Genomic DNA, 220574 nt, shown 5'->3' on the forward strand with positions numbered 1-220574 from the left:
ACCTTTTTGCCTCCTAGGGGAAACTAGCTGTGAGCACAGCTTTGGCATACCATCAACTTTTAACCTGATATGGCGAACATGGCAGAAAACAGCTCTTCATAGCTACAGTATGTATCCAGCTGATATGCATCAGCATTTATTTGGAGTCTAGTGGAATTAGGTCCAATATTCACTCACTTTTCTCTCCGTTTTTTTTTTTTTTATCTCTACCAACTCCCAAGGGAACTGTCTCTCTACTTGCTAAATGCTCCACTACGTTCTTAGCTAGTCACTAATTGTGTCTATCCACCATTTGATGCAGAGATAGTGGTTTTTAGAGCCTTTTCACCAAAAATGCCAAAAACGGCGCTACAGGCATTGTGGGTGTATCACAGCAGTAAATTTGCGGGACAGACTGCTAAACAATAAGCTAAACAGCTGAGCAGCACGTTTATGTCCTAATTCTGTTTGGTTGTGACCCCTTTCACATTATTACTTATATATTGTCTTTTGATATGTTGTTCATAAAATATAACAATAGTAACAATATCAAATAGCTGCTTTAAAAACAAAAAAAGGAATAAAAAACAAAACTTGGCTAACAAGCTACTGTTCCCATGTGATCCGCTCTACTCCAAAAAATCCTAAGGCTGTCATGTTTTATTCCAAATTCAAATATTTGAACATGTGAAAATGCTTAATTTTGATCAACTATAATCTGTCTGTAATCTATAATCTCAGAAATGCACTGTCCATCTAGTCCACAGCATCAGTGACAAAAAATGGCTAACACAAAAAACAAGCAGACATCATGACATCAAACATTTTGACAAGCAATGTGTGGAAGCAGTTTGGACACCACCGTAGATGGAATAGTTGTAGACAAAAGTACGGATGCTTACCTTCTGTAAAACACCGCTGCTTTACACTTGCCAGCAATAGAGGCAACGTGGATGAACAAAACATCAGTTTTACAGCGTAGATAGCAATAGTCTTAGTAAGTTATTCTGATCAATTCTGACAAATTACATGTTAGTTTGAATTTGTTCAATTTTTTAAAAAACTGCATCAGAGAAATTTCTCGGCTCAGATCAAGTTCTGTGCTAATTTGTCTATTAACTTGTCATGCAGTTTTAGCTGTAGGCTATTTATCAGCATCATTCAGCATGATATCCTCATGGATGAAACATGTATTCTGCTGCTGCTTTAAGAGAAACATTCACCTCTCCTCCATAGATCTATGTGCAGATATTGTCAATGACAAAAGAGTGAAAGACTAATCCCTCTGCTACACCTAATAAGCCGACCACTGCTTCTGCCAAAATTATTCAGCTAATGTCAATATTTCCCTCCTACCACACAGTCCACCATCCTGTTTATTATACTGTTTAGTGCCTGTAATTAGCATCTGTCTTTTCCTCTCAGAGGGAAGTCGAGTTAAAAGTTGAGGACTTACATTTTAATAAACATTTGACCTGATCAGTGATTGAGGTTTAAGCAGTATCCTTATCAATCAGCATCTTAATGGATGCTGCTGCACTGAAGTGTGCTGAAGAGTCGAGCTGTGTAAAGTGAATAAAACTGTATAAAATAAGGCAGTGTCTTCACAGATCTTTGGATAACTCAAGTGATTGTCAGCTTGTTATTTATTATCTGATATAATAATGTTTTTGGGCTTTTGAGATTAGGCCTATATGTAATTGTCATATTAAATTTACTTATTGCATAAAGGAATGAATTTGAAATTTGCATTGCGCTCTAATACTTTACAATAATTAACTTCATATCACTACTGAGACTGTTTATCATTAGTTTATTACTTATTATCCCAAGAAACTGAGAAAGTAACATGCTAACCTTCATTAATCTTTCATACTGTATGGTCTCTACACAGCATGGGTTCTTAAGAATATCCAGTCAATGGCCTGAAATGGAAATGATTTCACTCTGACTTTGAAATGGAAGTTAACTATGAACCTCTTTGAATTTCCAATCATATTTCCATGAACCCACATATCCAGCTGACATGTTCACAATCAAGCAAACATTGGTTATTACCCTGTATTATCACTTTTGACAGAAATGGGTTGGCTACGATACTATCAACGCTGTTGGATGTACTGAATGCATCACAGGGCATTTTCTGATTATTCCGTACAACATGCTTTGGTTGGCTTGTCAAGCTTTTGGTAAGCAGTGATGATAACAAAGAACCTCGCAAATGTGTGTGGGTGTCACTCTGAAAGCTTCAGAAGCAGACTCATGTCTCCAGGTTCAGATCCTGAGATGAGGCAAACAGATGCTGCTTTTCATGTTGCCTTCATTCTCTGCGTCTGAGAGAGAGTCTGATAACGGAGCCTGCAGTTTGTGTGCTGGACCTCAGCTGTACAGCTGCTCCAGAACAATCACACAGAATCACAACAGCATAAACACGTCTAAACCAATCCTCCAGAGATCTATGGAGAGGTTACAGGAACAGCCATCATGTCAAAAACCTCTTGTTTTCCAAACTCCTTTCAGGCACTGAGTGTTGAGATCAGCATTCTAATCACAAACCTGATTGGTCTGCAGCTTATGCTGTCTGCATGCATGCAATTATAATCTGAGATATTTTCCTGCTGTTAATTATCAGTCAGTCCCACAAGACCACCACTGATGACGTCATTGTTGTATCAGGTAACAACGCACCCGTGCATGCAGAGTACAGATGTGGCACGTTAATAATCACATTATATCCTGTCTCCCCTGCTGCCCACAGTGATTGGATAATTACTACGCTAAGTTCTGATCCACTGACAAACCACACAAACATTTCCTGATGGAATTACATCAGATTATATAATGACCAAATTGTTCATTAGTTTTGAAAGGGGAGACATAAAATGTAATATCATCCAGCAGCCAAGTAAACAATCACAGGTTAACAAATTTTCTTAGTAATGTGGAGCGTGTTCCACATTATGTACCTCATGTAAGCCTCACACGCTCCTCATGACTGCGTGATCATCTCTTGTTGGATATATACAATACACCCTATCTTTTTTTCTCTTTCTTTATCCACCAAAAAATAATTAAAACTGGTCTCTGGGGGTAGACCGTACCAAGAAAATGTACAGTTCTTCCACCATATATGCATATATCAACATCAGAGAAAGCTATTCTATCCTCCGAGGATATGGCAAAGACGGCATGTAAAAAAGCATGGCCTTTACTGTATTTTTCTTTTTTTTTTATAAAAGCACTGAGTATAAATAATGCATTCGGTCCTGCAGCCAGAGAACAAATTAAATGTCTGATGGGGAATCATTTTTGGAGAATCCTCTCACGAAATAAACAAGGGCCTCCTTCTCAAGCTGTCTTATCATTTGAAGTAGGAGCAGGGTGTGGGAGTGGATGGAGTGTGGTGGTGGTGTAACTGAATCTGCGGTGCTGTGCTGTCCCTCTGAGTGCTGACCTGTGACGACATGGGGAGTCAGGCATGTTTTATCGGTGGCTGGTAGGTGGGTAGTGGCTAGTGCTTTGTTGCCTTCAGAAACCAAGGAATCAGGTTGCAAGCTCTGTCAACTGACACAGCAGTGGATGTGTGTGTGTGTGTGTGTGTGTGTGTGTGTGTGTGTGTGTGTGTGTGTGGTAAGGGAAATATATGTATGTCTTGTTTGCTCAGAGGTAACAAAGCAGTGATTGAGAAATATGCATGGTCAGACATAAGTGAGACAGTATTCAGTGCAACAGCAAAATGAGGATCTCTGGCTGCGGAGCTCACCTGCTGCTGGCTTCAGGTCAGTTAATATATTTAGATATTTCTTCCTTATTTGACTCTAATTAAACTGCAATGAAATGTGGAACCAGGTCTGGGTGGTTTATTAGGAAATTTTGTGGTGCTACAAAATCTCATCAACATGTCACTGAAGGACATTTAACAACCAAATGAGCAGTGTTGGAATGTATCAGTACATTTACTCACGTACTGCAGTTAAAGCTCCTATAATCAATATTTGTGCAACAAAAATTGCTCAAATTACCTGTAATGTGAAAGGGATTGCTCATAGTGATGAACTCTCCTGTTCAACTATGTAGAGCGTTATAGCTTTTTTTTTTTAGCTCATTGCTTTTGTTTTCAAGCCTGGAACTTCACTGTTGTGGTTCACTCTCACTGGTCTCTAAGCACTGTTTTCTGCAGCAACAGGCTGCTTTTTCAGCGAAAAGGGTCTAAAAACCCTTTGTACCCTACCTTCCCTGGGTCAGACAACACCCAGATGAAGTTAGCGACTATATGGCTCAGTTAAAGAGCCAGATTTCCCTCAGTAGACCAGAACAGAGCAAACGGAGAGTGAATATTGGATTTAAATTAAAAAAGATGACCAGGAACATAACTCTGAATGAATACCAATGCTGTGCCATTCCCGCTGGATGTGTCACTTCATAGCTTGTTTCCACTGCCCTCAAGTTCCTTGAAAAAAGAGGAAGCTTCTTTATGTTTACTCCAATACAATTATTTGACAGTTACTTTAGATTTTGACAGACTTTAAGATTATACATAACAAAGTGGTAATTGGATCCAAGGGGATCCAAACCTTTTTGGCTTGTGACCTCTTACAAAAAACACAATGTCTGGTTGGGGTCTTTCGCCAAGGAGTATTTTTTTAATATGGCATCACACCTTTACTTAACTAAAGGATCTGAGTTAGTTAAGAGGGCTGAATAAACATCCCCCCAGACATGACTGTTTATTCAGATCCATTCATTTATGTTTCATATACGAGCCTTATAGAGACAGGTCCCTAAAGTGATTCTGGTAATGCTCACATCAGGTTTTCTGTGAAAAAGCCATCTCTGTAAAATACATTAAAGTCCAAATTGGCTCTACTTGAAATCATTAATGGGAGCATTTAGAGATTTAAGTAAACCCTTTGGTGTTGATGGATTTGCAAAATGTCACTTTTTTCACAACCACAGGAAAAACAGTCAGTTTCAAGGAGACATAAGTCACAAGCAAATGCAGAGGAAAAATTGAAGACGTGATGGAAATTAGATCTGAAAAAACTGCTCCGCGGTTTTGATTAATAATCTCCATTTCTCATCTGTCCCAAAGTCAAAAGACTGCATGCTCAGCAGTGCAACACATTTCCTTGACAAATGCAGGCCTGCCGTCAAGAGGGGTCAAAAGGTACAGATCACCCAAAGGTCATGCAAAGTTCTATGTTTGACCCTTAAATGAGATCAAGTACGACAATTTCCTTACTGACTTATATCACTGAAAATATAATTACATTTCGACTCGTCATCTGATATCCCCACTGTTATTGATAATGATGAGGTTGAAACACTTAGCCAGTCAAACACATGTGCTGAGAATTGACAAGTAAGTGAAAATGCTGAGTCACCAACAATCAGGAGCTCTTTGAAAAAAGCCAGAGTAAAGAGAGAACAAGAGTAGAGAAGCAGTGGCCAAATATCTGGCCAAAAACAAAATGTGAAAGAGCTGCAGGTAGGTGGGGAGCTTGGCAGATTAGCAAATAAAACTTTGGCTAGCCTAAACTTACATTACCTAAAGTAACATTAACATATTCACTTACCACAAAACACACTTCTGCACTGCCCTTATAAAGATATTGTAACCTGCTGCTATCAGCAATACTTGCAATTGTTAAGTGTCCAACTTGGAAGATTTTGTCCCCCTGTCCATAATTCCTAAATGGACATAGGGAGCTTGATATTATTATATTATTGATATTACAAGAGTGTTGTTTTCCATAAAGCTGTGAAGCGCATTTTATGTAAACTATAGATATTACAAAAAAGGAAATGTAATGAGTATTTCCATCAGGAGAAAGTGAATAATAGCTTCACTGAACATCAGAAACAAACACATCCATTTATCAAAGAGAATGTACTGAAGAACTCATTAGTAAGGTGTTGCTCTTTGTTGTCAGATAATGTTGGCCATGTTATTTGTGACTCATTCAGAGACAAATTAAAATCTACTGGGTAATATTTTAATGTGTCGACTAATAAACAAACATGATGGGCACCTGAGAAATGAGAGAGTGCAGGTCTGATATTTGTATGAGGTTGTGTTTCACAGAGACATCCTGATGTCTCTCTCTGAGACTTAACCTGGCAATTTTGAACAGAGATGGAAGCCTCTGTCAGCCAAGACTGACACAGTGTATGTGACAAATGAAGTGTTTCATTGTTGTACTCAGTGTATCATTTGTAGCCAAAACAAGGGAGAAGTCCTTTTCCATATGATTTTGCTTCAAGGAACTGGGAGGGAGGGTGGGAGCAGACAGCACAGGAGCTGTCTTCAAGCCAGTTGTTATGAAAGGACAGGAAGTGGAGCAGGTCACTCACTTCAAATACCTGAGAACAATTATTGACAATAAACTCACCTCTCGGATCAATCCTGACCACATTCATAAAAAAAGCGATGCAGCAACTCTCTCTCTCAGGGAAACTGAGCACCTTAAACACCAGCAAACGCACCTTCACCATGGTCCACAGGTCACTCGCTGAGAGTGTTCTCACCTTTAACATTGTTTCCTGGTATGCAAACTTCTCACTCAGGTATGAGAATGAACTGACTCAGGTGGTCAACCAGGCCAGAAAGATCACCAGGAATAAGCAACTGCAACTATACAATTGATCCATGACCAAAAAGGTCTATAATGACCCCACCCACCCCCTTCACTCATCATTCCAGCTGTTGCTATCTGGCAAGAGACTCAAATTCCCACTTGCCAGGAAAAATGGGTACCAAAAAATCATGTGTGCCCTCTGCTGTCACTATTGTGATGACCCCGCCTCTGCTGGCTGCTTGTCTTTGTCTGTGTGTTTGTGTTGCAGATGCCCGGTAGGTGTGGCCAGGTTATTGGTTATTGGGAACACCTGGGCCTGGTGTAGGAGTACACACGTTTACCTGTGCTGCTCCTGGTGTGTCACGCTCCTCGTGCTTGTTTTTGGTTTTCTTTTTTTCCCTTTTACCACCCAACACTTAACATCATATTGTTTCACTCATGCAGGCACTCCTACACCACTGATTTGCTGACTGTCACATCCCATAACATTTTTGACATTTCTATTCAAGTGTTGGTTAGATTTAAATCAATTGATGGTTTATGATTTAAATCCTTGTCAACTCCCATCAATTGTCATAGTCCTTGACACACACACACACACACACACACACACACACACACACACACACTGCTGCTGAAACTGTATTTGTGTGCATTTCGTGTATTTGTGTATTTTTCCAAAATTCCATTTGGACAATAAAGTTGTATCTTATCTTAACAAAGATATGTTGTCAATCGTTGCATGGCTCCTTTAAAAGCCATTAAATACTCATCAGCATGAAGGAGTGTCAGATTTTCAGTCAGTGGACTGCTCTTGCATAGTGTGGCACAAAAATTCAATCAGAAATACAGAGTATCTGCAGGCTCAGTGTTATTAAAAATCTCAGGACACCTTCACTCGAGGCCAGTTAATCATACCTGATGGTCTCAAGTTTCAGGAGCTACGCCATGACTGTAAGGCAGTTTTTGGGAAAACAGGAAACTGGATCTGCTTACAAAAATAAAATGCACACTATTGACAAGCACCATTAAAACAAATCCAATGAAAATACACAAGTATATAAAAAATAAACAGTATTCAGTATGTTCAGTATGTAGTATAGTGTATTCTGCTCAAGGGTAAGCTACACTAGTTACCAATGTTAACAGGGTTAGGGTCATTATTGGAATATTTTGACGCTTTGGGAATGCTAACTTAGCATGCCTGGTGAACCACTGACACTGAACTACCAACAGTAACCAAATGTTACCGCTAAGGCCCAGGAGCTCCTAACTAACTAAAGCTGGTTTGAAAGAAATGCTTTACAAGCTACCAACACTGGAAGAAGTGGAACTACAGCAAAGCTACCCTGGAGAGAAAACTAGTTTGGTTAATGAAAGCTACTTGGAAAAAGTTGTTCAAACTACCTTGTAAAAAAAAAAAAAAAATCACACTGACAATGAGATGTGAAATGATGAAGTGATATGATAGGAAATTATAACAAAATATAATACAAAAATCACATACCAGCAAAAAATGCCACTGGGTTTATTGCAAAAAGTGCCCAGTTGTTCACAGGTCAAAACATAAACCAAAAAAATAAAATACCCCACTATCAATGGTTAAGTACAAGGAATGTCAGCTTTGGCGTTGTACTGCTTAAGTATGGCCATGGTGACTCTTCCTCAGGCTGAAATTCGTGAGGTTTATCCATGATGATGGTGTAGCTGTGTGACCACTGTGAAACGCTCCTCCTTGGCTTTTGCACATGCACCACACAAAGGTCAAGTGTGTGGTGTGGACTGCCTGACAAATGCACTGCTTTGGCATGCCAGGCAAAAAAATAAAAAGTAAAATAACGTTGTTGACCAGCACATCCAATATGTAGTATTTCTCCAATGTGTGGCTAATTAGCTAGATTAGCTACGCTGTTTGAAATCTGTCAGTAAGAGTCGTCATGTCAGCATGCAATTCACTGAAGAATTTTGTGTGCTAAAACTGCCACACATCACCTGCATATACTGTGCAGAAACAGAAAGGTGTAGAAACAGTGACTAAGAGGGACACAGCTTAGCTAACAGTCACTTTTTGTTTCTCACTCACTGGATCATTAAACAGGCTGTGGCTCACGATACAAGATGATGAAAACTGAAACCTTAGTTGTGTAAACCAGTGTAAGACTAGGAAAGTCAATATACTTCACTGCTTTGAGGATGTCAAAACCTTTCTTTAGCCTAGAAAAAGCAAGACAGAGGTCCTCATTTACAGTCCCTCAGAGGTTTAACCAACCTTCCTGTGCTTCAAATGTCCACACACCCAAGAAAGCTGTAGGTGTCACTTTTGATTCTCCCTTAACATTTGACAAAGAAATAAAATGTGTTGCTTTTTGCTTTGACTTGTTTTTTTGGGAGTCAGTCAGTTTAGTCTTGTCTCATTCGCAGCTCATCCAAAATGCAGCAACATGGATCCTCACTGGTCCCAGGAACAAAGACCAGATCTGTACTGGCCTCCTTTCAAGAAGAGAATTGATTTTAACATCCTTTTGTTTTTAAAGCGTTGTACGGCTTAGAACCAGTTTATATCCTCAATCTCCACAGCCACTATTTCACCTCCAAATGTCTGAGGTACTCCATGTTTCCCTGCATCATTGCTTTGATTCCTTCTATTCAGTATTTTTTAATGTATCTTTACTTTAGTTGTCTGATATATTTTCAGATTCTCTTTACAGGATTTTGGTCAACATTTGCTCTTTTAATTGTGCTCTAAAAATAAATTGACTTGACAAATGGTCAAGCAGTTTTGTTTTTTTTTTTTACTCCTTGTTCTTCCTACATAAACATAAACTAGATTTTTCATCAACTGCCAATTACTAGCAGGGAAACTGAATTATCTAGTCAATCAAAATGCTATTTCCCATCTTCACCTGGATCATTATTGAACAATTACCCCCTCATGTCGAAGGTGAATCTTTTCCCACCTTTTCTCAAGTTTTCTCAAGGGCACATTATGCCTTTAGCTGACACCGAGGGTCTCAGTGTCTTGCTCAAGGACATTAGAGCTGGATGAAATATTGATGTAGGTGGGAGTGAACCTGTGATGTTGGTCCTCAGTTGTGTTTTTTTTTTTTTCCTCTCAAATATTTCACAGATGACATTAAAATTAGGCTAAAACAATATTAACATGCTGTAAGGATTAGGTCCCGTTGGCTCTGTTTTCCTTCTCTGCAGTGTTCCCCTTCCTCTTGTGTTTGTTTGTCCCCAGTCCATGATCTGAGTATGTCTGTGTGTACATATGTATGTATGTGCAGCTGGGTAATGCCTCTGAGTTTCCTGCTCCCATCAGTCTCCTTCCACACCTGATCTTCATCTTGCCATCAACACCACATGCTGCTGCAGTATGAAGAGATCGGTCTAGTCACCATTAGTTCAATCACCCACAGTGGTACTCCTCAAGGCCATACTCTTGTTTTTTTCGGATCTCATCTTGCTATTTTGGATTTTTTTTGGATAACTGTGACTTTTTACTCTGCCCCAGGTTCAGTATCCTGTTTCTCCATTGTTTACCACATCCAGCTCTGCTTCTTGTCAGACTGTGCAGTTCCGTGCTCATTCGTCTGTGGAATCAAGTGATCTCCGAACTTGTCTCACCAATCTGTTGGAAATTGCAGTCACCTGTGGCTCTCCACCTGTCTCCTTCACTCTGACAACAACATCATCCTTTGAGGAATCCCTTTTCCCCCTCACTGCCCGCAGACAGCTCAATCCCTTTCCTCTGCCCTTGCACACGTCCCCTTTCCATGATCCTGCCCAAAGCCCTGAGCCTTTTCTTTCCCCATCATCCTCCCCAGTACAACTTTACCTTTGCAATAAAGAACTTGCTTCACTTTCTATCCTTGGCTTGTGTTTTGCTTTGCAGGTTCTGAATTACAAAACCCTCACACATGCAGGTCTACTGTGATAATGGATGACACATTGGAAATAAATCATGAAACTTAATCGAGCCTAACTGGTTTTACCAATCATACTGTGTTCAACATTTTTTTTTCCAGATCACAAATCACCCGATTATGTAATTTTTCAATGACTTGCTGCAGGGTGTAGAAGTGATTCAATATCACAGTTAGGGAATGACCTTTACTTAGAGTTAGTTAAGAGGATCAGTGTTTCTCTCATTGCTGTATGCTGCATATGAAACTGAAGCCAGGAGCTGGTTAGCATAGCTTATTAGCATAAAGACTGGAAGCAGGGTTGAAACAGCTAACTTGCTGCGGGGTGTCACACATTAAATCGCCTTTCTTAATCTATAAAAAGTTGTTTTACTTTGGGTTATTTTTACTAGAGTAAGGACCTGTTCAGGACTGGCAATACAGTGATAGTTTTAAAATATCACTTTAACATGCATCCTGGGTGATCTGATCACAAGTGCACATCAGGTGTGAACGCACCTAAGATGCACTGAGGACACATTTGAGATCCGATCACTCACATCACATCACCACATTTGGAGATGGTCTGGGCAACATGTGGCCACATTCTTTTAGCAGTGTGAACGCAAATGCGTCCTGACCACAATGAAGGACCACCCACTCTACTGATGTTCTCTGCCAGTCTAATTAATCCCATCACACTTTCATAATGAACTGAAAACACGTGGGATAGACAACGGAATAGTCGGACTGGCTAAAAACAACAACACTGCATATAGAGCAGGGAAGTGAGGTCTGATCACAAGTGGTCACTTAAGCCGCATATGAAGACTAATGCATGTGTAAACAGTGACCGGACCACCTGAGACGCATGTTAATACCAGGTCTGCACAGGGTCTATTTCTTCTAGATTTGTGCATTGATTTCTTGGAGTCTCTTGCTATCTGAGGTTGCCAGGCAACCAGTGAAGATGTCATGGCTCCCGGCCAAGAAGTAGTCCAACTCTGGATCTCTCGTCAAGCTGCAACTTGTCGTTTTTACATTTTATTTTGGACAGTTTTTGTATGGATTCAAAAAGGAGATCTTACATGTTAATTAGTGAGCCTTAAAGGTTGGCAGATTTTTTTCTGACCTGTATTTCCAGGCTTTAGGCTAATCTAAGCAAACCAGATGCTGTCTCACTTTATATTTAATGTACAAGTGGACAGATACGAGGATAGTGTCAAGCTTCACATCTAACTCTCTGCAATAAAGGGAGGAGAGTAATAATCCTTTAAATCTGTTAAATATGTGAATATGTGTATGTAAATATGTTCAACAGGGTTAATATCACTGCTTTGTCTGGCTTGTTGACTCAAGTCTTTACAATTTCCTGCTCATATTCTGCACCTGCTTTCCAGCATTCATCTCTGAAACCTGCCTGAAACAAAAGCTGAGGCTCCAAGGTGAGTCTTTATGTTTATGTTCAAGATCAAGATCTTGTTGATCTGAGAAACAGAAGAGATTCTTTTGCCCGAGTGGTTTTAAAAACTTGAAATGTCTTTATGCTGCGAGTGGGAACGCTTCAATATCATGTTCAAGGACCTGCTTCCTCTCTGTCAGTTTGAGCTATTCTTGCTTTCCAATGATCTGTATATTTTCAGTTTGAATCCCTTTTGGTTTCTTTTATACCTTTTAGATTTGAACATTGATCCTCTTGTTTCTTCATGTCTCTGTAAGATTCTTTGAAAGGTGATGCTTTGATAATCTTTGTGCCTTTGATTCTTCCATTCCCTTCTGACTGCTTTCTCTCTGACCTTGTGCTTTCAGCTTTTGTTTGTTCTGAGCCCCTCCCCAATGCCAAACAATCTCTTGAGCTTTACCAGAGCTTTTGATACTCAGTGATTTTTTTCCACAAGTTGATATTACACCCAAACACAGGCCCAAAAACAAATCTACGCGTCAAAACAAATCTAATGTGGAAGTTCACATAACAATCAAGATCAACGGCTATTTCCCAACATACAAGCAGTTTATTAAACTAAATCAGACCTGTTGGTTGTTTTTTTTTAATTTTATTTTTTAAGTTTGTTTGGTGTTGATTGTGCTTCAGTGAAACCATTAAGAGAATATATGGCCTGTGCATCACCTGCTATGTAAACTGTAATTAGGGAAACTCCTGCCCTCTAGAGCAATCCCCAAGAGACACACCACAGCTGCACTATGACCTAACATGACACCATGCACTTGTGTCTGTGTGACTGTATGTGTGTTAACTTAAATTCGAGCATGAGGATGTGTGCACGGACCCAAGTGTGTATGTACTGTCTGAGTTAACACTTAACAGATCCTGTTTCAAGCAGCCTGTAATTAGATGAATACTGACCCACTGTACAACAGTGACTAATGTTCTCCAGAGCATCAGTGGTGACAGATGCATCAATTGCAAGGAGCCAGGTGTAAATTAAATGTATTTATAGTTTTACAAGAGTTACACCCAGTAAATAAAACACTAAGGAGCAGTGACTCCCTGGAGTTACACTACGCTACATAAAACCCACAATTTTTCATTTTTACTTACCTTTTGTTTAAAGGTTCTGTAAACAAGTTTTTAAACAATAAAATACAGCAAACAATTGTTTTCTATGTAAAAATAAAGTGGAGTAATGGTGTCCGGAGCAGAGAATGTCACAGCCTTCCTGAATGTGTTGTAATCTGATCCTCTGTTCTTTCTTTTGGTATCTGGGATGGTGGCACGTGCATGTTAGTGCATGTTCACTAAAGTGACCAGATCTCTGAAATGAAAACTGGGGACGTTTCCAGTTAGGTGGTCAATATATCATTAAAATAAATATAATGTTTTTAATTATGATATAAAAAAGTCAAATTTTCATGTATTTTGACTATGGTAACTGTTGTACTGTAATAAACTATGGTGAAGGCAGACTGATAAAATTGGTCGGGTACCCACTGTCGGACTTGAATCATCCTGTGATTGGAAACTAAAAACGTGTCCTGTATTCAACTGAGACATGCTTTGTCCTGTATTTTTAAAAACTCAATTCAGCGAACATCTATGGGTGATAAATATTACAGGGTAGATGTTTGAATCAGGGTGATTTATATGAGATGGAAGAAAACCCTCCTGTTCTCCCCAAGCCTGACTATAAAGTTATGTTCCACTACCTGAACATATAATGCGCTTCTCATTGTGGCCCTGACTCATGACCAGTGTATCTCAGCAAAAATTTTTGTTTTTTTTGCTATTTCTCTACACAAAACTTAAACATTGGGAGCAAAAAAAAATGCTAATCTAAGGCTAAGCCCTCTTAAAACCCACCTGATCACTGGTGGGCAGTTTAAAGCTTGTGCAAAGCAGCATAACAACATGGATGAAAATATAAATGTTTAAACTTTTGTCGACATCAACATGCTACACATTGTTAGCTTGGATAGATTCTCCACAACAATCTGTTCAGTTCATTTTACAAAAACCATGAGTACAAAAGTATAATTAATTCAGATTTATGAGCAATAGGAGCTGCGCTTTGCGACTCCCTACCTTTGAAGTGGTCATGAACTCTGATTGTCTGTCTATTCCCCGATTATTTATATTCCTTTAGTTCATAAGGGTGCACAGATCAAAAGCTTTCAAAGGGTTTTTCATAAAAGTATTCCAGGTTGTGAATAATGTCATGTGAAGTCCACCAATAATGGGGACTGTCCCTGGAAAACGTCTGGGACATCTGGTCACCATAATGTGCGCCTGCATATACATGTGCATGTTAGTAGGTGTAAGTCCTTCCCTGTTAAGTTGATGGCCCTCCCAACATTTATAAACACACTCACACATGAGATGGCACAGTGCAGTATGCAGCATTCAGGCGAAAGCGACCTTCTGCAATTTCCTCCACTGAAGAAACCATGTTTTAATGTTGTAAAAAGGCCTCAGACAAAGAAAGAGAAAACACCAGAGCAGAGGTGGACGGTCGTGGGGACAACTAACACAAATCCCAGCTGGTGGACCATCAAAACATCCAAAAAGGTTTTAAAGTTTATGCAGGCTCTGCCATTTGTGTGGCCAGTCCCAGTGCCCAGAGCTGCTGCTGGGCTCCAGCTTGACTCAGAACTGGTTATTCTTCTCCTCAATGTGTAAATAATTTTAAGGGAACATAATGTTACATGTCTGTTTTCATTAGTGACTGGTTACAGAATGTGTGATAACATTAACTGACTTGCTGTCACCTATATTATAAATTTGCTCAGCAAATGTTGCTACTGCTAGCGCTAATGTTACTGTCAGTATTGCCATGGAGCCTCATTTGGGCTGGATTGTTTTTTGTTGATCTCTTGTACATATTCAGTTATGCTTCTTGTGTGTTTAGTGGCCGCCTTTGCTGGGCTTCGTAACACCTTGCTGACTGAGAACATGAAGGAAGAGGGGAGTTGTGGCTAAAAGGAGGCCGAAGTTATGGCCGACAAACTATTTGTTTTGGTCTGTGATGTTTGTGGTCTAGTAGGACATCTAGGGGCAGTCACAATTGTTTACAGAACCTTTGAATTAAGATATCATCTTAGTTTGTAACATACTGTCTAGAAGTGCTTGTAGGTGTATTTTTTTTTTTTTTACTCTAGGTAGAGACAGGTTGGCTGTCGCCCTCTTCCAGGCTTTAAAGACTGGACTGGACTTCAAAGCCAAGCTAATTACCCACTGGCTCTAGCTTCATATTAAGTGTACAGACATTAAAGTGGTATCAAACTTCTCATCTGACTCTCAGCAAAGACTTGATTTTTGATTGTTGATGATATTGTAGTGGGGCATTTTATACACTTTAACTGTAATGTATTTTGTTGGTGAATGTGACTGATAACAAACGCAAACACAGAAGAACTTTCCAAAAGGAAACTAACTAGGAGAGCAAAAAAAGGGGGGTGTAGAGGCATTTGCCTAAAGATTTAAACAATCAACTAATCATTTTAGAGAAGGATGCTGATACAGTCATTGATTACAAGAGGGAGGAGGGTCATACATGGTAAAGATTTTGGGTTTACACTTAATCAATTTTTCATCACAGGTATAATGCAAAAAGTAGAGTGGGTGCTGTTTTTTAATTATACTCTAGCAGTTAATTACTCATAACAAAAAACTTCCACATATAATCAATAGTCTGAGTAATCACCTGGTATTCACCCACACAAATTGATAACTGCTGACATGATCCTTTGGCTCCTTTATGTTGTTTGACCTTTAGTGCATCACCACTATTAACCTAATGACCTTCAGCTGCCCAAAGCTCTCCACCTAACATGTCACTAAGCAAGGAAGGGCTGAGGTTCAGCCTGTTATGGTTGAGGGTTATTCACTTCTCTCCCACAGTTCTTTAAGTGCAGCATAGTTTGCTATTGGTTTACCGCTGACGGTGCTTTTCCTCCACTGTACTCTGTAATGTCCATTGTTTGCTGCTGCTTTGGTGAGGCAGGTATTTTGATGTGTGCCTGGTTCTGAACAGCAGAGTTTTGTAGAATATGATGATTCAGCAGCATTGCTCTTATAAGCACCTCGCAAATACTTTAATATCCAACCACTCTGCTCTACTACTTTATTGGGTTCTTTTTTTTTAAACAGAAGAAGAAGAAAATATGTACATATTTGATGGAAAAACTAATTAAAAATAGACAAAACATGCATCTTTTTAGAAGAATAGGTGCAATAAGAATAATGTACACCACACCAGAGAGTATAATTCTGGTGTGGGGAAATATTCAAATATTCAGCTGCTCACTGCTAACATCAACTTTGTCAAACATCGACAGCTCTCAATCACATTATGAATTAACAACTTGAGTCCTAAATGTTTTTTTTTTAAATTATTATTATTATTATTATTATTTTATTTATTTTTATTCATCACCATTTGTGATGTAACTGTTTGCAACAACCTGTTCGTCAGCTTTGAAGTTTCTCTCCCATGTCAAACTTGTGTAAATAAGCCATCCAAAGAGGCAGCGTCATTTTTTGTCTCACTGAAACTAGGCCACAGGTTCAAGGAGAGCAGGAATATCCTGAGTACTCTGTCTGCGGTTTTCATTTCATCACTGCATCCTTCAGTCTTACAGGGTTACTGGTGACTGGCTGAAGGGGACACTCCACTCGAATTACACTCGCAGATGCATATTACTTCCTGAATGTCCAACGTAAAGATCAGGTAGCGTCCAAGGCTACCCAGCAGCTCAAAAGTAACCCTGACCCACATAGCGGCCGAGGAGTGATAAGTGAACAATGAGGTTCTGCTGGACAAGACAATAAAGAAAGAGATAAGGAGCGCTCCCTTTGGCTCAAAGGATGGATCAATTCTCTGAGTTTAAAAGAATGACCAGGAAGCAGCAGAATGGATACCATGACTCAAAAGCAGGCCTGGATTTACAACATCACAGTGATTGTTGAGAAGCTTGCTGAAATCAGTGTGTGTGTGTGTGTGTGTGTGCGTGCGTGCGTGCGTGCGGTAGTCCAACCAAATCATTTTCTAGTGTGGCTGACACACAGCCTTTTCAAAACCCCATTATGTAGCTCTTCATTTGAGGGCTTTGTGTTGACAGAGAATAGGGCCTCTCATCAAATGGAGTGTCTGGAGGGTCAGTGAAGTGCCACATCAGTCAGAGGACGTCAGCGGGACATCTCACTCAAATACATCAGTGTCTCCAACCAAACACAGCGCCACATCAGGGGTGGAAAAATAACATCATCCATAAAACAAATGCAAACAGAGGAGCTCCCAAACAAGCAAGTTAGAAATGTGAGGTTTATTCTTTTCTGTCTTATTTTCATTTCTGCCTTATTTTCCTCTTTACAGTGCTTTTAATTGTAATTCATTGTTGTTCTGCACATTTTTAGAGTGAAAGGTTCATCTTAAAATACAAACTGATACTGATTACTGATTCATTTACAGTTTTTATTGAATGAAAATCCATGTTTTGTTGATGATATTGAATATTTAATGCAACAATGTAGAGGCAATTTCTCAGCTGTCCTCTCCGCAAGAAACTTTAAGTGAGTCAATACATGTGAGTCAATACATGTGTAGATGCAGTCTGGATGAAAATCACTGTACAGTTAATCCATGTAAACATTGAAAATGATGAGTCGTACTTTACAGAACACCACATTATTATCGCTGACTGTGTTTTTTTTCAGACTCACATTGCTGCTTTTATGAACTTAATCCTACTCAGTGTCTGGCTTGTAACATATCTGTGCCAACAATAGACCTTTGTCATCATAGTCACCCACATAGCTCCTGCTAATTATAACTCTGTGTCTTTACTTTATGCAGAAACACATTGACAAAAATGCCAGATGTGTAGAAATGTTTCATCAAAGCTTATCAATCATCCCATGGAGCTAAACTTCTGATTCTGAAACATTAATAAGGAAGATATCTGTCTGGGCTGTACAGCATGAACCCAGGCACTACAGCAAAAAGAAATACGCACATCAGCCAAGCAGAGCAGGTCACAAAAAAAAGAAACGAAAAGAGGAGAAGTTCACAAACATTTGACTGACTGCTGCAGCGTGTTTCAGATAGCTCTCTGCAGTGGTTGTCTTTGAGAATGTGAGAGAGTACTTCAGTTGTGCAACCTTCTTGGCAGCTCAGAGACACTTTGTGCTCAGTGTATTCTGAGAGGTACTTCCTGCTGCACTGCATGAAGGGTTGAGAGTGAGCTACAAATCACGCCTGTTTCTCTGTAGTTCAAAATTTAACCTGTATTTAAATGTGAATGTGAAGTGGCCATGTGCTCACCTTGACATTCATGTGATGCCTCTTGGCCTGTAATGGAATATTTATATTCTTCCTGTCTGGGAGAATTTGCAAACTATTGAATGGTGGGGAGAGCTGATTTATTTCTGTGCAATGAAAGGTTTATTATATCAGCGGCTTTCAATGGTGAAGCTCGATATGCAGGGGTTTCCATTAATTATACAAACAAATTGGAATTTTATCACTGCAGTTGGATTTAAGTGACATCTATTGACTATTACAGTGCTCCAAGTGGCTGGGGCGATGGCAACTATCGGTCAAGGAGCTGTGAAAAGCCAACCAAAGGCAAAATAAATGAGAGGAGTGTGAATACAATTTTAATCAGTTTAGTTGATTGTAGGTGTCCTTCACGGTCTTGCCACTGGATCCTGTGCTGGAAATTTGCATTGCAAATGCAGGTGTCCTTTTTTTTTTTTTTTTTTTTTTTCACTATGAGGTCACTTTTGTGTTTACTGTGCAGGGTCAAATCTGCTCTCAGGCACTTGGGTGCAGGATGGTGAGAAAGAAAGATGGATTTCAGGATGAGTTTAGCTCCAGGCTTTGGTTTTCTTCATATACAGTGAGCCGGTAGAATTACAGAGGGGGCGTACTATCTAATATATTAAAGTGTTGGTGTTCTTTTTCAGCTTATTGTTAATAAGAGTACAAAAGGCTTGTTCTTGTCTTTCTTTCACCAGTGCTTAATTTGCACATGGAAAATTGTTCCTGTGGATTCACTGTTTGATTGTGGATTATGTTTGATAAATCCTGTGTAAAGCAACATACAGGGGTTGGACAATGAAACTGAAACACCTGCCAATTTAGTGTTGGAGGTTTCATGGCTAAATTTGACCAGCCTGGTGGCCAATCTTCATTGATTGCACATTGCACCACTAAGAGCAGAGTGTGAAGGTTCAATTAGCAGAGTAATAGCACAGTTTTGCTCAAAATATTGCAATGTACACAACATTATGAGTTCAAAAGAGGACAAATTGTTGGTGCATGTCTTGCTGGCGCATCTGTGACCAAGACAGCAAGTCTTTGTGATGTATCAAAAGCCACGGTATCCAGGGTAATGTCAGCATACCACCAAGAAGGACGAACCACATCCAACAGGAGTAACTGTGGAGGCAAAAGGATGCTGTCTGAAAGGGATGTCCGGGTGCTAACCCGGATTGTATCCAAAAAACATAAAACCACAGCTGCCCAACTCACTGCAGAATTAAATGTGCACCTCAACTCTCCTGTTTCCACCAAAACTGTCCGTCGGGAGCTCCACAGGGTCAATATACACGGCCGGGCTACTATAGCCAAACCTTTGGTCACTCGTGCCAATGCTAAACGTCGGTTTCAGTGGTGCCAGCAGCGCAAATCTTGGGCTGTGGACAATGTGAAACATGTATTATTCTCTGATGAGTCCACCTTTACTGTCTTTTCCACATCCGGGAGAGTTACGGTGTGGAGAAGCCCCAAAGAAGCGTACCACCCAGACTGTTGCATGCCCAGAGTGAAGCATGGGGGTGGATCAGTGATGGTTTGGGCTGCAATATCATGGCATTCCCTTAGCCCAATACTTGTGCTAGATGGGCGCGTCACTGCCAAGGACTCCCGAACCATTCTGGAGGACCATGTGCACCCAATGGTTCAAACATTGTATCCTGAAGGTGGTGCCGTGTATCAGGATGATAATGCACCAATACACACAGCAAGACTGGTGACAGAGTGGTTTGATGAACATGAAAGTGAAGTTGAACATCTCCCATGGCTTGCACAGTCACCAGATCTAAATATTATTGAGCTTTGGGGTGTTTTGGAGAAGCGAGTCAGGATACGTTTTCCTCCACCAGCATCACATAGTGACCTGGCCACTATTCTGCAAGAAGAATGGCTCAAAATCCCTCTGACCACTGTGCAGGACTTGTATCTGTCATTCCCAAGACGAATTGATGCTGTATTGGCTGCAAAAGGAGGCCCTACACCATACTAATGAATTATTGTGGTCTAAAACCAGGCGTTTCAGTTTCATTGTCCAACCCCTGTAAGTCATTGTGTCTGTTGTTGGCCTTTGTTCTGGTGTATTGTGCCACCACATAATGTATTCTGCCGACATGAACACATAAATAAAGTGGCATAAAATTAGCATCTCTCACAAAGAGACTGTAAGTAGTCATAGGAGGAGTAAACCAAAGAAATGTACCAGGTAGAAGTCAAACCCCATGCTCATGCGTCCTCTGTTATTCTGTTGATAGTAAAAACTTAAACTTCTCTATTTTTTCTTATATTTTTTGTTTTTGTACAAGTCATTCTTAAACGCTGTAGGATTTAGTGTCAGTGAGATGGCCACCTCTTTAAAAATTCATGAATAAAATCCCATTTAATCAAAAAAAGAAACATAAACTCTTTGTGCCTCTTTAAACTTCCATCTCTATGTTGTGTTGCAATACTTTGCTGATGCGATTTCCCCAGAAGTTATGGGATAATGAGACAGCACAAGTGCCAAAAAGTAGTTTAGTTTTGCTTTTATCAGATTGTTTTGTGTTGATCACACAATTCTGCTGAGATACTTGTCTTAAATATATAATCAATACCAAACTCAATACTTAGAAAAGCAAAAAACATCTAATACACTTTGATTTAAATATTCAGCTATGCAGCTATAAAAAGTGTTACTTTCACATAAACTAAAAGATAGAGTTCACTGTGAATGAGTCTACATTTGCATTGTGTGCCAGGAATGAGACTGGCAGCGGTCCCATAATGAAGCAAATCCCTCCACATGCTGCCACACGGTCTCTTGATGGGCTCATTTAGCTCTGTCTCTTTAGAGGCCTAGAGGATTTTAATGGCTGGATCCTTAACTGTTCTAAGAGCTGCAGTTTGTCAGTGTGTTCTTCAAAAAGCGCCCTAGTCGGTGTTAATCCTGCATCTCCAAATAACTTTAAGAATTACTCCCAAAAATCAGATGGACATGTTTGAAACACTCAGCAGAAAGTGCCGGCTTATTATTTTGGGTAGAGTGGGTTATTTTGCTTTTTGGATTGACATGAAGTGAGAGAGAGAGAGAGGAGGAGGAGGACAGAGATTTCCTCTCCAGTCACATGAGCACTTATTTCTGTGCTAATATTTTAAATCACCCGACTGTGTTTTAGACAGACAGGTGGCTTTTAGGTATAACCTAGAAAACCATGGCCTAAATCCTTGGCTTATCATCTTTCAGAGATTCACAGATTCATGGACACACACACACACACACACGCACATACACATACACATACACAGAAAGCGCGAAAGAGAGAGGAAGCACACATAGCACCACAGGATCACAGCTCACAAGATCAAAAAGCTCTATATCTGATGCCTCTGGTGCAAGTTTCCACATTAAAAAAAACTCTCTGGTGATTACTTGCTCTTAAAAGGAACCCTTTACATTTTTTTCTCACTTCAGTGCCAGGAAACTGGAGAGGCCAGGGAATAATGTACCCTGAACATTTTGTCTGAGTGTACTGCATCAATGTGACAGCTCCTTGGGATGCTGGAGGCTAGTTTGTGTCCTCTTTCTTTCCACTGTAGGCCCTCGGCTGGGCGAGGTGGAATCTCTCCTCTTAATCGTTTGTTTTGAACAACTCACTTGATGCTCTGTCAGTCCAACCAACAAAATCCATGTTTCACACGGCGGAAGCAGCCATTAAATCATCCCCAGGGATCGTGCACCTGTACCTCCAAGGCCAAGCAGTGGGTTGGGAGTTAGAATTACATCCACTGTGCAGGAGTTGGTCCTTGAAGCTACAACAGTGCATTCAGAAAGTGTTCAGACCTTACTTGTCTTATTTTATAAGATTTGCTCTCTGGTATTTATTTATTTAACCTATCTGCTGCCACCTGCTCATTTACACTATTGTATGTTGTATATGTATGTTTTTGATGGTGTATGTATTTTAATTAAACTTTCCTTGGGGGAAGCCGAAGACAAATCTCCATTCAGGTGGACAATAAGGTCAGTCATCCAATCAATGAAGTGGAAGGAACTGCCTACAGAGCTCAGAGACAGGATTATTTTGAGGCACAGAAAATGATTATATTGAAAGGTCCTAAGAGCACAGTGACCTCCATAATTCTTAAATGGAAGAAGTTTGAAACAACCAGGACTCTTCCTAGAGCTGGCTGAACTGAGCAATTGGTAAGAGAGGTGACCAAGAACTTGAACGTCACTCTGGTTGAGCTCTAGAGATCCTGCGTGATTGGAGAATGTTGTCATTATGGGGCACTGAGTGAAGATACATAAGGCTGTAACATAACAAATTGTGAAAAAAGTGAAGGTGTCTTAGAAAAACTTTAGCAGCTCTGTCATGCTCCTTAATTAGTCAACACTCCAGCAAGCGGAGCCAAACTTTTTCTCTTAGATTCTCATTGCCAAACTTTGTTTTCTCTTGTAACATTATAGTAAAACATGCTGTTTGAAAATATGAACCATACAGCTGAACTATACTCTATCTGTTGAGGTTGTCCAAATTACCATCCAAACAAGTTTATGTAAGAATGAAGTCACAGTCTGATCTTACATTTTCCTTTTCATACTTACACCGGCTAACCAGCTCAATCTGCAGTACTCCTTTATTTCCATGTCCTCTACAAGGGCCATCAGCTAGTGAGTAGGTGTTTTAGCACAATGAAACCAGCTGAAGATGGTATTATCAACCATAAAATCTACTGATAGAATCTGATAATGACGGCTGTAACGTCAGCAAAGATGCAGTTGCCAGTTCAAAATGAGAAGTCTGTTGTTGTTATTTCCGAAATCAATGAGCCATGGTTTACAATAACACCAACAATTATTTAACTGCCCCTGCTATCATTGCAAACTACACATATGAGACTGGAGACCTCGACAGACATAGCGACAATAGTCAGGGGTCAACTGCTTGGGTTGACATATGAGGAAGGCGATATAATTCACATTATTGTCATACAAATCATTCAGCGAGGCCTAGTGCCCTACGCGTGTCCTATAAAGAGGTGTATGATTATTTTGTTTCTCAGTGTTTCTCAGTTTCCTTTAGTTTGTCACCTGACTGTGTATCCTCAGACACCAATGCAGAAGGGATGGTGTGAGTCAGAGTTTGCTTGCACAGTGCTGTTCTAGCTCTCTCTAAAACACCACAAGTGTTCTGTAATGGTCCCACAGTGGCCACAAATGACCATTTAACAACTCAGAACAGCCTGTGCAGCAAAACTTTAATGTACTGAAGCCAAATGACTGCCCAGTGTTTCCAACCAGGTACCCCATTAGTGCTCGCACAGGGTGGATATTATTTAGGTTTGGGTGATTACCTGGATAGAATAGGTGCTTGCAGACTTGAAGATCAGTAGATTAAACAAAGATTATTATATTATAATTATTATAGTAGATTATTATTGATTTAAAGGATTATAATATAAGAACATAACCAGGTATGTCAGTGAATATCCGGTCCCCAAATATGACTTTGTTAATACTATATAGTGTCAATATAGCTAGCCAGGCTAGCTGTTTCCTGCTGCTTTCAGTCTTTATGCTAAGCTAAGATAATCAGATCCTATCTCCAGTTCTGTGCTGAAGTACAGAGTATTAGAGTATTTTCCAAGTGCAGACCAATTCTGTCACACTTAACATTTATTTTTATTTCCCTTGATGCAATTGTTTGTTGTCCTGTCTGTCCACACTGAGCACCAAACTACCTGCAGCTTTTATTTTCTCGTGCCCTGCATAGACAGATCTCGTCACTGTCTGCCAGCTAAAAGCCTCCAAGCACTACGCACCAATCTCCTCCCATCGCCGCAAATTCTGCTCGACTGTAAAAAATTTTTCCCTCAGCACTCAGACAACTTAATCAAGGTCAAGGTGCACGACTTGTAAATGTAAAACATCAAACAGCTTCGATCTCCGGTCTCACTCTGTGCCTTGGGCCTGTACTAGATGAGCTCTCAGAGAGACTGAGGTAGACATGGGTAAGAAACTGGGCTCCACTCAGTCTGGGTTCCCTGTGGGAGGTAGACCTGTGTTCAACTGGTCTTAAATACCAGCTCTGTCTGGCTATTTATAGATGCCCTATTTATCCTCAGAGCTGGAAGACAATGAGAAACAGAAAACAAACCTCACGTGTTGCAGAAGGAGCTCTAAATCGACATTAATTATTGTTGGATACAGGATAAAAATCAGGTATTTACGCATAAACTGTCATAAAATAAGCATAAAATGTCAGAAGATGTACTGCTTTCGGCAAAGTTAAAATTATGCTGTCACAACCTGGAGCCTGAATCACATTTGAATTTGGGATTGCTTCATCTAAACCAATGACAAATGAAGAGAAAGGGGAATCAGCTGCTTTGTCAGTCTGCTGTCAATCTCACCTGAATCCCCTCACAGCAGAGCTCTTCTGTTATTTCCCTTTTGCTGATAGATGACAGGATTTATGCACTATAAAGAACCAATACATCACCACCTTCTGAAGAAAGTCAAAGGTTAATGACCCCCCACTTTCCATTCTCTACCACATCAATACATGCAGAGCTCTAACTGACTGTCAGTCATGCTTTGCCAAATATGAATTCTGCTGACCTCGTGCAATTTAAGCTGAGGGAGAGTGCTCGACCCCGGCAGGTTTAACAAGGCTCTGCTTTTTATTTCTGAAAGGGATGTTCCCTCCTTCTCTCACTGGAGGTTTTAAGTGAGGATCTGAAAGCACACTAGGCTTGTCATTCAAGTGGACTGACTGTACTGTCTTTTAAGTCTTCAAATTTTCATCCATATCTGGCCCCTGTACTGATTTCTAGGTTGATAGTTATATTTAGAGTCTTCTATTGTGGGAAATCCAACAGGCTCTTTTTTTATATGTATGTTTACACAGTGTCTCGCCTTTTGAGCTAATATTAGCACAGGTTTGGCTCCTCTCTGCCCTCCACTGCAAAGGCACGTGTAATTGCTGCTGTCTTTCCATCAGAACAAAGCCGGAAATGCAGCTAATCTATTATTCATCACTGCTATAGACTCTCCAGAGACCTTCCAGTAAAAGATTTCCTCGTGTGCATTTTAAAATCAACACTGTGCACCCTCAGAGCTCTGCCAGAGAGAACATAAAGACTTTTGTTTGCTTTTTACTGTCTGTACTTTTAATAAGAAAAATCCACTGCTTCTGCATTAAATGAGTCTCAAGAAAAGTTGGATTAAAGAGAGTTTTGCTAAAAAAGTTTTTTTTCAATAACTCTAAACTAGTTTTCTAAGTTTTCTAAAATTATTGCCAGGTTTTAAAGAACACTCATTTTGGAGCACAAACAATCCCAGGAAAGCTTAAGAGCTGCTTGTGTCAGCGTTTCTGTGGGGTTAAGTGAAGAGACACTTCTCATTATAGCTGTGCAGGGACCAGTGGGGCAGAATTAACTCAGCAAAAGTCTTCAAATAGGACATTTATCCTCCAGCGCAGTGCACAACACTAGCCATCAGCTTTGAATGCACAACATTGTATACAACATTTAGTACAACTGTGCTCCTGAGGCTGAGACCCACAAAGGTGCAAGTAAAACAGTTTTCCTTTAATCCCTCAGAAAGCCCAGCAACCGGCCCGAGCATTCAGAGAGGCACCAACATTTTGTTACAACAGAAGTGCTGATTGCAGGTTTCAACATTTGAGAAGAAATGGGCTCCAAAAGCTACTGCTGCACTCAACTGATCCCCGAGATGTTTTTTTATAAAGACTACCGCTTCATACTGTGGCAAGAAAAAGTAAGTGAACCATTTGGAATAATCTCCATTTGTGCATAAATATATCCTAAAATATGGTCACATCTTCATCCAAGATATGATTAACAACAAACACAATCTATTTTAACTAACAACACACAAATCATTATATTGTTCTTGTCCATATTGAAAACATAATCCATACATTCACAGTGTAGGTCAGAAAAAGTGTGTGAACCCCTCAGCTAATGGCATCAACAAAAGCTGAGTGGACTCAGGAGTTAGTAAACCTGGAGTCCAATCAATGAAACCAGATTGGAGATGTGGGTTAGAGTTACTTTTACTTATAATTAAACATCTCAACACTTTGTATTCACAAACATGCCTTGCAAAGAAGAGGTCTCAGAAGACTTAGGATCAAGAATTGTTGATTTGCATAAAGCAAGAAAGGGTTACAAAGTGGTTTAAAATAGTTTAAATATTCATCAGTGCAGAGTCAGACAAACTGTTATAAAATGAGATGATTTAGTTCTGTGGCTGCTCCTAGAAGTGGGCACCCAGCTGAGATAACTTCAAAAGTACAGCGCAGAATGATCAGTAATGTAACAGATCCTCAGAGTAACAGCTAAAGGCTTAAAATAATCATGGTGCCTGGCTGACATCTCTGTTCATGAATCAACTATATGCAGATCATGGTGCATGGTTGTATGGAGCATGGTGTCCATTACAGGACATTATGGAGGAAGGTGGCTGCTCAGAAGAGCACCTTGACACTCTACAATGCTAGTGGGAAAATGTTTTGTGGACTGATGAAACTAAGGTTGACTTGTTTGGGAAGAACATGCAGCAGTATGGTATAAAAACCACACTGCATACCAACAACAAAACATCCTAAAGGTGAAGTAGGGTGGAGGGTGTCATGTTAAGCAGAGCTGGGAACCAAAATGCAGATAACGAAAAAGGGGTAGTTGGAGTAAAAAGGCAATTTATTGAACCAAAAAGCAACTTACAGAATTGATAAAACGAAGAGAACTCAAAATCCAGGCAAAACTGAAAAGCAGGAAACAACTGGGGAAAACTGGAGTACAGGACACTGGGGATAGCACGGCAGAGCAGGCACAGAAGACACTGGAGCAAAACACAGGAGGTAGTACAGCAGAACAGAACAGATGACCTGGCAAAGACAACAGTGAGCACTGAGACTAAATACACATAAGGGAGGCAAGGGCAATAGAACACAGGTGAAACACATTAGGGTGAGGCAGACAATCACACTGGAGAGAAACAGGACAAAGGCAGGAACTAAACTGACATGAGACACAAGGAGGCAACTTCAAAATAAAACAGGAGATGAACCAAAAAGTCCAAACAGAATCAAAACTCAAACAAAATCCAACCTTAAGATGGGAGCATCATGATCTGTGGCTTTGCTGCTGGGCCTGAACAGCTCGACATCATTGAGGGGAAAATGAATCCCCAAGTTTATTAAGGTATCTTATCTTATGATAATGTTAGGCCGGCTGCTCACCTGCTGAAGCTCAGTAGAAGTTGGATGATACAGCAGGACAATGACCCTAAACATCCGCACTGTGAATGTTTAATGGCTGTGTTCAATAAAGACATGACAGATTATAACTGTGTGATATTATCTTAGGGAAAATGTGTTTGTCTACATTTGTGACTTAGATGAAGAGCAGATCACATTTTTATCACCAATCAATGCAGAAAACCAGGTCAGTCCAAAGGCTTCACATACATTTTCTTGCCACTGTAATTGGATATCACCAAGCACACATCCGTAACATGGCACACAAATCAATATTAGAATTGCATTTGACAATGTCCTCTTTACCTTTTGAATCCTGGATTAATGAAGAAATTTGTACCTGTATTACTAATTTGTACCTGTGCCAGCAACAGTGCTAATCTGAGTATAAAAATATTACCTGATTTATTCAAATTCACCTTTAAATGTGTGATGAACTATTTACCTGAACCTCTACTGTGTATCTCATTACAGGATGACGTTAAAGCTAAAAGTGCAACAGTAGTTTTAACATCAAGCAGAGAAGAATCATAAAGTTTAACTACTTTATGACTGTCTCTCAAAAGTTTGCTAATAATACCTAACCTCAATACTTGCCACACCAGACCAAGGTTGTAGCAGCAAAGTGCTTAGTGTGTTAAATGCAGTAATTGCATATTTTAATGTTTAGGAATTAAACTTTTAATTCGTATGAATGTGATATGCCCTCTTTTAAAATAGTGTGACTGTAAAATATATAATAAAGAGGTCAAATCTCTGTGGCAGCAGTTCAGGCTAATTACACTTCAATCAGGAGAGAGTTCATTTGTGTTAACAAAAAAAACAAAGCTTTTTTGTCATGTGCAAAGCAAGAGAGGAAAAGTGAGAGATGTGAGAGTCTTTGGCAATTAGAGCCCATCATGATGTCATCACATGTGATGTGAGGGTGAGGATGTGCTAAGTATAGAAAGTACCCCGGGGGTCTAGACACTGGTTGTGGTCCTGTTGATGAGAAGAAGAGAAGCAGAGCTCTGGATGTGATGAGGAGTGATGATGAGCTCGGCCTGCACTGGATATGAAGACTGGTGGTGTTGGGTCTGGAGGAGGGTCGCAGCAAAAGGCATTGAAATGAAAGCTGACAACAGGAGAGGAGAGAACAGATCTTAAAGTTTGACAGGGATAACGTGATTGGCTGGTTGAGATCGTGGTGAGATCTGATTGGTTGCCACACACCTGAAGTCGCTGATTTCAAGGAGTGAGGTGAAAGAGGGAGAAAACGAGAGAATTGTGAATGGAAGTGGAATAAAGATAATCTTTCCTGATTGAACTCGCACAGAGCTTCAACTTAAAGCCATGGAAACAGCTGAGGTCTTTGCACCGCCATCCTTCCTTTTTGTGTAAAATAAGAGGTGTTACACATATGGCATCAATGCCAATAACATTATGTTGTTGTTTACATTCATACTTACATTACACTGATTTTTGCTTAGGAATTTTTGTCCTTTTTATCTTTCTTTTTTTCACAGTCACTCATGTGTCGTGTCATTTCAGCCTATTGACCTATTGACACAGCAGAAGGAGATCATCTGATTGTTGATCGCCTGAAACTCCCCTTGTCGTTGGTTTGGGTAAATCCCTGCAGGTAAGCAGAGCATCGGCTCTCATGAAACACAATCAGAGAGAGGAGAAAAGCAATCTTGGTGATGTAGTCTCTGCCTTGAAAGGAACCCCTGCGGCGAATTGATAGAGAACTTGGGGCTGGATCCATTTTCAAAGATAACTCCTGTTATTCTTCTGGAGAAATTGTATTTAAGTAATATTCTACAGCGTTGGTGTGGGGGTAGGGTTTCCCATCATGCGCTGTGGCCCTTGAGAATCTTTCTCGAGATTACTAAACAAATAAAAACCATCAGTGAAATCATAATTAATGGACAAATTATTTCAAATGATTCTAGATTGAGTTAGGATTGATGTTTCAGTCAGTCAGTTTTGATTGCTGTGAAATTTAGGAACAGATATTCATGGTCCCCAGAGGATGTAATCTACAGACTTAAGTTTAATTTCCTTTGACTCTTACTGAGAGGCGGTTACATGACTACCATCTACATTGTAGCAACATCAAGACGTGGAAACACATTTATGTTGTTAAAACTACCAACATTTTGGGTTCAAAGGCTTTATTTTTTGAGAAAATGATAACCAACAACCTCCATAAGTGTGGAAGGTGGCATGCAGAGAAGAGTATCCTGCTGTTTAAAAAAGGCAGTACAGGGAGGAGAAATTCAGAGGAAAACATTCAAGAGCTGCTGGAGCTGCTCACTGCGCCTTTTCTAAGAAATATCAAAAGCCAATATTAAGTATGTATCTGAAGCTTAAAATCAGTGGTGTTATATTGACAAAGTGCTATGAAATGCTGTTAGATTGACTGTAAAGCTTTTATATTTATCATGCTGTCTAGACTACTATTTAAACTCTATTTTCTGTCAATAGGGTCATTCTAGGTCTGCTCGCTCACTCTTTGTGCTTTTATGTGTGTATAAACCTTGGCCTTAGGTTTAGAGAGGAGTTGTGCATTTGAAAAAAAGTGCCTTGAATTGTCAAAATTTATGTATAGGCTTTGCCAAAGAGCCTGCTGGATGAAAAGCGGACTACTGCACTGGAATTACTAATGTAAAAAGTTTTTGTTTTCCAAGGTTTAGGTTCTATGTTGTAATAATGGTGTTGCCTTGATGAAGCCAAGATAAAAATGTCTGGCGGGCTTTTTTTTTTTTTTTTTTTGACCAATGTCCCTATTTGCTGCCACATTGCTATTCCACCTGAGAGGCAAAAATCAATCCTCTGTTGCAATTCTGATTGGAAAGAGAATTGCATCAGATTAATATCCACGTTTATTCCCCGTCCTCCAGGCACATTTCCATGTCATCAGTCTCTCATTGTTGATACCTGGTGTTGATCTGCCAGTCACTGTTTACAAGTCCAGGGCATTAAGTCCTTGACCAGACAGTATTGTTGAAGGAAATAGCTTTTTTGAACACACATATAAGGTGCTGAAATAAGGAAATTTACACTTAAAATAAGGATCCGCTGAAATCTATTTATATCACATGAGTTCCTTTATGCCAATTTGAAGAATTTAATGCTGGACTCATACTATCAGATGTAAGCCCAACTCATAATTTGCTTCAAAAAACCAAGTGTTAAAGTGTACAGCAGCAATCTAATACAGCGGCCAGTCATTCCCTTTGCCTGTTCAGCATAAAATGGGCTTTTCTATTTCAAATCATCCTTCACCTTATTGAAATAGTGTTCCTACACAAAAATAACTACAGAGAAATTACAGAATTTTAAAGGCACCCTATGCAGTTTTTTTTTTTAAACACTGAACGCAGTATGGAGCAATGTGGTACCACAGCAACAAATATCCAGCATAGTGAGGGAAGAAGAAGAATACGACCTACCAAACGTGAACGTAGAGAATACAGATTCTAAGTATTTTTTTAAAATTGGCCAATGGCAAATTGGCAAATATTTTATCAGGAAAGAAATTAATTCAACACCTTTATTAGACTTCAAGCATACACTGGAGCTGTCAACTGTATCACACCGTCTTGCTCAGCAGAAGGAGATGCTGGTAAATTCTGTACAAAACCAGTTACTGAGAGAATTTGTATTTAACAGAATAATTGAAGCAAATAATTGTCATTTGGAGCACGTCACATGTTGCAGGGATTTAGTGTGTAGACAAAGGCTAATCCAGTGTGATTACTGTGAGCGCTACCAGCCACATGGTGCTCCAGCAGGCAAATAATACTCATCTGATACAATTACAGACCTTTGAATTAAGATCTTTTTGCTTTGGACACTTTGCGATCACTATAACTTTAAAACCAATAAAATCCCTCCACACAGCCTCCAGATAAAAGGCTTCTTGCACACAAGCACATCTTCTTGCAGGGATAATAATGATTAAGCATTAGGAGAATTCAGAGGGGAATGCGAGGGAAAGTCTCCCTGTGACTGAACACCAGCCAGTCTATTTGTGGACCTGGAAGGAAAGATGTGGCCCAGTTCCACATTAACCTTCTGTTTAGTAGGTTGCTGCAATCAGCAGCTGTACAGATGGTGTACTGGCACACTGTCATTTGAAACTTTTTCAAGAGATGCACAGTATTTTTCTCTCCCATTAGGCCAACGGACCCACGCACTGACCTACATGCATTTGTCTGACTCTAAATCAGTGTAGAATCATAATTAGTGAGTGTGTGCATCAGGATTATTTAAAGAGATGTTATTTAGGTGGTTGACATAAAAGTAAATATTGTTCAATTTTATTCTGTTATCAGAATACATCTTTTTAAGCATGAACGGATTTCATTATAGCAGCATCTGTAGAAACTGGTTCTTTATTGTATTCAGGATGCTAATCTTCAGGAATTTGTACACTGACACTGACTGCATGAAGTGTACTTTATTGGCATGAAGTGCTTGTTTGCATTATGTAGTGTTGTGCAAGTGATGGAAAATTAATCTTATTTTCTATCTACAAGCAAGAAGTTTTAAAAATAGTGGAACACAAGCACATTCGCCCTGCAAAACATTATCAGATGATGAGATCAGTAGATAGGTCAGACATACTAAACGTGCCACTGAAAGGCTGTCTCACTGACAGTTCGCTGGCTCACACAGTGCCTCGCTCAAATCGCTGATATGTTTGTGGAGCACTTTTGGCATGAAATATGTTTCTGCTCTAAAGGCACATGGCTTGTGGTGGCCCTGAAGAAAGTCAGACATAGCTCATGAGAAAAGAAGAGCTTTCATGATCACTCTTCCCTCAACACTGACATTGGGAAGACAAATGTACACAGGGCCAAGGTGACTTTGTACATTTCATGCCCACATTGTGCAAAATATAATCTTATGATAGAATGACACAAAAATACTTACTACATCTCCTCTAGCGGGGTGAAGCGCGGATGTACTGCAAATGAGGATGACAGCGAGGTCAAGCACAAATGCACACATAAACCATTTGACCAGCAGGACTCCTGGAAGCTTCCACTTATCCTTTCAACCTATTAAAGCTGATAGGCCCGTTCAGCTTTTCCTAATCAGTTAGGACTGTTTTAGGACAAAATGCATAATGTCCTTTATATTTCTTGATTGAGGTGGCTCACCTGGTAGAGTGCGTACCACAAAGACATAGTCCTGACAGCAGCAGCCCGTGTTCCAGTCAGACCCGTGGCCATTTGCTACATGTCGTCCCCCCTGACCTTCCTCTCTCTCTCTCTCTCTTTCACTGTAGCTGTCCAAATAAAGGCAAAAATATGTATTTTCTGTCCTGCGATAGCTATGAACCATATTACATAGCATTAATCAATATTTCTATCAGCAATGTGCACTGTATGCTACAAGGCAAACAACAAATGACAGACAGGAAAAGGTAGCGACTAGCTAGTAAATATAGTGGTGCATTTAACAGCTTAAGAGCCAGACATTTCCCAGAGGAGTCAGTGACGACCAAAGCAGAGCTAAAATGAGAGTGAACATTGGACTTACATGTATCAGGTTGATGCAAACACAACTCCAGATGAATGCAAGTGTTGCTCGCTGGATGTGTCCATAAGAAAGTGCTTGTTGACAAGTTAGCCACAAAAACTTTGCACTGCCCCCCAGAGGCCAAAAACATCATGTAATGTAGATTTTAATTCCAACCAAGTCTTTACTTTACTTGAGTTTAACTTTGCGACTTCTTTTTTCTTTTTTTCTTTCCTTTGAGACTTTCTTGTTGTCAAGCTTATGATTTCTCCCTCCATGGTGACATTTTTTAATTTTTTTTTTTTTAAATCACTGTCATTACATTGGGATTTGCTTGAATAGAGTAGTCCAGTGTGACAGTGATTTGCAGTGATACAGAAACTGGAATTAAGCATCTGCTCAGGTTTCTCACAGGAGATTAGTCCCAAAGGATTTTGTGCATTAGGTTTTTACATAAAGAAAATAAGCTCTGTAGCAAATTAACCTTATGTTATACATCCATTATTTAATCAATGTAATTATTTAATAATCATGATAATCTCTTCAAAAAATTTTCAAAACTAACATTGTGCCGCTTTAATTTATAATTTCACAGTTGAGATATTAATGGCTACACTTTATATCATAGTAAGCAGGTACAGTAAGTAGGATTATGTGAACTGAAAACCACGTTTTAAGCATAAATTGAAAATCCCAAGGGAAGGAAAATCAGGTGACAGTAGCCATGGCACAAATATTTCTGGGGTTTTAGTTCCACAAAGTGATGTTCTATTTCAGTGCACATCTGAGCCATGTCTGTGTAATCCTCCTCTTACTTACAGTATGTCAGCAGCTCCCGACTGCATGAACAGGCTTTTCCTGCAGCTACCATCAACATGCTCCACCTACTACTGCACAAACTCTGAAAGTACGACACAGAAATCACTTCACTTGACAAACATGGCTCACTCGTGCTGTCTGGCCTGCAGCTTTTATTTCTGACTCTACATAATTTAAATGGATCTAGTAAACAACATGTCATTTCCAGCTGTCGATCAGCAGCTTGTTGATACTTTTTGATGTTTTCCAGTGTAGTGACTTAGTGGAGTATTTCATGGCACAATAAATATGAACCAGGACAGCACAGTTTGACATGAGATCAAGTGACGATTAAAGGACAGTGGTATAATAATGTGATACCAGAAAAGTGGGTCATTTGGCTGTGCAAGAAAAATAACAGAGCAGGAACCATGACTTTTGGCTAAAAGGAAATACACAATACTGCACCTATATTTCCATGCCTACTGCATGAGGAATGGACAAGCTGTACAAAACACACTGTATGAGGAGTGGCGGTCTGCACATTAATAATTCTTTGTCGCTGGATGACAGTTTCTGTGGGTCTTCCAATGCAATTTAAAATTTTTTTTTTTTGCTACAAAATGTTTATGAACTGGCAAGGTTGGTTGGAATATTCACTGATTCATTTCAGTGTAAGATTTCCTGCTTGTATTATTGAAGCCACAGTGTGTAGGTTTTGAAGATTTCTGACTTTGGCAAGAACACGTGGTAGTAGTAAGAAATAAATGACAGAAATTCCTAAAGCAAAAAAAAGCATTAGCTAAGGAAAGGTGGCTTATCAATAAAAGTAACATATGACAAAGTGCAATGGAAACACACAAATAAATCATGCCCTACATGAAGCATGTGACCTAAATGTCACTGGAGCTTTGGAGACAATGGAGAGACAGAAAATTGCAGCAGACGAAAACTCACCCAGACCACAAACATACTGATATCTGTGGGGAGCGACGCAAGCAACTGTAATGTTCCTCAAATTAACACATGAAAACGCCAGATTTCCATCACATCTTCCACATTGTTTCTATTCAATTAGGCTAGCACGCCTTTAAGTACTTCACCTCTTTGTATCCTCTTCTCCAGCAGTCAATTAAAAGGCACTCAACTGGAGAATTGAGTTGGGTTTTTTTTTTTGATGTGCCCAACTCTTATTGCATAATAGTAGTGGATAGAAATATGCATTAATTATCATTTTCTTTTGCAAATTTTGGGGAATATTTGTTAAAACACTTTAAACACTTGATTTTGATAATCTCATCCTCAGTGGGAACCTGATAATCAGACAACTAATGTATTTATAAAGAAGAATCCAGCCCATTTGTTTAACAAAGAACATCACATTTGGCTTTTCTTGCTTTCTTTTCCTGCAGCTACTGTGGATGTTCCAACAGCACCCACTGCAGTGTCAGAGAACAACGACATCTCCTGCATGAATGAGTCTTTGGCTCCAGAGTATGTACACATTAATTGTTGTGGACAGCACGCACACACCAGCAGAAGAGACTGCGCATGGGTGGCTACATGGAGCATGCTGGAGCTCTTAGGGTACATCCCAAGTAATTTCAGCTGTGGTATTACAATGTATGTGTCCTATAATGTTGCCCTGCTTATGACACATGACATATGACCTTTTCCATATCACAGAAGCAATAGCACCACATACCCATCACACAATTACAGCCATGTGTTACATTTCCAACCTTTTTTTGCTGGCATTTGTGCTTTATAGAGACAGTAAAGAGGGACAGGAAATGCAGGGTGGAAGAGGAGGGGATGATATGCAGCAAAGTGTCCTGGCTAGATTCAAACGCCAATCCCTGCAGTCAGGACTCAGCTTTGTTTGTGGCACACACTCCACCAGTTCTGAGACCATCACATTGTGGTCAGGGGTATCTTTAATTCACACAGGACACCTACCAAGTACAATTTATCCTGCTTGCTAGCACTAAGACACATCTCGGACACATACGCTTCATCAATCAAAGCCTCAGTGACTGATCCACATGTTGTATGGCGGTTTTTTAAAGTCCCACACTGCCCATTTTTGTCCACTGCTCGTGTGCACCAGTGAAATGAACAAGGCATTTTTCAGCAGTCATTATACCTCAGTGACTTGTAAGCTGTGTCGATGAAAGAGAGTGAAACATAACAGTTTACAGTGAAGACAGAACAATAAATACATACTGACATACTGACATTTACTCTTGGTCATGTATAAATCTCAATTAATGACAAAACGCTCAAAGTAAATGCTTATTTTCATATACTAAACAATGTGCAAAGATAATTTATGTTTAACAGGTGATCATGCTTCTGAGAAATGAACTGCTATTGTCCCACAATTTAACCATGCCTACCTTATCACAGTCTCACAATAGGTCACAGAAATACACACACACCTAAGCTTTTACCACATCGCTCAAGCATTGAATCAATTCAGCCACCTGCATCGATTCGGTTTTCATTTAATGAGCTCCAACACTCTGGTCCTGTCAGCTCTGAGGCTTTGGGACAACACTGACTGATTGAGACGACACAGAAATGGAAATCAGATGTACTTACTGGGACTGGCAGATGGAATGGGAGGATGGCAGCAAAAAGGGAAAAACTATGTTAAATAATAAATGAAATGAGATCAGAGACATAAATGATGATGGTCCAATCCAGGGAGGACATTAGTAAACATGAAGGGTCCTAGTGATTACAAGAAATGTATTTCATGATGCTGCCATAATAATGTTTCTTATAAGGAGAAAACATCAGGAGTTATCCCAGCATGATAAATGATTATTCTGTGATCTTTACAGAACAAGCTGTCAAAACTATTTTTGTGAGTCAAGCATAAGTAAGTTATGATCACAGGACAAGTGACAAATAACTGCAGATATTTTCCGTCAACAAAGCTGTAATTTTTACAGCCTGATTTTACACTGCTAAATACAGTGATGTACAGATAGATTTTAAACTATATCACATTTAGTTGTTGGTAGGGAATTATAATATGTTACTAATCATTTATCTTCCTGCTTGCTTTGAAAACCAAGCAAAGATGGACAGTTCACATCAGCCAAAGTCCAAGTCAGTCACAAGTCATAACAGTAACATGGACATTTTTCACATTACTATCTTCCATCCCACATGTCAAGGCTGAGAACATCTTCAGTGAAGACTCTTAATCTTTTAGTTATTTGCAGAGAAATGTTGTTTATTGCTAGTTTCCTCATCATGATACTCCACTTTCATCTCTGTGTGTGTTGGTTCTGTGTTGGTTTGTGTAGCACGATTCTTCTGACATTTTGGCCAGGACTTTCTTGAAACGGAGATTTCAGCCCCGAGAGAACATTGCACTTAAATAAATCCTAAAATAAAATACACCTCAGTCCAGACATGGATTTACAGAGGCTTTTATTGTGAAGGTAATCACAATTGGAAAATAGACATATATGTCAGCTTTATCTAGCTGGTTGTGACTTTGATTGATGGTTGAATTTGAATCTATAGATTTATAGATATATCTGTCATCAGAATAGGTGATATGTTCACAGAAATATGTAGACTATATGGAAACAGATCATTTTTTGCTGTCTCAGACCAGGTTTGAGGCTTCTCTGTTACAGTATTACAGCAGAAACAACTTCTCTCTGTAACACTAAATTTCTGCAGTGACATGATAGAAACTCACACTTCCTAATCTCTGGAATGATTAATTCCTGCTGAATCAATGGAACTGTACAGTGTGTGCTATAGCTGGAAGATTTATGAAGTAAGGGAGCCTGAGTAACCTGAGTAACTTTGACTTTGAAGACGTCCATCCATCTGCTGATCCACCTGCAGAATGATTGCTTGATTTCTCCACACACTGTCAGAGGGAATTTATTGGAAAACTGAGACAACTGCTTGTGAGAGCATTTATGAGGGAGGCTGCTGCCTGTCTGTTTACATGTTGTCTTATCTTTTAATACTAATTTTTTTTCTCATTTTCTTGACAAATTGTCAGTGACACCATTAAGACATGAAATATACTTTACCTGTTAGTAACAGATATAAAAATGTATATATAATTAATTACATGGAAAACCTCCAGAAAATGAATATTTTTTTCCGAGTTGCTAGCTGACAGTAATTCAGAAAACTGACACCTCTGTTTGATTGACGAACAGCAGAGTCATTTCTGTTGACACTGTCTATTTCACTGTCCATTTCTGTCTATTTCACACAGGCTTGGCCCTCTAATGGACTTTATAAGCTTGACCTTGTGCTCAAAGTGGAAAAGGCTGGTTCTTTGCAGAAATGTGGCAGACCCAGAGAACATGCTTTCAGGGCTTCATTTGGGACTGTAATGCAGAGCAGATGGGCTGTCCAACGTGCTGGGCAAAAGGGGATTGACTGACTGTCTTGTTCAATCAGTCCTGTGCCTAAAAATTTCAGGTTTTCTTATAGGTGCAGGCCAGCTCAGCTAGCTGTGCAATTAAACCATACTATGGAGAGATGGGAGAAATTGCACCAGTACGTCTTGTTCATGCCCTGGCATACTAAGTGGAACCACACATGCTCTGTGAGATGCTCACAGCAGATGTTCATCTGTTTTAACAATGGGGCTCGTGGCAAGCTCCCTCCCACGCTGTCGTGTGCGAGTATTTCATATGTCTATTATGGTGAGACAGATTCTCCTGCAGTGCTACAAGTGCACTCTACAGTTTTCATCCTGTGTCCTTGATACATTACATGGCAGCTTTGCTTTCACCTGTTGTGTCTTATTACTTGTGGAATGTTTCTGGTTTCCCTTTCCAAGTCAAAGCTGAATCCTTGCACTGTAGATCTTCCCAACTCTTTGGTCAAGGCCCCTCCCCCACAAGCTGATGGGCAGGGGGTTAGGTGTAATGGTTAAGTCTGGATTTGATGAGACTGACCCATGTTTGTATTTCCTATATGTGGCTGTGGTTCTTTAACAGCCCTGTTGCCAGATAAGAAAGTCAATACTGGAAACTTTTGCACGACCCAAACTGCAATCAATGATACATTAATATTTTTTATGCCCCGCATTTTCACAAAAGTCTTGGTGGATGTTTAAAGTTTAGGGAAAGATAATGATGGCATGGCAGATAATAATAATAATGTTGGGCAACTTAAAAACTAAGAGCTAAAGTTCAACACTTTGGAAAATATGCTTTTTCTCTTTCTCTCGAGTGTTCGATGAGAGGATCTATACCAGTCTCATAATTGTATTTATGATTTTTGTGCCAGATAATTCCTTGGGTACCAGCTGAGACAGAAGTAGTTACTGGCCGCAGCCAAGAACTCATGCAGTGAATACTAAGGGCAAATTGTTGCTTTTACACATGGTTCATGTAAAGATAAAAAAAACTAACTTGACCTAACAGTGAGGTGCTGATGGTAGATTTTGTTGCCGTCAGACAGACCCAGGCTAGCTCTTCCCCCATCTCTCACTTTATGCTTAGTTTAACAACCTGACTGCTGGCTCTAGTTTTAGACAGATACAAGACTCGAATCAATCTTCTCATCTAACTCTCCACCAGAAAACACATTTCAAAAATTTCTAAAATGTTGAAAAATCCACTTCTGGCTAAAGTTACACAACTCAAACGCTTGGTTAAGATTTGGGAAAGACTGTGGTTATGCTTAGTAAAAAAAAGGTGAACAATAACAGCAGGACACAGATTCCGACACCACAACTTTCCTCCATATTACAACAGAGGACGCACTACTTCCTGCAGTGGCATTGAACTTTGGCATTAGACGTACATCATGAGGTGCTGAACTGTCACACATGGACATACTGCCCAAGGATACTGAGCTTACCTTCCCAGGCGGTTCCCTGTTTGTGGTAGAAGTTTGGTTATAGAGGATGGCAGTCTGTGTGTTCTGTACAGCAGGAGCTACAGACTTGGGTTTTGTTGCTGGCCAGAGGTCTTGAGATCTATGCATCTCAGAAGGCTCTACAATAAGAGCAGCAGTGTTGTCTGCCACGAGTATCATGCTCATTAGCATGACGACCCCCTCTTTCTACTACTGCAGTGGTGAGAGGTGCTGTATTGCTGCCTGACTGAGCTGACTTTCCCGTACTGTACAGGAGCGGTCAGGCATGAACAGGAGCAGTGGCCTCTGCTGTCCTGCCCCAGCTTGTTGAGTCCTAGAAAGGTGGCCTGTTGCCATGGTAACTAATGCATACAGTGGAGTCCGAAAGTCTGAGACTACTTTCCCATTCAAGTGAATAGAGGTATTATAAAGTACTTATTTTATAATGATTATATCTTATTTTATTATTTCAAGGAAAGTAAGGGCTGTAATAAGTACATCACAGAGAGCTTTTGAAAAATGTGCATCTTAAAGTAAAGTACTGAATGTTACAAAAATAAAATGGTCCCAAAAAGTGCAGCTTCATTTTCCCTTTTTTTTAAAACTCTATTTCACATCTTAGTCTCAACGATTTTATAATAAAATATTCCAACTCATCTTGACAACTGAACATCTTTATCACTCCCTTTATCTCACTCACTGACTGCAGTCACAACGATTGGCTTAGTAGCATCACGTTACAAATGCCGTCAAGGCTTGAAAAGCTGCGCTGTGGAAGCACTCCGTCAAACTTTAATAACTCTTATAGCTCTGGGTCTGGATAGGATGGCATCTGGGTCCAGCTCCAGACAGCAGTCTGCCTATTGAAACAGGTCAACGCTTATGTCAGTCTGTGCCCCATTAAGCCAACTACCAGACTTCCAAGCCCCCAACCTAGAGAGACTAAGATGACACCACCTATGACTTCTATGTGTTACAATGTGCAACCTCTATATTTGTAAATGCTTAGCCTGTCAATATTTCCACCATATCTGCCTTTGGTTTTGAATCTCGCAAAATGCAGCCATCCTCCATAAAGGGACTTGGATCCATCCACTAACAGCCAGCTAGAAAATCCATCTATGCTCCTCACAGAGACTTAGTATTAGAAACAATCTTCTTCACACCTTTTTATGGATTTGTGTGAGTTCACTACACACACAGAATCTTTCAATACTTTGCATGACTGCACTCTATAATCTTAAAAGACTGACTAATAGGGATAAAAGAGTGACATTAATTATATTTCTGAAACTTTTTCTGCTTTTTGTCCTGTTGTCTATGACTCATTTTCTAAGAAAGCAAATGTTTGCCATGGAGGAGGGAAAACCAATGTCTGGAGCTTGTCTGGAGTTTGCCTCTTGCCTTCACCTCCTCTGCACATCCCGCATGCTCCTGCAAGAGTGCTACGCTGCCCATTCTCTTCACATAGAAGCAGCAACAACTGCATCATTTATAGCTCCTTTCCTAACACAAGGCTAGGGGCAAAATCGTCATCATCTGCCTATGGATGTTCCCTCTGGCCCAATGCTCAAAAAAGCTATGAGTGCCATGGGATCTGCTGGCTCATACAATACAAGTGTTATGGTAAAAGTTCTTGGGCTGTCTTCATTAACACACTAGCTATGCTAACTCAAACTAGCAGGTCTGTCTCAATTCAATTGGCCTCAGTGATTGCCAATTGGCCATCCCTCCTAAGTTGCTAATTCCTCCTGCAGGCACTTCCATGTAAACGCATAGACGGCTATGGAGGTTTGCCTGTTATGGTCATTTTGTGGGTCTTTTGTGGATCGTTATTGCTGATAGCATTAACATTAAGACAGAAACTGGCAGACAGCTACATGTCCATGACCCCCCTGCTTTGCAAAGTGATGAGCTGTGGGAGGAATCTACCGTCAAGAACTGTTCAAGTCCAGAAGATGCTTTGTCACAGCACCAAATATTCTTCAGCCTTTCGATTTGATACTGGCACTGTTAAAGTCATAGTTTGTGTTATCTGATGTGGGGTTGTGCGAGGTAGTTATCTAACGTCAGCGTGTTACCTGCAGCTGATTTGGATCAGCGCGCTCACAGTTTAGAGACGCAGTCCACAGACCCGTAGCATAGCTCTGCCTGACTCACACAGCTGATCTGCATATACAAAAACTTTGTGGCCAGTTTTTTAAACTAGCTAAAACACATCTCTGTAGCTAATTTCCCCCTCATGACAACTGTGTGGGAGGTGAATATTTCTATAACTCACCCGTTTACATTTTATTAAAGCTTTAAGTTATGTACAGTTGAGAGTGCGGCCTCTTTGAATGACGGGTGGACGCCGTCACAAGTGGCTAGTCGCTAGGTGTCTGCTCAGGATCACCTCAGCTCATTCCAGAAACTAAATCTCTTGGCCGTGTTTGTGGTAACGATGCTAATGTATTCTTGCCATAGTTATAAAACCGTCATCATGCACCAGAGTCGGGCAACACAACACAGTACTCTGCTGCAGTCTACGTGCACTGCATACATTGTGCGTTAAACCTAGAAATTGTGCATCCACTAAGATCCCTGTCGTTTTCAACACACTGTACTGTTCAAGAAATTGTGAGCATCAGTACGGCCTCCCCAAAAGCAGTTACAGTGCTTACTGAGTAAAGTAGCTGCGAGTAACACCTCCAAAAGTTCTGATACCCGCTGTTCGCAGCATATGTGCCTTTCTACTGTTATTGAAAACTATGATGACGTATTTAATGACCTCGGTGAGCACAGAACAGACGGAGATACCAAATGCAGTTCCATAGCGTCCTCACTCACTCAAGCTATGGAGTTGTTTGAATTTGTCATCTGTTTAGTTATTACTCAGGAGCTGCTTCACCGTCTAACGCCACTGAGCAATGGCTTACAGAGCCTGTAGTGTGAATTATTGGTGGCTGATCAGATGGGAGACAGCATGCTCTCTGCCTGTGAGTGCTGCAACACTCCATCATTGCCTTACATAGGCATAATGTAAACCCAAAGCCCCAAAACACACAAAATCCACAAGACTACTGGAAAAGAAACATTTTGCTACCATTCATCGACCATCTCTTTACATGTCTTGTACCGCAACGAGTTAAAGGCCAGTAAATTCTACCTAACAAATTGCCACATGAAGAGTACGGTGCTTTGATGCCTAATTTGGACCTAGATTTGGAGCTTGAACTGTGGAGGCAGCACAATAGGCATACACCTGCCAGGTTTGACTGCAGACTTCTACCCAAACACTGTCGTGAAGATGTCACAAAGTGACTGGGAGATATTGATTTGGGGTCGTACTGTGTTTTTATGCCGAGGAAAGAGGCAAAGCAGGAGGGAAAGTAGGTGAAACTGAGGCTCCTGGCCGAGAGAAGATCCGTGGTTAGTTGGATGACATGGACAGACATGAGAGGCTAGAAGACTCTTTATGGACTTCTTTTTTATGACTGCTGTGGTGTCAGTGCTTCACCCCCAAGAAACGCTGTTTTAAAATGAAAATGATTTCCATCCAGATGAGCGTTTTAGCTTACTATCTGTGTCCATCCTACCACACCTGAAAATACAGACATACAGTACATGACCATTCTCGTACAAGGGGGCCGGTGTAAACAGGAAGCAGATTGTCTACCCTCAGTTGTACTCAGTTGATTAGTTGCAGGAATTACTACGAACTAGGAAAGCAAAGGCAGTGGTAGCGTTAACATGCTGAACTTCACTGCACAACAGCTGCTAGATAACAAGGTCAGTAACACTTGTAACTCATATTACTTTCACCACTGGTAGTGGAGACTGATAGGACCCAATCAGCAGGTGACCAGGTGTGACTGTATCATCATTTCCAAAGGTCTCCTCAAACTAAAAATGGGGTCAGCAGTACTTCCAAAACATTTTCTGGGATTGAAAACTCTGGAAGAGTGTGGACGTGAGGCTAAAACGTAGCAGCAGAGATGTGTTTTAAAAGGCCATGCCACCCTGCCCCTCTTCTTCCCCCTCCTCTCACAAACTTTGCCCATGTAACTGAGATGAAAAGAGGAGACTCAGAGTCCTGTGTAGACTTTAGTGGAATGACTCCAACCATGAATCAATCTTTCTCTCTCTCTCTTGCTCGCTCAATGAGTAGACATATGTGCGTTGGAAACCTAAAAGTAGCCCACAAGCGGGCAAGTGGTTCTTGGGTTTACCCTGAAATATAATCCTGCTGGCGCTACTGCAGAGCCATACTGTCAAAATATAACTATCTGCAATTTTGAAATGATTAGAAATCAGAATTTTCTTCGACTAAAGTGTTCCTGACTGAGATCATATTTTTTGTTCACTAGACATGTATTAGAGGATTAATTGTGTAAAATTAAGTAGTAAGTCCTGATTTCATTCCTCCTATAATAAATGGCTAGCGCTATTGCACAGTCTGTATACCAAGTCCATGCGCTGATTTTTCTTCACAAAGTACTCAAAGACTTTATCATATAATGTGTCCTCAGCCGTCACTTTGTGCAGCAGCTTTTGCTCTTTCGCCATTAGGCCCAGACCAGACAAATGCCCTTGACTGACAGTGTTTCAAGTGAAAGATTTAATCCTCTTTGGAGCAAAAAACATTCTCTCCACAGGGAACAGTAAGAAAAACACAACAAATCTTGTTGTCAACAAAGTCTGTCTTTTTCTATAATATAATATAATATAATATAATATAATATAATATAACATAACATAACATAACATAACATAACATAACATAACATAACATAACATAACATAACATAATATAATATAATATAATATAATATAATATACCTGGTTAGATCCACCCAAATCCATTGAGATTTTTACATTAGCTTTTGGATTATTGCATAAGATCTGTGACAAACATGGTACTTACACTTGATTTTTTAAGTCTAAATACAATTGCCTTAAGTAAAAAAAAAGCTAAGGTAAGGTTATAAACAAACTGAACCACTGTCACATGACTTCAATGTCACCGCTACAAATAGGTATTCCAAACCGTCTCATATAATATGGAATCATCTCGTAATTGGAAACTAAAAGACGTGATCCATGTCGAACATTACAAGCTTCATGCATAGCAGTGACACACAGCAACAACCAGTGAGTTATCTACATTTCTATATCTATGCTCCTCAATTCTCCAGCATAGTAGCCGTTGTCCACTGACTTCAAAACACTGAACAAGATATCAGTGTGCAAAAACATGTATGCCAGGAAGAAGTGGAAAAATGGTGCTGGAGCCACCTGCCAAAAGCACAGAATCATCATCCCATTTCTGAGGGTCGTTTCTGATCTCACCAAAATGCTCCATCAGTGAACTGTAGTGCTCTTTTGCCGTATTAACCAGTCTAGATGTGTAACTCCACTGTGTTTGTGCTCCCCTGGGAAATCTCTGCAATATTACGTCTAATGCCATTGTTTGTGGCGGATACACTGAAAAAGGTTGCAAGCCTGTTCAAGGTGGGAAAAAAAAATCTTGAAATGTTTACTTCTGCTGCAAGACTGGGAGAGGATTAACTTTATGTCTGCACAGTAGTGCACAAATGATGTGCACAGAAGCCTTTCCTTTAGCGTTTTCTTTACCGTTTTCTAATGCACTAGTACAGTTTTCAAATGCATGTGCACATTTGTACAGTAATGTGTGCAATATCAAAACTGATCTCCGAATAGTGGAAACTGAGTCAAGGGCAGTTTGACAAGCACACTAGTCTGTAGCTAGCTGTAGCTACTCACCTGTTAAAGATCTCAGGATTATCCACAGTGCGCAAATGCGTACATCAAAAAATGCTGCTCCCCACTCTGATTGACAGACACAAGCCTTTGTTAATGGGACACGGCCACACCCTTCAAAAACTATTGATACAATGGGTGGTAGTCAAGCTAGCTTCAAGAGACAATTGCCTGCTGCCACCAAAAGTGGGCAGTAAATTATGTGATTATAAGAGATTTTAGGTCATTGTTGTTACAGATGAGTGTACTCTGTGTCAGCTGCCTGTATTTCTGTCAGACATTTGATGAGAAAATTATGGCAAGGTTTAAGAATTTAATTGGGCTGATGCCCAGGTAGCAAAATTATTCTGGCAAACAGGCTACTTGAGCCATATTTGTTTCTTCTGGCTCATTATACGCCTGGTTCCTCGGCCCAAGTCCAACCCACATACAGCATGACTGTCACATTCTTCTTTCACATCTGGACCAATTTTGGCACACACACAGAAAATCTTCCTGGCTGTCCCCCAACACAGGAGGAAAATGGCCGGATTCAGCCCAGATGTAGAAGGATATGGGCAAGGCTTGGGCCAAGGACCCAAATGTATATTGAGCCCCAGTGAGTCGTTCATTCCCACTGTTTCACTCTGACTCTCAACCCACTGCTTAGTGTGAAGAGATAAAGGAGCATGAGAGTAAACACAGTGACACTGAAATGATCAAATATTAATCCAAAAGCACATGCCAGATGATCTTCTTTTGTTTTGATAGACACAGACATCTCAAGATGTGTTAAAGAAAGTTTTTCTTGCTATCACAGGTATCAATGAGGGGAAACTTTGTGTTTATATAACTTTTCTGTTTAGCCTAGTCAACTGTAATGAACCAGGGAGAGGAATTCACTGAAGCAAGGCCACCTTCTAGATGCTCACTTGCACTTAAACACACAGACAACCAAACTCCCAGACACATTTACTGTCTCAATATTTACCTGAAGCTGTCTAAAGTACTCAAGCTCACTTGTGGTAAACTAGCCCCACTGAGACTGCTTCAGGGCACAGCAGCTGTATAATGGAACTGTCAGTAGACGGGCCCTTTAGCCAAATCACTGATTTATTAAGTGCAAATGCCAACAAAGGTCTTGAAGCTACAGCCACCACAACAAAGTGGAAATTCACACAGTATTAAGAATACCTCAAACCCTCCTGCTGGATGACAGGGTTGAAATGATCCACTCTCCGGTCAGACTATAAACGAAGATCAAAAGATGAATATACCACACAAACAGAAAAGTGCCTGAAGACACAGGTGTAGGAGGCTGGGATGCAACAGGTTTCTGAAAGAGGAGTTGTGCCTGTAATATTAAAATGCAAGAAATGATTGCATCATGGTGAGGAAGTAAATCTGTCACTGAGTATGTTTACATGCACACTAGTATGCTGGTTATTATTAAGTTTTGGGGATTCACATAGATGTGTGCATGTAAATATCAGATCACAGATACCTGGATAAGCTATTATCCCAGATTTGAGAAACATGAATATACAAGCTGTTTTTCTCCAAAACACATTAGAATATGGCACACAAGTGCAATGTCCAGATGCTGAATCACTGTGCATCTGTGCAGACTGAAAGAAAAAAAACAAACATGAAGACAAATGAAAAAATTATGATTTACACGCCAAAGTTAAATTAGTGTTGTGACACTGGTAATTTGGAGGATAAACTGATTATTTCTTGTCACTTTCATATTCCATTACTGGTGATCAGATGGAGAAGCCAGAGTGAATTCAGTTGGCAGGCAGAAACCAAAGTGGGTTAATCCTCTGCTGCTGAGGTAATTCAGTCGTTGCAGAAATGACACAGCATGGCAGAGATGTTAAGGAGTCAAATACACGCCTGCACACACACAGATGATTAAAAATGTATAATGTTAAAAATGTGGATACAGGAAGAAGAATGTCCATTTTACTGTTTGTTCCATGTTCATATCCTGATGATAATTAAACCCTTGATAGGAGTCACAGCTCGAAATTCACAGTAGTTAACTGGCAGCAAAAGACAAGTAACAACAGACATGGTTTATGATTTAAGCCAGAGAAGACTGGGAACTGGCAGCTGCATTTTACAACAAGGCCCATTCAACAATGAAGTGACACACCTACAGAGTGAGGAGCCTAGCCTCCTGTCACTGCAAAGCATTAGGATACAGCACAAGCCTCCAGGAGATCACAGGCTTTGGCTGCAGTTCAAGCTTTGGCTGTGAAAAAGCCTGAACTGCAGGTCACATGATGCTGGGACTCAGACCAAATACAACCATTACAACAGCAATGTCTGTAAACTACAGGTTAGTAAGTTAGAGGCACTCAAGTATATGACATTTGTGTTTATGCACTGGCTGAACCACAGTATTTTGGCCTCTAATCCACTGAACACAGATAATACGAAACTGATGGTGTGTGGTGAGGAATTGAAAGACGGTATTTCCGTGGCCTACTTCACAGTCTGATGGACAGACCTTCTTTAGAGTATCCTCAGTGAAGGCACTACTGGAGACACTGGCCAAAAGCAGTGACTGTTCAGTGTTTCACCACATCAAAAGAGGGCTGCTGACCTCTTCTAAAATTAAATTAACACTTGCAGCATTGGTTTAGAATAAATATGAAAGAAAGAAAATCTGTTATGGATTGTGATTTTCATATTTTGCAAAGTTATTACAAGCAGAGAGCTGTTAAAAGGTGTCTCTTTCTTTTAACCCTTTGGATAACTTTTAACCGGGGAGAGTTGTTGATGATGCTTTTAAAAGGGTTAAAGGAATAGTTCACTGAAAATGAATACTCTATTCTTAATGCTAGATGAAAAATAGTTTGTACTCAAAACTAAATTCTAGTATATTTTGGTTGTGAATTCCCCTTTCCTTTATTTCCATTCCAAGTGAGCCTTCCTCAGAGCTAATGAAAGCAGAAGTAACAACACCCCCACCCTCACAACACACATAAACAATTCTTGCTTTGCATAAAAGGAATTTAATCTAACTTCCTGAGAGGATATTTAATAGGTTGGACAAACAGCAATTTATTAAACAGCATTAGCATAAAGTGCTTCCTATTAAATGTATGGTATTTATGCCTTTGCAGATATGAAGTAACATAATTATTTTCCCGCAAGCAACCATCAGCAAACCTCTCTGTCAATTACCCACTGACGCTGCTGAGAATATAACTCATCAAGAGAACCATGCTGGAGCAGAGCTATGAGAGACAACACTTCCGCTTATTATTCTCCTCACCTTCATGCCTGCGTGTCAGTTGGACAGATGTAGTATGCGGTGCTGAGTCACTGGATATGATCAGGAATTAAACTGAAAGTGATGATGCATAGAAATTTCTCTCTTCTACAATGCCATACGAGTACTTGGACATCCTTTAGAATAGCATGACACGCATACCTTTGTATCTGCGTCTGTGTGAGTCTCTTTGAGAGGGTGGGATGTTTGGCCCTCTAGGCAGTGGACTTTGAAATGTTGAGCACACCCCACTGTGGAGCAAACTGTGACTGCTAGCCAATGCCACGCTTGTCTGCCTCTGTTCAGATCACACTGGCTCCCGCCATCTGGTGGGAAGTAGCCTTGTCTCCTTTTCAGTTTTGGAGAGGCTCCAACAGACTGTCCCTTTCAGCTTTACCGTGCTGTCTGGGGTCCCTCTTTCTTGTAGTCTATATTAGGAAGTTAACCAAGACATCAGCGTCGGGGTTATAATCCTGCAAAATATGTCTCTCCTCAGACACACTTCTCCCCCTCTGATTATGAAGCTGCTCGAGAACAACAAAGATGAAATCTGACCATGATGAAGAGATGCTGCAACTGCTTGTGAGGTTCATGAAGTACTCTCAAGATCAACATGTTGGACAATGATCTCAAACCACTTCACCTCAGTGTACAAATGCTTTCAATAAGTACTGTCCTCTTTTTAAAGTAGCGATCTGATTGGTCGATTTAAAGCTGTGTTCTGATTGGTCGCTTATAAGAGGCAATGTGATTGGTCAATTTAAAGAAGCGAACTGATTGGTCGCTTATAAGAAGCGATCTGATTGGTCGATTTAAAGCTGCGTTCTGATTGGTCGATTTGAAGCTGCATTCTGATTGGTCGATTTAAAGATGCAATCTGATTGGTCGATTTAAAGCTTTGATCTGATTGGTCGATTTAAAGCTGCGTTCTGATTGGTTGATTTAAAGAAGCAATCTGATTGGTTGCTTATAAGAAGTGATCTGATTGGTCGATTTAAAGCTGCATTCTGATTGGTCGATTGAAAGAAGCAATCTGATTGGTCGCTGATAAGAAGCGATCTGATTGGTCAATTTAAAGAAGCGATCTGATTGGATGATTTAAAGCTGTAATCTGATTGGTTGATTTAAAGAAGCAATCTGATTGGTCGATTTAAAGCTGCGTTCTGATTGGTCAATTTAAAGAAGCGATCTGATTGGTCGAATTAAAGCTGCGTTCCGATTGGTTGATTTAAAGAAGCGATCTGATTGGTCGCTTTTAAGAAGCGATCTGATTGGTCGATTTAAAGCTGCGTTCTGATTGGTCGATTTAAAGAAGCGATCTGATTGATCGCTTACAAGAAGCGTTCTGATTGGTCGATTTAAAGCTGCGTTCTGATTGGTTGCTTATATGAATTGATCTGATTGGTCGATTGAAAGAAGCGATCTGATTGGTCGATTGAAAGAAGCGATCTGATTGGTCACTTATAAGAAGCGATCTGATTGGTCGCTTATAAGAAGCGTTCTGATTGGTCGATTTAATTGGTCGCTTATAAGAAGCGTTCTGATTGGTTGATTTAAAGCTGCGTTCTGATTGGTTGATTTAAAGCTGCGTTCTGATTGGTCGCTTATAAGAAGTGATCTGATTGGTCGATTTACAGCTGCGTTCTGATTGGTTGCTTATAAGAAGCATTCTGATTGGTCGATTTAAAGCTGCGATCTGATTGGTCACTTATAAGAAGCGATCTGATTGGTCGATTTAAAGCTGCGTTCTGATTGGTCGCTTTAAAGAAGCAATCTGATTGGTCAATTTAAAGCTGCGTTCTGATTGGTTCAACATCATTGAAAAAAGGAAAACTCAATGATTTTTGAGGCTCAAATAAATAAATAAGTATAAGTATAAAATAATCAGCTTCCATTTGCTCAAACACTCCTCTGTTTTGCCTTGAAATATTGGGAATTTGTTTCATTAAAGCTGCTTTGGACAACATTTTTATATAGAAAATTGATCAAATGAGCCTATGTAATGTGAAAGCTGTCACTTGAATCAATGAACCCACAAAGAATTATCACCTGAATCTGCAGTTCCCCTCAGCATTATGGAACATTTTATGTTCTTTCAGCTCATTGTCTTGAATTTCTGCCTTGCAACTTTACAGCAAATGCCAACTTATCAGTTCATGCAGGTTTAAGTTCAATAATGTAGAGAGAATCTCTCCCATTACATCAATATTTCATGCAAACCTCCCACAAACACCCTTTTTGTAACAACTGCATGACCCAAACATCCCAGGGTTTCTGCAATTTATGATTGTTTTATACTGTATATTGTCGAGACAACAGAACATGAAATCTTCTTGGTTTGTTTCATTTTAATAAGAGGCATACACAAATAATTGCTGTAAACTGAAATACTGCAATCTTCGGAAATATTCCAGTCATACAAAATATATACAAAATACCAAAATAAAAAGCATGGATTTTAATTCATAATCAAAGTGATTAAATAAATATGTACAAACAACAAATACTTAAAAGTTACATTTCTACCCTATATCTCTGCAGTTGGTGTGGTTTGCTCCGTTAGAAGGAACTCTCCATCTTAACAACATCTTGGACTTTTTCATACGTGTCAGGCTTAATGGACAGAACCAGCTCCATCTCATGGCCGGGGGAGGGTACAGGGATTTTGTTGATCTTGGCAAAGCTTTGGCTGATGTCTAGAAAAGTTTTACTTTTGGTTTCAGGGAGGACGACATAGAGGTAGATAGATCCTATGATGCAGACCACCACAAACACCAGGAAAGCAAAGGTCTGCAGCGCCTCCTACACAAAGAGAAAACAAACATGGAGGTGTTAGACAGATTTTATTTTGTCACACATTTTCTGAAGGCAAATGAGCATTTGTTAATCAACACTAAGCAAAGACATTACCTTAGGCCTAAAATCAACTGACAACATGCAGTTTCATTGTTTTCAAGATTACTGGGAAACACAATTCATCATTACTACATCAAACATGTTGCCTAATGTTAAGATTTATTTTTTTGATTTTCCTGTTTTAGAATTGAAGCCATTTGATTATTACTGCTCTCCCTCCCTCCACAGAGCTAAATCCTGCCATTTTTCAGCCAGCCTAAACTCCTGCCAACTCCAGAGAGATGTAGTCTGTGGCATCTGTTTTGTCATCTGCGTGTGCTGTGTTGAGGACGTTGCAACATCCCCATGACATTCCACTAAAAAGGTGTTGTGAGGGTATGTGCACATTTTCCAATTTGGACTTCTGAACAGTATTTGTGTGCTTGTGCAATGAACTATGTCGCAGCACCCAAAGTATGAAAGTTAACCTTGTCCAGTGTGTTATGCCAATAATAGAGATTAGTGACAGATTTAAAAATACACACTGACTGATTACCCAGAGGGAGATTTAGAGATGGAGAGAGGGTTTGTAGGCGTGTGTGTCTGTGTGTGTGTAAGAGAGAGAGAGAGCCAGAAGAGAGTAACAGGAAGAGTCTGAGAGGGATTTTGCGTGGGGCAGAGAAACTTGACTGACCCTAAGCAGTGTGTCACTGAGCTATAATCCCTCTCACATGAAGGGACAGAACTCAAATGCAGTGCTGTGTACCTGGTATTAGAAATGCAGTGTCCAAACAACCGTAACCTCAATGACGATCTACTTACTGCTTTGATTTCAGTGGTTATATCACCACTGCTGTTAGCCTGACACTGTTTTCCTCTGTTTAGTGTATTTCATAATAGCACTAAAAAAAAAAACAGAGCATCGTGCAAAGGGCCTGACCCAGTTTCCATGCTGCCTCTGTGATATAACGTTCATCTGCAAAGTTAGCAAGTTGCGCAGAAAACACTGCCTTTCTCTCCCAGTTGTCATAGGAGATGAGTCATTGTACAAACAGGACATTTTCGCATCTGCTCCGTCTGTCATTAATCGAATTTATGCAAGCGCTGTGGATTGAGGAAAATGAGAGAGTCCCCTATTTGACACGGGGATAAGCCTTTGATCTGCTGAGGTGGCTCAGCTGGGTTCAGTTTGGTGCACACACACGAACAATTAGACATGCACACAAAGACTCATCAGTGGGTGCAGACACACAAACATCTCATCATATTTTCACACATGTTGCACCGAGAATGAGAGAGGAGGTGCAGTTGTTGTGATGGGGAGACCTGTGCGGGGACCGAACAGTATGGGACGGCATAAGATGGGACAGGATAGGAGAGGATGGACCTGGGATGAGGTGGGACAAGCTAGTGCAGGATGGAACAAGACTGGACAGGAATTAACAAGATGGGTTAGAATGGGATAGCATAGGACAGTACAAGACAAGATAGTCTAAGACAAGAAGGGACAGTCTAGGATAGAACAATGCAAGACAAGATGGGATGGACCAGGCCAGCGCAGAATCAGACAAGACAGGACAGTAATGGAGGGGGTTGGATAGAATAGGACAGAACAGTGCAGGTTAGGACAGGACAGGACAGGACAATATTGGACAGAATAGAACAGGACAGACTAGGAAAGAATGGAACAAGACAGGGCAGGACAGGACAGGATGGAATAGGACAAGACAGAATGAGACAGTCTAGGAAAGAACAATGCAAGGCAAGCAGGGATAGGACAGGCCAGTGCAGGACAGCACAGAAAAGCACAGTACAGGACAGAACAGGGCAAGACGAGATAGCACTGAAAAAAGTGGAGGAAGGGAGAGTCTATGATAGAGGAGTGTGATACAGGGCAGAGTAGGACAGATCACTGTGGGACAGGACAGGTGAGGGCAGGACAAGACAGAGTGAATTGGAATAGAATAGAACAGTGCAGGACAGGACAGGAGGAGACAGAAAGGAAAAGACACTCTAGGACAAAACCATGCATGATGAGCTTGATAGGGCGACCATAGTGGGACAATATAGGAGATGACAAATGTAAAGGGATAGGACAGAACAGTGCAAGACAGGACTGAAGGGGACAAGCCACTGCAGGACTTTACAAGTCAAGACTGAATGGGACAGAGCAGGACCAGAAAGGGTAGGACAGAACAGTGTAAAATGGGACAGGATGGGATAGGACAAAACACAGGACAGGACAGGGTAAAGGAGAGAGGAAAGTTTAAACAACCACTGTGGATATTAATCTAATGGAGACATTAAAAAAATATACTGGTCCAGCGCTTATCTGTTGCTGGGAAATATACTGTCACGGTAATTTGGGTTCTGCAGCAACTCTGAGTCATCGTCGGTGTTTAGGGGCGTGAGCTGTGTGCTGTGGTGGTGGGGGATTTTTTGCGTGTGTGGGCTTTTAATCATTGTGTTGAATGTTTCTAGTGGGAGGCACACTCAGGGACAGTATCTGCAATGTACAAAGATTACACTGCAAATGCCCACACTGCACTGTTTAGAGGTTTTATTGATTACTGTGTATCAGTGCTGTCACACTCTGGGGCCACAGCAGCGGGAAGACAAACAATCGTTAAGCATCACAGTTATGGATCATAGCTCTGAAAATCCTCTCTCATTAGCAACACTTACAAACACATACAAACCCACAGCATACTAATGAATGTGGTCAGGTTTTATAGCTCATTAGCCTTGACAGATGTCATAATCTAATAGAGCCTGTTGTTATTGACCCATTGTAAATTCCATAGTGTCAATAAATCAAATGAGTGTCAACTGTATTTAATTCAGTGTTTGAAAGTAATTGGAAAAGCTCATTAAGTGCTAGCAAGTTATTAAATCACTAAATGGCAACAATGACTCTCCACACTGATTAATACAATGCTAGAGATAATTCATTACATACTGTATGTCCTGTAAAAACCCTGTATCTGTAAAAAATCATTTTCTTGATTAAATAAAATTTTCATTAATTTTTTTAAACATGTTTTTAAAAATGTTATTTATTTTAAGAAATGAGCAATTTCACACAACAGAAAACTATCCTAATTTGAAAATTACGGAATTTGGATATTCGTGGATTTCACATGACAGCATGCTATGTTGAATTAAAGTGGACTGTGATAAAGCAGCTATGCATTATGATGAAACGGCAACAAAACCATAAGAACCTATCTGAAATTGAGAGCTCATTCTTGACCTTTGACACAGTGGTTAACAAAGTCACCTCAGCATCTATTTAGTTGCTGCTCTGGAGCTTTCAAATGTATCGCACAATCTTTCTCAGCAATTGCCGAGGTGGATGTACTTCTTCAATTGTACATTTCTCTGAACATTTTTATGACTTTCCATCTGTGTTGTCTTTAAAGGTTGAGAATCATTCATTCATACATCTTAGGTTCCACTCAAATAATCCACTCAAAAGCTCAAGCACAGCAACTTAAGAGGAGCACATTATGAGACTGTTTTGTCAATCAATGCAATCTCCACCTCCACCGTAAGGACATCTCCCTCCAAAGGTTTACAGCCTGTGGATTCAGAGGTCACCTTTTTCATGGAAACAATGAAAGCTCAAACAGTCCCACTTACATATCTCAGTAATGTGTTTTTTTCAACTGTGCTACAAGATAGAAATTTAGATGATTCTGTCCTGCATCCTGTTAGTGTCCATGGTTGATATCTGTCTGGATTATGAAGTGGAGTGAACTCTAATCAGGCACATTTCTTTATAAAAAATAAAGTCCTGTCATACATCTTTTTTTAAACCCTATTAACTTCCAGTGATCTGCTATGACATGTGAAAGGTGTCATCAGTTCTCTGCCAGTATTCTTATTGTAATTCATAGACTGTGCACAACAATCCCCCTTTTTCTCTTATTTCCAACCACTCTCACCCAAATGTGGATTAGTGCCTGGAGAATAAAGCAAAGAGGAGCTAAAGGTAAGAAAAGGGCAGGCTCAATAAGAAATCTCTGTGGAAAGTTTAAATAAGACAATTGAGGTGGAAAACTGCAAGCGGCCGCAAGACAGTGTGTCAACTGAAAATGAACTGATGGTGCTTTTTAATCAGCACAGAGCGATGACATAATAATCTGCCTCAACAGTGGTTAAATTAGGTCAGTTAAATGAGGTCATGGGAGAAATATAAGAGGTTACTGTGCCAAGAAGCTATATTGTATTGTAGATATGACTGTTGCACCAGTGCTCCACTCTGAGAAAGAAAAAATGATTGAGGAATCTTAAATCCATTCCCTTATAGAGATTATTGTGTTTTTGCTTCACCTTTGATTTGCTTTAATTTATTTATGTAAATGGTTAAAACAGTTTTAAATATCTAAAATTGAGATGTTGGGATTTCCTTGTAACTTCAAAGCGTAACAATGCTCAGTCCTGTCTGGGTAGAATTCAAAGATAAAGGCATCATTTAAAGCTCTAAGGTGGGAAACAATACTAAATCAGTTTGTGTCAAACTCAAAATATTAATGCTCCCCTGGTGGTAAATTTGTGATACTGGCTTATGTATGAAATAAAACTGACTACAAGGGGACACAAAACAAACTCAAAGAGACACAAAATGGTGGTGATAGTGATGATTTTTGTCTTTTGTAGTTGTTTATGTCTTGTATCTTTTTACGTCTTCGTATCAGATATATCACTGCAATGTCTCACGATATATGAGTGGCTTTAAACAATTTGGAGTTATGAGTAGCAGCTAATAACTTATATTATTAAATATACTTTAAATTGTTTATGTGGCATTAATTTATTATACTGAGTAAAGAATATCTTGTAACTATTAATAATGTATAATTTATTATAGCCAAGAATCATGTCTTTAGATATAACAACCTTAAACCTTCTGTAAAACAGCAACCCAGTCAGTCTCTTACAGAAGCCCAAGTGACACCTACGCGGTGGCCTGTCGTGGAGGTAAAGGGATGAGACAGTGCAGCAGTGTGTTTTCTGAACCGGGGTCAGAGCTGGTTTCAGGTGCCAGTCAGTAACCAGTGAGTCACTGCTGTGATCTGGATGCCCTGTGTGGGCTTCAGAGTAAGCGAGTCCAGCACAACCTTTGCCAACAAATGTAACACTGCAATATTTGCAGCAATGGCTGTATATATATATATACAGCCATATAAAGCGACAATGGCTGTGTGTATATATACAGCCATTGTCGCTTTCTGTCTCTCACACTTGTTCGCTCTTTCCTCGCCTTGGTCAGCCTTCTCTTTGTCTCTCCAAAACCATTTCTGCAGGTCTCATGTGGCATCTCTACCTCTTTGCTGTAAGCCTCTATTATCACTCTAATTACATATTCAGCTCGACTTCTGTCTTTCTCCACTAACACTGAAGGAGCCATCTATTTTATCATCACATTACATCTCCTCTCTCTGTCATCCTGTCTGTGCACGACACAGCCAGACACGCCTGCTCATATCTTCATTCACAGGCCCACTAAGCTCAGTAGTTCATATCTCACATAGGAGAATGAGATAACTGTAGACAGACAATGTCGAGGCTTATAATTGGAGTCCCATGGATCTGCTTACATTCTCCAGATGAGGTTCCACATACCAATGTAGCTCTGACACTTTTCTGAAAACACAGCATCCCCCTCCTCTGATCATTAAAACTAATGAACACTGATATTTCTGCATGGTGAAATCAGTGCAGCTCAACACATTTCTGTAAGTGTTTCAAAATCACAATACTGCTTTGTAATCCTGCCGACAGATATCTCCTTCATCGCTATATCCTGAGCAATTAGGCTAAAAAGGGAAAATAAATGCTGTGAGAATGAAGACAGGAAAAAGTCTCATAACATTTTGACCCATTGACATGAAGAAACTGAATAAAACAGGGTCTTTATTTTTGAAAACAAGATGCTTCAATCACTAAAATTTTTATGCAGAAATAACCTGGAGGAGAGAATCATATTCTACAACAAGACTTTCCAGCAATTGTCAAATATTGGACAAAATGTTAATGTGAGATGAATGTAGAAATAGTTTAAAACTGAATCGGTGAATTGCCTGTTTTTACTACATAATAATTGTCTGGCTTTGGGACTCTTGTGTGTTTACACTGGAAGAGTGACCAAATTAAGAAAACTCGGGTGTTTGTGTGCATACTAGAATCTTTCTTATTTTAGCTTTTAGCCACAGTAGTGTCATAACTCTAGGAATGGCAAGGTCAGTTTGTCTGTCCATCACTTTGATGCAGACTGAAATATCTCAAAACCTATTGGATGGATTATCATGTAATTCAGCACAGACATCAATGTTTCCCTGAGGATGAAGCCCAATGACTAATCCGCTGCCTTTTTCTCCAACACAACCATGAGTTGATGTTTGTGGGTCAGGGTCAAATATCTCTCACCTGTTGGATGGATTGCTGTGAAAACTGCTGTAGATATTCAAGGTCCATTGAGGATAAATTGCAATTCAACCTTTTTCTTTTCATCAGCATCAATTTGTCCAAAACGTAGGACCAAATACCTGCAACACTACTGACATTCCCATTAGCCTCATCTGTAAACGTCAGCATGTTAGCATTGTCAGTGTCACATATTAACCTGCTGATGTTAGCATTTAGCTCAAAATGCTGCTGTGCTTAAGTGCAGACTCACAGAGCTGCTGGTGAGACTCAGAAAACATTTCTTTCTGTGTCAGGCCTCAGTTATGCTCCCTTGTGGATATGCACACGAACAGCTGCGGACACCACGGATGCATAGTTGTTGTTATTATACTTCTTTTTAGTCCGCTTGGAGGAGTGCATGTGCAGCTGCTGCCCTTGTAGTAGCGGCCATTGAAGGGTACACAGATATCTGCACAGAGCCTCATGTAAACCCTCTGATGGCGAGATTTACGACATGCGGACCGTGGCATGGCAAGTGTAGCACTAGCTTAACTGTGTCATTGTAGGAAATGTACATTTTTGTCACAGTTGTTAATCAAGAGTGTTTTCAATACTTAGACTTTTTTTTTTCTTACCAAAATTGAATTTGTTCATCCTAAAGTTCTAACAACCATGTTATATTACACCTCATTACACCTTCAAGTGTGTAGAAACCTGTATTCTTTACACTGGCTTCCTGTCTTTGTTCTTTATAGGTACATATCTAAAGTTACCGCCTCTGCATTCGGCAGAAAAGTTTATCATTACATCTCCATGCTTGTGGCAGAACAAGCAATATTGGACATGCTCATTAAAACATTTTTCTACAACACCACTTAGTGGTCAAAAACTCCACTGGGTACCTTTAAGGTGTATATACCCGCTGACTTTGAAAAAGTTGTTTTGAGCAATATGTGTATCTGGGCACAGTAATCAGGGTGAGCTGGACTACCAGTCTGTGTTTCTTTAAGTAATCTGATCTGTTCTCTTGTTTTATTTTTGTGCCCTGTTTATGTTTCCTCTTAAGAATCGATAAGAAAAATAAATAAATAAATAAAAAATCTTGGAAGAATAACAACTTAATCCTCCAAGAAACCACTCTCTGAGTGTTTGATGTGTCCTTCTCATCTATTTTAGTTCTCAGTTCAGTCTCTGCCCCGAACACATGACACACTGGTGCAGCTGACTGAAAAGACAAAATTAGGTTCATCTGCAGGGGCTGTAGAGAAAACATTTGACAGAAGGTCAACCCAACATCAATGTCCAGCATGCCGCGAGCAAAGTTTCACTCTGATCTCAAACTTCGGCACTGACTTTTGTCTAACTCTGTCTGTCCTTCAGGTTACAGTAACAGAAACTTAACCCCCCCCCCCCCCCCCCCCGCCCTCAAACTGGTGAAAGATCTTCTCTTTAGTCATTAATGGCACCTTTTAATGTTTTGTTTACCTTGACAGTGTCTTTATTAAACTGTATCTGTAGTTCGAGAAAGTGTAATTAATGTCATTTATGGGGGTTTAGCATTTTTATATGGCATACTGTATGTAGCACTCAGCTGCAGCAGTAGGAGTATGCCATTTAATGTCATGAGCTATACTGTGGAAACAATACGTGTGCACTTGTGCATGAACAGAAATAAGACATACTACTCACCCCATTAAGCCTCGCTGTAATAGAGATAGGTGCACCATATTTGCTATTGCCGTGTAGTTCCGCCACATTAGGTTTATTGTTTGGATACAGCAGAGTGATATGTTAATGAATTTATGAATCCCTGCGCCTGTTTTCAGAACCTAACAAGGTTAATCCTGAAACGTCCTGTGCTCATGTCGTCTCTGCTTATCCTCAGCGGAGTGAGACTATAACCAAATCCTGCTTGCAAAAGTCCTGATGAATGCCTGGGACTAAATGCCTGCATCTAACTGCATTGACTAGAGGTCAGACTCATTCCTGAGTTACACTGCTATAAAGCTTACACATGCACACTGCAGTACTTGTAGGCACAATGGAGTGTTGGAAAAATTCAATACAACAATAAAGATACAGATAAGGCACACAAAATGCTGACGGCCACTGGAACAAAGTCCCAGCAGTGTGATCCATTTAAATGTCAATATGGGCAATAGATTTATAGAATAATGCATAAATGGGCTTACTGTAACAGCACAGTCAGTCTATAATCCTGTGTGATTAAGACGATTGAACAGGTGAGTGCAACAGCAACAAATATCTATAAATCTATATGCAGCAAATTAAACACAGTTACAATACCATCTATTAAGCAGAGACATATACCTGTGTAGATTCATCAGTATTAACTGGCCCACCTCTCAGAGCTTTGAAGCAGTAACTTGGCTGTTTACCAGCATTCACTTTAAGTCAGCCAATGTTGTGAGGGGACAATACTTAGACAAAGCACTATACTCCAATTATGTTCCCAGAATTTGAATTATAATCAGGTATGTAAAATGGCATGGTTCAATTTGAAGTAAATTATGTGTGTTCTTTATGTATTCACTCAATCATAAATTTAATCTTATGAAAATGTTTCCTACCCCCTCCAGTGTAGTCCATTGTGCTATGCAAAACGATTATGACAGACTGTGAAATTACTACATTACTACAACACAGGACAAAATCTGTCATCGTTAAAATCTCCCTGACAGATGAAAGGCTTAAGCAAAGCTCCTCAACCTGCACCAGGTAATTCTATTAACAGCAAATTACTTTTTGTAGATAGCTGAACAAAAAGCCCCCAGATCTTCCTGCAAGTGAAGGCCAGAATGGACCAAAAAAAGGGTGTAACAAGTTGAGAAAACTGTAGATTTAAGAGGGCATGAACTTCAGCGTACATATCTTTGTTTTTTCAACTCACAAAGATTGAAATGTCAAATGTCATTAGGATCTAATGAGGGACAAGTGGGACATTATGGCTGAGGGCAAAGTTCTGTCTCTATAAAAAGCAGAGCTGAACTATGTCCTCGGCACAGAGGGCAATTATAAGGCAGACAGTTGGACTTTATTTTTCTCACAACAGCAAATAAAATATTGAATATGTAAAATTCAAACCGCTGTCAGGTAAGCACAAAGATAACGCTCACAGTTCAAATGCTAATTTTTGGGCTTTTTAAATGCTATTAGTTACCAAATTACACAGACAATGATAGAAAGGTAGTTTTTGTTAACACATTTATTGTAGTGGAATGTCCCTAAACGTGTTAAATAAGATTATTGGCTAATCTAGAATGACTGTCAATAAGCACTGAGCTGAAAATTTATGGAAATCAAGTTTGCAAAAATGAGTTGTTTTATATATTTATGTTTTCACCACATCAGATATTCTTTCTGAATGGAGAGGGTAGTAGTAGTAGCTGCAGGCGTGATGTTGTCAGGCGAGCAAGTATTTTCAAGTTCATACATAGTGAGTTTTGTGAGTTCCCGATGGCTTGCGTAAAGTGTTTTCCTGCCAGAGGAAATAAATTCATGACACGTGAAAACAAGTTGAAAGTGCTGCCTGACGTCTTTACTACAGAAACAGGCTGGAGACAGACAGCAATGAAGAGCTCAAGATCTCATCAGGGAAAATGATTTTGACCCTGACAGCAAAATGTGTGGTTACATGAGAGATAGACATGCTACACAAATGTGGGATTTATGTTATGCTTTGATGGAAATATTTATCATTTCAACTTCTCAAGAGAAAAGGCTTCAAAGCTGAAGACTGTCTTCTCTTTGGACGAATAGTATCTCAGGGAAGGACTAGATTCATAGTGTTTCCTATTCTCAAAAGGCTTTTGTGATCAACCTTTTACCAGGGTTGTCTTATAGTTGACAGTAACTCTCCCTGAAAGTGTTGTTCTTACTTTGCATATAGATAGAACAAGATAAACTGTTGATTAATGTGCTTTAGAGTTGTTTGTAGGAGTTTTTGGACAGAGCACAGCTAGCTGTATCAGCCAGTTTTCTGTCTTTAACTAAGTTAAATATTGTCTTCTGGCTATTGCTCCATCTTTACACATTAGAGTAGTTTTGATCTCCTCATCTAAGTCTCAGAAAAACAAGCATATTTTCCAAACTGTGTAAACATTCCTTAAAAGCCTTCACTCTGATATGAGAAACTATACCAACAAATTCACCAACACCCAAAGTCTAGGGAAGAGCACAGAGGAAAAAGTCTTTACAGAAACATGAATAACATGTTTGATTTAAAACACACACACACACACACACACACACACACACACACACAGCTCACACACCAAAGTACTTTTTATTTGTAACCTTAGGAGATTGATGTGCTAGAAAGAGAGTGAAAAAGCAAAAGACAAAGGGACAGTGACGGGTGAAGATTTTATGGTTGCTTGAATATGTAAAAGAGCTCAAGGGAGCAGCAGATGTAGTTACATCTACTCAGGGAATCACTTGGCTAAAGTCCTTGGGAGGAAGATGTGAGTGCACTGCAGAGGAACAGACAGGAAGAAGACATGACACTTTGAGAGAGAGGTGGCATAAGAGGAGCACTGGGCTGGTGCACGAGTACGTGGGCAGTAAAATGAAGAGCCAGCCTTCCTACATGTGAGCACTGCAAACTAAAATGTCACACTGATTTCTCCTCCCTGCAATTCAGTAACAACCTCTGTGCTTCTCTACAGCAGCATTCAGTTTATAAACACACAGAGCTGATACTGTAGGTCAAGATACACATAAAGATGGCACATTTAGAACATAGAGTGATGATTCATCTGAGGGTGCGGTCGTCGTATCATCGTCACAGGTACTGTTTATGACCCCTATTCATCGCCTGTCGGCCGAGATGAATGTGAAGATTTCGCACACAGAGATGGAACAGATCTGTGAGAGATGGTTAATGAAGCTTCAAAATACATTGCAGCCTATTGGAGCCAACTTGGTGCAGTTAGGATGAAGAATGTAATAATTTAGAACGTCTGCTGAGACATTAAAGAGTGCTAGGAAACATCAAAGAGAGAGGGAGAAGAAGTACAAGACAGACAGAAAGAGAGAGAGCAAACACGGAACACACATACGGTGGAGGCTACGGTATACTCTGTTTTCCAAACAAAAAAACTCCGGCCCAATAAAAACCTCCAGTAATGAGCAAATGCACATAATCAGGCTCATTATGTTCTCTGTTCGCTCTCACTGCAGATCAGATAAAGCCTGTTTGTTGCACGCAATTCCCTCACTTTGCATTTGTACAAAGTCACATCAAAGTCACAGCTGGCCTAATTAAGTTACAGCAACTCACTACAAGGTGCTGTTGTTTCAGTGTCTCTCATGAAGCAAAACATAAAGCTGGAGGGTGGGACTTTTACATATGAATGAACATGCGTTACATTCAAGCCTTTGCCAGATGACGTCATACAGTGCTGATTAAGCCTATCAGCACCCAGTAAATCTCTCTGGACTTCACAGTTTAGTGGAGTTTTAAATCTGGTGTTTGTGGTGACGCTCCCACGCTGAAGCAGTAGTAGCAATGCATTTTATATCAACCAGCAAGGTCGCCAGAGCTGAAGAGATGGAGTAGGATACAGCAACTAGGAGTAGTGCGGGGAAACCTTGGAAGCATCCAAGAAAAGGTCCTGATGCTTCACATAGAAAAGAAACTCATTCTCAGCATTCAGAGGAAAGATTACAGTCTAAAAAAGAAAGCAATGGACCACGAGGACAAACATGGATTACCATTTGTTTGGCTTTTGGCTTTGTGAATTTCCATTTTGAAGCCTCAACTTTGTAATTTGGCCGTCGCCATCTTGGTTTTTTTAAAACCAGGGGAAACCATATTTGGACGTGAAGGTGGAGCTGAGGAGGAGTGAGGGGCGGACCTGACCTGCTCTGTCCTCTGTTGCTGCAGGTCGCCATGTGTGGTACAGTCTGTCAATCACACGGTAGCCCCGCCTTAATGCATACCCTGCTTTATTGTCTATTTTCCTCTGAATGGGACCATAATTTAAAAAATGAACATCAACTTGTATTGAAGACGGCTTGAAACTAGTGATTGAGACCATAAACCCATTAGGAAAACATTTCTGAGGTATAAAACAAAAAGTGAGAAGTAGGGCCATTTTTCCATAGACTTCAATACAATCTGACTTCTTTTTGCCACCAGTGGAGTCGCCCCCTGATGGTCATTAGACAGAATGCAGGTTTAAGGCTCTTCCAGAATGGCTTCACTTCTTATTTTTCTATGCCCATTTTTATATACAGTCTATCGACTTGAGTCCTTCAATGCATCTTGGGAATAAGAGCATTAAAAAACAAAAAAAAAAACATGTACCATGGGGGCATGGGGCATTTAGTCATGTCAGTGACATGAACTTTAAGTGTCTCAATGATATTCTGATGTGTGATATTGAAATAAAGCATAAAGGGCTTGTAATGTAGGGAATTGTAATGAACAGTACAGCACATAAAAGGGACTGAAAAGGAGTTAGAAAATAAATCCCTCCTCACAAAACATTTGTCAGTTAAGAGACACACTGAGCCATCTCACCTCAAGCAAAGCAAAGCAAAACCGTTCTCAATTCCAATCCTTTGCATTCTGAAACAAAGGGGAGCTCTGCATCCAAATCTATGGCTTAACATCTTCTGAGAAAACCCAGCTCCAGTATGCTTGTGCTGCCTCTGTCATACACCAGACAACTGGTCACACAGTAGCTCACAATAGTTGACCAGATAGCTCTGAATCCTAACAGGTTTTCAGAATTGAATGCTATGGAAATGCTTTTTTTTCTTTTAATTTTTTCAGATTTACATTGAAAAATTAGATGATTTTTAAATTGACTTCCACTTGGTTTCTGTGGCTTTGCACATCTAAAAAATTGTTTCTTCTTTCTATTCTCATAATAATATAAATTTAAGAAAAAATAAGGAGAAAACACAAATGAGCTGCTGATTATGTACCAGAGAATTTGTTGGTGCTGTAAATTGCATGTCCCAGGAGGATTTTCACTTGATTGTCACACTTTAATTAATTAATAATACATATAAATTCCCAGATTAAGTCCTAACAGCTGGTTACATCACCCTGGTAGCTTATATCACCCACCTTGGCGGGCTGGCAGACAGGTTAAGAGTGAGGAGCCATGCACATCTGCTGTCACTGCACACCACTCAAGTCCCAGGAGCCACAAACATGGGGGCAGACCTCCTGTCCAGGGAAAATCCTCTGAACCCATCAGGCTGTCAGCCAGGTTTGCCAGAGATACAGTATTTGCAGGCATAAAAGAAGCTCAATTCCTGGTTTCCCCCGGCACTGACAGTTTATGATTGTGTTGGAGAAAGTCCAGCTCCTGTTGGGAAACCTGTGAAAGCTCCCGTTGCTCAGGATGTCTGTATTTAAGGCACAAAGAGGAAGTGAACATTCTCACTCAGAATGGTAAACCCTCTGGGACTGCCCAGGGAGAGGCTGAATCTGGATGCTGCCAGTCTGCACCTCAGCAGGACAGAAAACCACCATGCATGCTGTGCAAAGTGGCACGTGATTTTAATTGTTGTAATGGCAGGGAAATGATTGTTCTGATGTGTTATTCTTCTCAAACAACAAATAACAGCTGTATAAGTGTTGTATGAATTTTATCAGTTACAAATAGGAATGCAAAAAAAATACAATAAAATCTCACTGATCATTTCTTGTCAGTCAGTACCTCTCCCACTGGTATGTGGAGAATACTGGTTTGGCTTATTAGTGTAAAAGAGTGAGTGTCCTCATGAGCTACAGATGCTCACATAGCACAGGCTTTGTTACACAGCAGATTTCCTAGGGTAGTTGTCTGTCTGGTTGTCAGGTTGGCTTGAGAGAGCAGCCACAAGGGATATGTCACTATCTCCTACAGACACTGAATTAACTTAGATACAGAAATAATTTCAACAAGGCAGCAGATGCAATTTGACAACTTGGTACTTTCGGGTGTTTGGCAGGTGTACTGCCATGCTGTGGATCGTACTAACCAATAAGAAAGTGCTTTGGATAAAGCAGTTTTAGTCCTTATGTATTGTCACATCAGTGAAATGCAAACAGGCAGCAGGGGCCTGGGGACAATTAATGGGATAGGAAGACAGCAACAAAGGCCCAGTACATTTACCTTGAGGTTGGCTTGAGTCCTGTAGAGTAAGTGGAAAAACTGTAAACTACAGTAGACATGTCTCAGTATCAGTGATACAGCTACAGTACCCTACTACTCTAAAATAATGTCTTACCAACATATTTCCATCACACTTGATGACAGGAAGTGTCGTTGTGACCAACCACCAACACCAAACCACTCAAATATGGCTGGTATAAATACACAAGTCCACAAAAAACTATAGGAAATAGGCAAAGAGACCAGAAATGAAGTGACTGAATGCAGAAGATTGAGAAAATAAAAGGCCAACGTTTTAAGTCTGGTACTCCTCATCTGGCAGCATCACAATATACAAACCATCATATATATATTTATTTCATATAAATATATATTATATTTATATATATATTTTCATATATGGAAATGCAATATATGTACATATATTACATTTCCACAGGGGACCAGAGCTACAACTGCCCTGTTTTTATTATCTAACACTTTTCCCCCAGTGTATGGTGTTTAAGAATCAGTTTTGGGCATAACAGCACACAACCTGAAGACCTGATGTTGAGAAATAGTTCCTGAACAAAACACTGTGTGGTGTTTATTGGTGTTGGTGAAATGGAGTATTTACTACTGCAGAGCCCACTCATAAGGTTTTTGAAATACAACATAAAATCATACACCAAACTCAACTTGAACCTCAACGGACCACAACCAGTCTATCAAGTGGCCAAACAGGTACCAGGCAATATTGTCTAATACCACTAAACCCAATAGTAACATGCACAAACACAATTTAGTCCTAGGAGGGTGCTTCAGTACAGAGGCTGTAAAGTGAAAAACATTGAAGTTGAAGTAAAGAACAAAGGACTGAAGGTAAGAATAATAGAAAGAAAAAAGTTGTGAGGCCAGAGAAAGTGAGGGAGAGGCACAGAGGGAAAGAAACAGAGGTGGTAAAATGAGAGGAGGCAGCGATGCGGAGCCGCCTGGAGCAACAGGCAGGTTTTAGATATTGAAAGAGGACCCATGCAGTTTCCAGGAAAAACATTCCAATTTCAGACATTAATAGGATCCTCTGTCCAAAACTGTTGTATTCCACTATTATTAACCCTCCTTAAAGTGGAGGTCTTTCACGTCCCATATGACACATTTCAAAGATACTTAAGGATTAAGTGACTGCTCTGAACTTTTTTAGCAATTCAATACCAGAAAAAAAACATTAAGGGATTCTGCAGTGGAGACTTCCATGTTAGCCTCTGCACCACAAGTTTTCATTGCTCATATTGTAGAGGTGTTCTTTTATTAGGTCTTTTTGAAAAGCTAAATATATGTTCGTGGGGTTTTCTTTAGACAGGTACCTACTTCTTTACTGGCTCCTTATTTAAACAAAAATAAAACAACACACTATACTACACAATACTATATTATACTATACAATACTATACATACTATAACTACAACAGAAAGTGCTTCTGTGTCTTGCGCTCTATATTCAGCATTCCTGTCATGTCTCACATTTCACCCATTACAGGTTGTTTACAAGGGCCGTGCAGCAAAAGCAGCTCATCAGCAGCAGAACAGCAGCAGTCTGTCCACACTGAATGTGTTCAGCCACAGTACTGCTAGAGCTCACAGAGCCCAATACAAAATCATTATTCAAAGGCGTGGAGATGTGTGAGTGGGAAAGTGTGAGTGGTTCAAGACTTGATTTTTCATCGTTCCCGTGTTATACTTTCCTTCATTAGACCTCATAAATGCCCACTCTTGTCAAACTTCATAACTCCAGTATGTAGTGCTGACTTTTTTCCAATAAGCCAAGAAAAAATGAAATAAAAAAAACTTACATCATCAGGGTTTTTGTTTTTTATGACATTATACAACACAGGCTGAATTGTATTGCTCATGACAAGTAATCTCATAGTTATAAAGTTAAAATCTCATACAGACAAGGGAAATAAAAACTGTCTCATAATCGAGGTTGAGTAATAAAAGCAAAGGCCCTGTGGAACGCCCTTTGTGGCTTAACAGCTGTTCCTCACTGCTCTGCCAACCAAGGTGGTTTACAGTAAAAGCATCTCAAATTAAGCTGAGAAAACACCCAGGCAGGACGAAAGCTACCTTGCAGAAGTCGGTGGAGTGGCTGCGGATAATTGAGTTCTTCCATCATCATCTTTCCTATTTCCATTACAGTGAAAGAGAATGATTCAGTGAAGAAGATCTGTAACAACGTCTTTGCAGAATCCAGTACTGATGTTCAACTAACTACAAAGGAACAAAAAGTGCAGTGCACGTTCAGTCAGGTACTGTCTCACAAAGGATTTCAAACCGTTATTGTGAAAAGCTTGTAAATTGCAGGGATCACTGGCCCTTCCTAGAGTAACCATTAGCGCTCAGTGGTTGCATGCGAGTGGGATATGAAAAAGACAATGATATGTGATAGGACTACAGAAACATCACATTACAAGGATGCTGACTGATGAGTCCAGAGAGGAGGTGGAGGTGCTGGTGGAGAGCAGGCAGCACACCCACTTGACAGCGTGATGTGGCAGGCAGCCACTGCGGGGACTAAAGAGGAGCTGACAACTTTAATGTACTGCGAAGACTGAAGTGACAAACACAGTTGGTGTTGGTTTGGCTTAGCTGACAATCAGACAGCAACTTATTGTGTGTTTCTTTATTTTAGAAAAATGTCACTTGTTTATTTGAAGCATCTCTACAGAATCAGCCCCAAAAACTTGACTCCTAATAAAATGTGTGCATGTGTACACATTTAAATGATGTAACTCACCTGAATGAATGGGAACAGGAGGCCCACAGCAAAGTTGGACAGCCAGTTCACAATGCCGGCGATCATGAAGGCGGCAGGTCGGTAGGACTGTTCAAACAGTTCCCCAGTCAGGACGAAGGGGATCCCACCTGACAGAGAAGAAACGAGAGTCAGACACTGAGTTACTACACAACTACACACACTACACACAGCAAGTAACTGAAACACACAACTTCGATGTGAGCTTACAAACTGCATAAAGTGGAAACACTTGTTAGTTGTCTGCTCTCATTACAGGATGAACTTTTTGTTTAATTCAGGCACGATCACAGCAGAATCCTTTTAAGGTGTCGGCCCCCTTGTTGAAAGTCAGCAGTTCCTCAGGCTCAGTGTACCCAAGTGCAATGTGCAACTAATGTTCCCGAACCTGCAAGAGCAGATGTTGACATTTGGATGCTTTGGTGGTTTCAAACTAGGAGGCTGAAAGCTAACAGTTGGCACACGGACTTCAAATGTAACAGGCGGTAATCCACCCTGACAGATTATTGCAGTCACTAGAGAGAACTGATGCTGCTGCTACAGAATTTGTCTTGTTGGGCTGTCTAGTTAAAAACAAAAGTGGATTTATGTTCCATCTTCCCTCCTCCTCAGTAAATTTGCATATGGAAATTTACTTTTTACAATAACCTCATTATTTCAAAACATAGAAATACAGGAGTTCTTTCTCAACATAGGACCATAACAGTCTCTTACACAGTCCAGGTTAACAGACAAAAGACATCAACTTTGAGACAGCTTACTTCAACATTAGTGCGGAAGAAACAGCATTTTAAACCACTTCCAAAATGTCTTTTCAATCTCCAGCAACAGTAATGAGTTGGAAAGATTTTTTTTAGGTCTGAGAGGCATGTGGAAGAGAAAATTTTAAGACTTTTTGAAGTAATGTTTGAGATTTTGTGGCCCTGTTGCCCAACCACAAAATGTGGCTTCGGGATTAGTGAATGGGTGTTTCGTTTTAGCTCAGCGATATGTGTAATTTTCAACAAATTTTTCTTGGAGATTATAGATCAAAGCAATATGAGCAGCAGTTAAAAGACAAACTGAATGTCAAGTCATAGTCACCACTGACACTGTCTTCTTCTCTCCAAAAAGCATATTCACTATTTTTTCATTTATGATGTGGCATCTGTTTAATGATGAAGTTGACATTTGACATTTTCTCTGTCTGTAAGAAATTACACAAACAATTCAACCAAAAAGAAGCGAAAATCACAGAGAAACAACACAAAAGTCCACAACTCCCAACTTCCATACTGTAGTATGAAATATGGTAAATATCAAAACGATGTGGGCTGAAGTTACTGTGCAGCTCACATTTTGGTCTGCTGAAAAGAGAGAAAGAGTTTTTGTTCTAACGCCATCATTATCCAGAGAAAGAAAGATCAATCCCTGTAGCAGGAATAAGGCACGTTCTTGTCAGCCAACTTGAATGACCTCAGCTGAAAAAAAAAACCACACACACAGAATTAGACTTGTTGTTGTCTCATCCCATAATGACACAGCAACACAGGTCTGACTCTGTTTGCGCTGAAAGAAATGCAGTTACATTCTCTTTCCAAAACACACCATGTAGAGACCAATCGCAAAAGTCTCTGCACCTTTTTTAGTGAATGCAGGATGAATGCTACAGTTGAAAATGTAATGGACAGTGACATTTTCATCCATATTTCATCAGGTGTAAGCCAATAGGCATTCTTGCATGAACCCCCTTCTGCAGATAATATGCGAGAAAAAGCTGCTAACGTGATTGACCCACCCACCTTCTCCGGGGGGGAGTTGTGGGGACAGATGGAGGTTTCAGTGATTTGTGGAGGATGTGTGTACAGTACAGTACATTGTGCAGCCATGTAAAGAAAACATGATTACGCGTCTACGTTGTTCATTTTAAAGTCTGAATGCACACATGAACAGAGATATTTTAGAAACACAATCAAACAACAAGGTAAAGCGATGGAGAGACACGAAGAGAACCAAAGACACATTCACAGCCACACAATTTTGATAATATCATTATAAGTTATGTCTTATCTCAACTACGTGTTATCTGGCTGCTTTTGAATGAGCTGTGTACAGACAGAATATTGGTATAGGTGTGCAGATAGTGTTCAGTGTAGGGCAAGGCATGCTGTGAAATGATGTATGTAACTGCTCCTGGCATGAATGGAGTAACATTATGTACCGCAAATTGGGCTGTTAACCATCTGAAAGCGAGGTTACAGAATTGCATACTGCATTCTTCTAAATCTGTGGATGTTGCATTTTATCCCAACATTAGGCTTTTTTTTTTTTTTTTCCTCAGACAGTTAATGAGCTACAAACCATTTAGAGCTGAATAAAAGGAGGAATGGCTCACATTAGCCCTCAGCATCCACTTCGGTTTAATTGCCTCTGATAATAAACCATCCTATTATTTGAATAAGATGCCTTAAATGCGGTCAGCTGATTAAAAGCATGCACAGTGTTGGCCAGATTGCTCACAGCAATCATGTGCATATGAGAGACAAGTCATCAGCCCAAACCTCTAAATCAGATTAATGGTCATTGACAAGGAGTGCAGGTGCTCAGGTTCCCCTGAGAGTGCATCCTCACTAAGGAGAATAAATGTCAAAACGCTGTTAACATTTCTGAAAAGTTCTTCCACAGTGAAATGCCAAAGCAATGTGAAAATAGCCCGTCTCTTTTTTTCCACTTCTTTCGGTTTGCAAGCAACACTAAAGCTGAACTCAACATTCACATGTTCTCGACGTTTTTTTAACATCCATCATTCCCTTACCCCAGCGGTTCCCAACCTTTTCCAACGCACTTGAAGATCTCAAAAATGTTGGCAACCCATTGCCGACCCCATACCAATGAGGAGGCCAAAAAATACATCCTCAGAGCGCTTCATATTTTGATGATAACAATTTGGGAGTGAACTGAAAGCAGGCGTGTAGGGAGCTCAGTTTTTCACCTGTCGATTCACAATCTGTCTCTGACTCTCTTTCCTTTTACCTCTTGCTGTAGCTAACCAGCTCTCCATTCTGATACTCCAGTTTTTGCCATGGATGTAATCTTTTAGCAAGTGCAAACAAGTATATGATGTAGTTCGACAGCGACAACATGAAAGTTCCTATCATTGGCTTATTGCGGTGATAGGCCTTTGTATGAGATCTCCCTCATCCTTCCTAATGACACCCTACCCCATACACCCCTTTACCCCTCCTGCCACAAAAAACATGCATGTCATTTTGAAATAAAAAAATAAAGAGCATCAGACTGTTATGCAGGTTTGCATTACATACAACACATTTAACAGGAATAAAAATAAAAATAAATAAATGTAAAAATAAACCAATGTTTCAATTTATTTTATCAATGAATTGGTGGTAAAGGAAAACAAAAGTTTTATTTTTAAACCAACTGATTGAAGAGTTTCACATTTTATATTTCTTTTTTACACTTCATTTAGTTATATGTAAATATGTTAATTATATATTTTTGACTTGTCTGGTAAACGTTTTACTACATTTTGTCAGTTTTGTGGCTCAATAGATGTCCGGACATAACATAAATGTATTATTTTTTTTTTTTTCCATATTTCCTCTGATAACATACATTCAAGCTGCCTCGCTTAATGAATGCGGATTAAACACTATTTAAAAGGATCTTATTGCTCTGCAAAAAGAGGGGTTGCAGTATGCAGATATATATATATATATATATATATGTAAATTAGAAGGAAGAGAAATAATACTGTTAAACATATACAACCCACCATCAAGAACCAGGAGAAATGGTCAAAATGATGATTACGCTGATTACCTCAGAGGCAAAAAGGATAACAATAATTGGCAGAGATCTAAATCTGATTATGCAACCCTGTCCCCTAGAAATGATTAATCTCCAAATACCTTTTGTAGGAAAAATAATTGCAACCGGATTAAGTTTTCGATTAATGTAATGAAAAAAGTTGTGTGTTTTTCAGCAAGTGAAAGTGATACTGAACTTATTAGTAAAATTTTCACAGAGATTCTATTTGTTTTCCATCAAAATATCTAATCTTATCCAATCACAGCATTATTAATCTTCTTTATAGTTATGCATAGGCACTCCCAGCACTTGATTGACATTAGAGAAAGACTATGCTCTGGTTTAATAGAAAAAAAAAAGTTGACAGCAACTTCAGACCAAGTTCAGAAACAATGTGTTTATGGTTGTATGCAGGGTTTTGTCACAACCAGGCTAGGCCTCAGGACGCAGATGCAGGATAGTTTCTCAAAAAAGTCTTTATTACTAAATCAGACAAACCAAAATCACTCCTGAAAACTGGAGGAACTAAACTAAGAGACCATGGTCGTATACAGACACTGACATAGACGACACACTGGCACAAGACAAGGGGAGACGCAGACTCTTATACACATGGTAACGAGGACAGGTGGAAACACTCAAACAATCAAACCAAGACACACGAGGGAGGGCAAGTGACCTGAAACGAGAGGAGAGTTACTCTTTCAAAATAAAACAGGAAATGACAAGACAAGACATAGAGACAGGACAAAAACCCAACATGACCTCACCGCAGTGTGACAGGTTTTAGGAATACCAAGATCCAAAAACTGAGGTTGCTAGAGGGGTTCGGGGGCATGCTCCATGGAAAAACTATGGTTTACCTGATCTACATATGTGCATTTTAAGACATTTGGAGGGGAAAAAATGCATAACAATAGCTTTAAAACCCTGTCAGTGGAAATTATAGAAATGTGTCTCACACAGTACATTAACATAAGAAAATATGTTTTAAACAATAATATCATTATACAATAAAACTATATTATCAGACTATAATTATGTTTGGTTTGTGCTGTTGTTAAACTGAGCCTATAGCTTTCACTGTAATTGCCAAAGAACATATCGTATATCTCTGTGGTAATTATGCTAATTAATGTTAATACTATCCTGGGCACTGCAAAACTCAGCTCTTAAAATCAAGAAAAAAAAAACAATGAAATGGGAGAACTATAATAAGCAAAAGTATCTGCCAACAGAACAGGAAAACTTTACTTGCTAAGATTTTTAAAACAAGTAAAATAAGCTTGAAACAAGTGAAATGCTCTGACATAAAAACTGCCTGGAAAGGAGAAATATCTTGTCAGACAAAAACAAGCATGTATTGCTTCGATTTAAGACTTTTCTTAACTTTTTTCTGTGTACTTGTTCTCCTCCTCTCATCTCCATCACCTCCTCTCTGTCTTTTTCTCTGTGTCTCTTCAAACTGTCCCGTATTCATTCCCCCCCCAAAGCTGGGAAGGGTCTTTTCATTTTTGTGTGTGTCAGTGAGGAAAATAAACACAGGGTCAATTTACATTTATATGCAAATATTGCCAGACTAAATGTATATGGTTACCTCATTCAAATGCATTTCAAGCCTTTAAACAAACTGAATTGAAGGAAAGTTTTTAAATTTTTACTGAAAGTTCATCAGTCTGGCATCAGATGAATGGAGTTAATGTTAGCTAGCTACTTAATTCCCTCAAGTGAAACTAACCAGCCGGCATCATGATGAACAGCCACTGTTTAACTTCACAGTAGTTATTGGTCACATAGTGTCTGGGGATGAAAAAACATTGAACTACAAGCAGTATAATTGCTTGTTATCTGTATCACACTTCAGTGAATTCTGCTGCCTGTCTGGTTTGTCGGCATAATCAAAGAAACACACTGCTGAGTAAAGAATTTGTCGTAATGACAAGATAATTTCCTGTATTCACCACACACAACACAAGCAGTGACATTGGTTATCTTTGCAGCACCAAAGTAGAGTTATTTTAGGCAATTTTTCAGTGACTTTTATTACATACACCTCAGAAAAAATATCAGTGTCTGGACCTCGATGACCTCAATGTGATGAGAAGGTCAGTTTGGTGTTTTCACATGTGTTCTGTATGAGTAGTCCAGTCAAGATGCAAACCAGACCATATCCACATATGTCCATGTCCATGTGATATTATTATATCTAAGTGCAGTTATACCTTTCATAATGTGGTATTTCTTATCCAGATACTGTACACTGCTCGCGGATCACATGTTAATGACCTGCATCAGAACTTGTGGCCTTAATTTTTAGATCCTCTCATTAAGACATACAGATAAAACAGAGAAAAACTTGCATTGTGTTAATGTATTCCTCATTCTGTTACCAAAATAAAGTCTATCAAACTATAAATCTATCAGAGGAGACCTGCATTTCCTAACAAAGGAAATGCAACATTAATCAATATAACTGTCATATGACACAAGCAGGACAAGCAATCAACTGGAAACATTAGGAAGAGAGTTTTTATTTTCAGCAACACTGATTTCACTTCTCCCAGTAAAGGACAAGGCATTTTGTGTGTGTGTGTGTGTGTGTGTGTGTGTGTGTGTGTGTGTGTGTGTGTGTGTGTCTGTCTTTGTGTGTGAGTGAGTGAGTGTGTGTGTGTGTGTGTGTGTGTGTGTGTGTGTGTGTGTGTGAATGCTCAGTTTAGATCTGTTCCAAGATAATCTGCTCAGTACAAAATAGTGTTTTCAAGGGAGTTGTGCACCTAATAATGTGTGACGCTTGTGTGTGTGTACAAGAGAGAGAAAGATAGACAGATGAGAAAAAGGTTGTGATAAGTTTTTATTTTTATTTAATTTTTTAATTTTTTAATTTTATTTTGGTGAAAACTGATAAATCAGGGCTCTGCTGGCCCTATAAATCTATGTGGGCTGCATTATGCATTTGTCATATTTCACTCAATCATGATCCATGATGTTGTAAGGGGATTTCCAGCCTTATAACTTATAAAGTTGTGGGGGCTAATTGAGTGTACTTGCTGCCACAGCAGGCTTCATGTCAAGCCAAATTTATTTTTACAGCCTTTCAGAACAGTCTCAGTCTCAGATGGCTTGGGTGAGCCCAGGGACTGTACACTAATTAGGCTACGTATGTTATTTGGCCAGCATATGTTTGTTGAAGCCCTCAGAGGAAATATTTATCTCCTTAAAGTTTGCAGGTTTCCCCACTAACCAAATATGACAGCAGCTTGCTGATTAGAGTACATTCAGTCAAAGAGTAAACGGCTAATTAAAGGGGCAATAGCTCAGTATTTTAGTTGAAAATATTCAAAAATAAACTAAGATTATCAACAGAATGTGAAGAAATCACTGTTTTGACATAATGTTAAAGCTGTCTGTGCATTGTCACACAGAGATATCCACGGAAGTCTGCATGCTAACCAGCTAGCTTCGCCTCTTAATACCACTTTGCACCTCAATGTTGAGTCACTGTTGTGTCCAGTCTGCCCTCAGTCCAACATGAGAGGATGAAGAAGTAACTGTGAGTAGGCTATAGACCTGTTGTAGCCGTCCTTTCTTGGCAGCATTACTCCACTCTTTCCTTAAGCTCAGCTGTTCATACTGCTGCTCTCTATCTCCCTCACCTTCCTCAACCTCGCGTCCTCCACTCCTGCCATCACTACATCTTCCCTATCTCTCTGACTGAGCAGTCTAACAATAACCAAAGAAAACAACCAATTACATCATCAGATTGCAAACTAACCCTGGGTTATTCAAGCTAACTTTAGCTCAATGTGAGGGTAAGGGTTGAAATTTTGTTATGAGTGGCCAGTGAGCCCAGCCCCAGAACAAACACACAGCCGCTCTAATGTGCACCCTGAAGTACAAGCGCACAGAGGGCCAGTAAAAACGTAATGCTTTTTTTGACAGAACACCGGCCCACTGATGTGGTGGCCCATACCAGGATTCATCCTGGTATACCCAATGGCCAATCCGACGATGGCACAGGGGAAAGGGTAGAGGAGGAGGGACCAAAGAGTGCATTTCCTTGATTTCCTTGTTTCTGACAGTAGGGGTGGAGATCCCAACTCTCTGTTAATATGCTGCCCCTATTTGTTTAGAGTATGCATTCAACAGCTGGCCAATTCTTACTCATTGTCCCTTTTAAAGAATAGCCTGGTTTATTACAACCCACCCTATTAAATCAATAACACAATATCTCCTAATGCTGTAGTTTTGCCTGTGTATGTGACTACTTGTTCTACAAACCATTCTTCTGAAATCCCCACTGTGTAAATGAAATTGTGTTTTTGCTGAATTTTCTTTTTCATTTAAGATTAATTTCCACCAACATCAAGTTAAAGTGGCCAATGTATAGTAATTGGTGTATGCCTGGTACAAATGGTGGTTTGCTAGTAAAACGTTTCAGTATACTGTGTACATCACAAAAATACAAATGGTCAAAAGTTTGTCTTACAATCAATATTGGAAACTACTTTGGTTCAATACAACATTTCTCCTCAGGAATCCGTCTGCCTTTCATTGTAGCATCAAATCAGTGAAGTAGATTCAATTAATTGCATATAAATATCTGGTATGAAGAGGTTTGAGAACCAGAGCTAAACATGATAGTAGTAAAAGACTAAAGAGAGTATTAATGATTATTTTGTGAACAGATTATTACTGGTGGAGATAGACCATAAAAAGATCAGTTATAAAAGATATTAAACAATGGCATTCAGACAGAAATTAAACAGCGATTCTTTTGGTTTTGGATTTGTGACAAGATTTAGCACAGTGCCTTGTGTTTCAGCTTGACCTCATGAGACATCACATTTTTGGGGGGTTGGCCACACTCTACCAGTGCTGGAGCCTTGATCTGTTGTGCCTCAGGCAGAAAGCCACAGATGACAGGACAGCGGTGAGAAGGCAGCACCAGAGGACACTGTTTTTTTCACTCGCAATTGGTTCTGACAGGGGTTTTAACCAGCTCATCTGTATAGTTTATCAGTGTACTAGCCGTGCAACTTCATGGCCGAAAGACGGTAAGGATTATAAAGCATGTGTTTACACCTTTTAAAGTAGCCATGAATACTAAAATATAAATTATCACATTTTTTATTAGTCCGGTAAATTTGTCTAACAGCAGTAAATGATCCATAATTGTTTCTTTCTTTGTCTAACAGCAGTAAATGATCCATATTTGTTTCTTTCAATACTACCACAACCATTGCCCCTGCAGTGACTCATGTGATTTGCTCCACTGCTTTGCTAGACTATGCTTGTTATATTATCTAACAACAGCACACACGCTATAAATAAATACTAATTATATAATGGGATAATCATGTCACTTCCATAAAAGCACATGAAACATTGTTGTCACAGCAGCATGAAAAGAGCAACAAACACACAGAAGTTCATATAGAAACATTCACATTCAGTGTGTATGGAGCATGAGTAAAATTTTAGCATTGACCTCCACCAACGTGTATGAGTTTATGTTAACTTTAAATTAAATTATTCATATGCTTTAAATATTGTTAATACCAGCAATCAAATATAGCGATGGTACATTATTATACAGTAAATGATACAGTAATTATACAGTAAATGGCAGTTTCCAACACTGACAACATTACATTCCACAGAGAAGTATGGAATTAATATTTAGACATAGAAATAGGATCAGAAATGGCTTGAGCATTGTGCTTTGCACCACTAACTTGCTGAGCACTATCAAGGGATTTAGGCTTTAAAGAGAGCAAAATGAATTAAAAGTTGGTTTTTTTTTTCTTATTGAATGTAAAGCTTTTTCTTCAAGCAAAAATGCTCCTTGTCTCTTAGCTCAGACACAAGGGAATTATCAGTTCTATATAATCAGTCCTACTCACAAATGACTCATTTTAAAGAGCATCACACTAAAATGTGTTGGCACATACTTGTAAATGATGGATGAGGATGAGTGGACTTCCATGTGTCCTAAAAAAAAAAACCCACCAGCAGAACATCAGTTCTCCTGAAGCCTGAGCAAGAATCACAGAGGCTTCCTCTGTAAAAGTCTTTGACTGGAGAGACACACCCTTTTGGTGGAAATCTCTTAGCATTCGGATTCTGCAGCTGATATGTGGGGCGGATAAAGCAAGCTGCGGTGTCAACACGGTGTCACCTCAGCACTGCAGATATGCCCAGCTACCAGAGTGAACAGGATATATGACAGCAGCAGCTCAGGACTCAGAATACTTCCCTTTTAAAGATGCTTTAAAATGTATTTATTGTATTTGTGAAACAACTAGATCTATGTTAAGTGTAGGTTTGAATGATTTATTATGTCACTGAAGTTGATGGCGGGCCATCAGGACAAGCAAGGCCAGCAGTGTTTGACCAATTAAAGCTAAAAATAGACATAAATTGGTACAATACCAAAATGGAAGTGACATCTCTCCTTACATCTCAGATCAGCATTCTGTCCCATGAAGGACCTGATATTACCTGTTTGCATTCATCTTGTAATTTACTGCTCTCTTGTGGCCGTAGTAGGCTGTTGTCTTTGAAAGGTAGGTTGATTACCAGCTGTTGCATCTAACATTTCTGCCTTTATTATGGGCGTGGCTGCGTCCTGTTGACAAACGTTGGGGCTTGTCAAGCCGAGCGGAGAGCAGCACTTTTTGGATGTTTGTGCATGTACATTGTGGATAATCCTGGGATCTTTTAGCCATGCTAGCGGCATGACTCTAGGGATGGCAATGTCTGTCAGTCAGTCAGTCTGAAATTTGGTTCACACTGAAATATCTCAACATCTATGGGATGGATTATGATGAAATTTAGTACAGACATTCACAGTGCCCAGAGGATTAATCCAAATGACTTTGCTGATCCCCTGACTTTCCCTCTAGTGCCACCATCTGGTTGACACCTTTTACTTGTGAAATATCTTGTCAACTATTGGATCAATTTGTCCAGTATATTTGTTTATGGCCAAAAACCTGCAAAACTATTTCAATTAGCCTCAACTTATTTTGCCTTCTGTGCTATTTAGCAGATGTTAGCATGCTGACTTGCAGGACTAAGATGATGAATATGGTAAACATTATAACTGCTAAACATCAGTATGTTAACATGAAAACATCATTTAGCTCAAAGAGCCCAACTGGTTTGGAGCAGGAGTCAGTCAGTGTGCTTTAGTCAGAAATAAAAAGTTGTTGTATACTTTATCTAACATAGTTACTGAAATGAATCTTCACAAAGTATCTTTGCTCCCACAGTGACAGCCAGACCATCATTTACCTGTTCTTGCAGAGATAGAAACTCGTAAAGGCCAAACAACAGCACCCTAATAAACTCACTAGAAACTAGGGTTCACGCTCTATTCTCTGAGGCTTCTCTGACACTCAGAGGGCAACCTGGCAGAAAAGTGCAGGGAGTTAAGCTCACATTCTGCCCACACCAGAAACACACTGACTGTAGGAAAACACTGCAGCATGATCTCCAGGTCCTCATTTGCTCTCACAGCTTGGGCTACAGATTGCAGATGAAAACCAGAGGAGAGAGGAGCAGAGTCATGAAAAAAAGGTGATGGCCTTAATTAAAAACAACATTACATGGCACTGCGTGGAGACAGAAAATGTGATGATTAATCAAGCTGGTTGTTTCACCTGATAATGGCCATTGTGGGATAAAAAGAGCAGCCTTGAAAATCCTGTCGGCAACAACCATGACGGTGGTGTTAACTGTGGAGGGAGGGAGGAAGGCTAGGATTAAATCCTGTGAGAATACGACCAAGGTTGCCTGGGAATAGGCACAGAAAGTCAAGGGAGACTCTTTGAAGGACTTATGTTGAGCAAGTGGAGCTTGCAGTCACAAAAGAATGAATGTGCCACTTCAGAAGTGTACTCCACTATAAATGACTGTACAGGGTCAGGGTTAAACAGCAATGGGGCTATGGTTTAGCAGCAATGCAATTTCTGAAAATGCCAGTTCAGCCTTTGCACTCTTTGTGAAACAACCATTCCTCTTGTTACTGAGAGCTTTGTGCAGCTGAAATTAATTTCTCAGAGCCCAAACTGTGGCCTCTGCTTAATGGAGGTTAGCTTGGGTCACTCTACAACTCTCCAGACTTACAAAAGGATCCGTGTTGACACTGGTGAGTGTATGTACTCGTGGAAAGACATTTGAAAAGCATTGTACTCACACACACCTATTCACATATTGATGGTTTGACATATAGTACAAGTGATGCCTCGGTAGCTTTCTGAGTGGTCGAGATGAATGTGACTAAATCGGTGTAGTTTGGAGTTTAATTTGACTCTTCATTTAACATTTCCTGTTGTTGCTGATTTCCTTTCAGTCAGTAAAATAGTGGCAGGATGTTCTTGTAAAGCAACTACAGGAAATTCGATGTTTTTATCACAGAGCTAGCAGAACGTGGTTAGCAGTGCTACATCTACACAGTAAGATATGGACATGTTCTACCTACCAAAACTACCTTGGTGTGCTGTGGAGAACCAGTCGCACCATTCTGACTTGTCTTGAAAGCTCATGGTTCAGGTCCATGTGAGTGCTCCCAACCCTATGGAAAACTGGCTTTAATGCCTTGATGCTGTGACAAGATGATGTCACACTCTTCTTGCATGGTTGCAGCTGTCCTCTAAGCGTAGTCTGGTGAATCACTATCAAGATGTTCAATAGGTGAGCAGGGTAAGGGGATGTAATTCTTGACAGAGATGTTGTGTAAAAGCTGATAGTCAATACTATCAGAGCCCTCAGTCTGTCTTTCCCTCAAAAAGAAAATCCTCGCTCTACATCTGGTGCAGTAGAGCGAGGGATGAATCTAGAAGTGAGGGCATCTTAAGTTTACTCTTCCATAGCGAATGTTTCAGGACCCAGAGCAGAATAAATCCTTCCCCGTGGAGGACAGGCCCCTGGCATAAGATTAATGTCACAGTTGTATGATCTATGTGAAGAAAACATTGTTTCCTGCTTTTTAGCAAACTCCTGTCAGGGGTTTGTGTCCACAGAGGGAATATTACATAAGTCATTCTCAGAGGAGACATCAGCCTTGGGATGTGCAACAATATTTGTGGGAGTAACCAGGTAAGGACTGGCAACAATCAGGGCTCTGCTCCTCTGGAAACCAGGGACAACTGAGAATTAAAGGGAATTATGTAGATTATTATACAATTATGATATATGTTGTTATGCTAAATGTTACAGTGGCAAGGAGAACATCAAAATAGGTGCTAGATGCAAGTTTTTACTCATGTGAGTCTAAATGAGAAATTATTCAAACTGCATACAGTACAGCAAGACAGGAATATTAAATAGTGGCAATTTCATGTCTGTGTACAATTAAGATAAGATAAATAACAAGACATTAACCAAATGAGGTGGTAAATACAAAGATGATTGGAGCCACCAAATACACACCCACATACAAATACATTCAGGTGTACAGAGACCATTTTTCTCACACAAACTCATAGCCCATCAGCCTTTTCCTCTTCCTTTGTTTCTCTTGCTCCTCTAATTAAATCTTGTTCTAATATGGGCTGCCACACATCATTAAGTTTCACCTTGGCTTTATTTCACTCCACAGCGAGTCTGTCCCCGTACATTTTGCTTGTGGCTCCTACAAAGCAGCAGATGCCACTCTTGTCAGGAAGTGTTCACATCTCACCCCTGGTAGCTCTCATTACCTGCTAACCATCACAGCAGCATGTCTGACTGTCCAATCTGTATTTATTTACACATTCCCAGGTGAAAGGTGATTCATCTTGTTCAGTGGTCTCCTGTCTTTTCCAGTATGGCATGTTTGTCAGCACTTTGTAACCACCTCTATGGCTTTCTTCCAGCGATGGCCGTTTCCCTTCCCAAGAGAACTAAGTTATTACACCATCCAACAATGATGAGACCACAGGGTCTGCTCGACCCCTTGTTCAAAAGAGGAAACTCTAATTGACTTGAGTGAGAGTTGCATATGATGGATTTATCTACATTTTTTGAAAAACACATAATTGAAAACCTTAATCACAGCTACATCACTGATAGTTGAGATGATTTTTGACATTTAAAGATGCTGTTACTTAAAATTATAATTGTCATCATTATTACTTTGGGACCAGAGGTGAAAGAAGCATTCAGATCCTGCTTTCAATCCTCTGTACTTTAAGTATTAAAAGTAAAGACAATGGCCCCTTTAAGAGTTACATTATTATATATTATATTACTGCAATATTATCACTAAGACATTAACATGTAAGCAGCATATTAATTTTGAAGCTGCTAATTTGACCTACTTTACATACCGTTGGGGAGTTTGATGTATAATTATGGTGTATAGTACCTAAAAGTATCAAATAAATGTAATGGAGTAAAAAGTACAATATGTGAAATGAAGATGAGTAGAAGCATAAAGCAGTACAAAATGGAAACATTAAGTAAATGCAGTTAACTACATTACACTACTTGTTACAGCACCATAAGTGTACTGTATGTGAGATATGTGTATATATATACAGTACAGAAATCCAGCAAGAGTTAATTGGTAATATAGGATGATTATGAAGTAATGGTGCGATAGGTACCTGCTGTTTAATATGCCTGTGCTAGCTACTGGGCCATTATCAAAATGCTTACTGTCTATTTAGTTTTTCTGCAGTGAAATGGCATTGTGACAAAAAAGATTGATTCAGCTTTAAGAACTCTTTGAAAGTGCACAAGACAAATACTTCACTGTTTAGTGACTGAGAGGCAGCTGTAAAGAATTAGCTTGTATGTCTAAGCTGATTGTTTAATTAATTTCCAAACATCAATTAACTGTCAGAAGCAATTTAGTGTTTTCGTATTAGTGTACAAGTATTTAATTCTGGGACAAATCCTTTGAAGGAAAATGCAAAAGAGCAAAAGGCAACCAAAGCCAGTGGAGCATTCGTATCTCGTGATCTGCCTGTAAACACAGCGGACTATGCCATTTTCTTTTGTTAATGTTCCATTTACATTAGGACAATGAAGGGTCCAGTGTGATTTGACAGGGAGCAACAATTATTTCCCTCTGACATGATAATAATGAACAATGTGTATCTATAGTGACTGCCTCAGTTGCTTTTCCATATTCAACTCCAGGCAGCTTCTCATCATAGAGCACAAAAGAATATCATTTGCATTTTATCTCACAAATAAGATTCAGAAACACCAGGTGGGTGTCTTTGTTTGCTACTGCAAAGAGCGAATGTTTGTGTGTCAGTCCTGATCCTGTAGAAAAGATGTTGAAGGAAAACCATGTGAGACTCTTCATTTTGATCTTGGAGGAAATTAATACGTCCTGCACCTTGTGGTCAGTGTCAAACAGAAGAAGAGAACTGAGGGCTGTGATTAGAGGCTACAGCTTTTTTTTTTTTTTTTTTGAATGACACACAACAAAGATGCTCTTACCCTCCATTGGCTTCTATTTGAGGAAGGAAAGCAAGAATTATTATTCTCATCAGTCTGAGGAGTCTTTCAAGTTTCCACTCCATTTGTGTGTCATCAGTTTCTGAGGATTTCACTGGAGGAACTGACAAATATGACTCTTCTCCAGCCACCTGCCTATAATCTAATATATGATCTCACAAGGAAGAATTAGTAATAAAAACTGAGCGGTCATTCCACTGGAACCCTATCATAAACAAAATACTTTGCTTTTATTTAGACACAAGAAAACTATTTTTAACTCTATTTAATTATTGTCTATACTTAACATCATCACTGTGAGGGTAGAGTTACCTGATACAGCAAGGAATACTTATGTCAGTTATGTCAAGCAAAGGGATCGATGCTAGGAATGTGATGCGAGTTGAGATGTAGAGAAGTCTGCAAATTGCTTTGGAGCAAGCTTTTTGACAGTGTCATATTATGTAACATAGTGTTACTAAGAATAGAGCCTCCAGTTGATAATGAACCAGTCTGATGTAACTTTTATATAAATTTCATGTGATCTAAAACATTTGAATTCCCTTAACTGGAAAACATCCAGCATCAAACTTGAATTGAAAGTGGCCTTTGAACTGCATTGGTGCCTGTTTTCTGTCTCCTCTTTTGTCCTAATTATCTAAGACTGAGCGATACACCTACAGCAGGAGCTTCATCAAGGAGGGGCAGATTGGAGGATTGCACAGGTAGAAAAGAAGAGTGAATGGCATAAATTCTGTAGGTTATTATGTTTTACTCCAAATATTTCCTTCTGGGTGTCATCTCCCCTCAAATCAGTTAGGGAACTCAGAAAATAGTTCCTAAGCAAATTTAAATTCAGTTCCAATTTCTGTAAAAAAATGGAAATTATATTCTTACAAATTTTCCTTTCCAGCAAAGTTACAAAATGCTTGTTTTCAGCATTTTGTATATCAAACTATTGAATGCAGTGCGTGGGAGGTAGCCTGAGTCAGACACTGTAGGTGCTCTATAGCAAGAGAAAGCCTGACTATGTATGTAATTTGACATTTAAATTTCAAATGTAAAGCTCTCCTGCTGTCATTGTTTTATTGTTAATTTACAACGCTTCACTGGTGATAGGTTGTCTCAAAAAAAAAAAAAAAAGATTAGCTTTTTCATCTGTGTCTAATTAAAACACCAGCTTTTCAATCAATAAATGATCAATACATTAAATAAGGAGTTCTTCACAGGATAGTCTGACTGACCAGATATAGGCTGTCTAAAAGCAGCATTATCCTCCCTTTCTGCTTCTCCTGCCTGTTACTGTTTTCATAATCCCCCTTGCTTAACAACCTACACACTATTGATTGAGTATTGATTAAGATTTGCATATTGCAATCACTCAGTCAACATAATTCAAGCAAAGCCCTAAATAAATGAGTCGAGAAACATAATGAATTTAGATGCATTGCATGGTACAGTTAAGCAGTTAACACCCAGTCATGCCCTGTGGCAGGAATCTATAGTGGGACTGCAGTGCATAAACCCCTCATTACAAAGATGAATGCACATTTGAGAGTACAGTGGTGCAAAAACCACAGGAACTGGAAAAAGTAATTTGGTCAGATGAGTCATCCTTCATCATATTCTCAACAAGTGGGCAAGTGCATGTGTGGCGTATCAAAAGAAGTACAGGCCTGATTGTCTGACCCCTACAGTGAGGGGATCTAGTGGCTCTGTTCTGGGCATTTTGCTGGCGTGGTTTGGGTTCACTTGTCCCCTTAGAGCGAGGGGTCACTGCTAATCAATTCAAAGTTGTTCTGAGTGGTCACCTTTATCCTATGATGAAACATTTCTATCCTGATGGGATTCTCAGACTACGAGGGGTCACTGAATGGTTTGATGAGTATGAAAATGATGAGGGAATCATATGCCAGGGCATTCACAGTCACCAGATCTCAACCCAATCAAACGCCTACGGGAGATTTTGAACTTGTGTGTTAGACAGTGCTCTCCACCAACATCATCAAAACACAAAATGAGGGAATATCTGGTAGAAAAATGGTGTTCATTCCTCCTCCCCCATATGTAAATGTTACACCAAAAAAAAAGGTTCAAAGAAATGCAAAGAAATCAGATCATTTGAATTTTATAAAAACAGGTGCAGCCAGACTATTCTCCAGCGCAGACACTGGGTACATAGGTCTGACTATGTTAGACTATGAGGCTCAAAGTAAACTCAAAGTTTATTTTTAGTCATGTTTTACTGACACTGCTGACTCTATTTCTCCAAAAGCACTTCACTAACGTCTTCTTTTTTTAAAGTTCAATGTCTGAAAGGGGGAAAATTTATTGTGACAATACTTTTTGCCTGTGAGGGCCATTGAATTTCAGCTTCCATTGATCCCTCACCCTTGTTTGCTTGCTGAGGAACAGAAGACTCACTTTCTTTCTGGATCACAAATTTCATCTCCAGTGTGCTCACAGAAGGGAAGACATGAAGGGTGTGAGACAAGGAGAAATACATGAGTTTATGGTATACACAAAGCTTTTGCCATGCCTATTTCTGCACAGGCTTCCTTGAGTTACACAACAAACCCACCAAAATAACAATACACTGATTTAGGTGTTGAGTTTCCGGGGTGGCAGCATGGGTGTGAAATGTTTATTTTCATCCTAGGCAACTGTCTAAGCTCTGTCCTCCGTGATAAGTGAGTCACCAGGATTAATTAATAGAATTTTTCAACTGTGAAATGAGCACACACCAATTACACATTATGATTAGATCAGAAAGCACGATACCTTGATGAATGAGGGCCACTGTGCCTCATATCTCTGGTGTTAGTCTCACATTGAAAGACCTTTCTCCACGCTAGATTTGAACTGATGACAGCACACGAGAAAACGCTGAGCACACACCCACACATGCAGACACATTAACAGTTGTGCTTATGGACACTGTACAGAATCCAAATTACTTGTCGTCTTAAGACGTCAACCTCAACACCATTTTTATTTCAGCTCCATCATTTTGGTGTGTGTGTGTGTGTGTGTGTGTGTGTGTGTGTGTGTGTGTGTGTGTGTGTGTGTGTGTGTGTGTGTGTGTGTGTGTTCTAAAATATTGCACCCATCAGTGTATTTCATGTGTGAACAAATTACAGCTCACCTTTATACATGTGGTGCATTTTACCAAGAGCAGTGAGGTGTGTGCCGACAGGTTGATAAAAATGATTTGCTTTCCACGGAGCTGTACAATAACAACATGGTCACACACAAGACGAACGAGCAAGATATTCAGCTCCCATGTTTGTTACAAATACACTTAATAAATCTCTGAAACATACTTTCCTTTTTCTGCTTTCCTGCAGAGAATTTGGTCCTGAATTTCTGACAGAATTTTGGTTGTCAAAACTTCAAATCAACGCTCTGTAGTCATGCCCCACACTGTGATTAAGGAACGCTATTTTGGAAAGATGGCAAAAGATTTTACCATTTTACGGCATAAGACTCAATAATGCAAAAAAAAATTTTTTTAAATGCAGCATTATCAATCAAGGTGCTGCCATAAATGCAAACTTGTGATCATCATGATGAATAAAATACTTAATAATTTTCCAGCTTCCATTAATATGATACTCGAACCGGATTTTCTAGTTCATATTTATTTGTCAACTGCGTTTCCCCATCCAATGCAATCCCAATCCCTATGCAGAAATGTACAGTATGACAAAAATCAACTGGACCCCCACATAAAAGTATGCACCTGAAAAATGAACATAATATAGGACCTTTAACACAAGACAATCTGAATGCCTCCATAGGAAGAAAAATGCAAATGATGTGAAAAGATCCACAGAGGCAGCCCAAGGGCTTAAGATTAAATCCAAGTAATTCATGCTGTGGCAACAACTGGGCCACTGCTCTCATTAATAGCTGCAAGACCATGAAGCTGCATCAAATACTGAGCGAGCCACAAGCTGAGAATATTGTTCATATTGTGCCTTCAGTGAGCTGATTACCAGAGAGTTACACTCCATATAGTATAAATTAAACAGACCACATTTATGAATGGTCATTATCTTTGCATATATTTGCACTGAAACATTTTGACTCAAACTCACACAGGATACATCAAACGTTCGGAAGCATCTGTTCTCATGTGTAGCATACTGTATGTTGACAATACCCAAAGCAAGAATCCCCACCTGCAAAGTCTCTATTATAAAATTACTTCTGAGAAAGTGAAAAAGACCTCTACATCAGGCCCTCCACTTCTGCCATCGCTCCCTCTGAGCTGGCAGCCACTCCACCTCTCCCTCTCCTCTTTTTGTCTTCCTGTCGTGTGTGTGTGTGTGTGTGTGTGTGTGTGTGTGTGTGTGTGTGTGTGTGTGTGTGTGTGCCTGATTGCAGGAGTGGAGACAGGTGCGTGGAAGGTCAGGCCACCAGCTGCTCTTCATCATCAGTCTGCTCTGACATACATACCCTCTTCCAACCTCAACACCTTCCTTCTTCCTCACCTGAACCCCTCGCTGCATCCCCTCTGCCTCTAGACTCACTCTCCCTGGGTCCTCCTCTGCAGGAAACCCCAGCCTGCTCAGCTCCGCTCCCCAGCTCAAGCCTCCCTCCTCACCTCCTGCTGCCTTTAGCCCTTGCCACCCATCCCTCAGCCCCAGTTCCCCCCCCTGCCCATTCTTTTTGCTCAGCTCCATCTCAGCCTCAACTATCAACCTGTTAATAAATTATCCCTGGCTCACAATCGGCCTCTCCTGTCTCTGTGTGCTGCACATGGGTTCCCAAACAAGTCTTAAAAACTTTAGTGTCTCAATAACTAAAGTAAAACTGCAGGAGTTTGTCATCATATCCTCACTGGGAAAAGGCGATAAATGAAAGTGGTTTGATTTCAAATTTTCATACAATAAACTTAACCAGAACCATGAGGAGAAAGCTGCTGGTCCCAAACCACTGAAGACATCAGTGCGTCTTTGGGGAGGTGTCGATCTCTGCTGTCCCACATGGGCACAGTGACAGCTATTTACCTATCAACAGAATAGAAGGAACAGCCCACTGAGGGCCGCAAGAAAACATTTCTGCCCCACTTTCTCAGCAGGTTAATATTTTTTGACTTGGCTCTGTCAGTGTGATCCCTGTACACTAACAGCTCCAGCTGTTATAATGTATACATGTGAAATGTATACAGTATCAAATTCCAAGAAGCAGAGCCATAGTTAGTTTTCATATATAGGCACCATGCAGTGTTACAAGGGTTGTGAAACAGAAAGGAGGGAGAGATGCTGTCTCTGGTTTGACAAGGTGGCAAAATCTGACACACTCAACAGCAGAGTCAGCAAGAAAATCATTATAACCCAGTTAATGAGACGACTGTGTGAGGCTGCTATAGGAGAAGGGGAAAGAGGAGAATCTGAATTGAGTTCAAATCAAAAACAGTTTTGATTTCTTTGTTTTAAACATCAACTGAGTTTGGTGTGGAAAAAGTGTCTAAAAGCCTAAATGTCAGTCATTTGTTCAACTGTCACCATAGAGACAACAGGAACAGTGAGTCCCAGTTACAGCCCAGCAGTAAAAGGACCCAATTAACCTTGACTAGACGTATCTACACCATGGCTGCTCCTCACTGGTGTTTAGCAGAATAATGGATTTGCTTCCGTAGTCAGAAGTTCCACTTGTCAATCATCTGATGGAAACCATCTGAAAATCTACCTACCTGTGAAAATTTGTTAAGCATTTCTCACCTACAGCTCCAGCAGCTGCACCTGCCTACGAAAATAAACATGTTCAGACCTCTTGGTTTTTTTCACATTTTGTTTTGTTGCAGTCATATACTAAAATAAAAACAATTTTTTTTCCCTCATCAATCTAAATTCAGTTCCTCATAATGACAAAGTGAAAGCAGAGTTCTATAAATGTTAGTTTATTTTAGGTAAAAAAATCAATCATCACAATTACAGTATTCAAACCCTTTGGTATGACACTTGAAATTTAGCTCAGGTTCCTCCCATTCCTCCTTGAAATATTTCCATACCTTGACTGGAATGCACGTGTAGTGTATAAAACTGGACATGATTTGGAAAGGCACACCCCTCTCACAGCTGACAATCAAATCAGAGCAAAACCTAAGCCAGCAGGAGGAAGGAACTACCTGCAGAGCTCAGAGATAGGACTGTGTCGAGGCACAGATCTGGGGAAGGCTACAAAAACGTTTCTGCTGCATTGAAGGTTCCCAAGAGCACGGTGGCCTCCATCATTCTTAAATGGAAGAAGTTTGAAACAACCAAGACTCTTCCAAGAGCTGACCGCCCGGCCAAACAGAGCAACGAGGAGAGGAGGGCCTTAGCAAGACGAGACCTAGAACCTAATGATAACTCTGGCTGAGCTCTAGAGATCCTTTGTGGTGATTTGAGAAACTTCCAGATGGACAACAAATCCTGCGATATCCATATTAAGAAAAAATCTAATATGTGCAGTCATTAAAATAACAATAAGGCTGCTTTTGAGCCCAAATCAACAATTTATTTATCCCATCAAGTATTGTCGTATAGCTATAATAAAAAAATGGATCTGGGCAGTGGACCCAAAGTCATCTAAAAATTCATTATAAATTCATTACATTGAGTATAGCAAGTGAGGTTTATTCTGAAACATTATTGTGACTGCATTATAATGGAGGAAAGTGTCACCCACGACAATGATACAGCTTTGATGTGTTTTTTATTGCTTTTGCAAAACAGTGGGCTTCTAATGCACAGAGGAATACAGCTACACCAACAACACCTGTTCACAGGATGCATTTATTATTAATTTTCCTTTTTTTCACAGGATTTCTTGATAATAAAATGTAAAATAAGAGGTTTTCTTTTTTTTTTTCAACAGCTGATCCTTTGGTACATGGATTTGTAATTTGTAATTTGTTGCAGATGTGCCATACACGCTGTGCTGGATTTTAAAAGGTTTACTCTCACCCTCATTCCATGTAAACAGTATCTCAACCAGTTATGCCTGTAATTCAAAACATCTGTCACATCGGGGAAATTCCTGCTGAAAAAACAAGTTTTCATGACTTTACGGATTTGATTAAACATTTCTCTAGACTGTATTTTTTTTTTTTTTTTTTTTTTTTGCCTATTGTTGTATTTTGCTCCACTATTGTCTGCCCTCTGTTCTTTACCATGCCAATAGTTTGCCCACATTCCTCAGGTTTGACATCATCCATCATCAAGAGACGGGTGTGACCACCTGGGATATTACCCACAGGTGCAGAGGGCTTTAACAGATCCCCTCCTGCCTACATACTACAACAAATTAAACACTGCATGTAGTCAAAAGGGTCACAATGATGTGGTTGCATCTGTATATTAGGAGCATTTGAAGATAATAAAATAATAAGACAGATGCAACCCCTTTGAATGAATCCAGCCTGCTGAAATTCAGGCAGGGTTGTGTGTGGGCTCATGAACATTCACGGAAGAAGGGGGAAATGAACTGTTCACCTCTGGCCCAATCTAGTGTATGTCAGGGTTTAAAATGTAAAAATACAGTTTTGAGTGAGGGGAATAGAGACACAGTAAAAATCAAACATGCAGATTTTAATCAGGCATGTATTCAGACACGGCAGCTCTGATGACGGTTGAGATGTCGCCTGTGCCAAAATGTGAGAATTCACAGAAGACAAGTTTTACAGCTGGTAGTGTCAAGAGTGTTGAAAGCACTGAGTGGAACATGGAGCAGGTCCTTTGATTTTAAGCAAACCACACCATGTGCACACATTTCTTTTAAAGTCTCAGAATATTACCTATTCCAACACTGCTTTGATGTGCTGGGCATGCATACATACAGAACATATGTTTTTGTAATTAATCAATAATGTAAAAAATAATTCATCTGTGTGGCTGTAAAATTCACAGTCTGGAACATCAGTGTTCTCAAAAGCCCATATAGTCACACTGAAACACAGCCAGCTCAGTAGAAACTCCACATGTCTCCTAATGTTTTTATTTTCTTCACTGAAAAACAACAACATATGTCCTCTGGTATCAAACCTAAACACCAGCTGGTTTCCACTTATCCAGTGACTGAGTCAAATCCATTCGAAACAAGCTTTCACCCAACCCAAATAACCTCCCAGTCTTTGCTGCAGGCCACTTACACAGGGCAACGGCTTGCAGTAAATTACGCTTTTCCGCGTTGAGATTTTAATCTAACCTGTTTCATTCTAGGTTGTAATCATCTCAGTAGGTGATGAAGCAACCTGTCCAAAAGACCTCCAGTATCTACTAGAATGAGCAAAAAAAAAAAAAGAGAGAGAAAAATTAAACACTGGTTTTGCTCATCAAAGGAGAGACGTAAGACACAGTGGAGAAGTGAAATCCGATGCCAAATTGTCTATTTGCCCTCTAGACATTACAGGAAAGTGAGGAAGGCCCATTAACACCTTATTTACCTCAGTGAGAAGCTTCACAGGACTAAGCCCGATAAAAGCAGAGCTAGAGCACATCATAATGCATATTATGCATAATGCATAAAACAGCGGAAAACATTGTGTAAAGAGCGGCAGACCAGTCTCTGCAATGCAAATATAGTAGAGGATATCTGTTTCCACAGCACAGACAGCACAGCACTTACATTCATACTGTAAACCTCCTATATGTCTGCACATGTACACTGTATTTATTCATGTGAGCGTCATGTAAACATAATCATTTATCCACAGTTTGGCCAACTGATTGCCATCAGTGTGCCACCCCTGATGTGAGAGTGTGATTAATATTCTGCTGACAGTGTGACACGTTTGACGACTGCGCTCCTGCCTATTACAGCCCTATTCAACAGGCAAACTTGTTGGATAGGGCTGCACCTCCTACTTGTTGGTGTGAAACCAAATCAAAACCACATGGGAAAACACCATAAACTTCATAGAATATATAGACCTATAGAGCACAAAGCAAAAACAAGAAAGATAGTCAGATTCAATAATTAATTCTTATAAACAAGGACACTCTTTTAATAGACCACTTTGGAAACAAACAAGCAAGAGCACGTCAGGTCAGGTTTGATTTTGTGAATACAGCTGCACTTCAGAATGAGAACAAGGACCCTCGCAGACCACAGGACCCAGTGCACCTGCTCTGTCTGGTGATGCCACGATCTTGCAGCAGGTATCGGGCATCAAGACCCAAACGCAGATAAAATATAGAAAATCAGCAGGCTGACAGCACATCTGCTACAGGCTGCAAAATGTATGATATAGGGAACAGAAATTGGTGAACACTGCAGCAACATAGACAATCTGACAAAGAGGACTTGAAAATGCACTCTCTCAGAGAGGTAAAGGAGCAGCTGTGTGTCTGACAGTCAGGTGTTTCAGAGAGGAGGGAAGTCTGTGAGGATGCCCTGTGAGCAGGTATGGCATGGCTACATCTGGACAATTAAGGCTACACATGAAGGCAAAGACGGGGGGGATGGGGGAGGGGTGGGGGGGGGGGGGGGTGGTTAGGTCCTCTACTTACTGATGTCAGGCTTTTAATAATACATAGTAAGATATGTAGTATGTCCTAAGTGTGCAGGGTACTAGGAATGTAAAATTCCACTTCTTTGCATTATGAAGTTTAGTTCATTATACCTGCTGCTGCTCCAACATCCTTTCCTCCAGGAGCTGGATTCACATCTCACTAGGGGTTCACCCTGCAGCTTAATGAGGTGAATTTCATCTCAGTTACAAAACAACCCTGTGTAGTCCCAAATAATGAGAGGATTTAGTCGGCCAACCTCTGCACTTCTGACACACAAACATGCTTTCATCATGCACAAGATGTTCATGGCAGACAACCCCCTGCTACCAAAGCCAGAGAGATATTGCAATTATACTCTCAGTATTAGTCTGAGCTGTTGTCTTTTTTGTTTTGTTAGAGATATAAAGTATGCATAATAATAGTTATTATTTAAGTGATTTTAATTTTTTTTGAGCACATCAGTAAACAGTGCTGCCTTCCTGTATCTGAATGTTAAGAGTTAAAAACCTGACTGATCACTAAGTTATTTGAAGTTAATCACACAGATAGTCAGGACAGGCAGGTAGATGACAATGCATAGTTGCAGGTGAATATATGTATAACACAATGCCTCATACAAAACAGACACTTATTTACAAGAGACAAGGTATGACATCTTCAGGGTCTGATTTAATATGAAGCCGTACTGCCAACATACTGCAGCTATGCCCTTGAATTCACCATATCAAAAACAAGAGTCGCCCTTTTTGTGCTTGCACAGAGCCACATGGTCTTTGTATCTTGATCAAACTTTGAAATATCTGGGCCAGTGTTTGCATGGTGAAATGGCTTGAGAGGAATTGTGGCCCCTCATTTATCCGCTCATATGCTCAAAGCACTACTGGGGTCATCCCTCATGTGAATTTTTCTCTCATCCCTTCCAGTCATTCACCATTCCTTAGCAGCGAGGCGCTTCGTTTGATTCAACAGGCCATAAATCATCGTGGTGCAGTAGAAATAAACGAGAAACAATCTGTCCTCTCTGTATGATCAAAAAGCTACATGGGAGGTTATATTAGTGTGTGTGTGTGTGTGGGTGTGTGTGTGTGTGTGTCACCTTTCTATATGCTCCTTTTCTACTCTTGGTATAAGAACATGATTTGCAGGTTAAGCAAAAATTAAATGTACACCCTGTATTTTTCACTGCGGAGAGTGTCCATTTTCCCACAGGTTGCCATGCTCTACTGTTCTCATTTCATCCTGATACACTGAGGCACTTTGTTGGATGAACACTCCCTAGAGACATTGTTATGCACAAGGAATGTATATTTGTGATGACAGCTACAGCCTCACCTTGAAAAGTCAAAGTCAACCTCCCACCAGGACCTTCTGTGCATGCTCAGCGCTATATATATATATGTATGTATATATATACATATATATATATATATATATACATATATATATATATGTGTGTGTGTGTGTGTGTACGTGTGCTGAATGTCTCCTTTGTAATATGCTAATATATGATAGCACCTTCCACTTCCGCTGTTATTCTAAATACTGACATACCAGTTGGTTGATTATTCCTATTGCTAAAATAGTCTGAAAGGCACTGCAACTCCAGCTCTGTGTTCCGTTAAAAATGACCACAGCGGGTTCACTCACATTGATCATTCAACAAGTACTTCACCGAACCACTGCCGGCTGTGAATTAAGCAATCTGACAAAATCTCAGCATTTACTCAATTTCCTTTAAGTGCAGTTTCAAGTGGAGCACTGAGAGAGGATTGTGAAAAAAACAAAAAAAGGGAAAATAAAGCAAAGAGACAGAAAGTAAAAGGAGAAAATCTGAGGTAGTAATGTAGGTCGGTGGTTTTACCTGGCCCAGAGCAAAAGGACGCGATCACAGCCAGTATACAGATGTAACTGAGGTAGGGCATCCATGACACACCGTCCTGAGAAGGCAGTGAGAGAGAGAGATAGAGAAATGATATTGCACTACATCTATACTGTATTCTATGTTGTTTCCCCAGAAATATAGGTAAAATAATCAATATATTGATACAATATTTAAAGACATTTCCTTTTTCATGTTATTTCAATAAGTGTGTATTACTATGTGATGGTGATTTGTTCACACTATAATTGCACCGTGCGACTGAGTACCTACAGTATATGCAGTGTGCATGTACATTAGAAAGAGGTCAGTGAAGAACAGGAAGAGCAGCTTACCTGGAAATTAAGGAACACTGTGAGTAGGCTGAAGAAAAACGCCATGGCGGAGAAACCAAATATGAGGAGGGGCTTCCTCCCGATTCGTTCTATCACTAAGCCCTGGACAGAAAAAAAAAAAGAAAGAAAAACAGTATAATATCATTTCCAGGGGTTTCTGTGCCATTGCTGTGTGATTACAGACCTATTGATAAGATATTGCTGGTGGCATGGCCGCATGGTCTGCCACTCAGTCACACAGTGGTCCAGACTGACACATCTCAACAACTACAGCATGAATTGTAATGACATTTCTTACAGATTCATGGTCCCCAGGGGATGAAGCTTACTGACTTTAGTGATCAGGTGACTTTTCTTCAATGGATCACTTCTTCAGTTTCACTATGATGTTGACATTTTTGGTTTTTTCAGTGAAATATATTGACAACTATTAGAAGGGTTGCCATGGAATTCAGTTCAGAGGATGATTCCTAACCTAACATTTCACCCAACTTCATCATCAGGTCAAAATTTCAACTTGCCCATCACTTTGGTTTATGACCTTATACCTGAAAAACTGCTTTCTGCCTACTATCTGCCTCTCTTGTTCTGTGGGATTAGAGCTAATTGAATGTTGTTGTTAGATGTCTTTATTATTTATTTTCTTCTGCTCATTTTTTCGGCACCTAACTAATCCTGCACCAATTGACGTAGAAACTCTGTTCAAATGAAAAAAGGGGGTCTGAGTCGGGACATGCATGCTATTACTCTCATGTAAGTCAGTGGAGGGAATGTTTAAATCCTCGTACACATCCTCCTTGAACGTCAACTGCTTCAGCATACCTTCAGCTAACTTCATTTCTGCTTTAGACTGGTCCCACAACTTTTAGCTATTCTACTTGTATTCAACTTTTTGATGTCTTTTATAGTTTTTGATTTATCACAGCTTAAGTTTTATGCTTTCTTTGACAATTTTTTATAATAGGTGTGTATTGCACAGAGGCTAGAGTAGGAGACAGTGTTAAACTGCTCAAAAAAACTTCAGTTGAACTTGTACTCACAGCCATATATTTTACTCTATAGACACCATTTTTGACCAGAACATAGACAGATTTGTTATCATTCAGACAATGTGTCTACCAAAGCACAGAGACTTACAGAATTTAAACTAGGAGCCCCAGAGTGATGGGAGTACCATCCAATTGTCCATTGACTGCAATACAAATTCAGAGGCAGGATTTTCAGAGAAAAAAACCCTTTTAGCAGTGCCTGTTTTGACATTTTTGACTATGTTGGAACACGTGTTCAGGAAAGTCTGTTTGTTCTGATATGAGGCACTGTTTTTTGTTTTGTTTTGTTTTTTTAACAAAAAGACTAAAAAAATAAGTTGATGAGAGGTTTGCTCAGCCATTTCTCCCTAAGAAACTAAGCAATTTAAAAAACCATGGCAACCTCTGAGTGCAGTTCGGGACAAACAGCTGCCTCAGATCATTTGATCAGACAACTTCCCTGACGAGGGACAGACAGACAGACAGGTAGACAGACAGGCAGGGTTAGCTGTAGCTCTATTTTAAACAGTTGCTTGAATTTTGAACAATGAAACACGGCTTCAGACTTTCCTCAGCAGCCAGCCACGCAGTTTAGCTTCAGCAATGCCGCCGCAATTCCTCCAGAAACTGCATCGTCTAGTTGGCAAATGTTAGCATGCTAACAAGTCCAACTGTTTTCTCAAATCAAATAAAACATTTTGATTGGTGATCAATATGTTACCATCTCTATAAGATGCTGCACTTCCCCAGCTTTTTAAAACCATATTGTTTGTGCTATATGGGAACATTACATCACAGCCCAGGACACAAAAATAAAAACTCATCTGAAAGCAAAGATTTGCTGAAGGGAGAGGCAGCATATCACATTTAGTTGCTTAACCCTTCAAGCCACCAGTAAATTCTACTGACATAAATTTGGTGGTGAAGATAACCCTATAAATATTGCATCACATAGTGACATAAAAAAAGATTTACTCATACACAATACAAGAGGTGGCTCATCAATAATTCCACAGGTGCTTCTTGCTCTCTACCCAGGTGTTTTCTAGTGGGGACTCTCAGTGCAGGGCAGAAGATAGAGACCTGTCTTATTCACAGCCACAATCAAGCCCAGACTGATCCCCAAGCAAAGTGCCAGCTGCAGGCCTTCTTCCACCATGGCCTCAGAGGATTAAAGTATTCATGACACTGCCCTCTACTCAGCAAACCAGTGGGATTTCATGAGGTTGTGGAGAAGGTTACTGGTGTTTGTACAGTGTACAGAGGGGCTGTTGGGTGGAGCCAGGGTGAAAAACATGACATGAGGTGCTTTTCTATGTGTATGTATGTGGGGTGTAGGGGAGGTGCTGGTTAACCTCGCCACAAGACACACCAGATCAAGACTTTTCCTACTGTTCCAAGATGTATTTTGAGCAGTTTCTCACTGGAAGCAGGTTATGTCCCAGAATGCATCTGCTTTAGATCTCTCTGTGTGTGTGTGTGTGTGTGTGTGTGTGTGTTTGTGTCTGAGTGTGTGTGTGCAGATCTCCACACGTCCCACTGGTCCCTGAAGGCACAGGACGTTTCTCTTCCAGACACTACCCACGCTGCAGCTACACACACACACCCACACACAAAGCCGAAGCTCATTACAGTCTGTGAAGGTGTAAGAGGCCGAATATTTATGAGCCTCAGTGTGCGTGTGTGTGTGTGTGTATGAGCCTGTATGAAAAAAAAGAGCAGGGACAGAAGTGACGTGTCAGTCAACTGTAGGAATGCATTGTTATTACCTGTCTCATTGAGAACTGGAAGACAGAAAAAATGTGTATTATTGTGTGTGTCATAGATTCTGTCATTCAGGTGTTCACTCCTCTGTGTACACGTAGCCCTTTGCATATGGCCCAGACAGACTTGAGTGTGTGCTTCAAACACTGTGTCTCATGACAATACGTCCAGAGTTTTGACTAGCAAGTCATGTGCCAACTGAACAATCACCATGTGCAGCACTCAGCTCTTCAGCTAATGGCCATGTATCAATAACACTACCAGTGAATGAGTCATACCACCCTCTGACATTAACATCTAAGCTATCACTTTGATGGCTTCTAACTGCATAATGCAATGACGCATTCCCAGGTCTTGTCCATTTTGTCCAGGAAACTGGATTAAATGACCACTCTCTCACAATGTGAAAATATGCAACCTCATACCCCAGTACTTGGCAGACTCAATGGAGACTGGCGACTTCAGCCCCTCACGGTTGGCAGGACTAAAACGTCCGGTCATTATTCATCACATCAAGAAGCAGATGAGCCATTGAAGACAACTGTCCACGGCTTAGGGCACCACTGGCCCTTCACCATCCCTGCTTAAATCATTGGGAGAGGTTTCAAATGTGGAAATCTGCCTCATAGACACACACTGACAATGACACTGTGATTGTTTTCACACTCGTGACAATCAACGCACAAATTACTTTGTAGGGCAAAGACATAAAAGGAGAATACTGATATGTTGAACACTGATGTTCTGTAGTCAGTAAGCATAGCTGAAGACGTTAGAGAAGATATATTGCCTTCCTGCTTCCAGATGAAGTCATTTGCAGATAATCATATTTGTACAGCATGGAAAGACAACTTCTGGAAAATTAGTCAGGCTAGGAAAGTCATCACAGTTAACATGAAACATTCATGCAGATCTGTATGTTCGAGTATTTCTATCTATCTATCTATCTATCTATCTATCTATCTATCTATCTATCTATCTATCTATCTATCTATCTATCTATCTATCTATCTATCTATCTATCTCTAAAAATTAAGAAAGATAAAAAACTAATTTAAAGAAGTAAGCAAATTATCATTTGTTATCTAAATGGCGCGTGTATTTTTAATCTTTTACATACTATTGTAGTTTGAAATATGTCTTTGCTACCATAAGGTCAGATTTTGTTGTGTGATAATTTGTTTGTGTTTAGACTTTAATTTGCCAAAGGGCTACAGAGTGTGATGACACAGCCGGGTCTGCGTGATTTAATGAGTGGTGGCACACAGTCCACGGTTCTCGTGTGTTAGCCAGCCATGTAGTGACAAGTGTGCTGCAGTGAAAAGGCGATGGCCCAGTAGGGCACAAGAAAAGGGGGCAGGAGGTCACTAGATAGCATTTTGCATTAAGTAGTCATATTCTATGCCTGTTTTTTTTGGTTAAACTTATTTAATAATGTGTTTCACAAAGGAGTTATGCTCCGCTGCGTTAGAATCAGAATACACTGAATAAAAAGTGAATATAAAACAGTGTAAATGAGTTAAACTGAGCTTAAGAAAGGGTTACATAAGTCTTTGCTTGATGATTAATGAGGCATTCAGATTTAATGAGATGCAAAATTCAACAATGGCGTGAATGCATACAAAGATATGAACAGATGTGAACAGACATGAACAGATAAAAAGTCGCTCCAGGCAGTGTGAATTGTGGTGAAGAAGCTCACAACACTAAGAAGTGTATGACTCACCTCATTAATCTACAGTGGGAGAACAAAAGGAGAGAGCAGTCGGTCTAACATTCTTATTGTAAATGATAAATTTTATCTGCAGCCACCTTCCAGCCACAGGTGTCCACATTGCTGAAAAATACAGCAATTCACTGAAGAGACTGAACTGACTCATCCATCCATTCCATATATTTTCTATACCCGCTTATTTCGTTCAGTGTCGCTGGAGCTTATCCCAGCATGCATAGTTGGTGCGATAGGAGCAGGTTGCCGGTGTGTCACACACATACTGTGGTCAAACAGAGTTTTCCTGACCTTCATGTGTTTGGGCTGTGGTGCAGGGATCATGTTGTCCTTTATCATACAAGTGCACTGCAACAAGAAACTGATGTCCTTGTACCAGAGGTGCAAAAGTGCCACAAGCAACTATAAGACTCCACTAATAAGCTGGTGAAAACAGAGGGTGTTAAATTAGCCTGAGACGAGATAATATTTGGTTGTTCTGGTCCAAGGACAAACATTGCCTGTATTTAGAGTTCAATGATGTTACATTACTGAATTCAAGCATAAACTTTTGACCAATTATCAAATAAACCATTTATTCATAGACATGTTAAGGACATTCGCATTGTGGCCTGTTAATGTCATTCAGTTATTCTGTTCAATGTTATTTTCGTTGATCATGGTGCTTGGTGACACACCTGGTGGCATCACTGACACGTGTTGAATAAAAGATGTGCACTTTCATCCTTTTTTACATGCAAAGTTAAGGGGAAATCTAATTCACATAAAAATTACACTATGCTGGTTTTTGCAGTCGCTGCTTCACCTCTGACACCACGTAGGCACAGTCAATTTCACGGTAAGTTACCAAAATGCAGAATACATTCATGTTGCTACCACCAATCAAAACCAGCTAATGAGTAGCACTGAGGGGTGGCTGAGCACGTTCATGAAATCTTTTCGGTGAGCAAACTGAACTGAATCACTTCCTGAAACAATCCATTCATCTCTCATTTCAGCTGAGGACTAAACGTGCAATCCTCACTGCGTGAGTGATTCAAGTCACTGATTCATTCGGAGGGATACGCTCACTCACTCATTTCACTGCAAGATAACACTGCATGTTCAACGATTTGTTGACTGAACATACTACGCAGTGAACAGTAGCCCTGAGTGATAGCCAGTGGCTCAAACTGCTGGAATCAGGCCCAGAAAGTTCAAGAGTGATGCCGATGCCCGTTGATCAGTTTTTAAAAAAAAATTTAAAGTCCAGTGTTCAACTCTGATATCCAGTGAGGAAACTTTTAAATGATCAAGAATTATGAACAGAGTTTGTCGAAGCGACAGGAATATACACCATTCAGCCATGTTTCAGTTCAGTGAACGGGACCTCCGTCACTTCCACCGCTGAATGGACGTAGCCAAATAATACTGTATCTTTTTAAGCCTCTCTCTCTTTCAGTACAGGTCCAAACAATTCCTTACTTCAAAATGATTGAATGTGTCACATAACATTCTCCTCTTCACGCAGGAATCCAGAAGTGACAGCCTACTTCCTCTGTCTTGTCTGCAATCACAGAACAAATCTTAATTTCCCTATAGAGCAATACGAGGAAAGGTGGTGTCTTCTGAGTGCACCCGATGCCTGGGTACTCCCAAAACTCATTAACACCAAACTGCAGAATGCAAAAACACAGCTCATCTTTCCTAACAGATTTTCATGTGTGTGTTTACAGGGAGGGGCACATTTTGTAGGTGACCCTGCATTCTGAGCTTTCTGTGGCAGCTATTTCTTCTCGTTCTTGATCTGGGATACGTAAAATCCCTGAATAACATGTCAGAAATTATTGTTTGTGTGTTGGAAAGACATTGCTAATGTAATGAGGCTAGAGGCTAGAGTCGCAGCCACCCTGTGGTGCATTTAATTTTTTATATTAGGAAGCACATATCACAGGATTTAGGGATTAAACCTTACCTTTGAAATGTTTGCCACCCAAAAAAACAAACAAAAAACAAACAAAAATAAACAACCCACATTTTAAATCTGCTGTTTGTAGACTTTGATTTTAATATCATAAATATTTGAAGCTCCTGAAGCCACAAATCAAATTAATCTTTCCCATCAGATGTCAAAGTGTCCCTGATTCAGAACATGAGGCTCATACAAATGGTAACTGTTAAGTGAAATGGATGCAATTAAATATTCACACAGGTCTCTGAAAATCTTGAGGTGGCTCTAGAAAGAAACATGTCAAATGTTCAGCTTTTTCCCAAAGCATATTCTGTCTAATATGTGGTTTCTTTTTCTTGGCAGTGCCTGAGATATTGTTACTAGTTATAGTCATGTATCTTGTTACATAAAAAGCAGAACATCACGAGGAAAAAAAAAAGGTCAAATAAAGTTGACCATGCTGTATATGCTACATGGCAACTGACGTACTATTATTCACAGTGCTGACAAGCAATTTGATTGATTAACACATTCAGTTCTAAGAGTTTAATTTTGGTCATTTCTGTTTTTGTGGTGTATGCCAGTCAATCAGCCAGTGGTTCACTATTATCAGAAATATAATAAGGGTGTTGAATTGGATCGCCCAAGGAAATCGCCCCATCAGCCACCTGATGGGGCGATGCTGTTGGGCTGGAGGGAAATCTCATATCTGAGGGGTACATGTTGGTGTTTGAAGTGAGTCGCCTGCAGCTAAGTCACTCAGTGGGGTCTTCTCCCTGGTGCCGATCAAAGGTGAGGGTAACACAGGAGTGGATTTTCTCTCCTGTCCCATCCCACTCCCACAAAAATACTCCTGCCCCTGTCCCCATAACATGACAGAATAAAAAATCATTTCTCTCCTGCCTTATAAACCCTCATCTCCTTCCTAAACCGTAGGAGGAAAAGGGAGATGTTGTTGTATTAACTTATTGTTCTTTATCATTTGGTCTTGGTGTTGTATTTATGTGCCCTGTGTTTTTATGTTTTTATGCATATATCCCACTGCTGCATACCCAGTAGCCCCACTGGGAACAGATAAGGAGAATGATAATTGTCCAAGTCCTGGAAAAATAACTCCTGTCTCATCCTGTTCCCATGTTGTGTAATTTTTGTTTTGTTTTGTTTGTTTTTTTGCCATGAAGGTTATCTTTTGACAATGCAATGATTTTGATTTGATGGTCTTAGATTACTTTCTGTTCTACTGCACACTTTTTTATTCACACCATCTGGCCAGTACATTAGCAGTACCATTAACAGTGGTTTACTGTGTCTTTGCTGAAGGTCACAAAAACATAAATAAAACATTGGCCAGGGGTCCCTGTACTTTTTCTAATGAGGGCCAGCTCCTAGATTACGGTTTCAAGCTCTTTTACAGGGCCAGATCTGTCAGTTACAATCTTAATATGGTGCCAAAAAATTTACCCTGCAAGAAATCAGGGGACAGGGCAATATATATACTTTTTTTTCATGGCAAACCAGTTAGACATTTTGATGAGGAACTTTCCAACCTCCCAAAAACAAAAATCAAATAAGTGCAGAAAGACTGTGCCCTCAACATACCCCAGATGGTGCGCCTGACAAATATAGAAAGTTTTGACTAAATACTGAAAACACTGCCAGGAAGGCCAAGCCCTACACATCTTACAGACATCATACGGAGTTTTAACACTGTCACTCTTGACTCTTAGGAAGTTCTTTAAAACTTTAGACTTGCCTGAAAGCTCTGTCAGTGTGATACATGTATCATTGTTCTTTACGCTGTGTGGTTCTATGCTGTCTTCCCTCAGTCTGACTCTGACTCACTTGTTGGCAATGACATTTTGTGGTGGCTGCACCACGATAGTCAATCTGCACATGTCATGCACTGGTCAAGTGCCTGCCTGAGGCCAACCAGCAACCAGCCACCAGATAGACAGGGAAGAATAAAAATAACAAAACAGAATGACTAGCGTTATGTTAAAAATAAAAAAATAGTGTCTAGCCCGCTCCAGTTGGCTTTTTTCTGATCCTGTTCTAGTCATGTGATGAATAGTGAAAATGATTCCCATTCCATCCCATCTCAGCTTAATACCCTCTGTTTTCACCAGCAGGTTTCCCCCAGGAATCCTCAAAAATGTCAGCCACTAGATCAAAGACTTCAATGCGCTCATGATGAGAAGAATCAAAGAATAGATAGCAGCCACTAACAGGGCTTTAACACACTAATCCAACGAGGAGAGAGTATTTCCAACTGCATTTTGCAGTGTGTTTTGTTGGAAAAGTAACACTTGATGCACATAAATTCAGCCTGACACATAGATGTGTTATTAAACTGGTAAATTATTGGCCCTTTTTTTTTACCAAAAAGTAACAGAAGGTAAAGCTCTGCAGAGTGTAGTATGTGGAAACAGAACTCAATGAGTGAAATTGGCTTTGGGTCATTTCTGTTTGTTGTATCACCATATCACAAGAACACAGAATTAGGTAAATTAGATCAACAACAAATTAGAAAGTGACAGATTCCTTTTAGAAGTATTTTGGAACATGATGAGAGAACAGCATACATCCACCGTGTTGTTCTTTGTAATTAGCTGTTATGTGATGTTTGAGTTAAGGAGTCATGCTGAGGTGGAAAGGGATATGAAAATGCCAAAAGGCTAACTAAGTCCATAATACTGGAAATCTACAAAGTTTTTCTGCTTTAGTAGCCTATCAAACAACATAACCATAGTGAATCAATTAGCAGATGAAGTTAAAGCTGCTCTAGTTCATATAACTATTTAGATAAACAATGGCTCATATAACTATATGTGATGTAAAAGGGATCACTCATAATGAGAAATCCGCAGAGAACTGTACGCACCGCATTCAAACTGCCTTGCACCAAACAGCAGAAAAGACAAAGTCTGCAACTAGCTGGTGAACATAGTGTATAATTTAACAGCTAAACACATCACTGCTAATGCTCTGTGCCAGCTGGATGTCTAAATATTGTTTGTGAAAATTTTAGCCATGTCAATATCGTAAAGTGGTAATAAGTACATTTGTTGCCTCTCTCGTCATTTTTCTCATTCAAAATAGGAAATCAGCAACATAACTAAAATTAAACATCAGTGACATTGAAGTACATTCCCAATTGTACCCTACATTTTTGGTCTGAATTAACGCTTTAAACAAGTTTTAGCAATTGTGAGGTTTGTGCAACGAGTTTGAAAAGTTCAGTAGTGTTAAGTGCAGGCAGGCAGTTCCTGGGTGGAGTCTGCAGGGACACTGAATCAGAGAGACTGGCCACCATGGTGGATGATTCAGACCACAATTACATCTATGCACGGTGGCAAGACTCCGGGACCTGATAGCTTTATGTCACAGTTTTTTTCCAGTTGTGTTTGAAATGTTTCAGGAGAGGCTGACAAAGGGTACCCTTCCCCTTAGTCTTTAATGACCAACTATTGCACTTTTGCTCAAGAAGGATAAAGACCCTACTGATTGTGGATCCTACCAGCCAATATCAGTTCTTATTGTAGACCCAAAATCATTGCAAAAGTGCTGTCTCGCCGACTTGAGAACATCATGCCTTTGATTATTTCTGAAGACCAAACTGGTTTCATAAAAGCACATTACTTATTTTCCAACATTCACAGGCTCCTCAGTGCAATTCACACTCTACACTGGTCCCTGAGGCAGTCATCTCATTAGATGCCGAAAGGCCTATGACCAGAATGAGTGGGAGTATTTCTTTGAGCTCCTTCAGAAATTGGGTCTCGGTGATAAATTCGGCCCCTGTATTAGACTCTTATACTCATCTCTGCAAGTGTGTGTTAGTATCAACTCATTATGCTCTTCATATTTTTCATGAACAAGGGGCAGACATCAAAGATATCTACTGTCGCCTTTAGTCTTTGCAATTGCAACAGAACCACTATCCACTGCACTGAAAACATCTACACTTTTACAGGGAATACAGTGAGGTAGGAGAGAACATTGTGTGTTGCTGTATGCAGATGACCTTTTGTTATATGTGAATGACCTGCCCCACAATAAAATCAATTCTGACAGAATTTGGTTTATTTTCAGGATACAGATTAAACTTTCAAAAGAATAAACTGTACTCAATAAACAACTTGGCATGTCAAATTCAACAGACTATGGTCTGAGTAAAAGATTTTTCCAACTCCCTCAGATGGGTAGGCCTGGCCATCAAAAAATATAATTCTGGGTTTATGCTCCTGAGACAGATTGGTGCATGTTAGATGAGGCTCAACTATGCCATTCATCTTCATGGTATACCCATCTCTTCCAATAAGTCCGACCACTCTTCTAACCCAATTGTCCTATTCTTAGAATTGGGATTCACCTTCACTTTAAAGTTTTTCACTTTAAAGTGTCCTCTCTGGGGCCTATCAGTAATAGACACTGAGTAATAGACACTTATTTCAACCCTATATTGTGGACATGACCTTTTCCAGTGGTGAAAGAGGGGACTGAAGTGTTTCAGAGACCTTTGTGGCAGTCACTACTTTTCCAGCTTTAACACTTTATGTAAGAAATATGATCTAGCCCATTCAAATCTCTTCAGATACTTTCAGATCTGTCACTTTGTGCTGAGACAACAGCTTGCTTCATACACTCACCTCCTCTGTAAGATATGTAATTTTGTAATCTTTCTGTAATTAGAACTAAATGGGAAAGTGGAGATGAATTCAACAGAGAATTGGTTGGTAGGTGCACTGGATAGAGTGAACACCTCTGGCCTTTACTATTCTCCTGGCATGTCATAGAAAACCTCTTGCCTGGGAATCTCCTATCTTCCCATCTTAGCCTGGCCTATTAAATGATGTGATGTTTTTCTTGAGTCTTGAAAAAGTTAAATATGAACTTAGAGGATGTACATTAATAAATCATTTTATAAAAAAAAGAATACAGCAAACTTTCAACCAATTTTCTCTGACAGAACTTGTGTCAAAGCTGCAATTAACCATAATGCCTCACAGGGCCACAAGTCATTCGCAGCAGTTTGCTGCCTGGGAACAAAAGCTGCAATAGAAATCAAAACAGAAACACCTCATCATCCCCATGCATCCTTACTGTTGTGTGTGACTAACTGACAATTCAGAGGAGGAATAATGTGGAAGGTAAAGTATCTGCAGCTGCAACAGGATTCATCTCTTCAGTAGATGATGCTGTCAGAAAAGTGGCTTTATTAGTAGTTGTACTTTATTATTATTATTATATGTTTTTTTTATCATTGATTTCTAAATGTTGGTTGTTTATGTTTTAAATGTTTATTAGTGTGTTGTGTAGCGTGATCAGTACGCATCAATCATCACATATTGCTCAGGTGTGAAATACTACAGTCTCTGCCTAACAAGCTGCCAGCAGAGACACTCCCACCAGCTAATTACTCCACTGATGGTGCAAAGTGCTGTCTGCACAGTCATTTAGTGACAGATGTGCTGCCAGAGCAGGGAAGAGCTCCTGCTGTTAGCCCTGCCTTTTCTCGACAACTGAGCCATTTGCAGGGTTCCTCCGCACTAACCAACTTTGGTCAAGAATATTAGGATTAGAGGATTAGGGCTGAGCAACTAGAATCTCTTTTTCAGTCAGATCTTTGCTTTTTCATCTGGCCCACTAGGGGAGACTAATCTATAACACCAGCATTACAGATAGCTGCAGAAGCTAATGGTAAAACCAAACCTGACTGTTTTGCTATTGAAAGAAAACTGTTCTAATACATTGAAATTAGGAGAGGATTTTTATGATGAAAGGTTAAAGACGTCCCCTGAAGTTAAACAAAATCTATCTTGTTAATATTTATTCTGAGAGCAGACTGTAGCCTGGAGCCTGACACGATTGGTTGATTTAAATTAGCAATACTTACTGAGATAATGGCAGACAAGGTCTCTATAGCTCCGGTGCTCAGTGTGATGTAGGGGAGGATGTTCTCCTCAAACCCTGCTTCCCGAAGGATCCCGTTGGTGTAGTACCAGATCTGCAAGAAAATAAACCAAATTTCACTGGTCTTTTCTTTCTTTTACACATAATCTGCATGAACAACATACAGTTTTATACCCAGTAGGTTTCATTACAGACATTCAGGCTTTCAAGCTTGTAAGCATTTAAGTAATTTCATAAAATGTATGAAAACTGTTAAAATAAACTTAAATAATCATCTACAATCAGTTAAGATCAAAGATGGAATATACTCCTTCTCTATTTGGCAGGCCAGTGCAACTCAAAACCTTCTCACAAAGATTAAGGCAAAGGGGAGGGATGGCCCTGCCTTTTGAATCTTATTATTTTGCTGCCAATACTTGCAGTTTGCTGTGTTGGCTCTCTACACCAACCAAGGACAGCCCACCAAAGGTCAAAATTGAGGCTTCATTCACAAAAAGGCACAAGTTTCTACAATTTAAACTCTTTCATCTTTCTAAAGAGAAATTTGTATCCTGGGGTGATTCCCTGTGGGTGAGGTGAAAAATCCAGACTGGGTTTCTCATTCACTCCTTTTGATCCTGCTCTTCACATAACAGGTACTGGACAGGTATTTTTAAATCTCTCTCAGAGGTCTTTGGACAACCTTTTAACGCACCCCTCGCTTACTGCACTGTTTGGTGTAGCAAGTGATGAAGAGAATTTCCCAAACATAGACACAGTGCTGCAGCATTTGCTACTTTAACAGCCAGATGGTTGATTCTTTTAATCCTGGCAGCCGTTCATCCGTTATGTTAAGAATCTCACGTTAAGTGACATGCCTTGACAAACAGGACATAACATATGCTGAACATACTGAACTCACTGGCTAGCTGTCTTCTCTGCATTGTTTTCTTCTAACCTATCTCCCGCACTATTCTCTTCAATGGTCCTTCTGACAGATCTGACAGAGAGTACAAAACCTGTATGCAACTGTCAGAAGTTATAAGTTGAAGCACAGATACTATGACACTGATTACAGGACTATTTCTCAGCTGTCAAGTCAGTTTCACCACAGCACAATAAGCTGCTGAAATATCACCGAGTCGTTCTCAGGGTGTAAATATTTACTGGAATCATTTGACTGGTATGGTGGTGATGGGGGAGTGAATAGTACACATCAGTCAAAATAAAGACCTCCAGAGTGATCCAAATTACATTCCTGTCTTCTTGGAATGAAAATATAGCCTATGTAAATGAAGCAATGGCCATACCTATGATAATTTAAATGAGCTTTGTGATTTCTAGTCATGCACATCACTGAACCAAATATGAAAATTTGATTTCAAAAAATTAAGCACAAATATTAATATTTATGATATTCACCATGCATATGAATTTGGAGACAAGCTAACAATCTATTTGCATGCCCAGCCTCCTACAGCAGGTTAAATATCAAGTGTGTTTTTGCCACTTTAGTTTAAGAAAGACCAGTTTTGATTGCCTCCTTCATGCAAATGTAGTCTTAATAGACACATAGAAGTTTGAAAACCCTTGTTGCAATAAAACAGGAGGTCGCCTTTCTGCTCTACACAGACTTCATTACAAAACAGTGTCGGTCTTCAAAGGTGACGAACAACTTTTTTTAATTTTAAGTTTTTGCCAGTTCTTGAGGTTGCTGTGCTTGGAATTTAAAGTCAGTGTCTTGTCATCTGAAGTAATTTTTTTCTCTGTTCACTGCTGTCATCCTCTTTCTTTTAGGTGGTGGATGGCAGCAATAAGCAGCAACTCTTCCCCACACACAGAGGTATTTTTGGCAGAGAGGTCAGTCATTACCCACTGCAACACAGCAGGTGGAGGATGGGTAAACATCTCGTTCTGTCAACAAAGTGCATGGGACAGAGTGAATCATAGTGACTTCTCCATGCCCACAGGTTCTCATACACAGTAATGTTGAGCACAAACCTAAAGAGAGACTGACCCACACTAATTGGGGCAAGAAGCTGGCTACAGATGGAAAACATATTCACATCTGCGGAATATAATTTAAAACTTAGCAAATAAAAGAGACCTCATATCTAAGAGACTACAAATATGGGGTCACACCTGTGTATGCACAGGCCCGCAGGGGCAGTGTTTGTAATACGCTGCCACACCTGGTCCACTGTCAAGCGGGTCAGTGACAGTATTGATTTTTTGGTCACTGACAGGGCTATGATAGGACAGCACACCCCAGCGGTTCAGCAGTTAACCACCACCCCTCTATTATGTGTCAAACAGCCCCACATACAGTAGCTGGTGATTTTTAAAGAGCTGGAAGTGGTTTTGCTTATACGAGAATATCTGAAAATATTTAAAGACTTATTTTAATTCACTGGGGAAGTAGGAGACATATTTTCACTAAGGCTACAGGCCTGTTGTGTCTCAACAAAAACCTGACTGACACAAAGCTTTAAATGTGACACAGTAACAACAGTAACTTTTTGCAAACAAAATGAAACTTTTGCTGCAATGAGAGGTTGATCAGGCTAAACATTAAAGCTGCATATAAAAAATGTATGTAGACAACTGCTCAAATAACTGTGTAATGTGATGTGATGAACATCACAATAAACTGGCCATGCTCTGCCTGGTCTGGTAAGAAGGCAGCAGAATGACTCTAGTCTGAGTCTCTCCAGTAGAAGAAAAATCACTTTTCACCTTCCTGTCACAGCACTGTCCACCAAAGACCTGGCAGATGTAGACAGTGTTTACACTACAAATGGTATTAAAAGAACCCAGAGGAGAGGAAAATTCAAAAATAAGATCTCTTCTTTGTCTAGCGTATTTCTCCTTGACACAATAAAGCTCAATTTAAGATCAATATAAGATTTTGACCTTTTTTTTTTAATTATTTTTTAATCTGAACTTTATGATCAGTTCAGTGCTGATCAGTTGTCTCCAGTGTTCACGGACATCTTCAACACCTCACTGGAGACCTGCCACGTGCCAGCCTGCTTCAAATCCTCCACCATCATCCCTGTCCCCAAAAAACCAAGGCCCACAGGACTAAATGACTATAGACCCATTGCCCTGACCTCTGTGGTCATGAAATCATTTGAGCGTCTTGTCCTGTCCCACCTCAAATCCATCACTGACCCACTCCTGGACCCCCTGCAGTTCGCCTACAGAGCCAACAGGTCTGTAGACGACGCCGTCAACATGGCTCTCCACTTCATCCTCCAGCACCTGGACTCCTCAGGGACCTATGCCAGGATCCTGTTTGTGGACTTCAGCTCTGCCTTCAACACCATCATCCCGGCTCTGCTGCAGGACAAGCTCTCCCAGCTGAGCGTGCCTGACTCCACCTGCAGGTGGATCACCGACTTCCTGTCTGACAGGAGGCAGCACGTGAAGCTAGGAAAGCACGTGTCTGACTCCCAGACCATCAGCACTGGATCCCCACAAGGCTGCGTTCTTTCTCCTCTGCTCTTCTCCCTGTACACCAACACCTGCACCTCCAGCCATCAGTCTGTCAAGCTCCTGAAGTTTGCAGACGACACCACTCTCATTGGACTCATCTCTGATGGCGATGAGTCTGCCTACAGGTGGGAGACTGAGCGTCTGGTGACCTGGTGCAGGCAGAACAACCTAGAGCTAAACGCTCTGAAGACAGTGGAAATGATAGTGGACTTCAGGAAGAGCCCAGCCCCACCCACCCCCATCACCCTGTGTGACTCCCCCGTGGCTACCGTGGAGCATTTTCGCTTCTTGGGAACCACCATCACACAGGATCTCAAATGGGAGCTAAACATCAGCTCCCTCATCAAAAAAGCTCAGCAGAGGATGTATTTCCTGAGGCAATTGAAGAAGTTCAACCTGCCAAGGACTATGATGGTGAACTTCTACACCTCCATCATCGAGTCCATCCTCACCTCCTCCATCACCATCTGGTACGCTGCTGCCACGGAGAGGGACAATAACAGACTGCAGCGTATCATCCACTCTGCTGAGAAGGTGATTGGCTGCAATCTTCCGTCCCTCCAGGACCTGTACGCCTCAAGGGCTCTGAGGCGTGCAGGGAAGATTGTAGCTGACTCCTCCCACCCTGGACACAAACTCTTTGAGACACTCCCCTCTGGCAGGAGGCTGCGGTCCTTCAGGACCAAAACCTCTCGCCACAAAAATAGCTTCTTCCCATCTGCTATTAGCCTCATCAACAAGGCTAGAGAGCCCCACTGTTGCTGATCAATTGCACCAATCACCAGAAAAAATTCCTTGTATGTGAAAACATACTTGGCAATAAAACTGATTCTGATTCTGATTCTGATTCTGATTCTGATGATAGTGTTTTTTTTCTGACACTGCCCTGATCTTTACTTGTCTGAAATAATCAGCTCTAAAGATCCTAAAGAAAACTTTATTGGCTTACAATTGAGCCAGCACAACACCTGAACCTGTGGTTGTGATCAAATGATGGCCTGTAAGCATGGCATTTGATCTCCTGCTCTTTTTTTCTTGATCTACTCCTTTGTTCCTTATTTCTCCTAAGGGGGAGTGGGGGGTTTGGTTAGGAGAAACAGGTGAGAATTCAATCATCTCCAAATAAGAACTTGTTTATTTCTGTGAGACAAAGAAAAGCTAACGACATGTTCCTCTGCAAAGGTAGCTTTTAAAATCAAATATTTACCCATATATGTTCTTTGTTTAAAAAATACCAAATCTATTCCTGATTTTTTTCAATTAAGTGTCCTGTGATATAGAATAAGGAACAGGATTCCAGTGAAAATCAAAAGTGAAGTGAGAGCTGCAGCTTACAGCATTGAGGCCACAGAGCTGATAGCACGCCATGGTGACGATGATGGTGATGAGCTGCCAGCGAACAGCTGGGCTCTTCAGCAGCTGTAACACAGAGACGGTGTGTAGGTTGTCCTGTGCTCGAGCCTCTGCGTGGACTTCTTCCAGCTCTGCGGTAACATCCTTCTTCCCCAAAAACCTCTGGAAGGCTGACACACAAACATACACACACAAACACAGGGTTAAAAAATAGCTACATGTCAAAAAAGCCTGAAAAACAACCATCATGCTGAGATCAAAGACCTTGAGGATTCATCTGGATCAGCTTGTTACACCCACAGGGGTGGAGTGAAACAATAATTCAGGAGATCCTCACACACACCATCAGACCAGTCATTTCACTGTTGATGTAACAGGTACCAGACTAGTTTTAACTTTGGCCACTATGTTCATGTGGGAGGATAGTTGTCCAGATTAAATGCGAAAAATTGTGACTGGCCAACAAATCTGAAAAAAATATAAATATTTTTAAAGTATTTTAGCAATTGCATATTAAAGGAGAAAGTGGAGGCTACATGTGTAATATATAGTCATAGCAGAAACTCCATGTAGGCCAGGATTATAATATGTCAATAAGTAAATAAAACATTAGGTGAAGGGCAAAAGTTTTCCAGTGTTTTCTCTCTCTCTCTCTCTCTCTCTCTCTCTCTCTCTCTCTCTCTCTCGTTCTCTCAGCTATCTGCATGTATTTCAAACATAACTCATTAGTGAGTAAAATATTGGCTGTGTTTAATCTGACCATCTATGTTCTCAGTATTTAAAAATATCTCTGTTAACAGTTAAAGGTCATCAAGTAATAAAACTGCTAGTGAGCAGTGTTTTGACATTGATGTTTTAAATTAATGAAAGAACTGGCTTTACAAACGCTCAGTGTGGACAGAAATGCATTCCACACATCTGTTCAAGAACACACACAACGTGTGTTGATGAGAACAATGAATGAGAACATAAATGTTTGTTCAGAAGGCAGTTCCACAGGGGACCTTTAAACTGCAGTCAAAACGATCTGTGGGATACCCTAAGGCTAAACTCTGGTCCTGTCATGTGCTCACTGTAAATGCTTCCCTTGGGATACACAACTCATCAATACAATATTATTCAGCTCTCTAACAACTGTGATTTAAGGAGGTTAAACATTCTATTACATACCATCCATTTTGAAGTAATTCACAATGAACATGATTGCTTTTATTCAAACCTTTTGCTTGAAAACCTCACTTTAAATGTGGGCTCTGCCCTGTAAACACTGTCATGTGACTAATGTTGTATTCCTCTCTCAGTAACAAGGCAGAACAAAGCTTTAAATTAGAAATGCACACACAGTTTAGATTTATGTGTGCACAGCTAACTAGGTTTCTGACACTTATCTGCCGCCTGGCCAGCTGAACGTTTGAACTTGGACCACTTAAATGTGATGTACCAGAGGGAATAAGTGGGTGTAAAGACATTTCTTTCCTCACTTTAATCCTTTCTCCTGTAAAGTTGAATCCCTGGTGTCATGGGAAGTCAAACCTGCACACACCGACAAAGTCTGCTAAAAACAGGTCATTATGTGAGTTGGATGACACACACTGTGGACTGTCACCATACTGGTCCCTAGGGTTGCATGGTGCAACATTTGTAAGGGGTGAGGATTGTGTGTGTGTGTGTACAAACACAGCTGTTTAAGCTGTGAACAGGATTTTAATGTGTCTGTCTCAGAAAATAACTAAGGGTTAGAGTTAGAGTTAATTAAAAATAAAAATTCTCACAAAGTGATATTTACACATTGTCCCAAATATAATTCTAGTATTCGGAAGCAAATAACTAAAAGGAGTGACACATTATGGAGACTAGGTAGGGACCTTAGATTTAGGAAATGAAAATAAAATTTGGCATTGGAAACAAATCTGAAAAAGGAAACTTTGGTACTGAAAAAAATTGTATTAACACTGAGAAGAAAAGTGTGTCCTCCTGACCCACTGTCGGCTCCAAAGTTTCTTCACTTACAGCTACTGCTTCCCTGAGTTCAACTGAAACGCTCAGACTGAGCTGGGTTAATATTAACTTTTAGTTACTGTTACGTTGGTTTGGCAGACATGTGCTAGAGCAAGTGGTGAGGGGAGAGGTATTCAGTTAGTTGCAATCTCACCACTAAATGGACTAAATCCTACACATGGGTCCTTTCATTTCTGAGAGTATAATGGCATCGAACATATGACATGTGTGTGACATGTGTACCTCTAACAGTTTCAGCCCTGAAACACCCGTCAAAGTCAGCAGTTCAACAAAAACAAATACATTCTGCCAGGTCCTGTTTGAAAAATGTTTTATAAAGTAAAGCCTGATTTTATGTGATCGCAGCATGCATTGAAAATCTGGTATGTATATGAATATTTTATATCCACACATTGTTTTAGTTTTACAATTTCCTAAATTTATATTTATTTGTTTTATTCACAAGCGTCTCTCGGTTCTTACTATATAGATTACCACATGTAAATGACTATTGTTTTGCCTCTCCCTGCTGGCAGAAAATATGAAAACCCGCTTTAATCCAGATTCATACTGGGGCTGTCAATGTCAGTGGTGTGACATGATACTGATGTTTGTAAGAATATGGTGGGATGAGCAACAGCGACATTGTCCCCACAGAGGAAACCTATTTCATTTTCCCAGCAGGAGGACTGTGATGCTTCTTTCCATGTCACTGTTGTAGGCTGGACCCTTGCAGTGCTACAAGGTGGAGGGATGTGGCACAACAAGAACCTTTCAAGGACCATACAGCCTGAGTGACAGACTGATTCTACAACATCACTGTGGGAATAAAAACTCTTAATGTAGGTGTGAAAAGTTAAATGCTTAAAGACGCTCTGAGAGGGTCTGCCTAGACGATTGATATGGAGGCATTTTCGCTTAAATTTAAAGGGTTATGCTGGTATTAGACTTTAGGTTTTTGTTTGTTTGTTTTGTTTGTTTTTTTTATCAACAACTCCCAAGAAAATTGATAAGCAATCTTTTTTTCTCAGATGTATATTTCATTTTTGAAAAAAGTGTTTTCAGTATCAGCTTGGCAGTGTAGCTTTTAGTAAAACGAAAGCAAAAGGAAATAGTGCATTTGTTGAGGACTATATTCAGCTGGGGATGTATACACATTTTGGTGCTCAAGTGAACTTACGCCTGGATGGTACATTTGATTGAATCAAAATGAACAGCAGTGCCCATGTTCATAGTCTTTTCATGGGATTTACTCGCAATAACAAAAATATAGATTATCACCAGCCTTATTCTATTATCTTAGGTATAAGTAATGTGTAATGTAAAAAGGATAAGATATAGCACTGCAGTGGGGAGTGATTGCAAAATATGTGTCAAGAAAATGTATTCATAGGGAGTTTGAAACCATACAGAAACCAAAAAAGTAATAAAAACTGGTGGATTCAATCCCACGCCTTAGTCTACGTCAGAAACCAGTAACCTTGACACCCTGCCTTCAGCCATTTTGACATCTACAAAAATAGAGAGGGGAGAAAGAGAAAAGAAGCGAGCACATAGTGTAATGTACGATGACTTGTGATTGGATTGGAGTGCTGAGAAGATGAGACTTCATGTCACATTTTCTTTGGTTTCTAGTTCTAGTCTTGGCACAGTAGAAAGTAAATGTATGCTTTGTATTGACTGGTAAGCTCAGAGCTGAAAAGGGAGATAAACGTCTGAAAATTCTGAATACTATGGGGGCAACCCTAAAATCTAGGGCATTTTTGCAATCACACTGACGGCCTGCAGTACACAAACACGTTTCATCTTCAACCTCTGTAACCTTTAAATGGAAGGCAGGACTACTGCAGATATTCGACATGACAAGAGACAAGATGGGGTGCAAGAGAACATGCTGTTCCTGTCTGACACTACATGATGAAGATTGGACACTGCAGTGCCACCCCTCAAGATTTCTGTGTTGACAACAATTCCCCCAACTGCAGTGTTGTAACACAACCCAGCAACATGAATCTGCAGCGCTGCTCAGACTTGTGCCAGCAAAATGTCATCAGGGAGATGTGAGGGGACTTTAGGCAGGATGTCCTTTAACCAACCTTTCATCTCCTCCTCAAGGAGTTATTCACACAGCCAGTCATTGTGACCACTTGTCTTATGCGGGTATAAAGCACCAACCCTATATTACAACAAATCATCAGCTGCCATTAAATAGAACCAGAATTTAGAATAAACTTTCACCATGTTGACATTTGTTATTACTTGGTTTATAAGTTCTACTTCCTCACTCTTTTGTCATTTTGTTCCAGTTAAAAATAGAGCAACAAAAAAAAAAGAAGCATTTTCTTGAATCTACTTTGCTAAACAGACTCAAGGTTGGAATTATTTATTTGGTGAGAGCAGCTATAAACAAAGACAGATGGCAAAAAGACAAAGTGAGCTAAAAATAAGCGTTCCATCAAGAGAGGTACAAATTATGTCCTCGAATTCCAGCAACTCTCACAATAAAGTATGACGACTAACTGCAATTTATACAATTAGAAGTATAGTTTTCAAAGAGACACCATCACAGATGTTCATCATAAAAAGCATTAATAAGCAAGAAAATGTGCAAAATACTTTCCTAACAGTAGAACAATTGTATCTCTGAGCATACACATACACAGTGCACAGTCATAGAACAATGCCACAAATTCACAGTCACATTACTGTTATTATTATTTGTCAAGCATCTCATGTGTGCTCCTAGTTCACTGGTAAATCAAGGATGCCACAATAGGACTTTGGAGTTAATTGGAAGGTGTATAATGTCCAAAACAGGGAGAAGGATTACTTTGAAAAAAATCAGTGTATAATGATCTTGCAAAACTGAGCCACATTTCTCTTTTTCCTCAAGGCTAAACCAGGTTACTTAAATGGGAAAAATGCCCACAGGGGCATGCTCAAGTAAAGTTCGCCAAGACTTCAGAAACATCTGGTACACAAGCTAAGCCCTGACACAAGCGCAGTGGAGATTGTGGACAATAAAGCCCCATTTATACTTATAATATGATCTGCATCTAGATACATTATCTGGATATTGACATTCTGTCCATGAAGCTTTGCATTTCCACCTAGTTTTATATTAATACAAGTTCTAGTTATCTGGTATTAAGTATGGCTGGTGGTCTTCTCAACAAAGTGTGGCTCTATCCACCCGACTTGCACTTAATTTACAGTGTATTATTTTACATAATATTACTAAAATTGTACAGTGTATATTCAGCACATGGTTTGGGTCTATCTTCAGCCTCTGTCTTTTTAATGTATTTCTTATCTTTGTCTTTATAAAAGTGTATATTTTTTTAATTATATTGTTTGTTATCTACCTCATTGGTTTTGTGATTTATGTGAAGTTTCTGGTGAAACACTGCAATTTCCCTTTGTGATTAATACAAAGTGATTTATATCTCTATTTTAATACAACATAAAAGGGATATAATGGGAAATTATTAAATGCGTGCACATTTTAGAGCAAATGGAAAGTTACAAAATGACAATTCCTCTATTGAGAATCAATAGTTTTGAGTCATATTTTTTTGAAAATAAACATGAAGCAACTCTGCCATGATCAGTTGTAGATGTACATAGTAAAGATGCCATGCCAGATTAACTGTGTCAGAAAACATTGTTTCCTTTGTCACCCAGAACAACTGGCGGGATCTCTGCAGTGGTGACGACCCATCCAGAGCTCTTGTGTTTGTTTCAAACATAGATATAAAAGCTTTTTCTTACGAAAATAACTTCTGCTTCTACTGTACATTTGGTCGGATTTCCTGCTTTCTACTACAAAGACACAACTCTCACACATTTCAAAGTAAAATCAGTTGTTCCTCATTAATTCCTGCTAGTGTATGTTGTGCCAAAATCTAATTTAAAGAAGATTTTGCTCTATGGGGGACACCTGTGGTTTTAGCATAGTGAATTTCTCTCGATATCATATTATGTTTCTATCAGGTATTGTTAATAGGTTATTACCTTCAAATACATTAGACAGGTGAACAGATGTCACCAAGGTATCATGATGTCACACATGCTGTACCATGTGCAGTGGTGGCAATTTAATCAACTACTGTACATTTAAATGCCTAATAATCAGACCCTGAATGTTTTCTCTCTTTGTTAATACTGTTTGATTGTTATCAAGCCAGTCTTTATGACATGTATGATGTGTTTTGGATGTCTCATTTATTGGTAAAAGTAAAAATAGTGAGGCAAAACGAACCATGCGGATTATTTATTAAAATTGTCATTGCTGCAGAGTGAACAGTACTGCTTCATCTTAAGTTCTCTGTCGCTGAGACCTCGCCGAACTTTGAGCTCAAAAGAAACAAACAGGATGTTTCATTCTACATAGAACACAAGAACTAATCCTTCAGAGAGTACCCATCTATAATGTATGGACATAGACATCAAAGAGCTCAAAACACCCATGAGAGAAAACTGATCAAAGTCATATCTGACGTCACATTTTTTTTACATGCTTCGTTAATACATGCACTTTGAGCTATGCCTCTACCCCATGCTGTTTTATGTCTTAGCTTTTTAACATTTGACAAGATCACACTATAGTTATTCACATAAAGTCTCTGAAATTTAAAAAAATGTTGATGAGAATGCCTATCTATTATTTGAGGGTTGAAAGTTGAGAGCATAGGCCTAAATCAATTCACACATGTTACGTAGACTGTAGTGATAAGCAGCTGAAAACTTAAGGGTTAAAACAAGGTTTGGGTCATGGAGTGATTGCTTTAGCCCATTTTCAGTCAAATAATAAAACACAGACATGAAACACATATATGTACATATAATATACATACATCCATAAATTCCCTTAGAAATCATAGAAGAAAGGCGCTCCAGAACTTGCCCAACAATAATCCCCAACAAAGTTTCCTTCAGTATCAAAGTCATCCTGTGACAGCCGCCTGTCAATCCAGTGGTACATTAGTATATTTTTAATCAATTGATCCATTTGTCAAAATGTAAAAAAATATAGGCTTAAATATTTTTTTTTAAAAAGACAAGGTACCTAGGAGGATACAATTATCTACCTGTTCTTTGCATGTTTCAATCTATTAGATTAGCAAAATCATTTTTAATTGAATCAATTTTCTCACAGAAGTCTATTTTACACCAAGCTGATAAATAGAAAAGGGAAAAAATGAGAAGGACAGAAACTCAGAGATCCATTTTTAAATACAAGATCGTGACTCTGGACAGAACTTAGGTTACAGAGGGACAGACGAGTTCACAAAACAACAGTAGGTAATTACAGCTGTAATCACTGAGGTTGGAGTGAAAAATTACCCTGATACCACATTAAAATCACTGACCTCACAGGATATGTTGAAATCGGCCCACCTCCCCTAGAGACATACACTGAATCCAGCTCAACTGGGCTTTAAGTGTAACGTTTGAAAATTTTCATTTTAATTTATTAGAAATGCTGTATTTTGTAAAAATGGATGATTTGATGTAGAAGTCCCACACTCATACAATGCAAAAGGATGACTGTGGTGGTACGTCACTGTTTTTGTTCAAAACATTTAATGTTTTTGTTCAAAACATTAAACATCAGATATTTCAATCACTTATATGTTTAAAGGGCCTTCTATACCCATGATAAACCCATATGCGGTCTACCATGACAATCATTAAAATAATTCTGGCTGATTAGACCTCCTCTCAGTACTGTGTCAGCGTACACTAATTGTGCTTGACTGACAAATTAAACCTCTATCATTCTTATTAATAAATGGAGTCTGGTGACATTACATAAATCTCAGTCAAATGACACCTGTGTGAGTGTGCAGAAGCTTTAATCATTTAAAATATGGTAAGCTAAGGTTATACTGTTATGCTATAAAGCAACATTAAACTAAAATGTATACTAGTGTAACAGACAAACTAAATATACTGAAATACTTTGACTGATCAGAAAAGATGAAATTGAATTTTATTTTTATTTTTCATACATTTGAAATAAAATATATTCTGAAGACTAACCAATGCAGTTTTTTTTTTTTTGTATGAGCCCTAGGACTGACTATACCAAGTAAAACCTGCTTCAGTGTTCATAAGGAAACCTGACTCTTGTTTTAAGACAGATTTGAAAAAAATAGCGAATCTATCTTTCTGCACTTTAAAGCTGTGTTGTGAAAACAGAGCCAAGGCAGTGGTAAAATGCATTACTGTAAAAGCCACAAATCTCCCATGAGTCTCTGGTGTGTTTAGATGTGATTGTTGTTTAAAAAAAAAAAAATGTTGCTCTTAAAATGTAACAAGCACAAATATATTTGAGACATCAGACCCTAGTGTGGCAGACTGTATGTCAATGAGACAAGGCACATGTTTCTTTTAGTATAGGCAATACCTCTTTCTGCTCCAGCCTCATCCCTCCTCTCCATCAGCAGGTAGCGAGGACTCTCGGGAAGGAAAGGCAGCACACAGAGCTGCAGCAATGCTGGCAACGCCAGGAAGGAAAAGAGGTAGTTCCACCTGGACTCCTGTAGTCAAGACATCAACAAAAGAACAAGCTCAACGTTTCAGACACAGAAGAGCTACACCACACAACACAAAGAAGTTGGACAGAATTGAATTATTTTACAGCTGTTGTTTAACGTTTCATGGAAAAAGTGGATGCACGTTATTGAGAATTTCTGCACGTTGGTGCAGCGGTTAGCGCTGTCGCCTCACAGCAAGAAGGTTCTTGGGCCTTTCTGTGTGGAGTTTGCATGTTCTCCCCTGTGTCTGTGTGGGTTCTCTCTGGGTACTCTGGCTTCCTCCCACAGTCCAAAGACATGGTGACTCTAAATTGCCCGTAGGTGTGAATGTGAGTGTGAATGGTTGTCTGTCTCTATATGTCAGCTATGTGATAGACTGGTGTCCTGTCAAGGGTGTACCTGCCCTCACCCAGTGTCAGCCGGGATTAGCTCTGGCCCCCCTGCCACCCTGTACGGATAAGCGGTATAGAAAATGGATGGATGGATTTCTGCCAGCAGTGATGATTATCATTTAAATGCAACAAAACAATGTGTTACTGTGCTCATAGAAAATTGGGTATGAGCTTATGGCAATGCTTATAATATGAAGGCTTAATGTAAGACCTGTGGTTTTCAAGTGATGCATTTCTTCATGTATTTATTTGCTTGAAGTAAGAAAGATTGAAATGTCTCTATGACCTAAATGCTGCCTGCTGGAGTGAATAAGAGACAGACTTATAAAAGCAATAACATTTTGTACGCTGTGTATGCAAATGGTGAACTTGTCAAGTAATTTAAATGAACATGGTAAACTCTATATCCAACTGAATAGATAGACAAAAGAACTGTGATTGTGTTGTGAGTTTAGTAATGAACCCATAAATTGATTTGACAGTTTCCCAATAACTGCCATGACGGGTGAAGGTGATATGATCAGCTGATTATGAGGCCTGTATGAGAAACAAACATCATCACTCCTAGGATTTCAGGAAACTGTTTCTTTTGTTCCCAAATCCCAACTATATTATCGAGTGACGAAGCTTTAGACTGCATAAACACAGAGAAGATATAGAGCCGAACATGAGTGCAGTCTTAAGAATGCCATTAGTCATCTCGGCTGCTGCTGTTCCATTACACGGCAATTTCATCTCATAAAATGCCTGAGAGGCTAAATATGTTTCAGAGATTGGTAGATTTAGGGATGCAGGAATTAAATATGATCTTTTCAATAGAGTGCTTTTCAACATACCCAACAACAGGAAGGGAAATACAGGTCACCAGTTTTTTTACTCAAAAATGTCACAGTCTGGCCCTCAAACCTCTGGCGGTTATTCACAAGAACCCAAATATTTCAGGTATTACAATTGGACATTCAGTACATAAATTAATGTTATACACATACAATATTTTATAGTTATGCAGTGATCCACTAAGGTCAAAATCAGCTTTTCTTGAATATATTGATTCATTTTCAAAGCTGTCAAGGTACAGAGTGAAGTGATCTAAGTCTTAAGCCGTACTGTTAGCACAGTATTGTCCTATCGAGTGGGGGCAGTTCAAGGACCTGCAGAAGGACTGTCATAGCTAGGCATCATAATCCCCCCCCCCCCCCCCCCCCCCCCCAAATAAGATATCATGAAATACTGAGAGAGCCATTCTTGTTATTATCAATATGGGCTAATGGTCATGCATACCTGAACTACTACTACTTCAATCTCTGCCAATTCACGTTCCGCATAAGGTCTTCAAACATTTGGATAAGATCTCTAACACCTTCTTGTGGAACAGGAAATGTCCAAGGGTGTGTTTAGAGGAGCTCTAGGTCTAGACTACCAAAGGAGGCCTGGTTCTCCCAAAGCCCTAGCTCCTGTTGACTCTTTATCAGTCAATCAATCAATCAATCAATCAATAAATCCTTGAATTTGTCCCATCCTCTTATATCTACAAGCTGTCTGCAATACAGAATCTAAAGCTGCTAACTACGAACAATGTACATCTTAATATAAAACCCAGTACCTAGCACTTAGACCAAAATCCATTTCTTCTGAGAGTTTGGGTTGATACAGAAGTTTTAACTCTAGAAGACCTTTTTGAAGAAGACAGGGTGAAAACTTTGCTTGTTCAGCAGAGTTTCATTGCACAAGAGTCAATTTCTGTCAAAGTCTACATCTAAAGCATCTTTTGAATTTGATTTTAACCCTCCTATTGTGTCAAAAAATTTTTGACCCATTTTCAAGTTTAGATGTGTGAAGCTTCTTTAATCTTTAATTTTTCTCTTTTTTTTAATGCCTATCAAAAAAAAAAAAAAAAAAAAAAAAAAAAGTGACATCTGTGGTGTTAAAAGTGAAATTTGACCCAGAAGTAATTATGGGTTGTTTATGCAGAGAAATACTTAATAAATATTACCAAACCATCATGAATAACAAAAATTATGACAAAATTATGCTGCAGTCTGCTGGGGCAGCAGTATGTCACATAAAAACTCAAAGAGAGTGGACAAGCTAGTTAAAAAGGCTGAGTCTGTACTTGGAAGGAGTCTGGACTCACTGAAGCCTGATGTGGAGAGACACATGCACTGTAAGAAGAAGGCCATCTTGGACAATACCAACCATCCTCTCCACAACATCCTTCCAGCCCAGAGAAGTAGCTACAGCAGCAGCCAACATCTTACCTCTCTGGGCTGCAGGACTGAGAGGTTCAGGAAATCCTTGTTCCCACTGCATTAGACTATTTAACAACTCAGACAAAGGCAGTGAATAATGAAACACACTCAGCCTTAATTTTACTAAATGCATGAATAAGCTACTGGATAATTGTGAATTTCCCTATAGGGATAAATAAAGTATTTCTTATCTTATCTTATGTTATCTTAAAACAAAAATAATAGGATTCAAATCCCATAATAATAGTGTAATATCATTGTAGAACGGCATGGCATACAGCAAGTATGATCCCACACACACCCCACGCCTTGATCTTTCACTCACACTACACACACACAAAAACAACCATATAGACACATACAGGCACACACACAACACACACACACACACACACACACACACACATACACACACACACACACACACACACACACACACATACACATACACACATTGTGCAGTCTCACATGGTAAGACAAGACATACAATCTGCCTTTGACCTTTTTATATCACAGCCTATAGAAAAGGTCATTATTGACATGACCACCATGGAAGTGAGACCATTGTTGGGAATAATTGCAGGGAGATCGACATATGACATGTTGATACTTGTTGGGGAATATAAATCCAACAGTGAGGCCATGAGATGCTGAAACCGGCCAGGCTGTTTTCCATCACTTCAAATCTCGAGAGCTGCTCAAATTGACAATCCTGAGACAAGATTGGCTTGTCGTGAGAAGGAAAAACTTGCACCCATAAAAGATGTTTGGGACAAATAGTTGGGGAGCTTGCCACTGGCCTACAATCCAGGACCCGGGGGCCCCAGTAGATGAACGGCTGTTGCCATTCAAAGGTCAAAGTCCACTTAGACAATACATTTCCATTAAACTTGGGAAATATAGCATCAAAGTCTGGGCAGTTTGTGATGAAGGAGCAAAAATACATGGAATGTGCAACATTGCATAGGAAGGTATGAGTCAGTTTTGACCCATAACATAACAGACATAATGATTTTGTGCTGGTGTTAACATATAAGAAAATGAAGAACAAGTTATTTTTTTGTTTGTTTATCATTAGCTTCTCAAAATAAATCAAATAGATCAAGTGTGCCTATTACACTGTTAATGCAAGTGCATTTGGTACAGGACATGCCTATTATTCAGTGATTCAAATTATTCAAATTTGAAGCTCTTCAGAAGATCTGGGAGAAGGATCTGGGGTACTCATTTGCAGATGGAGATTGGGATGCTAAGAATATCAAATATTTGTCTTTAGATTTGAAATTTAGATCAGTTTAAGACTCTAAGTTTTTTTAATGAATGTGTCAACTGAAGCTCAGAGGAAATGCAGACTGTTGGACCTGAATTCATGCACATACTTGGTACAACTCTACTGGAGGGAAGTTCACAAATATATTTGTATTTGTGATCCTTCAAAGAATAATTTTGATTTCAATCCTCGTGACAGACTGTTGCTGCACTAGACTGGTAAAATGATGCTGGAAGACCAGGGAACCATCATTTAATGAGTGGATTACTCCGCTGGGCATGCTCACCTCATTTGAGAAAATTTAATGAAAAATGGGATGGATCAGTATGAGATCAAAAGAGAAGTTTTTTTAGTATGTTATGGATTGATAATAAGGACACTCTATGAGCTACAGTCAAGGTTAATTGAAAAAATATAAATATACATTTAAAAATGTCATTTTGCCATTTATTGAATATTTTGAATATCTTATTTGATATAAATGCATTTCTTGAATCCACTGAAAAAATCTGATCAACATTGTAGTCATCATCCCCCTCTGCTTATTATTAAAGCTAAGAGCAGTAGGAGGATCAGCTAATTTTGTAGCCACTGACCTGACATCTCAGAGTCACCATTAATGATGCATCACACTCTAAGTTACAAACTGTAAAAACATCCTACATGTTGTGAAGGGGTTTTTCCTTCTTTAAGTATTATTCCTTTTCTAGGTCTTTTGGCAGTATTATGCAGTAGAGCCCAAATGCGATTTAGAATTTGACCCTAAAATCAACAGCTCATTAGCTGTGTCCCGATTCAGGGGACACATCTTTCGGAGGATGCGGTCCATGACGGCATGGCCTTCGTAGCCGCTGTAGACCGTAAAGGCTGAACTGAAATGACACAGACTGGCCTACAGAGGATTTCCACTTTGCCTCACCAGCTGTGCCCACCCTTACTATGGCATCGCACAGCGTTGCTCCTGTCAGCTAGCAAACATGATAACACTAACTTTTTTTTGGCAAAAAAATTAAGCTTTTAAGGCCTTTAGTTTTTATAGGGACAATGCAATCTTCAATGAGCTCCTGAATTGGGAAACAGTAATCGTGTCTGAGAAGACATAGCAACCGCTGGCCAGTTCCCAATGGCAGTTGCCATGGCAGCCAAGGTCATAGCGTAGACACTATGCATGTAGAAGAGGATGGTAAGTTAGGTCTCTGGTGGAGGGAGTAAACAGCAATAACAAGTAGGCCATATCCTAGTTTTGCAAGGTCAATAAGTACGTATGGATGTGATGTTGCTCCATGAAGAATAACCTAATTTGGACATGTAGTAAGTATGATGTAGTTAAACGGTTAAATACCTTTTACCAGGAAGGAATCCTTCAGAATTGAGTGGCATTACAGTCTCAACTTGGATTGCTCATCTCTGTTCTCCTTGGCCAAGCTCCAATAAATGCTTCTGCTCAAAACATCTCCAAAAGATTCATCGGCTGAAAGGATTTCCATCACATATGTATATATACGACATATAAAACATTCTCCTTAGGGAAGATAAAAGGATGCACAGCTCCATCTCTTTAGCAAATCTATTCTTAATGATTTCACTCGAGCAAATGGGACGGGGCTATTTGTGGTTATGCAGAGACTGTGGATGGAGGTGCCCTTTGGAGAGAAATGTCAGCTCTCAACTCACAAAAAGTCGGTTTCAGTTGCCTAACTTTTACTAGGTGATTTGTTACGTAAGACTGTAAAACTTTTTAAATAATGTCATTAACTTTTCTTTAATGAAGTCCACATTCACAAGTTACTGTATATATTCTACAGTTGTTGTCCACCTTGTCCTGTGTTTTTTCATAGCCATACAATGTACCTATAGCTATAATGCATATTTCTACATTAAATGTCATGTAATAAAGGCATATTTCACTGTTCTAGCAAAGGCCATTAATGTGTAGAACTGTACAATAAAGGAACATAATCTCACAATTGGGAGAGATTACTATCCTCATGTTGCTCATCTCTAAAAATATTATTTCATCATATCAATATTGCATCATTTTCTTATTTACATTCGTAAAAGCTTGGAAACACGAAAGAGTTTGAATTGGTATGACTCACTAATGAATCTCATTTACATTTACATTTAACAATAGTGAAAAATTAGAGGGGAGAGGAAAGAAAAGGAATGATATTGAATGAGTCAATCATTACACGTATTACCTGGTTATCTTGTGCAGCCCTGTTGAAGTTTTGAGCTTAATTATAGTTCTTGAAATATAAAAAAATATATAAGTCGTTGCCTCTGACTGATAAAACAGCCTCGTCTACACTGGTAACAATTCTGCTCTTCACCATGATCCTCTGTGCACCAAATCCTGCCTGAGCTGTGTAAATCTAAGCATTCAGCACAGACCTGAGGTCTTACTGATTCTGAACTGTGGGTTGTCTTATCACAGCTGGAGATGAGAGTGGGCGTTCAGATTAGACCTCTCAGAGGCTGCTCCGACAGACAAAGACTCTAATTCATTTTCAGTGAGCATTGATTTTTTTGTAGTCTGTGCTGTATAGAAGAAAATATTACCTCCATATGATTTTCTGCAGCAGAGTCATATAGGTTTCTGATGTTGACTCTCACTTTTATTCTATTATTTATTTATTTTTACTCTCTGCATTCCAGAAGAAAATACTAAAAACTTAATCCAGGGAGGTTTACAGCATGTAGATGTACATGTCAAACACTGAGGCAGGAGGCAGGTGTGTCATCATTCACATGCAACACTTAATTAACAGGTTGGATGACTTGGGAACTAAAGGATGATAATTTGCAGGACAAACTCTTGGGAAGTGCGCACACACACACACACACTCAAAGTCTTGTCTCCATGACTTCAGAGGACATTACATTGGCTTACTCTAACCTTAACCATAATTACTACTTCCCTAACTCTAACCCTTACCCTAACTTTAACCTAAATCTAACCTTAACCTGACTTGCTTTTTGTCCCCATAAGGAAGATACGTCTCTGTAATGTGCCTGTGTGAACAGATATAGCTCCCCACAACATGAGTAAAACCTGGACCACACACTCAGTCGGTCCTGTCCTGTCTGAAGTACAAACTAAACGCACGCCTTATGGTGTCTATCTGTTTTTAACTGGGGATACCTGGGTGAGCTCGACCCTGATCCCACCATCCCTGATGATGAAAGAAATCACAGCTCAGGCCCACCCATGACTGACAATGACTCATTTACAGTAAACCTAACACAGCAGACAAATGGTTTATTGCTCTATTCCAGCAGCCTTGTTGTTTTTCCAATTACCTCCGGTGAGAATGCAGAGGCTGGAGGGCACACACTGGCATCCTGTGACTGAACAAAAGCAAGAGATGAGACATAGCTTTGCTGTCTGGAGCTGGAGGAATGAAACAGAGGACAATGTGGATTTCATGAATCCCTGGCTGCTGTTGCTCTACAAAGCCATGGTGGTTGGTGTGAAGAGGTAAGTTCTCAGAGAGAGGTGATGGAAAGGTCGGGTGGACCACATCTCTGATGTCTCCAGTTGTACATGATTATATTATTTCTGTTAGGTCAGTCTTAATTACTTTACCTATGGCCAGATCATTCCCCAAGTATGAAACTAACCTGCTCTCTGCTAATCTTTACTAAATTTGATACAGGCAGTAACAGTTCAGTGCAAATCTCTATCCCCACAGCAGGAAGTGAGATTTAATTGGCCTTTAAATTAAATCATTATGAGATTATTGTGAAATTATTAAATTCCTAAAAGCATAAAAATGGTTCCCATTAGTCTGCCCATTACCCGAGCGATAAAAAACGTATTTGGAGTTATTGTATGTCTGTGAATAACATAAATACAGCATTTCTACATTTCATTCTCACAAAATGAAAATCTTGTTAGTAAAAACCTCACATCACCAGAATCTCAGCCTGTGGAATACCAGGATCAGAAGAAAAGCCCATCATCCCTCTGCCTATAGCTGTTTGTAATGAGTGTCACCTTCTCTCTAAGCCTCTTTCTCTGAAACTCTCTTTGAAGAACGGCTTGACAGTTGGTTCTTGCAGTCCCACTCTTAAAACATGAAAGCAGTCTGCCTTATATTTTGGGGGAATTGGTATTCCACGTGAGATTTACACTTCACAGGATGGGCAACATAGTGTGTTAACTTACTTACAGGAAATGTGACCAAAGGTTTCATATGGTTTTTTGTATCAGGTGAGCTAAAACTTTAATATTCAATTACAGGAACTGTATAGAGCCACAGAGCAAGTCAGAAAATATATTCCAAAAACTGTTCAAATCAGCTCAACTAATCATGTGGTGTTGGTTGTTTCTGGTGAGTGGATTACAGTATATAATACTGTGTACTGTACTGCTGAACCGTAAACAGCTGAGAACACACACACACAGTACACACACACCGTACCTACAGGCAAATATCACAGTCATTCAGTACCACAGTACTCTGGAGTCTGATCCCCAGTGTGACAAAATGATTTACATTACTGTCTTAAATGAATTGCACTACATCCCTACATATAACAAACAACCCTCTGAAGCCATAGTTAGGTGTGATGGAGGATATAGAGTCTGGTAAGGGCCCATTGAGGCCACTGAATGTAACCTCACTGTGTTTAAGGCATGCTGATGACTTCAGAGTATCAGGGGAGTTCAGTGACAGACTGGCTAAAAGCCTGTTCCTGCTGGAATGCTGGAATAAACACGTTTCCCAACTGGGACAAGGTCAGTGGCTAAGCATGAAGAGTAATTATCATTTGTCAAAGCTTATCACCATTTTGCATCATTTGACATCTTAGACCGGCTCATATTAACAGAAGCCTCCTATGTATTTCAATGTGTGAGCCTCATAACCAAAGGCCAGTAAAGACCACAGTGGCATTATCATCAGATATGTCACATATCTCTTATCAAATGCCAAGGACAAGGTGTCACAGAGGTGATGTGAATACATAACAATGGCTGCATGAAGATATACGGCTCCATATGATATTTATAAAGGTGGTCTGCAGGTAAAAGTGATGGATGGAACAAACCAATACTCATAAATTAAAAATGAGTATCTGCTTTTCTCGACACTCTGACACTATGCTTTTGTGTAAATGTCAGTGCAAAGTGACAAAGAGCAAAATTAAAAACATGAGAAAATTCTCTGAAAGTAACATCATGAATGAGGGGATTCACAATCCAAACACTATACTACTGTATTTACTTTCACAAGTTGAAAGTAAAAGTGAAAATGTAGATTTAGGGAAGAATAGTGATGGATTTACTTCCTATAGTACTAATTCACAAGTCAGGCATCAAAGTCAAGTGGTTTCATAATATTTTTCTTTTCCACTAAAAAGGAAAACCATGGAAAAGACATCAGGAAGCAAACAGAAGGCAGATTAAGCACAACAGTACTCAAGCCTTCATGCAGGATATGCATGGGCCTATAGAAATTATGGAAAATGAGAGCTTCATCCAAAATTCACTAGGCTATGAAATATGTTTGCCACTCTCACATCATCATTGTTGGACTGAAAGCAAATGCAATGTATTCTGCACATATGTTAAAGCAGGAAGGATAAGCTCCAAACAAAACAGGATGTGGCTGCGGTCTAGTTGAATGTGGCTTTGAAGTATGTTATTGTGTGCAAACAATTAGCCTACAGTATACAATAATTCCAGACGCTGCACACTCCCGTCTTGCCCGTCTTGCCTCAGTAGGTAGTAGTAGAAGCTGCTGCTGCTGCTGCTGCTGCTGCTGCTGTGATTGATGTGCCGGCACACATTTATGAATCACAGTCACCTCACACACCAATACACAGTCAAGAAGAAGAGTCAAGAATAGATTTTAAATGTATTATTTGACTATTAGTCATTCTATGATAAAATGCTAATGCATGTTTCAGTAAGCAGTTATTAGTTTGTCACATCTGAAGCTACTGTACAGCACCGATAATTTCAACTTAATTTGGTGACAAAACTCAAGGAAAATCATCCATCAAAACATATCCTGATGTTTGTTGGGAATGCTAATTTAAATAGTGCATTACACGGACTGATTAATGTTGTATTAATGTGCTATGTGCGTGACAGCAATGATGTATCTCTCCACCATTTTTTCCAGTCGAGGGTGATGACAGGCAAACAGCACCCCATTAGATTAAAAGCAGGCAGCGAGGGGGCGGTTACATGTCTGACAGAATGAAGCTGCCCAGTGTCGCTACATGTATTTAATTTTGGTCTGTAATTCATGCCATCTTCACGCTAATTTTGTAGGCCAACCCTGTGTACCAGACTATTTATAAATTGTGCCACTATGTTCACCAGGGAGGAAAGTTATCCAGATTAAAAAATTCCAAAAGTTGACTGACCAACAAATATGAGAAAAATATGTTGAATTATGAATATGTTTTTTTAGCAATTGCATATTACAGAAGAAAATGGAGGCTACATGTGGACTATATAACTCATAGCAGAAACCCTATGTAGGCTGTAAATATGTCAACAAGTAAATAAAACATTAAGCGGAGGGCAGTAGTTTTCCAGAGCTCTCTCTCTCTCTCGCTCTCTCTGGCTGCTCATCAACAATGGAGGATTATCATTATTGACGAAGGCAAACTCAATGTAAAAAGAAAGGGCTGGCGGCCACACACTGCGAGCCAAAGCAGTTCAGCAGGGTAGCCGTCACACACAGGTGAGGAGATGCAAGAGGGCAAGATCTCCTTCCTGTTTGTTATATGATCACTGGTCAAGTTGGACCAAACAACCCTCAGGCCGACGGGAAATGTCCTGGCGCTTCACGGGGCTGTCCACCACCGGTCTCACTTGTGCTTAACAGATGATAAATGGCTTTGCGTAATATGTTAGCATTTTCTGATTTTGTCATTTATTTATCTATTCTGTAAAATTTGTATCTGCGCAGATCTGTACCAGCTTCCCCTTGTTTTACAGTCAGAGTGATTAAAAGTCCTGAATTTATGTCAGTAAAAGCAATTAGGCAGATGTATCAACTATTCATAATTTAATTTGACAGGGATATTTAGCTGTCAGTACTAATGTGGTGCAGTAGTACAAACAGTATTTGTACTGAAACCTAAACCTAATAGTAATATATACATTTGGCCTATAGCCCCAGAAGAACAGCAACAGAGGGTCACACTTACATAATAGACGGTAATTCATGCCAAAGGATATAATCACATGCTTAAAATTTGGGAGATCAGTTCAGAGGAATTGCATTCAGTCATTAATTTTTTAGTACAGTGCCAGCAGTAAGCAGTGAGCTTAAGTCAACAGAATGTGCCAGGAGTGGAGCGTGTTATATCATTGGCTTTCTGTTCACATTACACAACTGAATTTGGGTTTCAAAGTGTACATGCCTTGGGCTAATGTCTGTTTTCAGCCAGAAAAGATAAACTGAAAGTTGCGCACATGAATAATCAGTTGTATAGATGGGGATTCATGATCATCATGAAACATGCCTCACAGTAGGCCGAGGCAACATGGCTAAACTTATGTAAGGAGGGCATTAAGGTTAAGGGCGGTGGGGGGTTGGATATCGTCTCCTCTAGGGTAAACAATGTGTGATTGAGAATTCTTGCCGATACCCTACTGAGACACGGGACAGATAGAACCAATCAAACACTGCGCAAGGTACAAACATGACTTCATTACTCAAGTGACTGAGGAAGACATGTCGCTGAGGGGCAAAGTGTTGTCAGATGGCCTGCACTATTAATTTGTCCAGCAAACACAGGATGACAAATTAGTATGTGTGAACAGTAGAGCTTGAATGTCAGGTTGAAATGAAACGATCCACTGGTCTGTATCTGCTGTCGAGCTGAAGAGCTCATGTCACTCACCCATGAGGCTTCATCAACTCTACTGACTAACGGAAACTCCTTGGCCTTTAAACCTTCCTGGTTAATTCATACCTTGATGTCACACGGGAGCCGCTGAGGTCGTTCATAAATTCACATGCTAGACATGCAAGAGTCACCAGTGTCAAAAGAATTAAAGTGTGAATTGGTCTAAGATGTGAACAGTTTGGCCTTTAAATTGCACCCATATTCCTCCAAATAGGTGAAGACCACAGTTCCTTCTCTATGTTGTGTATGTGTAGGATGTTGTTTTATTTCAACTCTCATGTGACTTCCAAGTTTGACACTCAAAGATTAAAATGCAATGGGCTCCCCTGCAGTCTGGCCAATAATGAACTCCTTCAAAAATGTATGTGGTCATCATGTCATGGTTTCATTTTGATTTGACACCGAATGAATGAGATGAATCTACACAGGCTGAACCTTGAATCTTTCACTGTTTAGTGATGCAATACAGCTCTTCAGTGTGTGAACCACTTTTGGCATTTCTTTTGAATAAAATAACTGTGCCGTGATTGTTACTCTTGACTACAATGGAGCAGTGTAACACTCACTTTAAAGAGGGGATGCAGTGTGCAAGAAGGTGAATTTTTCATTTGCTAGACAGCTGCAAAAGCATTATTTTCAGTGTCATTACTGTTTAACACATCTTCTGCCAAAGATAAATAACCTGTTATCCTACTATGGTTCGTTCTTGTTTCTGATTATTCTTCATTTGTATTCATATTTTGTATTATTGAAGAAGAAAACAATCTGGAGGTACAACTGGAGATTAAATATCTTATTCTTTTCCCTCAAGTGTATGTTTGTCGTGTCTTTGTAGTGTAGGCTGGAACATGTGACAAGCGTCTTGGGCAACAACACGTGTCTAGTGCAGCTAAAGGAGTGCACTTCAGTCTTGATGGGTTCACATTTGACTGGGAGTAGCTTTAAATTCAACATGTAATGTTAAGTCAGTACAAATAACATACCGACAGCATTCACAAAAGCTGAATGCTGAAGGCAGAGTTGAAATGCAGTTTAAATTGTAGTTCTTGTGTGATTGCTGGATGTTAGCCCCAAAACAAACTTAGACTTTATTAAGGTCAAAAGAAAAAATCTATAAATTCTCTCCAGACATACAAAGTCAATAAATCTTCTCCACAAAAAGTGAAGGAAAAACTATGGAGGTTTCTGTGGGGGTTGTGTCTTGCATGCCTCATATTAGGTCCAATTTGTAATCTAAATTTGGATTTTCTAACTCCAGTTATAGTAGAGAAATTGCACCAACTATAACTCTAGACTCACTGACCTGGCCCAGCAGCTCGGGCAGTCCCAGCACTTGTCCTGTGAACACCCCCAAGCAGATCAGGATGGAGTTGAACTGGCCAATGGACCCCCTGATGTGTCTTGGGGAAATTTCTCCCAGGTACATGGGGAGGGCACTGAGAGCTATACCTGTCAGGAAATAACAATACATTAAAATGATGCATTAGCTACTTAGTCAAATGAAGAAGCTAAAGCACAGAAAAACCACGAGCCTAACACCTACACTGATGATATTCAACCTCCAGCATTATTTGACAACTGCTAAACTGCCATGAACTTCTGAGGCATCACCATGGTTACTTGGAAAGATGACCTGTGCATTAGAAACGGTCAACACCGATAATGCGGTTTAGACATTGTACGCAAGTGATTGTGCTCTGCTGTGTATGTGTGTATGAGTCACTGAGGTATATTCTGAGTTAAGCACATGTAATGAGGGGTAATTACCAAAACTGAGTTATACATAGATATTAAGACGTCAAATTTGCCTGAAGGTTCAGGCACCACAAATAATCACGACTTCTTTACTTTATGAAACTTAACCTGCAGTTTCATCTCCCTAAAATTTGTGTCTGCAGGCAACATAACCCACAAATGACAGGGATGAATGAGCACTGATGTTGCGCTCTTCCTCTTTGATTGAAGATGTGCAGCCAGAAGAGAAAGTGGCACCTGTAATCAAAGTCTTCTTGTTTACTGATCATCAGTGTATTCAGGTCTGACAGCTAAGTTATCCTTGATCTCTGCCGATTCCAGTAGATTTCTCTTTTCCTTGTGGGTAGAGTTACACCAAAAGCCTATTAATCTATATGATTTGCACTGTCATTTTTTTTTAATTCAGATTAGCTTAACAAACCACTTTTGAAATAAAACTGCAGACATTTCAATCTCACTTGAAGCTGCAAATAAAATGTGAGCATTTTTCTCTGAGGTGGTGTTCAGCAGCTCAAGTGGACGTCATTGTTGATGACTTCATATCTAAGCTTTGGGAACTTAATCATGGGGCACTCAGTGGAGTGAAAGGACAATGTTCAGCACCCACATCTCACATGTTTGAATACAGGTAAGTTTCTCTGTATAGGTTGAGATTAAACTTTGATCCGATCCAGTCCAATATGATGTTACACAATTAAAAGGATTTCTTTGATGTTGGTACAATGTAGTAGTTTGTTCCACAGCAGCCTTTGAAAACTGCTTCATAAGCTGTGAGTAAATAAATGCTTACCGGAGTCCACCCCCATTATGAGCCGGCCAATGATGAGCATCTCAAAGGATTTTGCCTTCTCACCCAGGGAGAGCAGCAGTGCAGCTATTACAGCAAAGCTGTTGTTCACCAGCAAGGTTCCCTTTCTACAGTCAAAAAAAGAATATGGATGGAAAATGCTGCAAGAGTAGAGAACATCTGCTATTTAAACACAGTTGAAAATTATCATTCACAAATCTTATGCAAGTTCTCATCCATAAAACGTTTAAAGGTTTACTTAAATTCAGTTCGTCATAATAACGATTTATCACAAGAAATCACAGCCAGCTCATGTAACTTTTGAAGCATTTCGACAAGGTGTTTTGAACAAGAACTAGCAGAGGTGAGAGTTGTCTTAAGAGCTTTAATATACAACAATATACAATATACAAAACAGAGAGTGGCATTCATGGCTTCAAATATCACCATCGTCACAGCAAGGAACGCAGCCTATTAGCATGGTTGCTTCAAAGAACCTCAAGGCCAGGGCTGAATCTGGGCCTCCTCTCCTCATATGAGACTAAAACTAATGGTGTGTTCAGGCAGCGCTCACATGCTCATAACATCACACATTTGTCAATTTATTAAAAGGATGTTGCCCCCAAACAGCCAGCAAAGTGTAAATACCAGAATACCAGATACCAGTACCAATACCAGAACATGAAGAACCACTGGTAAATTATGTACCAGGTTAATGGTAAATATATCAGTTTAACTTCAGTATCCTGGCATTTGCTAAGATGTGATTGGTCTGTTGGTGATGAAAGTAAAAATTTGTATTTGTTGGAAGATTCTTGTGTCGGAAACAGAGGAGTTTTTATTATTTATAATGCCAAAGGTCGATGGAAAATGTGTTTTTTCTGGTCGATTTTGGTTTGGTTCGGTTTTTAGCAGCAGTGTTGTTGTGTGATCGTTCTTCTCTTTTTGCACTGAGGTCAACTCCTACACACTTGAGATTGTCTCAAGAGCTGTCAGGGTCTGATCTGAGTTGAAGGCTTCCTCACTCAACCCTGCCAAAGGGAGCACTTCAATGTATATCAGATCCACTCACAGACACGACAGCAGTAGCATCATAATCTCCATTGTTTTTTCTCTTTACTGTGTATAAATCTAACAAAGCTCAAACATATGATATCTTTATCACAAAGAATGTCTCTGTGCTGAAATATTCAGACATCATGATTTAAAAAGAAAAAAAAAAACATTTCCTTAACTTCACTGGCAAACTTTTAACGAACCACTTGGTCGCTCTTTGAAGTACGTCTCTTTTAGATTGCTCCATGTGCCCTTATCTGCTAATATATATTCAACTCTTCTCCCTGACATCTGAATTTCAACCTTTCCAGGACATTGTGCAAAAGTAGCAGCTGGTCCATAGATGTCGAGCAGAGAATGTGGAGGGAGAATGAATAATACGTTTCAGCCTAATCAACATAGTGAGGATTGCCACCTGTGAAATCCAAGGTGAATCTTAAGGGCATCTTCATTTTCTCAAATGACTCTGAATGAAAGCTTCATAAGTCTTTCCCCGCTCAGAGAGTGACATCCTCATCATTAATGGATAATGAATTCGTTTGAATGTATATTATTTCAGAGCACTGAGGTCCCTGTGCCAGGGTCTGTCCCTGGGGAGGGCAGAAGGACGTACAGCTCTGCAGTCTTGCACCAGGGCAGTGACACAACACAGCTAGGCTGAAACCTGACAAAACTCATCACACTGGCTGCCAGACTGAATCTCACAGTGCAGAATAAGTTGTCAAACCACTGTCACTCAGTCTGAAGCAAACTACCCCAAACATTTTTCTCCATGTAGACAATGTATGAGTGACTGTAACATATAAAAATAGAAATAATTCTGGGCCATATTCCCAAAAGATACAAGGCAATATGATACCTCCTTATGTGTGGTAAGTAGGAGATAAAAGCCAAAGTAAGAAAGCTCTCCATTCATATCAACAGTCATTACTGTGGTACTTTATAAGACCAGCTGTCTTAAACACCAAGCATTTAGGTAAGATGAGGGTTTGGATGGAGAAAACAACGAATGAGTGTCACACTGGGTCCACTACAGCAGTTGGTAAGAAAAGTGAAGGGTAGTTCTAGTTCTTCATATATAATGAGCACAACACGCTAACTGATCACAAGTGTCATTAAGTGCATATGCATAAAGTTTCTCTCCATACATGTTCTCAACTATGTGAAAATACTCTGTTATGATTATATTTTGTTCAATGTGGTTTCCCCACATAAAAAGTGAAAAAAATGGAAAACAAGGGCTGGAAGCACATTAACACTTACTTATTTCCTTGGTTGACACAGTGTGAGTGATTGCGCTAATGCAAACTTTTGCTTTCTGTACTGACAAGGTCCCCACAAGTTGACAGGATTGTTTCCTTAGGTTATATGACATATGAAATCCTGGCTGTCTGAATCCATTTTTATGAGACTGTCATTGGTTCACTGCAGTTCCAAAGTGGGAATACGCAGTCATGGCGTAGACTGCATGTTTCGCTCATGATATGTCTTGCATTATATACAAATTGTCAATGAATTGACAGTGTTGCCAACATAACTTTTTTTTCCCCCATGGAAACACTTTTGTTGTCGTCTGTCCTACTTGCTGCGCATTTCTGGATTTGATTGTGTTGTATGTTTTTGCAGTGCATGTGTTGTCAAATCAGTGAAGATGTTTTCTGATTTTGCTTGTGTTTTGTCTATTTGCATGTGTTTTCTTAAGTTGCAGTGCATTGGACCCCTTTGTTGCAGTCCAGCCAAAAGAAATCAACAAAAAAACAGACCAACATAGTAAATAAGGTTTGGCACAGTGACGGCCCAAATTGGCCACTTTAACTCAGCCCACATACAACAAGAAATGACCATGCACAGTCCAAATCAGTGTTTCTAGAACAGGACCATGCCTCAGACAGTCATGTCACCACATCTGTCTCTAAGCCAGTCTATGTGAATTTTAGTTTGAAGGAGACCCCAGGAGGCAAGGAGAAAAATAATTTCTAAATGGTTTATTAAATCATTTAAACAAATCATTTAGAAAAATTCAGATCAATAATTTAGGTAAACTGATGGAACATTTGATTGTATCCTGTTTATTTTCACATCCAAGACCGTGAATACTGCCTCAAATATAATGTTCAGTCAGGCAGTTGAATCAACACCTGTCTGACAGTCTCAACTGATACTGAACAGAGGTACTGTATTATGTGTTACAGGGTTGTCGTATTAAACCAGATTACAGAATCCCTTGAGAAAAGTCATTGTGCCTTTTCCTGTTCTGTGTGATGGCATTTTCCCATGTACACTGTGAATTCCTCAATTTCCTGCACTGAGTTGTCAGACACAGACAGTGATTTAAAGGGACTGTCAGTGAAAGGAGAAAGAAAGTGTATAAGGTACGGAGGGTAATAAAAGAAGGTGAGAGCCGAGAGCCTGACATAGAAAAAAGGAAAAAAAAGCTCGAAGAGAGGGAGCACTGAGCTTTCAGCCAGGCAATAAAAAATGTATGTACTTTATAGTATGTCATATACTGGGATGGAAAGTAGAGGGACCAAAAGTTGCAGGAAAATTGTAATGCAGGACAATTTGGCATAGACTACTAAAAAAAAAATGGTGGTGATCATCCCATTAAATAAATACAGACAAGCCTAGTTTTGCCTGACCATGAGGGCCAATTTGGCCCCAGGACCTCTATTTTCTGACTCCAGCTTTAGAGTGAGTACAAAACAAGTAATGGATTACTACATATGTACATCTCAAAATGAACAAACTGTTGTATTTTTATTTTTTTTTTATATTTCAATTCTATATCATTTTAAAATGTAAAATTGTTTCTGCTGGCAAATCAAGAGATGACAACTTACTTATGGATTGATAAATATCATTCATTATTTTCTGGTCAACGAGCTTCATGCTGTTTGTTATAAATGTTTCTTATTGTATTCTGAACTTAAATGGAAAGTAAATTAATTGTCCGTCCTCTTTATTTGTCATCACTGTATTTCAGGTGCAGTGCTTTGGCCCATGTCGGGATCCTATAGAATAATGACTCAATTTCTCCAATCAGTTGATCGGTTATTGGGCAGGTTCTTTATGCCTGCACATTTTGATCCAATCCTGTGAACTGAAACTGAGCCATAGCAACGTCACCATTGTAATGTGCCCCTGCTACACGTGAGCCAGCTTCATTAAATCTGAAAGCCTGTGTGAAACCCACAGTTTTCTGACTGAACCCACTATTCTCATTTCATGATATGGGTCCAGGACCAGCACACTGCAGTGCTATACGTTATTATTATGAGCACACATGAGGCAACTCACCTTCCAAGTACTTTGATGATAAAAGAGACAGACAGTGCTCCGAAAAGGCCTCCAATGGCGAATATGGACACTGTGATGGACCAGAGGAGGGTGGCTGTCTCTGCTCCAATGGGCTCCCCATATCGCTCAATCCATGTCTTATTGTAGAAAGCTTTAATGTACTGCAAAACAAGAGCAGCAACTTTCAAACCATATCATATTTTTGAACATTAAATGATTACAGAATCTGCATTTTCAATTAAAATTAAATTAAATTTGAATGTTAAAAGAGCTATGAAAATTCAAAATCTGCCATCCTGCAATTAAGAATGTACATATATACAGAGTGTCATAGTGTCAAATCATAGTTATGACCCAAACTAATCCAAATTATTTGCCTAGTTATAGGCTAAATATAAAAAGGAAAGATGTAACAAGTATGAGGATAAGTGTACAGAAATAAATTTACCAATTAAATATATCTGTTTTAATATTATGTGTTAATGTACTGGTGATATACAGTAATCCCTCTGCCTGTGAAAATTTACACAGCTCAAAATGGACGATCAGAAACAGTTATTTTTGGTGTTTTAACACATCATTTTCAAATTATGTCACACAGTCATTATACGGTGCATTCGGATCTCTGGAGCACAATCAAGGTCACCTCTCTTAGCAAGGCCCTTCTACGCTGATTGCTCAGTTTTCCACACTTTTTCTGTTCAAGAACCATGGAGGCCACTGTGCTCTTGAACCTTCAATACAGCAGAATTTTTTTCCAGCCTTCCACAGATCTGTGCCTCAACACAGTCCTGTGCCTGAGCTCTGCAGGTAGTTCCTTCCTCCTCCTGGCTTGGTTTTTGCTCTGATATACTTCAGCTGTCAGCTTTGAGAACTTATATAGAGAGGTGTGTGCATTTCCGAGTCGTGTTCAGTCAGCTGAATTTACCTCAGGTGGACTCCAATAGAAACATCTCAAAGATGACCAAAAGAAATCGGAGCAATCTGAGCTAAAATTCAAGTGTCATAGCAAATAACCACTGAATACTTAGGTCAATGTGATATTTCAGTTTTTTGCTTTTTAATAAGTTTGCAAAAATTTGTAAAATTCTGTTTTCACTTCACTGCCAGTGTGGGGAGTGTAGACTGATGACTCTCCCTCTTTAACACAAGACTGCAACATACAGGATGTGAAAAAAGTGAAGGGGTCTGAATACTTTCCCACTTCCACACCGTACTTTACCGCGTACACTCATAATGTGTAAATGAGGTCAGTTGAACACAGAGAGCAAAGTGCGTGACTGCATTCAGAAAATTAATTGATTGAAGTGATGAGTGTTTGAAATTACCAGCAAGTGTCTCAAAGCACTCAAGCTTTGATTGAAGCTTCCTTATCGTGGATGAATGTGTCACTTCAAAAGCGTTCAAAACAAAATGGCCTTGTAGTTTTGTTTTGTTTTGTTTTTTTTCAATCATTATATTTGCTCGCAGCTCACGTGAAATGTGAATGTGAAAACCTGAAGAATTATCATACAAAAAAAGAGAATGAAAACAGTATCCATGTGATAAAAGGCTGGTGCACAGTGGAGAGTCTATGTTTGACTTGCTCCTGATAGAGCTGAGAGGAAAGCTGGCACTTGCAGCAAAGTCATTTTCCTTGTCTGCTATGGGCCAGGAGTGATACAGCTGTCCTTGAAAGTGTCAGGCAGAATAGCTACTGTATGAGCGCGGAGTTTGTTTTGCATTAGACTGGAAAGTTACCTTTCATGTGACACTGATGTCAATACAGCACTCTGAAAAGACCATACACTCTAAAAAATGAGTCATGGGGTTAGTTCGTAAAGCGTAAGTTAGTGCAACTTGTATATCTAGTGAGTATCCTTCAAATGCAGGCTACAAAAACTGAATTTGCTCCTGACTTTTTTAGCGGCCAGACCTGCAACAGACGGGAGGGAGAGAAATAGGAATAAGGCTAAGTTACTTGGTGAGTAACTATTTTTTCGTTGTTTTATTCGCATCAGCTAATTGTATCAGTACACGGTGCAAGAATTGAATTTTACACAACACTAAAATTGAAACTGTAGTTTGTCCTAAGCTAATTCAGCGACTGCAGTGTTGGTACACTTTTGCCCTATATTAAAGTTGGCACTACTTTGATGAAGGTGTGGTCAGCAACAGCCCCTTGATATTCATGATTTAACATGTAGCAGATGTAGGCTACTACAAATATTTAGATTTTAAATTGATGCATGTTGTTGAAGCGATAGATATTTTTGTGTGAGGTTAAAGTTAAGGTTAAAAGCCTACTTTAATACAGATAAACAAAGAATTCAGAAGGATCACCACTATTAACCTGGAGACAATATTTGTGGCGATGAAAATTAAGTTTGACGAACTTTGGCCAAAGGGAACAATGTTGCATTGCTCATTTAAAATTAAATCCACTTTATTCCCCTCTCTTTAACAAAAGTGTTTGTTTTTAGATATCTTTAATTGATAAAGTCCAGGCTGAATAAACCTTTTTCTTACTCACAGGATGAGTGCGTGGAAAGGAGAGAGGTCGCTATAAGGGTGAAGGATCTCTTCAAAGAGCAGTTGGTAGGTAAATAAGAAACTTAAGTTCAGACAGACTCTACTTTATGATACTCTTGTTTTTAAATATGACCACTTAAAACACTGACAGTTATTCTGACCCATTCATGCCAGGATGGCTGGGATATTACCAATTAATGAAGATTTTTGTAACCAGAGCTGCCATAACATCAGCTAGCCAAATGATCGTGATTAAGGGAACAGAAGTTCTGAAACACCTGGATATGGACTCAACCTCAGCTACCCAAAAGAACTGAATACACTGCTCGATGGCCTGAAAGCCAGTCTGAAGGCACTGTCTCTATAAATATCTTCTACATTAGTAGATGTGTATGGTGTATAAAGTGTAGAGAGTTCCCAAAATATGCAGTTTTGTTTAAAATTCATTTGGGTGTGGATTTTTTTTTTAATCATAAAACTGTGAAATTAGTTACCAATAAAAATGAAGGTAACAATTTGCATGGTCATTTCTGAGTAAAATAGAAGTAAAATTAAAAAAAAATATATAGATTAAAAAGAAAATCTTTTTCGATTAAAATGAAGTTGGTTCCCCTTAATTAAGCTTCAGAGGACAAAATTGTACTAAAGTAATTGAGTTAGTCTAACTAGAAAAGTCTCTTGGGATTTACTCAATAATGGCTATGTTGGAATCCCTCAAAAAGATCCATGCAAATTGTTACCTCAATTTTTTAAAGTTGAGCCAGTGTCTTTTTTTTTTTTTAGAGAGTACCTCATTCTTTAATTGGGGAAAAAAGAAAAAGGGGGTCACAGGTTACACTGGTTTCCAAAGGTTTCTCATCACCCCCACTACTCTCTTTACAGTTCAGCCAACTGACTTCATCACTCCCTGCAAACATACAACAAGCTCAGTAAGGACCGTGTTCATCTATAATACCGTCTTCTTCCCTGTGCTAAAGCAATCAGACACGTTAATAAACAAATATTTACTCCTGACCTCCATCAGCATCACAATCAATGCAAAACCAGTTTACACAGATTATGCAGGAAATCAGTTTATATGTACTTATTTGTACCGTAGTAACCTGGAATAATGTAGATATGCTACAGCTCAATAATAACACAATAATGACCACTACAAACCACCTCCAGAGGTTTGTGCAATCTGATTTCAATCCACCTTAAATCTGCTTAGGTGCATTCAGCATGCATAAAACGGTCTGCGGTCTTTGAATACCAGGATGTATCAGTTCTTTGTAATGATCGTTTCTTTTCATCCCACTTCACTGCTGTCATAGCGACACTTTCTCTGTATGAAGTCAGGCACATGTGAACATGTGAGAAAGCTGATGAGAAACCTGGTCAAGGCCAAGAAAATGGCTTTGCCAAAAAGAAGTCCAGCCAGGTTAAATAGATTTCTCTAATGCCAAACTTCGATTACGGACACCAGGTTTCTCATTTACACGATATTAAAGAAAACAGATCACTGCAGGAAACCAACAGTAACTAACGTACTTAGTGAACCAGTGGCACCAAATGGCTAGATGGTTGTGGTGCCTGCTTTTGCTGTGGTGAACCTGTATTTCCTGTCATTCATTTGCATCTGAAGATGGGTTGGGAGTATACAGTCAGTTCCTTAATGAACTTTACATTCTACAGACGTTGACAACATAGAGAGGGTAGCGGCTTGTTGCTTTGAATTTTGTAAAAATAGGAGGAGCAGTGGTGGACCCCTGCAGCGGTGGAGAGGAGTCGGCACTAGCTTAATGATCAGCTCATGTTCCTGGTGAGCAGAAGCTATGAAGGAGGATAAACAACAAGCTATGGCTCAACATACACAAGCTGGAGAATCAACTGCATCAGCAGAAGCACAGACAGTGGAACTTTGACAGGAGCTACGGCATTAATGAGCAATAACTCGCAATTAAGCTTCATCTTCCAAAGTGTACTGTGCATGAAGCTTCATAAAACCTTATGGTTGATTGCCTTCTATGTCAGATTTTAAGTTGTTAAGTTTGCTTATTCACATGTGTTGATAGCACATAGATCAAATTACTGCAGGATTGGTTTTGTGAGGGTGTTTCAGACCAGGTTTTTGAGGATCTCGGCAGAGAAAAGAGTTGACTATTTGAGAAGGAGCTGCCAAGTGGATGGTGCAGTGTAGGAGTCATCTCTTTAAGCACAAATAATACCAGACTGTTTTAGTGTCTAATAAAGCCTCTTGTGAAAAGTATACTGTAGACTCAAGATCATCAGAGTATGCAGAGCTAAGATTTTTATTAAAAACCCAACAGTGCTGGTGATTAAGGCATTAGGCAGTTCGAGCAATTACAGTTTTGTGAAGCTTCAATTGCTCCTTCTGTGAGTAGGTTATTACTGAGAAATTTGGGGGACATCTGAGAGGTCATTCACATACAGTGTTTACACACAGTAATCCCCTAAATCACATGGGCACCGCTACAACAAGCGCAACAGAGCAGAAATGATTGTGTACATTAAGAGCTGATCATTGGCTCCTTATCAGAGATAATAAAAGGCCAGGAAGGCAGGGCCAAAAGAAAAGAGTGGGTGTTGGTGAGGACACTGGGGACTTGGTTTGTCACTGGGGACGTATTAGCACTGAGGTGCTACTCATGCACTAGTTCTGTGTGATTCTGACCAGGGGCAGGGTTTTAATAGACGGCACTTTGTGTGAATCTATATTTTTTCCGTCATTCAGCTGCTGCTGGTGATGGATTGAGGACAAATAGTAGATGATGGGCTTTACAGTTATGAGAAAATGTTGTTTGGTTGTTTACTGTTCCTCACCATAAATAGGGGCATAGCTCACAATTACCAATTAGACTCACAAGGAGAGATGCCAGGGTTCCTCTCTTTCCCTTTCATCCAGCTACCCCACCCCCACCACCACCTTTCCCAATGAATTCACCTCAGTAATCATGACTAACAATGTGCTGTCTAGTTTGTTCAACTCGTACGCACACAAGACCTAATCAAAAGAACAGGCCCACTGTTCTGTGACCGCATTGCTCTGTCACAGTTCAAGAGGAGGAACTGTAAAGTTTTTTTCTTTTTTGCGTCCATGTATCTAATTCAGCACATGAAAGCAGCTGACATCATAACCGAAGGTGTTTTGCACATAATTCCCTCTCAGTACAGGAGGTCATGTTACTGTGAGAGCACACATTAAATGCAGTGTAGCACTAACTCAAACATGACACGACATCATTTATACTTCGGTGAATCAGTAAATTGGAAAACCTTCCAGTGTCACATATTCAGGAAAGAATCCTGGTACAGTGTCTCTTTTTGCTGAAAACCTCTTGCAAACCATTTGAGACAACAGGAACCCAATTCTCGGTCCACTCTTTTACCAGAGTGGGTCAAACTGGGTGAAAATGTGGGAACTTCCCGTAGGAGTGGTCTGAGACACATACCATGCAGCAATGACCCCAGTTTGAGTCTGCACAGGGACCATTTCACTGTATGCCTTTATGCCTTTATACCACTTGAGACTGGTCAAGTGGCAAAATGCACAAAAACTTAAAGGACCTGAAAACAATCAGTTTCTTACTGTGAGTGATGGGGTCGTACATCAACACAAAACGTTCTGCTGAAGTTAGAACACTTTTGGTTATTGTTCAGATTCATCTTGTTTTCACTGGTTTGAAGTGAGTGGGGAAAAGCTGATGCCATTCATCTCTGTACAGCACTCCGTTTTGAGCAACATTTGACTCAAAGTGTACATACATTGATACATTATTGCACTACTAGATCACGAACTGTAGTATCACTCTCATACACTGTTTATAGTTTCAGAACAACCTGATCAAAGGACGGCCAAGTTTGGGGCCATTTTGCTGAATGGAAAAGTAATGGGACTATAGCTGTCTTTTACAAACTTTAACTTTGATTGTTGCACACTGAGTAATGGCGATCCATTGTTTTAGAGAAATACTTCAAGTGAGGGGAAACTGTTTTCAAGGGCTTTCAAAAAAAAAAAAAAAAAGTACAATAAAAACAAAACAAAATGTACAAACTTCAAAAATACAACAAGGCTGTTCTTAAATGAAAAACTTAGCCTGAACAATCACATCCTAATATCTATGGAACCCTTATATTATTTAATTATTATTATTATCTAAAGATATCACTGTATCAGTCTGAGCTTAAGACAGAAACAGTGGCATGAATGAGGCTCAGTTACACGCAGTGAAAGCTGAAATCTATTTTCTGTATTTCCAGCATCATTCGCTGTGCTTGTATTGGCAACTGCAGAGCTAAGAGTTACAATGTTTGAATACAAATTAAATGACCTGTGGGGCATCTAATTACCCCTAAACAAAGAGAGGGCCAGAATGAGAAGTGTGACCTCTCAAAATGGTGTTCCTCATCCAAAAGTGGCACCACTCCATTGCACCAATGTATAAAAGCTTTTTAAAATTGCAATTTCAGTTTCACCAGTCAAAGATGATTTTCAGACTGTGGACACATATAGTCTATTCCAAGCAACGTCAAATACACATAATTGTCTTCCAGCTCTTTTCTTTAATCTAACAGGAGGCCTTGTACTGACAACATCCACCCAGTAAACACACATTCACATTCACTTTAATTACATTTACCTCCATCTGAAACTAAAGATAAGGTCACAGTAAAAATGGGACAGTTAATCTGACTCCAGCAGCTTCAGTATTTGAAAAAATAATAATAATAAATAAAATCTTGGATGTGATTATGATGCCACTTTTGAGATACAGAGTTCCCTTATGTGTTTGTATGCGTGTTGGATTAAACTATTATTGAACAAAAAGTTTTACAAGTATTGAGCTATATCTGATTATAGAATATATGAACTGGTGTTTTTCTATGCTTTTACCAGAACTGAAGTAGGCAAACAATGTAGACACACTGTTCCCTGTCAAATAACATATCAACCTATTGTAATCTAAGTCTGTATTGGGGTTCAGCATAAATGTGACAGTGTCTACAAACTCTGACTGTGTGCATTTTGGAATACAGGAGATGAATCAGTATCTGTCAGCACTAAATTCCCATTCTGTCAAGGATAACTTTATTTAAACCTGGTTCTGAGGCAGCAGCTAAGTGAATGTTTATTGATTTTTTGACATGGGAAATCAGTGGTACTTCCCCACAAGAGGGTTTACAAGACAGCCAAACAGTTCGACTCACCAGAGCAGGAGCGTTGACCACAGAGAGGTTATAGCCGTAAAGGAAAGATGACCCCAGGGCACCAAAGAAGGCTGCAGTGAACAGACAGGCTGTGACCGGCTGCTATTGAGAGAGCACAGAACACACAGATTAATATTGGTCATACAAACAGAGACATGTTAGAGTCCTTGTCAGTGGCAGTCACACTGCTGTTGATCAACATTAAGGTCAGACCAAAACCAAGGGAATTCAGCAGAGGACGTTTCATATAGGTCCAGGTATCTAGGCCAGGGAACTGGGTCATTCACTTCACTTTGCCCCAGCATATATGTTGTCACTATTTAAACAACAAATACTGACAACACAGTGACAAGTTTAGGTTGGTGTGTGCTTGCTCTGTTTGATAGGTGGTGAGAGAGGAAGCAGACAGACCAAAGGTGGAAAATGATAAAGGCAACTGTTACACAAGGTCTTGTAGTGGAGCATGGACGGTATACTATAAATGTCTACTATACTAAGCGTTGTTAATGTTTGTATGTTACCAAGGAGACAACTTATTATTTCAAAACAGTGAATAGAATTGCAAAGACATAGGCCCATCATTAGATTGAAAAGGATGCTGTGAATAGGTAGCTGATGTACCCTAATAAATAATAATAAGACTAAAAGGGTAAAACCTCAATAGCATTTGATTAAACCGCATAATACATAAGAGCAAGACACAACAAAAAGCATAGTGGAGATTTTGCTACTCAGCAAGCCTCACCACTTCAAGGGAGTTAAATCACAAAGTTTGTCCTACAACTGGCAAAAGAGAAAAGGCCACGCTGTGATAAAATTCCAACCAGTTATCTCTTTTGGGAGGATGAACATGCTTAGATTTCATGGCACTGTGCCAGTTAGATTATGAGATACGCTTTGTGCAAAGATGCCATTTAGGCCAGAAGATTGTGCAGACTACTGATAAAAGGGGTCCATACTCTGGAGAGCATGAATGTGTTTTATGCAATATTTCCATTTGATTTGCATGTCTCCTGTATACAGATTGAGATTTTGGCATAATAAAGGTTAAGAGGTGATCAGAAACACTGGAAATCCTGACTATGAAAATGCATAATGTCCACATTCCATGGTAATATAGTCAGTATTTATGTATCCTGCTATGGCACAAGTTGTTAAACAGACTAACCAAATTTTTGACCAGCACAACAATCAACATCACTTAGCTCTTGCAACTAGACGTATTCATACGAAGATGATGTCGCTCAGACTGTAATATTCCAACAACTATTGCATTGCCATGAAATTTTGTACAAACATTCATGGTCTCCCAAGGATGAGTCCTACTGACTTTTGGGATCCCTTTACTGTACCTTTCCTTTAGCACCACCAGCAGGCTGACATTTTTGCTCTGAAGTGAAATATCTCAACAACTTTTGGACAGAAATTTGATGCACACATTCATGTCCACTGGAGGATAAACTGTAATAATGTTGATGGTGCCCTGACTTTTCCACTATAGCCATCATCAGGCCAAAATAGTCTTTTTCAATATTTTGAGTTATGATAAAATACATGAAAAAGTAATGGCACAGCCTCAGGTGTACTATGTATTTTGTGTTTATTAGTCCATGTTAGCGCACTAACGTGCTAAATTAAGATGGTAAACAATACACCCATTTAAAATCAGCATTTTATCAGTGTCAGTGTGAACATCTTAGCACAGTGACATTAGCATTTAGTTGAAGCCATCACTGTGCCGAAGTACAGCCTCAAGAGACACTAGCATGGCTGTAGACTCTTAGTCTCATTATATTACATTTATATAATTAAAAATTATGATTGTGCAATTTTGCTCCTGTAACTTGAAAATATTATAATTATATCTTGTACAAAGTGATGAGGTTGTATTTCAAATTTGCAGTATTTGGACTGTAATCATGAGAACCCACCTCCCTGAAACAGCATGTGATACACCAGCCCATGGGGATAGGAGACAGCAGGGAGGAAGGGAGGAAGGGTTAGTGTTATAGGTAGGAGAGAGAGGATGGTGGACTGGGGCTAAGGCTATAGGAGAAGGTGACGGCAATGTCAAAAACTACAGCTAAGCTCATTATGTTGCACACAGGAATTTAACTGGTAAAATATAGTGAACAAGGCACAAGAAGGTACAGTTCATTCATTCAAAGTGTCAACCCCTCCACTTGTTAAAGTTTGTGATCATGTGAAAGTGCAGCTATCAGCAATGAATAATTAAATTTCAGAGAAAAAGAACTGGGGCCATTATGGCTATAAGCAGGCTCAAACAAAAAAACTGCTGGGCAGAGCTGAATATAAAATTAGAAGAAATGGCTAAAAACAAGATAAGCTGTTGTATCAGGGTGTATTTATTTATTTTGAACATTTAGTAAAGTTGGAAGCAACCCACTAAAAGTAAGCACCTAGAATGTAGGAGTATGTGGGAGGTGTGTTAAATCTGCCCATATATCTTTATTTCATGGCAGTAGTTCTCTGATAATAATAGGCTTGCACTAATATGTGTCCCAGTAGAGCTCTCCCCCAGTAATGTCTTCAGAATGCTATTGTACAGTATGACAGCATCACTCTTTCGCTGTTTAAGATACAACTTCAAATGAGAAGCCAAGGTCACTTTCCTGCCTTTTGAAGGTCACATGGTAAAAAAAAAAAAAAAATGAAAGTCTCTACATACTGATGCACACTGTAGAGGCTGCACATAGTGGAATAACAATATGCCAGTAAGAGCTGACTTTAAATTAGACACTATACAACTCTTTTTAATGGTTCTTGCAGACTCCTCCTGGCCTGTATCCTGAATATTATTTAATCCATAGTGCTGCACAAAAAATGACGGCCATACACTGCCCATTGGTGACATTTTGAGACTGAGGAAGCATTTTCATTTCCTGTTTGGTTATTGTACAATTTGACTTAAGATATATCAAGTGCGCAGTTTAGCTTAATAATTCACATGCACACCTTCATAAAAGAAACAAAGATATGTCAAAATACATATTTTGTTCCCTTTAAAGTTTATGAATCTGTGCACATGGATGACTTCACCAATGAGCTTAACCACATACTTATTTTAGCAGTTGTTTTGCAATCACTGCACATAGTTAAGAAATCCATGCACATGGATTTCCACATGATTTTTTTTTTCTTATAGCATGTGACCCTCAATCATCTCCATACCAGTCAAGAGGTTTAAGAGAGGAAAAGTTTCTTTCTTGACTGTGACACTAACCCTAACCGTATAGATGGTTTATTACTACCTGAACAAGTGATACATATTCTCAAGTTAAGAAAGAGGAAGTTAAAGAAGTTAAACAGTTAAACAAGAGCTTAAATGTTGAAATCTTAATAATTGAAACCAACCAGCTGCACAAATAGATACTCTTTTATGACTTATAATGATGCTACAAATTATTCTACCAATGTCTCTTACAAGCTTTTTGATTATTCATTATTAGAGTAAAATATATAGACAAATGTGATTTCAATTCTGTACTTGCAATACTTCTTGCTCGTAGATCATGTTCAATCATTTTATATGAGTTTATATGTTAGCTAGAAGGCAAATGCCTGTTGCATACAGTGGTGGCCAGATTTTAGACAAGCTCTCATTTTTATATAAGCAAGACTGAAAAAAATAAGGCAGTGTTGGGGAAATGTAAAATAGATACATTATTTATGTTCAATTTATGTTTAGCTTGAATGAAGAAAACAGCACAAATAAAAACAGCAATCATAAGATAAAAGGCACAATGAATCCATGTTTAATTTATTAACAGTTTGGAGATAAAAAAAGAAAAAAATGTTTTTTTCAATCAAATTACCACTAAATTATTTAGCTTACTGTATTATTTATTCATGTCTCGACTTATACTTTTCACTTTTCAGGTAACATATTTGTGACATTTGTCGCCTCTGAGCCCCCTTTAGAGATAGGAAATATGTCACACACATATTTCTTACATGACAGCAGTTTATGCATATTTTATATGCACTTTGTCATTATTGGATATTGAATGTAGATTGAGGAGAGATTTTTTTTTATAGCAAAATGTGAGGAATTGAAGGGGTCTGAACACTTTCTGAATGCACTGTGCCCCCCTCAGTTTAGGGAGGATGCCCCTCTAGGCCTAGGCATCTCATGTTACTATAAACATACAGTAAAAGTAACTACAAAAGCAAAATACAGCTTCATTGAGTGATTCATTAAGTTAAAAAAAATAGTGATCTTTAATCATTTCAGTACGGTGATATGCAAAAATTAAACATAAGTCACATAAGAGGGGCAGTGAGTGAACAGATGAGGTTGTATGGCAGTAACTCCACTGGGACTTTGCTCAGTTGGCACAGCTGGAACTTGTGATCCAGAATCATTCTTTTGAAAGATTAGAAACCAACAGACTACATTATCTTTGAGGAGTGATTAATTGTTGAGCAGTAGGAGGCTGCTGTCAATAACCTGACTGGGCATCTAGATCAAAGCTGTAACACTAATGTTTACATGGGCACCAGTGGTGAGGGAATGGGATCAAATGAGTGGCGTGCAGTTCAGATTTGATCAAAAGTCGTCTTTTACAGTTTTATTCCTTATTGGTTTTATTTCTCATTACTTTAATCTTTGAAATGATTCTAGTACAGATTCAAACAGCTGAGGGGGCCTGTTTCAGCAGCAGGATTTAGAATAACAGCGCAGAAATCTGTGTTATGTGCAAACTACAAAGGTCATGCACATATTTACTTAAGTGCAATGTCGTCACAAATACATTCTGTCCATACAGTTTACTGTCATCCGAACAGGTTAATCTATGACTTAAGAGGAAAGTAGTAGTAGCATGTCAGACAGTTGTGACCTACATAGTGCCATCAGGACAGCACTGTCACTCTGTCACATCTTTATACATCACAAAAGATATCATCATTTGGCAGCTGAAAAGACAGACGGATATGCACTTGGCTGTTGTGTTGTCAGTGATTCCATCACACTAACCTTCTTCTTCTCGGAGTCGGTCATCTTGTGGTCAACCGGACTGTCATCCTGTGGTTTGTCCATCTTAAAGTTTCAACCTTTAATGAGAAGGTCATATCAGAAATCTAAAACACCCATATGAAGACAAGACACGTTTCACTACAAGAAGAGGGAAGTGGAAACGACTGCATGAAACATCTGCTGAAAAAGGAAACGACAGTGTCTCTACGTGCTGACATGCAATACAGACACTAGCACAAGAACACACAGGATTATAGGTGGTCACAAGTTTAGGATTTACCCAGTGAAAGTACCCTTCAAGTGACAAAGGCGACAAAGTCAAATCAGTTTGCAAACATGTAAAATCTTACCAGCAGTGTATTTACTACAATTTGAAGCATTGGGGGTTTTAACTCAGTTTCTCAAGAACAGAGAAGAAACAATGGTCTGGATTTTCCACTGCACCACAGTATAGGATTCCATAATGGTGGACTAGATAGCGAGTGAAAGACTCAGTCTGCCACCTAGTGGTTATAAGAACAGTAACACTCAGACACACCGGACTGTAGAAAAAAACATAGGCAGAGCTTCTACGAAACACAGCTGGTGCAGGGCATTGAACTGTCAAATGTATTTCGAGCTGTAAATCAGTTCTTTATACCCTTTATACCCTAAACAAACAGAAGATAAGATCATAAAGTCAGTCAGTGTCCTCCACTGTAGTACTGCTGATTTCCTCTCCTACCACACAGATAATTTCATTTAACAGCATTCAGTCGGCTTGCAGAATGTAAATGAGTCTCTTGATTGAATGACTAGAATGAAAACCAGCAGGACTCTGAATCCTGGGGGGCAGGATTAAAAACCACAGCTGTGGAGTGAATTCATAAGAAGACACGAGACAGATCAAAAAGTTCTGATTTAACCCCCCTTTCCACAATTATTTAATTTAACAACTTCTTTGGTTTTAAAGTCAACTCACATCACTAATCTGGGTTTTGAAGTTGGTAAAGTGCTAAATGCCATTTACTTTCCAGTTCATATCAGACTATTTTTTCATTTTTATGGTACATATTGAAAGCTTCAAGGCTTTTTTTCCAGCCTAAATTGCTGTAAAACCACAGTTACAGTACTTACAAAAGTTAAGTAAAAACACAAAAACCTATTAAAGAATGAGTCATTATTACAGCTCTATCATCTACAATATACAGTAGCATGAAAGGTAATCCTTGACCTTGAAAACTCAAATTGCTACATGAAGAAGTCTCTTTTTTTTTTATCTGTTTTGGTCTGATTTAATATTGTATATAGCCCTGTATAAAATTCAGTATTTATGAGGAATGGGACTAAATACGCAATTTGCCTAAGAGATTGGTTGTGCTTGAAAGTCAATTTAACCTTTTCAGCTTGAATTCCTGTGGAGTGGTTGTACAGGTGTGACTGTAGCTCTAATCACTACCTGCAGCAGTAAAAAAGAGAGTAAGAGAAAGCTGTCTTGTTGTTTTACTAATATATGGAGCAAAGCTGATTTCGCTGTCTGTCAGGAAGCATGGATATTGATTTTAGGATACCTATCTATCATCTCTGTAATCAGACCATGACCCTAATGTAGCTTTAAAGATAACCTCTATATGCAAAGGCCTCAGAGTTTCTGGCCTCACACAGTGAAAACAATATGACCTGTTCACTGTGCCACACACTCAGAGGCTGGAGCAGAGTAAAATCTATATCGAAACAAATTGATCTTGAGGCTATTTCCAAGTCATATGTAGGTTAAACTCAACAAATTATTGAATAATTGATTCCTCTCAATGTAATTTATCATTCCAACAGGCAAGTGTAGGAATCTGCACACCATAACTCTCAAACACTGTATCGCTGCAGTCACCGCCTGAAAGGAATATTCCTTGAAAAATCTATGTTTTGAACGCTGGCTTTGAAAAATCTGAAGCTTGCTCTTTGGGGAGAATACAGTCTCCATGGAGTCACAGCCAAAACAAAGCATCAAAATGTGTCAACGCTGCAGCATAATCCAACTGACCATCTTTGAACTTTTAAAAGCCTCTTTAAGACTCAAGTTCAAGTCGTTGGAGCACAATCCATGTGTTTCACGTGTAAACAGCATGGGTCAGCCCACCAATAAAACTCCAAACACAAGACTGAAAATTGCAGACACTCACTTTACAGACAACACGCAATACATCAATACAACTCTAGACACCAACTGAATCTTAGCTATTACTCCCGTCTGATGCTTTTGTAGGTTGGTTACTTTAGTGAAGCTCATAAATACTGCAGTTAAAATTACATTTTTACATCTATAACTTCAATTCTTCAATTATGTATGTAAACATACTATGGCTGAGTGAAATGGTTGAGGTCATTATGAAGATTTGATCAAGGTTACTTTCTGATACTGTCATTTTCATACAAAATCAACTCCACAGTGAAATAATCAAACTGATGTCCAAAGCAGTGCACTGCAGTCCACAGCTTTGCATTGCAAAAGATCAAACTCTTATGTAATGTATATTGATTAATCATTGGACAATCAAGACAAAAGATAAACTAGTTTATATGATACAATATAATTTCACTAGATATAAATAAATGATCATATGAAAACATACTGTGCCTCCGCTTAATGCTATGGTAAATATTACATATGGCTGTAGGTACTAATTATAATAATTAACACTTTACTCAGAGATAGAGGTTTAAGTGATTATACCTGCGTGATATATATCACTTTATTCCTGTATCTACCAAGCATCCTGAACAACCCTGGCTTAAAGTAACCCATCCAGTTTTACAACTTTTCTCTAGTTTTGTCCCTTGCCAAGAAAAAGGCAAACAGGAGCCACTCATCCGATACTTAAAATGCAGTGATGTTGACAGTTAATTCGCCATTATGCTTGATTTACTCACACAATAGTATGTTTAAAAATGTTTTAAATAATCTTTCAACCAGCTTTCCATTACAACAGACCAACACATAACAAAAATTGATGCACACATCATGTGTGTGTAAGAAACTAACAGTAACTCTAAAGAACAGGTGTTTGCACACTTTTGACAGCCAAGAAATTTGTTTGGTAAAATACCAGCACTCCATGGCAGTGAGGATGAAGTTAAAAATAAATGCAAAAACCCCCTCTGTGTCCACATTGTTCACCAGACTGAGTGAGAAGTATCACCGTGTGGATACTTACCCACGCACAGGCTGTGTATCCAGTGCTTGCAGGAAGACTACCGACTGTGTTACTTCAACATAACTGTCACCCTAACACTGACCAATGATTATGTAACACTGACAAATTATTAACTTTGATGAGTATGCCCCTCCCTCTCCCCATCTCTCTTTTTAATGTCATCATGCCAGTCTGATGTCAGCCACACTTTATAGAGAAGAACAAATCAAAATACATGTGTAAAAAAGAAAAAAACACACACGTGTTTCAGTTGATAGCTGTGCTCTGCTGAGAAAAACAAGGCAACACTTTAACAAGAGGCACCTGAGCAGTCGACTCGAGCTATAATCACCATTTTATTAAACATCAGCAGTTACACTAATGAGGGCGTTACGGCAGCAATTAATCAAATTCAATTAATTTTGCGAAAATGAACTTGTGCTCACAGACCACAGGGATGGTTGTAATACAATAAATAGGCCACTGATTTGTCTTCATTAACATTTATTCAGGAAATGGTGCGCAGTCTAATCAGATTTTAAAAGGGGAAAATACTCACTCTATCACAAGCTGTGAAAGTCTCTGCACAGACTCCTCCAGTGGTTTAAGCTCTCCTCTTGCTGCAGTGATGTACAGGTGTACTGTAGGCGTCTGTGATATCATTGTTCAGTGTGCTTACAGGTGCAATAAAGCACACTTCCCCAACCGCACCCGAGCGGGTGATCACACATGAGAGAGCTGTTAAACTTGAAAATCAGATGGTTTTCAGCTCACACTACATGTTTTAACTGGCCTTTCTGCATGGTCAAAAACTTCTATGCTCACAGATTACTAGCACTGAAAGTAAGCATGGACCCCACAAACGATTTTGTCCATTGTCAACTGCAGTAAAGTTCATTCAAACAAGACAATCGCACCACCAACAACGCTGGCAAAAGGAGAGAAAGACAGCATTACTTTGTGCGCTTCTACTGAGAATGGAAAGTAAGAGTAAAAAGGAAAACTATGGAGCTGCTGGAAGATGCAGATAGTATGATCTGTCTGTTCTGCACTGAAGTTTCAGTCTCTCGTGTCCTACTATTAAAATAAATATTTTTAAATTCTATTCTATTTTCACACTAAAGTGAGTGGCATCCATTTTCTCAATTTTACTGAGAAACATCACTTAGCATGAAAATAATGATGTGATAACTGCTTGACTGGGTAATGGAAAGATTGAAACCCCTCTGAAACACAGCAGAGTAAGTGCAGTCTGCAGAGAAACAGTCACAGGCCAGATGTGGCCCACGTGGTAGGGAGGTGAAAACTGTACTCTCCTGCCATGTGTCTTCACAGGCTGGGGGACAACACAAGAAATTCTTTCTCAGCAATACCTTGGGTCATTTAATTTGAAAAAAAAAATAAAGTTGTCTCTCAAATCAGCACTGCAAAAACAGACAAACCAACATGATGCAATCAGCAAAGCACCCATTTGCTTCCAATATGACCCGAGTTCCCCCTTTCAATTACCATAATCAACATATAATATCTAACAAAAACAAAATCCAAAAGAAAGTATAGTGACACTGCATGAACCCTCATCTTCTATGTACATGTAAACACTGCAGTCAGACATTAGGACAATAATTCGGTCAAAGTCTACGGTAAAGAAATCCTGTTACTCACCTTGAACATTGCTTGAGGAATTCACCATGTCACTGAGGAGCAGAGATCCTCAAGATATAAATCACTAATGTCCAGATACACGTGTTGATAGAAAACATCTTTTCTTCATAAAACCACTGAAGAGCGCCCGTTCAGTTTATCTATGCCCTATTGTTCTGCTGCATTCCTTGACCCTGTGTGAGCATGTGGACCCCCCCCCCCCCCCCCACTTCATCAACATACCTTCCAAAGTCCAAGAGGACCTACCCAGATCAGGTGGTCTTTAGATCAGAGTAACAACAGAACCGATCTCTGCTACAACAGCTGTGGGGGACACATGCATACCCCAGCTGAAGCTATCCCTCAGCAACATGTTGAATGCTAATTTCCTCTTAAATGGAGCAACAACGCCATTCTAGACGAAGAACAACAACTTGCTGCAACTGGTGGACAGACACACACATACACACAGCTTGTGACACAAAATCAGCACAAAACCCTCTTCTCAGGCTGCTGTTTCTCTGATCAATGGCTGCTTTATTCACCCTTGGCTTCACATTGATTATATTGTTGAAACTACTGCCTGGTAGCCATATTACAAACATGTGAGCTGCATATCTGCTTGAAAGAGCGCCCACAGCGTCATGAACACAGGCCAAAAACATGAAATAGTTTAAGTTAGATTGCAGCAGCACGTGGCTGGAGAATTGCACAGCTCTGAGTGTACATGGTTTGCTTTTGTGAACTGTGCTGAAGAAGCATATAGGTCACGACAGAGCTGCCATGGGAAAAAGATATGGCCAAGTAATGAAACTCGGGCTTGTAAGCTGAACACCCCCTTTGGGACATCGTTTCTCAGCCCTGGAGTCTAGGCAACAGAAGTATTAGGTTTCCCGGGTTGGGAAAAGAATCTCCGGGTAGAGTGTGTCAAACCAAAGTAGAAGAGATGAAAAAAAGGTTTTTTCTTATGCTTCCATTTCCATTTCAAACATACATATTGAACAAGTTCATGCAATGTATGGTTGTGTGTGGAATAATTTTACAACACACACGTAGTTATAAATAACTCTATCCTACGCCTCTCTGTTCCAATGTGCACCTCTACAGACTAAATACTATATTGTGATCTATGCTGTGCAGCATAGTATATGCATAGTCTGACTGTCATATCATACAACCATGGATGGATTCCTGAAAGAGCTTCCGTAGGAAGTGACTGTTTCTTGTTTGAAAGTCATAGAGCTAAGTTAAAAGACACAAAATGAACACAAAGAGATGCAAAACGACCACAAGGGACAGAGAGAGAGAGAGAGAGAGAGAGAGATGAAAAGAAACTACAAAGAGAGGAGGTAAATCGGCACAAAATGACCACAAAGAGCCAGCGTCGTTTGTAGTCATTTTGTCTCTCTGATGGGTTATATACACTGTGAATGCCAGTGTATATAAAGTAGTACTGCCCTAGTGTCATGTGTCCTCATGCATTGGGATAAATAATTAGACAATTAAAGCCACTCCGATGTTGACTTTGCGAACATTACAAAGTTCTTTCCATAGCCCATGGCCTGGTCTTGTTTTATCATAGAGATAACTGATTTCTGCTGTGGTGCATGGTTGTTAAAACTGATGTCAGCAGCTGTGTTAAACATTGACTCTCTCTCTATGGCTGTTGCTCAGTCACTCAGTCGTCACAGAGAGCTATTTCTACTGCTGTCTCTCTATAAATGTGTTATTGCGAATGAATGGAAAAATTCAAAAGCTCCCGAATATGTACTTGATGACAGGATCATTCAGTCTGTAAGATATCAGAGACAGAAAACTCACCAACCACTCTCAGGACTCTCGCCATCCAAAAAGCAGGATTTTCTTTTAGATTCCACAACCAAAGCAACTGTAAGCACATAATCAAAAAGACACCATTATCACGTGAGAAGTATCTGGCAAACTTAATTTACTGAAGCTGGATGTGAACCAAAAGCGGTTGTAGCCACAGAGCACAGTGCTGCAAGAGGCCAACATCTTTTCTGATCAGTCAATCATCTACTGTATGTATCCAAGTTACTTTATAAACTTCAGTGAGCAGAAAAACACATTAAATGACCAAACAAGTCCATTGAACTGTTTCTTTTTTAATCTTTACAGCAGCAATTCTCTCTGTTTGGTGGTCTAAACATGGCTGATTTTCTTACTTTAGTTTCTAAACACTGACATTAATGATACCTAAGGTTTTTACCTCACAGTGTGGCTGCATCCAACCTAATATCAAGACAAATGCTAAATGCTGCCCTTACAACCCATTTACACTTGGAAACTGCATGAATGTTTATGTTCCACTTACCTTTTTATCTTCACATTTATATTGCACCCCATCGCAGATTGTCTGCTGCATCTCCTCCTAATATGCTGAGCAGTTTGCCAATACGCAGATCACTGTTTGACTCATTAACCTGTGGTGCTACAGGGCGAGTTTCTTCACAGTCCCTAGTAGCAAACTGTGCGTAAACATTGTGACAGAAATACAACCCCTCTGTCAATTTTTCATTTGGCTATTTTTCAGATATTTTACCCACCTACCTCTGACCTGGAGCAGCAGGACTGGAAAGATAGGAGAAAACTTTCCTTTTGTCCTTTTCTACATGCGACTGAAAATAAGTAAATTCTGATGTAAATCTACAAACAGGCAGCTTCCCTTACAGTGAAGTTTGAACTAACAACTTAATGTTAAATTATTCTTTCTTTCTGTCACTACTTTATGGTCTGCTCTCTAAGAGTATCCTGCCATCCTGCTAAGATGACGGCACCTTTGGACCACGGCAAGGGAGACACCCTAATACTATTTGCCTGATGGACAAAAAGGGGGAAGTAGGGGAATTATTCAAGGTTGTGTTGTAACTAAATTAAAGATTGACAGATAAACATCTCTAACAGTCGACCTTAAAGTGTGAGGTGAACCAGCTGGCACATCAGAAACTTTTAGCGCTAGCTTAACTGTCTTCTCAGATAAGGACATTAAATATAAGGGTGAAGGCAGAGTTCGCGATTGTAATCAAAAAGCCTATACTTTTCATCTCATTCAATTAATATTTCCTCATGGTCCGCTTGCTGTCTGCTGTGTTTCTTCACACCCTGGCTCATGCTCTTGCCCAGGACAATATCAAATTGAGCTTGAGTTTAAGAGGATAAGAACTGAGACCTAATCTTCATTAGAGTTCAGTCCAAGGTCACTGATTGTTTTAGTGAGAGCATTGTCAGTTCTGTTGTACGTTCTACAGCCTGCCTGAAATTCCTCCGGGATATTGTTTTCTTCCAGAAAGGAGCTTATTTGCACTGAAACTATCTTTTCCAGTATCTTACTAATGAAGAAGGTTGGATGTCGGCCTACAGCTGGTCAGTGCATTACTGTCTAGGTTGGGGTTTCTATAGTAATCTGAGAAGATGCCAGTTAGAAGAGATGTATTTATAATGTTCAGGACATTACTGCTTATGAAACGCTGTAGGTGTAGGGCCATTACATGAGGTGGAGGACATTACCAGTTGAGTAGCTGATCAACAGTAGAGAATAATATTTGAAGAGTTTCAAGCATTTTATGTAATAATCATTGAAAAGTAATTCTTTAGTCATGGTTTCTTTGTATGCATTACAGTGAGCTGTGAGTCTAGTTGTCTCCATTTTCTTTCAGCTGCCCAACAGACTGTTTTGATCTCATTAACACTGTTACTGTTTAATCATAGGTAGATTGTGTCAGTCCAGTGCCTTTTAACCTTTACTAGAGCAACAGTATTTAGAGCAGATGACCCTAAATGACCCCATTACCAGTGTTACATGTACTCAGGCTTTATAGTGTGTACATTGTCTAAACTAAATTATACAAATCTGCATTATTGTCTAGTGTATAAATTGTCTAAAACTACACTGAATGGATCACCACTACATCAAAAGAACAAAAACTAATACTGTTTGAGCACTTTCATGATTGTAAAATGTATTTGGTACATGAAGGCAGATTTGATTGGGATTGGATTATGCCACATTTGGAGAAAAATATATAAAGTACCTGCCAGATACTTCAGTACCCGTCTTGTTAAAAGGGCACTGTCGTTAGTGAAGCAAAACAATTATAAACAATTAAAATTTAGGTGGCACCAAGTTTTTCAATACATCAACTGTGCTCAGTTGAGAACAAATTGACATTGGTGCTATTACAAATAGCCAAATTTATGCATAGTGCGTATTCATAATAGAACTAATGTCAGTTAGTATGTGGCACTTTTATACCACTACAGATTAAATCTCATCAATAAAATGAGTGTAACGATTACTTGATGGTTTCAAGTTATCAGCATTCACTTGTGTTTTCACTGGATTAAACATTAATCTGGCCAAAACTATAAATGTTAGTTAATTATTTGTTTCCCCTTGAACAGGTACATCATTGCATGTAACTCACAACAAATGTTTCTGAAGCTTTTAAAAACCTGGGGAAACGGTACAGCACCAGACCCTTGAGTATTTCTATTGTGCAGATACTTTTCATTTTAGCTTTATTAAACAGTTACAATAAAAGGAGACAGACAAGATGGAGACATTGCAGTAACAATGTCCAATGTTCAATCCAGGGACCAATTCTAATTACACAATGGCAAACTCATTCACTGAGTCACAGGGAAATCCTGTGAGTAAGTGTCCTATAAAAAAGGCGTTTTCATTTGCTCCTCTCAGTCTTTGTACCCCACTAGAGGGGCCCCTACTGGTCAACACAATTTTTCGTGGGTTCCTGGAAACCATTAAATTGTAATGAAGATTCCCATCTAACAACCTGCACATAAATGTGTTTGACAAGTAGAATAAGTGCAAATCTGCATCAAACAGAAAATGCATAAAAAGTGTTTTTATTATTATTATTATTAATGAATCACTTCCACTTTGGAAGCGGATGCATAAAGATATGAAAAAAAATAAGTGAGACAAGCATAGTGAGCCAAAAACAACAACACAACAACAGAGGACCTTCAACTGAACAGACAGCATTTTGATTGTTTACATAATTTGTTCTTTCAGTTCCTATTATTGCTCCCCAGTCCAACAAGAAGAGTTATTAATCACAAAAAGAATAAACCTAAAACAATGCAAAAAGCAAGGACACCCACCCCCTTAAAACCTTGAAAATAAAAAGTGACAGGCAATTGCAGTTAGGACCAGTTACTTCTCATTCCAGGAATGTAACCAAAAGGTTTCATTTCTTTCAAACACGATTTTGTCGATTTAAAAAAAAAAAAAAAAAAAAAAAACTCGCTTTTGGTTCATCCATTAAGTTAAGATGCATTGAGCCCAACCACAGACAAGTAGTTCAGTTTAAACTGAGTGAAGGCTATGACCTATGGAATGTTGAGCTTACAAATATGTTTCTGGGTCCATAACGCTCAAAGAGATGTAAAAGCACTCATGGTTACATTGTATATTTCATCTTGGTGTAAGTGGAGGTTATTTGCATCAAATACATTATCTTGGATAACTTTTATGGGAGCCTCTCTCTTTCATAACCATTTACAATTCAGATGTTTACAGACAGCAGAGAACACCATTTAGATAGTGGAGAGAAAAAAAAAAAAAAAAAAAAAAAAGAGATTGATTTCTACAGTAGTCCTTGTCCCTGGAGATGTGGATGTTTGTTCAGCTCAGTATTTAATAGTCCACTGCTTGATGCTGGCATCATGGGAGGCGGTGACTAGAGTGTGCTCATCTGTCCAGGCCAGGCCACTAACATGGTGCAACCGGTGAGTGTCTGCAGACATCAAAGCATTAAACAAAGATGTGTTCACACAAAGACAAGTCTTAACACAGAGAAAAATGCACAAATATTTGCAGCAAAGTTCAGTTCAACAATCAACACATGCTGTGTAACACGTTTAGCCATTTACCTCTATATTCCTGCACTGGACTCAAATGCCTTGACATGCATGATATCATCCCACTGTTTTCAGCTCACTCTCCTCTAGTCAGATAAAGTTACTATTGCTGCTTCAAATTAAAAGTATTAAACTGATGGAATACTGGGTGGTCTTTATTGTGAAGAAGCCACAGGAAACACAATGTATTTTTCACTGAGGTCAATCAGATCAATGTTGAAATTGAAAGTGTGGTTGTATACCTCCACCAACAAGTCCAGTTGCAGTTTACATGCATGTTTGTCCATACTCAATATATATAGTGCAGGCTTAAAAAGGAATTTAATGAAAAGGTATTCAGTGTCTTTTTTTTTTTTTGGCAAAATGGAAGTCATCACTATGCTGACATGTAAGACTGCAGTGAAGAATTTTTGTTTGAAGTACATAGGACTGAGAGAGCTTTGTCACATTTTGCATTGACAATCACCTAAAGCTCAGTATCAGCAAAACCAATGACCTTATGGACTACCAGAGAAACAGGAGGACCCCTGTTCTGGTTGTCATCTGGGGAGGAAGTGGACTCCAACAAGTCAAATCAGTAAAAACATGGAGAAAGTGGACTCACAACACTAAAGCCCTACTCAAGAAGGGACAGAACCATGTTTTGTTAGGTGATTTTGACCTCTAGACATGTACGCATGTATGGGTGGACAGATAATCCTAAAATATATGCCTCCAGTCATGGCTATCATCAGCTCAGAGGCATAAACACCATCAGTTTGTTTGGCAGCAGTGTAAAGACATACACCAGTTGATCTTCTCTCAGAGTTCTGTCGAAGTAGCTGCTCAGTTAAGTGTTTGCTGTGGTGTTTGTATAACTTAACTCAGAACACCCTGTTGCCTTTGTTATCACATGAGTACATGTAGATGTGCACTTGTATCGCTCACCTGGGAGTTTGATCCTCTTGTCTGCGTCGCTAACCGTCCAAACATACACCATCATGTCCATCCCACCAGTCGCAAAGTGCTCATTATCAGGTGACCAGGCCAAGGACACTGGTTTGGCATGGTGTCCGTAAAACTCATTTTTGACCTGGGGGAAAACAAAGAGAGAGAGAGAGAAGAGAAGAGACGATGACTCAATTTTACCCCACGCTTAAATAATCCCCAAAAAAAGGATATATGGAAATAGGACAGACAAATGTTTACCGAGTAGCCGTCTGCCACAGTAAAGACTGTGGCAACTTTCTTCTCATCAATGGTAGCCAGATAGGCTCCATCATTAGAGTAGGCCATGTCTGTGATCGGCCCTTTAACCTCAATCGTTTTACCCTCATCCTTCAGAGTGTTTCCTTGAATGGAGTACAGACGGATTTTCCCATCCTGAGGAGAAGAAAAGGAAAGAATCTCAATTCTAATGTCACTGGGGTGTGATGAAGAGTTTACTGTACAGTCTCCTGTAATGGTTGCTTAAATTTGAATGACATTTTTCCCACTAAACTCAAAAAGTATTTTCTGAGACAGCTTAAGACTGAGTTCATGTTTGAAGATCATGTGTGTTGTACTTACTGTCCCCCCAACTGCAGCCGTGGTGCCACCAGGGTGGACAACTCCAACCTCTGCTTCATAGCCCAGATTGTCCAGTGTGAAGACTTTCTTCTTATCCTTGAGCAAGACAATCTAGGAAAAGCAAGATAAGGAATGATATCATCCCAAAAAGCCATAGCATAAGCCAAGACCTACATTTTGAAAAATGTTATCTGATTGATGTTGTAAAACCTTGCAATCAGACTAAACAATGATGACCAACACAAAGACATTACCTGCCCAATGCACACAGCTAGTGACAGCCCTCCTGGTGCTACTGACACACTTTTGGGTTGGAAATCCATCTTCACCACATCAGAGGCACTGAAAACCACCAGTTAGGGTTATTTATGTGCTAATTAAGCCTTCAGCATCATTTAGAAGTGGACTGATTTTGGAATATTTACTTAGTTTCGTTAGTGAGGTAAAGGAAAATGAACGTTTTTCCAATAACACATACACCTCCAAGTAATTTTGCATGACCTGACATTTAAGCCTTCAGGGGCCAAGACATAATGGACTCATACTGGCTCAAACCTTTATGAATTAACTTTTATAGCTATTTCTTAATTGTAATTTCTTATCCATCTTATCATAGCAAAACATTTAGTTTGATGCAGGACTAAACATGCTCTTACTATTACTGTAATATGTATAAATATGTTTTATACATAAAGAAATTACAAAATGTAAGTGTTTATACAGTAACACAAACAATGTCAAGGAAAACTATTACTGATTTTCTACAGAACAGTAAGCATAGGCACATCCACCCATTATCAACTATTTCACTTAATCTTCTCTCTACCAGACAACTGCTTTACGTCTATCATCAATAGCAGACAAAATTATTGATCCCCACTAAGTTCATCTCATAGTCTTTATCTTCACAACAACATATAACAAACCCCACCTGTACTCCTTCTTGTTGATGCTAGTGTAGCGTAGCGTATCATCCATGCTGCATGTCACCAGCTCGTTGGCTTCGTCAGTCACCATCTTGCTCACCTGGTTGCTGTGGCCCTTCCCTGAGAAGCAGTCATTCTCCCCAGTTTCAGCATCCCAGTAATGTGAGGGTAATGTTAAGGACAAAATTTATGATATTTAATGTTGCAGGGCAGTAATGGAATGGAGGGGAGCTGTAGTAAGACATCGCTACGGGTGAATTGGACTTTAACTCAGGGTTACTGACTGCACCACAGAGAGCAATTTTTGTTTGCATAACTCCACAAATACTACAGCCATCTTAAGAGTTGCTTAATACTGATAGTTGTGATTAGAAACATCACTGCAAGGATAAAGCTCTCCACATGTACCATGTCCCAGCTTTCCATCAGGCTTCAATTATTTCATAAAATACTATCCCAGCCTATTTTTAAAAACATACACAGTATGTTCACTCTGAACTTAAAAAGCTCAAATTCTAACCAAATTAATTTAACAGTTTTAGAACAATTTGTATATAGAAATGGATAAAATGCAACTGTTAACATTTCTGATCAAGTTATACAAAATTAGACTACCCAATAGGCAAATATATCTTGTTAGCTGGGGCATTATATGGTTGCCATGTCAATGCATGCATTTCTGCAGGCTGTCTGTGGGCCAAATATTTCAGTGCTTTTGGTTTTGCATTTCTTCAACTGTATTTTAAAAAAAAAAAAAAAAAAAAGCACCTTTAATGCAGCAGAACTCAGCTACAGCCACCATGGTATTCGAGATTGGCGGAGTGAGTATAATGGACTGCCACTGTGAAATGAAGGACTGCTGTGACTTTGTTTTGATTGAAACATGACTACAAAGAAACATTGTGTACAAGGTCATTGAGCTGAACGGACTAACTTGCTACTGAAATGGCAGACAATCATTGCTGTGTGGTAGGACTTGCAGCAGTGGACTGTGTGTTTAAATCCACAAAGGTACAAGAATTACCTCTAAATGGAAAAAAAAAAAAAAAAAAACCTTTGCAGTCATTACTGGCACTACTTAATCACTTGAAGGATATTGATGTGGCCATCGTGACTCCCCGAGTAGATGTATGATCGTCCGTCACCTTTGTGAACTGTCAGACACTGGATGGATTTGCTGTGACCCTGTAGGATGAACAAGTACATGTTTTTAGTTATAGATATGAGGACACCTAAGGACCAGTTTTACATAATATTAACCCCCTACCCTTTTCATTTTGGCACCCTGAGATTAGGCAGCATATTGATGCTTTTGTGATAACCTGATTAGCATAGCAACCTGACCTAGCATATCCTGTCCTACTGCTTTCTGTGACATATAATATAACTCACTGCACAAAACCTAGTTTAGTGGCTGGGTCAGCCTGCTTCATCATAAATTTTTGAGGGACTGGAGCTTAAGGACGAATACTGTTGTAATTTCTAACAGGTATTTCTGCCAAATGTGTATGGTAGTCAGAGGCTTCTTGTCTGTGCTCTAGTGAAATGTTTAGCTTTAAGGCTCTATCTCCAGAGGTCAGACCTGTTTTCAAAATTCCAATGAAAATAGCTCACACACAAAAAAACTAAGAAATTTACGCAAAAGAAGGCCCTTCTGGTAACAAAACATATTGTCTTAGCTTGTTTTTGTGCATTTGTGTACAGTTACAAACCTATGTATTCATTTGGAGATGCAGATTTACACAAACAGATCACAAATGCCAATACATGTTAACAAATGCCTGGTTAGGTATCTTCAATACAAACATGTTTTCATTTCCACAGGGTTTCAGCAAATTAAAAGCAGCTCTTTTTTCATTTCTTGTCAACTTTAGCACAGAGTTTACTCTTTAGCACAAACTCTACTGATAATATCCAAAAATAGCATCCTTAAAAATTTGAGACTGACCTTGATCGTGCGTATGGGCCGGTCAGGGTTGTTCTTGTCCAGGTAGTTGATGTATCCTGACAAGGAGATGCTGAGGAGGTGGTCTTTCTGCCACAGGCAGCCCAGCTGCTGGTCAGACACATCGGTGCCCATGTTGAAGGTGGTGACAGCCGTACCTGCACCAACGTCCCAGAGCTTCACGGTCTTGTCCCCTGAGGCAGAGATCAGCTGGGAGCTGTCAGGACTCCAACTGACCTGGAGGATGTACAGCAGCAGGGATTGAAAGAAAATGTTATGATATTAATATGCACTGTGTGTGTAAAGACTTAAAGTGCCATATAAATGTTCACTCAGCTGAAACATCAATGCTGAGGGGAAAACAAATAAATCAATGGAAAAATCTAATCAGGAAGTTGAGGACAAAAGGATGCTTTCAGAGAATATAAGCCCTAATTTGAATATGGAAAGAAGCACTTGCTGGCTCCACACACTTTTAGCAGACTGCATGCTAACTCTCTTTCAGCTAGCTCTCCTGAAAAACTAGTTATTGGCCAGAGAATACCAAAGAGGTTAAACACTGCGGGGATGATTTGCCGAGGTTCATAAAAGACAGACTTCCAAAACAGATACTGTTGCACTTTTTACATTTGAAAAAAAAAAAAAAAAAAGAAAAAAGAAACTTACAGCATAGATTCCTCCTTTGTGGGCCTTCTCTCCACCCAGTGAGGAAACGCGCTCACCATTTGTTCCATCATAGATGAAAATCTGTGGAAATAATGCTCATTAAGACAATGAGGAACACTGTTTTGTACACAACTGCAAATCTCTTCTTTATAGATCTACTTCGTTAGGATGAGACATACCTAGATCATCATCACTTTATTAAGGTCATGTTACTTCAACATTTTCATTTGTTCATATACCCACCCCTGGTGATCAAATACTCACCTGGCCATCAGCACCTGCTGTGGCAAACCGGCTTCCATCTGGAGAGAAACGGACACAGTTGACAAACTGGCTGTGGTCCTTTAACAATCACCATGGAGACAGAGGGGAAGAAAAACAGTGGAAGATTATTCATAAAGAAAGACATTAAAGTTCATACTGGTATCTTATTTGGCACAGTCCCTTATACTTTCAGTCAGTTATCACAAGACATAGCATTCTTAGTCATCCTCCCAGTCCTTTCTCATTTCATCCCATCAGGGCTGATCGAGACTTCTGTTTATTTACATAAGAACTCGACCAGTGGAAACAAATTTGCAGAAAATGCACTGCAGTGTGCATTGCAAGAACAGCACCAACATTTTCAGAGCTGTACAAAGAAAAATAAAAAACTGTAGTCAGACCACTTCGCTGTCATAGCTAATGTACACAATGAAATCAATATTTGGTCCTATTAGACATTTGTGTTAAATGGAGGCATAATTAGCTTATGAGTTACGGCAAAAAATGTGTTTTGTGAGGCCACAGTGAGCTTGATCTTTGATGACCAAAATCTAATCAGTCATACTTGAGTCCGAGTGAACGTTTGTGCCAAATTTGAAGAAAAGCTATGATCTAATTTAAAATATGATTATACATAACAAAAAGCAAAACATATGAGTATTTCTACTGTGTGATACTGTTTACTTGCATCTATCACACCCTTGGTCAGCGTTACAAAATGCAGTTCAATTCTGTACCAAAAAAATAACAGACTGAATTCTAAAACCTGATCACTAGGGTCTTCAAGTAGAGGAGAGTTTCAACGTTTGGTTCTAAAAAATGTCTAACAACTTCCTCGAGAGAAGGCCTGGATTTAGGAATGTGACTCACACAGTCTCCAAGAATTTATGGGGGAAGTGGGTTATGTAATATGGAAACAAACAAACAAGGCAAGACTGTCAAAATCCACCAGGGTGTGACAGACTTGAGAGGACCGATGGGCATTACAAATAAGACAGCCAATTCAAAGTCACAGAAACAAATTGAAGATGACATTTAGCATTTGCTTGGTCTGTTGGGTTTTACTCCGTTTTACAACAGGGCCTGAAAACTCTTTTTCTTAAGACAGATGAAGCAAAAATCAACTTGGCCCCACCTACTTTGTTTAAATACAAATAACCTTTTCAAAAACCTGCTCAAATGCCTTCGGTTAAGAAAAAATAGAAAATAAAAAATCTGCAACTCACGCATAATGTGAACTTGAACTTGAAGGGAGGTCCCTCATAGAAGGAACCACAGGTGTCATCGCTGGCAGTGGCAAGGCGGTAAGGGCGTTTCTGCCTTATGTCAACACTGTTGATTAATTTGGAGTGGCCGGAAACTTCCCCCACTGAGGAGCCAGAGTCCCACAGGAACACTGCCCCAAACCTACAAGACAGATGATGAACACACATAAAGTTGTTCCAGGTTTGCGTGACGTCTGAGAGGAATAAAAAAAAGTTACAATACTTGTATATAAAAATAAGTCTACAAATCTCCTAGGATGAAAAAAAACAGAACTTACACAGTTTCAATTCATCAATTATGCAGCAAGTATTATAATAGAGAGTTGCCCTACATATTTGGGAAACAAGTGACATGCTAGAAAGCACCAAAGGAGCCTCTTTGGCACATTAAAAACAAAAATACCTAAAGCAAACAATGGACTTGTGCCCTGTGCACATTACTCAGTCTGATTGCCCGGGGAGGAGCTTCTCATGACACTGAGTCATTGTGGTCAGAGCTGAGGAATAAGGCTAACTGCTTTCATTTCTTGAAGATGAATAAACCTTTTTTCATTGTATAAATACTCACTTCTCTCGTCCGTCTCCAACAACAGCAATCCTCTTGCTGTCCTCTGTCCACGCAATGTCCTTGATCCTGCCCGAAATAGGGGTGTACTCATACTTGAGCAGGTGCTCCTTCTGGGTGGTGTCCCAGATACGGATCTTTCCAGATGCATCTAAAGGATTTAAATTATTATTATATAATTATTATTTTAGCATAGTGTTTCCATTACTGTGGTAACTACATACACGTTTGTTGACACGAGTTCATATCTGAGTTGTTTACCTCCAGATGCGATGTAGAATCCACTGGGGGCATACTTGGCAACAGTAACTTGATGGGCATGTTCAGTGTAAATGTCTGCGATAGACGGGTTCTGCAAAACACAGCAAATCAGAAGGTCTGCATGTGACAAATGGTACATACGTTGTTCCCTTCAAAATTAGTACAAAGAAAATTACTTTTTTAAAAACATGGGACTTATTTTCACCATTTGACCATCGCTCATATTTGGTTATGATAACATTTTACTCATTTGATTCATTAAGGAGCATCTAAGCTCAACACAGATTTGTACTCAATGTTTAATGCACATTGACCCCACACTTATAGGTGTGGTTACAGGTGCAACACAGGCTGCACTCCGCCTTGTCATTGTGCCACATGTTACGTGGTGGCAAAGGGGTGGGGACAGTTCCTAAAACAAGAGCAGGTGGCATTGGAGGCAGCAGGTATGACATTGGGTCCCTGTCAGCTAACAATCAAGCAGCAGCAGGTAGTAAGTACTCTTGTTTGCTGAGGCTGACTTGTGTATCTAATGAACTGGAAATAGTTGTAATGTAATGTAAAAAATAGTGGAGGGTGGATCGATCCCAAAATATGGATACTACATCATGTTTTGGACGATTGATTCTAGGATCAATCAAAAGCATTGATACCAGTTTCAGTTTCTGTTTCTCTACATTTGACTCATTTCAGAGTCGAACTGCAACAATGCATTGTCATCAACACAAGTAAGTGTGTCCACACTTTGCTTCCCCTCTGCTGTTGTCATGTTGTGTGCACTCAAACATGAACAAGCGCGCAGCGCACCAGGCAGCACACCTGTACCGTTCTGACACATAAAACCAGTAATGGAGTGCCTCGGTGCTCAGTTCTTAACACAGCGGCCCGGGTTTGAATGCAGCCTGTGCCCTTTGCTGCATGTCATCCCCTCTCTCTCCCTCAGCTTTCCTGTCTCTTTCTCACTGTCCCCATCACATTAGGAAAAGGCAAAAATGCCCAAAGCATAACTTTAAAAACATAAATGCAGTGAAGCCTGCATGTGTTTTCATCCTTTTAGCACTTTTTTTTTTTTTTTTTAAACAAAATGCTGCATGAACGAATGAAGACACTTTTTGATCACCTGCAACAAACACGCTTCAGTTGGGAATCAAACCAAGGTCTCACAGGTAGCAGGTAAAAATCCTACCATGCTAAACTTTGGGTGAGTGCTAACCTTTGGCAAATCATTTAGTGATCATTAAAATGTATTAAGATTTAGTCTATTGATGATGCATATACCTCATAAATCATGACACTACTCTCCCCTATATGGAAATACATTCATCATTTTTAAACATAAATATCATATCCATATCGGCTTGAAACAGAATTTTGTGGCTTCATCCACCCCTAGTAAGAAACTGCTAAAATTTTCTTTATATGCAGCCAATTCAGTTATCATTGCAGCCTGACTCTGATTTCATCTTTATACAGCTTGTAAGTGTTGGCAGAGACAGAACAGTGACCGTGCTATTTCCATTTGGATTTGTCATGAGAAGTCGTGATGAATACATGTTTTTACTAGTCTCTCTTGTTTTGCCATTATATTGTTACACATGATATTATGTTGCTGCACAAATCATCACTTAAGGTGAGCATTAGGCTGCATGTGCCATTTTGTGCACCATTTTACCTTACACAGAGGGTGGGTGTGATCAGAGGCTCAATAACAGACATTTTTAACCAGAAGGTCTGTGAAATTGTACTTTTGAGGTTGGTGTCACTTTATTCTTTAAAATTTGCCTCAACAAATTCAGTAGAATCAAACATTTTTTTACTTTAACTGATGGGTAAAATGCCATAACAACCAACACGAGTAATGGCCAAAATAAGACCCAGCTTGTTAATAAAATAAATAGCAACAATAAATAGCAACATGAAATGATAATTACCTCAATGTTCCTGATGATGACACACTTCCCATTGGTATACAGGAAGTTGTTGCCTTTGGGATCGCCGCCGATCACCTTTGCAACTCCCCTCTCCATCTGTGGGAGACTGGCGAATACATGTTCTGAAAGAGTAGTCATGAAAAGAAATATGACAGGAGTTGACAGACAGATGACAAATAATGTGAAACATTCAAGTTAATATAACACAAATGAGCAAAAACAGAAGGAAGGGAAAAAAAAGTGTTAACCTAAACTATTCAATAGGGAAGTGTTTGCAGACACAAATTACCACACTGTATGTCTATATAGGGCAACATGAATGGGTAGTGCTTGAAAAACCTCTCACTTGCTCTGCCTTCGCTACCATCACAAACCATTACTGTTTCAAATACGATGCAAGATGCCGAGTTAATCAGCACTGTTTAATTTTTCATTAGTCACTGAGGATTTCATGTGCCGAACATAGTCTCTGATACGTTGCTGGCCTTTCCACCCCACAAGGTGTGACCTCACTGGTCAAAAGAGACCAATTTAGTACAGAGCTGTCATAGTGGTGTCCATGACAATTTATTCCTCCGAAAGAAATGAAGTGCACAGAGGGTTTGATCATTACATCTCAAACACCTGAAAATCTGATTTTTATCCTGTAAAGCTACTGGGGGGGGGGGCAAGAAGGATATAGGTACATTATGTTTTTTGGCTCTACAATTCCTGAAACTGTGCTTCTTTTTACTAGGAGGCAAATTGTTTCCACGTTTATTTTTCTGGTCATTTTATGGCTCCGTTTTTTGGGTGCTTACCTCAATAAAGAAAATTGGAAAACAAGTGTACACCATTCTCACAGTTCTTATTTTTGTATACATTCATGTACATATAAAGCCTTTTTCAGCTGTTTACCGTTAGGGAAGACCATTAAATCTCAATGCTTTCAAGACAGCTATAGCGGGGTTGGTGCATTTACTGCGCTTCCGCATTGGCTTAAGACAAAAAAAAAAAAAAAAAAAAAAAAAAAAAAAATCACAGTTTCCTTAATAAGTAATATTCCCAACTTGTGAGTCTTATCGCCAGTAGCACGGCACTGAAGTTACAGCCCAAACCCTTTTTTTCCAGCAGCCACAAACTGTGTGTGTGAGCTACTTCCCCAGCGGAGGTTCCTGACTGTCTGGACATGTCATAACAAAGCGATGTGAGCACAACTATTTCCTCTGACTGACGTTAGCTCGGCCGGCTAACGCTAGCCCAAATGAACAGCAATGTAACAGGGTCGCATTTCGAGGCAGAGCATCTTCACAACAAATTGCGCTTTACAGACACAGCTCTGCAGTAAACCCGGCACAATCACTGCCACTGCGGGACGCTGCCTTTCATTTGCGAGGTGAGGGATCAGAAACCGTACAGCTATGTATGGGCGAGGCTAGCTAACTGCGGGCTACCTGCCTGACTAGCTCAATCTGCCGAGCGGTGTCACCCGAAATGACAGTTTCGCTGCATTTCATCTAAATCGTTGCCATTAGGAATGAAACAGACTTACTCAGTTCGTACGGCATTTTCCCCGCTGGTCTATTGCTTAACGCTACTCTTCCAAATGAATGAAAAAGTGGAGACGGTGAAGCTCCCCCGGCTGTGCACTCCCCGATCACACAAACACGGAAGCGAGTGCAGCCCTCGCGCAGCCTGGCTTTGCCCATATATAGTAAACTCAGATGCTACGCTGCGGCTGTCAGCCACTAGCCGTGCACTGCAGCACACGGGCTGATTTCCCCCTCACAACTGTCTGTAAGACAATCTCAGCATTGGAGTCAAAGTTACAGAGCAAATTCTTTTTTTCTTAAAGATAATGCCAGACACTCTTGGACAAACAGAGAATAATAATAAAGTAATAGTCTCAAATTGTGACTTCTTACTACTCCAGGTAAAATAGAACATATCTATACACACACAGCGTTGATGATAGTTCTTCATTTCTGTTCACAATTGCACAAATTAAATCTTGTAATCTTGCACTACTCAGGTCAAAGTTCAGCCAATTTGAACTTTCAGCACACCCAGCTTCACCTGACACATCAAGCACAAAGATGAATGATGAATGAAGGAAACTGAAGGAAGTGCAACATCCAAATATGGTTCGTGGGCTAGTTAACAGTTCTCGGGTCTTGGGTCATGATACTGATATGGACCTATAAGATTGAAATAAAGTTACAGTTAAAAGTTTAAGTTAGTGGGCATGGTTCGAATGGGGCGAGGTTGCAGGATGCATGGTTTGTATTGTCTATAAGACTGCGGCCGGACCATGGATGTCTTATAATACATCCATGAGCTGGACCCTTCCTCGCACCATGTTCATTCACAGTAAGCCACTGCAACACATCTCAGACAATAACAGAGGAGGCATGCTGCTTTTCCACAATATATAAGCACTACTTAAGTGCAGTTAAAAGATCCTCTGGGTATTCTAAAGTTGCCAGGGGTTTATATTTGATAAAAATGGATTAGCCCTGTGGCTCTAATGTAATGATAATCTATGAGAGGAACAAAGAGGAGGGACTTGTACGCAGAGGAAGGACCGCCTGTGAAGCCGAATTCAGGGCAAAATTGTCAGAGTTTTTTAGATATGCTACTTTGCCCCCCAGAGAAAATGAAGCATGAATACCCAAATTAAATGCCCAACAGGGTAGAGGATGACGATTTAACAAGTGTCAGAGGGTAGCCCACTGACTTGATGGTGATTTTAAAGTCCGATGTCATCCTGTGTGTCAGCAGAGAGCAACACTTACCTAGAATAGGACTGGGAATCCCCTGACCTATTTGGATGGACCCATTTCAGAGGATGGCTGTGGCAACTGCGAATATAATTTTACAACAATACAGAATTTTAAAGACAATATTATAAGCAATAGGAAATATAATGAGAAAGATTTGCAATTGACAGTTAAAATGTGCATCCTCAGCTGTTCACATAAAGATGGACACAGAGGAACTGCTGGACGTTCTGGGCCCCCCTGAACCCAACTCAACAACAGCTTTGACACAATAAATAACATGTTGTTGCATGTTCCAGGGGCCCTGTCTAGCTCTGGGCCCCTTGAATCATCCAAACTGATATGAACACTTGAACATTCATATATATATATATATATATATATATATATATATATATATATATGACACAAATATGACACAACACCCTAACAATTATTTAAGCAGTCAGGATATTTACTTGTTAAATGATATTTCCTATAATACAGGCGGATTTAAGTAGGATTAAGTTTCGGTTGATAGAATCAGTAATCCATCAGAACTGGGAGTGACTCAGGAATTGTTGTGGTGGTAACTTTCATGTTATTGTACGAAAAGTTTTGTGTGCATGCTGTTTCCAATAAATCACATTTCCAATATATAAAACTTCACCAGGATTATATTTATTGCACCATCATTGTATTGCCCAATATTGTAAGATTTTCCTGTTTACTATTTTGTGCACCGTTTTCTGAATTCTCCTCATACTTCTTTTCTTACTTCTATTCTTTCAGTGCCACCCCATCTTCAGTATCAGTATGCCATCCTAATTAAGGCTGCTTTTCAACCCCAGAAGAGTGACCTCACACATAAATGAGCACAACATTTTACAGACAGTCATTTCCTATTCATGTCCGATTGCATTCTGAGGCCGTGCTCGTACATTAATCCAACATTCAACATCCTGAGGAAGATAATTCTTGCTTTTGTGCACCATGTGGCTTCACATCTTGTCTTTTGTTTAGATTATTTCATGCAAGGCAAAAGGTCCCTTCTCTGTGATGTCATTCCTTCACATCCCAACTCAGGTTTTCTAGGTTTTAGTTGAAGATAATAGGCTACATGTTTTAAATTGGCTGTGTAATATGATTGTGTCATGTAAATTGAGGACCTATGTTCAAGCTGTCATATTAACCACCTACCATCTGGTCTGCAGGCAGTTCCCAGTGGGGGAGGAGGGGGATTTTTGCACTCGGTTACATACCACACCTGTTCCATCCACCTGGGGACATTGTTGTCCCTTACTTAGTGACACAACACTGCTGCAAGAAGAAGAAGAAGAAGAAGAAGAAGAAGAAGAAGTAGTAGTAGTAGTTAAGCTGTGAGAACACCACTCCCAGGCAACAGCAAAGAAAGATATCAGGGCTCTGGTGTATACAGTAACTTGATTCAGTTGTGCTTCTTGTTGTTGCTGGTGGTCTATTGTGACACCTAGTGGCAGTGACGATTGCTTACAGAACCTTTAAAACTGGATAAGAAACACAAACCATTTAGAATGTTTATGTTTGAAATAAGCAACAAATGATAATGATACAAACTACTTTTGCTTTGAATTAAGCGTGGAAAAGAGAAAACCAGTTGCTACACGAGTCTTGATATATCTTTAGCAAAACATGGCTACAGACATCATCGAGGAGGAATACAACAAAGTCCAGGAGGAAAATGACAGATATGAGCAGCTCAACAGCCAGCTGAAAGATCGTTTGGTCTTCCTGGATCAGGAGGTGAACTACTAGACAGTTAGATACTGTATCTAATGACTCTGAAATGTATGTACATCCAAAGGTCTCCGCTAAACAAATGTTTAGTCTGCATATGTATCACCTGTAAGAAAGTGTTTTAACTAAGTGCGTTATTATTTCTCTTGGATTTTATTTCCCTTTTAACTTAAATGATATGATATGTTATGATATGTTATGTTATGATATGATATATAATATGATATGTATATGAAGAAGCAGAGGTCACAGTTATAGTAATAATATGTGCAGTAGTAGTAACAGCAGATACAGTAGAATTAGTACTGAGTGGTGCACTATAATGTTTCATAGAGAGCTATATACTGTTGTGATAGCTATTTGATCAGGTACAATATGGTTAGATATGTAGTAGCTGGCTTTAGCACTTCACTTACTCATGAGTACTTTTTCACAGTATTTTGTGAACAGTGTAGGACATGTAGGTAGTCCGATCACTGCAATGCTGCACTGTTTAAAAACTCCAAGGGACTGTAGTGCGGGGGCTAGTTTCCCTTCCACTATTCAAGCAATATGGATCTGAACACCTTTAAACACCTTTATAAAAGAGAATGATGTGTATGTTTTGTGTCTTCTTTCCTGTGTGGCTCCAGATAGCTGTGGCAGAGAGAAGGATTATAGAGAAATTAACAGTCCCTGGTGGCATCGTCAAACAGCAAGGGAAACATCGTCGCCACAGGAAACAAATTCGCATCTTAGAAAGCAAACTCCACCAGGTGCTAATGCTAATGAAACAACATAACCTTAACCCTGACTTTGCTTATTACACACCTTTATAATACAATGTCAGCTCAATTCAAATTCCCATCCCTGTCAATCAGTACCTTAAAGGAATAATTTGTCATTTTGGGAAACACACTTATGAACTTTCCTGCTGGGTTGGAAAGAGTTTAGTCTTTAAGCGAAGCTAGCTATCAGACTGTCACCTTTTATTTAACGTACAGATATGAGAGTGGTATCAATCCTCTTATCCAACACTTATTTCCCAAAAGACAATAAGCATACTACCCCTCAAAAAGTCAAACTATTCCTTCATTACAAATCCTCATTTTGGACTGATGTCTTTTGCTACTGTCTGAGCCCCTGAACAAGAACTTTGTCCCTAACTTGCTCTGATACCCAGCCTGACTTTTATGCAAATTTAAATATCCAAACAACTACAAACTGTCTCTAATTCATCATCTAATCTAATTCTTTACGTGTCTTCTAAAGGACAATATTAAGTTCAACAAGCTGATGAGCATCAATGAAGCTTATCGTAAAGAAATTGCTCACCTGCAGCAGCTGAAAGTCACAGGGTCCAACATTGAAAAGAAGTTAAACACACAGCTGGCTATACAGCAAAGCACCATGGAGGAACTGGAGAGGAGACTCTCCGTCACTTTCAACCAGAGGTAAATTCACAATGTCTGTGGGCATGTGGAAGACATGTGTATTGGTAGGGTTGAGTCATGATATTTTATGTGTGTGCTGTGTTGTGTTATGGCACAGGTCAGAAGCCGAGACCCAAATGCAGAAGATGAGGGAGTCTATGGAGGAGGAGACACTTGACTTTATCAAGAGAAGAATGGAGCTGAGGACTGCTATCCACCATGATGCCAAGCTGCACACTTTCATGGAGACGAAGTTACAGGAAATTGTTCCTTTTGAAGAGGATGCGGACTCCAAGAAGAGAAGTAAGATAATCCTCATACAAATCCTACACACCAGAGAGAAGCATCTTAATCAGACCCTTAACAGGCTCTAACGGCACCCCAAGCAGATGTAATTGTCATATGATTGATATAATCTGACTTATTTCATTGGTACAGAGAAACCGCTGCAATATCAGAATGGAGCTAAGAAGTTGGAGATGTACCCGCAGAAGGAACAGGGGAACATTGCTTACATCAACTATATCAATGAGCTGCACAACAGAAGGAATACACTGAGGCGTCTCATAAGCAAGAGGAAGGCATGTGCATGTCCTGTCAGCCTCCTTACAGACAGTTTAATCTGGTGTAAGTTTTACTTATGCATGTGTTTCTCCTTCAGAGCGACATACTGTTCCTTGAGCACAAGAACAAAGAACATGATGAGCAGAGTGAGAGAGAGCTTCAGGAGTTAGAGGTGAGTGTCACTGTCTGACCTATGCACACAAACATCGTACTATATAGTTTTATATACACTGTAAATATTATACTGGTCTATTTTCTGTTGGAGTGTTTGTACTGACTAGGAATATGACAGTATATACATATTGTATTATGATATGTATCACGTAGCTCACAAGCAATAAACATGTTTTCAGGTGCAAACCTTGTATCTCCATGAGCTTATCTCTTATGAAATGTGTTTGCTTTGTATAAAATTGTTTTGCATAAAATAGTTTTGGATGTTATCCAAATCCACCTTGAACGGATTTTATCTTTTCAAGCTGTAGATTGATCAAAAAACTTGAAAATCAACCAAATATGCAGACATGAGGTTTCTGTGTAACAGAGGTGTATGCAGTCTGTCTGTCTGCAAATGTTATTGTCAATGGGGACCAAAGTTAGTGAGTTATATATCCAAAAATATGACATCTCCTATCATTCTTTAAGATTTTTAATTGATCACCTTTAGATCAAATCATAGTTTCAATCTGACCCTACTACTCTTCTGAGATTATGCAACTATACGCTGACAGTACACTGTCATATACAAAAATATCTCAGTCCCCTAATTTCAAATTTGTAATCCTGTAATCTGAGTCTGACCTCTGAATCCACACTGAGGTCAAAAGAAGACCTGAAATCTGGGCTCTTAATGTATGGTGCTTATTAGTATATTACATACCCCACTTTTGGTGACATCTCTTTGTGATGATATGTAATTTAAACTACATGTAAAGGTAAGACAATAAGACCTTGAATATTAAAAACCATATCATTCTGCCTTACCTTTCTTTTCCTGGGTCATTCTATGCTGTAGTCTGAGTTGAACAAGTATAGATGTATGGCTGCCTCCCTGGAGCAGCAGTGCACTGTAGTTCAGAAGAGGCTGGACCAGCTGAAGACTGCCATCGCCAGCCTTTATACTGAGATAATGCAAACACCCATCACTGTCACTTCGGACAACGTTGTACATGTCATTGGTAAGTGGACAAGATGATTCTTAACGGCCTGAACCTGGCCCTGAATACACATTTTTTTTCACATTTTAACACCCCTGTTATCACTGTCTCTTTCTTCAGGAGTCCTTGAGGAGAGAATTATTGACATACTGATCCAGGCCAATGACATAGGAAATGAGGAGTTGGAGGTGCCTCGTCTGAGAGTGCCTCTGGGCAACTATGGCTTGCTATCAGGTATGAAAGATCTAACTTTTATTTTTGCAGTGAAACTGTATGATAAGACATTCTACCTACAAAAACGAATAACACTGTATATAATAATTTTTACATAAACCTGTTCAACAATAAACTGCTAACTGTATATGCATTTGTCACAGGGGGAAAAAAAGGGAGCAGAAAGTCCTGTTCAAGTTTTGCCTGATGAAAATGGTGCAGTATGTGACTGCACCATTGTCCTCTTTTCATTGCAGTACAACAGCCTTTTGCAGGCTTCTGATGGCAATAAACAGCACATTACAGCATCCTACTCTGGCTCTTTACTCTGTGTAACATACAGTATGATCATTTCACTACAATTACATGCGAGGTTTTTATGTTAAAGATCAATATTAATTGCATAAATCATAATGAGATATTTATACATATATATTTTTGCAGAGCTGCTCCTGCAGTACAGCCCTGAGGGGGCGTGCAGAGTCAGGTGATAGTGTAATTACCTGTGAGTTTGTCACTGCAAACAACCCCTTTCACATGCATCTCACCATTTGAGCCATTGATAATATTAAAATATTGATCATAGCAGAACAGTCATCCATTGGTGCCAGTGGGTACGACTGAAGTTACCTGGCCACAGTCTGTTCCCAGAGTCTGTTAAAACAGGACACATTATATATCACTATCCTATCCTCACTACCGTAACTCATCCCAACTATATGAGGACCTTACACCTAAATGAGCACTACACTACACAGATGACCGTTTCCTGCAATGTTATTTTTCCTGTTTGAGTTGTTTCGCATTCTTAGACCGTACTTGTACATGAATCCAATTTTACAGCTGCAGATACGAACATTTTGTCAAATATAACATAAGATGGGTTTGTGTGTCTGTTCCCTTGCAACCAACTTTAAAATGGCTGTTACAATGGATGAGTGGAATCCAGAAGGTGACTGTGGTGCCCATCAGGTGTCTACAGATCGGTGGCAACGACTTCGTGCTTTCAGCTTCTCTTCTTCCTTAGACATCAAATAGCCTGAGGAAGATCATTCTCACATTTGTGCACCATGTGGCTTCACATCTTGGCTTTTGTTTAGATTTTTCAGGCATGGCAAAAAGTCGCCTTTCTGTGGTGTCCTTCCCTCACACACTAACTTCAAGGTTTTATTCCGAGATAACAGGCCACATGTCTGACCCTGAAAAACGTATAGATAAATATGTGTCATGTTAGTTCACCACCTACGTGCACGGCCTGGCCTGCAAGTAAGGAACCGAGGATTTTCACTCTGTTACGGCCGACACCTGCTCCATCCACCTGGGGGCGCTGTTGTCCCGTAGTCAGCGGCACACCGCGGCGGCACCACAGAAGAAGAAGCGGCAGTGTCGCTGCATGTCTGTGACGATGGCGGCCGCCTTGAGAGGAAGCCTGGTAACATTGGTCAAGGTGAGTGCACAGGGGATGTTCACAAGCTTATTTTGTGAACGCGTCTGCGGGAGAGGTGCTGCTGTAGGTGAGGCTGTGTTATGTTAAGCTTAAGGACGATGTTATAATAAACTGTCAAGGGAGGAATCGCTCACTGCTTTCATCGGTGTGTGTCGTTGCTAATCATGAGCCTCCTTCACCGACACGTCTCCTGTCGCCCCCGGGTTAAAAGTGTCTGGGTGCTTTGTGGGTCCATTTACTTCTGTCAGCTGCTTTATGGGAAAACAATCTCCTCTAATGTCGGCTGTCAGTAGATACTCGGTCAAAACAAGGCAGCTTCGTTAGCTAAGTGTGTGTCTGTATGGTAGCTAGCGTGGCTAGCAGTGAAACATCAGTCACTCCTGCACTCATCTAACCGCAGTACACGACTCATGGGGATCTGTTTACCTTAAAACTGCAGGTGCCATGGCTTGTTGAGTTGTGAAAGCTGAAGCGCATGTTATTCCCTTGCTGGTTGGTGGATAATGATCACTCAGGATCCCCTTGAAACATCTGCACAAATAAAATCACACCCATCTGTGCCTGCCCCAGAGTTATCTACTCAAATAGGCATCATTGAAACTAGCACAAGACAATACAAATAAAATCGTCCTTCAAATTATCACGATATTTGTAATTTTATATGAAAATCTTGATGCATATTGTGATATAGATCATTTCTTGTTAATCAATTAACAAATTCTTAGTATAAATTATTAGAAAATAAAATAGCCAGGCAGGCTAATCCGACAAATGAAATACCTGACATTGATGCAAAAATATGATGATAATCAACTATTGCCATAAAAAATAAAATTGGTTATTAGTCTGTAACATAACCCACAATGGCTGAATACAGTGTTTCTCATTTATCGTTTCTGAGTCACAAGATGATTAAGGGAGTGAAATGGAGGAAGAAGGAAAAAAATAATGTACAGTTATTCTCATTATCGATTAATCTGCCAACTGTTTTCTCAATCAATTGATTTGTTGGATTTGTATAAAATGTTAGTAAATGTCCATTACTGTTTCACAGAGCCAGATGTATTAATCTGTCTGATCAAGAGTCCGAAACAACCAAATATTGAATACAATAATGATATGATTTGTGTAAATAATTGTGATAATTAATATAAATACATTAATGTAAGAATTTAAATCAGAAAAGCAGCAAGTCCTCAGTTTACAGCTGAGTTTCCTCTAGTCACAGCTTTTGCCTTCCAAAATCCTGGATACTTTTACCTCTTCAAGCCTCATGAACTGAATAAATGAAACTTTGGAGCTGCTCTTATCTTATGGGTACATCCAAACTGTAACAAGGGCTCACAAGTAGACACTGCTTTGTTTTAAGATTAGGCCAATGGTTTCTAAAAAAAGTTGGGAACCACTGGCCTAATATATCCATAAAATCTCAGATACACACACACAAAATATAAATAAATAAATATATGTAAACGTTGCTACACTCGTACTGATTGACGTCTTTCCCATCCTTCAGAGCCTGAGCGGCCCCCGGTGGCAGCAGCTGGCATCTCGACCACTGAGCTTATCTGCTGGCCTCTGTGGTCCAGAAGCCCCGCCGGCCCGCGCAGATGCTACCTTCAAGGTCACGATGGTGCCAGGTGATGGAGTGGGACCTGAGCTGATGACTGCTGTCAAGGAAGTCTTTAAGGTATATTTTACAAGTACAGACCAGGAGTTATCGCCGTCTATTCCACTGAAAGCATTTTGTGTACAATATGCAGGGGTCAAAGAAAATGCAGAGGAAAACTTTTCACAAAACATCCATACTGGAGAATTATTTTTCCCCACTCTTGACTCAATTACCAAAGAAAGTCGTGAGAGACCTTGTATTAAATAACGTCTTGCAATTTGAACATTGAGGAATGCTGACAGTTAGTCATACAAAATTCATAATAATTAATAAAAACGGCTAAAAAAAGTTAGAACTATATCAGAGCCAGTAGTGGCATATTTTTAATGTAGCAGATGTAATAATATTATGATATTATTGTAGTATTTTGTGAATGTTTTTCGATAAACTTGGACACTAGCAATATTCTTAAAGGATCAAGAGCTTAGAAAATTCTGAAAATGAAATACAGCGTGTAAGTATGGAATATTTTATATGGCTATATATATATATATATATATGGCACTTTTAAAATGGTGACTCTTGAAGGTTTTTTCGAACTTCTCTCCGCTTTCTCTCCAGGCAGGAGATGTCCCTGTAGAATTTGAGGAGTTCCACCTGAGTGAGGTACAGAACATGGCCAGTGAGGATAAACTGGACCAAGTGTTGGCTTCTATGAAGAGCAACAAAGTGGCCATGAAAGGTAGCTTGACTTTTTTTTTCATCTTTCAGTTTCATACCAACACAATCTGAGCTATTTAAGAAGATGCAGTGAAATGAAGCTCAGTATATCAGGTTTTAAAGACAATCAGATGAACCTAACATATATATTTGCGGCATGTGTGGTTATCCAGGAAAGATTCACACGCCCATGGAGTTCAAAGGGGAACTGGCGTCATATGAAATGAGACTGAGGTAAAACCAAGAAATTAGTTGTGCACTTCTATGTGTAAATCATTTTGTGTGTAGTCTCCCTGTTTGTTTTTTTCTTTTTTCTTTTTTTTTTTTTTGATTAACCCTACCTCCCTGTCCATCCCCTAGGCGTAAACTGGACCTGTTTGCAAATGTGGTTCATGTGAACAGCCTGCCGGGCTACAGCACTCGCCACAACAACCTGGACCTGGTCATCATCCGCGAACAGACTGAGGGGGAGTACAGTTCATTGGAGCACGAGGTAAACAACACTCCCGCTCACTGCAGGCACAGGATGAACAGCGGTTTTCAACCCACTTGAAAAAGAAATCTTATTTGTCTTTGAAGAGGGAGATTTCCCATGAACACACTGAGGGATTTAAACTGGATATTACAAACAAAGATGACGCACACTGACAGAGGTGCTGAAATGGTGCATTGTGTTTTTGTTTTTTGTTTTTTTGTGTCTTTAATTGAGTTTATTGAACTACTTCTCACTCATTTAGGAAGTAAACGTTTCCTACTCATAATGATTAATTAGCCTAATGGACTTAAAGCCTAAAAAGACACTTTGTAGTAATACACATAAAGTGTGTGAAACATGCGCAGTTACAGTTAAGAGCTTCATTTATTAGAGTTTAAATGAATATATTCTGTCAGATATGAGACTTTCATTCTCTTGCACTGTGTATTTGTCAAGTCTCCAATAAAAGTGGCTGTATTAAAAATGTATACACGCTTTCCTTGCTCTTCAGAGTGTGACGGGTGTGATCGAATGTTTGAAGATCATCACCAGAGAGAAGTCACGGCGCATCGCCAAGTTCGCCTTTGATTATGCCACCAAGAAGGGGCGAAACAAGGTCACCGCTGTTCACAAAGCCAACATCATGTAAGGAAATACACCACCCCTCCCTTTTTTTTCCCCCCGCCTTTTGTCTAATATTTATTTTGGAATCATCTTCTATTAATTCTTGAAAATGTGGTAATTGGGATAATAATTTGCATTACACTTATACCCCCCCCCCTCGTTTTATTACAGGAAATTAGGTGATGGCCTGTTCCTGCAGAGCTGTGCGGAGGTGGCACAACTGTACCCCAAAATCAAATATGAGAACATAATCATTGATAACTGCTGCATGCAGGTACACACAGGCTCACTGTTTATTCTCCTGACTGTAATAATAAATGATTTGGTGGTGTATTCACATTTATTTTTTTACAATTCAATAACTATAGTAAATGCTGATAATGATAATCTAATAACTGATCTTCACTTTCCCATTCCATATTTAAAGTTGTCATTATCTGTGTTGCGTTGCTGCAGCTGGTCCAGAACCCATACCAGTTTGATGTGCTGGTGATGCCAAACCTGTACGGAAACATTATCGATAACCTGGCAGCAGGGCTGGTGGGAGGAGCGGGAGTTGTTCCTGGGGAAAGCTACAGCGCAGAGTATGCTGTGTTTGAGACTGTGAGTTTTCCACTGTTTTGTTTGTTTTCCATGTGTTTGACAGTTTAGCTACTTTTTACTATGTTTAAAGTTTACTATCAATACTTGCTAAGATGAGAAAATGATAATAGGGCACAAGCCATAGTACAATTGGTATTATGAATTGATTCAGTTTTACTGTTGATTGCTCAACCCTTTTCATTCTCATTCTCTTTCAGGGTGCACGTCACCCCTTTGCACAAGCTGTAGGAAGGAATATTGCCAACCCCACGGCCATGCTGCTCAGTGCTGCTAACATGCTCAGGCACCTCAAGTGAGTCAATTGCTTAGGCCTTGTAGGAACAAGTACACCACGTATTACACCATACCCATGTATCCTCTGGCGTAGTACTTCTCGAGCTTTAGAAGACAGCTTTAAGTGCCTCTTTGTCTGAACGTGGACATTTGTACTACATGGTTCTGGTCACCTCTTAATTGTCAGCATATTGTGTTCCAGCCTGGAATATCACTCCCAAATGGTGTCAGATGCTGTCAAGAGGGTCATCAAACAGGGCAAGGTAAGTGTGTGTGTGTGATTGTGTTAGACTTGTTCAACTGATGCCCACTGGTGTATTGAGCCTGTGATTGATGAGACACCTGCCATGACATAACCCCATGTCAAAGAGCACTAACAGTATTAACACCAAAACGAATAGTTTTAATATTTGCTGATTCCAGTAGAGCTAGGGTTGGGCGATATGGCCTATAAATAATATTGTGATATTTTTAGGATATATCGCAATACAGAATATATATCTCGACAGTTTGAAATCTCCTCTAAAGCACTTCATAAATGTGCAATTAAAACCTTTTGATGCATTAAAACCCTCTTGTTTACTGTTTATTTATTTGTCGTTTCTATTGGAACAACTTTGAATTTGCATGCTGCAAAGGGGAAATCACAACCAGGTTTAACAAAAATGGCTCAAAGCAAATTAAGAGCTATTCAACAAGAATCCCAGAGAAAGACATTTAACCCTTTGCTGTTTCTTGAATCAGTTCATCTGCCTTCAACTTCAGTTACAGTTTCTGAACATAAATGAACTCACTTTAGCGCTTAGTCACTTACTGCATCCCACATGGAACAAACCGCGATACATCACGTATATTGGTCATATCGCCCACCCCTAAGCAGAGCAAAATAACGAGTGGTAATTCTGCAGAATGAGGGAACTTGAAGCCACAGGACTTGTTTACCTCATATCCTGTCATCCCATGTTATTGAAATTAGTCCTCTGCAAATTGTTTTTGTGGTTCAATGACTGCAGTCTGACATCTACAGTGTCATTATGCTGGTGGCAAAAAAAAAACAAACCATACACTAAATGTTAATGTGAGTTTCAGTGTCCTGCCCTGAACAGAGAACCAAAGAGCTCTGTCATATAAATCAGTCAAATAGCAGCAGTGACACTAACTCTTCAAGTGTTTTATTACCAGTCTTTGACCCACTAACACTTGCACCTCACAACCTGTCAACTACACTTGAGTGTGTTAGAGAGCCTTTAATTACTTACTTCTGAAATTGTATATTCACGTGTCTTAACTGCTCTTGCCTCCCCTCCTTGCTTGGCTTTTTTTTTTTCTAAATGTGCACGTTCAATGCATCTGTTACCAAGACATTTTTTTTCTTTTTAACTGCCTTTTGCACCTGATCGCTGTTGATACTGACACACACTGACACAGACACTAACATGATGACCAGGTCAACCTTGGTCCCTCAGATGGCTGCTAGACGCCATGGTCAATTCAGGTCTAAATACGTATTTTAGCAACAGCAGCTTCAGGAAAGAGTTTTTTTTTTTTCTTTAGTTAGTTTTTTTTTTTTATACTCTTCTACAAAAGTTGGCAGTTGGAATAGCTTTGTCTTTGAGGCTGCTGTGTGAATGTGAGATTTTTTTTTTTTTTTTTGAAAGAATTCTTGTCAATTGAAAGCAGAATTTGCCTGCGCGTTGTCTGAAGTGCCCTTCCTCTCCCTCTTCCCTCTCCTTAACTCCCTACTCTCCTTGTACCCCATTATCCTTTTGTTTGTGTTTGTGTTTGTGTTTGTGTTTGTGTTTGTGTTTGTGTGTGTGTGTGTGCCCATCCCAGGTAAAGACACGAGACCTTGGCGGGTACTCCACCACTGGCGACTTTGTGCGTGCTGTTGTGGAAAACCTGCGTCACCGACCTGTTTACTAAGATGTTTCATCACACTCCTCACTGACATTTCCTTAAATCTGGACATTGTCTCAACATGATCTGGACTCATGTTAAGACTCATCTCCCCTCTCACTGACAGTTGTGCAGTTTTGACAAACACCATCAGTTGCATCCTAATGTGTACGGTTTATACTGGGTTTGCTGACGCACCCAGTGGAATCAATTATGCTTTGTGTTGTACTTTACTCAAAGTGTAAAGCTCATGATCCTTTGTTGCACCTCTCCCTGGACTCTCATCTGTCCTCATAATTTGTACCCATCACTTCGCATGGTTTTGCTTTTTCAGTTTCAGTTTCAGTTTATTTTCCTGTGTAAGATAATTATTTGCAGTCATTCTGGGAGATCTTTATTACATTTGCTTGTGGTTGTTGCTTAATTATCTGAGTGTCTCAGACATGTTGGCCATATAGACTACGTCTCTATCGTCACGTTGTCTGATTTCTACATCAGTCAGAACTGAATCACATAAAGATTGAGTGTAGCTGTAACTCAGTACTTATTTCGGTCACACTGCTATATCATGACCCAGCAATACCGTAACATTTCTGTCCGACAAGGTTTTTTAAAGTTTTCAGTATAACCCTGTTCTGCCGTTGCAGTGCTGTACCAGGCTGACTTTGTTACTGTACAGAAAAGGCAAATCTATCCTAAAGCACCATTCATGTTTTTTTGCTGTGATATGAAAAATACAGGAAGTATTTTAACATTAATGACTGCCAAAAGAAAAATCAAGACAGCCAAAAATATTTACACTCAAGATATATATTACTTTCAGCTATTGCGCCAATGTTTGTGAAATCATTTTCAGGTGTTTTACCAAAACAAGAAGTTATGTAAGGATTCTAAAGTTTTACAGCCTCAGAAAATCTTTTTATGCGACGGTCACAGTGTCCGCAAAACCTTTCCTGGTGTATTGTAAATTAAACTGTTCAGGGTTTTTGTCATGTGACAACAAAGGAGTAAATGGGTAAAGTTATCATTTTTATATTTAAACATTATGTCTAAGGACTAATATCAACAAGTTATTGTTAGTTTTGCTGTTCATGCCACTGATGCTGTGAGAAATTAAAGCACTGCTCCATCTCACCACTTCATCTATCACGTTCTCTACAGTCAGTTGTTAACCACAAATAATTCTCACTTTAAAGCTGATGATGGAGAATGTTACCAGCTCCAGTGTAAACACTGTCATGTCTTATTGTATTCATCAGATTTTGTTTCTATTTTGTCCGCAAATTTTAAATGGAAAGTTCATACAAATTAAAGCTGGTTTCAAGTTTGATGTGGTATTGAATAAATAACATTCTGTCTTCCCTTCATAGCCAGCGACTGACTGATGCGACTGTTGTTGAATACTAATTCATAAGACAAGACGCATGTTTTACGACAACATTGTGTTCTCCCATTGTTAAGATGTAAAAAACAGTGTTTCTGAACAGAGGAGAACGTAACTGAAATGAGATGAAACTGATGCTTTCTAAAAGAACATATCTCACTCATCACACACATGTGCTTTCTGAGTGCAGTTTCTAAAGGCTCTCTAACACACTGGCCATGATACTGTATGTGGACATGTGTTGCAGCAGCTGTGCACATAGTAACACACTGTCCTTATGTTTGCGACAGGTGCGCACTGGAGACCTGGGGGGCTATGCAACAAGCGACGAGTTCACCCGGGCTGTCATTGCTAACCTGGCAGTCTAAGCCTTGTATTTGCTAATCTGTCAGCTGCTGAGATGCACACGCTTTTTAATTTACCTCATGTTAAACTGATCTCTTCACCGATTGTACACGTACAGTACAATATATTCCAGCAATAGCTTATTTTCCATCTTAAATGCAGTAAAAATGTAGACCAAAAGCAGAGCTACATACTCTGATTTTCATTAAGGATAATCATTAAATATGACATCTAAGGCAAAATAAGAAGGTTGAAAATACAAAAGTCTTATAATCAGCACAAAACATGTTTCCATGCTGTTACACACACGCCATTCACATGATGTTCTCTGACAAGGTCCTGTAATTTCTACTGAAAGGTTTTATGTCTGGACAGCAATGGCTGTCAAAACATGATGTATGCATACTTTCATATTATTTATTAACTTCCAAGTTTTAGCTTAATTGCTTCATCATTTAATAGGAGATATGAATAATAAAGAATTCATGAGATATGACATCTTGAGTGGAAAATCCTTGCGTCAATGTTAATGGAAGACTGTTGCAGTAAATGTTTATCAGGGCTGCTGGTGGCTCAGTCAGCACACCGACTCACAGCATGAGCAACTCAAATCCAAGCCAAGGTCCTCCCTGTGTCCCAACATATGTAAGTCAGGTGGACTGGAGGATCTCTGAACAGAATCAATATGAGTCTGTCCAGCTGTGGTGCTTTGTGCGTGATGGTAGAGCATATGCTCCAGATCAACCATGGACCATGAAAAAGAATAAACATAACAAGAAATTACTTAGCTAGCTAGCCAGCCCTATTAGGGCCCTAGTGATAACTGACTTTATTTTCTCTGTTCATTTACCAATATTTGATCTATAAAATGTCAAACTTTAAAAAATTGTATGTCATTTTTTTTTTCTAAACCAATTTGACTTAAACAGATTGATGATTTTGTCCAACCAGCAGTTTAGTATATTAAAAAACAGGACATATTCACACTTGACATTTTTTTTTCTTTTTTGCTTGTTTAATTCATTTAAAGAAACATTAAAAAAAGGACAAAAAGAAGATCATTCAATTATTCAGTTATCATTATTTTTAATACAATTTATTAAAAAGTAGTTCCACTGACAAAATAGGGTACTATTAAAATTATATTCTTACTTAACAGAGTGAACTGTTTCTTCTCATTTATTTGGCAATGGGTCTTTCCTGCACTTACTCTAAATAAATTATTTTTTTATTCAAGCTCTTTTCTTCAGTTAAGGTCTACATTCATTTGTTCTGGTAACAATAAACTACATCTCTGATATGAATTAGGACACATTGTCACTGGGGACCATGAACCTTCAATAAGATGTAATTTCACATACCTCCATCTAGTAGCAGAGGTATTCAGATCATTTACTTAAGTAAAAGTAAAAGATTCACAATATTAAAATGCACCTGTTCCAGTAAAGGCCCTGCACTCAAAATTTTCAAAAGTAAAAGTACTCATTATGCAGTGCAGACGATGTTATACTACTAAGTTATTGTGTCATTATTAATGATGCATTAACATGTAAGTGGTGCCTAATGTCGCAGTTGCTGAGGTGAATTTAATTTTAGCGGCTTTACACTGTTGAGTGGTTCAAAGTTACTATTATATAAACTGTGTTTTATGGGTATCTTAATCTGAAATGTAACAACTAACTATAGCAACTATAGTTTAGGTGTATTGGTAAAAAATAAAATAGTTCCCTCTGAAATCAGAATCAGAAATACTTTATTAATCCCTCACGGGAAATTGTTATGTTGCAAGTGCTCCATTTAACATTTACAGAATATAATAAAAATGATAATAATCATGTATGTCCCCCATCTTCAAAATATAAAAAAAAAATATATATAAAGAATATTACCCTATAAATAATAGACACTATATACATTTAAATTTATAATGACATTTACAGGACAAATTGAAGTTATATACAGGATGGTTATCCGATCTTTGCACATAAATGTAAATGTCGTGAAACAGAAGTATAAAGAAGTATAAAACGGAAATATACAAGTACAATTATCTCATGACAGTGAAACAGTGAAAGTGAATCGGGGGCCCTTCATGGAGCCCTGGGGGGGGGGGGGGGTCCCCGGGCCTCGCTGTGGAGGCATTAACGGCAGTGACTGTGAGGCACAGTCCGGGCGGGGTGGCATTCAGCTCGGCCGGCAGGTGTCGCTGCGGGCTGTGCAGAGACGGAGAGCAGAAGAGACGGGGCCTGGCCTGGGAATTTGCTGCTCGCTTCCCATTCTTCCTATGCAGACAGACACACAACATGGCGGACTAGAATAGTCGGCCGACGCGCCCGGATACAGCGGATAAACCGTGGGATTTAATCTCCAGGAAGGCCAGGAAAGTACCCTGTGAAGGGACGGTACGTTAGGGCGAAGTGAGGGTTTTTTAGAGGGGGGGTGCCTTCCTTGCCTGGATTTAGCAGATAAACTGCCTGCGAAGTGTTGGCTCTGTGTCCCGGATCGTGCTTCCCTCCTCTGCTATCACCCAGGTCCCCCCACCCCGCTCACACTCTCGGTGCCTGGGGTGTGGAGACTGGGGCCGGGGTTGAAAAACGTGGAAGCGAAATTCCTGGTTGGCTTTGATTTTTTTCTTTTTTTTTTTTTTTTCTTCTCCCCAACCCCTCCTCGGGTTTTCTTCGGGTGCTACAGGAGTTGTGGTGAGTTTTCTTGTTTTTGTTGCTCACACTTGTTACAATGTCGCTGTAGCAGCATGTTTCCTCTCGCTGTAACATTGTGTCATCCACAGACACTTTGTCCCCCACATTCAGCCGCGCAGGCTCCATTACACGACTATCTGCCTCGCAGCGGAGATCAACCCGGGCTTGTGCAGGGAGCAGGGCTGCGCTCAGTACTTGTAACCCTCCTTGTATTGCTTTAACATTTCAGAAGTAGCTCGGAGGCAGGGAGGGAAATTTTTTTGGCGAAGGGGGCTCTCCAGAAAAAAAAAAAAAAAAAAAGGTGGTGGGGGGGGGGGGGCTTTAAGATGAGTGCGACAACATTTCAGAAAGTCAGAGGTTGTGGCTCGGTTTGTTGTGCCAGCACAGATGCTGTTGCGCTGGCAGGGGAACAAAGACAGGGGGTCCATGTCTGCGCTGGAAAGTACACTTTATTGATCAACGCTTTGTTATTACACGTTCAGAGAGGGTGGGGAGCTGGCTGGCTGGCTGGCTGGCTGGCTGGCTGGCTGGGTGGGTGGGTGGAGGAGCAGGGGGGCTTCATAGGACCCACAACAGGAATTAGGTCGCCCTAACATTAACACGTATGGTCTGTCAAGTCACAGCGGCTGCTTTGTGTTTCTTCCTCTGCTCTCTGACATTCAGTCTCATGAGTGTGCATTCCCCTTTACAACCTCTCCCAAAGTTTTTTTTTTTTTTTTTTTTTTAATGATTAATATTCTCCTCTCTTTCTGTTGGGTGTAACCGCACATACCATTTCAATCTTGTGGGTGTTGAGGTTTTTTTATGTTTTTCTTTGCTTTCACATGGACTTTAAATCCCATTTCTCAGCTCATTAGAACATGGATGGTTCCTTTAATGGCATGTTTGTCATGAGGAATAGTGGGAGTTCAGTTTAAAACAGAGATATGAATGAATGCAGCCGCTGCTTCATTTGAGCCAAACATCAACTACAAGGGCACCGCTTCAGGAAAAGTCATGTTAAACACATGAAAGTCAGAGCAGAGAGAAGCATCACACAGGCTGAGGAGGCATGGCAGAGCCCGGCTTGTTGTGTCTGAAGAGAAAAAAAGAAAAAAAAAATACCCCTCTCTGCTACGTCTGCCTGGAGCTTGACTCATCACGTCTGGACTGATTCACTCAACTATAGCACATCTCCACCGTATCTCAGTCTCAGTGCATTTCCACTTCAGAGGTCGTCATGTCACGTCAGGACCACTGAGGTGCAAAAGTCAAGCTGCAACTCATAGGGCGCCTCACAGTATACCAACAGGCTGACCTTGACCTCTGTCTGTCAGGCCCGGACACGTTCACCTCCTCTAAAAGCTGTCGAACCATCTCTGGTTGTCAAGCAGCCCCCTCTCATAAAACTGGAAGGAAAAAAAAAAAAACACATTGTGCTTTGGCGACACTACAGAGAGAGGCAGAGCTGTTATCATCATGCTCGCTCTGTCCATATCTTCTCCAAACTATTTTAGGAGAAAAGTAGTTATTTCTGTCTTGGGATCCTGAAAGGGGTTCAGCACAAGTGTTGGAGTTATCCTCACGCCACACTTTTCATGATTGGCCTAGTTTCTAAAAATAAGAATAAAGTACATCTTGAAATCGCCCAGTGGGAACTTTGTGTGAAGTTTTCGACGGGTGGATCGTTGAAACCAACTCCATGTTGTCAAATTTCACAATTCGAGGGTGCTGACACAATATTATGAGTTGGCTGTTTGGGTGGGGTTGGTATAGGTATATTTTTGTTTCCACCTGTTCCACCATGTTTTACTGTGCTCGAGCACTGTAATTCAGCCTCTGACAGGGTAAACACAGCTACATTTAGAGGATTATGAAGCATTATGGAGCCTGATTGCAGCTACATGTAACATTTCATTCGGCCCTAATGACATTTATTTCACAATACAGGAAATGAACCAGTGTGATGAGTCATAAATCAAATACCTTGCCTGAAGGGGACGACTTCACCGGCAATCATCCGGTTTTGTTCTGTCCCTCTGTGGATGTGGAGTAGTAATTATGTAATCCTTCAGATTACTGAGTAAATCTTTGTTTTACATCCTCCTGATTTGGGATGATTGATGTTTCTGGTTCGCCACAACCGTGATGAATATGGATGAAAGTTTATTTCTTCTCAGCGGACTTCAAAAGAAAAGGTGTGAGTTTGTATTTAAGAAGTGTTTTAGATGTGTCAGAAGTTTTCCTTTAATCTTTTAATGTAAGGTCACGTGTGATTCAGGTTACAGTCTGGTTGCCACGTCCTTATTTCTTCATTGGTTTATTTTAACTGGGTACTGTATTGCTGTTGCTGGAAGGTGGATTAATAGTAGTAAATGTTGGCATTATGGATTGGGGGCAGGTTTTTGGCAGAAGTTAGTATATTAACAGGATCGTACTAGGCTGTACCTCGATACCACAACCAGAGGTACATAAATTCTTTGATTGTTGTACAGTATGTCTTGGAAACGGAGACAGTTCTGTTAATGTGGCCACCATTCAGCATTTTCTGGGCTTGAAACACATACTTTTTCTTTTTGTTAACGGAAAAGCAGAAATTACGGGCAAAATGACACATTCAATCTTGTTGTGTTTTGTTTTAGTCGATTTTTCCTCCTACAGAAAAACTTTGATGTGCTTTTTTCAAACAATGCCTTCACGGTTGAGGTCGAAACTTAGTTCGGATTCAAAACCAGTTGAGAGCCGTAGTTATAAATATTTATATTTGCCCTTGGCATCAGCCTTCGAGTCGGCAAGACCTCTCTTGCCCTGCTGTGAAAAAATGTCCAAAGAACGTGTCAACATGCCTGAGTAATCTTTCAATGCACTGCATGAAAATGGACACAGAAGAAAGGGCATTCGGGAGAGGCAGTATCATGACACTGCTGTGAAGTTAAACCTCAGAGGATTGTCTCTTCATCTCGGATGGGCTTCTTATCTTTCAGAGGAAGAGGAGGGGACGAGTGTGGTAGGATGGTCACTTCAGATATGACAACCTTCACTTTGGGTTCTGATTGTGACAGAACCCAAATGGCTTGTAAAAGAAAGATTAAAAAGTGGTGTAGGGACTTTAGGCAGAGCCAGCTGTCTGTTTTCCTGCCCTATGTAGAGCTGGGTATCGTTTGAAATGTTTCAATACTACCAGTGATTGAATGGAGCAAAGTACATTTGCACAAGGACTGCATGTAGGCACAAAATTGTGGTACTTTTAGTATTTTCATTTGATGCCACTTTAATTACATTTCAGAAATAAATGTTACACTTTTTACTCCGCTACATTATTTGTCACTTATCAGATAATAGTTAGTTTACAAATTCATATTTTATATAAAATATTGGTAAAATTTATAGATGTGAATCATTGTTATAGATTGAACCAGACAAAGGCATTTAAATCGGATGAAAAGTAGATGCACCTCTTCCAACAACAACGGCAAAATGCTACTTTAATAATCATTCAGTAATAGTCCCTCACAGAATGCATTTTTCTGTATTGTGTTTTTTTTTACTTTTGATACTTAGAGTACATTTTGTTCTTAATGCTTCTGTACTTTTACTTGAGTGACATTTTCAAAACAGGACTTTAACTTGTTACAGAGTATTTTTTTACAGTGTATTATTGTTACTATTACTTGAATGAACTGCGTGTTAGTGTTGAGCTCTGGTACTAATACCATAAGTACATGTGAATTTTGGGTTAAACAAGCCAAACTTTTTAAATGTTCAGTATTTTCTAAACACCAGTGCTGTGCAAGAACCTAAAAAAAAAAGTTTAAACTAAAACTTAAAAGAGGAACTATGTTATCTGACTATTAGCAGACAAAACGAGGCAAGACGAAGAATCTGACCAGGCATTTGAGCCCGGCTTTCGGAGTTTGGCAGCGTTCGATACTCTGTGATACAGACAGGCTTTGGTCGATATCAGTAAGGTATTGAAGTTCGCTGCCCAGCCTCAGCTGCATGCTGGGTGTAGAAAGCAGCTTCAGCATATTAGTTTCAAATGGCAGAGGTGATAGTGAGCTGGGTTTCACTGTGGCCCTTCAGCTGCCTATTTGGCCCCACACCACGCTTCAAGGTCACGGTGGCTTCTGTGGGGAGGCCATGCTTTGCGCCTCCACATCCTCTCTGTGTCCAATGTGGGAAAGCTTGAGAGGCCCCTGGCATGCTCTGTGAGAAACCCCACAACGAAGCGGACACAGAGCAGAGCTCCACTGACTCACCACTTTCACTCCTTGAAACGAGTGCGTTTTCTTGATCCGTCCAGCCTGATGGAACCAAATCATCATTACAGGCTTAATAACAGACACAGCGGTCACGCTTGCCCGTATGATTAGCCAGGATAGTAATCCCAAGCTTCTCTTCGTCTTTTCATCAACTCACCAGCTCATGAATGAAGCCAACAGGAACACAAACCACACCAGCAGGGAGTAGTATCCCTCAGAAAGGGAAGTCCAGAGGATTGTGGCTGTTGTATGTGGCACTGGGGACGTATAATCTGTGGTCTGTTTCAGAGCAAGAGTCCTAGCTGCCCTGAGTTAGGCCTACTTCAGTCTCCCGTGAAGAGAAGCATTCACAGTATTCCTGTTGCCCCGGACCCCCTCCCTCCCTCTCAAGACATAGAAACAGTATTAATATGCCATGAATGGAGACAGACAGACAAGCATTATCTAGCACTGCAGCGACCACTGAAGCAGGATGCCTTGTAGAAAGCCAGAGGGAAATATTTCTCTGCATGAATGGTGAAGTCCCCTCGACCACCACTGTTGGTGTCATGTCAGCAAGGCCTGTTGGGTTTGTGTCTGTTTGATTTCCAGCTCACCCAATAGCCTCTGGGTGTCTTCTGTGAATTATTAATGCGATTTGTTGATTTTATGAATAAAACTAAAGATTGAGGATTCCTGCATTTTTTTTGTAGCTGTGTTCTTTGGCCACATTTGTCATTGGGTTTCAGTCTAATCTAGTTTACACAGCAGACAATAAACTGAGGAAATAGCAGCAACTACGAAGTATTCTCATCTGAGGCCAAAGAATTTTGTCTTCCCTTAGAGATCACGTTCCAGAAACCTTTGTACATCTTGAGCTATTCATTAATTCACCTCCATGCAGTCGGAAAAGACACTCATTACTTCCCCTTAAGGCTACAGGTAAATAGAAAAGCATCCATCGAAATCCACAGATTTGAGTGGGAACTCTCCATATTAAATGACTGCCTTGCATTGATCTTGCGTCTTGGCCTTTGGTTGTCATGGAGATGTAATTGGACTTCCTTTATATTCCACCTATAAGTGTTCCTTTCACTGTGTGAATGAAATGGCATGGGAACAGCCCAGCCCTTTCACAACTGTGTGATTGCAACCCTATGAGGTCTGCAGTTGGCCACAGGCAGAGAGGCAACTGTCTTCATTAGTTGGTCCGATTCAACACAAAGTCTCACAATTGGCACAATATAAGACACTTACATGAGGAGACAGGAGATCTTTAGATTTCTGTAATGAAATAGTTGTGTAGATTTTTACACTTGCATATCCAAACATTTTTGGTTTAATGTATCCTTTCCTTTTATTACGTATTATTTTATCACGTGTCACTGAGAAATGCTTGGCAAGATGTTCAGTTTGGCTTTATCCTAAGCATGTTTGATCAAATGCAGGCGGATGATAAACATCTGTAATAACAGTTAAAGCAAGATGATACAACTTTTGAAAGAAAAATTTACCCATTCTTCCTCTTACAAATGAAAAGTTGATTTCATATGCAACAAAACACAAGCTTGAACAAGTTATACACTCAGGGCTTTACTGCTACAGCCCTATATGGTCTCATATTAGTGGTTAATGATTGCTAATGTTATAAAATAGTAGATAGAGATTGCGATGCAAATTATGTTGCTACACTATTTAGCTAATTTAGGACTTTTCTGTTTCCACCTTTGATGACAGAGGCCACTTTTCATTAAAAAGTCACATACCTGGAAGCATACACAAAGTGCTTTATGTCACTATGTATGTTTACAATGAGTCTAAGAAGGTGGGTGTTCTGAACTGGTAATCACATGACTGGTTATGTATATGGTAGCCTGGATTCCAAGCTTGTCACCTCAGTTCATGGCTAAAGACCCATCACAAATCTCTGCATCTGTGAGTCTTTGCCCACAATGCTCTCTTCTGTTTACAAATTGTGTCACCACCAATCAGATTTTTTGCTTAGTTCATATGGAGTATTTGTTTGTACAGCACACTTTGAATAGCACCACTTATGAGGTGCCATATATTAGTATTTATATTTGAATGTTCAATCACTGCCCCGGCTCGTCGGCTCGTCCCACCTCGTGCGTCACTGCCTGCAGGCAGGTTTCTGGTCCTGCGGACAGGCTGCAACTCCACCAACTTGGACTGCAACTGGTGGAGAACTTGTACATGTGCGGCTGTGCCAAGCTCACCGAGGCGGCAAAGCAGAGCGCGGGCTGCTGTCGCCAGCTGCAATTACTGGGCTAGCTGTTTAACAGTTAATAATGGTCCGTTTAGCAGCGATTTAACTTTTAAAATTAAATATCTAAATATACCACCTTTTTAATGACTCGATCTGTACAATTTATAAAAAGCAGATCATCAAGTAAGATCATGTATTTAGATTCAATTAAAACCCTTAATCAGAATTAAAATGCTCTATATAAACACCATGAATTACCAGTTACACCAATTAAAATTTCAGTTGTTTGCAGAGGGGTAGTTAAAAGCTTTTGATAAACTGATCAAAAGAAAAATTGTAGCATATAAACAATTTAATCTGATACTTTCTGGCTGCCGTTCTTCTGCACATGCCTGTAAATGATGTAAATATGTGGGGGATGTATGTTTCTCCACACGTATTTCAGTTGACCTGAAATCTTCAATTAGAATTTTTAAAAAAAAGCAAAAAACAAAAAAACCTGTGCATGTAACTGCAGCAACTGACACTCATCAGAGAAGAAGAAGTAGGCTGTATCTGAATAGTCCTCCATTGTGAAGATGTTTCTTTAAGGTCAGCTGTTGAAGTCAGATGTCCACACTTCCTATACAGTCAGTTCAACACATGATTAGGTTCATTTCCCCGGTTGAGTTAACTGGTATTGTAGTGTAAAGGATGAGCATTGTTGCTTTGGTACCACGGTGATTTAACTGTTTACTAGAACTATGTTTTAGGTCCTGATATATTGTTTAACGGGACACCTGCCAGCCAATCAGAAGATTTCATCACCTACTCTCCCTCCTAGCCAATAGGGCCCCAATAAGGAAGTTTGGTACAGATGCCGAAACAATGCATCTTTTTTAATTAAAAAAATGTCCCGAACTGCTGAATGCATCAGTATTATAAGTAGAATAAGTAAACAAACCTAAGAATCTACCCAAGCATTTGGTGCCAGTGTTTAATACTTGACACTTCTTAATACTCAAAGCTATTGACAGCTATCGACATGTTGCTATTCAACAGGTGCTAAGGTTTGTCATATGATAGATGCCGAGCCCTCTTATTACTGTCATTTAAGCCAGTGCAGCAGGTTCTGATACAGAAAGTAAACCTTTAATAACACTAAGGAGGACTAAAGGTAGAAAAGGGAGAAACCATAGCAATTTCTGATTTCTGTCAAAAACGAAACAAACGTCCTGTCACACTTCTGTATTGTGTGTTTCTTATTCCCTCCAGGCAAACCATTGATTTTTGTAGCTCGCTGCTTGTCATAGTGGCAGTTTTGAACTTCGCCATAGGGCAGCTCAACCGCAGTGGTGACTGCTGTAAAGGGCTTGCTCTAAGTGCTCTGCCTTGTCTGAAAAATATTCACATGGTTGCACAACCCAAGCCTAAAGTCAGGACAGCGTGAGATGCATGACTACCTTTTGAGTGAATTCATTCACTGATAGATGGGCATGTACATGTTTCTTCTGCAGGGAATAGCGTGATGAAGCTGTTGGAACTTTTAATATTCAGTTCTATCACAATGCAGAGCAGGAGGCCGGATTGAAAGAAAACAGATTTAAGAAACGCGCTTTATCAGTTAAATCTGTTTATGAAATGTGAGATCAAATCAGCTAAAGCAGGCAGTGAGCCATTTTTGTTCTTGCGTGTGTTGCAATGGGAAAACTGTTCAGTGAGAGATGTACCCCAAATACTTCAAAGGTAATACCCTGTATAATGTAATTAAAACAAACAACCAAATAATTGGACAATAATAGTTTCTTTGTGCTGTCTCCTGCATCCTCCATCATTTGAGTGTGGATTACACCAACCCACCACCCGGAGTATCTTATTAATAGAGAGCACTGACAGCACAAAACCTAAAAGTGGCACAAATAGAAGCACTTGGCCAGTACCTCTTAAATTAATGATGTCCTCTACCACCACATAAGTCTCAGAAAAGAACTTCATGCATTCACACACACTCAGGAAAACCGCTGCTTCTCAGGAGGCTAAAACACATTAAGATCCATCTCTGGGGAGTTGTACTCTTGGGTCGACGCAATCTCTAGATAAAACCCTCTCAGGCTGTTGCAGCATCTGTGAAGTGACGGTTAGCAACAGGACCGGCTTGTATCACTTACACCAACACAGTGACACGTCACCCAGCCTCTCTGGACGGCGTGCAGAAAACAATGAGTCATGCGTCATTAAGAAAAGGTTGCTTAAAAAAAAAAAAAAAAGCTTGTTGATGTGAGCATTTCCATTAGTCTATCACATCGGATTTAGCCTAAAACACACACCAGATGCTGTAAAACACTAATTCACACTTAATTGTACCAATTGCTGGACTTGGCCATTATAACTGAGTCACTCTTTTTAATGAGAAATGAAGGGAGGATAGTAGAGGTAGGTTTTAGCGTTGTAATGTGGTTTTTGGGTTGACAAGTCGATAAAATCCATGACAGGAGAGGAAGAAAGCACTTTGATTTAAAGCTTGACTGAAATCTAGACAAACTGTGGGAACAGGGAGACACAGTCCAGCAGTTATAGTGTTTGCTATTAGTAATTTTTTGCACACAGTTGACACTCACTGGCAGAATTTAAGTATCTGGTATAATACGATATATAAGACACAGTTAAACACAGCACAATGATGGACTCGCTTCTTATCAGAGAACTGTGTAAAGTACCGAGAGTGTAAAGGCATTTTCTTCTGTCTTGCGGTTAGTGTAGACATAGTTAGAGCTGTAATGATAAGTCAGTTAGCAAATACAAAGAAAGTTCATGTTAATAATCAGTTTGACAATCAATTCAGTAATTTTTAAAGCAAAAATGTCAAACGTTTACTGGTTTCAGCTTTTGAAATGTGAGGGCTTGCTGCTTTTTCTGGTCATCTATGGTAGTAAATGAAATATCTTCTGGGTTTTGGACTGTTGTTCAGACAAAACAAACAATTAGAAGACTTAATTCTGAGCCCTGGGAAACTATGATGACCATTTTCCATAATTCTTTAAATTTTTTTTTTTTATTTTTTATATGAATATAATCCTTAGTTGCAGCCCCAAATCAATTAGTTAATTGACAGGAAATCAATTGGCGACCATTTCAATGATTGTTTCTAGTCACTGAATATCACATTTTTGTTTCCAGCTGCTTTCCTTAGACATTAGTTTGTAAACTCTTAAATAAGGGAAGCTGGAATTGATTATTTTTTTGTTTTCTGTCATTTATTAGACTTAACTATTTCCTCAGCATATCCTTATCAGATTAATCAATAATGAAAACATAATTTCCATCTACAATCAAATCAATAATCTACATACATAATCAAATTCAGTTAGTCAGCTGTGAGGTAAAGAGCTATGTGTGATGCAAGCCCTTCCTGTCAAATTTATAAACAGATTTATAAATGGGACAGAGACACATCCTTCCTTACGTCTATGAAAGGGGAGCCAAAAGACACGTTTCCAAAATGCTGTCATTGTAAACAAAAACTAAAATCTTTTAAATATTTGGTTGAAGATTTCCATTTTTCTAGGGGCAAGATTTGTGTTGCTGGCTAAATGGATGAGAGGATGGGTGACAGAGAGAGAGGAAGCGCAACAATTGGATTTGTAGGTTAATAGCATCCTCATTGACCACATAACTTGCTCATCATGTCCCATTTCAGGCTGCAGTCAGAGCCAAACAGTCCTGAGCTAAAACCAGAATGTAAGTACTGCAGTGAATGAGCTCAGATCAAAACAGCAGAAGATTGGCAACTGGTACTATTAGAGCTTTTAGCACCCAGTTTATCCTCTGCCCACTGATGCAATAATCCGTGATGTAAGGCATCAGTTTCTGCAATGTTTGGCACAGTGCAGCGCTGAAGTATCTCTCTAAGCACAGGCATACGGGCTGGATTATTCCAGGGTCAGGACCATGGGATTACATCCAGGGATTATCACAGCTCAGTCAGGGGGACAACAGCCATGTTGGCCTCTGGGATTATACTAAAGACTGACAGTCAGCCGGACCAACCACACGCTCTCTGTCATGCTTTCTCCAAGTCTGTCTATCCTCCGGGCCCCACTCGCTCATCCCCATATCAGTGGGTGAAGAGTGTCCTAAGTGCTGATTCACTGTCACTGCAGGAATTTAAATGTGACACTAATTCTGTTTTGGTCATGCTCCAGGTGATGAATGCTCACTAACAGATAACTGTTGGTTGGGCTTAACACTTTTTTATGATGAAACTCTGTTGCAAGGAGTTAAGAAACATATAAATTAGTTTAAAATTTGTCTTTAATTGCCTTGTTTTGTCTGAAACAGTCTAAAACCCAAAGATCTTCAGTTTGAATGAATAAAATACAGAGGAGTGAAGCTGGAACCAGAGAATTGGGGATTTTTTTTTTTTTTACAAAAAACATAATATTTTATTAAAATTTTGTTAATCAGTTAATTATCTGTCAATCACCTAATTATTTCAGTTCTAAATATACATTATTAATAACGGCATTTTCTAGATGCTATTACATGGCAAATGCAGGCAAAATTATGTATAAAATAATCAGACAAACCCTCCAAGGAGTGGAAAACAAGAACTTCTGTAACTAATTTTGTTAGTTTCTATGGAATCAATAATGATAACGTGATTTGAGCATATCAACAAGGTACAATTCTACTGAAAGTCCACAAACCATAACATTGAATTATTGTCCGGTCCAAATATGAGTTTTTAGGAACTTTAGCCTCTTCTGGTAGATCGCCACAACTCAGAATAACGCTGTCTAATTCCGTTCATCTTGACACTGATCTTACAGAAGCACTTAGCCAGGAGCAAAGAAGATAAAAAGATGTATTACTATATGTGTACGAAAATAATGAAATCCTGTGACTAACGTTAGATGTCTTCTGTTTGCTTTCTAGGACCACGCTGTGCGAATGAGTGATTGATGCCAACTCCGCTTCTTCAGGTAAACAACATTCAACACACACAGGATACATTGTGCATGTGTTTCATTTTCATTTCAAATGTGCCGTAAGCATATTACCCTCCAAAAATGAGCATGAGGGATGAGAAGATTTTAAAAATGTATAGTAGATTATACAGTAGATCAACCCTCAACCTCTTAGTCTTTAGGAAATATTTTTAGCTTCACTGTCTGAACTTATTCATTTCACTGAGATTTGAGGTGTTTTTTTGTTTTTTTTACTAATACCTTATTGTCCCCTTTGTTGTCCATTGTCTGTGCAGGGCAGAATGGGTGTGTGTCCCCTGCTCCTGCTGCTCAGTCTAGTGCTCGGGGCCTCCGCCCAGGATCATGCCCCCATCACAAGTACGAACCATGTCTACTTATAACACTTGTCTTTTTCTTGCTCACCTTAAGCTCCCGGAGAAAAATTTCGGAAAACATGACCTGTTCTTGTTTTCTTTTTTCCAGGTCCTCCAAATATCACTGCTAAACCCACAGACCCTCCCGCTGCACCCTCCCTCAACTTTACAGTTGCACCCACACCAGCCCCCCCAGGCCCACCCACAACGATCGCCCCTGCAGTCATCCCAGTGGTGACAACAGTAACAACAACAACAACAACAACAACAACAACCACCACCACAACCAAAAGCTCAGCTGGTGATGAGGATGCGCAACCTGTGGGTCCCAATGGCACCGCGAAACTGTTGCCAGTTCCTCCGCCCCCTCCTCCAGCTCCGACAGATGCTGCCCAGGCACCACCGAGCAACGAGCCTCACCCTCCTCCCACCATGGCGGGGGCGGGGGACAACACGACCACGGTCTCAACTCCAGACACCCCAACTACATATACTGATGGTGATTATATATTTGTCATAGAGACAGAGACCGCCACAGAACCTGGAATGGAGTTCACCTCAGACTCCAGCCCACATGGTGAGTGTCAATACATGTGTGTCTGTTTTTATTTATTTATCATCAGGAAGTTATGAAGACTTTCTTCACTTTAGTGTGAGGGTACTTGAAGGATAATTTTAGATCTTATTTCCATCGTTTTTACCGTCATTGCTATCAGCAGTAATAAGAACATACTCAAGAAGTGAATACTAACATCAGGGAACAAGGCACCATTGCCCAAAAGAAATAAAGTTTACAGAACAAATTCCTAGTTCAACTATGAACTTACTCCGTTTTGAATCTCAACTACTTATTGTAGTTGTGGGTGCGAGGTTTTACCTTCAAATCAAGTGGTTTAAATAAACTGTTGGCTTGTTGATCATCCTGTACGATCATCCAACACCCTGTGTTTCTTAACCTGTCGGAGGTCACTGTAGCAATGTCAGCACATTCCCAGATCTCTGCAAATACTCTAGTGACTACAGTGTTATCATAATTTGAAGAAATTATGGCCAGAACTACAAAAACAAGACCCAGGTTGTAATAAAGAAAAAGGTACTTCAGCCTCTCAGCACTTTTGGAGGAAATATCCATCCTGAAACATTATCCTCAAAGTTAAGGGAGAAGGGGGTCTGTCTGAAGTCACAGCACCTTTCAGTAGCCACACTGAGACAAATCTATGGTAGGAGAGACGGAGATGCACGGTCCTCCACCAACAATAGCTTTAGAGAGGTGTGGGAAATCATTAAGGCACTGCTTAGACCCTGTGTGTTGAACCCAGGTATTTACCGTATTTTCCGCACTATAGGGCGCACTGGATTATAAGGCGCACTGTCAATGAATGGTCTATTTTCGAACTTTTTTCATATATAAGGCGCACCGGACTATAAGGCGCATTAAGCAAAACAAAACAGTCAGATAAGTCAAACTTTATTAAACGCGTTCACAATAACTCCCAACCTTGTTCAGTTGTAACACGTAAAAAAAACACAGTCTGATACCGCTAAATCAAATGTTAGCGTATTCACAATAACTCCTTATAGGTCCTTATACACACACACTGTAATATTATGGTGAAGCACTGTATGTATTACTCCGCGACGCTCCTGACTACGATAGCCGTAATGCTGCAAGTGGTGTGGCTTTGTAGTTTACCAAAGTCGTACTAAAACATTTTCACAGAGCGCTGTGAGCGCCGTGTACCACACAAAATCGCTTCGAGGTCAGTAAGCACAACCAGAATTAATCCATATATAAGGCGCTCCGGATTATAAGGCGCACTGTCGTTTTTTGAGAAAATTAAAGGCTTTTAAGTGCGCCTTATAGTCCGGAAATATGGTACTCTTTGTGCCGTGAAGGGATTTTTACTCACATTTCATTTTATCTGTGGCAGAGGTGCAGTTGTTGCCAGTGACCTGGTGGCTGCTGTGTAGTGGTTGACTTTGCTCCATACTTTTAAACCTGACAGATCAGTTGTTTACAACTGTGTCAGAGAGGTCTTTCCTGCTTTACCCACACTGACTGGGCTGTCCAGTTAAAGTGTGCTTATTTGTTCCTACTGTTGACCCCAATGCATTTTGGAGGCATTCAGGCCTCTTACTTGTCATCAGATCACCTTAGATACATTTTAAGCTTCATTAGAATTAGTCCTGGAATACATAAACATCACAGACGCATGGTATATTTTTTTGAGCCATCTAATTGTGCGTTATTCAAGTAGGCCAGCAGAGCAGTAGCAACAGCTAGAAAAAGCAAGCAAGCGCTCTGATCAAAAGTTGACCTTTAATATTTTAGATGGTTGAACATTTTTCTGCTTTTAGACTCCATTGCAGCAGCTCTGGAAATATCCTGATGTGACATAGCTGCATTTGACCAGCCATCCACAAGAATCTGAATTACTATCAAAACTGGATGACCCTGATGCTGGCATAAATGTCTGTTTTTTTTGTTTTGTTTCAAAAACAAAGAGTGTCGAGGGAGGATTTCTATGTATCTTTAGTTTATGATTGTATGAAATTCTGCTGGAAATTTCAGTGTTATTCAGCTTTGCCTTTTAGCAGCTTTGAGTCTCTGTGCAGACCGTCCTTGTCGTCTTCTTGTAAGTGAAACATGACTCCCCCCACCCTTTTCTTTTACATCAATTATTCATATTCCATGACTATAGAGAAATACACAAATCACTATCAAATGTCAGTCATTGATTTAGAAAGATGTTTTTATTATCAAGTATAATAACAGCAGGGATGTTCTCAATCATCCTGGAGTAGGTGAAACAAGAACTGAAACTGGTCCTTGTACATAAACGCTGAGAGTGTGTATTTTAGGACTTGCAGGGAAACTGTAGAGGTTCTGATAAGCATATCCACTCCTGGTCAACATAAATACAACAGATGAAGCCGCACTGCACTATATATGGTATTTCTATTACATAACATAATCACTCCGGGTTCATAGGTGTTATGTAATTGCCCCATTGTCTCCCTCTGGCCGTCTGTGGGCCTTGTGTGGCGAGCTGTGCGCGGTTCTAGATGGCAGTAGATGCGTCAGGCCTGTGTCAGTTCCACATGATAACCCTCAGCCCGTTGTGCTGCTGCTCTGTTCAATGTACACCTTGTCCGAGGGGAGAACGCTGAAAAGTGCTGGGAACTGGGCATGAAAACGCAACAGAGCTGGGCGTTGTTCCAAACTACTTCCCCCCAGAAAGCGCATATGGAGCATGGAGTCAAATGATGCATTCTTCATAGCATACTTTTGTCTGCAACGTTCAGAGCTTTCTTGAATTTTGAGTCGATCCATGGAACAGCTGATTTGGTCATTGCATTGTCGCCAGCACCATGCAGGTTTCTAGAAAGAATCTCCTCTTTTGTTGTGGTCTAATGTGTCTTACAGACCAGTCATCAGCACACAAACAGCAGCCAGTTTTTTTGTACACCAAACTCCTGTTGTTGTTCAAATCTCATGTCTTTTGTGCTAACGGCGGTAGGGAGAGGTCACCGGGAAGACTAAAGGATTGCCTTCAGCCAGTAACTCATGCGCATGGTGGAAACACATACAAATTGGTCAGCCATTGTAATCTACAGGATGCATCAGAAAGAATAGATAACTCTCCCTGTGTAATGTCTAATTTGCAGTGTTACACAATCCTATTTCACCACTCAGTAGCATCACAGTAGCCCCACATTCTTTCTGGTTTATGAACATAGAAAGACACATATTGAAACATTTACACTCTGAATAATTCATATAGAATTCACAGCAAACAGCCTAAATGTTAAAGTATTTAATACCATCACTCTGTGGCTACTGTCATCCTGGGCATAACCAGATATAGAAGCCAAGGGTCGACCCTCTCAGTTAAACTGTGATTTATCTGCTCACTCTAAAGGACAGCCTGTTGCGCTCTCCATTTGTGTCCATTTTTTTCCTCTGAAAGCCACTGAAATATTAACATGGACAGCCATTATGTAAAGGAAAGATCGAGGCTGGTGTTGAAAGAGGCAGAGGTCACCGTACGTCCTTGGCTTATTGTTTTACCGACATTCTGACATGTTAACAAGCCGAAGATCTGTAAATGGTAACTGCTTTTTTGGAACATTACACAGCCACTAGATATCTCTTAACAGGATTCATTCAATCCTAGCTGAAGCAAATAAGTAGATTGATCAATTGATCAAGCTGATCAACAGAAAATGTATATGAAACAATTACTTGTTTAAAAGAATAGCTCAACAGTTTGTTTAGGGCGGAAACGATTAGTTGGTTAACCAAGTAGTCGATCGACAGAAATAGCAACAGGAACTATTTTCATAATTGACAACATTTGCATGTCATCCCCATTTGTTCAGACATTTTTTGGCTACACACAGTCTCTCCCTTCAGTGACCACTTGTACAAATTAAACAAGATATGACATGTTCATTAGCTTTGGAGGTTTTAATAAGCAGATTTTGTCACCGTTGGACTAACCCAGGCTGGGTGTTTTTCTGTGCTTCCAGTCATTATGCTAAGCTAAGCTAACCAGCTGTCAACTGTAGCTTCATATTTACCTTACAGACAAGAGAGTGGTAATGATCTTCTCATTTAACTCTTTCACATCCTTTAGTCTTAGAGCCTGGGTAAAATCCGTCTTCCATGTTTTGTATGTTAATATTATAATTTTTTATAATTTCTTTCTGTGTCACATTTGTAAGCTCATAAAATATTGAAAAATCCACATCTGACATAAAACACCCTAAGTGTATGTAGAATAGTGTAATATGAGAATCATCAAGTAATGGAAATGGAATTTGGCATTGGCATCATACAACGCTGACACACCTTGATTACTGAGACACATTTTTAAAGGTTTTTTTTTTCTTAGTCATTCGTATGGTGAAAATCATTTTTCCACCATTTTCTTTCTGTCTCTGATGTAGACAACAACCAGTCTGATGACATGCCAATCATAGCAGTGATGGTGGCCCTGTCCTCCCTGCTGGTCATCATCTTCATCATCATCATCCTCTACATGCTCAGGTTGGTGAGATGCTGTTGATGTTTCTTACACAAGACCAGCCAGAGACCTGTGGCGAAGGGCCTGCGGTGCTGCCGTTACCATGGCAACAGCTGATTGGCATTCTGCTATGAAGTTAAATCAGTATATGTTTATTTGTGTGTATTTAAGAGACTGTGTGTAAGTGTGTCTGTGTGTGTGTCTGTGTGTGTCTGTGCATTCATGCACTTTGATCTTTGTTGATTGACAGGTTTAAGAAGTACAAGCAGGCGGGAAGCCATTCCAACTCCTTCAGACTGACCAACGGTAGATCGGATGATACAGGTAAAACAGCCAAGTGTGCATTATTGTGTGTGAGTGTGTGTGTCTGTGCGTGTGTGTGCGGCTGTTTTTCTATTTGTCAGCAGACATGAGTGCATACAGACTGAACACTCATTTATTTTTATTGGGTCGTATCAGCAAATATGTACAGCCAGTTTGACCAAACTTGTTACTCAGAGTTTTTTCTGATAAGACTTGATTGATCTTGCTCTTCTAACCGATAGTGTTTCACTGGTTGACTGTTGGCAGAAGGCTTTTGTTCATTGTGATTACCTAACCAACAGGGCTGCGGATAGCTTTCTCATGTGTTACAGTGTTGAGTCACATCGCCCTCTGGTGGGCATTTTCAGAAAAGACAGCCAGTGATGAAGTCAGTGTTACATGATGTAAGACGGTTCCAGTCTCATGTTCTTACCCCTTTATCTCCACCTGCCTCACCCCTCCCATTCCTTCCCTCCTCCACCCACTCCTGCCTACTCCCTTCCTGCTTGCCGGCCGGCGCAGAACTCCAGAGCGTCCCGCTATTGGCCCGTTCACCCAGCACAAACAGGAAGTACCCGCCACTTCCTGTTGACAAGCTAGAGGAAGAAATGAACCGTCGCATGGCTGATGACAACAAACTCTTCAGGGAGGAGTTTAATGTATGGCACACACAAGCACACACCCTCTGACAACATACTGAGCCTGAGATTCACCTTCAGCCCAGTTACTGTAGCCTAAAGAAGTGCTGCGTGATGAGTAACCATCCAAATAGGATTACAGGGACGGTGCTGATCTTGAGTAAATTTATTGTTGCAATAGCCGTTAAGCTACCTGATACAAAAGGCTAAGGCACAGTGTCTTATGTCCAACCAATCTGACTAAGTAAGTAGTAATACCTTAGTAACACCTCAAGGCTACATGTTGCAATTGAGAGTGCATTCAAATTAGTGGGTGAGTTGAAATGATTCACTAAAAACAAAAGAAAGGCAGCTCAAGTAGTTAGCTAACAGAGGAGAGGCATTATAAATAATCTGCTGAAATTAATGTAGGAACAGGTAAAATAGTTATTTAAAGGTAGTGAGTGAACTGTTGAAATAATTACCTAAAACACATATATGAACAGGTGAAATAATAAAGTGAGAAATAATGTATAAATAGTTAAAATTCATAGTAAGAGCAAATAGATCAGCATTTGAAATAATTAGCTAAAAGTAATAGAGGTTAAAAATATTGCTAAAAGTAATGTGGTGAAATAATTAGCAAAAAATGAAGTTGATGTAGTTAGCTGGAGTATGGACAAAAGTTCAAAAGTAGTACAAATGGGAACTTGACCAAGCTAATCTAAACTGACGGTTCAGTGGTGTGAAAAAAATATTGTAACAATATCTTTTGTTGTGTTACATAATCAATTGACATGAACACATTTAAACCACGAAGGGTGGCGCTGATGATGAGGTACTTCAGTGCATCTGATAGGGATGTGGGGGTACATCAGAGAAAAGGTTGGGAACCACTGAAACCACTAAATAATGAAACTGCTCTAACACTGTGTGTTTGTCCTGTTCGCACAGCATGGAAGTGTATGGCTAAATAGGTGGCAAAGAATTCAGAATTAAACTAAATCAAGATCCAAACCTTACCATTGGAATATACACGGAATTAAGGAGCTTCCAAGATACTATTAGGTACAACTGAGATCTCACCTCAGTGCATTTACTTATTGCTGCAGCACCTTCACAAAAAATACATTTTGGGTGATTTGTGTTAAACATGCAGCAAAGAAAAAGATGAAGCCAACAGGAAATGATTTGCAGGGTTGCAGGAGTGATTTGAGATTAATATGCATCCATGTGCCCTCTTTCCTGAAATCTAAATGTATGTTTTTTTTCTGTGTTTAGGCACTGCCAGTCTGCCCCATACAGGCATCGTGTGACGCTGCTTCCAAGGAAGAGAATAAAGAAAAGAACAGATATGTCAACATCCTGCCATGTGAGTGACAACAGAACCCTGCCACCGTGACACTGGTGGACATTAACAATGCAGAAATCAGTGTATCTGGCTGTTAATTCAAGCTATTATCAATGCAACTGTAGTAGAAAAGATTAGACAGCCGACCGTCAAAGGCAGCTTACAAAGTGGTTTAATGAGTTATACTTTTGGTTAGGACTGTGCTGCCTCTGCTCCTCATATGCTTTTTCTCTCCATGTCTCTTGCTCTCTCTCAGATGATCACTCCAGGGTGCATCTCTCATCTCTGGAGGGAGTTCCCGACTCCGACTTCATCAACGCCTCCTTTATAAATGTTTGTATAAGTGCAGCAGTTTTTCCACCAAAGAAAGAATTTCCCTCTAAATATGATGGACTTGCCCTAACATCTCTGTCTGGCCTCTCTCTTTTGCAGGGTTACCAAGAGAAGAATAAGTTTATTGCAGCTCAAGGTAAGGTTTGCACCTGCAATGGAGCAGAGAATACTTTGTTGTGCTTTTCATTTCATGAACAGAGTACTTGATTATTAGCTCAACAGTTGTTCTCTTGATTTCTTGATTTGTCTTGGGCTCTCAGGGCCAAAGGAGGAAACAGTAAACGACTTCTGGCGAATGATCTGGGAGCAGAACACAGCTACCATTGTCATGGTTACCAATCTGAAGGAGAGAAAAGAGGTAGGGATGATGTTGATGTTTCTGTTTGTATGCTATGTCTAATGAGATCATTTGTGTTTCGCAACATTTTGTATTGAATATAAGTACACAGTAGAGCTGGGGACTGGATACACCTTTTTAAAAGCACAAGGGAACAAAATCTGTCTCAACATCTCAAGTCATTGGTTTTATGTTTAACGTGTCTATATTTGGAAAGTTAATTTTTCATCTGTAAAGTTAAACATTGCACTTTTTAAACCCCAATGTGAGTCCTAATGTGAGGTCTGTGATTAGTCTTCAAATCATGATTTTAATCTCTTTGGTTTTCATTATACTCATTCTGTCAAAGATGTCGCATAGTTAGGTTAATGTTAATTTAGACAACCTCATTTGCATATTTCTTTTTCAAAGCTTTGTGAGTGTGCTCAGTGTTAAATCACTCTGTTTTTCAGTGTAAGTGTGCGCAGTACTGGCCGGACCAGGGCTGTTGGACATACGGGAACATCCGCGTATCTGTAGAAGACACGATGGTTCTGGTGGACTACACCATCCGCAAGTTCTGCATCCAGCAGGTACCGTAGACCTCTTATTAATTCAGCTACCAAGCTAAAATTGTTTTACTGTGTTTATGGATATTTTTTATAAGCATGATGATAACACTTACTTACTACTTATAAGGGGAATCAACAAAGATCAATATGAACCCTTTTGACCCTGACATTTTTCATAGTAGTGGTAGTACACCTCCTATGATGCAGCACTGCTGTCAAAATATGCAAGAAACACTGGTGTCTTCTTTAGAGGAGTAACTGGGTTCACATAACTAACTGATTATTTTTGGATTTTGGACACATTGTCATTTTAGTTCCAGTGACACAGATGGAAACATTTGTGGCTCGGTCTATGACCTGGTTTTGTTTGTGTCTCAGGTGGGAGATGTGTCTGGGAAGAAGCCTCAGAGGCTCGTCACCCAGTTCCACTTCACCAGCTGGCCAGACTTTGGGGTGCCTTTTACCCCTATTGGCATGTTGAAGTTCCTCAAGAAAGTCAAGACCTGCAACCCTCAGTATGCTGGGCCCATTGTGGTCCACTGCAGGTAAGTGGATCAAAGCTTAAACTTTTGCCTCCTTTTGCCTTGTCTTTGTCTGACTGCCACACACAGCTCACAAGAGTCATATTTCCACCAGTGCGGGTGTGGGGAGGACAGGTACCTTCATTGTGATCGACGCCATGTTGGACATGATGATCGCTGAGAGGAAGGTGGACGTGTTTGGCTTCGTCACCAGGATCAGAGCCCAGCGCTGTCAGATGGTCCAGACTGATGTAAGTCCAGTGTTGACACGCCCCGCCCTGGGAAAATACCTCACAATTTCTGTTCACATGAATTCAGTCTCTCCCATGATGCAGGATTTTCAGTGAATTACTTCCACTTTTTCTCCACCTTCTTCCCTCCCTCTCTTCCCACAGATGCAGTATGTGTTCATCTTCCAGGCGTTGTTAGAACATTACCTGTATGGAGACACAGAGCTAGAGGTGACCTCCCTAGAGTCCCACCTGGCCAAACTCTACACCCCCTCACCTGGAGCTGGCTGCAGTGGTCTGGAGGCCGAATTCAAGGTCTGTTTGTGCATCATATTCTTCCAAGAAGGCAGTTATTCTCTGGGACCCCTCACTCGTCATACCTATGCATCAAGCAGTTTAATTCCAGTAAGATGTGCCACTGAAGTATATATTTTAATATTTGAACCATATAATTTCTAGAAACTGACATCCATCAAGATCCAGAATGACAAGATGAGAACAGGCAACCTGCCGGCCAACATGAAGAAGAACAGAGTCCTACAGATCATTCCATGTGAGTGATGCAGTTGCAGGTGTGAGGTGTGGATGTGTACAGTCTTATTGTACCTGCACGCTGTGATGAACACCTAAATGCACATGATAAAATAGCAGATGTGTGCTCCTTTTGTCCACTCTTAGAGCTTTTCTTCAATCAAGGTTAATGTTTCTGTTTGCTCCTGACAGATGAGTTCAACAGAGTGATCATTCCAGTCAAACGAGGAGAGGAGAACACCGACTACGTCAATGCCTCTTTCATTGATGTGAGTGTAAAAGGACCTGGGTTAGAGTGGATCATGTCAATTCATTAATGCAAGTAATCGATGAGGTGTTGCAAGTCCTCCTTCCTCCCTCCCACTGTTTATTTCGTAACACATCTTCCCTCCTTTCCACACAGGGCTACCGTCAGAAAGACTCGTACATGGCGAGCCAGGGCCCCCTGCAGCACACCATAGAGGACTTCTGGAGGATGATCTGGGAGTGGAGAAGCTGCTCCATAGTCATGCTCACTGAGCTGGAGGAGAGAGGGCAGGTGTGTGTGTGTGTGTGTGTGTGTGTGTGTGTGTGTGTGTGTGTGTGTGTGTGCGCGCTGATACAAACACTCGTATTAGATATCAGATCAATAACTGGCTAAAATAGAATATTGATATTAGATAGTTTGCTCTAAGCGCCACCAGTTTTGTATAACATGTTATTAATTTCAACAAAATGACTTGATCTTTAGTGGTTTTCAGACATCTGACATCTCCATGTCAGATCTTTATAAAATCTTAAAATTATGAGGAGTCCAGAGTAAAATTGTTAAAGCTGAACACTCATACCAAGAAATTATATTTAATGGCAGGAATTGGAAGTTTCTGTGGTGCTACAGAAATGCAAATCTACAAATCATATTCTCCAGATGTAAAGGAACATGTTTGTTTGATACAGACCAGCAAAAATCACATCATCATTTCTATATTTTTTTTTCAATGAAAGTAAAAGTTGCTGTATCTATCAAAAAATATTATGATTATGATTATTATTGTTATTGCTATTGCTATTATTATTATTATTATTATTATTATTATTATTATTATTATCATGTGCATATTGTTCAGTCCTAGTTAGTACTATTTAGACGTCAGGAAAATTGAACGTATTGTAATTTAGATGACTGACATTTTAGATTAGATTTTTTTAAATGTTGGGAATCCTAAGAGGTTTACAATTAACCATCTCCATCTTGTGTGCTGCAGGAAAAGTGTGCTCAGTATTGGCCCAGTGATGGAGCAGTGGTCCATGGGGACATCTCCATTGAGATTAAAAGGGAGGAGGAGAGTGAGAGCTACACAGTGCGTGACCTCCTGGTCACCAACAACAGGGTAAGAGAGGACACAGTGAAACAAGCAGACACTCCACATACAAACATGCTGGAGGTTAAAGCCCAGATTAGCTAATACTGATAATATACCAACAACACTTATTGCAACACTACCTAGAAAACATACGCTAATGTCTTATTTTTGCTGTCCTCCATCTTTCCAGGAGAACAAGGCTCGAGCGGTGCGTCAGTTCCATTTCCACGGCTGGCCAGAGGTGGGCATCCCCACTGACGGAAAAGGCATGATCAATATAATTGCTGCTGTGCAGAAACAACAGCAACAGTCTGGCAACCACCCTATCACTGTACACTGCAGGTAAGACACACACACACACACACACACACACACACACACACACACACACACACACACACACCTTCACTCAGTATGTGGCTGTTTTACCCTGAATTTACAAGTGTAAGGATAAAAGGGAAATAAAACTCCACATGAAGTTTTTGATATTTTTTTGTAGTATTGTTGCACATGAAAATGCTCCTGGAAGTGTGCTAGTGTGTGTCTGGGAAATTGTTGCAGCTGTTAAATCACAGGAAAAAACATCTCAGAAGGATTGTTCTCTTTTTCCTTATGACATTTTAACTACTCCCTGTCGGATTGTTGCTATACCTCTTCTCTAAAATGTACACTCACAACAAAACCTCTTGTGTGTATGTTATTTCTGCACAAGGCTACTGCACTGTGTATATTGAAGTTTGCATTTTTACCCGTGTGTGTGTGTGTTTACAGTGCTGGCGCTGGCCGGACAGGGACTTTCTGTGCATTGAGTACAGTCCTGGAGAGGGTGAAGGCGGAGGGCATCCTGGATGTCTTCCAGACAGTCAAGAGCCTCAGACTGCAGAGACCCCACATGGTGCAGACACTGGTAAAGGCCTTTTGACTTTTTAAATTAATTTTTAAACATAACTTTGTTGTTACGCTTAAGAACTACTTAATTGGTTAGTCTTTAAAGGGATGCAATTGGAAAGTGAGACATTTGCGTCCTTCAGATTTGCTGTTAAGAATTTGTGACAGTGGGGACGATTTTGTTTTAAAACTCCACCTGTTGGCTTTTTTAATCTGTAAGTAACAGCTGGTTAAGACTGAATTAAGAAACAAACAGCTTGATTTATTACCACTGCCAAGAATTTATATCCGCTGCTAGTAGTGTATCTGTCAGAATAGGGTATCTGAACAGCCTTGTTATTTCCATTAATATTGGTGGTCAAACTGGGCTCGAGCCAAGGAGCAACCAATGAGATTTTGGCAGCAGTTTGAAAATAAGATTCATGTCATTAAACAGTTATTAATTGTGCAAACAACAGGTGGACACATTTGACTCCAAAGCCTGCAAGTGCGTTTGCAGGGTGAAAGGAACAGTCCAACATCTTGAGGAATAAGCTTGTTGATGCCTCAGACAGCAGCCTGTTAGCGTAGCTTAGCATAAAGACTGGAAACAGCAAAACAGAAGAACGAAATCCTCCTACCAGCACCTCTAAAGCTCACTAATTAAGATGTTATACCTTGTTTGGTTATTCCATACAAAAACCACATTTTAACAACAACAATTCGTTGTGTTTAGGTGGGTTATGTACTAGGCTATTTCTTCGCTGAGAGCAGTTGCCAAGCAACCAGCAGAGATTATTGGTCCCGAACGAGTAATAGTAACCCTCCCAGCCCACCTCACACTGCTGCTATCACCTTATATTACCCATTACCATACAGACATGAGAGTGGTATCAATATTTCCATCCAACCCTCGGCAGGAAGGAGAAAAAGCTCATTACCCAAAATGTTGAACTATTCCTTTAAGAAATGAGTTTTGTTTGTTTAGACAATATAAATGAAGAAATGCAGGTTGAATCATTTGTAGAGTTTTGTAGAGTGTTTGTCATTTTTTATACCTCTGCACCGACAACAGCTAGGGCCAGAGGCATATTGTTTCTATATTATATATTGTAACTCAAGGATGAACTCATTAGATTTTGGTGGTCGAGGTCACGTGAACTCACAAAACACTTTTTAGCCATTACTCAAGACTTCACACAGCAATTATGACAAAATTTCACCAAAACATTTATTTTATATGACTCTGGATAAACAGAAATGCAATCTGAAACTGTTCTGAGTCACAGAGGCATACAGCCGCAAGGTGGTAATTCTAGTTTACAAATACAATGACAATATGACTGTGTTTTACTTGTAGATGCAAAACAAAGTTTTAGGGACTTTCATTGCCCATCAGTGCTCAAGCTGCAGCTGTGTGATTGTATTCTACTTTATGTCACATATAGCCGTACACTGTCAGCCATGATAGAAGAAATCTATAAAGGCTGACAGGTCTGCTATACTTGAGTCTTTGGTGTAAGGTGATTATAGTGTGATCTTAGTGTTACTTGTTTAGTTTCCCAGTTGACGCAGCTGTTTCTCCCATCCCGCCCTCCCCAGGAACAGTACGAGTTCTGCTACAAAGTGGTCCAGGAGTATATCGATGCTTTTTCTGACTACGCCAACTTCAAGTAGGGACGTGCCATGGATGATGGATAGATGGATGTCGGCATACACTTTATACAAGCACGCACCAGATCCCACACACACATACATTACCGTGCAGAAACCTGCATATTCTCATCTGGTGCATTGAGAAAAAAAAAAAAAAGAGGACTCATCACAACTTGATCTGTGGATGGGACGAACTGCCCGAGAGGAAAAGGGAACAGACTCGGCCCAGAGGACAGGGCAGTGCAGTCGGACAGAGAAAATAACGGAGATGCCTTCTTGAATATTTTGTAATATTGGTCTTGTTAATACAGCCCCTCAACCCTATTTCCTTCTCATCTCTCCTCCCATTATGTATATATACTTACTGTGTTGCATCTTATTACTTTGGTTTCAGACACAGTTTTGAGTTTGGCTGCATTTTCGGGTGGCACCTGTAATGTATTTTATTGGTATATATATATATAAATATATAAATATATATGAATATGATTCTAATGCTTTGGAGGCTAATGTAAAAAAAATCCAGAGTCAAGGTAATGATGTTTGGATTTTTTTTTTTTTTTTTTTTTTTTTTGTGACTTTATAGGGACAGAGATTACCAGGACATTTTTGGCGTTGCCTGAGCCACGCTGTAGCGACGAGTGTGTGTGTGTGTGGTAGCAGAATCCAGGAGTTACTACCTTTACTGACAAAACCCGGATTGTTTTCACTCCCAGACATTCATACACATCCACACACACAGTCGGAGCCATTTCTCCTCACACAGAATTGGATGCATCTACTCGGCAAAAACAGTTAGAAGTGACAACCATTGCAGAATCTCTGTGACGTAGCTCAAAGTCTCAGGTTGACACACATATGCACATGCACAGAATAACACACACTTAATACGAGGAGCATTCATTCTTTTTGAGCATCTGTATATATGTGTGTGTGTGTGTGTGTGTGTGTGTTCGTTTGAGCTGGAGCATAAGCTGGCAGAGAGGACACAGTGTGTTTTCACATCACTGTCTTCTATCTGCTGAGTGCCAAAGTCCTTCACTCACCAGGTTGTGCAGCTCTGGAGTCTGAGAGACTCTACCAACCATGTTCAGTACAAAAAAGCTATTTTACTGTCTAAGGATCAGCAACCAACTCATTCCTGGATTATAGGAATTTGGGAAAGTAGAAAATACAGATTATTTTTGCCCCATAACGTAGAGAAATATAAGGCTTAAGAAAATTGGTGAAGCTTTTAAATAATTTAGATTTTATTTTTAGGTCTGTTACAATATCATAAGTAATGTTGATCATGTTGAAAAGCCAAATCTCAAAACAACACAATCACAAGTAACGCCATTATTGCATCATACCAATCAACAAACGTTATACACCCAGCATATTTCTTTTTCTTGTTTACAGACACATGTCAGTATTTCTTGTAGACTGTTTTGATACATTTCTTTTCTGTGTGGGCTTCCTTTGAGTCTGCCTGGTCATTTCTTATTTTTATTTTATGTCAGCCTCACATCGCGACGCTGTGCTGTCACTGTTTTAAAGAATGATTTGCTTCCGTTTCCCATCATGAACACTGATGCCGAAGAATGTTTCCTTTTATTCAAATGCTGTTGCTAACATATTCCTCAAGGATGGATGCATTGTTACTTTTAATAGTGGAGGTGTGCCATGCAATGTTTGGAACAATTTCTTTTTTTTAAACGGCTGTCCTGTGAGGACACTCAGGCTTGAACTAGAGTGTTTTTTTTGTTTGTTTTTTTTTTTGAGGTCACAATTGAGGCCATGCCCTTTATGATTGTAATGAAAGATGAATGATGTCAGTGAAACACGGGGCTTCAGGTCAGTCCTAATTTCAACTCGATCAGCTCAGGAAATGACTGATGCCAGGATTGTTTAAATTTACAAAATTGAACAAATTGAGCTTGAGTTCACCTGCAAAGCAAACACAGGTTCAAATGGTTTGAACTCCCACTGGAGGAGTACTCGGATATTGTTGCCTCACCCAGATTTTAATGCCATGATATTAAAAATTATATGTCTTTTTGGGAGTTTTAAATCTATTTCAGTGTTCTCTTTAAAATGAAAATAGCTCTATACTTGTACATAACTTACATCACACACAAACAGACTAAATTACACT

General features: G+C 39.7%; 5 protein-coding genes across 12 annotated transcripts; 3 read left to right on the forward strand and 2 right to left on the reverse strand.

Annotated features, from left to right (window-relative positions):
* Positions 1-51032: 51032 nt before the first annotated feature.
* Positions 51033-160201, reverse strand: slc2a9l2 (solute carrier family 2 member 9, like 2). 5 transcript variants are annotated; one of them, XM_071494403.1, is made up of 14 exons: positions 160123-160201; positions 159609-159675; positions 152974-153050; positions 147975-148073; positions 140253-140413; positions 135903-136027; positions 134661-134806; positions 121439-121571; positions 113011-113198; positions 108182-108292; positions 95835-95936; positions 95482-95557; positions 68854-68981; positions 51033-51498 (listed from the first exon to the last, which is right to left on the reverse strand). In XM_071494403.1, exons 3-14 carry the CDS (start codon positions 153034-153036, stop codon positions 51256-51258), a joined length of 1575 nt encoding a protein of 524 aa, XP_071350504.1. In that variant the 5' UTR covers positions 153037-153050; positions 159609-159675; positions 160123-160201; the 3' UTR covers positions 51033-51255. The 5 variants fall into 5 exon arrangements, with proteins under 5 accessions (XP_071350504.1, XP_071350501.1, XP_071350502.1 ...); XM_071494400.1 differs by having other exon boundaries at positions 147975-148076; XM_071494401.1 differs by lacking the exons at positions 159609-159675; positions 160123-160201 and adding an exon at positions 156703-156796 and having other exon boundaries at positions 147975-148076.
* A 2457-nt stretch (positions 160202-162658) lies between these two features.
* Positions 162659-174752, reverse strand: wdr1 (WD repeat domain 1). 2 transcript variants are annotated; one of them, XM_071494532.1, is made up of 15 exons: positions 174594-174752; positions 173063-173184; positions 171132-171222; positions 170874-171021; positions 170267-170447; positions 169041-169118; positions 168777-168857; positions 168114-168347; positions 167261-167350; positions 166171-166325; positions 165494-165581; positions 165240-165350; positions 164880-165053; positions 164619-164763; positions 162659-163567 (listed from the first exon to the last, which is right to left on the reverse strand). In XM_071494532.1, the coding sequence occupies exons 1-15, from the start codon at positions 174748-174750 to the stop codon at positions 163461-163463; spliced, it is 1962 nt and encodes a 653-aa protein (XP_071350633.1). In that variant the 5' UTR covers positions 174751-174752; the 3' UTR covers positions 162659-163460. The 2 variants fall into 2 exon arrangements, with proteins under 2 accessions (XP_071350633.1, XP_071350634.1); XM_071494533.1 differs by having other exon boundaries at positions 166171-166322; positions 167258-167350.
* A 2575-nt stretch (positions 174753-177327) lies between these two features.
* On the forward strand, positions 177328-181232 carry LOC139631401 (coiled-coil domain-containing protein 63-like). Its single transcript, XM_071495635.1, has 9 exons — positions 177328-177582; positions 178209-178331; positions 178828-179009; positions 179107-179291; positions 179427-179569; positions 179650-179724; positions 180568-180730; positions 180830-180943; positions 181087-181232. Exons 1-9 carry the CDS (start codon positions 177472-177474, stop codon positions 181128-181130), a joined length of 1140 nt encoding a protein of 379 aa, XP_071351736.1. The 5' UTR covers positions 177328-177471; the 3' UTR covers positions 181131-181232.
* A 1021-nt stretch (positions 181233-182253) lies between these two features.
* idh3b (isocitrate dehydrogenase (NAD(+)) 3 non-catalytic subunit beta) lies at positions 182254-190797 on the forward strand. Of its 2 annotated transcripts, none has more exons than XM_071495633.1 (11): positions 182254-182369; positions 183886-184059; positions 184603-184723; positions 184875-184935; positions 185062-185194; positions 185688-185821; positions 185972-186074; positions 186257-186403; positions 186601-186695; positions 186879-186939; positions 188510-190797. In XM_071495633.1, exons 1-11 carry the CDS (start codon positions 182316-182318, stop codon positions 188597-188599), a joined length of 1173 nt encoding a protein of 390 aa, XP_071351734.1. In that variant the 5' UTR covers positions 182254-182315; the 3' UTR covers positions 188600-190797. The 2 variants fall into 2 exon arrangements, with proteins under 2 accessions (XP_071351734.1, XP_071351735.1); XM_071495634.1 differs by having other exon boundaries at positions 190247-190797.
* Positions 190798-192552: 1755 nt separating this feature from the next.
* On the forward strand, positions 192553-220350 carry ptpra (protein tyrosine phosphatase receptor type A). Of its 2 annotated transcripts, none has more exons than XM_071495631.1 (22): positions 192553-193000; positions 204362-204408; positions 204690-204771; positions 204877-205344; positions 209721-209820; positions 210048-210121; positions 210623-210759; positions 211999-212089; positions 212325-212401; positions 212501-212537; positions 212662-212759; positions 213191-213310; positions 213668-213834; positions 213926-214061; positions 214206-214355; positions 214500-214593; positions 214764-214840; positions 214975-215109; positions 215816-215941; positions 216105-216256; positions 216686-216821; positions 218384-220350. In XM_071495631.1, exons 2-22 carry the CDS (start codon positions 204388-204390, stop codon positions 218456-218458), a joined length of 2553 nt encoding a protein of 850 aa, XP_071351732.1. In that variant the 5' UTR covers positions 192553-193000; positions 204362-204387; the 3' UTR covers positions 218459-220350. The 2 variants fall into 2 exon arrangements, with proteins under 2 accessions (XP_071351732.1, XP_071351733.1); XM_071495632.1 differs by having other exon boundaries at positions 192569-192703.
* Positions 220351-220574: the final 224 nt, after the last annotated feature.

Source organism: Trachinotus anak, unplaced genomic scaffold, assembly GCF_046630095.1.
Source record: "Trachinotus anak isolate AG129_WGS33_773 ecotype Australia unplaced genomic scaffold, CSIRO_AGI_Tana_v1 ptg000013l, whole genome shotgun sequence".
NCBI lineage: Eukaryota > Metazoa > Chordata > Actinopteri > Carangiformes > Carangidae > Trachinotus > Trachinotus anak.

Excerpts from the sequence above, each read along its gene's own strand:
- slc2a9l2 (XM_071494400.1), bottom strand. The coding sequence starts at position 153,036 with ATGGACAAACCACAGGATGACAGTCCGGTTGACCACAAGATGACCGAC. Across the intron at positions 148,077-152,973 it reads CCGACTCCGAGAAGAAGAAG|CAGCCGGTCACAGCCTGTCT; the intron begins GTTAGTGTGATG and ends CTCTCTCAATAG. Across the intron at positions 140,414-147,974 it reads TGGTCAACGCTCCTGCTCTG|TACATTAAAGCTTTCTACAA; the intron begins GTGAGTCGAACT and ends CTTGTTTTGCAG.
- wdr1 (XM_071494532.1), bottom strand. The coding sequence starts at position 174,750 with ATGGGCAAAGCCAGGCTGCGCGAGGGCTGCACTCGCTTCCGTGTTTGT. Across the intron at positions 167,351-168,113 it reads GGCCCATACGCACGATCAAG|GGTCACAGCAAATCCATCCA; the intron begins GTCAGTCTCAAA and ends TTCATCCTACAG. Across the intron at positions 165,054-165,239 it reads CGGCTGCAGTTGGGGGGACA|GATGGGAAAATCCGTCTGTA; the intron begins GTAAGTACAACA and ends TCTTCTCCTCAG.
- LOC139631401 (XM_071495635.1), top strand. The coding sequence starts at position 177,472 with ATGGCTACAGACATCATCGAGGAGGAATACAACAAAGTCCAGGAGGAA. Across the intron at positions 177,583-178,208 it reads TGGTCTTCCTGGATCAGGAG|ATAGCTGTGGCAGAGAGAAG; the intron begins GTGAACTACTAG and ends GTGTGGCTCCAG. Across the intron at positions 178,332-178,827 it reads TAGAAAGCAAACTCCACCAG|GACAATATTAAGTTCAACAA; the intron begins GTGCTAATGCTA and ends TGTCTTCTAAAG.
- idh3b (XM_071495633.1), top strand. The coding sequence starts at position 182,316 with ATGTCTGTGACGATGGCGGCCGCCTTGAGAGGAAGCCTGGTAACATTG. Across the intron at positions 184,724-184,874 it reads CAACAAAGTGGCCATGAAAG|GAAAGATTCACACGCCCATG; the intron begins GTAGCTTGACTT and ends GTGGTTATCCAG. Across the intron at positions 185,195-185,687 it reads ACAGTTCATTGGAGCACGAG|AGTGTGACGGGTGTGATCGA; the intron begins GTAAACAACACT and ends CTTGCTCTTCAG.
- ptpra (XM_071495631.1), top strand. The coding sequence starts at position 204,388 with ATGCCAACTCCGCTTCTTCAG. Across the intron at positions 213,311-213,667 it reads GCAAGTTCTGCATCCAGCAG|GTGGGAGATGTGTCTGGGAA; the intron begins GTACCGTAGACC and ends TTTGTGTCTCAG. Across the intron at positions 214,062-214,205 it reads GTCAGATGGTCCAGACTGAT|ATGCAGTATGTGTTCATCTT; the intron begins GTAAGTCCAGTG and ends CTCTTCCCACAG.